General features: G+C 42.8%; 3 protein-coding genes across 4 annotated transcripts; 2 read left to right on the top strand and 1 right to left on the bottom strand.

The window, feature by feature from the left end:
* Positions 1-76,500: 76,500 nt before the first annotated feature.
* On the top strand, positions 76,501-142,579 carry ISLR2 (immunoglobulin superfamily containing leucine rich repeat 2). The gene is made up of 2 exons (XM_040413707.1): positions 76,501-76,798; positions 134,926-142,579. The coding sequence occupies exon 2, from the start codon at positions 134,934-134,936 to the stop codon at positions 136,965-136,967; it is 2,034 nt and encodes a 677-aa protein (XP_040269641.1). The 5' UTR covers positions 76,501-76,798; positions 134,926-134,933; the 3' UTR covers positions 136,968-142,579.
* Positions 142,580-149,138: 6,559 nt separating this feature from the next.
* On the top strand, positions 149,139-151,133 carry LOC120985648 (immunoglobulin superfamily containing leucine-rich repeat protein 2-like). 2 transcript variants are annotated; one of them, XM_040413705.1, is made up of 3 exons: positions 149,139-149,351; positions 149,639-149,779; positions 149,999-151,133. In XM_040413705.1, exon 3 carries the CDS (start codon positions 150,012-150,014, stop codon positions 151,107-151,109), a length of 1,098 nt encoding a protein of 365 aa, XP_040269639.1. In that variant the 5' UTR covers positions 149,139-149,351; positions 149,639-149,779; positions 149,999-150,011; the 3' UTR covers positions 151,110-151,133. The 2 variants fall into 2 exon arrangements, with proteins under 2 accessions (XP_040269639.1, XP_040269640.1); XM_040413706.1 differs by lacking the exon at positions 149,639-149,779.
* Positions 151,134-151,551: 418 nt separating this feature from the next.
* STRA6 (signaling receptor and transporter of retinol STRA6) lies at positions 151,552-262,319 on the bottom strand. The gene is made up of 18 exons (XM_040413704.1): positions 262,220-262,319; positions 257,670-257,797; positions 257,482-257,548; positions 255,058-255,143; positions 254,810-254,949; positions 252,179-252,345; positions 251,197-251,313; positions 203,408-203,475; positions 199,584-199,654; positions 199,189-199,250; positions 197,388-197,550; positions 194,449-194,524; positions 191,461-191,594; positions 186,415-186,532; positions 181,312-181,407; positions 179,173-179,336; positions 160,294-160,410; positions 151,552-151,747 (listed from the first exon to the last, which is right to left on the bottom strand). The coding sequence occupies exons 2-18, from the start codon at positions 257,768-257,770 to the stop codon at positions 151,584-151,586; spliced, it is 1,911 nt and encodes a 636-aa protein (XP_040269638.1). The 5' UTR covers positions 257,771-257,797; positions 262,220-262,319; the 3' UTR covers positions 151,552-151,583.
* Positions 262,320-288,358: the final 26,039 nt, after the last annotated feature.

Below are 288,358 nucleotides of genomic sequence, written 5' to 3'. Positions count from 1 at the left end.
GGGAAGGAAGTCTCATCTGTCACCTTCATACCTCCTCCATGCAGATTGAAGATGTCGCAGGTCCCTGAGTCGGAGGATAATCTGTCCTTGCCCGGGACCTCCGTGTCAGGCCGCACCAGCAACCCCTCCCTGAGGAGCTGGACCATTCCGAAGCTGATAGCAGAGCTTAGACGCAGAGGGATTCACTATCCTGCCACCGCAAGAAAGGCGGAGCTATACCGGCTCCTGATGACGGCACCAGCGGGTTCAAGTGAGGAGCCTTCTCCCTCATCGATACAGCTGACCCTCCTGCAGTTACAGGCCACCATCGCCAGTCTGGCAGGTTCGGTCGCGGACATCCAGACTAGGATGGGGGAGTGGGAATCCCGCACTCCTCCGGCTCTGCCTTCTCCAGCCCTTCCGGTCTTGCCATCCACGTCCCGGGATTTGGCGCCAGGTACAGTCCATGTCAGACCCAAGATTGCCCCCTCGCACTACATCCCAGAAAGCCTTAAAAGGGACATCCTGGCGGGGAGGGACGTCAACCTCGCGTCCCTTCTCATTGCGTCCCTAGACGTAGCAGAGAATAAGGTCATCAATTGCGGGGAGGTCTCGGTGGTCCTACGGGCAAAGGATACCCGCCTGAATCGGAAGCTGTCGATCCCCGAGTTCGTCCTGGCATTCAGCCTCTACCGGGATACCATCTGCGGCGTCCAGCCACACAGACGGGAGGAGCTTGACTCCTACCTATACCAAGTCACTGACTTAGGCTACAAATACGGGGGAAAGAACTTCTATGACTACCATAGGTCTTTTTCAGCCAAAGCGGCAGCCGCCCTCGCTCAGTTCCAGCTCACCACGGACTGGGCGGACATAGACATGGAGCTGTTCTGCCGCCATTTTGCCGGGTTGCAGGCCCCTACGTGCGCGGCGTGCCAGTCCATCCAGCACACGGCCGACTGGTGCCCCAACTTTCCCATCCCGGCCCGAGAAGGCTCCCAGCCAGGCCCCTCTGGCACGCAACGGTCCCAGGGTTCCACTGACAAGCTGGGCAGGCCCATTACTTTCTTAGGCCAGAGTCAGGTCTGCAACAACTTTAATGCCGGGGGCTGTAATTTCAACAGTTGTAGAGCCCTACATGTGTGTTCCCTCTGCTTCAGGGCCCACCCCCGCTCCAGCTGCCCGAAGAGGCAACGTAAGGCTCTATGACTGACCGACGTCAACGTCGAGCTCCTGGGCATCCTGTTGCAGGATCACCCCGATCGCCGGTCGGTGGAGTTCCTCGTCACCGGTTTCGAGAAGGGTTTCAACACAGGGCTCATTGCCCTCCCTCAGGTTTCCTGGGAGGGAAGGAACCTACAGTCGGCCATGCAGGATCCGGAGGCCGTGTCCACTCTGTTACAGGACGAGGTCCGCAAAGGGTTCCTGCTAGGCCCGTTTGAAACGATTCCCTTTGCCGAGTGGAGGATCAATGCTATCGGCCTAGTCTCCAAACAGGCATCAAATAAAAAGCGTCTAATTTACGACTTGTCTGCTCCACACATGTCGCCGATCCCCAGTCTCAACTCCCTGATCCCATCAGGGGAGTTCTCGATGTCCTATTCATCCATTGACGAGGCCATTCAGTTCATCCTGCTGGCTGGGGAGGGGGCTTGGCTGGCCAAGGCCGACATTGCGGACGCCTTCAAGCTACTCCCCATCCTCCCTCAGTTATGGCAATATTATGGGTTGCATTGGGCAGACGGGTTTTATTTTGCTAACCGCCTCACATTTGGATCCAAAAGCAGCCCGTGGTTGTTCGACAAGTTCGCCTGTGCCCTACACTGGATCCTTGTCCATCATGGGGGGATGGACATGGTCATTCATTACTTGGATGACTTCCCCAGGGGCCCCCATCAGGTTTGAGGAACTTACTCCAACTGTTCGCCAGGCTCGAGGTTCCGGTGGCATCCGCCAAGACAGAGGGTCCAGGCACTGGGGTTACCTTCTTGGGCATTACTCTGGACTCAGTCCGCATGGAGGCCAGCCTCCCCGCGACCAAGCTGGCCAAGGTCAGGGCCGCCGTTTCCTCCGCGGCCTCTTCTGGAGTTTTGTCCAGGCAGGAGCTCCAGTCCTTGTTAGGATACCTTACTTGTACCTTCAAGATCATGCCACAGGGGAGGTCCTTCATCTCGCGGCTTCTCAATCTTCTCCCGACCGCTCCGGATCAGGACTCCACCGTCCGGCTGGATGGTCCCGCCATGGCGGACCTGCAGATGTGGCAAACCTTCCTGACCGGATGGAATGGCATTTCATTGTTCGTGCCATCCCCAAATGCAGCTTCCCCCACGGTCTACACTGACGCTGCGGGCTCCCGTGGGTTTGCGGCAATCTTCTATCCGCACTGGTTGGTCGGCAGCTGGCCGGTGGAGCTCCTGTCCGAGGCAGGGGCCATGAGGTCCTCGCCGCTATTAGAATTATACCCCATCGTGGCGGCTGCCCGCATCTGGGGTCCGCTCTGGGCCAACAAATCAGTCATCTTGAGGACAGACAGTCAGGTCCTGGTGGAAGTGATATCCAAGGGGAGGGCTAGAAATCTCAGGATGATGTCTATGTTACGTAGGCTTGTCTGGCTGTCCTTGGAATTTAACTTCCACGTCTTTGCGGTCCACATCCAGGGAGCGCAGAACGTGGCGGCTGACGCCCTGTCCCGCTTTAACCTCGACATTTTCTTCCAGGAACTCCCAGAGAAAGATCCCGTCGGCGTCCCAGCTCCATCTTACAGCGCCCTACTGCTGGACTAGAGCCCCTGATTGCAACCGCGCAGTCATTGGTCCGGCGGTCGCTAGCCACCAACACCGCCAGGAATTATGACACCGGGTTCAGCATGTTTAGACGTTTTGCTGACACTCATCCGCAGGGGGACATAGACGAGGTCACCTTCATCATGGCGTTCATAGCCCATTGCCACTCCCACCGCCACCTCTCATGCAATACCATCAAGCTGTATTTGGCAGGCATCCAGCACCACCGGATGCTCAGCGACCCCTCTGCCGGATCCATCTTTTCAAATCAAGCCATCAAAGCCACCCTCAGGGGTGTTCAGAGAGTCAGCACGGCAGTCCAGGTGCGCAGGCAACCGGTCTCAGGTGAGCTTTTCCGCAGGTTATCCGTAGCCCTGGATGGTCTTCCTTTTGGCCAATTCGCAAGCATCGTCACGAAGGCAGCCATGTATCTCGGGTTCTATGGGTTCCTCAGGCCCGGGGAATTCACCTGCAGCACCATCTCCCGAACGACCCTGCTAAGACGACATCTCGCATGGCACTCCGACCACTTTATTTTGTCTATTCCGTTTTCAAAGACCAGTCAAACCGGTCCCCCCACGGAGGTGGAATTCTACCCTACATCTAACGGTTGGTGTCCTATCAAGGTGCTCCAGGAGCTCCTGGCCTCCCTTCAATCTCCTGCCTTAGATAGCCCGTTGCTCCCGGTCAACGGGAAACCCCTGTCTTCTACCATGTTCATCTCCAACATCCGCACCCTGGCCGCAGGTTTGGGTTACAACCCTAGCACGATATCCGGGCACTCATTTCGGATAGGGGCCGCGTCCGCAGCTTCCGGTCACCAGGTACCAGCGCACATTATCCGCAAGATGGGTCGGTGGAGGTCATCCTGCTTCTCAAGGTACATCCCCAATCCACGGGCAGAAGTATCCCGAGCCTTCCGTTCCTTGGCATTATAGGTCGCACCATTCTGCAATAAATATGTTATACCCTGCACTTGCCGGTTCTCTTTTGCCCACTTATTCAGGCCTTACCTCGTCGCTGGCATCGGGCACACTCCAGCCAGCCGGGTGGGGACAGTCTATAGGCATGCCTATTCCATTTCGCGCCCAGCTCCTCCCACAAGTATTGAAGGCTGCGTGCAGCCTGTATTTGTGGGAGGGGCGCACTTACCTTATTTAAACCCCCTCCCACAAGCAGAAGGGCGCCCGGTTCTTGCCCTCCCTCCCATCCCTTTCTTCTTTCCTTCCTCTTGGGTGGCCCACTTATTCAGGCCTTACCTCGTCGCTGGCATCGGGCACACTCCAGCCAGCCGGGTGGGGACAGTCTATAGGCATGCCTATTCCATTTCTCGCCCAGCTCCTCCCACAAATATATATATATATATATATATATATACATATATCTACATGAGAGGGACAGGAAATATATACTAACTATAAGGGGACACATATAAGGGGGGCACAGATCTCATAAGGGCACAGAGCAACCAGGGACCACATATTTCCCACAGGGCCCAACATGAGCCCCTGTGGGCCACTAAGGGCAGATGTGCGCAGATGCTTGGCACATCCGTGCACATCGTCCTATGAAGTGACCATTAATGCATGTATATATATCATACATGCATGCACGTGTTTGCATGCATATATGTATATATATGCATGCGTCTCAACCAGGGAGCACCCAGGAATTTTCTTTAGGGGGGGTCCGAAAGGCAAAAAAATGCGGCATGTGTAGTGCGCTATGCTAATTGAATTTTTCAAAGCCCCCTTTATATTTAAAAATGCAGGGAAAGGGTGTAGTGTGTTGTGCTGATTCTTTTACATGGCGATTCTAAAAGGCCTGCAGGAACATAAAAATGCGGCGCGCAAAGCGCGCCGCAAATTTTTGGGCCCCGCCCATTATTAAAAGCCCCTCCTACATATAATAGGCCACTCCCAACAAACACTGTACAGCTGACATTCTATAGTTGCGGCCTGTCTCTACACATCATACGGAGAGGGGAGGGTCTGTCCTGGCTGCACTGCCTGCTTATATAACAAGCTACAGCCAGGAAGCTCCTCCGCTCTCCTCCCTCCCCAGATCCTGCTCAAGGCCTGTGGTTCCCCCCACCATCTGCCACCTGCCCGTGGCCTGCTGCCCTCCTTGACCGTCCTCACCCAGCTCTGAATCCTCCTTCTGCAAATGGCAGGGGGGGGAGCCGGAGCATCTCCTCTCCTACATAGCGCCACATACCTCTTACATCCAGTGATGTCACCTTTGTTGTAGACGTTCTCTTTCCTCATCTTCTCCATTCAGACCAGACCGCCATGATGATTTTTCAGCCATCTCCCATCTCTGCAGAGATTAACAAACAGACATTAGTTTCCCACATTTCCATCATCTTCACATCTTCTGAACACCCTTTCCTGCCACCCCCAATACTGTGCCCGCTGTGCCCCCAATACTATACTACAGAAACAGTCCCCCTGGAAATACTACTACCACACAGATAGTGCCCCCCTCAACAATTATTGGCACACAGTGCTCTAAAAAAATAACTGCGCCCAGACACTAATAGTATAAAGATAATGTCCCCCAAAAATTATTGTGCTAAGCTGATACTGTGGCAGGGTGCCCCCCAAAGTAACAGGGCTCCCCAAAATAGAAATAATTCTCTGCCAGAGCACACTTAGTAGTAATAATGCCCCTATAGTGCCCATACTAGTAATCATGTTCCTCATAGCCCCCCAGTATTAGCAAAGCTCCGCATAATACCTCCTAGTACTAATAATTCTCCCTACAATATGACAGTACATGAAATACCCCCGCTTAGTGCCCGCTGTTGAGCTAATGTCCCCATAATGTATGCCAGTATAAAATACCCCTATATAGTGCCCCAGTAAATTCCCTCATAGTGCTCCTCTCCCTTCCCCATAGTGTCCCCCATAATATGCCAGTAAAAAATGCCCCTTCTAAGTGCCACCATATGCCCCAATAGTGCTCCACTCCCCCATAGTGCCGCTCTCCCCTATAGTGCCTACCATAATGTGCCAGTAAAAAAATGCCCCCTTAGTGACACCAGATGCCATAATGCCCCCATAATGTGCCAATAAGAATAAAGGCCCCTTTAGAGCCCCCACTTCCCCTTAGTGCCCCCAAATAATGCCCCTATAGTGCAACCAGATGCCCCATAGTGCCATTCTCCCCTATAGTGCCCCCATAATATGTCAATAAAAAAAAAGCCCCTTTAGACCCCCCAGATGCCCCCATAGTGCTCCTCTCCCCCATGGTGCCGCCCCATAAAGTTCCACCATATGCCCCAATAGTGCTCCACTCCTCCATAGTGCCGCCCTCCCCTATAGTGCCTCCCATAATGTGCCAGTGAAAAATGCCCCTTAGTGCCACCAGATGCCATAATGCCCCCATGTGCCAATAAGAAAAAAAGGCCCCTTTAGTACCCCCACTTCCCCATAGTGCCCCCAAATAATGCCCCTATAGTGCCACCAGATGCCCCATAGTGCCGTTCTCCCCTGTAGTGCCCCCCATAATGTGTAAAAAAAAAAAGCCCCTTTAGAGCCCCCATAGTGCTCCTCTCCCCCATGGTGCCCCCCAAATAATGCCCCTATAGTGCCACCAGATGCCCCATAGTGCCGTTCTCCCCTATAGTGCCCCCCATAATGTGTAAAAAAAAAAAAAAAAGCCCCTTTAGAGCCCCCATAGTGCTCCTCTCCCCCATGGTGCCCCCCAAATAATGCCCCTATTGTGCCACCAGATGCCCTCTTGTGCCGTTCTCCCCATAATGTGTAAAAAAAAAAGCCCCTTTAGAGCCCCCATAGTGCTCCTCTCCCCCATGGCCCCCCCCCCCATAATGTGCCAGTAAGAAGTGCCACCTAAAAAAAAAAAAGAGTACCACCAGATGCCCCATAGTGCCGTTCTCCCCTTTAGTGCCCCCATAGTGCCAGCTCCCCCCCTCCAAAAAAAACAAATCAACAAAAATAAAATAAAAAATACACTGATACTTACCTCCATCAGCAGCGATGCGATGCAGGCTCTTCCGGCCTGTGTCCCTGCTGTGTGCTGCCCGGCTCAGGGGCGTGATGATGACGTCATCTCGCCTGAGCCGGCCTCTGATAGGCTGCAGGCATTAGTGCCTGCGGCCTATCAGAAGAACAGGGGAGGGACACGCCTCTCCCTCCCCTGCCGCAGCACAGCACAGGCATCTGTATCGCTGTCCTAAGGACGGCGATACAGATGGATTAGATATGGAGATGAGTGCTTCCACAATGGAAGCGCTCATCTCCTAGTACTCCCACTGCCCCCCCGGCCCCCCCCACCACCGCCGCGGCCGCAATTACATCCAGGGCCGCGCCGCCTGTGGTGATCGGCGGTGCGGCCCTGAAGGATTAAAAAATAAATAAATCGGTTGGTTGTTCTAGGGGGGGTCCAGACCCGCTGGACCCCCCCTGTAGGTGCGCCACTGGTCTCAACCCTTCCTGAACACCCCCTTTGTTTCTATTTAGGAGGTGCCCATTTTTTTGATCAAGGGAATATCCGGGATAGTCGATTTTGGATGCTAGATAAAACAATGCACAATTTTGCATTCCATTCACAGTGTGTACTGTAAAGCCAGCCCGGTGGCCTATAAATTATTGATCTACACGGGAATAGCAGTTTTGTCTCTCGTAATATGTAGAGTACTTGGTAAACAGAGCTACATGCTGAATGCTCCTTCAAGTCTTTTTAGTTTTCAGTTTGTACTTATTTATACAAATTAAGCAAATGTGAGTAGGAAGGAAGAGAAGTACATGTTGGGAGAAAATGATTTTACATGCTTCATGCAGTGGTGCTTAAAAACTTGTTAACCCTTCAGAATTTTCTATATTTTTTACATCTGATTTTAAAACAAGTCCTATAAGTAGATTAAGATAACTAAATCAAACAAATGAGTCAAAAATATTACACTTTTTATTATTTATTGAGGAAAATGATCCAATATCACATGTCTGTGAATGGCAAAAGTATGTGAAGTTTGTGAACCTTAGTATCTGGTCTGACCCCCTTGTGCAGCAGTAACTGCAACTAAACATTTCCAGTAATTGTTGATTAGTCCTGCACATCTGCTTGGAGGAAATGTAGCCCATCCTCTGTACAACACAGCTTCTTCCCATGAACTGCTCATTTCCTTCTACAACATTTGTACTGGATTAAGGTCAGAACTTTGACTTGGCCATTCCAAAACTTTATTATTATTTAACCATTATTTGGTAGAATCAGTGGCGGATTATAATTGGGGCGTTTGGGTCGGCCGCTCCGAGCCCGGCATCGCTGCGGCGCCCAACGTCGACCCGAACACCCACATACTGTGGCAGGGCACAGAAGCACATGGAGAGAGGGGCCCGAGTTGGGTAGACAGCCCCGGGCCTATCGTGCACTTAATCCGCCCCTTGGTAGAATGACTTGTGTGCTTAGCGTCGTCTTGCTACATGACCAACGTTCTCTTGAGATGTTACTCACAGACCTATGACTAGGCCCAAACCATGATACTACCACTACTATGTTTCACAGATGGGATGAGGTTTTTTTATGCTGGAATATAGTGTTTTCCTTTTCAAAACTTCTCATTTAAACCAGAAAGGAAGGGACGACACACAGTCCCGAAACGCGTTTGGTACTACTGCCCCCCAATCCAGAGCAAGGAGGACTTCGAACTACAATATTGGATATTACTTCCTGCACCACAACATTGCCACGTGATTTTCTACTAATGAACTAATACAGGGTCATTACCAACCACAAGCCGTAAGCCGTGGAAGAGTGAACCACCCGCCCGCCCATGTAAGGACGTCATCAGTCTTAAGGTCTATTCAATATCAATACATGTCTGCAGGTCAGCGTGTGATTCGAATAAGTGCGGTATAATCGAAGGGTGAAATCGTGGACACGTAAGTGTATTCGATACCATTACAACACTAGTGTCTCAGAACTAATGGCTTTATACGGTATACCTATATCCCTGCAAGATCGCTGTGGTTTCCATTTCGAACACGCTTCTTTGGGCCTGTGTAGCGGGACGCCGCACACGCGCCATGAAATTTGGTTCTCATATCATAGGAAGAGAGACTATTTAGAGCAGTGGTGCCCAACCATTTTTCGTCTGAGGGCCGCACTAGACTTGGTATAAATTTCGCGGGCCGGAACCAGGTAGCTTTGCCAGAAAGAAATGCAAACGCTGTGAGGGGGCACGTGTGAGCATTACTACTGTGAAGAAGGCACATATCTGGCATAACTACTGTGAGGGGGCACATATCTGGGCATAGCTACTGTGAAGGGGCACATATCAGGGCATAACTACTGTGAGGAGGGCACATATCAGGGCATAACTACTGTGAAGAGGGCACATATCAGGGCATAACTACTGTGAAGAGGGCACTTATCAGGGCATAACTACTGTGAAGGGGCATGAGTGAGCATTACTACTGTGAAGAGGACACATATCTGGCATAACTACTGTGAGGGGGCACATATCTGGGCATAACTACTGTGAGGGGACACATATCAGGGCATAACTACTGTGAGGAGGGCACATATCAGGGCATAACTACTGTGAAGAGGGCACATATCAGGGCATAACTACTGTGAGGGGGGCATGTGTGAGCATTACGTCTGTGAAGAGGGCACATATCTGGCATAACTACTGTGAGGGGGCACATATCTAGGCATAACTACTATGAGGGGGCACATATCAGGGTATAACAACTGTGAGGAGGGCACATATCAGGGCATAACTACTGTGGAGAGGGCACATATCTGGGCATAACTACTGTAAGGGTGCACATATCTGGGCATAACTACTGTGAGGGGGGCACATATCAGGGTATAACTACTGTGAGGAGGGCACATATCAGGGCATAACTACTGTGAGGGGGGCATGTGTGAGCATTACGTCTGTGAAGAGGGCACATATCTTGGCATTATTACTGTGAGGGGGCACATATCTGGGCTTAACTACTGTGAGGGGGCATGTGTGAGCATTACTACTGTGAAGAGGGCACATATCTTGGCATTATTACTGTGAGAGGCATGTAATGTATACATGTGTGTAATGTATGTAGTGCAGTATGTAATGATCACACACTGCACTACATACATTACACACATGTATACATCACATACTGCGCTGTCACCTTCTTCTGCAGGTCTACCTTGATGTCTGGTCTTTAGGCTTAAGTCAAATCCTCCACCGCCATGCTTGCGCCGTGTGCTCGACACCACCAGGAGCTGGTTCTCCTCCTTTCATCTCCCGCCGGCTTCTCCTACAGCAGGGCGCTCTATCGCTCCAGTGCCCGGCCTTACCAATCAGGGGCTAAGCTAGAAATGACTGGGCCCCATAGCACAAATTTTTATGGGCCCCCCCTCCCAGATCTCCCACCCCCACATACCTATCGGACCTCCCACCCCTTCCAGAGCTCCCACCCAAACACCCTCCAGGACCTCCCACCCCAACATGCCCAAACCCCTCCCCAGATCCCCCCCTCAGTGTCATCCACAGATCCCCCCCTCAGTGTCATCCACAGATCCCCCCTCAGTGTCATCCACAGATCCCCCCCCCTCAGTGTCATCCACAGATCCCCCCCTCAGTGTCATCCACAGATACCCCCCTCAGTGTCATCCACAGATCTCCCCTCAGTGTCATTCACAGATCCCCCCTCAGTGTCATCCACAGATCCCCCCCTCAGTGTCATCCACAGATCCCCCCCTCAGTGTCATCCACAGATACCCCCCTCAGTGTCATCCACAGATCTCCCCTCAGTGTCATTCACAGATCCCCCCTCAGTGTCATCCACAGACCCCCCCCTCAGTGTCATCCACAGATTCCCCCCCACTGTATCATCCACAGATCCCCCCGTCAGTGTCATCCACAGATCCCCCCCTCAGTGTCATCCACAGATTTCCCCCTCAGTGTCATCCACAGATCTCCTCCCCACCCAGAGCCGCTTCCTAGCTAATTTATTCACTGCACTTGCCTCTGTGAAATTGAAGAGAAGCGCCGTAATCTCACACAGGCGCACTTGCAGAGGCCAGGAAGACGGTGCATGCGCACTTCGATGAATCTGCCAGTGCGCCTGTGCCAGATTACGGCGCTTCTCTTCAATTTCACAGAGGCAAGTGCAGTGAATAAATTAGCTAGGAGGCGGCGCTGCCTGTGCTTTGCTGCCTGTGCCGTTCGCAGCGTGCCCTGCGCTGATAAAGTCCTGTTACTACGCGGGCCGCATGACACGGCTATAGATGTCCCGAACTATTCGCCGGCGAACAGTTCCCGGCGAACATAGCTTGTTCCTGTTCGCTGCGGCGGGCGAACATTTGCGATGTTCGGTCCGCCCCCTATACATCATCATTGAGCAAACTTTGACCCTGTACCTCACAGTCAGCAGACACATTCCAGCCAATCAGCATACCCTCCCTCCCAGACCCCTCCACCTCCTATCAAAAAGCAAGGACAGCACAGTCACCCGTGTGTTCAATAAAAACATAGTAACATTTAATTCTTTGTGTGTTATTAGTTTAAGCAGACTGTGATTGTCTATTGTTGTGACTTAGATGAAGATCAGATCACATTTTATGACCAATTTGTGCAGAAATCCATATAATTCCAAAGGGTTCACATACTTTTTCTTGCAACTGTATATTCCTTAGTAAAAATGACCAGTCCACACCATGTAGGTCTATATTTATGAGGGCCCCCCTGAGCAAAGATTAGTAAATGTGGCCCCAGCCCACAGTTCAACCCAACCCCTTATGTCTTCTGGCCTGGGGCCGTCTCTATAATAATCCACCAGTAATTTATGAATGGGGTTAGGTTATTAACTTATTATTATTGGGGTATTATTAAAATAATTTGGTCTATAAAGTCAGAGCCGCTCTACCTACCTCCTCCTCCCGGCACCAGAGACTCCTGCAGGGCAGCTGCCGCGGCGCCCCACCACTCGCCAGGCTGCAGTGAGTCACACCCCCGTCCCCCTTTACCACGTGACGGCGCGACGTGCTTGCTTGCTTGCGAAGTTTAGAAGTTGAACTTGTGAGTGAGAACTCCTGCGCCGGCGGGCCGCGGGTGACACCCCATCAGACTGGTGTCACCCGGTGCGGTCCGCACCCACAGTACCCCCCTCGCAACGCCACTGAATGGTTGTATTGCTAGAATATAACGAAGATTGAGAATATAGTGCTATATTCGTTATATTCGTCAATTCTAGCAATACAACCATTATGAACTCAGATCTAAGTTGTAATCGCAATGCGATTAATACAGGTTATATCAATCGCATTGCGAATTCAACTTAGAGCTGGGTTCCTAATGGTTGTATTGCTAGAATATAACGAAAATTGAGAATATAGTGCTATATTCGTTATATTCGTCAATTCTAGCAATACAACCATTAGGAACTTAGCTCTAAGTTGAATTCGCAATGCGATTAATGCAGGTTATATTAATCGCATTGCGAATTCAACTTACCACACTCTGCGTCAACTACGTAATTTTCCATGGGAGTTTTGCCATGGATCCCCCTCCGGCATGCCACAGTCCAGGTGTTAGTCCCCTTGAAACAACTTTTCCATCACTATTGTGGCCAGAAAGAGTCCCTGTGGGTTTTAAAATTTGCCTGCCTATTGAAGTCTATGGCGGTTTGCTCGGTTCGCCAGATCGCGAACATTTGCGGAAGTTCGAGTTCGCGAACGGAGATTTTATGTTCGCGACATCTCTAGACACAGCCGTAGGTTGGGCATCACTGATTTAGAGCATTTTTTCAGTCCAGGACGATCCTCCCTATGACATTTTTACATTTTATCACATGGTATCGATTTTACTGTATGTTATCGATTTTATTGATTTGCCATTCATTGTATGGTTTTATTTGTATTTCCTATTGTACATTAAATTATTGTGTGGTTCCAAGTACTAGCGAGTGCCCAGCTCTTTTTACTATATATTTTTCTTTAGTATAGTGGGTGAGTCTATATCAGCTGTGAGCACCACTGTCCTATGGTCTAACACTCTTGTGCAGCCTTACCACATTTTTATGGACTAGAATGTGTATGGTTGTGTCTGTAAAATGGTCATTTACTAGATGATTGTTCGTTCAAATGCCCTTCAGCCATCAACCAATTTCTTTCTAAACTAGGGGACAAGACAATCCCTCTGTGGGCCCAAAAAAGGACACACCCCACAACAGAGCCCATTCATGTCAGGTCAAATCAGGTCATTTGCTGATGTGTTTTCATTGTTTTTCAGTTTTATTTTAATTTTTAATTTTTTTTTTTTTACAAATAATCTATTGGTATCTGTCAATTATATAAAATTATAAGTGAGGGACATAAACATGTGGGGTGTCTTTTTACATATACCCATGCTGGGTGAGATAAATATCTTGGTCAAATGCCAACTTTGTATAAAAAAATGGGAAAAGTTGTCTTTTGCCAAGATATTTCTCTCACCCAGCAGGGGTATATGTAAAATGACACCCCAAAACACATTCCCCACCTTCTCCTGAGTACGGAGATACCAGATGTGTGACACTTTTTTGCAGCCTAGGTGGGCAAAGGGGCCCATATTCCAAAGAGCACCTTTCGGATTTCACAGGTCATTTTTTACAGAATTTGATTTCAAACTCCTTACCACACATTTGGGCCCCTAGAATGCCAGGGCAGTATAACTACCCCACAAGTGACCCCATTTTGGAAAGAAGAGACCCCAAGGTATTCGCTGATGGGCATAGTGAGTTCATGGAAGTTTTTATTTTTTGTCACAAGTTAGTGGAATATGAGACTTTGTATGAAAAAAAAAAAAAAAAAAAATCAGCATTTTCCACTAACTTGTGACAAAAAATAAAAAATTCTAGGAACTCGCCATGCCCCTCACGGAATACCTTGGGGTGTCTTCTTTCCAAAATGGGGTCACTTGTGGGGTAGTTATACTGCCCTGGCATTTTCCAGGGGCCCTAATGTGTGGTAAGTAGGTAAATGACTTGTGAAATCCTAAAGGTGCTCTTTGGAATATGGGCCCCTTTGCCCACCTAGGCTGCAAAAAAGTGTCACACATGTGGTATCGCCGTATTCAGGAGAAGTTGGGGAATGTGTTTTGGGGTGTCATTTTACATATACCCTTGCTGGGTGAGAGAAATATCTTGGCAAAAGACAACTTTTCCCATTTTTTTATACAAAGTTGGCATTTGACCAAGATATTTATCTCACCCAGCATGGGTATATGTAAAATGACACCCCAAAACACATTCCCCAACTTCTCCTGAGTACGGCGATACCAGATGTGTGACACTTTTTTGCAGCCTAGATGCGCAAAGGTGCCCAAATTCCTTTTAGGAGGGCATTTTTAGATATTTGGATACCAGACTTCTTCTCACGCTTTGGGGCCCCTAGAATGCCAGGGCAGTATAAATACCCCACATGTGACCCCATTTTGGAAAGAAGACACCCCAAGGTATTCAATGAAGGGCATGGCGAGTTCATAGAAATTTTTTTTTTTTGGCACAAGTTAGCGGAAATTGATATTTTTAATTTTTTTCTCACAAAGTCTCCCGTTCCGCTAACTTGGGACAAAAATTTCAATCTTTCATGGACTCAATATGCCCCTCACGGAATACCTGGGGGTGTCTTCTTTCCGAAATGGGGTCACATGTGGGGTATTTATACTGCCCTGGCATTCTAGGGGCCCTAAAGCGTGAGAAGAAGTCTGGAATATAAATGTCTAAAAATTTTTACGCATTTGGTTTCCGTGAGGGGTATGGTGAGTTCATGTGAGATTTTATTTTTTGACACAAGTTAGTGGAATATGAGACTTTGTAAGAAAAAAAAAAAAAAATTCCGCTAACTTGGGCCAAAAAAATGTCTGAATGGAGCCTTACAGGGGGGTGATCAATGACAGGGGGGTGATCAATGACAGGGGGGTGATCAATGACAGGGGGGGTGATCAATGACAGGGGGTTGATCAATGACAGGGGGGTGATCAGGGAGTCTATATGGGGTGATCACCACAGTCATTGATCACGCCCCTGTAAGGCTTCATTCAGACGTCCGGATGCGTTTTGCGGATCCGATCCATCTATCGGTGGATCCGTAAAAATCATGCGGATGTCTGAATGGAGCTTTACAGGGCGGTAATCAATGACAGGGGGGTAATCAATGACAGGGGGGTGATCAGGGAGTCTATATGGGGTGATCACCACAGTCATTGATCACGCCCCTGTAAGGCTTCATTCAGACGTCCGGATGCGTTTTGCGGATCCGATCCATCTATCATTGCATCCGTAAAAATCATGCGGACATCTGAATGGAGCTTTACAGGGGGGTAATCAATGACAGGGGGGTGATCAGGGAGTCTATATGGGGTGATCACCACAGTCATTGATCATGCCCCTGTAAGGCTTCATTCAGACGTCCGGATGCGTTTTGCGGATCGGATCCATCTATCAGTGCATCCGTAAAAATCATGCGGACATCTGAATGGAGCTTTACAGGGGGGTGATCAGGGAGTCTATATGGGGTGATCACCACAGTCATTGATCATGCCCCTGTAAGGCTTCATTCAGACGTCCGGATGCGTTTTGCGGATCGGATCCATCTATCAGTGCATCCGTAAAAATCATGCGGACATCTGAATGGAGCTTTACAGGGGGGTGATCAGGGAGTCTATATGGGGTGATCACCACAGTCATTGATCATGCCCCTGTAAGGCTTCATTCAGACGTCCGGATGCGTTTTGCGGATCGGATCCATCTATCAGTGCATCCGTAAAAATCATGCGGACATCTGAATGGAGCTTTACAGGGGGGTGATCAGGGAGTCTATATGGGGTGATCACCACAGTCATTGATCATGCCCCTGTAAGGCTTCATTCAGACGTCCGGATGCGTTTTGCGGATCGGATCCATCTATCAGTGCATCCGTAAAAATCATGCGGACATCTGAATGGAGCTTTACAGGGGGGTGATCAGGGAGTCTATATGGGGTGATCACCACAGTCATTGATCATGCCCCTGTAAGGCTTCATTCAGACGTCCGGATGCGTTTTGCGGATCCGATCCATCTATCAGTGGATCCGTAAAAATCATGCGGACGTCTGAATGGAGCTTTACAGGGGGTTGATCAATGACAGGGGTGTAATCAATGACAGGGGGGGTGATCAGGGAGTCTATATGGGGTGATAACCACAGTCATTGATCACGCCCCTGTAAGGCTTCATTCAGACGTCCGGATGCATTTTGCGGATCCGATCCATCTATCAGTGGATCCGTAAAAATCATGCGGACATCTGAATGGAGCTTTACAGGGGGGTGATCAATGACAGGGGGGTAATCAATGACAGGGGGGTGATCAGGGAGTCTATATGGGGTGATCAGGGGTGATCAGGGGCTAATAAGGGGTTAATAAGTGACGGGGGGGGGGTGTAGTGTAGTGTAGTGGTGCTTGGTGGGACTTTACTGAGCTACCTGTGTCCTCTGGTGGTCGATCCAAACAAATGGGACCACCAGAGGACCAGGTAGCAGGTATATTAGACGCTGTTATCAAAACAGCGTCTAATATACCTGTTAGGGGTTAAAAAAAACACATCTCCAGCCTGCCAGCGAACGATCGCCGCTGGCAGGCTGGAGATCAACTCTCTTACCTTCCGTTCCTGTGAGCGCGCGCGCCTGTGTGCGCGCGTTCACAGGAAATCTCGCCCATCGCGAGATGACGCATATATGCGTGACTCTGCGCAGGGCTGCCACCTCCGGAACGCGATCCTGCGTTAGGCGGTCCGGAGGTGGTTAAACTAGGGACTGGGGAGGGTAATTACATTATAGGATGGGAAGATAGTGCAGATAGAGACATGGCTGGATGATAGCTATGACTGGGTGGTTAATGTACAGGGTTACAGTCTGTTTAGAAAGGATCGCCAAAACCGGAGAGGGGGAGGGGTCTGCCTTTATGTAAAGTCCTGTCTAAAGCCCACACTCCAGGAAGATATAAGTGAGGGACATGAACATGTGGAGTCACTGTGGGTAGAAATGCATGGAGGCAAAAACAATAATAAATTATTAATAGGAGTTTATTATAAACCACCTAATATGCCAGAGTCCACAGAAAATCTGCTACAAAACGAGATAGACGAGGCGGCAAATCATAATAGGGTGGTTATTATGGGGGACTTCAACTACCCAGATATAGACTGGCAAACTGAAATTTGTATATCTCATAAGGGAAACAGGTTCTTGGCAATAATCAAAGACAATTACCTTTCCCAACTGGTTCAGGACCCGACTAGAGGGACGGGCATACTGGACATAGTATTAACCAATAGACCTGACAGAACAACAGTTGTGCATGTTGGGGGATACCTGGGAAAAAGTGACCATAAAGTAATAACCTTCCAATTATTATTCAAAAGAGTGTTTCTTCAAGGAGGAACAAAAATACCACACTTCAAAAAAGCTAAATTTAGCCAAGTAAGAGAGGCCATGGGCCTAACTAACTGGGACAAAGTCCTCAAAAATAAAACTACAGCCACAAAATAGGATATTTTAAAAGCATCCTAAAATCTAATTGTCAGAGGTACATACCTTATGGGAATAAAAGGTTAAGGAACAAGAAAAAAACAATGTGGATAAATAGAACTGTAAAGAAAGCAATAAATGACAAAAATAAAGCATTTAAATCACTAAAACAGGAGGGTAGCGAGGAAGCACTGAAAAACTATGAGGAAAAAAATAAAATATGTAAAAAACAAATAAAAGCAGCCAAACTAAAGACCCAGAGATTAATTGCCAAATAGAGCAAACTAACCCTAAAATGTTTTTCAACTATATAAATGGTAAAAAGTATAAACCTGAAGGTGTTGGCCCTCTACAGAGAAATGAGGGGGGAGTTCCAGAGAGCGATGAGGAGAAAGCAAAGCTATAAAATATTTTTTTCTCCACTGTATTCACTGAAGAAAATAAACTGTCAGATGAAATGCAGAATGTAAAAGTTAATTCACCATTAAAAGTGCCCTGTCTGACCGAGGAAGAAGTACAGCGACGTCTTAAAAAGATTAAAATAGACAAATCGCCAGGACCAGATGGCATACACCCCCGTATCCTAAAATTAAGTAATGTCATAGCCAGACCCTTATTTCTGATATTTAAGGACTCAATATTGACAGGGAGTGTTCCACAGGATTACTGTATAGAAAATGTAGTGCCAATATTGAAAAAGGGTCCAAAAACAGAGTCCGGAAACTATAGGCCTGGTAAGTTTAACATCTGTCATAGGTAAACTGTTTGAAGGTTTTCTAAGAGATGCTATCCTGGAGTACCTCAAGAAAAAAAGGAAAATAACGCCATATCAGCATGGCTTCATGAGGGAAAGGTCATGTCAAACAAATTTAATCAGTTTCTATGAGGAGGTAAGTTCTTGACTTGACAGCGTCGAATCAATGGATGTCGTATATCTGGACTTCTGCAAAGCATTTGACACTGTACCACATAAAAGGTTAGTATATAAAATGAGAATGCTTGGACTCTGGGAAAATGTCTGTATGTGGGTAAGTAACTGGCTCATTGATAGAAAACAGAGGGTGGTTATTAACGGTACACACTCAGATTGGGTCACTGTCACTAGTGGGGTACCTCAGAGGTCAGTATTGGGCCCTATTCTCTTCAATATATTTATTAATGATCTTGTAGAAGGCTTGCACAGTACAATAAAACATTTTGACACTAAACTGTGTAAAGTAATTGACATGGAAGAGGACAGTATACTGCTACAGATGGATCTGGATAGATTGGAGGCTTGGGCAGATAAGTGGTAGATGAGGTTTAACACTGACAAATATAAGGTTATGCACATGGGAAGGAATAATTCAAGTCACTCGTATATACTAAATGGTAAAACACTGGGTAATACTTACATGGAAAAGGACCTAGGAATTTTAGTGAACAGCAAACTAAGCTGTAAAAACCAGTGTCAGGAAGCCGCTGCCAAGGCCAATAAGATAATGGGTTGCATCAAAAGGGACATAGATACCCTTGATTAGAACATAGTCCTACAACTTTACAAATCACTAGTCAGACCACACATGGAGTACTGTGTACAGTTCTGGGCTCCTGTGAACAAGGTAGAGATAGCAGAGCTGGAGAGGGTACAGAGGAAGGCAACTAAAGTAATAACTGGAATGGGGCAACTACAGTACCCTGAAAGATTATCAACATTAGGGTTATTCACTTTAGAAAAAAATACGACTGAGGGGAGATCTAATTACTATGTATAGTAATTACTATGTATGTAAAGTACAGAGATCTCTCCCATCATCTATTTATAATCTCTGCTCAGTCCGGGCTTAGGAGTCCAGTGGGCGGTCCTACTTAGTGATTGACAGTGTTCCTTGTATGAGTGTGCACAGAGGTAGGACCACCCACTGGACTTCTAAGTCCAAAGTGAACAGAAATTTATATGAATAAAATTCCCACAAATCTAATGATCAATCTGCTCTGCTCCTCCTGCTGTATGACAGCCTGCCCGCAGAATGGACTGTGTGTACAAAGTGACAGGTTCCCTTTAAGACACAGATATCATGCTGTATCATGTGATTTTAAAAGCCATATGCACCCTGTATTATAGCAGTTCAGAGGGTTAAGTACTGTTATTAACCCGGGAACGGCCATGTATATTTGGAATGGCATCTCACGGAGGCACAGACTGCTTGCTGGAGCCATGTGGCTGAACAGGAATATGTTACATACTAATTACATTGATTCCCCATGCTTTTGCTTCCTTGTCTTGCTGTATTTGCATTTCCCAAGAGTAGAAAGGACAAAGTTGCCATTTTGAGACATTTAGAAAGACCTACTTTACATTCAATGAGAAATATAGTACACCAGCCTACAGTATATCGCCATCTCAGCCCTACATATGGAGAAAGCTTACATTGCTAACCATTTAGTTGCTGCTTACACATGTAATTGCTCCTGAGAGTCTTGATTCATAGGTCTGGATGGAGAAATCTCAGGCTTTGTTTCAGATTTCATAGCTTTTTCAGAGCAGAAAAAAGAGGTGGTGGGGGGGATATGATTGTGAACAGAAGGAGTAACAGAAGGAGGTACGTTGAGAACAGAGGAGGTGTGATTGGCACAGTATACAGTTATTATAGGAAAAAGGAGAAAGACAAATACGTAGTGGGGGGCTTAGTGTATGAAATCATTCAAAAGGAAAAATAAAAGATCAGAAAATTCTAAGTCACTTTTTGGATTGAAAAATGTTTGTGTTAGCAATAAATGGCAGAAATAAAGGTGTGTGGGTGTAAGACAGAGGAGGGGGAGGGTCAATGCTGTGTCCTTGAGGAAAGTCTTATTCAGCGCATTCACTCTCTTAATATTTAATTTCTAAAGGAGAAGCTTCAAAGAGTAGTGAAAGAGGAGGAGGGTCATTTCTGGGTAGTGTACCGCTGGACATGCGGAGGGGGAGAAGGCTGATTGACATTCTGAGCACTCCAGTCTTTGACACATAGCAGAAAGTATTGATCCTTCTGAGACCACAATCTCAGCCGATAAATATTGAACAGGGCAAGACCCTGTGAATGATCATTAGGAGAGTGTGCCGAATTGTGGAAACTAGAAAATTGCATTATACAATGAAGTTAGGCGTTGGTTGAACAAAATAATGGGACAACAAGCATTACCGTACACTTGTATTTGTCAATTAAATGACTAAATTAAAGAAGACCTGCTGTATTATAGGGGGTGCCCACTTTCGGGCTATTGTTTACCAATGTGTATGTAATATGACTGTATGACCCTTTCTAATATAGCCTGTGTTCATATTCTGTGCCTTTTGATGTATTTAATAAGCTATGTGTCCTCTTGTTGGGCAAATCTGTGCTGTTCGCAGAGAGGACCTGTCCATAAGATGGCCACTAATGGAGGGTCATGTGACCAGGCTCCTCACTCAGCCTCCTCCACTCAAACACACTGTACCTGCACTAAACTACCAACAGTGCAAGTGCATATGGCAAATGCAGGGTATTTGAATGGAGGAGACCAGGGGCAGATTGACCTTACAGGGAAATTTCCCAGTGGGCCGATGCTCAGGGGGCCACTTGGGCCCTCCTCATGGCTGGCCAGTGGAAGTTTTTGGGGATGTATTTGTGCTGCTGGCAGTATTATGTGATGGACTGTGGTATTTGGCTCTGTTGGGATGGTATAATGTGCCACAATATGGTATTGCTGGCCCTGACTTCCATCAATTTGGACCTGACTACAAAGCCGGGCCACTTTTAGTATTTTTTCCAGGGCCACTTTAAGTTTCGAGTCTACCCCTGAAGGAGACATCACGTGGAGATGATGTCCCTGGTCACATGACTCTCCATCAGGAGCCATTTTATGGAGAGGACCTCCATGAGGAAAGCACAAAAGACTTGGTCACCAAGGGGCGTATCTTATGACATATAGAAAATAGTCATCTAAAAAGCAAAATTGATCAACAGCAGCCAAACTCTTTTTGTTTCATTTTGAATTTACAAGACATACAGTATGCTTCTGCAATCAAACTTGCTGTTGAAAATGACTGCATATATTATATTATGATAAATCTATTGATGGGAATGCTTTTTCAAACCGCCAGTCATTCTTTAGTCATTTGAAAAATTGCTCCCTGTACACTGGGCTTTATGGGATAGATTTATGAAACCATCTAAAAAAAAAAAAAAAAAAAGAGCATTATAGAAAAAAAAAGCTGTACTGAGATTGGATGCTATAGGCAACATCTCCGCCTATGTGTTCTGACAACTAGTGCCCATTCAAATAATATATAACTAACAACTGTAATCTGGAAGATGCAAAATTAGAGAGAGAAAGCCGAAGGCCTGGCCAGTTCGGACAATTGAATATACTGTATTCTGTTATAGAAGTGGCTGCTATCAGAAAGGAGTGAAGGAACGAACATTGTGGCATTCACTGTTTTGGGGCACTAAGATGGTCATAGTTACTGGACCCAAGCATTTTCCTGGCAGTGTAATAAAGAACTAGGAAGAACTTTTATCCTTTAAAGGGAACATGTCACATTGAACATGGTGTCTGCTCTGGGAGCATCATGTTATGGAGCAGAAGGAGCTGAGCAGATTGATATAAATTGATAGAGATTTCTGGGAAAACATTTGTATTTAAAGGGGTTGTCCCTTTAAGGTAACTTTCTTGTTAGCCGCTCTATTTAAACAGGAATCACAGGCCCCATTCTCCTGATCGGCAGGGTTCCCAGCAGACAGACCCCCTGCCAATTAGACACTTATCCTCTATTCTGTGGATAGGAGATAAGTTGTCTTCATGGGACAACCCCTTTAATTCATTTAAATCTTCACCCATTCTAGGCTTAGGAGTCCAGTGGGTGGTCCTATTCAGTGATTGACAGATATCTTTATATGTATGTTAATACAGGGAATGCTGCCAATCTACCCAGTGGACGGAGCTGAATGAGCAGGGATTTCAATCAATAAACAACTCATTATACTGAATATTTTCCATTAAAACTACAGTCTGCAGATTGTACTTTATTTTCATGGTGAAAGTGCCATGAATTGGTGATATTATTTAGGCTGAGTTCACACTTCAGTTATTTGGTCAGTTATTTCCATCAGTGATTGTGAGCCAAAACCTGGTGCAGGTAAACAACACAGAACAGGAGGAAATCTTTATATGTGTGTAGGCTTCACTACTGGTTTTGGTTCACAATTAGGAATGAGCGAATCGACTTCGGATGAAACATCCAAAGTCGTTTTGCAAAAAACTTTGCTCCAATACTGTACGGAGCAGGAGCTCCGTACAGTATTAGAATGTATAGGCTCCAATGAGCCGAAGTTATTGCTTCGCAAAATCTTGCGAGACTTCGGGTAATAACTTCATAAATTATTTTGCACTGTAAAAATGTTTTTTTACAGTGCAAATTAATTTAAGAAGTTATTATCCAAAGTCTCGCGAGACTTCGCAAAGCAATAACTTTGGCCCATCGGAGCCAATACATTCTAATACTGTACGGAGCTCCTGCTCCGTACAGTATTGGAACGAAGTTTTATGCGAATCGACTTTGGATGTTTCATCCGAAGTCGATTCGCTCATTCCTATTCACAATAACTGATGGAAATAACTGACCAAATAACTGGTGTGAGCTAGGCCTTAGGTACTGTTACTTTTTTTAGTAATTTATGAAAGCTTCACGTTATATTATTTTGATTTATTTGATTGTTATATTGTTCTGATTCATTTTATTTTGATTTATTTTTTATTATTTGAGCATTACAATGCAATATTTTTGGCAATCCATTTGTTGTTTCCTCTAGGCTGTTTTATCAAAATGTTAAAAAAAATTCTAAACCATGCAGACATGTACAGTTGCCATTGAACTTGTTGACCTCATTAGATCTGGTTTTAACTTCATGTATATGAACAGATTTTTAGAGTTTACTAACTTTTTCTATAGGTCCCTAGTATTAATCAAATGTACTGACATTCAGGAGCTAGATAACTGCATGTCTGCTACTGTATATTACACTTCAATATAAACTCTATGGGGCACATTTATTAAGACTGGTCTTAATAAAGGCCCATAGCTGGCGGTGGATCTGTCGAAGTTATGAAGAGGAGTCGGCCTCTCTATAACTTCGGGGCATCCAGCGCCAGTTCTAAATGAAAGACAGCTTCCTTGCTGTATTACATTTAGACCATTTTCCATGCTTAAAACAGGCGTAGAAAATGATGAATGAGACGGGCCTACTGGACCGTCCCCTTCCCGCCCATGCCACAACCACAATTTTAGACCTTGCGATGCCATCTGCCCCTGAAATATGACTAACTTAGGCATATTTCAGATTAGTAAATGACCCCCTAAATCAATCAGGAAAAGCAAGATAAAAAGTGGAGAAAAGTAAAAAAATAAAATAAGTGCTCAGTCTGCCAGTCGAGCAAAATCCATAGGTAACACAAAGGTGGAAATTTATCATCCCCCTTGCACCTGAAAATTGGCGTTAAAAAGTCAGTTTTACGCCGCCTTCTCACTTTCTCTAAAGGGGGTATATCAAGGGTGGGAAGGGATTGTGGCAAATGGCTCAAACTAATTTATGTTCATTTACGTTTTTTGGCGCAAATGAAGCCAGAAATTTACGAAAGCTCCGAGTTGATGTAGATTTCTGTTTAAGCGCATAGATTGCATGAGAAGCGTGCGCAGGGGATATCACGACAGAAGCAGAAAGTGCCTGTATTCATAAATCTCCCCCGATTATTCTTATGATTTGTAAGATGCGTACAGCGTTTTCATAATGTCATGGAGTTTATGTTTCATCAAATTTATTTCCTTTTTATTGGACTGTGGTTAACTATGTTAACTGAGTTGTGAAAGAACAGCATGCAGGACAATTGGTATAGGATGTGTTATCATATGCTTATATTGATGGCACTCTAGTAGCTATTCATACACATACCCTTCTGATGAAGTAGAAATTAGCTGAGCAGCACTTTATAAGATAAAGCGTGCCATGAAGATATCTGACAGCCTGCGAAACCTATGAACTCCTGATCCAATCTAAGTAATCCACTGGATTAAATTATATTGTCAGCTTTAATTGGATTTATCATGTAATTCATTTTAGATAGGAGCATCAGCATGTTTAGGTTAAATAAACCCACATCTAGATTGGTAATTTAATCCTTTTAAAAGCATTACAAGAATATTTGTGTAAAAGGCATTATTCTGTATCTAACCACCCTATGGCTATTAAGGGCATAAACAGTAAAAACACATCACATTTACAGTCAATGGGAGTATTTATCATACCCCTATGCCATAGATATGCTATTAAAAAGTCACAAAACCCTACTTTTTAAATGCCATTTTGTTGCAACTGATATTTTCCACACAGCTTCTGAAAAAGGGCCCGTCAGCCCCAAAACATTTATCATCATTTACGGTAGAAACTGGCGTAAATGATATCTAAATCAATGCCAGCTGCGAGCTGGAGTAGATTTCAATTTGGTGCATGGACTGCCAGAGGAGGCACTTCATTTATGATGAGGCCTGCCCCTCCTTATGCATGATTGCACCGGCAGCCCGGGGCCTATCAAGACCGGCAGTTTTTGATAAATCAGTGCAATTGTGTTTACAACATGTTGTACTAAGGAGCTTATAGCTTCCAGCTTAGAGTTGCTTAAGAATAATTAGAACAGAATGTTCACAACAAGACAACATAAAATTGAATAACATATCTGTCTGCGTAAAGAAAGACCCTGAGATTGTAATAAATCCCTGAAACTCAGGGTCAAATGAGGAATGTTCCAAGGTTTTAGTGGAATGATACTTGATTAAAAGCAGTAAAATATAGGCGATAAACTGTACAAGACATGAGATCATGGCTACATAAAACGTGTAAACATTGGTTTACAGAAGTAGCAACTTTATATTCTATTTTAAATTTATTTTATATGTTTTCAGAAACGACTACTCACGTGTGCACACTATCTGTATGATGCTGTGTTGTGAGCTACACTAAACTCATGTCACCCAGAAAATGTTGACTTCTGGCACAATGAATGGTCATTGTATCAAACTAAGACTAGGTTCCCATCTGCAGAAGGGGAGTCTGGCACAGGTCTCAATTGCAGATTCCGGGAAAGAAAAAAAGACAAAATACCGCTGCATGCATGTATTTTGTTTGACAATATGTAAATAGGATCCATAAGGCAAAGGCAGCGTCCAACATATGCTGGATTCGGCAGTTCCAGTATTCTTTTCCTATGCTGAATTTTTTTTATTCAATTTCCCGAACATGGATATGCTGGCAGCCATCTTGACTGAGCTGTTGTTAACAGCATTTAGAGATATGCTTTACAGCAGTCTCCATGGTCCATAGACACAGTAGATGGAGGAAGCTCACTAGAATATGTCTTGGTGCACAGCCTGCTACTACCACTTAGGAAGAGCAAATAGTCAAACACATATGGCTGGCTCACAGTAAGATTCATCTAAACAATTTATTAATAAATACATCAACATATAAATGAACATAAAAAATAAGAACGATCTACAGTCACAGTCCCTTATTAATGCCTGAATGCAGAGCTAACACAAAAAAGGCTGTATTTCGTGTACTGAATGCAGTAAGATTAATGTCTCATATATTGAATTGATGCCTGTTCGAATCTGAATGGTTCCTATATCGTTCAGATACTGTTGCTTGTCACTTAAAGGGGTTCTCCGGGCTTTTAATATTGATAATCTATGTCTCAGGATAGATCATCAATATCAGATCAGCGGGGGTCCAACACTGACGATCAGCTGTATGAGGAGACAACATGTGCATGTGTCTCTCTTCCTGCTCACTGCTGCTGTCTATTAGAAAGCACCTGCAAACAAGCGAACAGGAAGAGAGAAGGGAGACGGCACCTGAGCACTCCGTGCGCCGTCTCCTCATACAGCTGATCAGCGGGGGTGCTGACCTGATATTGATGACCTATTCTGAATACAGGTCATCAATATTAAAAGCCCGGACAACTCCTTTAATAATAATGTCCATATGATATGAAGTGCTAGTGCATGAGATGACTGTTATGTAGCGATTAGTAACAATGGCCATACTATATAACACAGGGGTGCACAGGCTTTTCTGGTTGGGGGCCACATTGTCAGACTGAAGGTATCCCAAGGACCAAAAATAAAAGTTAAAGGGGTATTACCAACTGAAATACTGTATTTATGATGTATTGTACATACAGTATATACTATAAATGTCCAGGATTCCCATCTAATGGGAGAATATATGAAAAATACATGTGAGCAGCCACAAGACATAGACTTACATGTCTGTTACCAGCTGGTTGTGGGCCACACAGAATGATATCGAGGGCCGCATGTGGCCTTCAGGCCCCAGGTTGTGCACTCCTGATGTAACACATTTGTGCATTGGTGCAGGAATATTATCTAGTGTCAGTTTAGTTATTACGATCAATCGTGCAACAGCGCTTCTCACCAATCCTCCAGATCTCCCCGGGTCTATTATGTGTGATGATTCGGCAGCAGGATTTTGCCGGGGGAAGTTGCACTTGTGTTCCTTAGACAAATCGCGCTTCTCCCCTACCCACTGTTTGCCTCTCTGTATCGCTGCACCTTGTTGCTCCCCTGTGTGCCTGCACACTATCTTTGCACATGCACTCTCTGTAGGTAGGAACGCCAGACTTGTATGGTGCTGATATAACGCCGATGACTTTCACTTCAATGCTTGATTTATGATACCGCCATGTACCAATAACCAGATGCGTTTTGAAAGAGTATATTTCTTCCTCAGTGGTTAAAATAGTGGTTAAAATCTTTAATTTCTATAGTAGAGGTTTCTAGCCATGCCCTGTGACCTGTGCAGGGGTCATTGTAGAAGAAAGGAGCAGATAAGCTTTGACAATGACCGACTGTGAATGTTGGATGCTGTGTTATCTATGCAGAGGTGTTATCTGTCATAATTCTGTCTGTGATGACACATGAGATGACTGCTGAAAAATGGCGCTTATTATTAAGCATGGTGGCCAGTGCGAAAACTGCAGGATTTTAGGATTTTTCAAAATAAAGATAGTGACACAGAACATTTGTTTTAAAAATTCATCAAAAATTTTAAAAATTCAGCAAAAATTTAAAACTTTTTTTTTAACGAAAGGTAATTTCCTGATGACACCTTCCCTTTATCTTAATGTACAGTAATAGAATGCCTTTTTCTTTTTTGTGTATGCATCCCTCATTTATAGGCATGCTGTATTTAACAAACAAGCACTGGAACATGTAGACTAGTAATGGCCTTGCGGTTCGCCCGGCGGTCAGTTCGCGGCGAACTTTGATCATTCGCGATTCGCCGAACATGCGAACATATGGCGATATTCGCGCCCGCCATATTCTTTTACATTGTGAAGAACTTTGACCCATGACACATCCATCAGGTGGTACAGGACAGCCAATTGACCTTATAAATAGACCTGATCTGGCCGCCATTTTACATTCAGTCTTTTGTCAGTGTACGGAAAAGTTGCTGTGTGGAGCAGGGACAGGCTTTTAGGGACAAAAACGCTATCAAATAGGTCCACAAAAGTCCATTTAAGGCCTGGTATAGGTGTACTATTGATAGGTGTGCAGTACAGAAGGGTGTAATACACTTATACTTTCTAACATACTGTAGAAAGCATATTATAGTGGATTTCAATTGTTCAGCAGTGATGAGCGGTTCTGCAGCGATACTGCAGCTACACAGAATGACAAACGCAATTAGAAAAAATAATTATAACTGGTGTGATATACCAGTCGCCCCCCCCCCCCCCCACGAAACCTGATTAAAGCGGGGTGTTATATACCAATAATATACTTTCTATATAGTGCATTTGGGTAGTGCAGCATTTGTTTGCGGTTTTGCTGCGTTCCCTCTGCTACACAGAATGACAAACGGTATTGGAAAAAATTATTATAACTGGTGTGATATACCAGTCGCCCCGACAAAAAACTGATTGAAGCAGGGTGTATACCAATAATATACTTTTTATATAGTGCATTTGGGTACTGCAGCATTTTGCGGTTTTGCTGCGTTACCTCATCTACATAGAGTGACAAACGGTATTGGAAAAAATAATTATAACTGGTGTGATATACCAGTCGCCCCCCAAAAAACTGATAGAAGTGGGGTTGCAATTTGGGAGCATATTGAAAAAGCTAAGTCTTAGATGGTATTTGACACCTGTATTATACAAACCAGATTCCAAAAAAGTTGGGACACTAAACAAATTGTGAATAAAAACTGAATGCAATGATGTGGAGATGGCAAATGTCAATATTTTATTTGTAATAGAACGTAGATGACAGATCAAACGTTTAATCCGAGTAAATGTATCATTTTAAAGGAAAAATAAGTTGATTCAAAATTTCACGGTGTCAACAAATCCCCAAAAAGTTGGGACAAGTAGCAATAAGAGGCTGGAAAAAGTAAATTTGAGCATAACAAAGAGCTGGAGGACCAATTAACACTAATTAGGTCAATTGGCAACATGATTGGGTATAAAAAGAGCTTCTCAGAGTGGCAGTGTCTCTCAGAAGCCAAGATGGGTAGAGGATCACCAATTCCCACAATGTTGCGCAGAAAGATAGTGGAGCAATATCAGAAAGGTGTTACCCAGCGAAAAATTGCAAAGACTTTGCATCTATCATCATCAACTGTGCATAACATCATCCGAAGATTCAGCGAATCTGGAACAATCTCTGTGCGTAAGGGTCAAGGCCGTGAAACCATACTGGATGCCCGTGATCTCCGGGCCCTTAAACGACACTGCACCACAAACAGGAATGCTACTGTAAAGGAAATCACAGAATGGGCTCAGGAATACTTCCAGAAACCATTGTCAGTGAACACAATCCACCGTGCCATCCGCCGTTGCCAGCTGAAACTCTACAGTGCAAAGAAGAAGCCATTTCTAAGCAAGATCCACAAGCTCAGGCGTTTTCACTGGGCCAGGGATCATTTAAAATGTAGTGTGGCAAAATAGAAGACTGTTCTGTGGTCAGACGAGTCACGATTCGAAGTTCTTTTTGGAAATCTGGGACGCCATGTCATCCGGACCAAAGAGGACAAGGACAACCCAAGTTGTTTTCAACGCTCAGTTCAGAAGCCTGCATCTCTGATGGTATGGGGTTGCATGAGTGCGTGTGGTATGGGCAGCTTGCATGTATGGAAAGGCACCATCAATGCAGAAAAATATATTCAGGTTCTAGAACAACATATGCTCCCATCCAGACGTCATCTCTTTCAGGGAAGACCCTGCATTTTTCAACAAGATAATGCCAGACCACATTCTGCATCAATCACAACATCATGGCTGCGTAGGAGAAGGATCCGGGTACTGAAATGGCCAGTCTGCAGTCCAGATCTTTCACCTATAGACAACATTTGGCGCATCATAAAGAGGAAGGTGCAACAAAGAAGGCCCAAGACGATTGAACAGTTAGAGGCCTGTATTAGACAAGAATGGGAGAGCATTCCTATTTCTAAACTTGGGAAACTGGTCTCCTCGGTCCCCAGACGTCTGTTGAGTGTTGTAAGAAGAAGGGGAGATGCCACACAGTGGTGAAAATGGCCTTGTCCCAACTTTTTTGGGATTTGTTGACACCATGAAATTCTGATTCAACATATTTTTCCCTTAAAATGGTACATTTTCTCAGTTTAAACTTTTGTTCCGTGATTTATGTTCTATTCTGAATAAAATATTAGAAGTTGGCACCTCCACATCATTGCATTCAGTTTTTATTCACGATTTGTATAGTGTCCCAACTTTTTTGGAATCCGGTTTGTACATAAAATAGACCCGTTCTATTTTGCTGGTGGGATTGTGGCGGTAGGACTCTTTCATATGTGGTGGTTGTGTCCCAGAGTGTCCCTCTTTTGGCACAGGATTATTAGGTTTGCCTCCTGTTTATGCCAATTCTCTTTTCCCCTTGACCCAACCTTGACCCAAAATGCATAATATCCCGTTCAGGCATCAGATGCTATTTAGTCACATTCTGGTTGCTCGGCATTGGAAATTTGCTCGGGATCTTACTATAGGGGAGTTTTTATAGATCCTGCACCACTTTTGTATACATGTGGCTCTAGATTTAGTGACCACTATATTAGAAGAGTAAGACACATCTTGGTCTCTCTTCTTTCTTATTTTTTGTTATTATTATTTATGGTTTAGGACACTCTGCTACTTCTGGTTTTCTGTCCCCTGAGGAGCCTTACACCAACCAGGCAAAACGCGTAGGGACGTTTAGGGTAGCATTGCCAATGTGACACTCTACCCGTATTTTGTACTTCATTCTTTGCTAATCCAAATTATTATGATTATTATTTTCCTTTTTTCTTGCACGGGTCTACTCACCACCACCCTGGGGGGTGGGGGGGGGTGTTCTCTACATGTTGTCTTTTTTTGTTTTTGGCAATTGCATAGAATAGACCTGGTCTCCCAATAGGAATAGCCCGATCTGTCACCGGTCTTAGGGTCCTCCAGGGAACAACAGGAGGCACGAGACACGGGATCGCCCTTATCAGGGCGGCCATTCCGTTCACAGGCAGGGCTAACTTAATAGGGTAAGCATTAGGGATATCGTCCCATGTATACCACTATAATCACATCTGGTGGCCCTTCCTGCTACTAAGGAAACCAGTGTTACACAGATTCTTATTTTGTTTTTGCCTATTTGTATTTATTTCTATATCCAAAGGGTCCAATATATTAATATTGATTATTAAAAGTTATGTTTTAGAATTAATGGTTATTCTGTGAAATCTACCACTTTTGTATGGAAAGCCTTTTTGCACTGAGACTTTCAAAATATTAAAGAGTGAGTTCCTATACATTATGTTTCACCTACTAGCACTATCCCTGCATCTGTAGACTAATTTTAGGTACTTCTCACAAAATAGCTTAGTTGTATTCTGTGTGCGGGATAATTTTGCTCATTACTCATTAGTATATACCATTATTATTGATTTGGAATTGGCTTGGATCTTATTTTGTTTTTCATTTTGTATTGCTTTTATGTGGGGCATAAAGCCCTTGTAATGGTACTCTTGTGAACATTTATTGAAACTAATTACATGCAAATCCAAAAGTATTCAGAATTCAGATCCAGTTGGTTTGAAATATGTAGAATATGTTTCATGGGACAGCCCCTTTAAGTAAAACTGCCAACAAGGCTCACATTGAAGGATATGTAGTGCTTAAATCATACTGTGACACTATTACCCCCTTTTTCAACAATACTCCCCCTCAATATCTGCATATTATGCCCACATAATGCAGAACAAACAGCAGCTCTGCTGTCTTTTGTCACCAACATGCCACCAAACACCGCCTAGCAGCCACTTTCACAGTAAACATTTATTCTATTCTGTGGTATACAATTCAGTAATAGAAACACTATAACTAAATGATGGAGTACTTTATTAGGTTTTTAAAAGCTTGGAATCATAAATCCCCACAATCTCAGAATACGGAGTAATCACCCACACAATTTTGGAGACCAACTGTCAGAGGTCATGCCCACTTTTCTGTCATCAGATGTGAAGTGCTTTTCTTTCATGCTCTTATACAATATTCAATGGCTCCTAAATAGGGTTGAGCAAACCCGAACTGTAAAGTTCGGGTTCGTACCGAACTTTACGATTTTTTGACCCCAGACCCTAACCCGAACATTTCAGTAAAAGTTTGGGTTCGAGTTTGGTGTTCGGCGATTTAATGGCATGTGTTTAAAAGCTGCAGGGCAGCCAATCAACAAGCGTTTAACTCGTGTGCCCTTAGAAGCCATCACAGCCATGCCTACTAATGGCATGGCTGTGATTGGCCAGTGCAGCATGTGACCCAGCCTCTATATAAGCTGAAGTCACGTAGCGCCGCACGTCACTCAGGTCTTACTAGTGTAGGGATAGGATGCTGCTGCTGTGAGGGAGAGAATAGGAAAGAATCTGATATCAGAACTTGTTGTTAACTCTGCGATCTACAGCGATTTTTTTTTTTGTAGGTGCAATGCATCATTTTTGTACCCTGCCCTGAGCCCAGTGACACAGAAAAATAAGTTTTATCTGTCTGTTAGGTGGGCATTGGCGGCCATTTTGTGCAAGTGCAGTGCACCAGCACTGCATATGTGCCAGGGACAACAATTTAATCCTGTTCTTTTAGTTCAGTGGGCAACATATACCCAGTTTTTAAGTGCACCTGCACTGCATATGTGCCAGGGGAAGGGAAAATAATGTAGGTAATCCATCTGTGAGTTCAAGGACCCAGGGGGTGACATATTCAATTTTTTTTCTGTAAAGTACCCCTGTGCTGCATAGCATATGTGAGTGTAATCAATTCGGTAAATCCATCTGCTAGATTCTGGGGGGACAAATTAATATTTTTTGGCTAAAAAGTACATTTGCGCCCTGCACTGCATTTGTGATAGTGAAAGAAAATCTGTTAAATCCATCTGTTTCATTGTGGGTGAAAAAATATTTTTTTTTTGGCCATAAAGTACCTTTGCGGCCTGCACTACAAATCTGATAGTGAAATAAATTCAGTGAATCTATCTGTTTTACTGTGGGTGAAAAAATCATATTTTTTTTCCATAAAGTACCTTTGCAGCCTGTGCTGCAAATCTGATAGTGAAATATAATCAATAAATACAACTGGGACATTGTGGGTGAAAAAAACATTTTTTTTTTTAAATACCTTTTCAGCCTGCACTGCATTTGTGATATTGAAATCCATCTGTGGGTGAAAAAATCTTATTTTTTTTGCCAGAAAGTACCTTTATCGCCTGCACTACGAATCTGATAGTGAAATATAATTAGTAAATACATCTGTTTCACTGTGGGTGAAAAAATCTTCTTTTTTTTTTCCCATAAAGTACCTTTGCAGCCTGCACTGCAAATCTGATAGTAAAATATAATCAGTGAATACAACATGGACATGTGCAATGTGGAGTTCCACTTTGTGGACACGTCGCATATGAGGCGGTGAGCGGGAAGGCCGAAGTTACGCTGCAGCGCTGACAGGCGAGCAGCAGCAGGGTGAGAACGCCTAAAGCGCGCACAGACGGCCCGCACGTTATGCAGCAGCTCTGACATGTCGGGATAATTTTTAAGGAATCTCTGCACCACCAAATTCAGCACGTGCGCCAGGCAAGGGATGTGCGTCAAACCGGCTAGTCCCAGAGCTGCTACGAGATTTCGCTCATTATCGCACACCACCAGGCCGGGCTTGAGGTTGACTGGCACAAACCACTCATCGGTCGGTTGTCCAAGGCCCGTCCACAGCTCCTGCGCGGTGTGGGGTTTGTCCCCCAAACAGATAAGTTTTAAAACTGCCTGCTTTCGTTTACCCCTGGCTGTGCTGAAGTTGGTGGTGAAGGTGTTACGCTGACTGGATGAGGAGCTGGTAGAGGATGAGGAAGCAGAGTAGGAGGAGGAAGCAACAGGAGGCAAACTGAAGCGCCCTGCAATCCTCGGTGATGGAAGGACATGCGCCAAACTGCTATCCGCCTCAGGCCAAGCCGCCACTGCATTTACCCAGTGTGCTGTTATGGAGATATAACGGCCCTGACGGTGCTTACTGGTCCACGTATCCGTAGTCAGGTGCACCTTGCCACAGATGGCGTTGCGCAGTGCACACCTGATTTTGTCCCCTACTTGGTTGTGCAGGGAAGGGATGGCTCGCCTTGAAAAGGAGTGGCGGCTGGGCACGACGTACTGTGGGACAGCCACCGCCATAAGGCCTTTAAAACTATCCGTCTTCACCAGACGGAATGACAGCATTTCAAATGCCAGTAATTTAGAAATGCTGGCATTCAGGGCTAGGGATCGCGGGTGGGTAGGGAGTACTTCCTCTTCCTCTCCAGCGTTTGGGATATGGAGAGCTGAACGCTTGCGTGGGACATTGTGGAGATGCTTAGTGACCCAGGTGTTGGTGTTGCTGGCAGATCCTCTGTTCGTGGGGTGCCAGGTGGCACTGTCACTCCAGAGGTGGATGAAGAGGCAGCGACTGCAGCAGAAGAGGAAGCAGGAGGAGCCAGAGACCTTTTTTGGTTTTTGAGGTGTCTACTCCACTGCAGCTCGTGCTTTGCACTTAAATGCCTGGTCATGCAGGTTGTGCTCAGGTTGAGAACGTTTATGCCACGCTTCAGGCTCTGATTGCACAGCGTGAAAACCACTCGTGTCTTGTCGTCAGCACATTGTCTGAAGAACTGCCACGCCAGGGAACTCCTTGGAGCTGGCTTTGGTGTGCATGGTCCCTTACTGCAGTGGGCAGTAGCAGGCCTACTGTCTAGGGGACGGATGCTCTGCTTTTTCACCCTGCTCCCTCTTCTGCTGTGCTGGTGGCTCTGTGTGACCATCGCCTCTTCCTCCGAACTACATCGGTCACTCGCATGAACTTGATTACATGTGGGGTCGAGGACCTCATCGTCCTCCACAACATCTTCCACCCAGTCTTCACCCCTGACTTCCATGTCTGTCTGCACAGTTTCGAAAGCCCCAGCAGTTGGCACCTGTGTATCGTCATCATCCGAGACGCGCTGCGATGGTCCTCCAATGTACTCATCTTGAAAAATAAGTGGTTGGGCATCGGTGCACTCAATCTCTTCCACTTCTGGGGCAGGGCTAGGTGGATGGCCCTGGGAAACCCTGCTAACAGAGTCATCAAAAAGCAGAAGAGACTGATGCATGACTTGGGGCTCAGACTGCTTGGCTGATTTGCAAGGGGGTGAGGTGAAAGACTGATGGACATCGGCTGCAGGTGCCAACTGTGGTCTTTCAGCAGGAGACTGGGTGGGAGACAATGTGAAGGAACTGGATCCACTGTCAGCAACCCAATCTACTATCGCCTGTACTTGTTCAGGCCTCACCATTCATAGAGCAGCATTAGGCCCGACTAAATACGGCTGCAGGTTTTGTCGCCTACTCGCACCTGAGGAAGGGGTTTCACTTGTGCGTGTAGCTGGCACAGATCGACTACGTCCTCTCCCTGCAACAGGAGCTCCACCAGCAGCACCACGACCTGGGCCACGTCCCTTATTTGATGCTCTCCTCATATTTTTGAATTTAGGATCTTGCCCTAAATGGGTGTTTAATTAATAGTAGAAAAGAACGACAGTATGTAAAGGGGGTATCTCACACGGCCTGAACCAGACTAGGTCTCAATTAAAGATTTCTTTGCACAAAATGGCTGTATTTGAAATGGCTTTATTTCAAATGCCTAATTCAAACCCCTGTATGTAGAGGTGGTATCTCAGAGGGGCTGAACCTCTGTAGGCCTGAAGTAAATATATCTTTGCACAAAATGGCTGTATTTCAAATGGCTGTATTTCAAATGCCTAATTCAAACCCCTGTATGTAGGGGGGTATCTCAGAGGGCCTGAACCTCTGTGGGCCTGAAGTAAATATATCTTTGCACAAAATGGCTGTATTTCAAATGGCTGTATTTCAAATGCCTAATTCAAACCCCTGTATGTAGAGGTGGTATCTCAGAGGGCCTGAATATCTGTAGGCCTGCAGTAAATATATCTTTGCACAAAACGGCTGTATATATTAGATTTGAATTTAACACTTGCAGATCTGGAAAATACTGTTTTTTTAAAAAAATTGTGTGTTTTTCAAACCCCAGAAAATGATGGGTATATTTCTACCTTAAATTACACACTGACTAATACAAATGTTGTAAATTGCCAAAAAAGTCTTTTTTTTTTCTAACAGAATATGAAAGCTGTAGATATTAAACTTGAATTTAACATTTGCAGATCTGGAAAATACTGTTTTTTGGAAAAAAAAGTGTGTTTTTCAAACCCCAGAAAATGATGGGTGTATTTCTACCTTAAATTGCACACTGACTAATACAGATGTTGTAGTTTGCCCCCCAAAAATGGTGATTTTCAATGTCCCAAAAGCTCAGATTCAGTGCTGGTGCACTGAGCATGCATAAAATGGCCGCCACCACCCACCTAACTAACAGAATTCTAAAAGTTAGTATTTTTTGGTCAATGAGCTTAGGGCAGGGTAAAACGATAGTGCCCTGCACCCACACAACTATTTGTCTGTAGATCGCTGAGTTAGATTCTCTCCTATGCTCTCCCTGAAATCACAAGTCCAGCAGCATCCTCTCCCTACACTTGTAACAGCAGAGTGACGTGCAGCGCTATGTGACTCAAGCTTATATAGAGCCTGGGTCACATGCTGCTCTGGCCAATCACAGCCATGCCATTAGTAGGCATGGCTGTGATGGCCTCTTGGGGCAAGTAGTATGAAGCTTGTTGATTGGCTGCTGTGCAGCCTTTAAAAAAGCGCCAAGAAAGCGCCGAACACCGAACCCGAACTTTTACTGAAATGTTCGGGTTCAGGTCCGGGGTCCCAAAATCCTAAAGTTCGGTACGAACCCGAACTTTACAGTTCGGGTTCGCTCAACCCTACCCGTTACCCGTGATCACCATGGTAGGCGCATAAAAGAACATCAAAAGTTGATAGGGAATATACCCAAATGGATCGTGGACGTCATGGGGACGTGCGATCAGGCAGAAGTTATCTAGAGTCAACAAAGCGGCAGCAGGGCCTCTCCTGTATAACGTTTCCTAATCCAAAATCCACAGTGACATTCCCTGTAATTTTTTATTACTCATTCCAATAACATGGCATCTTAGGAGTCCTGTATTGTTATTTATCGTCACTACCTCCCCGAGTCAGGCGTGGGTAATTGCTGCGCGCCTCCTGCCTTCCTTCGATTTTTCTGCTTTAATAACTTGTCCCACATCTCCACCCAATCAAATTTCAGCCATTGACTGAATGTGGTATCCCTTTCTCAGGCTCCATCTCCGACATGGAACCCTGATTCCCCGTTACCTGTGATCACCATGGTAGGCGCATAAAAGAACATCGAAAGTTGATAGAGAAAATATCCAATTGGATCGTGGACGTAACGGGGTCGTCTGACATGGTGGAGCAGTATGTGCGCACACGCCTACATGTACTGACTGATGGGTCTGCCCTCTTCAACTTCTGGGTCTCCAAATTGGGCACATGGCCTGAGCTTGCCCTTTACGCCTTGGAGGTGCTGGCCTGCCCTACAGCCAGTGTATTATCTGAACGTGTGTTTAGCACAGCAGGAGGGGGTTATCACAGACAAGCTCAGCCGCCTGTCCACAGCCAATGTGGACAATATTCACATTCATTAAAATGAACCAGGCAGGGATCCCACAGGACTTGTCCGTACCTTGTGCAGAATAGACATGTACACCAGCCTCACCCAGCCATTGTTGTACTCCAGCGCACTTTCTCTTTGTTTTATTTTTTATATTTCCCAATGTTTTGGGGTCTACCCTAATTTAAACAAAAAACAAACAAAAAAAACCAGCATTGGCTACCTCCTCCTCTTCCACCGCCGGTTCCACCTCCACCGCCACATCCACCGCTTCCTCAACCTCCTACTCCATATGGACCTCCTCTTCCTAGATCAGGGATGGCCAAACTGTGGCTCTCCAGCTGTTGCAAAACTACAACTCCCAGCATGCCCAGACTGCCTACAGCTATCAGCCTACAGCAGGGCATGGTGGGAATTGTAGTTTTACAACTGCTGGAGAGCCACAGGTTGGCCATTCCTGTCCTAGATCAAGATTATTATTTTTTATTTTTACGTATTTTTTGTTATTTTAAGTCATTTCCCTTTCCACATTTGTTTGCGGAGCACTTGCCATGCTCTTAACCACATTTTGCTGCCTTTTGCAGCCCTCTAGTCCTTTCCATGACTTTTTTAGAGCCATTTTAGTGCTCCAAAGCTTGGATCCCTATTGACTTCAATGGGGTTCGGGTTTGGGGTCAAGTTCGGGTTCTGAACTCAAACTTTTCTGCGAAGTTTGGCCGAACCCATCGAATCCGAACTTCCAGGTGTCCGCTCAACTCTACTTCTAAAACAACATCATTGATTACAAGGGATACAAGAATTATACAAGAAAAAATGGGGCCCCTTTATATAAAGAATATGTTTATTATAAATTATGTTTATTATGGTGCTTTCTCCCAAAAAAGTTGCGTGTAATTGATGAAGATATACTTTTTGTGTAGTATTTTTCCCTCAATATTTTTTCCCATAAACATGGATGGAGTTGATTTTGACAATTTTATTTGCACTAATCTTGGATCTTTCATCTGCTGTTTTTCAGGGGGAAAAAAACACATATCTAGATGCAGATGTCAAGATTAATGAAGGCATTATCGAAACTCGTAAGTGAAGTGTGATAAAACAATTTACGGTAGTTGTTCTCTCATTAGTATTATAATTCATGGTATAATGAAGTAAAGCCAATTGTAGCCCTGAATGTTGCCGCCTCCAGTGCTGTCTGAGCAACCAATTATCTGCAGATTTTTTGTCAGCTCCTGATGGTACTATACTGTGGCATGTCTGTTATTAAAGGTGTTAGTTTTAAAGGGGATATCCAGGATTAGAAAACAAGGTCCGATTTTATTTTTTTCCTCTCTAAAAGTAGCCCCAAAGTTGGCTGCAGCTGTATACCAAACCGCTGCTGGATAGGTGTGCGCCAAGGGAAAAGTAGAAATACAGGCGGTGCTGACTTAAAGGGTCCCAAGATCAGGGCCGTCTTTTCGAATGGGCACGCTGGGCAGTTGCCCGGGGGCCCCACTTGCCTGGGGGCCCGCCTGCCCAGTGAACCCACCAGCCAACTTCCCAACCGTCATTTAGCAGCGTTGCCGCCAGGGCCGTCTTTACCAAGGGGCAGCTGCCCTGGGCCCAGTTGCTCCTGGGGGGGCCCAAGGCAGCTGCCTCTTGAGCCCTGCTAGCTACTGCCCCGGGTGTCAGGCTGTCGGCTACACAGGCATCATGATCGTACTGTGTTAATGATCTTAATTCTAGGACCTTAATGAGTTTTGATCTAGGACCTTAATGACATCATTACCATGTGACCAGTAACCTAGCAATTACTGGTCACATGGCTATGAAGTCATCACAGGTCCTATCAGGAGTGTTGCAGAAGTTAACTGTGGAGCTTTTCTGTGTAAAGATTACATCAGAAAAAGGTGACATGGGGTTGTTATTTTAATATACTGTAAACTACTGTATAGTGGGGTGCTGTGTACTGTGTGGGGGGCTGTATACTGTGTGGGGGCCTGTATACTGTGTGGTGAGCTGTATATTGTGTGGTGGGCTATATATTGTGTAATGGGCTGTATATTGTGTGGTGGGCTGTATACTGTGTGTGGGGGGGGGGGGGTGGCCTGTATACTGTGTGGTGGGCTGTATAGTGTGGGGGGCCTGTATAGTGTGGGGGGGGGGCTGTATAGTGGGGGGAGTGCTAACTGCTGTACTGTATAGTGTGGGGGGCTGTATACTGTGGGTGCGGTATAGTGTAGAGTGCTGTACTGTATAGTGTGGGGGGGCTGTATCGTGTATAGTTTGGGGTGCTGTATACAGTGAGGTGCTGTATAGTGTGGGGGTCTATACTGCTCTACTATATACTGTGGGGTACTGTATAGTGTGGGTGCTAAACTGCATACTGTGTGGTGCTGTATACTATAGGGTGCTATACTGCATACTGTGTGGTGCTGTATACTATAGGGTGCTATACTGCATACTGTGTGGTGCTGTATACTATAGGGTGCTATACTGCATACTGTGTGGTGCTGTATACTATAGGGTGCTATACTGCATACTGTGGGTGCGGTATACTATAGAGTGCTATACTGCATACTGTGTGGTGCTGTATACTATAGGGTGCTATACTGCATACTGTGTGGTGCTGTATACTATAGGGTGCTATACTGCATACTGTGTGGTGCTGTATACTATAGGGTGCTATACTGCATACTGTGTGGTGCTGTATACTATAGGGTGCTATACTGCATACTGTGTGGTGCTGTATACTATAGGGTGCTATACTGCATACTGTGTGGTGCTGTATACTATAGGGTGCTATACTGCATACTGTGTGGTGCTGTATACTATAGGGGTGCTATACCTGCATACTGTGTGGTGCTGTATACTATAGGGTGCTATACTGCATACTGTGTGGTGCTGTATACTATAGGGTGCTATACTGCATACTGTGTGGGAGCTGTATCTATAGGGTGCTATACTGGCATACTGTGTGGTGGCTGTATACTATAGGGTTTGCTATACTGCATACTGTGTGGGTGCTGTATACTATAGGGTGCTATACTGCATACTGTGTGGTGCTGTATTACTATAGGGTGCTATACTGCATACTTGGGGGTTTACATCCACTTTAATCATACAACTAAAAAAACGAAATAAATATAGATATATAATAAATGTACACACACTCTGGTGCTGGTGGGTAATGCTGGTGTGGGTACTGCTGGTGCTGGTGGGTATTAATGTTGGAAGTGGCGTGTGTATCTGCCTGGGTACTCTACATTGTGACATCACAAAAAAAAAAAATGTTTGGGTTTACATCCACTTTAAGTTATTAGTGCCCCTCAAGTTTTAGACTGTAATATCTTATGTGTCCCCCTTATATAGCAATTCTTAGAGTTTGCCACTCGTTCGAGGAAGTTAAAAAAGGTGAGGAAAAATAAAGATTATTACGTGTTGGTGAAAATAACCTTTAGTGCAGAAATGAAACGTAATGTTTTGAGTGAGCACAGAAGAGGAAAAAGGCTGCAGAGGAGAAAGAGAAAATGTGCAAACTTCCAAAACTAACATCTTGGCTCAATCCAGGTGCAACGTCAGCCAGTAGTTCTGCTCCTCCAGATGTAGCATCCACATCTACATGCACTCCAATTCCAGCAGAAATACCAATGTATCATTACCTGATCCTACTGCTGGGGAAAATCCACAAGAGGAAATGCCCAATAAATATCGCCTTATTGATAATTTGCATTTTATTCTAGTGCGTGATTGTTAGACAGGGCCCCAGTGCACTGTATTGCCCGGGGGCCTATAATGCTCTTAAGATGGCACTGCCCAAGATCATATAATAGTTAGAAGATTATCAGCAGGATTGCCTCCTCGTCAGGATATCACAAGCAAGTCATTCATTCTACATAGTATATACCTAGGGAGGGCTTCCATGGCCCTGGTAGCTTCCTATTTCCATGACAGCCTTTCAGGATATAATTTGACAGTTATATCTTCACCTTTATATTTTATATATTTATTAGAGTGGAGTTAGCTCTCTATATTTTATATAGTCTTATTGAGATTTTTTTTTGTAATTGAATTTTGTAATTACTATAGACCGGTATGAGGCTATTAACCTCTCCATCCACTGCCCTTCATATATCTGTTGACTTTTTATCATAGCCAGTACTTTTCAAATGTTTTTTTGTGGACCGTATGTGTAACCATTCACTTCAATGGGTCTGCAAAAACAACGGAAGGTACTCCGTGTGCATTCCGTTTCCGTATTTACCTTCCGCAGGCCCCATTCAAGTCAATAGGTCCGCAAAATATACGAAACGCACACGGAACACTTCCGTATGTCATCCGTATTTCATCCGTATTTTGCAGATCCATACTGTAGAAATGCTATGCCCAGCCCGTATTGCTCATGTGTTTGGTGATTAATAAGTTGCTGTTTCTGTTTCTGATCCGCAAAAAACGGATCGCATACGGAAACCATACGGATATGTTTTGTGGAATAACAGAACGGAAGAGGACTTAAATCAGAGAAAAAAAAACACTGATACGGAACAACGGATCCATGAAAAACGGACCGCAAAACAACGGTCGTGTGCATGAGCCCTAAAGGAACAACTTTTAGCAAATGAGGCAGTAGGCAAAATGCCCCAAGGGTCAGAGAAAGGTGTTTAGATGGAAACCCTTCTGTCCTGTGTGGGGGGCCTGGTTTGATCCTTGCTATGGGGCCCTTAGTTCTCTATGTACGCCACTGCTAGTGTTGAGCACAAATATTCAAAAAGCTAATTTTTATCTCGAATATCGCAACTTCGAGAATTTGCGAATATTTAGAAATATACTGCCTATATATAAGTTTTTCGTATATTTGTCATTTTTTTCCATCTGACACATGATTCCTCCCTGCTTCTTGGTTTGTGGGACAATCAGTCAATGGCCCAGGCCCACAAGCAACTTAAGCAGGGAGGAATCATAACTTCAGATGTAAAAAAATAGACGAATAGTCTAAAAAACGAATATATAGCAGTATATTGAATATAGTGCTATATATTAGTTTTTTGACTATTTCGTCATTTTTTTCCATCTGAGTCATGATTCCTGACCTGCTTAAATTGCTTTTGGGCCAATCATGTGTTCAGATGGAAAAAATGACGAATATTCTAAAAACAAATATATAGCACTATATTCTGTAGTGCTATATATTAGTTTTTGATCCACGTCTGTATTGATTGATCATTACCTTGCCTATTTTCGAGTAAAAAAAAATAATGTAGAATATAATGAATATTCGAATTTGTGAATATTCAACGAATATTCTACAAAATATTCGTGAAATATCGCGAATTAGAATATTGCCCCTGCCGCTCATCAGTAGCCACTGCATAGAAGTGTTAATAGTTTATTTTTATCAATTAACAAAATGCAAAGTGAATGAACAAAAGAGAAATCTAAATCAAATCAGTATCTGGTGTGACCACACTTTATCTTCTAAACAGCGTCATATCTTCTAGGTACGCTTGCACACAGTTTTTGAAGGAACTTTGCAGGGATCTTGGATAACCAACCACAGATCTTCTGTGGATGTCGTTTTGCGCAAATCCTTCTGTCTTTTTATGTAATCCTAGACAGGCTGTGGGGGCCATATCATCACTTCCAGGACTCTTTGTTCTTCTTTACATTGAATATAGTTGAATGACATTGGCTGTATATTTGGGGCCTTTGTCATGCTGTAGAATAAATTTGGAGGTAATCAGAAACCATCCTGATGGTATTACATGATGGATATGCATACCTACCATTTATACAACTACTGGACCCTCTAAGTTAGCATTGTCTGCATTTTCTACTTTTTCCCTTTGCCTGAACAGTTTTTTTTAAAGGCTACGTCCTGGTATTGCGGCTCTGGTACATTTTAAGTTTCTAAACATAACTGAAGATCTTTTCATAGAAGAGTACCTGATTACTGAGGTAGTATGAGCGAAACCTAATTTTGCAAGGTAAGAAATAAAATAAAAGCAGGTTTCCCAGTCTTGTGTTTTATTTTTTATAAGTGCTTTCAATTAGAGATGAGCGAATCGAAGCTGATGAAATGGAATTCGATTCAAATTTCGATTTGCACCGAAGTCGAATTTCCTCACGCTTCATGGTAACGAGTGGTGTTGTTGTGCATGTGGTGGCAGTGTCTCAGCCCTATGGCTGATCCCCAGGACATGATTTCCACGCATACCGTTGCCCGCGGCAACAGGTGAAGTGTGTTTGTTTATGTGTGTATTCCCCTTTAAGAGTCCATCTTCCCTTGCCTGGTGTTGGAAGGGTTAAATCCCTTCTGTGTGCGTGAACACTGGGTGTGTCTGTGTGGGTGTGGCTACTTGGGCCTATAAAGCCTCAGTGTATATCTCTTGTCTGAGGGGTACTTCAGCCATGGTTAGCTGGAGCAGCCTCCTGTGTATTCCATCTGCCAGTGGGGGCCACCCTTGTGGTCATAGGTTTATGTATGGTGTTTAGAAGATGTTTGTTTGGTCTTTATTTATTGCAGAATATGGTTTCCTGGGTTCCCGTGTGATGTCTGTGTGTGTGGTGTCCTTTGTGTTGTTTGTGGACAGCAGCACTTGCACGTGGGTTCCAGGTTGTGTGTCTGTGGCAGGTAAGTGTGGTACTAGTCTCACTTACCTGCCATTGCCATATGTCTGTTTATGTTCCCTTTTCTTTATAGCTTGGCCATTTTAGACTCCTGTTCCCTCGTATCCAGGAGGAACCGGCTGTCTACCCAGCTCCTAGTACAGGGATCGACGGAGGGTCAGAAGGGATCCAAGGTTCCTGAGCATGAGCCCTCCTACCTTCAAGGGCAGCTCATGCAGCTAGGAGTCAGGGTCAGATTAGGGAAGCTTTAGGAGGTGACCTGCTCCTAATCTGTGGTACTGGTCAGTAGCGACCTTCCATCTCTGATACCGCACGGCTGAGGGTTTTCCCCATTCCTCAGCCGTGACAGTCATGCATGCAGCCAATCAGCAGCCAGCCAGCCCTGTGATGTCACAGCCCTATAAATAGGGTCAGCCATCTTAGATTCTGCCATTACCAGTGTACTTAGTGCAGGGAGAGACGTCTGTAGGGACAGTGATAGGATAGACTTGATTATGGTGAAAAAACTATTTATAAGTGCAGGGAAAGGATAGGGAGGAATCGTTCCACAGCATTTATGTAGAACAGGGTTCAGTAGGGGAGGTTACAGACTGGGTAATAGGAACAATCCTATTACACCTTGGTGCCCTGACTGGGGATCCAAATTTCCATTATACAGCTCTGTCATTCCAGCAAACCGGTCTTGTTATTGGGGTGCAAGTGCTGTTTGATACAGCCATTAAAGACTTGATTGTGGTGAAAAAAAGATTTATAAGTGCAGGGAAAGGATAGGGAGGAATCGTTCCACAGCATTTATGTAGAACAGGGTTCAGTAGGGGAGGTTAAAGACTGGGTAATGGGAACAATCCTATTACCCATTGCTGCACTGACTGGGGATCTAAATTGCCATTATACAACTCTGTCATTCCAGCAAACCGTTCTTCTTATTGGGGTGCAAGTGCTGTTTGATAGAGCCATTAACAGGGTTTATTACAAGGAAATATTTCTACAGTATGTCTAATTTGCCCTTGTGCGGTGCAGTGATATATTCTAAAGCCAGTTTGCCGTTTATTAGTGGCACAATAAAAATATATTCGCAGTTTAGTCGTTGCACTTATGTGTTGAAAAGCCGTGTGTAGTGTAAAGTGGGACAAAAATAGGTCCTAATTGCCGTTCAGCGGTGCAGTTAAATGTGGTAAAGCCCCTATTGCCGTGTATTAGTGGCAAACAACATATATATTCGCCGTTCCGCAGTGCAGTTATATCTGGTAAAGCCCTTTTTGCAGTATAGAATGAATTACGTAGTGGTGAAATTTTTTATTTGAAATACAGGCTTTTTTGGGGGGAAATTGATGGGTGATTATGGACTTCTTCTGTATGAGCAGAATTCCATTATATTTTCGTAGGTTAAAATTTTTAATTTCAAAAACGTTTTTTTCGGGAAAATTGATGGGTGATTGTACACCTCCTTTTGCAATATGGGACCGAATTACGTAGTGGTGAAATTTTTTATTTGGAAAACTGGCTATTTTTGGGAATATTGATGGGTGATTATGGGACTTCTTCTTCTGTAATGAACAGAATTCCATTATACTTTCGTAGGCCAAAATTTTTAATTTCAAACTATGTTTTTTTTGGGAAAATTTATGGATGCTTGTACTCCTCCTTTAGCGGTATTGACCGAATTGCACGTAGTGGGTGAAAATTATTTATTTGAAACAGGCTTTTTTGGGGGAAATTGGATGGGTGATTATGGACTTTCTTCTGTATGAACAAATATCCATTTTACTTTCGTAGATGAAATTTTTTATTTCAAACAATAGTTTTGTTGGGGGCAAAATTGATGGGTGCTTGTTACACCTCCTTTTGCGGTATGGACCCGAATAAGTTGTCGTGGGTCCTGCAGTTAAACTTAATGAAGACGCTGTTGACAACACCCCAGCAGACTTTGCCTTTACCATCTATTCACAATTAAATCAAGCAGCTTCAGTAAGTTAAAAATATTCATGTGTTTTTATCTGCTCCGTCTGCATTCGATCTCTACAGCACACAAGACATGACAGGAGAGCTTTTGCTTTGGATTACAAGTCCAGTTTTACTTAACCGCCTCACGTCCGCCCATAGGATATAAACGTCCTATGGGTGGACGTCTATTTCTGACAGCACGTTTTAAAACGTCCTGTCAGAAATAGCAGCTGCACGCTAATCGTGCAGCTGCTGATCGGGTTGCCCGCTGTCAGTGACAGCAGGGCAACCCTAAGACAAGGCAGGGACAGTGCCCAGGTGTCCCTGCCTTCACGATCGCTGCAGACACAGCGCTCACCGAGCGCTGTGTCTGCAGAGCAGGAAGCGCTGTGCGCTTCCTGTTCCGGCCCGGCGGTCATGTGACCGCCGTGACCGGAGTGTGCAGGGGCTGTGTGAGGTCTCTCAGAGACCTCGATCAGCCCTGCTGTGAGGCTGTACAGCGCAGGATTGCTGCTGTACAGCCTCTATAGGGGTGCATTTGTCCTGTAACTGGGGCTACTATCTCAGCCCCAGTTACAGGAGAAATCAACTGTGAAAAAAAAAAGAAAAAGTGAAGCAAATGTCCCCCAGAGGTCTTGTATGACCTTATGGGGGACGAAAAGTGTAAAAAAAAATAAAGTTCCCAAGTTAGGAATAAAAAAAAAAAAATTAAAATAGAAAAAATAAAGTAAAATAGACATATTTAGTATTGCCGCGTCAGCTCTATAAAAATATCACATGACCTAACCCCTCAGATGAACACCGTAAAAAATAAATAAAAAAAACTGTGTCAAAACAAGCAATTTTTGTCACCTTGCATCACAAAAGGTGCAACACCAAGTGATCAAAAACGCGTATGTCCCACAAAATGGTACCAATAAAACCGTCACCTCATCCCGCAAAAAATGAGCCCCTACATAAGAAAATCTCTCAAAAAATAAAAAACTATAGCTCTTAGAACATGGAGACACTAAAACATATTTTTTTTGGTTTCAAAAATGCTATTATTGTGTTAAAGTGAAACAAATAAAAAAAAGTATACATATTAGGTATTGCCGCGTCCGTAAAAACCAGCTCTATAAAAATATCACATGACCTAACCCCTCGGGTGAACACCGTAAAAAAAAAAAAAAAAAAAAAACTGTGTCAAAACAAGCAATTTTTGTCACCTTGCATCACAAAAGGTGCAACACCAAGTGATCAAAAACGCGTATGTCCCACAAAATGGTACCAATAAAACCGTCACCTCATCCCGCAAAAAATGAGCCCCTACATAAGAAAATCTCTCAAAAAATAAAAAAACTATAGCTCTCAGAACATGGACACATTAAAACATAATTTTTTGGTTTCAAAAATGCTATTATTGTGTAAAACTTTAATAAATGAGAAAAAGTATACATATTAGGTATCGCCACGTCCGTAACAATCTGCTCTATAAAAATGTCACTTGACTGAACCCCTAAGGTGAACGCTGTAAAAATAAATAAATAGAAACTGTGCTAAAACAACCAATTTTTTGGTCACCTTGCCCCATAAAGTGTTATAATGAATGATCAAAAAATCATATGTACCCAAAAATAGTACTAATAAAACTGGCACCTTATCCCCTAGTTTCCAAAATGGGGTCACTTCTTGGGAGTTTCTACTGTAAGGGTGCATCAGGGGGCTTCAAATGGGACATGGCATCTAAAAACCATGTGGAGTTCCTTTCCTTCTGCGCCCTGCCGTGTGCCCATACAGCAGTTTACGACCACATGTGGGGTGTTTCTGTAAACCGCAGAATCTGGGTAATAAATATTGAGTTTTGTTTGGCTGTTAACCATCGATGTGTTAGAGAAAAAAATTGATTAAAATGGAAAATCTGCCAAAAAAGTGAAATTTAAAAATTTGATCTCCATTTTCCTTTAATTCTTGTGGAACGCCTAAAGGGTTAACAAAGTTTGTAAAATCGGTTTTGAATACCTTGAGGGGTGTAGTTTCTACAATGGGGTCATTTATGGGGGTATCCACTATGTAGGCCCCACAAAGTGACTTCAGACCTGAACTGGTCCTTATAAAGTGGGTTTTGGCAATTTTCTTAAAAATTTGAAGAATCATGAAGTACAATGTGTCACGAGAAAACAATCTCTGAATGACTTGGATAAATAAAGGCGTTCCAAAGTTATTACCACATTACCACATAAAGTGAGATATGTCCGTTTTGCAAAATTTGGCCTGGTCAGGAAGGGGGCAAAGGGCCCAGATGGGAAGTGGTTAAGATAAGGAGTTCCATCCGAATTGTGCGTAACATTCTTGCTCCCTGTGCAAAGCCATTAACAAAATGACTCCGTAGGCATACACATCAGAGGAAGCTGAAGCTGGTTGCCCCAATTTTAATTCAGGAGCAGTAAACAGCGGGAAACAAATAGAAGGCGGCTCAACTCCGCTGCTCTGCATCTCTTGTGAAGTCAATGTCTCCAACTATGCCCCTCTTGTGATTTACAGCATATACATTATTTTTATGTAGAGATCCAAGAATTATGTTGGAGGCATGTAGTGTATGCAAGCCATGTGCGACCCCTCTCATCACTCTCACGCTGTTCTGCACCTGGTTTGCCTGGGCAAACAGAGTTACCCAGGGGAGGAACTGCTCTGTGTCCTTCAGCAAGAAATGGAATCCTGGCTTTCTCCGCGACAACTCAAAATCAGAATCATGGTGACCAGGGCCGTCTTTAATATTGATTGGACCCTGGGCAAGAATTTACTTGGGCCCCCTGGATCCCGCCTTCCCACACCTTAAAAAAATGCGAAAATCTTATACTCACCTGTGTCCTTTCACTGGCGCTCACTAGCTGCTGGTACGGCGAGGGATGGTGCAACGCAGACGCGCACACCTTACCGCGTCCTGGCACAGGCGGGCGTGATGACATCATCACGCCTGCCTGCGCTGGGATTTCACTACCAAATAGACCTCAGGCCTGTAGCCTATGACAAGTCTTGTCGCCATCTGCAAATTTTAAGGCGCATTGGCGACCATTTTGGTCGCCATCTGGAGCGCTGTATTGCATCAGTGACATGAACACTCTCCACATATAATGTTATATTACATCAGTGACATCACCGCTGTCCACATATAAGTGATATTTTACATCAGTGACATCACCGCTGTCCACATATATGTGATGGGCGGTGATGTCACTGATGTAATATATTACTTACCGGTATATGTGGACAGCAGTGATGTCACTGATGTAATATATTACTTATGTGTGGAGAGTGGTGATGTCACTGATGTAATAGATCACTTATAAGTAATATATTACATCAGTGACATCACCGCTCTCCACATATAAGAGGCATATTACATCAGTGACGTCATCCCTTGGCGCTGGGGTGCGCGGCCAGGGCCGGCCTTAGGTGTTCAGGCGCCCTGTGTGAGCTAACCTTGTGGTAGTGTTACCTGCAGTCCTATGTAAAACCACAGATAACACTAGTGCTAAATAATGTAGTAGTGTTACCTGCAGTCCTATGTAAAACCACAGATAACACTAGTGTAGATCATGTGGAAGTGTTACCTTCATCCTTAGTGTGCCTCCCTGTGTCTATCGCACGGACTCCATGCTGGCGCTGCCTCCTCTTCCATCTTCTTCCTCTTGACCCGCACAGAACGTTCTGAAGCAGCTGCGTCAAGACATAGGAACACTGTGGGCATGGTGATACACACAGGGAGAGACACACACAAAGGGACAGGGACACACACAGGGACGGACACACACACACACACACACAAAGGGACAGACACACACACAAAGGGACAGACACACACACACACACAAAGGGACAGACACACACACACACACACACAAAGGGACAGACACACACACAAAGGGACAGACACACACACACACAAAGGGACAGACACACACACACACACACAAAGGGACAGACACACACACACAAAGGGACAGACACACACACACACACACAAAGGGACAGACACAAACACACACACAAAGGGACAGACACACACACACACACACACAAAGGGACAGACACACACACACACACAAAGGGACAGACACACACACACACACACACACAAAGGGACAGACACACACACACACACAAAGGGACAGACACAGACACACACACACAGGGACGCCCCCCCCCCCCCCCCCCCCCCGGGCTACCAAATACCTGTAAGTTCTGTCAGTTGCTTGGCTGGCTCAGGCTGTGTGTTGGGGCTGCTGGCTCGGGCTCCGCTTCCTTCCTCTCTCTCTGCCTGTGCGGCAGCTCAGCTGCGTCACGCTCCAGCAGCCACTGGTCTGCTCTGTTAAAGAGACAGGAGGCCAGGCAGCAGAGCGGAGCGCAGAGCGGCCGCGGCCCCCACGCCCCCTCCTCACTCAGTCTATTTCTGTAGACCGGACCGTGACTTTGTGCTGTTAGATGGGCGGCGGCGGCAACAAAATATAGGGGGCCCAAGTAAAATCCAAGTAAAATGCTGCTTGGGCCCCCCAGGAGCAACTGGGCCCGGGGCAGCTGCCCCTTTTGCCCTGCGGTAAAGACGGCCCTGATGGTGACCGACAACGGGAAGAACATGGTGTCGGTGCTGTGTCAAGGAAGGCTGAGCCATGCGCCCTGCATGGCACACGTGTTCAATCTGGTTGTCAAGCGGTTCCTGAAGTCTTCCACCCATCTGCAAGACATCATAAAAATGTCCAGGAAACTTTGCATGCACTTAAGCCACTCATACACAGCAAAGCACATGCTCCTTGAGCTGCAGCGGCAGAATGGCATCCCCCAACATAGGCTGATATGCGACGTTTCCACCCATTGGAATTCAACCCTCCATATGTTGGACCGACTATACAAACAGAGAAAGGCCATCAACGATTTCTTGATCTAAGCAGACAGAAGCACTCCCCTGTGTAACTTCAATGTCAGCCAGTGGCAGCTCACGCGTGACACCTGCCGTTTGCTCAGGCCCTTTGAAGAGACCACGTTATTTGTCAGTCGCCAGGACTACTGGATAAACAACATTATTCCACTGCTTCATGTCCTGGAACAGATGATGGTAAATCTGTCTGGTCAGGGGACTGGAGATATGGGCCTACATCTTACAGCCACATGAGCCCTGTGGGGGCTGAACTGAAGGAGGAGGAGGACATTGGAGCATAAGCAATATCTAGCGAAATACGTGGTTTTTATACACAGGTGACAGGAGACACACTGTGGCAGTATGCAGTGAAGATGGAGGCAGAGAATCCATCCGAGTCACTTCCGCAAATCGGCCCGATGCATGCTCACAATTCGGGATTACTTCTGGCTCTCCATCTTGTTGGACCCTTGCTACCTGTCCAAAATGGGGGCCTTTTTTACACTTGTTGAGAGGGAGGACAAACTGAACTACTATAGAGACATCCTATGTAGTCAGCTGGCCGCTGCCTATCTGCGCCATCGTCCATCCTCTCGCAGGTCTGACCAGGGGGGGCCCTCTGCACTCACGTTCCTCTTCCATGGCTGCTGTGGCAGGGTGGGGGTTAGGAGCAGTTCCAGCTCCATCAGCAGCAACTTGAGTCTAGAGTTGCTGATGAGCAGCTTGTTTCACCCGCCTAGTAAAGAAACTAATCACCAGCAGCACCAGCTAGACCTAGGTCAGGACCTGAACCAGCAGGTTGTGGCATACTTGGACAGCACCCTGCCACCCCACATTGAAGATCTGCTGGAGTATTTGGCAGCCAAACTGGATTTGTGGCTGAGTTTGCCCTGAAAAGGCTGTCCTGCCGGGCCAGTAGTATGGCATCAGAGCGGGTGTTTAGTGCAGCGGGGCCATAGTTACCCCAATAAGAACTCGCCTGTACATCCAAAATGTGGAGAGATTGACCTTTGTCAAGATGAATCAGATGTGGATCAGCTAGGATTTCCACCCACCAATGCCTGATGCATCAGACTAGATCATCCATGGTGCCACACCAACACTTTGATACTGGTTTCTTCTGGCTACCTGCCTCAGCTACTATTCTGATGCTGCCACCCACCTGATGCAACCCATCTGATGCCAAGTGCTCCTTCTTTCACCCACCATCTTCAGCTGGTACTGCCACCTACCTCCACACTATGTCACCTTGCCACTTTGTGGCCTTCTCATGCTGCTGCCACCTCCACACTATCAGTTCAAACGAAAAGATATTCGTGGCTCAAACTATTATAACCAAGGATGGTACGGTGCACTCACCACAACACACCCTTTGTCAAAATTTAAAAAGCGAAAATAGGAGAGAAGGGCACTCGATTATCTGGTTATAGATAGATTCATACGATATGAGTAGGTGAAATAAATGTGGCAAATTTATTAAAAAACATACAAAATGTATTAAAAACATACAAAATATATTTGGTCACTGGTGATCAATACGCCCTATAATTAACAATGCCGATAAGAATATAAATAAAATTAAGAATAAAAATGGCAACCATATAGATAGGAACATAGAATGAACGCAGGTTGTGAATAGTCTATATAGGACTTATAGAGTTCAATATAGAGTTCAATATAATGGCTGATTGAATGCTTATATATTTGTTAAAAGAAGTGGCACATTTGGTTAGTAGTTGTTTGATGTGGTACCAACTGATCTAGAGTCCACCATACATATAGTATGAGAGCAATCATAGAGCAATAGTATCCAATTGAGAGAGAAAAAAAAAGAGAAAAAAAGACAATGGTATTCAACAGCTGGTTTCTCAGAGGTTAGCTATTGTACCATTACACCACATACTGTATTTCATCAAATAACAATTATGGACTTTCTTCTGTATGAACAGAATTCCATTATACTTTCGTAGGCAAAATTTTTAATTTCAAACATGTTTTTTTTGGGAAAATTTATGGATGCTTGTACACCTCCTTTTGCGGTATTGACCGAATTGCGTAGTGGTGAAATTTTTTATTTGAAACAGGCTTTTTTGGGGGAAATTGATGGGTGATTATGGACTTTCTTCTGTATGAACAAAATCCATTATACTTTCGTAGATGAAATTTTTTATTTCAAACATGTTTTTTTGGGGGCAAAATTGATGGGTGCTTGTACACCTCCTTTTGCGGTATGGACCGAATTACGTTGTCGTGGGTCCTGCAGTAAACTTAATGAAGACGCTGTTGACAACACCCCAGCAGACTTTGCCTTTACCATCTATTCACAATTAAATCAAGCAGCTTCAGTAAGTTAAAAATATTCATGTGTTTTTATCTGCTCCGTCTGCATTCGATCTCTACAGCACACAAGACATGACAGGAGAGCTTTTGCTTTGGATTACAAGTCCAGTTTTACTTAAGATAAGGAGTTCCATCCGAATTGTGCGTAACATTCTTGCTCCCTGTGCAAAGCCATTAACAAAATGACTCCGTAGGCATACACATCAGAGGAAGCTGAAGCTGGTTGCCCCAATTTTAATTCAGGAGCAGTAAACAGCGGGAAACAAATAGAAGGCGGCTCAACTCCGCTGCTCTGCATCTCTTGTGAAGTCAATGTCTCCAACTATGCCCCTCTTGTGATTTACAGCATATACATTATTTTTATGTAGAGATCCAAGAATTATGTTGGAGGCATGTAGTGTATGCAAGCCATGTGCGACCCCTCTCATCACTCTCACGCTGTTCTGCACCTGGTTTGCCTGGTTAAAAAGAAGTGGCACATTTGGTTAGTAGTTGTTTGATGTGGTACCAACTGATCTAGAGTCCACCATACATATAGTATGAGAGCAATCATAGAGCAATAGTATCCAATTGAAAAGAGAAAAAAAAAGAGAAAAAAAGACAATGGTATTCAACAGCTGGTTTCTCAGAGGTTAGCTATTGTACCATTACACCACATACTGTATTTCATCAAATAACAACTTAGATTGTCGGGTACCGCTCCTGTAGTCCGTCTGCTATGCTTTATAGTTGGCGACAGAATGTCCCATGTGGCGTCCCACGTGTTCCTGTCGTCTTACGTGGCGTCCCACGTGATGCCGGAAGTAGACCGCTATTGGTTCCACGGATGCGGGCTATTTAAAGAATTCCAGAAGTCGGCTACTTAGTTATTGTACGCTGGTATGTGTTCCAAAAGCTTCTGTAGTACCCAAAAACAAGATGGTGTATGCAGATCTGCTTGTGTCACTGTTTGCTCACCAGACGCGTTTCGGAGCTTCTTCTTCAGCAGTCAAACAGTGACTGGAGAAAGGTCTCCTTTGTATGTAGCTGAGCAGGTGAAGGTGGTTATTAACAGACCATAGGTAAACATGAATAGGTGGGCTGGATTAGCCCAATATTTTCATCAGACATAAAGAAGTAAAACCTGGATTGGTTCCGAGGGATAGAGCTGAAATTCCCTGGTGCCATAATGGAGTATACAGCTCAAAATACATTATCTATTAAAATATATTATCTACCTCCACCTCCACACTATGTCACCTTGCCACTCTGTGGTCTCCTCCTGCTGCTGCCACCTCCACACTATGTCACATTGCCACTCTGTGGCCTTCTGATGCTGCTGCCACCTCCACACTCTGTCACCGGGTCACTCTGTGATCTCCTCATGCTGCTGCCACCTCCATACTATGTCACCTTGCCACTCTGTGGCCTCCTTATGTGGCTGCCACCTCCACATTATGTCACCTTGCCACTCTGTGGCCTCCTGATTCTGCCACCACCTCTATACTGTCATTGTGCCACTCTGTGGCATCCTACTGATGCTGCTTCCACCTCACAACTATGTCATAGGGCCATCTGTGGACTTCTCATGCTGTTCCCACCCTCCCCATTTCATGACTGGGCCACCATTTTTCCTTTCGGCCTGGCTGACATCGTCATTTATTTGACCCTTCTTCTGATCTGTCAGAAGGAAGGAAAAATGAGATGCACAACGGATCCTGTCTGTGTAGCAGCTGTAAGGCCTGTATGGTCCCATCAGAACTGGCTTGTGATTTGGTAGCCAAAAGCAGGAGTGGGTACAAAACACGGAAGACATGCAAATATTCCATTCACGTGTTATCTCTCTTTTGGATCCACTCCTGTTTTTTTTTTAGCATTAGCAATACTGATGGATTACTGACCAAATGCTGACTGAGTGAAGGCTGATGCTCCACAGACAGGATCCGTTTTTTGTGGGTTATTGTTCTGATAGATCAGAGGAAGACAAAAATAATCAGTGATTTAGACATAAACTTAATGCTGACACCCTCTCCACTCTGTCTGGGGGCTCTACTTGTATAAGCTTTTAATTGAACAGGTTCTGTAGACATCTATGTGAAATCAGCTGACGATGGTGTAAAAGGAGTGCGCTTCTTCTTGGCGCTAACATCGACCTGTAAGGCTGAGTTCATACTTGAGTTATTTGGTCTGTTTTCGCCCTGTGAATCCCCAAATAAGTGAAGTGTGCAGTGATTCTAAGAGCGACTCCTGTCATCTGCATGTCATACGGACTCACAGTATTATTTCACTAACAAAGCAGACTCCCTATGCGTGTTACTGCAAGGCATAGTGTTCTACACCACTATAAAGGCTCTCTGCAGCCAGAAAATAGCAGTTTTTTAACGTAATTCAATTTTTTTTTACATTCGCTCATCTCTACTTTCAATCTTTTGTTGGGGAATGATAAACTAATAAGAAGAAAAGCAAGGTGCAAAGTAGTAGTGTTGAGCAAGCATGCTTGGCCAAACACCTCGTGTGCTCGAGTCAGTGTATTTAAATCCAAGTTAGCCTCTATTTGTGAAAAAGTTTTTGCTGAATTTTGAACTCACAATCTTCTACATTAAGAGGCAAGGACTTTAGGCACTCAGCTATAAAGCTTAATAATAAACTGTACCAGAAAAACCTCATAGTAGTTTGTCATTTAGTAAGTATTCCTATACAGCAGAAGTATCATTTCATATTTCACTGCACATTAACTTGTAGATATATAGCATAGTGGTTAAGATTCTTGCCTCTAATGTTGAAGGATGTGAGTTCAAATCCCAGCAGAAACTTTTCATAAATAGAGGCTAAATTTTATTTAAACATATATATATAGTTTTTATCCATAATATATTTACATATATTATTATTATTATTACATATTATTACATATATTATTACATATATTATTTACATATATTATATATTTAGAATATATAATATATTATAATATATGTAAATATATTATGGATAAAAACATCAGTAGTAGTTTCCCACATATTATGCATTCATATATATCAGAAGTATGAATATATATATATATATATATATATATATATATTATTTTTTTTTTTCTAATTATTCATTTATTTTGTGCCATAAAGTTTTTACAATTACAAAAAAATATATAAAATATATAAATTTAACCTCTATTTCTGAAATGTTTCTGCTACATGACAAACTTCTATGAGGTTTTTCTGACATAGTGTATCATTCAGCTTTATAGCTGAGTGGTTTAAAGGCCTTGTGTCTAATGTAGAAAGTTATGAATTCAAATCCCAGCAGAAGCTGTTCAGAAATAGAGGCTAAATTAGATTTAAATACACTGGTAATCTTCTGCATAGACCTCAGTGGGACTCGGCACCCTCCCCTCTTCAGAGCTTGGTTTCTCTTATTGTGCTCTGTAGAGCATTGCAAGGTGTTCTACTCAAGCACCTGATCAACACTAATAAGTAGTCAATTTTTGCATGATTTTATCCACATCACATTATTATTCTACTAATCTTTTCATGTATAATTTCGAATTTTCATGTATGTTTTTTTTCTTATCTGAGGGTCAATAATTGTTTTTGCTTTTAAAAATGTATGCTCATAAAAGTATGCTCATGATGAAGTACATGCTCATGATGAAGTTCAAAAATAATAATCTTACTGGTTAATTGTTCTGAAAATCCACTGAATTGCTCAGCTTTGAAGTGTTAGTATTTGCAGTGTAGGGCACATTGTAGAGCTGTATCATAGCAGATTGCCAAATTTTATCACAGAGATAACCATAGAACTTAGGGCTCGTGCACATGACCGTATCCGTTTTGTGGTCCACAGAACACAGATCCCCACAGTGCATGCTACCATTTTTTTCAAACTCCTGTAGAAATGTCCTATCATTGTTTACAGAACAGACAAGAATAGGACATGCAGGGGTGCACCTAGCCTTTCTGCTAGCTGAGGCAAAAACTGAAATGGTGCCCCTCCCTCCCCAATGTTAGTTTCTTATCCTAACTCCTTCCCTTCAGCACATGGGCCTTCAGCTGCCCTTCTCTTGCCCCTACCTTGTGCTGCCTCACCTGGCCTCATTGGTGGTGCATCCTGAGGACATGTTCTATCTTTTTAGCGTGGCTGTGGAACGGACCTATGGATGGGAACAGCACACAGTGTGCTGTCCACATCTATTGCGGTCCCATTGAAGTGAATGAAAATTCGGTCGTGTGCATCATCAGTATAGCATATCAGCTTAGCATATTTGCACATCATCAAATTTAAAATTGTGCAGTAACCGGGGCAACCATAAGCATAAAAATAGTACAGTTAGGGTCTGCTGACATTAGCACATCGCTAATGTCAGCCAGTTTAATAGGGTTAATTCTGGTGACAGAAACCGCTCATGCACACAAACATATTTTCTTTCTGGGAATGTTTTTTTTTGCGGACCTTATGTAGAATGATTCATTTCAATGGGTCCGCAAAAAAAAACACAAGTTACTCTGTGTGCATTCCATTTCCGTATGTCCGCATGTACATTCCGCAAAAAAATAGAACATGTCCTTTTATTGTCTGCATGACGGACAAGGATAGGACTGTTCTATTAGGGACCAGCTGTTCCGTTCTGCAAAATACGGAATGCACACAGATATCATTAGTTTTTTTTTGCGGATCCCTGTCTTTGCAAAATACATACGGCCGTGTGCATGAGCCCTAACAGATACCCTCAATATGAATGAAAACTAATGCCAAATGCAAGGCATCCATTTTCATTAGTTTTAAATAGACTTCATTCTTAAAAAAGCATATCTGTCACTTGTCCGTTATTTTTGCCAGACGCAAAAGCATGGTAAACTTGCTTTTGTGCTTGCTAAAAAAAACTGACAGTGACAGATATGCTTTTTTATATTGAAGTCTATGTCAATTAAATGTAAATAGATGCTTGTTCCTTGGCATCCGTTTGCAAACGGATCTTCTAAGCGGATGATAGAAACATGATACACTGCCTGTCTAAAAAAAAAAAGTCGCCACCTGGATTTAACTAAGCAAATAGTTATGAGCCTCCTATTGGATAATTATTGCATGGGCGATTATCTTTCAGATGGCAATAAGTAATCTAACCCCAACTGGTGCAATGAGGTGCTTCTCATTTTTTAAACAACCATGTCGTAAGACACATCTCGTGGTCATGGAAAAGATGTTAGTCTGTTTGAGAAGGGTCAAATCATTGGCATGCATTAAGCAGAGAAAACATCTAAGGAGATTGCAGAAACTACTAAAATTGGGTTAAGAACTGTCCAACGCATTATATAAAAAAAAAGGAAGGATAGTGGGGACCCATCGTATTCGAGGAAGAAAAATCCTGAATGATCGTGATCGGCGATCACTTAAACGTTTGGTGAAATCAAATAGAAGAAAAACAACAGTAGAACTCAGGGCTATGTTTAATAGTGAAAGTAAGAGCATTTCCACACGCACAATGCGAAGGGAACTGAAGGAATTGGGACTGAACAGCTGTGTAGCCGTAAGAAAACCACTAATCAGTGAGAGAAACGAGAAAAAAAGGCTTCAATTTGCTAGGGAGCATAAAGATTGGACTCTGGAGCAATGGAAGAAGGTCATGTGGTCTGATGAGTCCAGATTTACCCTGTTTCAGAGTGATGGGCGCATCAGGGTAAGAAGAGAGGCAGATGAAGTGATGCACCCATCATGCCTAGTGCCTACTGTACAAGCCTGTGGGGGCAGTGCTATGATCTGGGGTTGCTGCAGTTGGTCAGGTCTAGGTTCAGCAACAGTATGTGCTCCAAGAATGAGGTCAGCTGACTACCTGAACACACTGAATGACCAGGTTATTCCATCAATGGATTTTTTCTTCCCTGATGGCACGGGCATATTCCAAGATGACACTGCCAGGATTCATCGGGCTTAAATTGTGAAAGAGTGGTTCAGGGAGCATGAGACATCATTTTCACACATGGATTGGCCACCACAGAGTCCAGACCTTATCCCCATTGAGAATCTTTGGGATGTGCTGGAGAAGACTTTGCCCAGACTCTACCATCATCAATGCAAGATCTTGGTGAAAAATTAATGCAACACTGGATGGAAATAAATCTTGTGACATTGCAGAAGCTTATCGAAACAACGCCACAGCGAATGTGTGCTGTAATCAAAGCTAAAGGCGGTCCAACTAAATATTAGAGTGTGGGACCTTTTTTTTTTTGGACAGGCAGTGTATGAACCCAAATAGCTACATGGCGAGTTCAATGGTGACAGGGAAGATAAGACACCAAGGCACCTCTTCCTCATAGGATTTTGTCATGCCCTATCCTTCTTTCACTGGAAATCTCCCATCGGAGGAAAGTTGGGACTTTCTCATACATATTTGTTAACTGGCCATCCTGTAAAAATCAATGGGCTAACTTACATCTAATGTTTATCAGCACTCTTAGGATTTGACAAGCTAACCTTTTTGCCAACTTGCCAGTCCATAGGAAACAATGGGAGAATCAGTATTCTACAAAATCTGCAAAATGATAATGATTTTGACCTAGATTTGCGGCAAAATCCACAGTAGATTTCACACTAGCATTTTCCCTTTTCGCTATTGCGATCCGTCATAGGGTCTCAATAGCGGAGGAAAACGCTTCAGTTTTGTCCTCATTCATTGTCAATAAGGGAAAAAACTGAACTGAAGGGAACGGAGTGCACCAGAATGCATTCTGTTCTGTTTCATTGCATTCCCATGACGCACACAAAAGCAGCGTTTTTGAGTGCGTCCTGGGATGCGGAGCAAGATGAATCCGTCATGACTCACAATGTAAGTCAATGTAGACGGATCCATTTTCTCTGACACAAAAGAAAACGGATCCGTCACCAATTGACTAACAGTAACTTTAGAGACGGATCCGTCATTGCTGTGTTAAAGATAATACAACTGGATCCATTCATAACGGATGCAGACAGTTGTATTATCATGACGGAAGCGTTTTTGCTGATCCATGACAGATCCAGCAAAAACACTGGTCTGAAAGTAACCTTATGTGGACGTACCCAAATTGTCCCTCTTTGACCATCCAAAATGGGAGCGATGATCTAATATATAAATCTGAGTGCATGTGTGTAGGTATGTATGTCCACTAAAGGAATCCGCACCGTCACATTTACAATCACAAAATTTGTCACACAGGTACATCTGATGTCTGGCAAGGTTTTAGACCAGGTATCAGCTCTCTAGCACGTACCGTTCCTGAGACATTCTCAAAAAATGCATTAGCCAATAGAAGCCTGGTTACATGACCCTTATCAGCCAATAAAAGCTCGCAGGTCCTTAGTCTCCACATACACACAGTTTTACAACAGGTTTCCATAACAACCCAGCCATTTTCTTCACTGCTGTAGGTCAGCTTTAAAGGGGCAGGGCGCTGTGGATGACACTGTTAAGTGAGAAGAGTGCTGTCAAGCTCACCATTCAGGGGGCAGGTAGGGTGGCCAATTAGGCAACCATAAAAAGATGGACTTAAAAACCCAGGCCCCAGGTTCCGCTAAACCACGCCCATATTCAGTTAGACCACGCCCCCTCCCACTCCGTAGCCGACAGGGATTGAAAAAATGAAGGTAAAAATCAACTTCTACAGGGGTGGGGGGGAGGATGACTTTTTCCCTGCAGCTCACGCTCAGACAGCACAGTGCTGCTGTTTGAAAGTGAGCTGTTCAAAAGAACATCCCTGTGTCCGTCCAGGCCCTGCGCCAGACGAAGGACAGGGAGTCTGAAAGCCGGACTGTCCGGCCTAAAATCGGACCTCTGGCCACCCTAGGGGCAGGCTGCTGTGGAGGTCACAGTTAAGGGGGCGGTCTGCTATCAAGGTCAGTGTTAAGGGGCAGATTGCTGTAGAGGTCACTGTTAAGGGGGCGGGGTACTATGGAGGTCACTAATAAAGGGGGGGAGCTGTTGAGGTCTCTGTTAAGGGGGCAGGGTACGGTGGAGGTCACAGTTAAGGGGACGGTCCACTATGGAGGTCAGTGTTAAGGGGCGAGGTCCTGTAGAGGTCACTGTTGTGGAGGTCACAGTTTAAGGAAACGGAGCTCTGTGGAGGTCACTGTTAAGGGGACGGGTTATTGTGGAAATCAGTGTTAAGGAGACAGAGTACTGTGGAGGTCACTAATAAAGGGGTGGTCGCTGCGGAAGTCACTGTTGAAGGGGAGGGCGCTGTGGATGTTACTGTTAAGGGGGCAGGCCACTGTGGAGGTCACTGTTAAAGGGGCAGGCACTGTGGAGGTCACCGTTAAGGGAGGAGGGGACTGTGGAGGCCACTATTAAAGGGGCAGCAGGGTACTGTGAGGTCACTGTTAAGGGAGCGGGGTACAGTAGAGGTCACTGTTAAGGGCACGGGGTACTGTGGCAGTCACTGTTAATGGGACAAGCACTGTGGAGGTCTTTGTTAATTGGGCTGGGAATAGTGGAGGTCACAGTTAAGGGGACTGTAACCTATGGTTAGTGTTAAGGAGTGGGTGCTGTAAAGGTCACTGTTAAGGGGCGGGCCCCTGTGGAGGTCACTGTCAAGGGGGTGGGGTGCTGTGGAACTCACTGTTAAAGGGGTGGGCTGCTGTGGAGGTCCCATTTTAAGGAGACGTGGCACTGTGGGGGGGTGTCAGTGTTAATGGGTGGTTGTGTAGGGCACTGTTAAGGGGGCGGGGTACTGAAGATGTCACTGTTATAGTGGACACTGTCGATATCTTTTAACGACACACACAAACATTAAATGAAATAGATGAAATATACCCGTGCAGCTAGTCCTTCAGCTAGTCTTCCTTATAAAACTAATCGCAATCTCAGGAAAGGGTGCAGCAATGATGACTCCAAAAATCATAGAAGCTGATGAGTGAAGACAGTGGGGAACAGTTATTAGGAACGACGTTTCATACACTGTGTGGCACGCTGGTGTCAGATACACCACAATTATAAAGAGACGTACTGCATTGTCAGAAAAAGTGGACAGATTTATTATGTTTTTTCATTATTTACAAGCGACTGGCAAATCCTCAGCAGATATTTGCCATGTTTACGGATACGGCACACAGACAGATAATGTTTCAGTCTAAATCCCCACCGTTTTTTTAAGTACAACATTTTTCTATTAAGGCCTTGTGCAGGACTGCATTACTCTGAGTTGCATAAGGAATCCATAGAACTTCTATAAGGCCTACAGCATGTTGGAGGCCAACAGAGATTTTTCCTGTTCAGTTTTACATGAATCTGCAGGCCTTGTGCACACGTCTCTGCTGTGTACAAGGCGTTACACTCATTAGTGCCAATGTTCCAGTAAACACTTGCAGAATGGACAATATCTGAGTGATAACATGAGAAGAATAACAGGAAATATACCCCTCCTCTCTTGGAGACCAATTTTTTTTTTTTATATAAACCCATTATCACATTGTATGTTCAGGCTTTGAATTTCCAAGGATTAATGGTAAGTCCTTCCTAGAATTCATTTTCTTGCAGTTAAATCTCGTAGGCTGGTAGTTTGCAGTGGTCGCTATAAGAAGAGTGCGCAGCATAGTTATTAGTCTTTCTCATATTCCCCCTGTTATGACTGTGCTTTCAAGTATAACTGGAGACACCAGTTCATCACGCTCTCTATTTCTCTGACTCGTCTCTCTTCCCATCTTTATGAGGTCTCTGTATATTGCTCTTTTATATTTATCTCTCCCTGGAGCTGTTAACACAACATTGTGTGATCATAAAACAGATTGTTACAGGCACGGCCTCACATAAAGATCATGTACTGTGAAGAGTGAGCTGTGGAGATGCTGCGTACAGCTTATCATATAAATGGTTACACAAGTCGTATGCCCTTTATATTAATGTCCCATACATAAAATAAACTTGCCGTTTCTGGATTTCCCTATTAGGCTGCATGATCTATTCCTACTGATATTCGCCATGGCACATACAGTGTCTGGCTGAGCTGTTTCACACACTATTCATTTAATTAGTAGACTCATTGCTGAAACACACATCAGATTCATAAATGCAGATGAAGGAGAGAGTGCAGATTCAGGCTTGTAAATGGATTAAATTAGCTTTAAAGGGATTTCCTAAATTATAATAAATCCAGATAAATAATTGGTGAATAAAACTTGCAAATGACATATTTATATGGGTCTGAATAGCATAAATCACATCTGATAGACACAATATAACAGCACTAATTAATTTTGATAGACAACATTTTCTCCTCTCTCATGTCTTACCAGTCCTGTCTCATGTCTTATCTCGGCTTGCGATGTTTGTGATCCTTGCACTATATTCTAAAGACTGGTGAATCATCTGAAACAATCCTCTCCGACATTCAGTCTTCTCCTCCAAGTCTACTTATTTGTGTCCTGTCCCGATGGGTAGCATACTTTAAGGGGATATCATAAAAGTGACAATATTCGAAGAACATACATATTTTTTTGAATGTTTGGGCATTTTCTTTTTCATTTCAGCAGTACTATGCCACATCCTTTTGTAGTAGTCAACACAAAGATAAGACCTCCTATATAGATAGGTAATTCATTATCAGTTTTCTGCTGATAAGGACAAGATGTTATCGGCAAGATAATCCTCATGATAATAGCAGATGTAGAATTGGGATGACACTATGCCCGCTATATCATTCTCTTGATAGGTTTAGATAAAGTTGACTATAGAATAGAATTGTATTGAATAGTTTAATGTGTGATGCTTTAACTGAGTAATTATGTGGATGGGGGGGCTCTTTCTGGTTGCGGTGAGAAACAGACTGAAAAAGGTAAGCAAGACTGTCTACCGTGCTTTTCAAACAAAGAGGAGGTTAAAGAGCCAGGGCAGGAAGTTGAATACACGGAGTTACTTAAAAAAAATTATATCCATAAAATAAAATAAAATACGTAGAATATTCACATATAGGCTGTTAATATGTCATCAAAAACATTTATGGAAGTGTTTCTTTAAATCACTTGATCAACTGTGTCTTCAATGGAGCTTTTGATAGAGAAAAACATTTTTAAAAAATGAAAAAATTAGGCATATATAATAATCATATGAATGGTGACCACTTTGCTCAGACAAAATATTATGTAAAACTTTTGATACAATGTTTTTCTTGGATAATTCCATCTTGGAGTGGTAACTACTGATATCATATCGTTCTGTTATCTATGATATTTTATCTATTTTACTTTTAGGCTCCTTTGACACAGTTATAATGTAGGCATGTTTTAGTGTTCATATTACAGGTGCAATAACTGGGCCTCTTGTATTACTACTGAACTAAAGTTAGAGTACCAGAGTGTTCTATGGTGATCTAAGTTTGATTCAGTAAAACAGCACTTTCTGGCAAACAGCAATATGGGTGCTTTTGTGGCCATATTATGTACACAGTTCCAGATCTCCTGAGGATCTTCAAAACCAAGGTTAGTACACCACAGGCCTTTGTGGTATGGTAACTCTGTAGTATATGATCAGTTGGTTGTTTGGCCACCTAAATTTTTGTCTTAAAAATGCTTTGAATTCTTTAAGGTGATAAAAGAAGTGTTAAGCACCTTTTTGATTCCCTGCCACTCATGTTCTGACAATTCCCAGGTTTTCTGTTTCCATATATGGTGAAACTCAAAAAATTTGAATATAGTGCAAAAGTTCATTATTTCAGTAATGCAAATTAAAAGGAATTGCATTAATGCAGCTTAAAATTAGAATTTTGTGAAAATTTTCAATATTCTAGGCTCAAAGTGTCACACTCTAGTCAGATAATTAGTCCATACCCCCTGAGCAAAGGGTACCTCAAAATTGTGACTGGGGTTTTCATAAGCTATAAGCCATAATCATCCAAATTATAACAAACAAAGGCTTGAAATATCTCGCTTTGCATGTAATGAGTTTATCTCATATATTAGTTTCACTTTTTAAGTTGCATTACTGAAATAAAAGAACTTTGCACAATATTCTAATTTTTCCAGTTTCACCTGTATACGGATCTATTAGAGGAGGTTTCATCAGATAGACTCTTTGCCATGAGTTTGAGACTGTTACGGGAAATAGTTGTGGAAACACTGTGCCAACCAACTGGTTAAAAATTTTAGAGCAAACACAACAGCACTATCAAAACTGTAAATGCAACATCAATATATTAACTAATGTTAAGCTGTAAGCCTGTAGGTAGAGACAGACATGGACAGTGGGCCATAACCTACATCCATCCTACTTTTCCTACCTACTTGCAGTGCAAGCCCTAGGTAGCAAGACCACATCTGGTCGACAGTCCCTATGCTACTTATGTGCAGAGACAGACAAACACCAAGAGACAAAACAACACAAAAACAGGGTCGCACATAAAAGGGTCAGGACCAAGCAAGCCATGCAGTACCAAATGAGAGACAAAGAGTTGTCAGAAGACAAGCCAAGATCAGAACCAGACAGATAACGTGGTACCAAACGAGAGACAGAGAGTGGTCAGAAGACAAGCTGGGGTAAGAGGAACAAGCAAGCCAATACACACAGGGACCAGGAACAGAGCTAGTGAGTCAGAGACTATCACTGGTACTTGTATTTGACCAGGAAGGGGTTTAAATAAAGCACTGTGTCCCAGGATCAGAGCCTGACTCAGCACTCCATTAGGGTCCATTCATACATCCATAGTACATGGTCCGCATCCGTTCCACAATTTCCGTTCCCCATTCATTTCAATGGGGCCGCAAAAGATGCGGGCAGCACACCGTGTGCTGTCTGCATCCATAGTTCCATTCAAAAAAGATAGAGCATGTCCTATTCCTGCATGCAATCACAGACAAGGATAGGCATTTCTATCACAGGGCCGGCCATGGTCCGCAAAATGCTAAGTTATGATTGGGCTGTCCATGGTTACAAAAACTGTGTACACTTTATTCTAAAAGACAACGTCACACCTGTCCTTGAGTTTTGTCTGGAATTGCCGCTTGCCTCCATCAAAGGAATTAGACTGAACTTCAATATCGCACCCAGCCTGATCATGGGGCACTATTTCTGGATGAAAGATGCCATGTTTTTCTAATCCTGGACAGTATCAGACATAGCACCAGCCTTACTTCTAATAACATTATAACAAAATACCACTAGAATACTATCATTTACACTCGTGTATTATAAGGAACCCCCAGGCTTTACTACGAAACAAAACAAAAACAAATAAACTCACAAACACTTGTTAAAAATATATATTTTACCAGCCGGTTGGATTCCCTGTGAATATGGACTCTAAACTTTATTTTTGCTTTATAGTTTCTTTACTATGTTGGCTATTGATTGCATGCATTTTGTATTGCCTCTATTCTGAACCGTTAAAATCTCTGAATGTCCTTACATTCAGTTTTGCCATATTAAAGTTAGCAAATGCCATGATTCTTTCCACTATACGTACATAGTCAGATATCTCATCCATCACCTATGGTAGGTGAGTAATCTTCATATCCCCTCATTAACACAGCAGTGGACTGATCTTAGAACTCCTCTAAGAAAGGGGAAGCACTGTGTGATTACAAAAAGATTTTCCAGCTTTACAGCTACATTTGATTGATGAGGACCTCCTAGATCAGGGCAGGTTTCTTTGTTCATGCTCTCACTGGTGTTAATAATGGTGACTTTGCTTTTCTATTGTAAAACTGGTGCAGTTCGCAGATGTACAGGACACTGTGTAAATAACTGGTGCAGCAACATTCTAGTGCAACAAACTCTTCCCAAAGTTAATGTTACACCTTGAATTTATGTTTTAAAGGGATTCATTTTTTTATTTAAAGACTATGTACACCTTTGGGGGCAATTTTGTTTTCATTATTGCATTTTACTCATTTGGGGCCAAAATTTTTTTTTTTTTATTGGTCTTTATTAAAGATATTGAACCATTCTGTCACAAAGGGTCAACTGTTTTTCTAGCTGTGTGCATCCTACTTTCACTTTGTGCTGGTCATCTAATAACCTTTATCTCTAAGCTACTAGGAGGTCATAAACACTTATTTAAGCCACATTCTTATCAGTAAGATAAGAACTGAGCTTTGATGAGTGTTTTATAAGGTCATAGAGCAGAGGTAAGGGGCCTGTCAGCTCCCAGTCTGATGGAGCAGGGAGAAAAAACAGATCCTGCCAGGGAAAAGGACTCCATATTTTTAATAAAGATCAATTGAAAAAATTATTTGAGCTCATAATGATTACAATGCACAAAAAAAAATATGCCCCAGAGGTATACATAGCCTTTAAGCATGGTGCATGAAGGTGCATGAAAAACTGCAGCAAAACTGTCCTTTCTGAATGTGTTATAAGGTCATTTTCTTTTGCAGTAATTTAGTCAGTGTTTTGTCAGAGTAAGCTAAAACTAGGAATGAAACATTGAAATCATGGTTTTTCTGTTTCAAACTCTTAGGCTGGGTTCACACTTTGATATGCACGTTTAACGCGCGTTTTTGTCGCGCGTTTTTGTGCGCGTTTGTGGCCATAGTTAACGCGCGTATTACGCGCGTTTGTGTGATTGACAGCAGTGTCCTATGGCCGAAAACGCGCGACAAAACGCCCCAAAGAAGCTCAAGAACTTGTTTGAGCGTAGGGCGTTTTTCAGCGTGTTCAAACGCGCTGTAAAACGCTCAAGTGAGAACCAGGGCCATAAGGAAGCATTGGTTTTGATGTGTTGAGCGTTTTACAGCGCGTTTGAACGCGCTGTAAAACGCTCAAGTGTGAACCCAGCCTGAGGGCTCATGCACACAACCGTATTTATTATGCGGTCCGCAAAAAACTGATCCGCAAAAAATACGGGTGAAGTCCGTGTGCATTCAGTATTTTGCAGAACAGAACAACTGGCCCCTAATGGAAAAGTCCTATTCTTGTCCATAATGTGGACAATAATAGGACATGTTCTATTTTTTTGCGGAACGGACATATGAAAACAGAATGCACACGGAATAACTTCTGTTTTTTGTGGCCCTATTGAAATGAATGGTTCCACATACGATCTGCAAATAAAAACAGAACGGACACAGAAAGAAAATACGTTCCTGTGCATGAGCCCTAATAAATACACCAACAAAATAACTTGAGCTATCAAAATAGTATATACCTAGTGGAAAAAGCTCAGCTAGAAAAATCACCTATAAACTCCACCACACGGTTTAGTAACATAATAAAATATGAAGCTTTATTTAATACTGGTTTCAAACATATATCACATATAATAAAAGGATCCCATAATCAATAATTATTAAGACATTACAGACTGGTCAGATAAATAGTAAACCACAAATGTAAATGATGGCTACAATGTAATACATGATAATAAAGTATGTCCATGATTACAAAGTAAGAATTCAAAGTAAATGTTAGCAATTTATAGGATAGAGGTATATAAAAATTTACATTCAAGGAGAAAATCCCTATTGCCAGCAAATCAAAGAAAAACTGTATCATATAGCCATACAGACCAAATGAATGGGACCCCTGACATGTGTTTAGCCGTTGCTTCTTCCGAGGGGAGAGTAGTAATATCGCTTCACTAATTTAGCATGTAATTTATAACTTTAAATCATAACATTTCTAGCTATATATTTGGTACATTATTGATTACTACATAAATTAAGTGATGTCATTGTTCTGTTGGTGTGATTTTTTACATTCTTTGGTGCGGATCTGATGTGGAAATGCACTGAAATCAGCATGAAAAACTGTGCAGATTATCTGTTTTTAAATCTGCATGTGCAGGTACCCATACTTGATGCAGATTTTCTGCAGATCTCACCCTTCCATTGAAAAGGGCGAAGTCCACACAAAAAATTGCACAAACAATTGACATGCTGCAGATTTCTAAATTCGCATGTCAATTTGCACACGGCAAAGTGAGCATGAGGTTTGTCTAATCTGATACACTTTGCAGGTACTATATTACACTGCGGTTATTCTGCACATAATAAATATATGCAGAAAAACGTGCACAATGCACATTGTGTGCAGTTACCCTAATAGCAGGTGAAAGGACAGAACATGCGGGTGCCTTGTGCTTTGTTCAGTACAGTTGTAGGCAAAAATGGTCTAAAATAACCCAGAACATGCCATGATTTTCAAAATTCCGAGTATGTTTCAAGTTCATGACTTCCTATTTTTTTTTCCTCTTTCCTCTTTGTGGGACAATTTTGGCACCTTTCACTTAGCGAATCTCCCCCTCAGTGTGTAACAAATCATTCTAGATCAGATCATTCCCACGTAATATTTTACTGATATGAAAGGGGCTTTCCAAGTTCCTTTTCAACTTTTTAAAAAATAGGTACCGACGCAGAAGGCAGAAGTGTGAATGTACGCTTATGTTCTCTCCAAATCATGCCTTGTTTTGCCTCTTTTGACACTTCTGCTTTTTGCCTGCAGATTTCTATTACGCTTTAATCTCCTTTCAGCAGGTGGATGTAACTATACGTCCGATCGACAAGTGCATTGACGCAAATGGATATAGAGTTACATCCAGTGGATAACATGGGCACAAGAGCTGCACCATTAATAACAGTTGGGATTAAAGATTACTTTGAGCTTGGTTGTTTACCCCTTTAAATCAATAGCCACTGCAGCATCTAGGTGGGTAGACAGAGGGAGAGGACTACCTCTATCACCTCATCAGCACCCCACAACACAATGAATGTAGTCCTAAGAAAGATCCCAGGGATGCCATGGCTATATGCCAAAGGCTTGGCCTAATAGATTTTAATCAAATTATTATTACTGCCAGGCAATGGTGCTTTGGAATATTGAGTATGCCAAAGCATTATTATATCATTAATCAGGAGATCGCATTGTGAAGTCTTCTAGTGGAATAAAAAAAAAATGTAAACTTTTATTATATAGAAAAAAAATATTCATATTGAAAATTATAACACAGTTTTTTCCATAAAAAGTGGTTTTACTTTTTTTTTTTTTTTAAATACACATATACTGTAGGTATTGCCATAATCCTAATAATCCCTGTAACAAAGTTAACATGTTAATTAAACTGCACAGTGAACAAGGTAAAAGAATGCAAAAAGCAGCAGCAGAATTTCTTTTTTTTATCCAACCATAAAAAATGATAAATGTCAATCGATAATTTATATGTCCTTCAAAAGGGTTCTATAAAAAAAATGACTCATGTCACATGGAATATGCTATTTTTGTGCAAAAGTAGTAAAACGTAAAAAAAGATATACATGCTTGGTATCGTCAAAATCATGCCGACCCATGCTATTCACTGCACATAGTGAATGGAATAAATGTACTAAAAACACACAAAAAATGGCTGAATTGCTGTGCCTCCCATCCCCTCAAAACAGTTAACCCCTTTCTAAGCAGCCTGTTTTAGGGCTTAAGAGGGTTGTCTCATCTGAAACAATGGGGGCATTTCGCTAGGATATGCCCCCAATGTCTGATAGGTGCGGGTCCCAGCGGTGTGACCCTATATCAAGAACAGAGCGGGCAAAGTGGCGGCTGAAGGACTCCGGTCAGACCACCGCCAAGCGCTCTCCACATAGAAGTGAATGGGAGCGCACTGCCTATGACAGGCCACCACTCCCATTCACTTCTATGGGCCCGACGGAAATAGGGCTCAGCTATTTTTGGTGACCCCATAGAAATGAGTGGAGGGCGGCTGCACGTGCGCACTGTGCCCTCCACCACTTTTGGGGCTCCGTTCTCGATATAGGTGCAGGTCCCAGCGATGGGACCCGCACCTATCAGACAATGGGGGCATATCCTAGCAATATGCCCCCATTGTCTCAGAAGGGACAACCGCTTTAAGCTTTAAGGCCCAAGATCTTTAAACTGATAAAAAAAAAATAGTTATAGGTTAGTGGGATTGGTTAAAAAATGGACATGTCCTAGTCCTATCCATCAATAGAAGCCATGAGGACAGTGTGAACAGAGCCTTAGGGCTCCTTTGTTGGGTGATCACAGTTTTCATTTAGCAAACACGTGTCCCTCTGTAAACAGGGATGTGCTGCTGACCAACAGTGAATCTGTACAAGGATGAATGATCGTAGTAACAATTGTTCATCCCTATACAGAAGGGATGATTGCCGCATAAAAATGCAGTGGAACGACTGGGCAATGATCAAGAACAAACGGTTCATTCTCAATCATTGCCCTGTGCATCAGCCTGTGTAAATGGCCCTTACACATGAATGTGGATGTTATCTTCCCTCCCTACACATCCATCACCCCCATGTTGTCATGTCATTCCTCACTCTGTTATATAACAATGTGCTTATTACCTCAGAATATCTCTATCTCTCCAACCTGTTCTCTCTTCATCATCCTACCTGTTTGCCTGATACTCTCATCACCTCGTAAATCCCTTGCTAGCGCTACCACATTCCCATTTATTCTGCACTAGATTATTCAGGTGTGAAAAGGAAGGAATTATATATCACATTGTTCGGTCTCAGATCCCCAGAGCTGAGAGGGGAGCAGACAGTTTGCGGATCTGCTTATTTTCTGCATGAGAGAGTAGATATCAGGCACACTCACATACACAGCGTGCACATCAGGGTAACGCATTCATACAAGCCCTCACAAGTGATAGATGATAAAAAGAAGAGGAGCGTCTTGCATGAGCATCATGAGCTGCAATATTTTAAGGCTGCATGCACACTATAAACAGCCATTAAGAACAGACACACTGTCAGATCTTCAGAGCCATTTTCAACCATGTGTGCATCCATTTTCTGGCCGTCTGTTCATTTTTGAGGGCCGTTTTGCATCCATTTTTTCATGGCTGTTATAAGTGGACATGAAAAATGGATGGATTTCATTAGCTTTTTTTTTTTATAAAATCCCAACCCCTGCTGTGCCCTCAGTATGCATAATGTCCCCCAGAAGTAATAATGTCCCCCAGAAGTAATAATGTCCCCCAGAAGTAATAATGTCCCCCAGAAGTAATAATGTCCCCCAGAGTTGCCCCAGTAGTAATAATGTCCATAATAGTGTCCCCCATAGTGGCCCCAGCAGTAATAATGTCCCCTATAGTGGCCCCAGCAGTAATATGGTCCCCCATAGTGGCCCATAATATCCCCTATATTGGCCCTGACAGTAATAATGTCCCTCACAGTGGCCCCAGCAGTAATAATGTCACCCATAGTGGTCCATAATGTCCCCCACAGTGGACCCATCGTGGTCCTCAGCTGTCATGTTTCTTTTTTTTTTTGCAAAATAAAATGCCTTGGCGCATGCAAGTGTAAGAGGTGATTTTTTTTTTTTACCCCTAAAAGACCATATTAAACTAGTGTACCCGTCTTTAAAGGCTGTTAGATGGGTGCACTCCTGTCTAGGTGGCCATTAAAAACAGTCCCATTGATTCCAATGGGGTCCGTCTGGCCGTAGAAACAGCCAAAAATAGGACATATCCTATTTTTTGACGGCCGCTATTCACAAAAAAAAAAAACGCCCATGTGAATAGCTCCATAGACTGCAATGGATTTGAAAACACCCGTGTTCACTGTTGTGTGCATGTAGCCTAAATCAGTAGTAAACTGGACATAAAGTAATAGACATACCAGGGCATAGTAAAGCTGCAAATCATGCGGCAAAGAGAGAAAAACATGTGCAAGCAAAATTAATTTTGAAATTTTATATGATAGTCACTAGGGTGTACATACATGGTGGAGTCACATTATTAGGACCCCTTCCTACCTTCCATGTCGGCAGCGAGTGGTGCATGAAGGAAGTCATGTGTCGTGAGCTGTAGGTGGGCATATAAGGTGTGTGATAGGCTGTCTGCACACATATCCCTCATTGCCGTCATGGGTAAAAGGGGAGATTTATCAGAGTTGCAAAAAGGGATGTTTATTGGCTTTTTGGCCAAGGGTGGCAGTATTTCTGAAACTGCGCAGTCTGCGAACTGTTCTCGTGCTGCTGCTGTGAAACTGTATGGTGAGTGGACCAATGGTACCATTGCGAATAAGAGGCGTGGAAACTGTGCCACTGATATGAGAGGTGAACGTTGACTATGAAGGTGCGCGAGGGCGGGCCGACACACTACAGTGGAGCAGCTCCCCACCAAAATGAACCAGGGGCTACCAGATGTGTGTCTAAAACAACAGTTTAGTTGTGAATCAAATGACTATGATTGGAGTAATATATCTAATATGAAAATCAGCTCAATGTTGAACACTTTATTGAACCAATTTCATTATTATATTTGCAAAAAAATTTTTAGCATATGTCATATATGCTTTTTCCTAAAATTCATTTAGGTACGATTCAGTTGAGTCGGCTGTCTGATTAGATGAATAAATTTGACTCAAATAGAAAGTGCTCAGCTTGCTCTGAAAAGTTATGTATGACACTCTGAGGTCTCCTAGGGCTGTATCCAACCCCTTTCAAGCTGTTATACACCAAGATAGCATTAGTAATGTCACAGTGACAGTGACACGTGTGGTTATGGGTAAACTGATGGTAATAAACAGCCTGTTAGATTTTTTTTTTACATTGAAAATTGTTCACAAATTATCCTTTTTTTGGGGGTAGCAGATGCGATATTTCCAGTTTTCTGACCTGTAAAAATGGAGGCTACCATTTTAAGAAATTTGTGCAGGACAGATCAAAAAAGTTTCAGATTTGCCAAAATTAGAATCTTTTGGTAAATTTCTTGTAGAATAGATTTGGCCAAATGTTTGTACCTATGACTTTATTAAAGGAACGCTGATCTCGGAGGTGCCGTAGATTCTGGCGTAAACAATGATAAACGTTCTGGGGTCGATGGCCCCTCACACACTGCACCTTTACCACAACCCCTTTTAGGAAACTGGCGAGGGTGGCGTAAAAATACCAGTTACAAAAAAAAAAAAAAAGTCACAATGGCATTTAAATCATCACAGACCCTGGGTTCTGTGACTTTTTAATGCTAAAAGAGATGTAGGGGGAATGATAAATTTCCCCCCTGGTATGATATATTGGGGTACCGGTACTTTGATATCTTTTTTTGAGCGGTGAGTACTTGGCTTACTAATATTAAGAAACACTTAGTGAACCTCAGGCTCTTCAGCTGCGATGAGAATGAGGAAATTGAATGATTCATAGTGGTGTCAATGTCAGTTTTCCTTTCCAATTATCCAAATGTATTTGGGATTGTTTCATTTCCGGCCTAGATGGAAATCCTGCTGGTGAAAACTGACCTTACCATACAATCTTTAAGGCAGGGCCTTACCATATAAATCTAAACAGCTTAATCTGAATAACGGATCCCACTTTTACCTGAAAGTTATAATTAGAGCCTCTTTAACCCAAGGTATAGTTTTATGACATTTTCATATTCCTATGTCCAGCAGATCCTATACATGTTGTTACCGATCGTAGTTACGGACAATGGTTGTAGAACCACTGATCCCTGTAACAGGTTTGATGTTGGGCCAAATCCTAAGGGCGTTATTCTGGCGCATCCCTGGTATTCATCCTTTAACCGCTATACAGGGATGTGGACTTCGCTGCGGGTTAGCGACCAGACCACTACCTCCTGGGATGGTTCGGGTGCACTTGGCAGCAGACCCTCAGACTCAGGAACTCTGGTGCAAAACACCAGGAAGACAGACATGGCATTATACAGAACCAGAGCACAGGCAAATCCAAAGCAAACACAAATGCAGGCAGCAGACAAGACACAGCACTGGCAGACGGACAGATCAGGAACCCAAACACAGACTTAATGCACTAGGAGACATGGACTACATGAACAGACTACTGGAACTAGGACTCGTACAGACATAGCAGACTTGGCAAGATGGATGTCAGGAACTGAAACATGGTTCAGACATAACAGACTAGGCAAGAAGGATTTCAGGAACTGGTCAATGTTCAGACACAGCAGACAATGCAGAACATGCACAAGGACGCTCAGGCAGGCTGAAACGCTGTACGGACTAGGGCAATTACTATGACAAGGACATCGAGAAATTTCAAACGGATCAAGGCAAAACATGGCACAACTGAGAAGACATGACATGAATGCAAAGCCTAGACAGGCCGTAGCACTCAGGAAACAAATCCAACTCTGACACAGACCACGGGAACCAATGCGGCAGCGTGAAAGGAGCGCAATAGTCACACAGGTGCACACGAACAGAAAAAGGAATTAACCCTTACAAGGCACACAGCGCACAAGAGCAATTAACCCCTGCCTTACTGAACAGAGAGGAGATACCAACACAGTAAACCCGTTCAAACCACAAGTATCCGGCAACCAGCCCACGCGGCATACAATGGAAAACGTGACTAGATATCGATACACATGTACATCACAGTCTGCATAGCATAGACAGTACAGTATGGCCTTCATACATCAATGTATAGCAGAGCTATTGTGGCTTCCACTGAATGACATAGAATGTGCTGTAAAGCTTTGCAGCACCACCTGTATAGTGTAAACCTCACTGGTTAGCCTGTATATCACTGCCTGTAGTCTTTATAACACAAACTGTATAGCACAGCCTGTACAGCACAGCCTGTACGGTATATACCACCGCCTGTACAGATAGCATAGGCTGTATGGCTTCCCATACAAAGTGGCTTGCATAGAACACACACTAGAACAAAGCCTGTACAACAAACATCCACACATGTTGCCTGATGAGCACAGTTTTCTCCCTACTTTCATGATGATGATGATGATGATGATGATGATGATGATGATTATAGCAGAATTAGCCTGATGCATTATTGTAAAAAAATATATATAAGACATAAAGACCTCATTCCGGATGCCATGTTGTTTGTCTACAACATTTCAGATTTATTACAGTGGCGAAATGTCAGCACTACAAACACCAACATGTGCCCCACTTGACAATGCATAGCTCCGGTTGATTGATCCCTTGATTTAGGAGATGAGTCTTTTAGTACATAGCTGATCTGGACACACATTTCTTCCACCCAGAGAGATGGCAGGCAGGGGTGGAGGGCTAGGGGAGTTGCCTATGTATATTCATACCCACACCCTTATTACACTGCTGCCTATTTTCCTGGTCTCTAGAGTATTCTAAGCTGTCGAGAAATTAAACTCTGGTTACAAAATCAATTATTAATATGGCTTCCTGGAAGAAATGATGAATAAGGGGGCTAGAATTATGGGGAGTTAACCCATTAAATCCAGGAGCTCTCCTGACAGATACATCTAGGTGTGTGTCTGGCATCAATCCCCGATCTTCTGGCTTGGAGACATTTCCATTCAGTTACCCTGCCGGGGCTGTGAACCTGGAAGGGGAGAAGAGAGGGGCATAACAGGGGAGGGGTCCTCAGGCACATGCATCCCTGGTGTCATTAATGTTTCATCTTCTTTGCTGAGGGGGCTTCCTGCAGCTTTAGCCCACTCACCATCTCCACTAGTCGGGGTGGGGTGTGGGAGTGGACTAACCATAGTGCAGTTTTCTGATGGGAAGCTGAGAAAACCCACAAAACCCTAGTTGTTTCCTCCGTGCCCAAACACCTGCTGCCCATGTAACCCCTCATCCTTGCTACTCCTGTCCTGTCAAGTTGTAAACTTTGGATACCTGTGATACTGGAGCCCGGACACACACCCTGGAGGCACAGACAGGAGGTAAGTGTCTGCTTTCTAGGAACAGAGCATTGTCAGTGGGTCCAGGGATGAATGCAGCTTCATAGAGGGAGCCTGCAGAGCACTGGCATGCTGCATTCATATATGTGTCTATAGGTACAGCAGGCTGGAGGGGGCCTGTGGGGGGATTGCAGGGGCAGCCTCTGATCCTTATCTAGCCTCTAGCTTCAAACAAAAGCAACACGTTGAGGCTGCAGCGATGTACTCCTTCAAGTGGCTGCGAATTAATCAGCGAGAATTGATGGCAGCACCGCGGACAGCTCCTGATGAATTCAATGAGCCTGTGCCGCTTTATGCCTCCCCCAGGAGGGGACCCTGCCTGCCTTTATGGCCGGCTGCACTTACACGTAGAATGTAGGATGCAGATGACTTATATCATGTGGATGTGTCCGTACGTCTGTAAGTACTGTATGTATGCCTGTGTGCATGCTGTATGTCTGGTTACATTTGTATCTGTAGAACTAGATGAATGTGCCTGTCAATATATGCATACTATATGGATGAATGTGCTTATGGCTATATGTCCCTATCATGTATTATCAGACTCATACTTGTACACCTACAGATATGGACTACATGTATCTATGTATAGATGTGTATATGTCTATATATCCATATCATGTATTATCAGACTCATACTTGTACCCCTACAGATATGGACTACATGTATCTCTATGTATAGATGTGTATATGTCTATATATCCATATCATGTATTATCAGACTCATACTTGTACCCCTACAGATATGGACTACATGTATCTCTATGTATAGATGTGTATATGTCTATATATCCATATTATGTATTATCAGACTCATACTTGTACACCTACAGATATGGACTACATATATCTCTATGTATAGATGTGTATATGTCTATATATCCATATCATGTATTATCAGACTCATACTTGTACCCCTACAGATATGGACTACATGTATCTCTATGTATAGATGTGTATATGACTATATATCCATATTATGTATTATCAGACTCATACTTGTACACCTACAGATATGGACTACATATATTTCTATGTATAGATGTGTATATGTCTATATATCCATATCATGTATTATCAGACTCATACTTGTACACCTACAGATATGGACTACATGTATCTCTATGTATAGATGTGTATATGTCTATATATCCATATCACGTATTATCAGATTTATACTTGTACCCCTACATATATGGACTACATGTATCTATGGATAGATGTGTATATGTCTGTATGTCCATATCTGTCCATTGATCTATGAATGCTTGAGCACATGTCTATATCATACATTACCAGACTCATACTTGTACCCCTACATACATATGGACTGCATATATCTATGTATGAATATGTATATGTCTATATGTCAATATCATGTATTATCAGACCCACACATCTACCCCTACATACATATGGACTACATATATTTGTGTATGGTCGTGTATGTGTCTATAGGTCCATATCTGTCCATTGATCTATGAATGCACGTGCACATGTCCATATAATACATTATCAGACTCGCACATGTACCCCTACATACATGCATGATTATGTATATGTCTATATCTGTCCATCGATCTATGAATGCATGTGCACATGCCCATACCATGTTATCAGTCTCATACTTGTACCCCTACATACAAATGGGCTGCATGTATCTATGTATGAATGTGTATACCTGTATATGTCCATATCTATCCATTGATCTATGAAGTGCAAATCTCCATCCATGTCATGTATTATCCGACCCACACATACACCCCTACATACGGACTGCATGTATCTATGTATGAATATATATGAGTGTGTTAATAAAATGCATGCACGTGTCTTACTCTAGCTATCAATCCTTCATCTAACCTTTTATACAAATATCCTCGATTATCCCTCTGTAGTTTGTGTGCCCCCTTCCTCCCCCTCTGCTCCTCTGTTCGCCCAGTGTATGTTTAATGCATGTATAATTCCCTTGCATGTCTGCATTAGTTTCTTTCTGCCCTCTCAGCATGAGACCACTGGGCCATTCAGAGCAGGACTGGCTGAAGCTGTCTCCCCCCCACCCTGTTCTCTTTGTGGCTGCAGCATTTAAGGTTAATTTAGCAAATGACTGGGACAGGACACAGGCAGCATGAATGATGCAGAGCTGAGGAGCAGAGTTAAGAAGAAGAAGAGGAAGGATTAGGAGAACAGCACATTTTCTTGCTAGCCTCAGGCAGGGTGTCAACTTTTAAAGGGTTTGCTTTATGTTTCTTCAATTGGAGAATGGAGATGTGGGCACCAGTGTGTGTTCTCTAGGGAAGGAGGGAAAGTCATTACTGAAGTGACATTTGCAGGTTACATGAAAAGAGGAATGTGGAAATTAAATCAACCGGAGGAGAGAGGGGAGCAAATATGGGCGCTGGACTAATGGATTGTGGATTAAAAGAGGGCAAAGGGACATTCAGACTGATTGAGATGAATGGGAGGAAATAATGTGTAGTGTTTACACATCTATATATATATATATATATATAGTATAAATTGTCCTAATGGTGAGGGGCACAGCAAAGGGAGATCTACTGTATACAAGTAAAATAGAAAATGGAAAACAATAAAGTGTGAAACAAACCACATGATGATGATGGTGGTGGTGGTCCTAATGTGTGTGTTTTGGGCGTGGGTTGGGAGTTTTGTAAGATGGCAACCAGTGAATTGAAATCTTCAAGTCTTGAACGTGTAGAACGTGTGCCAAGGTCACAGAGGACAATGCCATAATGCACACTGAACTCATACAAGCCCTATAGAGAAATGCTGCATCAGAAGAGGTGGATAAATACTAAATGCAACAAATAGATGAATATATATATATATATATATATATATATATATATATATCATAGAAAGGAATATGTAAAACATGTATTCAACATACATTCATAAATAACAGATATACAATAGAGGATACATAATAGACCGATAATAGTTATTGTGATAGAAATACGAATGAATAAATAAAATAAAACAAAAATTATAGCTATAGATTTTTCTTTTATTTGCTTTATTATATGAAAATTTACATTGCAAAGGACGTCCTTAAATAATTACATTTTACCCTAAACAACATAAAAACTCCCTTTACAAATCAAACTTGAATATATATTATATATCTTTTTCTTTCATTATAGGAACAACGCCATCAAATGGTTCTGGAAAAGTATTTGTTCTCCCTCTGTTGTTATCCCTAATTTATATCCACGAACACAATCATGAAACCTGCATTATTATTTATTCATTTACCTATAGATTCATTTTAATTATAGATGTTTTAAATAATTTAGATATTTGCCAGATTTATTCAATTCTGCTTTTAAACATGGCAAATCAATGTACAGTTGTGGCAGCTGCAGATCACATTATTTTACTATTCATTTAATAATCCTTCTTTTTTATTCTATTTTGAATCTTTTATAATTGCATTGTTTTGTGAATATAGTATTTATTATATACTGGTTAAATGTATAACATAACGGTGCAGACTAGACACAGACAGAAAGAATAGGAAGAAATGCATATACATTTCTCCTCCGGTAAACAAGCGGGTCCAGCAGGAAAACGCACAAGAAACGGTTCCTTACTGAATATAATACATGAAACAGCCGGCAAAATGTCTAGTTTTCAATACTTCATGAAATAAATGGATAGATAGAAAGATAGATAAACAGATAGACAGATAGATAATAGATAGATAGATAGATACATACATAAATAGATATTAGTCATTATATAAATGGATAGATTTTTTTGATATATATATATATTAGATGATAGATAATATACAGATTGATAGATAAATAGATATAATACAAATTGATCGTTAGATAGATAGAATAGAGATTGATAGACAGATATTAGTCATTGTATGAATAGATAGATATGAGATAAATATATAGATAGTATAAGATATAGGTAGGTAGGTAGATAGGTAGGTAGATAATGGACATTGTTTTTCAGATACAGTGTCATATTGCATGGTGTTATAGCAGAACATTGGGCTTTGATGTGGAAGTTCCAGTCGAGATTATGTAAGGTGAGATGCTCTGCAGGGAGCCCTGCTTGTCCCTCCATTAGATGCACAGTGATTACACGGCTGATAAGCTGCAGTCATCCTGGAACAGATAATAGAGACACTTCTCTAGGTGACAGTGTGCCTGCTCTCTGTAGCATGGAGGGATTAGCACTGGATGCGGGGGGGGGGGGCTGCCATTGTTCTCATGAATGCACACATTCTACAGGCACCTGTTGTCCTGAGCTGTCTTCTCCAAGGCTGGAGAATGCCACTGAAGTGCATGCCTGCTGCTTCCTCAATGTCAGTGACCATGTGGTGATGTAACCAGCAGAGGTGCCCCAATGGCTTTCACATGTACTCAGGCTATGTTGTGGGTATGCAGGTTCCTGAAATCATGAACTTTTATACATATTATTGATGTCTATTTACACAAGGAATTTATGTGAAATGACACATTGCAGAGTGACCCTTACTGGGGGTATAGCTCTATGTAACCTAGCTATCTCGAATTATCTATCTAATGTCTATTTATCTCTAATATCTATCTTTCTATCTCATATCTATCTATCTTTCTATCTCATATCTATCTATCTATCTATCTATCTATCTATCTATCTATCTATCTATCTCATATCTATCTATCTATCTATCTATCTATCTATCTATCTATCTATCTCTGTCTGTCATCTATCTATCTACAGTATCTATCTATCTATCTATCTATCTATCTATCTATCTATCTATCTATCTAATGTCTATTTATCTCTAATATCTATCTATCTATCTATCTATCTATCTATCTATCTATCTATCTATCTATCTATCTCATATCTATCTATCTATCTATCTCATATCTATCTATCTATCTATCTATCTATCTATCTATCTATCTCATATCTATCTATCTATCTATCTATCTATCTATCTAGCTATCTCTAATTATCTAACTCTAATTATCTATCTATCTATCTATCTATCTATCTAATATCTGTCTATCTTTCTATCTAATATCTATATATCTCTAATATCTATCTAATATCTGTATCTAATATCTATCTATCTATCTATCTATCTATCTATTATCTATCTATCTATCTATCTATCTATCTATCTATCTATCTACAGTATCTATCTATCTATCTATCTATCTATCTATCTATCTATCTATCTATCTAATGTCTATTTATCTCTAATATCTATCTATCTATCTATCTATCTATCTATCTATCTATCTATCTATCTATCTCATATCTATCTATCTATCTATCTATCTATCTATCTATCTCATATCTATCTATCTATCTATCTATCTATCTATCTATCTATCTATCTATCTCTAATTATCTAACTCTAATTATCTATCTATCTATCTATCTATCTATCTATCTATCTATCTAATATCTGTCTATCTTTCTATCTAATATCTATATATCTCTAATATCTATCTAATATCTGTATCTAATATCTATCTATCTATCTATCTATCTATCTATCTATCTATCTATCTATCTTTTTATTCGAAAAGAAATGAGGCAACACTGCAAATTCAGTGTTGAACAAATATGAGATTCCTTTTATTCACCCAGGAAATCTTCAGCCCTGCTTAGGGCCTATTGAGCAGGGCTGAAGCCTTGCATGGGTGAATAAAAGGAATCTCATATTTTTTACCATAGATTTGGAGTGCTGCCTTATTTGCTTTGGAGTATTGTTAGCAGGACATTGGCCTTGGGTCCTGGAGTGATACCACCCACCAACCTGGAGCTGTGCTGCTCTATCTATCTATCTATCTATCTATCTATCTATCTATCTATCTATCTATCCATCTATCAAAACCTACAATTGTGTGAGTTTTCTTTGTACATAAAAACAGCTGTTTTTTTGAAGCATGAACTCCACAAGACTTCTGAAGATGTCTGCGTTATCTGGCTATTCACATTCAATGTATGTCAAATGAGCCTGCTAATTCCAGCTGGACTGGATGACAATCTAATGTGTCCAGGGGCCTCCCAACTCTTCAGATAGGGATTGGGCAGTTAGATTTCAACTGCCCAGTCGTTTTGTTTTCAGGGACATATGCTGCTGCCAACACTGACTGGCAGCTGCTCCCTCCCTTCTTCCTACTGAGAGCACATGCTCGCTAGGCTGAGCCAAGCAGCTTCATGCATGTGTATGAGGGGATCGGCCTCTCTATGCTGGGCCTAAGACCTTAAGTGGGGCTTTTATAGATCAAACTTGATTTTCCAGCTCTTTTCAGAGATGCTCGATTGGATTCATATGTGGAAAATCTGGAGGCCATGCCAATACCTTGAACTCTTTTCTCATGTTCCTTAGACCATCCATGAATAGGGCACATTATCCTACTATAAAGATCACTGCCATTTGGTAAAATAGTCACCATAAAGTGGTTTCCTTTGTCTGCAACAATGTTTTGGTGGTGGTAGGTAATAAAGTAACATCTATAGGGTCAAAAGTCTCAGGATACCCTTTTATTTCAGAAACAAAAGGGAAAATGAAATATCTGAATACTCCAGCAAGTAATGGGTGAGGGGTCCTATCTTTTAGACTATGTCTGGAACATGGCAGCCATCTTGAAAGCCACCATATTGGATCAAGGGCACATTTTTCCAATGGAAGGGGTCATGTCACATATCAAAGAAGACCAGCATTTTCTCAGAAATTGATTGCCACAGTCAGATTTGCAATATCTCTTGTGGTTGAAAAGTTATCATCTCTGTTCAGCACCAGGGACAACACATTGAACACGTCAAATAGCTGTGCATCACAAGGAACGTTCCTGGTTGTCCTTGCAACTTTCTGTGTTGATAACTTTTCAACCACAAGAGATATTGCAAATCTGATTGTGGCAATCGATTTCTGAGAAAATTCTGATCTTTGATATGCTACATGACCCCCTTCCCATTGGAAAAATTTGACCTTGATCCAATATGGCAGCTTTCAAAATGGCGACCATGTTCCAGACATAGCCTAAAAGATAGGACCCCTTACACATTACTTGCTGAGGTATTCTTTGTGCCATAGTAAAGTAAGACTCAGATGAATGACTATTCATCAAAAATTTCCATAAGTGACGCTAGACCAAAGATTCATGCAGAACCTAAAGATGTCCATGCACTTAATACAGCTGTCGGCAAAGCGGCTATCTCCACCTACCTTCCTATAAACATGCAGGCTAAATTTGGCTAAGCATGCATGATTATTTCAGTGGGGATAAAGAGATGAGCAGCTGACAGGTGCTTCTGCCAGTTGCTTATATTTTCGTTAAACTGAATGATTCAACATGTTGAATTTTAATACGCCTGATCTGCATTTCCCCAGCTCTTGATATCTGGGGGACAGTCAGGAGACCCCATTCCAAATCTACCTATATTAATCTATTGTGTCTGGGCTGCTTATGGATCCCCAAAAGTCAATAAAGTATGTAATACAAGATGTTGGTACACCAAGTCCCTGATTCATCAAGACTTGATGATGCCTGTGCTGCCGGAGAAATTTATGAGGAGGTGCAGTCCTTGTCATAAATTACATGGTTCTTCTGGCAGTCCATGTGCTGGAATGAAACCTCTGGAGAAAACCAGTGTTCCTGGTGTAGTACGTCCCAGTGTTCAATATAGGGAAACACAATTATGGTTGTGCAGTAGGCACAACAATATGAAGACCATGTATAAGGCTGCTGCATATCTCCGGATCCTCACACAAGTGGAGTAGGGGTGGAAGAAGTCAGCTATTATATCAAGTGATCGCTCTGCCAAAAAAGTAGTCTTCATAGGGGTACCTTGCTCAGAAGGTTCTCTTTATCAGGTCAAATCACAAACCAGAGCTGCTGTAGGTTTCAGTAATTATTTACTCAGTTGCTGCCATAAATAAGGATAAATGAGCCAGGGCTGATGACCCCGACCACAGTTTTTCCCCTGCCATGCCCCCTTTTTGAAAAATTGTTGAGGGTGGGGTAAAATGTCAGCAGCAATGGTACTGAAAGTCACAAAAGCAGTGGATTTGTGACCTTTCTACACCAAAAACAGGCACAGGGAATAATGAATTTCCTCCATACTGCTTTAATATAAAGCTGGCCCCAGACATTAGAGGGAAAAATTTTCAAATTTTAGCATGCTCTAACTATAACATAAGCTTCAATTGACTACGGTCAGCCAACCCGAGCAGTCTGCATTAAAAAATAAGGCAAAAAAATCTATCACAGCAAATCAATTCCATTCACGATGAGCAAAAGTGATCTGTTGTTGATGAGTGAATTAACATTTACATTGTTGACTTCATAATTGGATCCTACTTCTTGGGAGGAATCTGTAAAGGGGTTGTAGATATTATCCTGACATACTGTAGACATGCATTTCCATATGTGCTATAGTCTGTTTTTTACACTGTGCTGCTTTTCTCCAGACGCAAGATTATATCATTTATCACAGTGTTAAGAGGACAAGATAATCACTTCCTCCATTGTGAGGGGAGAAATATATCTGAGCTGCTTAGAATTTCTTCTTTAACAATCACCATTATTGCTACAATTGTAGGTAGAGATAAGAAAAGATCCCATTTTGAGGATTAGCACTTTTTTTCTTGTGATTAATAGAAAGAGTGTTTCACGTAAAGATTGTTCTGCGAATGCACACCACCCAGAAAAATCTATTGATCTCGGCACAATATACACTGCTCAAAAAAATAAAGGGAACACAAAAATAACACATCCTAGATCTGAATTAATTAAATATTCTTCTGAAATACTTTGTTCTTTACATAGTTGAATGTGCTGACAACAAAATCACACAAAAATAAAAAAATGGAAATCAAATTTTTCAACCCATAGAGGTCTGGATTTGGAGTCACCCTCAAAATTAAAGTGGAAAAACACACTACAGGCTGATCCAACTTTGATGTAATGTCCTTAAAACAAGTCAAAATGAGGCTCAGTAGTGTGTGTGGCCTCCACGTGCCTGTATGACCTCCCTACAATGCCTGTGCATGCTCCTGATGAGGTGGCGGACGGTCTCCTGAGGGATCTCCTCCCAGACCTGGACTAAAGCATCTGCCAACTTCTGGACAGTCTGTGGTGCAACGTGACGTTGGTGGATAGAGCGAGACATGATGTCCCAGATGTGCTCAATTGGATTCAGGTCTGGGGAACGGGGGGGCCAGTCCATAGCATCAATGCCTTCGTCTTGCAGGAACTGCTGATACACTCCAGCCACATGAGGTCTAGCATTGTCTTGCATTAGGAGGAACCCAGGGCCAACCGCACCAGCATATGGTCTCACAAGGGGTCTGAGGATCTCATCTCGGTACCTAATGGCAGTCAGGCTACCTCTGGCGAGCACATGGAGGGCTGTGCGGCCCTCCAAAGAAATGCCACCCCACACCATTACTGACCCAATGCCAAACCGGTCATGCTGGAGTATGTTGCAGGCAGCAGAACGTTCTCCACGGCGTCTCAAGACTCTGTCACGTCTGTCACATGTGCTCAGTGTGAACCTGCTTTCATCTGTGAAGAGCACAGGGCGCCAGTGGTGAATTTGCCAATCTTGGTGTTCTCTGGCAAATGCCAAACGTCCTGCACGGTGTTGGGCTGTAAGCACAACCCCCACCTGTGGACATCGGGCCCTCATATCACCCTCATGGAGTCTGTTTCTGACCGTTTGAGTAGACACATGCACATTTGTGGCCTGCTGGAGGTCATTTTGCAGGGCTCTGGCAGTGCTCCTCCTGTTCCTCCTTGCACAAAGGCGGAGGTAGCGGTCCTGCTGCTGGGTTGTTGCCCTCCTACGGCCTCCTCCACGTCTCCCGATGAACTGGCCTGTCTCCTGGTAGCGCCTCCATGCTCTGGACACTACGCTGACAGACACAGCAAACCTTCTTGCCACAGCTCGCATTGATGTGCCATCCTGGATAAGCTGCACTACCTGAGCCACTTGTGTGGGTTGTAGACTCCGTCTCATGCTACCACTAGAGTGAAAGCACCGCCAGCATTCAAAAGTGACCAAAACATCAGCCAGGAAGCATAGGAACTGAGAAGTGGTCTGTGATGACCACCTGCAGAACCACTCCTTTATTGGGGGTGTCTTGCTAATTGCCTATAATTTCCACCTGTTGTCTATCCCATTTTCACAACAGCATGTGAAATTGATTGTCACTCAGTGTTGCTTCCTAAGTGGACAGTTTGATTTCACAGAAGTGTGATTGACTTGGAGTTACAGTGCGTTGTTTTAGTGTTCCCTTTATTTTTTTGAGCAGTATATGATTATATACTGTATATAGCTAAAGTCTTTGTACAAATTTGCTTAAATGAATCTAACATAAATACAGAACAAGTTTACTAACAGTTTTTATTAGAAATATCCCACCATTTGTGCATACAGTTCCTATGCAGACCGTTGTGTCAATGGAGATGATGCTCCAAGGTTACAGACTACAACTATAACTCTATGTGTTCTGTAGTTATACATTACTCCTTTTTATTTGGTCAGAGCAGGTTGATGTCGCACACTAACAGGCTATATCCCAGATAAAAACTTCTAAGGCCCCCTACACATTTGTACTGCTATTCGGCTCAGTCCACCTGCGGTGTGAAGCAGAAAACACCTGAGGGGAACTGAGTCAGAACTGATCCCATAGTTTTCTGTCCGGCGATATCAGTGTATAAATGACAGATCTGTGCACTATAATGCAGTTCCCATATATCAGTTGTGTCCGTCTCCCAGCCTAAAATACCTGACCGGACACTGATATATGTGGAGCTGGCCTAAGCTGGATTTTCCCCCAAAATAACACCTAGCACTGCCATGTCAACAAAAGAGGAGGAGGTACAGACACAGCCTAAAACACTTATGCTAGGTGCACATTTGCACCTAGATGACAGTATTCTGTTCTGGTATTAGGAACACAATAGCACAATCGCTAAATCCAGCATATACCGGACACCCCCAGCGCAAGACAGATTCCATTTACTACAACAGGGTCCGTCAAGTTTTGCTGTGAGTACTGGCACTTTGCTGGATGAAATACAACTCCATGCAGAGGTATTTTGTCCTTTATTTTTGACAGAATCTGCAGCTCTGCCACACATGTTCATGTAGCCTTAGACAAAAGATGGGGAGGGAGAAAACATTACTCACAGAAAATCAACACTGAACTCTGAACTTACAGTTCCACAAGCAGGATATCAATGAAAAAAGAAAAAGCAATACAGAAATCAGCTAACAACGTAACTGCTCCAGATATGGAAATACATATCTAAGCCCATAATGACTACTAATTGACTATATGAATATTAATTGGTGCTCCTCATTAGGGATGAGCGCCCCCCTGGATGTTTGGTTTCGCCGGGTTCGGGCAAACTTCGGGTTAAAGTTCGGGTTCGGGACCTGAACTTGACCCAAACTGGAACCCGAACCAAAACCCCATTGAAGTCAATGGGGACGCGAACTTTGGTGCACTAAAATGGTTGTAAAATGTTTGTAGTAATGGCTAGAGGGCTGCAAAAAGAAGCAAAATGGGGGTAAGAGCAGGACAATTCCCCTGCAAACAAATATGCATAGGGAAATTACTTAAAATAACATAGAGTAGAAAAACAATTAAAAATTAATAATCTTGAACTAAGAGGCAGAAGTGGAGTAGGAAGTTGAGGAGGCGGTGGACGTGGTGGTGTAGGTGGAAGCGGCGGTGGAGGAGGAGGAGGTAGCCAACACTTTATTTTAATTTTATTTTTCCTTTATTTTTATTTTTTTATTTATAAATTTGGCCCGAAAACATTGGAAAATGGAAAAGAGAACGCAAAGAGAAAGTGCGCTGGAGTATAACTATGGCTGGGTTCGGCCGGTATACTTGTCTACTGAGCACGTATGCAGTACAAGTGTACCTCACACCAAAAATGTGAATATGTCACCCACCGATCTAAAATGGATTAACTATATTAATTTCCCTGTCACATATGCAGCGCAGGTGTACCTCACACCAAAAAAGTGTATATGTCACCCACCGAACTAACAGACAGATTAACTATATTCATTCTCCTGTCACGTATAAAGTGCACGTGTATCTCACACCAAAAATGGGTATATGTCTCCCACTGCACTAACTGACAGATTAACTATTATATTTTTGTGTCGGGGGTACAAAGATGGTGCATTGAACCCACAAAAAATCGCTATAGGTCACCCACAGAATTAACAGCCAGATGAATTATTATATTTCTGTGTCAGGGGTGCAAAGATGGTACATTGCACCCACAAAAAAATCACTATAGGTGACCTACAGAATTAACAGCTAGATTAATTATTATATTTCTGTGTCAGGGGTGCAAAGATGGTACATTGCACCCACAAAAAAATCACTATAGGTGACCTACAGAATTAACAGCTAGATTAATTATTATATTTCTGTGTCAGGGGTGCAAAGCTGGTGTATTGCACCCACAAAAAATCACTATAGGTGACCCACAGAATACATTTCCAGATGGATTTCCTAACACTCTCCCTCACTTCAGCTGCTTGCTTCCTGTGCCAGCACTACTCAACGCTGATGGGTGGTGCTACACATGATCCAGCTTGTATAGAGGCTGGGTCACATGATGCACCGGCCAATCACAGCCATGCCATTACAAGGCATGGCTGTGATGGCTTCTAAGTGCCCACAGCTTAAAAGCTTGTTGATTTCAACCAGCTTTATTAAATGCCTGAACACCGAACTCGAACTCGAACTTTTGCTGCAAAGTTCAGGTTCGGGTACCCGAACTCGCAAAGTTCGGTATGGACCCGAACTTTGCAGTTCGGGTTCGCTTAACACTATTCCTCATTAATTTCCACTGTGACGTGATCATGAAGGAACATTCCTACAAATGTCTGCTTGGCCAGCCATAAGTACAGTAGAAGACCTTTTACATTCTTAAATATTTCTTTTGGAACTATTCCCATTTGTCTATGTAAATGTACCACCGTTCGCCAAGCAAATACAAGTTCACTGGGGGAAAGCGTCATTCATGCCAGTAGCTAAATCATTCTGCACAGCAGATTGTGTTATATAAATCGGAATCTGCATCCCAGAAAAATAAATCTTTTTGAAGACGAGCGATCCCTTGTCTCCCTACAAAGGAGATGATTGCAGCATGTAAATGAAGCTCTCACCTCCTCTTATAAATATAAGGAACAAATGGTTCTCAGTCTTGCCTTAATGCTGAGGCATTTCCTTTTTTTGGCTCGGTAGTTTTTTTAAATTTCTGTTTAGAAGCTCCAGCATGAGCCAAGCACTGGAGTCTCAATAATCATGAGCTGCAACTTTCCCCACTCCCCCCAGATGATTGACAGCTTTCTTCCTATACTGTATATGGTACAGACAATGTGTGAAATCAGGCATTGTATAATATGCCTAGGCATTCTATAGTATGCCTAAAGTATTCAGGCAAATTATGAAACGCTTAATATTTCACACATTTTCTAGGAATTCTATATGATGCCTAAAGGCAAATGGGCAAAGTATAAAATATTCCTTTCAAAGATCATCATTGGGCAAACCGGCAAAGTATAAAATACTCCCTTCCAGAGGGTGTCGGGCAAACTAGCAAAGTATAAAATACTCCCTTACAGAGGTCATCGCACAGGGACAGTGTCATAAAATCACTTGGCACCATACAGAGACCGCTCCATAAAATCACCACCATGACATCAGAAAGGTCAATCAGTATTAGCACAATGAATTGCCCATACATAAATATAATGTTATTCCTCAAGTGAGGGCAATACTGGTCTCTTTCTTTTGATTTTAAGTAAGAAAGTTCGGCTCTTCTACTATTTTATAACAACAAGTGTAATTTATTTAGCATTTCTTTTCTTTCATGTTTTCACATTAATAAAGGATTCTTAACATTTAATACTTGTTAACATTCCATACTTTGCGTAAAGAATACTAGTCATTCTATATATTGCCTAGGCATTTTATACAATGCCCAGACAAAATATATAAAAGACTTTTCAGGCATTTCATACTTTGCCTAAATGCATTACGCATTTTATACATTGCCTGTAACACCCTAACTTGTGCACAGTATTAAGTGGACTACAGCCTTCAGATAAAAGTTATATACACCCGAACACACACATTATATATATTTATACAGTGGGCAAAATAAGTATTTGATACTACCTACAAAGAATGGAGAGGTCTGTAATTTTTATCGTAGATACACTCTGAGAGACCGAATCAAAAAAAAAAATAATCCAGAAAATCATATTGTATGATTTTTAAATAATTTATTTGCATTTTAATTCATGAAATAAGTACCGTATTTTTCGCTTTATAAGACGCACTTTTTCCCCTCAAAAGTGGGGGGGAAATGGCCGTGTGTCTTATAAAGCGAATACTAGTGAGCTCATTCATATGGAAGCGCTCACTAGTATCCATTAGGTGCGGGGAGCAAAGCGCCACAAGCGCTTATAATACTCACCCTCCCAGTCTTCATTCCTGGGGCCGGCGCTTCACTGTCATGAACGCGACACTGTACACAGTCAGGTGACAGAGCAGCGCAGGCCGGGAAGACGGGGAGCGTTACTTCTGCCGGAGGTGAACAGGAGCCGCGGTGCAGGATAGGTAAGAGTAGTTTTTTATTTTAATCTGATTTGAAGTCTGATGGCGGTCTGAGAAGGTGGGCTGATCTGAGGTCTGAAGAGGGTCTGACAAGGTGGGCTAATCTGAAAGTCTGAAGAGGGTCTGACAAGGTGGGCTAATCTGAGGTCTGATGGGGGTCTGACAAGGTGGGCTGATTTGATATCTGATGGGGGTCTGACAAGGTGGGCTGATCTAAGGTCTGAAAAGGGTCTGGCAAGGTGGGCTGATCTGAGGTCTGATGGGAGTCTGACATGAAGGGCTGATGTGATGTCCTAATAAGGGTGTCAAATGTGATGTCCTGATATGGGGGCCTGATCTGATGTCTTGATATTTATGGGGGTCTGATCTGAGGATTTGATATGAGGACTGATGAAAAATATTTTTTTCTTATTTTCCTCCTCTTAAACCTGGGGTGCGTCTTATCATCGGGTGCATCTTATAAAGCGAAAAATACGGTATATGATCAATAGAAAAACAGAACTTAATATTTTGTACAGAAACCTTTGTTTGCAATTACAGAGGTCAGAAGTTTCCTGTAGTTCTTGACCAAGTTTGCACAAACAGCAGCAGGGATTTTGACCCACTCCTCCATACAGATCTTCTCCAGATCTTTCAGGTTTCAGGGCTGTCGCTATGCTACATTGAATTTTAGTTCCTTCCAAAGATTTTCGATTGGGTTCAGGTCTGGAGACTGGCTAGGCCACTCCTGGACCTTGAAATGCTTCTTATAAAGCAACTCCTTAGTTGCCCTGGCTGGGTGTTTCAGGTCATTGACATTCTGGAAGACCCAGTCAGGACCCATCTTCAATGCTGTTGCTGACAGAAGGTGGTTGTTGGGCAAAATCTCATGAAACATGGCCTCATCCTCCCTTCAATACGGAGCAGTCATCCTGTCCTTTTTGCAGAGAAGCACCCCCAAAGTATAATGTTTCTACCCCCATGCTTCACAGTTGGGACGGTGTTCTTAGGGTTGTACTCGTCCTTCTTCTTCTTCCAAACACAGCAAGTGGAGTTGATACCAAAAAGTTCTATTTTGGTCTCATCTGACCACATGAACTTCTCCCATACCTCTTCTGGATCATCCAGATGGTCATTGGCGAACTTCAAATGGGCCTGGACATGTGCTGGCATGAGCAGGGGGACCTTACAAGCCCTGCAGGATTTTAATCCATGATGGCGTAGTGTGTTACTATTGGTAATCTTTGAGACTGTGGTCCCAGGTCTCTTCAATTCATTGACCAGGTCCTCCTGTGAAGTTCTGGACTGATTACTGACCTTTCTCAGAATCATCCTTACCCCACGAGGTGAGATCTTGCATAGAGCCCCAGACTGAGGAAGATTGACAGTCATCTTGTGTTTCTTCCATTTGATAATAAGTGTGCCAACAGTTGTTGCCTTCTTACCAAGCTGCTTGCCTATTGTCCTGCAGCACATCCCAGCCTTGTGCAGGGCTACAATTTTGTCCCTGATGTCCTTAGACAGCTTTTTGGTCTTGGCCATGGAGGAGAGGTTGGAGTGTGATTGATTGAGTGTGTGGACAAGTGGCTTTTATACAGGTAAATATTGGTATATTACATATTTTTATATAAATATTATATACGATATTGACATGGATCTAACATTGTAGGACATTTAATCAGCCGATAATCATAGTTACAGTCAGACGCTATTTACAACAGCTAGGTGATGTCTAGAGGCGAGATAAGATCATTTTGTTTAAATCAAATGCAAAAATGTGGACCTAAGGGTTTTCTAGGCCAGCTGAGACTCTCTGGCTGTGAGAACAATGGATAACGGTTTCTGTCCAGAGCAGTTTCTGTTTAGGGTAATGGTGACTATTGTCTGCAGTGTCGACTGGGGTACCTAGGGCCCACCAGTGTAACTGATTCTGGGGGCCCACCTTAGGGCTCCTGCACACTTACTTATTTTTTTCCCATGTCTGTACCGTTCACTTCACTTCAATGGGGCCTCAAAAAAATAAAAATAAATGACTCTGTGTGCATTCCATGTCTGTATGTCCGCATGGCCGTTCTGCAAAATGATAGAACATGTCCTATTATTGTCAGCATTACAGACAAGGATAGGACTGTTCTATTAGAGGCCAGCTGTTTTGTTCCGCATAATGTAGAATGCACACACCCGGTATCCATGTTTTGCGGATCTGCAATTTGCAGACTGCAAAACATTTAATGGTCGTGTTCATGAGCACTTACAGTGATAACAAAAATATTAAAGATGGAGTATGATGGCAGACATTCACAGCAAAATGCACAAACATACATGTGGCATAATTTACACATATATGGATATCCTGCACGTAAGTCAATCAGAAACAAGACATATGCAGCGCACACCAATCACGCATTGGACACATGTGGCACACAAGAAACTTATACATAGAACATATTTAGCACACACCAATCACACATAGGAAACACGCAATGCACACACCAAGACATTTATGCCTAACCCTGTAGCACACTTAAAGGAATTAAAGGGTTTGTCTCACTTCAGCAATTGGTACTTACTAATGTATTGTGATTGCCCATATTGACTCTTTTCCATTACATTATACACAGCACGTATCCATAGTTTTCACCACTTTGCAATCCAGCCGCGGTGGCCATGCTTGCACACTATAGGTAAAGGTGTTGGCCTATGCACACTTCCAGCCTTTCCCTATAGTGTGTAAGCACGGCCACCACTGCTGGATTACACAGTGGTAATAACCACGGATACGTGCTGTGTATAATGTGATGGAAAGGAGGCAATATGGACAATCACAATACAATAACCCTTAACCCTTTAAGCATAAATGTCTGGCATGAAATTTACCAAATCTTAACCTCCTTATATTGTACATAATCTACATTATAATTAAAAGGGTTGTCCTACCATAATGACCTATTGCCTATCTACAGGATAGGTGATAAATATCAGATTGCTGGGGTCTGACTGCTGGAACACCCACTGATCATGAAAAAATGGGTCCTGAGACATTCATTTACATTACCACCAATCTATGTACACAAGGGTCTTAAGACCACGTTCCCTTGATCATGGGGGTCCCAGCAGTCAGACCCCCATCAATCAGACACTTATCACCTGTCGTGTCATAACTGTTGGACCTTTTTACATTCCCTATCCTTAAAGGTTTTCTTTGGGTGTAATAAAAAAAAAAAAAAAATGTAAATTTAAAATCTGGCCCAAAATATGTGTCAAACTAAAATAGAAATCCTCGCCTGTTAAAGGGACTGTGTCCACTTTTCTAGTTATCCTCTATCCACAGGATCTGGGATAACTAACTGATCCGTGCGGGTCTGAACGCTGGAGCCCCCACTGATCCCCCTTCTTGATTGAGTGGCAGGTCGAGCTTATGCCCTGCCTCTCCATCCATTCTCTATGGGGTCGCTGGAGATGGCAGAGTACAGCGCTGGCTATTTCCAGTGGTCCCAAAGAGAATAAATGGAGCAGCAGGGCGTATGTGTGGCCTGCCACACCATCAAAAAGGGGGAACAGGACCCGTTCCTGGGATCGGTGGGGGTCGCAGAATTTTTCAGTCATAAGTCTAACCTCCTTTGTAGGTCATAACCTTTAACAAAGGCCAAGCAAAGGTGCTAGAGGAGCAACGTGAGAAAAGGGCACAAACAGAGGGTCATAACTGAAGCAGAGGCATTAGGGTTAGTGATGAGTGGCAGGAGCTATATTCGAATTCGCAATATTTCACGAATATTTGGGCGAATATTCAACATATATTCGCGAATTTTCTTGATTGCGAAAAATCGGCAATATAATATTCATGCACTGCGCGCAAAATATAGGGGGGGGGGTCACTTTTGCTTCATTTTCCAAGATGCTAGTAGTTTCCTGAGACTGGAGAAAATGATTGGCATGGCAGAACATTAAAAATGGCTTTATCTGCAATTAGAGAGCTCCAATATATTCGCGATTGCGCTAATCGGCACTAATGATGCAAATATTTTGGTGCAACACGTGACACCACATTTTAGCAGGTCTGCATGAATGTATGGATTGGAGAGCAGAACATATCACACTACCTAACACAATGCACTGCAACATCTACACTATATCAGGATATAACCTATATGGACTATCTCCCACTAGCTATCTGTATTATATATATAAGCTATCTATCTATATTTTTCTCCCTATAAGACGCACCGGCCTATAAGACGCACCTAGGTTTTTGAGGACAAAAATAAGAAAAAAAATATTTTTAACCAAAAGGTGTGCTATGGTGGGTTTTGAATTAATGGTGGTCTGTGCATGACACTATTATGGGGGATCTGTGGATGACGTACTGTCATGTGGGGGATCTGTGGATGGCACTGTTATGGGGGACCTGTGGATGGCACTGTTATGGGGATCTGTGGATGGCGCTGTTATGGGGGATCTGTGGATGGCGCTGTTATGGGGGATCTGTGGATGGCGCTGTTATGGGGGATCTGTGGATGGCGCTGTTATGGGGGATCTGTGGATGGTACTGCTATGGGGTGGGAGATCTGTGGATGGCATTGTTATGGGGCGGGGGATCTGTGGATGGCATTGTTATGGAGTGGGGGATCTGTGGATGGCATTGTTATGGGGTGGGGGATCTGTGGATGGCATTGTTATGGGGTGGGGGGATCTGTGGATGGCATTGTTATGGGGTGGGGGATCTGTGGATGGCATTGAATGCGGTGGGGGATCTGTGGATGGAACTGTTATGGGGGGATCTGTGGATGACACTGCTATATGTCATCCTCAGATCCCCCTCCTAACAGTGTACCCCAAAATACACCGTCCCTCCGCTCACCGCAGTATTTATAAACATGAATCCTCATCCTGTAACTAACGCTGCGCTCTCCCATGTTCCCATGTCCCCTGTATCCCCACAGCACTTACGAACAAGCTCCCATAGCAGGCAGAGCGTCTGGCAGCGTTACGTCACTCACTGACATCGCTCGCCTGCTCCGCCTGCTTCATTCATAAAGTGGGCGGAGCAGACGCTTAACGTCAGTGAGTGACGTTACTGCTGCCGTCCGCTCTGCCTGCTATGGGAGCTTGTTCGTAAGTGCTGTGGGGATACAGGGGACATGGGAACATGGGAGAGCGCAGCGTTAGTTACAGGATGAGGATTAATGTTTATAAATACTGCGGTGAGCGGCGGGGCCGGTGTAAGAGTACAGTGACTGCACCGGGCCCCGCCCCTAGTTCCGGACTCCAGCCCCTCCTCTCTCCCGGCTCATACATCACAGTCCGCGATGCTGCAGCGTCGCAGACTGCGATGTAAAATGGAAGCATTCGCCCCATAAGACGCAGGGGCATTTTCCCCCCACTTTTGGGGGGGGAAAAGTGCGTCTTATGGGGCGAAAAATACGGTATCTAATGTAGTGTTGAAAGCATGAAGTACAGCAATGACACTGCTGTCTCTCTCAGAACTTTAAACTGTGGAAAATGGATGCTGGGGAGGTTCTTATACAGTAAGGGGAAGGCAACTTTCCTATTGGTTTTTAGGGATGTTGCTAAGCTCAGACAAAGACATTGCAGCCTTCTCATTGGCCCACAAACAAGAAGAGAGGTTACTGATGAAAAAAAAATCTAGAATATTCGAAATTACTAATATATACAGTATTACTATATTCTAAATATTTGCGAATTCTCGAAGTGCCCATATTCTCGATTAATGTTCGCGATTCGCATATTCGCGCACATTACTAATTTGGGTCATCTGAGGCAGGGTAATAGTGGGGATCCTGGAGCAGGGGTAACTGGAGAAGGGGCAATATTAGCGGTGCATTTAAAGTGGGGCATCTGGACCTGGGGCATTTATAGGGGTGCACCTAGAGCAGAGGCATTAGGGTCACCTGAGGCAGGTTAATAGTAGTGTTCCTGGAGCAGAGGTATTAGGGGGGCAACTGGAAAAGAGACAATATTTGGGGTGCATTTAGAGTGGGGGCATTGGGGGGCATCTGGAGCTGTGGCACTAATGGGGGTGTACCTAAAGAAGAGGCATTGGGGGGACCTAGGGCAGAATCCCCCAATGCCACTCTGAACAGAGAGCAGCACACATACACAGATCTGAGTCTACTATAAAAACAAAATCCCCTATTTCCCCCTTACAGTCTCCTACAGCTCACTACTGTCACACACCTGAGAAATCAGCCCAGCACCACAGAGGAGTCCTTCTCTCCAGCAGCCAGTTTTCCGACAGCAGGGAGGGCAGAAGGATGGCCAGACATGTTCTCTCCTCCTTCACTAGGAAGCTTAGAAGAAACTGCGGGGCCTCCTGTACAATTTACACCAGTAGGCGTCTGTATCACTGTGCCATACTGCCACCTAGTGGCTACAATAATTATCTCTCCTGAGAAACAAGAGAAATAATTACTCCTCCGTCTTATCTCCATGCGCAGGAGACTGGGGGGCCTACCGAGGAATCCCCTGCCTCCTCAGTGGGCCAGTCTGAGCCTGATTGTCTGTCACCTAAGGTGTAAACAGAAGTGGCCGGACAAGAATTTTCCCTCCACATTTTAAGTTATACAACTGCTACCACTAAAACAGGATTAGACAATCAACCAGAATATCAGTTTAGTTTAAAACCGCCAATAGACTTATGATTAGGGTTGGAATTTTGTACTAGCCAATTAGATGTCCTCCACATGTTAGTCAATGGGTAAAAATGGTATAACAAGGAAGGCTGAAGGGAGCTTATAGGAAAATGAATTGTGGAGAATGGATTGGGAGGCATGAACTGGCATGAATGAACTAAGGTAATATTATTATGGTATAAGTAGGTTCATTCATTTTAAGAGCTATAACCTTGCTATATCTGGGTCTGATAATTGGAATAAAGCTTCATCTCTGAAAAAGAACCGAGGATTGATGACGTCATCATTCATCATTTTTTATCATAACTGAGTCTTAACAACAGTAAAGAGTTCCAACAGGTGCAACTAATACAGGTAATGAGTGCAGAGAAGGAGGGCTTCTTAATGAAAATCTAGCAGGTCTGTGAGAGCCAAAATTCTTGCTGGTTGGTAGGTGATCAAATACTTATTTTATGCAATAAAATGCTAATTAATTATTGAAAAATCATACAATGTGATTTTCTGTATTTATTTTTTAGATTCTGTCTCTCACAGTTGTTCTGTCAGTCACAGTTGAAGTGTACCTACGATAAAAATACATCTATCTATCCACTCAACAGCCACTTTATTAGAGAAGCCACCCAATAGCACTTGTGACCTCTTTTGGCCTTCAAATCTGCAGCAATATATCATGGCACAGATTCCACTAGGTGGTGAAATCTTTCGGCAGGAATATTGGCCCATGCAGACAGGATAGCTTCTCACATTTGACCCAAATTAGATGGTCATACTGACATACTCTGAACTGCCTGTTCCACATCAAAGCAATGCTCTCTACTCTAGAATTAAAGGAGTTTTCTCACCAGCAAATGGCATTTATCATGCAGACAAAGTTAGAAGGTCAATCAGCTTAACACTAAACCACTTTGCAAGGTTCAAATCCCGGGAAAACGTTGCACGGAAAAGCCGCTCCAGAAATGGTCCAATACTGATAAGAGAAATCCAGTACTGCGTCTCGATAATTATTTATTGGTCACTTTATTGCCATGATGAAGGACTTTATTGCCATGATGATGTCTTATGCGTTTGTCTGACATGCCTAGCATGTCAGGCAAAGTTAATACAAGGCACTTTCTAATGTATTGGGAGGGGGACTTGAATCATTTTTCTATCACATTGTACACTGCCTGTTTCCAGGGGGTTATGACAACCTGGCAATCCAGCAGTGGTGGCTGCTTGCACACTGTAGGAAAAGGAGCCAATTTCTCTGGTGGCTGGGACCGTGGCAGCACACATAGGCCAGTGTTTTTTTCCTTTAGTGTGCAAGCACGGCCACTGCTGCTGGATTGCAGGATGGTCGTAATCCTTAGATACGAGTAATGTATAATGGGAAAATGAATCAAGCCAGCAAAGGAGGCAACATGGACAACCACAATACATTAGAAAGTGCCTTGTATTAACTTTGTCTACATGATAAATCCCATTTGCTGAAGTGAGACAACCCCTTTAAGACCTGGGTACTGCAATGGCCAGGGAAGCAATAAAAACTTGCTGTCATGTTCTTTGGACCAATCCACGACTATACAGAACAACCATTGTGTGCATTGTCCTACTGATAGTGTCCTTCTGTCATAGGCTAAACTGCTGCCATGAAGGGATAAACTTGGTCAGCCACAACCCTTAGGTACTGTAAGCCCTACTGTCTATCCAAGAGGACTCAGGGTGGTCCAAGAAAACATTTCCCACACCAATTTTTATTAAAGCCATCACTTTTTTTTTTCTTCCATTCATATAACCATATGAGAGCTTGTTTTTTGTGAGAGAAGTTGTACTTTCTAATGGCACAATTTATGGTGGATACAATATAGTGGGAAGCAGGAAAAAAATTCCAAATGGGGTGGGATTATAAAAAACACAATTCTGCCACAGTTTTATCCTTATCCCCATAAAAAAAACTTATGTGTACGGAGCTGTGTGGGGGCTTATTTTTTGTGGGGTGATCTGTACTTTTCATTGATATGATATTTGAGTGTGTATGACTTTTTGATTACTTTTTATAAAAAAAATTTGTGGGATGCAAAGTGACCAAAAACAGCGAATTGGCCATTTTTCCTTTTTTTTTTCCATTTTGCCATTTGCTTTATGGGATAAATATTTTAATATTTTAATAGTACGGGCATTTTAGAAGGTGGCGATGCCCATGATGTTTCTTTTTTTTAAATTGTTTTTTTATTTTTTTATTTCAATTTTAGGAAAAGAGGGATGATTTAAATTTTAATATTTTTAAAAACTTTTTGGGCTTTTTTTTTTTTTTACAGTTTTTAATAGTTTCCCCAGGGAACTTGAATGAGCAATCATTGGATTGATTCTCTCATAGACTCCAATGCATTAGCATTGAAGTGTATGAGAATTACGCTAGGAGGGTCATTTATTAAACAGAAATACGCCTAAATTAGGCGTATTTTTGATGCAGATTGCGGTGCAAAGGTGTCACGGATGGTGTACAGGAAACAAGACAATGCAATATAATCAATGACTCACTGGATCCACAACTAAGGAACTAAAGGGAGAGCCCTGCATAGACCTGGCAGACTCTCCCTGACTGCTCAGCCTATGCGAACACCCCAAAGGTGAATGGTCGCATATCCACGTACCTCGACTATCTAACACCTGAAGACCCTACAATAGTGAGGGGACACGACCACCGGCTCCCTACACAGACACGGAGGGAGTCAGGGTCACCTGGATCCAGCAGACAGAAAATCACAAATACATATACAGCACTTATCTTGCAGACGACTGGGAACTAGGAACAGCATGCACACACACTCCAGGAAGTTGTATAAGCCGCACACTACTGTATTATTGGAAGGAATTTAAAGGGAAGCAATCAGTCCAACTGCATGACAGCTGAGATTGGCTAACGAGATGAGGAACTGAAACCAAAACAAAGAAAACTCAAGGAGGAGGTTCTGAACGGTTTCTGTCAGAGCTTCTCAGCTGTCTGGTTGTGACAGTACCCCTCCCTCTACGAGTGGACTCCGGACACTCAGAGCCCACCTTCTCAGGATGGGACCTATGGAAAGCCCTGATGAGACGAGTGGCCTTAATGTCCGTCACTGGGACCCACATCCTCTCCTCAGGACCATAACCTTCCCAATGAACGAGGTACTGGAGAGAACCGCGGACAAGACGAGAATCCACAATCCTAGAGACCTGAAATTCAAGATTCCCATCAACCATAATCGGAGGAGGAGGCAAAGGCGAGGGTACAATGGGTTGAACATAAGGTTTCAATAAGGACTTATGAAAAACATTATGGATCTTCCAAGTCTGAGGAAGATCAAGACGGTAGGCAACAGGATTAATGACAGACAGGATCTTGTAAGGCCCAATAAACCTAGGACCCAACTTCCAGGAGGGAACCTTCAATTTGATATTCTTGGTAGACAACCACACCAGATCACCAACATTCAGGTCCGGACCAGGCACACGTCTCTTATCTGCCACACGCTTATATCTCTCACTCATGCTCTTTAGATTATCCTGAATCTTTTGCCAAATAGATGACAAAGACGAGGAGAATCTGTCCTCATCAGGTAAACCAGAAGACCCCTCTCCCGAGAAAGTCCCAAACTGCGGATGAAACCCATATGCACCAAAAAATGGTGACTTATCAGAGGACTCCTGATGACGGTTATTTAAAGCAAACTCAGCAAGGGACAAAAAAGAACACCAATCCTCCTGATTCTCCGCCACAAAACAGCGCAGATATGTCTCCAGATTCTGATTGACGCGCTCTGTCTGGCCATTCGACTGCGGGTGGAAAGCAGAAGAGAATGACGACCAAACCCCCAAGCGAGAACAGAAAGCCTTCCAGAATCTGGAAACAAACTGCGTGCCCCTATCAGAGACTATGTCTGAAGGAATACCATGCAATTTGACAATGTGGTCAATAAATGCCTGCGCCAGCATCTTAGCATTGGGCAAACCAGGAAAAGGGATGAAATGCACCATTTTGCTAAAACGGTACACCACCACCAGAATCACAGTCTTCCCCGAGGAACGAGGCAGGTCCGTTATGAAGTCCATGGACAGATGTGTCCAAGGACGGGAAGGAATGGGTAAGGGAAGGAGAGGACCTGATGGCCGTGAATGAGGGACTTTGGCACGAGCGCAAGTCTCGCAGGCTGCCAAAAAACCCTCAACCGACTTACGAAGCGCAGGCCACCAGAATCTCCGAGCGATGAGATCTAGTGTGGCACTTGCCCCCGGGTGTCCAGCAAGGACCGTATCGTGGTGTTCCTTAAAAATCTTGTGTCTCAAAGCGAGAGGCACAAACAACCTCCCAGGAGGACAAAGATCAGGAGCCTCTGACTGGGCTGCCTGCACCTCTACCTCCAATTCAGGAAAAAGAGCAGAGACCACCACACCTTCAGCCAAAATGGGACCCGGGTCTTCAAAATTCCCACCTCCCGGAAAACAACGTGACAAGGCATCTGCCTTCACATTCTTAACCCCAGGGCGGAACGTGACAACAAAATTAAACCTTGAAAAGAACAAAGACCATCTGGCCTGTCTCGGGTTCAGACGCTTGGCTGACTCCAAGTAGGCCAGATTTTTATGGTCAGTAAACACGGTAATAGGGTGTCTGGCTCCCTCTAGCCAATGGCGCCATTCCTCAAAAGCCAACTTGATGGCCAACAATTCCCTATCTCCCACATCATAATTTCTCTCTGCGGAGGAGAGTTTCTTCGAGAAAAAGGCACACGGTTGCCATTTGGCAGGAGAGGAACCCTGAGACAAGACCGCACCCACCCCTACCTCAGAAGCATCAACCTCAACTATGAAGGGTAAAGAAATATCAGGTTGTACCAGGATGGGAGCGGAAGCAAAACTCTCCTTGATATTAGAAAAGGCCTTACGCGCCTCTACCGACCAGGAAGAAAAATCTACCCCCTTTCTGGTCATATCAGTGAGTGATTTAACAACAGAGGAATAATTCAAAATAAACTTCCTGTAATAATTGGCAAAGCCCAAAAAAACGCATCAGCGCCTTCTGATTCTCAGGAAGCTCCCACTCAAGCACAGCGCGGACCTTCTCGGGGTCCATGCAAAAACCAGAAGCGGAGAGAAGAAACCCCAGAAATTGAATTTCTGGAACCGCAAACACACATTTTTCCAGTTTCGCGTATAATTTATTCTCCCGCAGGATGAGCAAGACCTGACGTAGGTGTTCCTTATGAGTTTTGAAATCAGGAGAAAAAATCAAAATGTCATCCAAATACACTAATACAAATTTTCCCATTAAATGATAAAAAATGCTGTTCACGAAATGCTGAAAAACGGCTGGGGCATTCATCAAACCAAAAGGCATAACCAAATTCTCAAAATGGCCCTCAGGGGTATTAAAGGCCGTCTTCCATTCATCTCCTTCTCTGACCCTGACCAGGTTGTATGCCCCTCTTAGATCTAATTTGGAAAAGACTTTAGCCCCAACAACCTGGTTAAACAGGTCCGGGATCAGAGGAAGCGGATAAGGGTCACGAATAGTGATACTGTTCAGCTCCCTGAAATCCAGACAAGGTCTTAAAGAACCATCTTTTTTCTTAACAAAGAAAAAACCAGCGGCAACAGGTGACTTCGAGGGTCGTATGTGTCCTTTTCTCAGACTCTCAGAGATATAAGCACGCATAGCGACCCTCTCAGGTTGGGAAAGATTGTATAAACGGGATTTAGGCAGCTTGGCACCTGGGATGAGATTAATAGGGCAATCGTACTCCCTGTGCGGGGGCAAATCCTGAACTCCACTCTCAGAGAAGACATCCGAAAATTCAGAGAGGAAAGGTGGTACAGTCTTAGTAGAAACCTCTGAAACAGATGTCGTGAGGCAATTCTCTCTGCAAAAGTCACTCCAACCATTTATTTGCCTCGCTTGCCAATTAATGGTGGGGTTATGTTTAGTGAGCCAGGGTAGCCCCAACACTAGAGGAGTAGGCAAACCGCTAAGGACGAAACATGACACATCCTCAACATGAGCATCACTCACAATTAAACGGATATTGTGAACTATGCCCTTTAACCCCTTAAGGACACAGCCTTTTTACACCTTAGGACCAGGCCATTTTTTGAAAATCTGACCAGAGTCCCTTTAAGTGCTGATAACTTTAAAACGCTTTGACTTATCCAGGCCGTTCTGAGATTGTTTTTTCGTCACATATTGTACTTCATGACACTGGTAAAATGAAGTCAAAAAAATTATTTTTTTTGCACCAAAAAATACCTAATTTAACAAAAAATTTGGAAAAATTTGCAAATTTCAAAGTTTCAGTTTCTCTACTTCTGTAATACATAGTAATACCCCAAAAAATTGTGATGACTTTACATTCCCCATATGTCTACTTCTTGTTAGAATTGATTTGGGAATGATATTTTATTTTTTGGGGATGTTATAAGGCTTAGAAGTTTAGAAGCAAATCTTGAAATTTTTCAGAAATTTACAAAAACTCAATTTTTAGGGACCAGTTCAGGTCTCAAGTCACTTTGCGAGGCTTACATTATAGAAACCACCCAAAAATGACCCCATCTAAGAAACTACACCCCTCAAGGTATTCAAAACTGATTTTGCATACGTTGTTAACCCTTTAGGTGTTGCACAAGAGTTATTGGCAAATGGGGAGGAAATTTGAGAATTTCATTTTTTTGTCTAATTTTTCATTTTAACCCATTTTTTCCACTAACAAATCAAGGGTTAACAGCCAAACAAGACTGTATCTTTATTGCCCTGACTCTGCCGTTTACAGAAACACCCAATATGTGGCCGTAAACTACTGTACGGCCACACAGCGGGGCGTAGAGTGAAAGGTGCGCCGTATGGTTTTTGGAGGGCTGATTTTTATGGACTGGTTTATTTACACCATGTCCCATTTGAAGCCCCCTGATGCACCCCTAGAGGAGAAACTCCCTAAAAGTGACCCCATCTAAGAAACTACACCCCTCAAGCTATTCAAAACTGATTTTACATACATCGTTAACCCTTTAGGTGTTGCACAGGAGTTATTGGCAAATGGCGATGAAATTTGAGAATTTCATTTTTTTGCCTAATTTTCCATTTTAACCCATTTTTTCCACTAACAAAGCAAGGGTTAACAGCCAAACAAGACTGTATCTTTATTGCCCTGACTCTGCTGTTTACAGAAACACCCCATATGTGGCCGTAAACTACTGTACGGGCACACAGTGGGGCGTAGAGTGAAAGGTGCGCCGTTTGGTTTTTGGAGGGCTAATTTTGCTGGACTGTTTTTTTGGCACCATGTCCCATTTGAAGCCCCCCTGATGCACCCCTGGAGTAGAAACTCCATAAAAGTGACCCCATCTAAGAAACTACACCCCTCAAGGTATTCAAAACTGATTTTACAAACTTTGTTAACCCTTTAGGTGTTGCACAAGATTTAATGGAAAATAGAGATACAATTTCAAAATTTCACTTTTTTGGCAGATTTTCCATTTTAATATTTTATTTCCAGTTACAAAGCAAGGGTTAACAGCCAAACAAAACTCATTATTTATGGCCCTGATTCTGTAGTTTACAGAAACACCCCATATGTGGTCGTAAACTGCTGTACGGGCACACGGCAGGGCGCAGAAGGAAAGGAACGCCATACGGTTTTTGGAAGGCAGATTTTGCTGGACAGTTTTTTTTTACACCATGTCCCATTTGAAGCCCCCCTGATGCACCCCTAGAGTAGAAACTCCAAAAAAGTGACCCCATTTTAGAAACTACGGGATAGGGTGGCAGTTTTGTTGGTACTAGTTTAGGGTACATATGATTTTTGGTTGCTCTATATTACACTTTTTGTGCGGCAAGGTAACAAGAAATAGATTTTTTGGCACGTTTTTATTTTTTGTTATTGACAACATTCATCTGACAGGTTAGATCATGTGGTAATTTTATAGAGCAGGTTGTCACGGACGCGGCGATACCTAATATGTATACTATTTTTTTTATTTATGTAAGTTTTACACAATGATTTCATTTTTAAAACAAAAAAAATGTTTTAGTGTCTCCATAGTCTAAGAGCCATAGTTTTTTCAGTTTTTGGGGGATTATCTTAAGTAGGGTCTCATTTTTTGCGGGATGAAATGACGGTTTGATTGGCATCTATTTTGGGGTGCATATGACTTTTTGATTGCTTGCTATTACACTTTTTGTGACGTAAGATGACAAAAAATGGCTTTTTTTACACCGTTTTTATTTTAATTTTTTTACGGTGGTCATCTGAGGGGTTAGATCATGTGATATTTTTATAGAGCCGGTCGATACGGACGCGGAGATACCTAATATGTATACTTTTTTTTTATTTATGTAAGTTTTACACAATGATTTCATTTTTGAAACAAAAAAAATCATGTTTTAGTGTTTCCATAGTCTAAGAGCCATAGTTTTTTCAGTTTTTGGGCGATTATCTTGGGTAGGGTATGATTTTTGCGGGATGAGATGACGGTTTGATTGGTACTATTTTGGCGTACATGCGACTTTTTTGATCACTTTTATTACCTTTTTTGGGAAGTAAGGTGGGCAAAATTTCAATTTCATCCTAGTTTTTTATTTTTTATTTTTATGGCGTTCACCGTTCGGGTAAAGTAACATAACCATTTTATAGATCAGGTCGTTACGGACGCAGCGATACCAAACATGTGTAGGGAATTTTATTTTTTTCATTTTTAATCAGTGATAAATGTGTTTTTTGATTTTTACTTTTTTTTCACTTTTTTTAACTTTTTTTTTGACCCAGACCCACTTGGTTCTTGAAGATCCAGTGGGTCTGATGTCTGTATAATACAGTACAGTACAATATATATTGTTCTGTACTGTATTTTACTTACACTGAACAGATCTATGCTTTTAGCACAGATCTGTTCAGCACCATGGACAGCAGGAAGCCTGAGAGGCGTCCTGTTGCCATGGGAACCTTCCCCGTCTGCTCAGAACTGCGCAGACGGGGAAGGGTAAGCACAGGGCTGAGAGGGGCTCTCTGGGGGCTCTCTCCCTCTCCCATCGGGGGGCTGCAAAGGCACAGCAGCCCCCCGATGGGAGAGGGAGGGAGCTCCCTGCGCTGTTAACCTTTTCCATACAGCGGTCCGTACGGACCGCTGTATGGAAAGGGTTAACGGCTGACATCGCATCGCAGATGTCAGCCGTTTATACCAGGGTGCCAGCAATGTGCTGGCACCCTGGTATCCCCACTAGAAACCAACGATTATACAAGGGGAGGCGGGCGGGGGATCGCGATCCCGCCTGCCGCACCGCCCGCCTCCCGCACCGCCCACACTGCCCGCAACCCTCCCCCTGCACCTCCCACCGGGCTAAAATCACTCGGGGGGTGCAGGGGGAGGGATACAGATCTATTTTAGGAATACTAAAGTTTCTGATCCCCGCGGTCAGGGACCGCAGGGATCAGAAACTGCAGAAATCGCAGCAAACCGCAGGTCTGAATTGACCTGCGGTTTGCCGCGATCGCCGACATGGGGGGGGTCACGGGACCCCCCCGCGCATTTAGCCTAGGTGCCTGCTCGATGATTTGAGCAGGCACCGGGTTCCGATCACTGCCGGCCGGGCGGCAGTGATCGGAACAACACATGACGTACCGGTACGTCATGTGTCCTTAAGTACCAGGACATCATGACGTACCGGTACGTCATGTGTCCTTAAGAGGTTAATGATTTCTGAGAAAGTGGAGCGGAATCAATAGCAAAAACAGGAATATCCTTTCCCAAAGTGCATACCTGGAAACCATGAGTTATTGCAAATTGATTATCAATGAGATTGACAGCTGCTCCACTATCCACAAAAATCTCACAAAAAATGCTCTTGCTCTCTAGCGCTCTAGGACAAAACGGGAACTACAAGCAAACGGAAAACCTTCAATTTCCGCCTCAACCCTGCCAATAGTAACAGACGGAACATTTTTAAAAGATTTTTTCCTTTTTGTTTCTTTATTACTCCCAGAAAACTGACTGTATCTCCTAGAGGGACAAACATTTGCCAAATGATTTATACCTCCACAACAAAAACAAACCCTCCGATGCGAGCTGAATCTTCTTTTGTCAGAGGCAATAGACCCCAGCTGCATGGGCTCCTGCTCAGAATGGGCTGACAGCGACTGAGACCCCTGCGCACAGAATGAGACCGCTGCACTGTCCCGGGACTGAGTATGACAGGAAGGAGAGATCTCTCGTCTCTCTCTAAGACGCCTGTCAATACGAACGGCCTGAGACATAGCAGAGTCCAAGGAGATAGGCCTCTCATGAAAGGAAAATGCATCTTTCAATCCCTCTGAAAGACCATGGCAAAATTGACTTCGGAGTGCAGCATCATTCCAACCAGTATCAGCTGCCCATCTACGAAATTCTGAGCAGTATATCTCTGCGGATTGTTTACCCTGGCATAACAGACGTAGTCTAGACTCAGCCAGAGCAATACGATCCGGATCATCATATATCTGACCCAGGGCTAAAAAGAATTCATCCACTGAACGGAGGGGCCGTGCCCCCTCTGGCAGCGAAAAGGCCCAGGACTGAGCGTTACCCCTAAGCAGCGATATAATGATCCCCACCCTCCGTTCCTCATCACCAGAGGAATGGGGAAGAAGGCGAAAATGGAGTTTGCAAGCCTCTCTAAAATGCACAAAATTCTCACTACCCCCGGAGAACGTATTCGGGAGCGAGATCTTAGGCTCAGAACAAATTCCATGAACGCAAGCTGAACCGGTCACTTGAAACTGAGAAAAAGTCTTACGGAGATCAGCTACCTCCAATAAAAGACCCTGTAAGCGTTCAGCCAAAAGTGAAACCGGATCCATGCTTGAGACGGTTTTGGCGGCTTATAATGTCACGGATGGTGTACAGGAAACAAGACAATGCAATATAATCAATGACTCACTGGATCCACAACTAAGGAACAAAAGGGAGAGCCCTGCATGGACCTGGCAGACTCTCCCTGACTGCTCAGCCTATGCGAACACCCCAAAGGTGAATGGTCGCATATCCACGTACCTCGACTATAGTGAGGGGACACGACCACCGGCTCCCTACACAGACACGGAGGGAGTCAGGGTCACCTGGATCCAGCAGACAGAAAATCACAAATACATATACAGCACTTATCTTGCAGACGACTGGGAACTAGGAACAGCATGCACACACACTCCAGGAAGTTGTATAAGCCACACACTACTGCATTATTGGGAGAAATTTAAAGGGAATCAGTCCAATCAGTCCAACTGCATGACAGCTGAGATAGGCTAACGAGATGAGGAACTGAAACCAAAACAAAGAAAACTCAAGGAGGAGGTTCTGAACGGTTTCTGTCAGAGCTTCTCAGCTGTCTGGTTGTGACAAAAGGTTCTTGGTGCCGCAATCTGTGACTTCCCCCTGCTCACAGCTGGTGCTTCTACATAACTCGGGCGGATCCACCGACAGATATAGGGGTTATTAAGACCGGCATCTAAAACACCAATCTTAATAAATGTGCCCCTAAGATACAATGGAGTCCTGCCACAGCCTTGCATCACTCACATAGAGCTACAGAGGCTGCCACACACACCATCACCCCCCCCCCCCCCGACCCTTGCTAGGGGGAGCTAGTGCACAGCCATGAGCACGCGCTCTTTGGTTTTTATCCTCACAGATGCCGTGGTCACATTTGACTACAGCATCTCAGGGGTTAAATGTGTGCGATTGACATTATCATTGATCGCATACATTATCCTGGGTAACTGTTGTTTAAAACAGCAGACACCTGACAGCTATGGTGCCCATGGTACTCGCGAGTGGGCGCCATCTTTAAAGTCCCGACCCCTGACCCAGTCGGGCACAGTTTAACATCCTCCACTGACTCCTTTCATTGATGATTTGTTTACATCCAGAGGACCCCCTTTGGCTGGATGTTTTTCCTTGATCACACTACACTCGGTATACTCTCATATGTAAAATGTTGATTCTCCTCCTATGTAAAATGTTGACACTGCCCTCCTCTCCTGTCTCATCTTTTCCAGCATGAATTTGTTCTGTGACACTAAGGTGTCTGCACATTAGACTTCTTAGACAGTGGCTGCAGACTCCCCAACAGCCTTTTTACTGTACATGGGCTGCTTTAGAGGAAATAATTGGGACAAACCATTCATTCCCCATCAGTGGCTGCATTTGCATGCAGCAATCATCTCTCTGTAGAGGGACAAAAATGTGCTACTGCGATCGTTCTTCCTCATTCAGATTCACTGTTCATTTCCCTTACAAATTCATTGTTTGTCAGAAGCACAACTGTCTTTGCTGCCGGCAAACTGCTATTTGTTGGGTAATCCGCGGCACAGTTTCTGCATTCATACAAATGCCCGATCTATATAATTGCCCTGATTCTTGAACCATGTAAAAGGGCTTTAAGCGTCCAAGACTCTGCATGTAGCAATGTCTGCATGTAGCAACTGCGGACCTTACCAGCATCAGTGTCTGCGGTACAAATGTCCCAGCTCACAGCCAGCACTACTTTACCATTTGTGCTTTGGGCTACTTGATAAGTTCTGGTTTTTTACCTACTGACCCCTGTTAATGCACCGTTAGTTAGATGATAAAATGAGGACAGAATACATTTACATAAATTAGCTGTTAGCTAATAATAAATTACTATTACATACTGAATATTAGAGTGCACTTGCAATTTTCTTCTTTTTGCTTGCGCAATGACTGAAATCGCGGCAACATTCCTTGATTTTATGGTAATCACAGCCAAAAATGTGATTTAACTGTTAACATGTTAGTTCACCCTAATATTCAGAATGGACAGGACTAATTTTTGTATGTTTGGTGAGACCCATCTATTTTTATCTAAAATGTGTAACTGTCATCATTAAACACATCTACAGTGCATATACCTTAGTCTCAAAATGCAACACTGCATGCCTGTGCGCCAGATGTTTTGGGACCTTACATCTGGTACAATGGTTGGTAGTATGTGGGCTCTGTGGCTGTTACTTGTACAAATTGGTTGGTATTATATGGTGGATTTTGCTAATGTTTTCACCATATCTGGTATTAGGTATGTGACTTCTTTGGCAATACAGAAGCAATAGCTCTGGTGCTATTATATACAGTCAGGTCCATCAATATTGGGCCATCGACACAATTCTAAGATTTTGGGCTTTATACACCACCACAATCAATTTGAAATGAAACAAACAAGATGTGCTTTAACTGCAGACTGTCAGCTTTATTTTGAGGGTGTTTACATCCAAATCAGGTGAACGGTGTAGGAATTACAACAGTTTGCTGATGTGCCTCCCACTTGTTAAGGGACCAAAAGTAATGGGACAGAATAATAATCATAAATCAAACTTTCACTTTTTAATACTTGGTTGCAAATCCTTAGCAGTCAATTACAGCCTGAAGTCTGGAACGCATAGACATCACCAGACGCTGGGTTTCATCCATGGTGATGCTCTGCCAGGCCTCTACTGCAACTGTCTTTAGTTCCTGCTTGTTCTTGGGGCATTTTCCCTTCAGTTTTGTCTTCAGCAAGTGAAATGCATGCTCAATCGGATTCAGGTCAGGTGATTGACTTGGCCATTGCATAACATTCTACTTCTTTTCCTTAAAAAACTCTTTGGTTGCTTTTGCAGTATGCTTTGGGTCATTGTCCATCTGCACTGTGACGCGCCGTCCAATGAGTTCTGAAGCATTTGGCTGAATATGAGCAGATAATATTGCCCGAAACACTTCAGAATTCATGTATAACTGGAAGACTGGCACTCTCAACACATGGGACCATATGGTTCGGTGCAGATCACAATATTTATTAATAAGTACATAAAAAGAATAAAAAGATAAAAATATACACTAACACTGAATAATTATTAAAAAGGTTTCACACAGTATTATGCTGATCATATAATGATGTCATAAATCATATATTTTGACACCCAGTATTCAATGTTGATCCTTATGTTGTTTTAATGGTCGCTACAGGAAAAGACCATGAATGTTCACAAATAGATTCCTGTAAGTGGAAAAGAAAAGGGGGAAAGAAAAGGAAGTCCTCCTTATTCCTGTCCTAAATGAAAGCAGACAGTGCGAAATGTTGTTCGCTGAAATAAAGTCAATGTTTCTGCTATAGATGACTATTTCTTTCTTATGTAGGTATAGCTTGGCAATTGGTAGTTGAAATATGCCTAGTAATCACCCACTATGTGGGCTTACCTTTCCTTAGTGCCGGTCAGTCAGTCAGGTTACTCGGGGCTCGCTGAATGCCGGCGTCCCGGCTGTTTCACTGTCAGCGTCCCACGTGGGTTCGGAGATAGACTTGTCGCTCCGGAAATGACGTGTCGGCACACAGGATTGTATTCGTTGATTTTTTTGAGCTCAAACGTTCGTTGTGGCGGCCAAAATCAAACTTACAGTGCACTGTTGTAGAAATATTTTCTTCTCACAAATGGGTCATATTCTGATCTCCTATTTGGATCTCTTGAGACCAAACGCGTTTCGGGGAACGCTCTCCCCTTCTTCAGTGGTAAAATCAACGAATACAATCCTGTGTGCCGACACGTCATTTTCTGGAGCGACAAGTCTATCTCCGAACCCACTGCCAATTGCCAAGCTATACCTACATAAGAAAGAAATAGTCATCTATAGCAGAAACATTGACTTTATTTCAGCGAACAACATTTCGCACTGTCTGCTTTCATTTAGGACAGGAATAAGGAGGACTTCCTTTTCTTTCCCCCTTTTCTTTTCCACTTACAGGAATCTATTTGTGAACATTCATGGTCTTTTCCTGTAGCGACCATTAAAACAACATAAGGATCAACATTGAATACTGGGTGTCAAAATATATGATTTATGACATCATTATATGATCAGCATAATACTGTGTGAAACCTTTTTAATAATTATTCAGTGTTAGTGTATATTTTTATCTTTTTATTCTTTTTATGTACTTATTAATAAATATTGTGATCTTCACCGAACCATATGGTCCCATGTGTTGAGAGTGCCAGTCTTCCAGTTATACATATTTTCTTGCATTTGTGAAGGGTGAATCATTTTAGACTAGAGCACCTCTCTGTGGCTGTGAGAGGGTGAGCTATTTCCCACACTTTAACCTTGTTTTGAATCCTACTTCAGAATTCATCCTGCTGCTTTTGTCAGCAGTCACCAATAAATACAAGAGAACCAGTTCCATTGGCAGCCATACATGCCCACGCCATGAAACTACCACCACCATGCTTCACTGATGAGGTGATATGCTTAGGATCATCCTTTCCTTCTCCATACTCTTCTCTTCCCATCACTCTGGTACAAGTTGATCTTGGTCTCATCTGTCCATAGGATGTTGTTCCAGAACTGTGAAGGCTTTTTTAAATGCCGTTTGGCAAACTCTAATCTGGCCTTCCTGTTTTTCAGGCTCACCAATGGTTTACATCTTGTGGTGAACCCTCTGTATTCACTCTGGTGAAGTCTTCTCTTGATTGTTGACTTTGACGCACATACACCTACCTCCTGGAGAGTGTTCTTGATCTGGCCAACAGTTGTGAAGGGTGTTTTCTTCACCAGGGAAAGAATTCTTCGGTCATCCACCACAGTTGTTTTCCGTGGTCTTCCGGGTCTTTTGGTGTTACTGAGCTCACTGGTGCGTTCCGTCTTTTTAAGAATGTTCCAAACAGTTCTTTTGGCCACGCCTGTTTTTGCTATTTCTCTGATGGGTTTGTTTTGTTTTTTCAGCCTAATGATGGCTTGCTTCACTGATAGTGACAGCTCTTTGGCTCTCATCTTGAGAGTTGACAGCAACAGATTTCAAATGCAAATAGCACACTTGAAATGAACACTGGTCCTTTTATCTGCTCATTGTAATTGGGATAATGAGGGAATAACACACACCTGGCCATGGAACAGCTGAGAAGCCAATTGTCCCATTACTTTTGGTACTTTAACAAGTGGGAGGCACATATGCAAACTGTTGTAATTCCTACACCATTTACCTGATTTGGATGTAAATACCCTCAAATTAAAGCTGACAGTCTGCAGTTAAAGCACATCTTGTTTGTTTCATTTCAAATCGATTGTGGTGGTGTATAGAGCCAAAAATGTTAGAATTGTGTCGATGTCCAAATATTTATGGACCTGACTGTATTTCCTGCACTTGGTTTCATTATTTATGTTTCAGATAATACTATTATATATGCACTACCATTGATAATACTCATAATACTATGTAGACACTATGGATAGGACACATGAATGTACTAAAACTGGTACTGTAATAGAGTCACTACGGCTAGCAGTATTGTATGGATACTGTGACTGGTATTATATAGTGACTATGGCTTGCACTATTATGTGATAATGATGGCTGAAACTGTTTATATGGGTCCTAAGACATATTATAGGCACTAAGTTTGGTAAGCAAGGTAATATGGTTGGTACAGTGTTCACTATATGACACTGTTGCTTGTGAACTATCAGTATCATTATTAGTGACAATGTTGGGACCATAACTTGAAACATGTACTGCTGCAATACTTCTGATCCCCCCATTTCATATTGATGTTGTAGACTCATCCCAGACTCTTGTGATTAGTGCGTGAAGGGGGAAAAGTTACCTTGTATGAAGTAATCATGAAAAAAGTGAGGCAGGACATGAAAGTGTTTGACTAAGATATCAACCACATAATCATATATAGAACTTTTTCTCATACTGCAGTATTTTCTGTGCACTAACCAGTCCTTCAGGCATGAAATAACACAGAGAAAGCCTTTAGGATATATAGTATATATTAGAGTATATTGCATTTTTGGTGTTTTTGTTGTGGGGTTTTTTCTAAATATTTTTACCCATAAATGAAGAAAAAAAGCTTGGAAGCATGTGCAATCACAGTCTTACTCCCAATATATTATCATAAACCATACAGGGGTATTTTGGTTAGAACAAGTTATCCCCTATCCACTGGAGAGGGGATAACTGTTAGATTGGTAGGGGTCCAAACAATCAATCAGAACAACAGGGATCCTGTGCCCCTATAGGAACAGAACAGCTCTACATTCCTCTCTATTGGAATGTGAGAGATAGCTGGCTATCACTTGGCTATCTCCAGAAGATCCATAGACTTTGAGCAGAGTGGTGGTGTGCATGCTCAACTATCGCTCCATTTAAAAGGGGGATACATAGTTAAGCATGCACACCACCTCCATTTAAAGTGTTTGAGACTGCTGGAGATAGGCGAGCACTGTACTCAGCTATCTCTGGCAGTCCTGTAGAGAAGAATGTAGCTGCAATTGCACATGCTCAACCTGCCTCTTCATTCATATTCTAATAATCATTATTTACACTGCATGAAATGTATTAACACTGGTAAACTGTGCACATGGTGTGCCTATATTCTACACCTCTAAACCTCATCCCCACCCATCCTGGGTGATCTGAAACCCATGTGCCAGTATTTGCCACCTGGCAATCCTTCTCCCTCTCACCCTTCCCAGGAGCTTGCACTGACAGAGTGTACACCTTGTAGACGAGTCTGCAGTAGTTTAAGAGAGACCTTGATGTATTTCTGGAGTATAATAATATTTATTATAGGTTATAGTTATTCGATTTCTGGAGAGGCTTCTATCTCACAGGTTTTTTTTTGCCTTCCTCTGGATCAACAGGCTGAACTGGATGGACGGATATCTTTTTTAACAAATGTTACTATGTTACTAGTCTTAAAGCAACAACAACTTGTGCCTGGCTTCATTTTCCACCACTCCTCTAAGTGTGGGTGGCTCTCCCGTCTAGCTTATGGAAAAGCATTCTGATATGTGTCCAACAGGGGTTGTCATAAATGTTATCAATGTCATGGTTGAAACCTTCAGCTAGCAACTATCTCAATAAATTAAGAGGTACACCTAGGGACAATATTTAATGGGTTTTATGAAAGTTTCATTTTAGCTTTCATATGCATATTTTTCTTGCACATTAGACTATGAGCAGACTCATCTGGCCGCCTACACAATTGTTCCAATTTCCATCTCTGGCTAACAGCATATGACAGCTGAGTATAACTGCTAGGCAGCCTTCCATGGCAGATTATATAAGGCGATGTATAGCATACCATCAGGAGGAAAACAGTATTGTTGTTCAAGTTTGGATTAATATGATACGTGAATTGTAGAGGTATAAATTAAGAATGTTTAGAGATAAAGAAAAGGTCAGTTTAGTTTCTGATCACACAAGGCATCTGTTACCCATATCTCAGAGAACTAAAGGGTGGCTTTATCAAGGTTCTATGCCAGTTTTCTGGTGCGGAAAAGTCACATATTTCGGTGAGAGTCATGATTTGTGACACAATTTGTAACTTTTTAGCTTTTTAAAACACCCTCACCACTTTTCCAAAAAGTGGATGGGAAGAGGTAGTTTATTGGGTGGGACCTCCACAGCCTGACTCATTTAAAGGGGTTCTCCAAGTTCAGAGCTAAACCTGGACATATCCCCTTTTTCATCCAGACAGGCCCCTTCATGCTCTAATGCTCTCTCTTGAGATTTCTTGAGATCCAGTGACATAGCAAGCTCTCCATGGATATGCTAGGCTTCCGCCTAGCACTGTTACCGGTGATGTCACTGGCACTAATGGGCGGGCTTTAGCGCTGCGCTAGCCTGTAAACAAGGCTAGGGCAGCGCTAAAGCCCGCCAATTAGTGCTGGGGACATCTCTAGCAACACAGCTAGGTGAAAGGCTCCGCCTAGCAGTGTAAAGAATCTAAACAAACAGCCCTTGCCCTGTGCGATACATTGAGAACTGGCTCACATTACACCAGAAATCTGCTCTAGCTCCTGGCTGGAGTAGACCTCAGTTCTGGCACATAGACAGCCCGAAATGTGGCACAAATTAATAATAAATCTCCCCAAAGTATATTTAAAATTGTTCTATGGTTTTAGCACATTTTAAACATTATAGAACATTCATATACATTAAGGATATATTCACACATGGCAGATTTGATGCAGAAATTTCTGACTGCCCAATTCATGTAAACAGGCTTTCAGAAATCCATGTGCTTGCAGCCAATAAAACCCTATTCAGATGTATGGAACTGATTTTCACTTGCAGACATTTCAGTGCAAATCTGCCCCATGTTAGCATAGCCTAAAAGGTTAATCAATTTTCTACTAAACTATGGGCTTATATTCCTCTCATTTTTTAAGGAAATCCCATTTACTTAGATTCTCAATATTTATGGTGTTCAATCTATGTAACATAGTAACATAGTATATAAGGCCGAAAAAAGACATCTGTCCATCCAGTTCGACCTGTTATCCTGCAAATTGATCCAGAGGAAGGCAAAAAAAAAACTGTGAGGTACAATCCAATTTTTCCCGCTTAAGGGGGAAAAAATTCCTTCCCGACTCCAATTAGGCAATCGGATAACTCCCTGGATCAACGACCCCTCTCTAGTAGCTATATCCTGTAATATTATTACACTCCAGAAATACATCCAGGCCCCTCTTGAATTCCTTTATTGTACTCACCATCACCACCTCCTCAGGCAGAGAGTTCCATAGTCTCACTGCTCTTACCGTAAAGAATCCTTTTCTATGTTTGTGTACAAACCTTCTTTCCTCCAAACGCAGAGGATGTCCCCTCGTCACAGTCACAGTCCTTGGGATAAATAGATGATGGGATAGATCTCTGTACTGTCCCCTGATATATTTATACATAGTTATTAGATCTCCCCTCAGTCGTCTTTTTTCTAAAGGGAATAACCCTAATTTTGATAATCTTTCAGGGTACTGTAGTTGCCCCATTCCAGTTATTACTTTAGTTGCCCTCCTCTGAACCCTCTCCAGCTCTGCTAGGTCTGCCTTGTTCACAGGAGCCCAGAACTGTACACAGTACTCCATGTGTGGTCTGACCAGTGATTTGTAAAGTGGTAGGACTATGTTCTCATCACGGGCATCTATGCCCCTTTTGATGCAGTCCATCATCTTATTGGCCTTGGCAGCAGCTGCCTGACACTGGTTTCTACAACTTAGTTGGCTGTTCACTAAAATTCCTAGGTCCTTTTCCATGTCAGTGTTACCCAGTGTTTTACCATTTAGTATGTACTGGTGACTTGCATTATTCCTTCCCATGTGCATAACCTTACATTTGTCGGTGTTAAACCTCATCTACCACTTATCTGCCCAAGCCTCCAATCTATCCAGATCCATCTGTAGCAGTATACTATCCTCTTCCGTGGTAATTACTTTACACAGTTTAGTGTCATCTGCAAAAATGTATATTTTGCTGTGCAAGGCTTCTACAAGATCATTAATAAATATATTGAAGAGAATAGGGCCCAGTTCTGACCCCTGAGGTACCCCACTAGTGACAGTGACCCAATCTGAGTATGTACCGTTACTAACCACCCTCTGTTTTCTATCACTGAGCCAGTTACTTACCCACATACAGACATTTTCTCCCAGTCCATGGGAGAAAAAATCCCAATAAATCTACTGTGTAATTGTATGAATTTGGCCCAAAATTTCTCAGTGAGGCTGTATAGGCAATCCATCACAGGCACAAATCTATTTCTTATGATGAAAGCTTGATACAATGTAGGTAAAATGCACCCACAGCATTCAGATGATTGTTTACAGTGGATACTAGTGTTGAGTGAAGTGAAGCATTCAAAGCGTAATTAGGTCCAAAGTTTAGGAAAACTTTGTTTCCCAATGAATCTGAATTTCCTCACAAAAGAGTTTTTCCTAAAGTAGTGGCTGCAGGTGTGACAAAGTGAAAGTAAGAAGCCCTGAAACGCGAGATCACCTATAATGCCGTTCCCCTGTGATGTCAAAGCCCTATAAAACCCTCATCCTGCATGGTCTCTGCCATTTTCTTGTGAGCTGAGCATAGGGAGAGATGTGTCATGCACTCATGCACTAGAGACAGTGTTGCTAAAACAATTAATAGAAGGATATTGGAGAGGACGAGTGCAGGGAGACTGCAGGGAGACTTATTTTGCGTCAGTTTTATTTACTTATTCCTACATTTACTTTTATACCTACTGTACATCAACCATAAATGTAATTCCATGCCAATAAGATAGAGGCCCTTATTATTTCACTGTCAGCATGCCAACCAATACCATCCAGTCTGCACCCCTTAGGGAAGCCAGGTCTTAATGGTGACCATCCTGATCTTTTGCTGGCTTTAGTTCTTACAAATCATCCTACAAAGTTTCCATGTCCTAGAAAAGTCAACAAGATGCAGAGAGAGGAGGAGCTGGATGTTCCTGATGACATATTCTAATCGATATTAGATGATGTGGAAAAGGAGGAAAAGCAGATGGCAGAATAAGGGCTCCCACCTCTAGGACAGGAGAGCTCTGAGGTTGGAGAATTGGGTGTGCCAGAGCTGATTACTGTCAAATAACCTGCAGGAGTTTGCAGGCCAGAAAAAGTAATAATATGCATATTGTGTCCCCACCTAACCAGCCAAACCCCATACCAGGAACAGCCCCTGTTTAAAGGGGCTGTGCGGCCATTAACAAAGAAGAAGGATTATACAGTGTGGTCTTCATTATTACATGAAAGGCAGTTGCAGGCTAATTGGCCGTCTGGTTCTTCACCACAGCATGGCTGCACCGTGTGGCCATACCCTAAGGAAGAGTGGCCTGGGTATTTATAGCGATTCAAATTTCTTGGCTAACTTCGGCAAAGTTGTCGAATTGAATTTTTCAAAACTTCACCCATCTCTAGTGGATACAATTGTTGCAAAGTTGAGTTTGTTTTCATTCACTCACAGCAAACATAAATCTTTAACATGGTGAACGTTGCATTAGTACAATTATTGACAGCTGAATGAATCCACATTCAAGGCTTTCCTTCTTCAACATGTTTTGATGCAGTAAGACTATCATTCATTTTGTTAGATGTCTTTTAAGCCCTTGCTGTGTACTGCACAAAGGAAACAGCAAAAAAACTGAAAAATGTTTACTGTACCTGGAGGGAAATCTAGCAAAAGTAGTTTGTACCCTTTTATAATCATGGTAGCTATTGTGAAGCTACTGAGCAGTATGATGTTCACTTTCATGTGATATCATAGGCAGCTAGATGGTGGGTCCAGTGTATATGATTGGGCCTAAAAATTTCAAGCTACTTGTCAAGCATGAAGAAACCATAGTGGGTCTATTTCTTTTAGTTGGTATGCTGTTCTTGCATTTTTTTGGCAATCGCTATGTTTTATCTCTATTGTAACTGTTAGAATTGCATCTGAACTACGGCTGTAGATCAGGAGCTGTCAAAATAGTTTGTGTATACTCAAACTAATGGTTGTCAAAAGGATCAAAGACTTTTAGGCATGCTGCTAGCAATTTACCTATAGTGAACACACCACTAACTGTATGAGAACATCTGTCTGGAATACCCTTTGGCGAGTTTTAGGCAGTCATAACACAGACCAAACTAAAAAGCGGCGCCATTCTAATCTGTTTAATCCAGTAGGACAGACTCTAAACTGGGACTGTATTAAGGTTGTCCAAAATTGACTTTAAGTTGTATTAAAAAAAATTACCGTATTTTTTACCCCATAAGACGCACTTTCCCCCCGCCCCTATGTGGCGAATGCTGGAAATTTACATTGCAGTCTGCAATGCTGCAGCATCGCAGACTTCGATGTATTATTGAGGAGGGAGGAGGGACTGTAGTAGGCGGGGAGAGCGACGGGGCCGTGCAAGCACTGTACTCTGGTCCGCCGCTCAGTATGTACTGTATTATACGTAGTGTTAATCATCAGATCTAAACTACGGTAAATAATGATGCGCTCCCCCTGCTCCCCATGTGCTTATCGGTACATGTCACGCTCCTGTAGTAAGCACTAGCAGCTAGCAGGCAGGCCTGGCGGCCGTAACTCACGGAGGTCACGTGCCTGCTCCGCCTACTTTATGAATGAAGTAGGCGGAGCAGGCACGAGACCTCCGTGAGTTACGGCCGCCCGGCCTGCCTGCTAGCTGCTAGTGCTTACTACAGGAGCGTGACATGTACCGGTAAGCACATGGGGAGCAGGGGGAGCGCATCATTATTTAGTTTAGATCTGATGATTAAGACTACATATAATACAGTACATACTGAGCTGCGGGGCCAGAGTACAGTGCTTGCACGGCCCCGCCGCTCTCCCCGCCTACTACAGTCCCTCCATAGGAATCTGTGAATGGGATAATGATGGGGGGGGGGGGAGGAAAGGGGTCTGTGGATGGCATTATGATGGGGGGATCTGTGGATGGCATTATGATGGTGGGGGGGGATCTGTGGATGGCATTATGATGGTGGGGGGATCTGTGGATGGCATTATGATGGGGGGATCTGTGGATGGGACTATTATGGGGGGATCTGTGGATGACACATATAGCAGTGTCATCCACAGATCCACCACCCCATAACAGTGCCATCCACAGATCCCCCCATCATAATGCCATCCACAGATCCCCCCGACCATCATAATGCCATCCACAGATCCCCCCCACCATCATAATACCATCCACAGATCCCCCCCACCATCATAATGCCATCCACAGATCCCCCCACCATCATAATGCCATCCACCGACCCCCCCATCATAATGCCATCCACAGCTCCCCCACATAACAGTGCCATCCACAGATCCCCCACTTAACAGTGCCATCCACAAATCCCCCACCCCATAACAGTGCATCATCCACAGATCCCCCATAATAGTGTCATGCACAGACCCACCAAAAGCACACCTTTTGGTTAAAAATATATTTTTTCTTATTTTCCTCCTCAAAAACCTAGGTGTGTCTTATGGGCCGGTGCGTCTTATAGGGCAAAAAATACGGTAGCTGTTTCAGAAATGCACTTAAAGGGAATGTGTCAGCAGAAAATAGTTTCATTCAAGTTTTATGTTAACCAGAACTTATATTTTCTATGTCCCTGTTTATATTTGTAAAAAAAAAAACATAAAAGCCTGCAGTTTTCCATTGGACCTAATAAAAGACCCACAATAACTGTTTTGTAGAGATCACATTTAAGCAGTCATTCCATTACTATCACAGGCAGGATTGCAATGAGAGATGACACCTCTAGAGACAAGGCTACTTTCACACTAGCGTTTTTGCTGGATCCGGCAAAAACGCTTCCATTACTGATAATACAACCATCTGCATCCGTTATGAACGGAATCCGGTTGTATTATCTTTAACATACCCAAGACGGATCCGTCATGAACTCCAATGAAAGTCAATGGGGGACGGATACGTTTTCTTTTGTGTCAGATTGTGCCAGATAAAACGGATCCGTCCCTATTGACTTGCATTGTGGTTCATGGCGAAGAAAGGTTCCAGTAACAGGATGGCGTCCTGGCGGGTAAACTACGCATGCGCCAGCAGATACTCTCTGGAAAGCGGCAGAGCCAAACCGACAGCACGGGAGGCAGACCACAGAGTGAGCACATACTTCAGCAGGGATAGCAGCGAATGCTGCAAACTAACTAAATCTGTGACTAATCAAGTGTATGTATATGCACGTCCATCTAACCTGTTGAGATACAGACCCCATAATGAACACATATATTAGCGGGGACTGTGAGTTACATGCAATAGCGTGCAGTGGTGAAATAAGTTGTGGACTAACCAAATCTGTGACTAATCAAGTATATGTGCATGCATGTCTATCTACCCGTGAATTAACATAACAACTAGCCCGACCATATGGACACAATATTACTTTTGAATATTACAATATTAACTATTGAACAGAGCATATAACAAACATAAAAGGAGGAAATATCAAAGCTAGCGCAACAGTATATTATATCATTGATCACACGCTCCGATTGAACAAAGCTGCTATTATATTTTTAGTTTTAATTTTTTTAACATTTTTTGCGTGAGCTCTGCATTTAAAGGGACAGCAAATGAAAGTGATGTCTATCACTAATATTTATGTGATTTTTTTTATATAAATGTGGAATATCTTATATAAATAGTAAATGTTGATGCAAATTGCTGTGAGCCAGCCAATTTTTTTAATATTATTTGAGTCAATAAATTCACTGAAGTGTGGGCAGTGGGCTGGACTCCAGTGCTGCCGGTGAGCTCCCCTATATCTTTACACTTACTAATATAGCCTTTGTTGAAATTCTGTACGATTTTCTATATTTCATAAGGTATGCCCCCTTGTGAAAAGTCTTTTGTGCTGTCTACACAGAGATCCTGTCCATAAAGTGACCTCTACAGTGCCCGCCTCTTTAACAGTGACCTCCACAGTGCCCGCCTCTTTAATAGTGACCTCCACAGTGCCCACCCCTTTAACAGTGCCTGCCCCTTGAACAGAGCCCTCCACAGTACCCACCCCTTTAACATTGACCACCCATTTAACAGTGACCTTCATAGGGGCTGCCCCTTTAACATTTAACTTCACAGTGCCCACCCCTTTAACAATGGCTTCCACAGTGCCTGCCTATTTAACAGTGACCTAGAAAGTGCCTGCCCCTTTAACAGTGACCTCCACAGTGCCCGCCCCTTTAATAGTGACCTCCACAGTGCCCACCCCTTTAACAGTGCCTGCCCATTGAACAGAGACATCCACAGTACCCGCCCCTTTAACATTAACCACCCATTTAACAGTGACCTTCATAGTGGCTGCCCCTTTAACATTTAACTTCACAGTGCCCACCCCTTTAACAATGACTTCCACAGTGCCTGCCTATTTAACAGTGACCTCCACATTGCCTTCCCCTTTAACATTGACCTTACCTTTAACAGTGACCTTCATAGTGGCCGCCCCTTTAACAGTGACCTCCACAGTACCCGTCCCTTTAACAGTGACTTCCACAGTGCCTGCCCCTTTAACAGTGACCTCCACAGTGCCTGACCCTTTAACAGTGACCTCCACAGTGCCCGCCCCTTTAACAGTGACCTCCGCATTGCCTGTCCCTTTAACAGTGACCTCCACAGTGTCTGCCCCTTTAACAGTGACCTCCACAGTGACCTCCACAATGCCCGCTCCTTTAACAGTGACCGTCCCTTTAACAGTGAGCTACACATTGCCCGTCCCTTTAAAAGTGACCACACCATTAACCTCTTAAGGACACAGGGCGTACAGGTACGCCCTGATGTCCTGGTACTTAAGGACACAGGGCGTAACTGTACGTCCTGTGTATTTCTGATCACCGCCGCGCGGCGGGCAGTGATCGGAACAAGGTGCCTTCCCAAATCATTGAGCAGGCACCTTAGGTCAATGCGCGGAGGGGTCCCGTGACAATTCAGACCTGCGGTTTGCAGCTTTTACGGGAGTTGCGGCGGGTGGTCGAAGGTGCCATCGGGTCCTTGTGCAGCTGAAAGGGGGACCCGAGGGCATGGAAGGCAGCGCGATTCCATCCGGTGAAGAGCCTGTGAGATCCAGCCCCCTGGATCTCACAGGCAGGAAGCTGTATGAGTAATACACACTGTATTGCTCATACAGCCAATGCTTTCCAATACAGAAGTATTGCAATGCATTGCAAAGGGTATTAGACCCCCAAAGTTGAAGTCCCAAAGTGGGACAAAAAAAGAGTAACAAAAATGTTGAAAAAAAAAAAAGGGGACATATTAGGTATCGCTGTGTCCGTATCCACCGGCTCTATAAACATATCACATGACCTAACCCCTCAGATGAACACCGTAAAAAATAAAAAATAAAAACTTTGCTAAATAAACAATTTTACAACAGCAAGCGATCAAAAAGGCGTATGCCCACCAAAATAGTACCAATCTAACCATCACCTCATCCCGCAAAAAAATGAGCCCCTACCTAAGATAATCGCCCAAAAAATTAAAAAATTATGGCTCAGAATATGTAGACACTAAAACATCATTTTTTTTTGTTTTAAAAAAGCTGTTATTGTGCAAAGCTTAAGTAAATTTTTAAAAATATACATATTAGGTATTGCCGTGTTCGTAATAACCTGCTCTATGAAAATATCACATGACCTAACCCCTCAGGTGAACACTGTAAAAAAATAAATCAAACCGTCATCTCATCCTCACAAAAATCATACCCTACCCAAGAAAATCGCCCAAAAACTGAAAAAACTATGGCTCTCAAAATATGGAGACAGTAAAACATGATTTCTTTTGTTTCAAAAATGAAATCATTGTGTATAACTTACAAAAATAACAACCTGCTCTATAAAAATACCACATAATCTAACCTGAATGTTGTAAATAACAAAACAAAACGGTGCCAAAACAGCTATTTCTTGTTACCTTGCCTCACAAAAAGTGTAATATTGAGCAACCAAAAATCATATGTACCCTAAACTAGTACCAACAAAACTGCCACCCTATCCCGTAGTTTCTAAAATGGGGTCACTTTTTTGGAGTTTCTACTCTAGGGGTGCATCAGGGGGGCTTCCAATGGGACATCCTGTCAAAAAACCAGTCCAGCAAAATCTGACTTCCAAAAACCGTATGGCATTCCTTTCCTTCTGTGCCCTGCCGTTTGCCCGTTCAGCAGTTTACGACCACATATGGGGGGTTTCTGTAAACTACAGAATCAGGGCCATAAATATTGAGTTTTGTTTGGCTGTTAACCCTTGCTTTGTAACTGGAAAAAAAATATTAAAATGGAAAATCTGCCAAAAAAGTGAAATTTTGAAATTGAATCTCTATTTTCCATTAATTCTTGTGGAACATCTAAAGGGTTAACAAAGTTTATAAAATCAGTTTTGAATACCTTGAGGGGTGGAGTTTCTAAAATGAGGACACTTTTTTGGAGTTTTTACTCTAGGGGTGCATCAGGGGGGGGCTTTAAATAGGACACCATGTCAAAAAAACAGTCCAGCAAAATCTGCCTTCCAAAAACCGTATGGCATTCCTTTCCTTCTGGCCCTGCCGTGTGCCCGTACAGCAGTTTACGACCACACATGGGTGTTTCTGTAAACTACAGAATCAGGGCCATAAATATTGAGTTTTGTTTGGCTGTTAACCCTTGCTTTGTAACTGGGAAAGAAAATGTAAATGTAAAATCTGCCAAAAAAGTGAAATTTTGAAATTGTATCTCTATTTTCCATTAATTCTTGTGGAACACCTAAAGGGTTAACAAAGTTTGTAAAAATCAGTTTTGAATACCTTGAGGTGTGTAGTTTCTAAAATGGGGTCACTTTTTTGGAATGGGGTCACTTTTTTCTAGGGGTGCACCAGGGGGGGGCTTCAAATGGGACATGGTGTCAAAAAACCAGTCCAGCAAAATCTGCCTTCCAAAAACCGTATGGCATTCCTTTCCTTCTGTGCCCTGCCGTGTGCCCGTACAGCAGTTTACGACCACATATGGGATGTTTCTGTAAACTAAAGAATCAGGGCCATAAATATTGAGTTTTGTTTGGCTGTTAACCCTTGCTTTGTAACTGGAAAAAAATTATTAAAATGGGAAATCTGCCAAAAAAGTGAAATTTTGAAATGGAATCTCTATTTTCCATTAATTCTTGTGGAACATCTAAAAGGTTAACAAAGTTTATAAAATCAGTTTTGAATACCTTGAGGGGTGTAGTTTCTAAAATGGGGTCACTTTTTGGGAGTTTCTACTCTAGTGGTGCATCATGGAGGCTTCAAATTGGAGTCTGTGGCGAAACATGGTGTCTGTGGCGAAACTAACCTTGCCACTGGGTTTTGGAGGGGCCTGTTTGCCAGCCTCTTGCCTCAGGACTATGGCCCATATACTAACTTTGAAGGAGAAGACAGACCGGCTGCACAGCCTAAATTTGTGGAACTGTTTTGGGCAGGAAAGCCATGCTTGCGGTCGGCCAAATGTGACTTCCATGGAATTCGGGAACCCCTGCTCGGATCTGGGTGATTTTTGGATATGTTGTTCACCCAGATCAGAGCTATCCATGGATGTAAATATGGGGATATGTGGGGTTTTGAGGTGGTTTCTGTGTGTTGGGGAAAAATGTGTGTTTTCTGCCTGTGAGTGATTAAGTTAGCCCATTATGTTTGGTAATTGTATCACAGGCAGAGCCTATTGTGTTTTGGTAATTGTATTTTGTTGATTGCGTCAAAGACAATGCCTGTTCTGTTATTGAGTGCGCGTCATAGGCAATGCCATTGTGTTTGTTAATTGCGTCACAGACAATGCCATTGTGTTTGTTGAATGTATAGTTTTTGTGTTTAAACTATACAGTCAATGATTGTGTGTTCAATAAAGAGCTCCTGTTTTACCCTTCATCATGTTGAGGCTGGTGTTTGGGTAACTGATTGACACTGGGGATTGCTATACGCTGAAGATTTGCTATACTCCCCTGGCTATAACTACTAGCTCTTGTAAGAGCTGTTCCTGTTCCTGGTTCCTGTGGTGGTTGCGGTGTCGAGTGGAATGCTTGAAGTCCTTGGGAAGCACTAGGAGCATCCATCAATGGAGGTACCCGGTCGGGGTGCCAGGAGATCCGTTACAGTGGTGGCAGCAGTGGGATGGTGTCCTAGTGCGAGGAGAAGCAGCTTGGAGACACCGTTCGTGGAGCATATTGAGGGCAACGCTAGTATCCGTTACAGCGCCCCTGGCTACAGCAGGATGGAATCGGCTAGTCTTCAGACAGCGTTCCACTATGATGAGGAGGATTACATGGACTGGTGGGATGCAGTCCGGAAAGATGTCTGGCACGAGGCCCTGGAAGATGTACAGTGTCGGTGGGGCGAGAGTCTCCCCAGTGAGGAGCAGCAGTTGCGGATGCAAGTGGCCCTGCGAATGCTCCTTCTGGGAGAGCAGCCCCTGGATGAGTGGGTGACAGAACTCGAGAGCCTGGTATGGAAGGAGCTTTGGCTAGACGACGCCTACCAGGCACTCTGGTGGTATGTGATTCGGCACTCCCCCTGGATGGCTGAGCGCGACAGACCCGAGGGTGAGGATTATGATGGCCCTGGCCTGTTGTTTGAGTCCTTCGCAGAATCGGAGTTCGGAGATGCTGGAGAGTCCCGGTTCTGGGATATCTATGACTACAGGGAGGCTATGCATGATTGGGCTACAGTGAGAGAGGTGAGACAAGACCTGGCATCTCTAGTGACAATGGAGTGGGAGCTGGAGCAGGATTACCAATACTTCCTCAGCTCAATTCGGCCCCAATATACACTGCCGGAGAGCTGGGTGGCAGTCCCAAACCTACAACCCTACAGCTGGGAAGACCCGACTGAAGTATCCCCTGCTTCAGTACCAGCTGCAGAGGTAGGGGACCTCATAGACTGGTCCTGGGGGGAACCCCATATGGCAGGTGGAGATGGGACTGAGGTCTCTCCACCGGCCCTACAGGGATGCTGGGCAGTTGGCCCAGATCCCCAACGGCAGCTGGATTTTCAGGGAGTAGGGACAGTCGATCCTGCTCCCCAGCGGCAGTATGTTTTGCAGGGAGAGAAGAGCATCGTCTCCATTCCCCAGCGGCAGTGTACCTTGAAGGGAGAAGAGACAACCAGTCTCTCTCCCCAACCACAGGGGGACAGCACCCCTAACCCTGATGGTGCAGATGGGACCGCAGTCCCTGCACCAGGCCTACCGGGATGCTGAAGGGCCGGTACAGATCCCCCACCAACCCCGCAGGAATGCCAGGAGGAGGAGGTAAGCGATCCCTCCTCTCCACAGCTGATCTGCAACAAGGTCCTGGGGGTAGGATTCCCTGACCCCATCCCAGCGGAAGAGCTGGCATCTGGGCAGAGCAAAGTTGGCCTCTGCCCCCCCCCATCCTCTTGTCCAGAGGCTGACTCCCCACAGGCTACCCCAGCGGAAGAGCTGGCATCTGATCAGAGTGCAGTTGGCCTCTGCCCTCCCCTATCCTCTTGTCCAGAGCCTGACTCCCCACAAGCTACCCCATCAAAAGAGATGGCATCTGGGCAGAGCGCAGTCGGCCTCTGCCCTCCCCTATCCTCTTGTCCAGAGCCTGACTCCCCACAGACTAGCCTAGCTGATGCACTGGCACCAGGGTAGAGTACCGCTGATCCCTGCCCACAAAGCAACCTCCACTCCAAGCCAGGGAGCAACACAGAGACCGGGAGTACCAGTTACCAACATAACCTTGGTGGACTCACTGGACAGAGACAGGCTACCAAATTCAACAGGTCCAGTATTTGGTTGTGGGTGGATTGCCAGACTAACTCAGATACCGACTGGCGTGAGGTCAGGTATCTGGTTAGTCTTCCCTGGGAGGGGGAGATGTGTGGTGAAACTAACCTCGCCACAGGTTTTTGGAGGGGCCTGTTTGCCAACCTCTTGCCTCAGGACTATGGCCCATATACTAACTTTGAAGGGGAAGACAGACCGGCCGCACAGCCTAAATCTGTGGAACTGTTTTGGGCAGGAAAGCCATGCTTGCGGTCGGCCAAATGTGACTTCCATGGAATCCGGGAACCCCTGCTCGGATCTGGGTGATTTTTGGATATGTTGTTCACCCAGATCATGGATGTATAAATTATGGGGATATGTGGGGATTTGAGGTGGTTTCTGTGTGTTGGGGAAAAATGTGTGTTTTCTGCCTGTGAGTGATTAAGTTAGCCCATTATGTTTGGTAATTGTATCACAGGTAGAGATGGCCTTGCGGTTCGCCCGGCGGTTGTTTTGCGGCGAACTTTGCGTGTTCGCGATTCGCCGAACATGCGAACATAGAGCAAATTCGCGCCCGCCATATTCTTTTACATTGTGAAGAACTTTGACCCATGACACATCCATCAGGTGGTACAGGACAGCCACATGAGACATTTCAGCACATGGACATACCCCCTACCTTATAAATAAACCTGATCTGGCCGCCATTTTACATTCAGTGTTTTGCCAGTGTAGGAAGAGATTGCTGTGTGGAGCAGGGACAGGCTCTTAGGGACACCAAACGCTAGCTAATAGGGCCACAAAAGTCATTTTAAGCACTAGTATAAGTGTGCTATCGATATGTGTGATACACAGAGGGGTGCGATATACTTATAATATACTTTTATAATGAGTCAAAAACACATATATCTATATAGTGATCACCTGGAAGTTAGGGGCTAGGGGCTTACTAGGGCCATTTTTATATAGGGTAAGGTTCTGGACGGGGTCGCTCTTATCAGGGCGGGTGCTCTGTGGTTAGGCTTTCAGGGCCAGAATAGCACCCCCCTGTCGGGCAATATCAGGGACAGTTTTTGCCCACCCTGTCCTTCAATACCACATCATCATCTAGCCCAGGGATGGATGTTTTTTTTTGCTTTCCCTCCTGGATTCATGGATGTGCACAGGAACCCCCCGGATTGTGGCAGGACATATGGTTTCGCATTTGGTGCCGCCGAGCACCTGATTTAGTGCCGCCGAGTACTTGTTATTGGCTACCACATCTATGCTTTTTGCTTAACTTTAATAATTTAATTTATTTTCATTTTGAGGGATATCTTTTCCATTCACACATCCGCAAAATGGGTCCGCATCCGTTCCGCAATTTTGCGGAATGGGTGCAGACCCATTCATTTTCAATGGGGCCAGAATGTGCTGTCCGCATCTGCATTTGTGGATCCACATCCACATTTGCGGATCCGCACTTCCTCATCCGTGCTTCAGTTTCCGCAAAAAAATAGAACATGGCCTATTCTTGTCCGCAATTGCAGACAAGATTAGGCATTTTCTATTCTAGTGCCAGCGATGTGTGGTCCTCAAATTGCGGAATGCACATTGCCGGTGTCCATGTTTTGAGGATCCGCAAAACACTTACGGACGTGTGAATGGACCCTCATAGTAAAATTATTAAAGTTTACGTTTTATCTTCATGTATATTCTAATGGATTGCCTTCCTTGCGCAATTTTATAATATACTTTCTATGTTAGAAAGTATATTATACCGCATTTGTATTGTGCGGCAGTTGTGTGCGGTTCTGCTGCGATACTGCAGGTATATAGAGGGACAAGCGTTATTGAACAAATAATTTCTACTGGTGTGATATACTAGTCGTCCCCCAAAAATGGAGATCGCAAATTCGAATAATACATGTGGTATGTCACTGTTCATGTTGTGGGACTATTTGTGCACTTCTAGTAATTATTTCTTGGCTGCAAATATGAGCTGAAGGTTTTTCAGGTTCGCCTGCCATTAAAATGAATGGGACCCGCCACGAACTTGCGGTTCGCGAACATTTGATCGTGTTCGCGAACCGTCCCGGCAGATGTTCGTCCATCACTAATCACAGGCAGAGCCCATTGTGTTTTGGTAATTGCGTCACAGACGATGCCATTGTGTTTGTTAAATGTATAGTTTTTGTATTTAAACTGTAAGGATTGGCTGCTATGTTATGTCCTCAGTTCCCAACCAGGTCCACGGGGGTGGTACCCTTGCTAGAAAATGTGTGTATAAGTCAATGTTTGTGTGTTCAAAAAAGAGTTCCTGTTTTACCCTTCATCATGTTGAGGTTGGTGTTTGGGTAACTGATTGACACTAGGGATTGCTATACGCTGAAGATTTGCTATACTCCCCTGGCTATAACTACTAGCTCTTGTAAGAGCTGTTCCTGTTCCTGGTTCCTGTGGTGGTTACGGTGTCGAGTGGAGTGCTTGGAGTCCTCGGGAACACTATGAGCATCCATATACGGAGGTACCCCGTCGGGGTGCCAGGAGATCTGTTACAGTGTCAAAAAAAAACTGTCCAGCAAAATCTGTTTTCCATAAACCGTATGGCCTTCCTTTCCTTCTGTACCCTGCCGCGTGCCCGTAAAGCAGTTTACGACCACATATGGGGTGTTTCTGTAAACTACAGAATCAGGGCCAGAAATATTGAGTTTTGTTTGGCTGTTAACCCCTGCTTTGTAACTGGAAAAAAAATTATTAAAATGGAAAATCTGCCCAAAAAGTGAAATTTTGAAATTCTATCTCTATTTTCCATTAATTTGTGTGGAACACCGAAAGGGTTAACAAAGTTTGTAAAATCTGTTTTGAATACCTTGAGTGGTGTAATTTCTAAAATGGGGGCACTTTTTTGGAGTTTCTACTCTAGGGGTACATCAGGGGGCTTCAAATGGGACATGGTGTAAAAAAAAAAACAGCCCAGCAAAATCTGCCTTCCAAAAACCGTATGGCATTCCTTTCCTTCTGTGCCCTGCCGTGTGCCCGTACAGCAGTTTACGACCACATATGGGGTGTTTCTGTAAACTACAGAATCAGGGCCAGAAATATTGAGTTTTGTTTGGCTGTTAACCCTTGCTTTGTAACTGGAAAAAAAATTATTAAAATGGAAAATCTGCCCAAAAAGTTAAATTTTGAAATTTTTGCGCTATTTTCCATAAATTCTTGTGGAACACCTAAAGGGTTAACAAAGTTTGTAAAATCAGTTTTGAATACCTTGAGGGATGTGGTTTCTAGAATGGGGTCATTTTTGGGTGGTCTCTATTATGTAAGCCTCACAAAGTGACTTCAGATCTGAACTGGTACTTGAAAAGTGGGTTTTTGAAAATTTCAGAAAAATTTCAAGATTTTCTTCTAAACTTCGCCTTGTAACATCCCCAAAAAATAAAATGTCATTCCCAAAATGATCCAAAGTAGATATATGAGGAATGTAAAGTAATAATTATTTTTGTAGGTATTACTATGTATTATAGAAGTAGAGAAATTGAAACTTGGAAATTTGCTAATTTTTCAAAAATTTTGGCAAATTTGTTATATTTTATAAATAAAAATTTATTTTTTTGACATTTTACCAGTGTCATGAAGTACAATATGTGACGAAAAAACAATCTCAGAATGGCCTGGATAAGTCAAACCGTTTTAAAGTTATCACCACATAAAGTGACACTGGTCAGATTTGCAAAAAATGGCCTAGTCCTTAAGGTGAAAATGAGCCTGTACCTAAGGGGTTAACAGTGACCTCCACAGTGCCCGCCCCTTTAACAGTGACCTCCAGAGTGCCCACCCCTTTAACAGTGACCTCCACAGTGGCCGCCCCCTTTATCACTGACTTCCACAGTTCCCGCCCCTTTAACAGTAACCTCCACAGTGCCCGCCCCTTTAACAGTGACCTCTACAGTGCCCACCCCTTTAACAGTGACCGCCCCTTTGACAGTGACCGAGCCTTTAATAGTGACCGTCCCTTTAACAGTGACCGTCCCTTTAACAGTGACCTCCACAGTGCCCGTCCCTTTAATAGTGACCGCCCCTTTAACAGTGACCTTCATAGTGGCCGCCCCTTTAACAGTGACCTCCACAGTGGCCGCCCCCTTTATCACTGACTTCCACAGTGCCCGCCTCTTTAACAATAACCTCTACAGTGCCCGCCCCTTTAACTGTGACCTCCACAGTGCCCGACCCTTTAACAGTGACCTCCACATTGCCCGTTCCTTTATAAGTGACCACACCTTTAACAGTAGCCTCCACAGTGCCCACCCCTTTAACAGTGACCTCCACAGTGCCCACCCCTTTAAATGTGATGTCAACAGTGGCCACCCCCTTTATCACTGACTTCCACAGTGCCTGCCCCTTTAGCAGTAACCTCCTCCACAGTGCCCGAATCTTTAACAGTGACCTCTACAGTGCCCACCCCTTTAAAAAATATAGCTTACACATTCCCTTTAAGAGATGCTTAATTCACATCTATGCTTAGAAGGTAAAATGCAAGCTCATACATAACTGATTTTGTTTTTAAGAAAACATGTATGCAGGTATAATAGCCTTTTTTTGCACAGTTAGCTTACTTGGTCGAGAATTATCACTGCTCCCTTCCAGAGGTTCACCTCAGTGCACCAGGCAAAACCTCTGCTCAGCCATACACAGACCTCTACACTACTGCAGGAATCAGACCTTCCCAGGCTCCAGCACGCTGCATTCCTAATTGGTGGACTAGGCACCAGGCCCAGTCATCTCACAGGCTAAGGCCACCTGCACATGTTGCGGAATACGTGCGTTTTTTTCCGTGTGGATTCACGTGCAGAAAAACCACAGCGTATTACAGTACGAGCAATTGAGATTACACAAATCTTGTGTACACTTTACAGATTTTTTCTGTGTGGAAATCGACCCACTGTGAGGATTTAGAAATCTGCAACAAACTCAAAAAAATTACTAAGTGGTCTCTCAGCCAGCCATTCAGTCCATTGCTGCAGTCTATTTGCTGCTAAAGTAGAGAGTACAAAAGCGCTTGTTATTACCTATAAATCTCTCTAAGAACACTTAGACAACCCCTATGAGTTTCCATATTAGGGTGTTTAAGAGAAGGCATTTATGCCATTTTGCTAAAATATACCATTAGTGTATGATCGCTGGGATCCCAACCACCGCGAATCCCACCGAATGCTAGAACTAATGAATAATGACACTAGGAAGGAGCTGTGCCACTTCATTTTCTGTCAGATTCACTTAGCTTCCTCTAGAGGCCTCATGGTTAACTACTGGTTAATATTGGCTAAGCATGTGACCTTCACTGATGCATTGCATACTTCACTTTGAAAATCGGAGGAGACTTTCTTCTAGGGGAGAATAATGGTACTGTGTAGATTTACATATGCTGACATACAGTATGTTTGTGGCTCTGTAGTACATATGGTGCCTAGATGCCATGTGCCTCTGTTCAGGCTCCATGTACATAACTCTGTTGCTGAGGACTAACACTGAAAATAGGTTGCAGGTCACAGACAACTGTTAGTTCAATGCTAAGTAAGAAATGAATCTACAAAGTTTCTAGCTTGTGGTTTTTGTGTGTGTGTGTGTGTACAAAAACATAACTACTGCCAAGCTCACTAGCTGCAAAGGGTTTACTGGGTCATCTTATGCATAGCTCTTCATATGCTGTGCATATTTCTACTACATAATTACAACAATCTGATTTTTAGCCCATATTATATAATAATTTCCTGTTTTTTTCTGCCTTTCAGGTGGAAGGATGGGTACATTCCTCTTCCTCTACGTTGCTGTGTCTCTTCTGAGGACAACATTCAGCTGCCCTGAGGCATGCTCCTGTGTGGATAAATACAATCAACAGTTTGCTGATTGCACGTACAAGAAGCTACAAAAGGTTCCAACTGGGTTCCCTTCCAATGTCACCACCCTTAGTCTTTCAGCCAACAAAATCAGCTCACTAAAAAAATCCAACTTTGTTGGGGTGCCACAGGTGACATCACTGTGGTTAGCTCATAATGATATTAGTTTAGTAGAAAGAGGTACTTTGGCAACGTTGGCTTATCTTAAAAACCTGGATATTAGTCATAACCAACTAGTGGAATTCCCATGGGAGGATCTAGCCAGCCTCCCTGCCCTCCAACTGCTAAAAATGAACAACAACCGTATGGTAAACCTACCCATGAATGCCTTTGATAATTTAAAAGATCTTAGGTCTCTCCGAATAAATAATAATCATTTTAATGTAATTCGCGAAGGAACCTTCAAGCCTCTTGCTTCTCTTCTACATATTCAGATCTACAATAATCCCTTCCAGTGCACTTGCTCACTCGTGTGGCTGAAGAAATGGATTGAGGAAGCTCAAATCACTGTAGCAGACAAGGACTTAATTGTATGTAGCTCCCCTGAAGAGCTCCAAGGGAAGGCACTTAGTAAAATTCCGGATTTGCCATGTAGGGCCCCTAGTGTACAACTAAGCTACCATCCTAATCTTGATAGCACTGAGTTATATGATGGATTTACTCTCACTTTACACTGTTTGGTCAGTGGTAGCCCCAAGCCAACAATCCAGTGGAAAGTTCGCAATTCAACTCAAGAGACTGAGCTTAAATTGCCCAGTGATGGGGCCAAAGGCGAGTTATCTGGAGATTTTCTGGTTTATCAGAATGGAACACTGGTCATTCCTCACCTTAGCAAGAAATTTGAAGGAGCATATACTTGTATAGCCACAAATGAGATGGGAAGTAGCCAGAGTTCGGTCAATGTCTCTGTGGCAGGAAGTCAGAAATATCCCACAAAGGTTGAGGATCCAGCATCAGAAAAGATACCTACAGATACTAAAAAAATTGCAGATAAGGAACTGGGAAACAGTGTTCTTAAAGAAGATAAAACAGAGGAAAAATCGAATTCCATAATACCAACAGTGTCAACTGCTGGTACTGAGAATAACAAGATAAACACCATTGAAAACTTTCACTCAAATGAGAAGAAATGTGGACCTAGTGTAGGAGGCCTGCATGTTTCCAACCATGCCTTTAATGAGAGTAGCAACTTGAAACCTCATGTGTTTGATCTGGGTGTAATAGCTCTGGATGTATCAGAGAAAGAAGCAAAGGTACAAATAACTCCATATAATACACATTCTGGTAAACGGAACCTAAAGATGCTATACCTCTGTCAGGAAAGTCCTAAAGGTTTTACTTTGGTTCAGTGGTCAGAAATTGAGGATCGAGTAAACTCCTACTGGTTTCAAGGTCTAACACCTGGCACCAACTATTCTGTATGCCTAACGTACAAAGGAGAAGACTGCCAAGTGCAGGTGGTTTTTACTACTAAAAAAGAAGTGCCCTCTTTGATCATAATCATTGTAGTCAGTGTTTTTCTCCTTGGTTTGGCCACCATACCTCTAGTGGGAGCCACATGTTGTCACCTGCTTACTAAATATCACGGTAAAAATTATAAATTAATAATGAAGACCCACAAACAAGATACAATGGAGAAGCAGATGTCTGCTGATTTTGACCCTAGATCATCTTATGTGGAGTCAGAAAAGAATTTTGACCCTAGCGAAGCTGTAAGAGAAGAAGGAGAAGCAGAGGCAGAAGCAGCACCTTCAGAAGAGGTTGAGAAAGAGGTTGAAGGAAGTGTATTAGATGAAACCCTTCCAAGCTCTGAGTCCAAAACCAACCACGAAGATTTTGAGGTGGGATCTGAGTACAGTGATAAGCTCCCTCTGGGAGCTGAGGCTGTGACCATCTCTGAAGAGATTAATGGTAACTACAAGGAGTCTGCCCGCTGATATGTCACAAGGTATCAAGAAATCACCTTCATTCAATCCCTTTGATTTATCTGCCAATGTGTTCAAGAGTGAGACCTTCTTTAATTCAGTAACCCATCAGTAATCCTGTGAAACCCCTGCAAGAATAAAAACCTGAATTATCCTCCCAGTCTCTCCAGAAATGTGCTCCTTATCAAGAATTTACAGGTGAAAGGAGGAGCGCAAGGCATTCACGCAAGTTAAGAAGTGCAATGGATAAACTTTACTTAATAACTATAATGACAGTGTTCTCACTAGTGTTTTTGAGCCTAGGCATACAGCAAATCAATTTTCACCAATCCAAAGCCTCAATGAATAGGTTCTGCCCATCACAGCAGTAGACAGCTATGCTGGTGGGTTCATAACACTGCACATTTGTATGCATGCCCTGTGTGTCGCATATCTGTGTGCATCAAAGTGTTAATGTAGCAATGTTTGTGAATATGCCACAAAATGTGTAATTTAGGCTAGTCTATAAAAAAAGTGTCAATGTTTTGCCAACAGGTGAGTGCACAGTGCGTATATATATATATATTTACAGGTAAATGTATATAAAAGAGTGTTTCTGCAGAGAGCACTTACAGCATACCATGGTGTATACCTGCCTACAAAACCACATACACATACCTAGCATCTTAATTATTCGCAGTTTATCTTATTGTTCCAAGCATTTGCTACACATCTACACATTATTTCAATTTAATGAGCCCCTGAGGATTTGCACATTCAAAAGATCAAAAAAATATTGTTTATTCATTGGAGTCTCAAAACCGAGATGATGAAACAGTAACTTTTAATATAATGGGCCTATAATTCTACTACAGTATACAAATCTTTATCATCAAATCCAGACTGCAGCTACCCAACCCTTTTAGAAGTCATATATAAACCAGGACTAAATATCTACTGAATTCTATAATGCATGATCAGATGCTCTCCATCAACAATTAGAATAGAAAATCAGATCTATGTGAATCCCAAGGAGATCTAATTACAGTAAAACTAGAGGATTATGGCGGAAAAATGAGTAATAAGGGTGCACCTGCACTACATCTCTTCTGAGCTACAGTACTATACAACCTTCTAACCGTGCCTCTTGGGACTACACCACAGTCCCTCTGCTGCAAGTCAAAAGGACACCCAGTTAACCTCTAACTGCCCTGATGATAGCACAATGTTTCTATGGAGCAAATCTTTTATCTATAGTCAGAGGGTATAAAGGTGCAGTTTGGGGGCCTTCATCATCATGGATAAACTGAATCTGGAAGTCAACTTTGGACATAGCCTTCAGTCTACTATGGACACATTATTTGTTTTCATTTCTGTAGGCAGCATTTATAATGTTCCAAATAGGAATCAGTTACGTATGTTAATCACAGTTTTTTATTATTACAGTGTTTTTATGCTTTTTTTATTCCGTAATGATATTATATTTTAGCTGATATTATATGTCGCTTTCGGGTATAGTGAGTCCAGTTTAGTCCAATTTTACAACTGGGATGCTCAGTTGGGTGGAAAAAGTGGAGACGCATAATTTTATTATAAATTATGATCTACATTTGAATGATTGTTATTGGACCCACAGGGCCACCAGTGTATATTCTTATTGTCAATTTTACAAATCTTTGACTAAGGTTGCCAGAGACTGGCACCTAATATGTGAACTTGTTACTGCAGGTATGTACCATATTTACAGTATAACAACATATACTGGGCATACAATCTGCAAATGTCTATACTGCACATATCCATGCACTTAATTGTAACTGTCTCAGTGCCTGAACCATATCCATTGTTAAAGATTTTTACCTTTCTACTAATGTTTTGTTGTGGTTTGATACTTTAGATATTTTGAGTGTTTTTTATTTGTTTTTATAATAGTGACTTCTTTGAATATTAGGGGAATAATATAAGTGTTACACGGGACAGTTTTTAATAACATGGTGCTCAATATACTAACTTCTGGAAGAAGATTTTTGAAATGTAGAATATCTCAGAGGGTCACTGACCGAAAAACATTAGGAAAGTTACGGAGCATAGGCAACATGTAAGTTATTGTTTTATGATATAAAACACCTATCATATCTACTCAAATAGAATTCTCTATCAAGGAAACTTTACTAACTGAGGGTAAGCAGGTGTGCATTTTTTTGTTAAATATATATAAGGATATTAGATTTCTGCACCTATAATCTCTTCCAAGTTTAACAAGTTTACTAATTTTGAGGGAACTTTCAGAGACTAGGACCTGTTAGGACATGGACATATAAATCACATCAGCATCTGATCTTATAACCACAATTGCAAAGAAAAAGTAACATAGCTGACCATCATGGGTGGAGTGGGAACATGTGGTCCTGGAAGAATCCTAAAAGTGGTCCCATCTTGTAGGCAGGTCCAAATTAACAGAAAGCGGGACAACAGAAGTTGGCAGGGACAGCTGAAGTAGGTGAGGCCTGCAATACTATAGAGCACCACAAAATACCACCCCAGCAGAACCAAATAGCACAGTGCAGCATAAAATACTGCAGCGTTCACCACAGTAGTTAACTGTATCACTGCCCTGAGGATGGTAATTCAGTGGAGTTCAGGAAGGCACCTGCGGCCATTGGCCAGGTGCACAATTACCTGATGCTTCTAGCATTAATTAATACTTAGAACATCAGATTGGAAATTTTCCTGTAAGGTCTATGGCCAGTCCCCTCCTGCTGACCGTAGTAACCAGGGTGGGCTGGTGGAGCATGTGCTTTGGCAGCTGGGTGCCAGATGGGGTACTAAGCCACTCTGTCCAGGGTATTTTAGCTACAAGGATAGATCGGTGAATTCAATCTTTACCCCACTGCATTTTGGGTAACTAATTATGCTGCAGATTTCTTTTAAAGATGGCCTCTGAATAACGAGTTTTAGAATCTGATCTAAATCTTCCCTACTGTTGCGATTTATATTAAGAAGAATAGCAGATTTCTACATTCCTTGGTGCCCTAACCCGTGTCATATCCATCTTTTACAAAGAAATTTTCTAGCTATTCTACTAAGTTATATATTGCTATTACACGACACTAAGCCATTTATCTTGCTCAAATTAAATCTAGAGTCAGCTCATTTTTCAGTTCCAATAAAAGCAAACTAGCGTGACATGAGTGCAGAGAAAGAAATCCCTCTTAGTATAGGCCATGCATGACTAATGATAAATCTGGTCCCTATAGTAGATAAATGATCCTCCAATTAACCATGGAATGTCCAAAGCCATAGTAGACTATGCTTTGATGTGACATCTTTAGTCCTGCTGACGTCTAAGTTTAAAAGTCAGTAGAAATCTCAATCAATTATTCATTCAAAGATAGTGCTCAGACAGACTGGTGGTACACATCTATTTAGGAGAAATAGGCACAAATGGACATATTCAATTGCTGTCAGCCAAATGACATACATGTTCGGTTTGGCGTGTATGTGTTGTCACTGGGGAGAGAAGAGAAAGCAGCCACCACACACCTCTGGTGGTGGCTTATCTCCTAGGAGAACATGAGGATCAAGAGAAAATATTTAGCTTACCAGATCCTTCACTGTCCTGACATCATCTGTCATAGGAGAGTTACCCTTTAAAGGGAGTCTGTCACATTTTTTTAGCGTCCAAGACCGCTCATATCACGTTATTGCATAGTTCACCTCATTTAAGCAGTACCTGTTTTGTATATGTCCAATGTAGAGAAGCTGAAAAAACAAGCTTATAACGATATGCTAATTAGGTCTCACAAGTGCCCACAGGTGGCGTTATGGCCGCAAGTGCCCAGACCCCTTGCTGATGTGCCTGCCTAACCACTCCCCTTGCAGTCCTCCGGCACGCTCTGCCCTCTTTGTTCCTAATCCTCCTCTGCCTCTGAGATCTCATGCCTGCCCGGTCCACCGCCAAACTAGGATGGTAGGGTGGGCCAGAAGACTGCAAGGGGAGTGGTTAGGCGAGTACATCGGCGAGGGGCCTGGGCACTTGCGGCCATAAGCATATAATTCTAAACTCATTTTTTCAGCTTTTCTACGTGGGACATATGATAAAGGTACTGTTTAAACGAGGAGAAACTAAGCAATATGAGTGGTCTAGAACGCTAAAAGTAGGTGACAGACTCCCTTTAATTCACCTGCAACACCACCACGAAGGAAATTATGTATTGCATAGTTTCCATTTAGGCTGTCAATATTATGCTGTTTGTATTGGGTCCTCCATTCTCCACACCACTTGATATACTGTATAAGATACTTCAATGGGTAAACCCCCAATTGGTGTACATGACAATGTGTAAACAGCCAATCCCTTCTATCTGAATACTATTGCTTAACATTGAATGCTATTGAATGCAAATGACCCTCATTATTCTGTAAAAATAAAATTCTAATTAGTAAGAAAAACAGCACAGCACCGCGGAAGGGGCTTTTTATGTATATTGTATAAGCTGTGTATCTATTGTACTTTTGCAGTTAATATAGCTTTTAATTTAAGACTTAAAGAACTTTCCATTTAAGACCTTTACAAAAGTAATATGGTTTCCATTTTCTGTCAATGTATATTATAATCGGTTGCAATGAATAAACAAAATACCAAAGTTTCGAAAAGTTTAGTTACAACTAGAGATGAGTGAAATTATAAAAAATTTGATTCAGCTGCTTTGCCGAATTTTACAAAGGAATTCGATTTATGACAAATTACTTCATCACGAAGCTCATTCTTTGTATGTAGCGGACGCAATGACGGGCCGCCCCCCTTTCATTGAACCCCTCAGATGCCACGTTCATTGCTGATCGCAGCATCTGAGGCTACTATTTAGACCTTTTAGTGGTTAATCAAGGTAAAAATAATTTTTTTAAATGCTCACCTTATCCATTTGCTTACGTAGAGGCCGTTGTGGCCTTCTTGAATGACGACACCATGCGTTGACATGATGACGTCATCACACTGGCCGGGCACGGTGATGTCATACTTCGCGTGCAAATGGATAAGGTATGTACTTTCTTTGTTTTGAATGCCATTTTAGGGTAAGATGATAATTCGTAGCACATCAAATTTTCCCTGAAATTCGGATCGAAGTCAATCAATTCTATTCTCTCAACACTAGTTACAACTAAGGTATTCTAAGAATATAAAACAATGTATTAGAATGCATTAGAACAAGGTTTTCCGCAGTACCTAGTCTGCTGTATGACCAAGCTTAGTAGTATTTTACCATCAACTGTACCTGGATGTTAAAGTGACAAGTACAATGCTCCCTAAATACTTATTTTCACCACAATTGCTGCTATTTTGTCATACATATTTTCTTTATCATCTCTTTATATGAAATCTACGGTTTCTTGATTCTACTCCACAGACCAGCAGTCCTACAAATCTTTCTAAAGGCTTGCTGTAAGCATCATTTACAGGCCTCCATTTGGCTCACTATGGCATCAGTTTGCATTCTCTTTTTTATGTTGGCTATGTACTATTTCCCTAACCGATGTGTATTGTTATTAGTAAGATGTTTGTCATTGTGTGATGTTGGTTAAGAATACAGAGGCACTGAGATATGATGTATACAAAACCAATAAAATGCTGTACTAACAGGAAAGCTGGACGTGGATCTTATTTGTACAGTGACCTGCAACGTGAGCAGAAATTATTCTGCTATTCTCTGTCTTCCTGCTATTTTCTATCTTGCTTCACCAGGGTCTTTTATTACCTCCTTCCACTCATACAATCTTATTACAAAATGATTTCTGTATCTCTGGAAGTATATGACTATGGCTCTCAAGTTAGCCAGCAATGATGAAACAAGTGTCGTAATAACAAATATTCTATATGGCATGCTGCTGACATCTTAAATAGGTTCTGTCATCAGATACATAGCAATAAAGCCGTCTCACCTGAGACGTGTACGCTTGACAGGTGAGCATCATGGTCTTGGTCCCATCTTCCTAGATTTCTGCATTCTTGAGAAAAATAGATGTTTTATAATATGCAAATGAGCCCCTTGGAGCAACTAGATAGGTGCTGTTGCACCTCGTTGTTCCCAGAGGCACCGCTCACTGCCCTTCATGCTACGCCCCCACAACTGACTGGCATGAGTATGTTTTCACTGCCTGGCCCTAAAGTCTCGCAGGAGCTCATTCGGCGCATGTGCTGTACAGGGATGAAGCGCCCGGCGTTCTTAATCCCAGTACAGCGCGTGCGCTAAACAAGCCCCCGCAAGACTTCTGGGCCAGACATGAGTACGCCTTCACTGCCTGGCCCTGTCAGTTAGTCGTGGAGGTACAGCATGAAAGAGAGCGAGTGGAGCCTCTAGGACAGGGATGCACAACCTGCGGCCGGGAGGCCACATGTAGCCCTTGATACCATTCTCTGCAGCCCCCAACCATCTGGTAACAGACATGTATGTCTATGTCTTGTGGCTGCTGACACGTATTTTTTATGTACTCTCCCATTAGATGGGCGTCCTGAAAAGTGTAACCAGACATTAATGGTGTATACTGAGTATTCAATATGCCATAAATACAGTATTTCAGTTGTTAATACCCCTTTAAATTTTATTTTCAGCTCTTGAAGTTGATTCAGTCTATGTGCCCCCAACCATTGTGCACCCCTGCTCTAGGAGCAACAAGGAGCAACAGCACTGCCCTCATTAATCCTAGGGGCTCATTTGCATATTATAAAACATTTATTTATTTATTTTTATATGGAGCATTTCTCCGGTCCTCCTTTTACATTCCTTTCTTATTTTTCAAAGCATATTTTATTGGACCTCATTTTAATGCACATTATTTCCAATTTCAATGTTCTTTGCACATGGGATATGATGCGAATTAGATGTGGAGATTTTCCTGCTCCAGGCCTAAGTCTCACATAGGATTTTACAGCTTCTTGCACAGCGGCTGAGACCTGTCACTTTCAGATTGCTATCATGTTGCTCTGTAACTCCTGTGTTACATGATCCCCAAGGGCATTGTCACTGTGCAAGAGCTGGCACTCTAGATTTTTTTTTAAGGAGTAACCTTGGCTTCTGCACCTCCTTCTCTTCCAATTTCCTTTCACTTTGTCTCTCAATTATTCTGTCAAATTCAAGAATGTTCAATAGATTGTGTGACGTCTGCATGTGATAAAAAGGTGGCACATGAACAATTGCTAACAAAGCACCTGACAAGAAGCAGAAGGAATTTAAACAAAGACATGGGTGAAGAAGAGATTGCTGTGTGACAGATGAACCGGTCACGTGTCATATTCTGCAATTTTGGATATTTTGGCTCATAAAAACAACATATTCATTGCTAGTTATTACACAGGGGATGGGATTTTGCTTTAAGTCTTAAAGAATGATATTAAGATCTTTATGGGTTTCCATGAGCTGATTACAGACTTTATCCTGTCATGTCAAAAGGCCAGAATATGAAGAAGTTGGAGCCGATTCGTTCAAAAAAACTTTTCCATAGGGTTAGACCTGTTGGTCATAGTTTGTAGATGTTGGGACTCGGGAGAACACATTTTTCCAGGATTCCACCATAAAAACTAGAATATTGATTCAACCTATATGTATGCAAATGTACAAGATCATGGAAATGTCAAGGTGTGTGCATTTGTAGCATATAGTATATGTATGTGCAAGGGGAAATGGCCATACCACAACATAGTACACTCATCAATCCCATACTAATACAGATTCATATGAGCCTCTAATATATTTTAAAAAATTGATAATGTAAAAATGATGTTATTTTTTGTTAATCATACTGGTAATGACCATTTCAATGATGCAGGCACATCTTTTGCATCATCATTTATAGGCATATCACACGTACAAAAATCTTAGGGGTTGAGTCATGAAACATAGGCTACATTTTTCAAAGCAGCACCTGGATCTCAATACTTTTGTAATTACATGTAATTAAACATTTAGCATAGCCACTGAACTATTCGATAAAATGTATCTGTATAGCACCACCTGCTGTTTGTTCTTTTCCTTATTTCTTGTCCACCTCACTGAGAGGGTCGCACATGCTCAAATTAAATCTTCAGCTGCCACCAACAATATCTTCTGTTAGAAGCTGTGTCATAGAATGTGTCGGCAGATAAGAACCATTTGGCCCATCTAGTCTGCCCAGTGACAGGAAAAGAGCTACAGCAGAAAGGACACATCCCCTCGAGAAAGGGCTCACCCTATGAGCTGCCAGTCTGAAGAGAATCTAGCAGAACAATTGGAGAAATGAATTAGGAGATGTCTGGATCCATGTGAGGTACAGGGCTGGTTCTAACTTTGTTAGAAAGAGATGGTCATGTACTATATGATGTCTGATAAAAAAAAAATTGTACATCAATCATGGAATAACCCCTTTAACAAATCCTTTTTCTACTTGGAATAATTCTCTTAGGCTATTCAACCTACATGTTTGCTCAGAAAAAACAGAGATGCCAACAGATTGTTCTCAGTACTGGCACCTATTCAGTTTTTTAAACTGGCAATGACTCATGACACAGACAGAACTTCTTATTTACCCATTTTAGGACAAATCCTAAGTGTATCAAAGCTAATATCATGGATGAAACAGATGTATGATGGCTCATAGAAACTAATTCTTACTTATGGACAGCTCACTATGGTCTAAATTAACAATATACAGAATACATGGATGAATCAACTGAGGTCTGATAAAGTTGTGAAACGATCCTCATTCAGAAAGATATGCAAGTCTGAACCATTTCCTCTGATTTACTTCTGCACATTTCATGCATTCTAGAATGTTGTGGTAGACGATATATGCGGGGTTTTCCATCCTTTTCCATGTCATGTTTTCAACTCTTGCATCAGTTCTCCGTCCCTAGAATTTGCACTACTGATGTATCAGATGAATCACACAGTTTTCATGGTTTGGGTAATAGCCTTAGTCATGGCGCTTATGTCTTATTTTCAGTCTGTGTATCCCCCCCCCCACCACCACCATCCTTCCCTCCCATTCTGCCTTACAGTCTCCCCCCCCAGTTCCTGTGATTTCAAGCATTGCTCTCCATGTCACTGCACACATCTCTCTTTCTCTCTCGCTTCCTGCATATCAAGCTCTCCCCACCACTCTGTCAAATCCCCCAGGCTGTGATACTTGGAAAAGCTTTTATCGGAGGTGTGATTATTATCTGACCTCAATCTGACAGTTGAAGAGGAGGGGGGTGTGTGTGTGGTGGAGTATGGGGAGGATGTTAAGGCCAGGGAGGGGTTAAAAGGACAATGATAAAACATGCTACTATAGAAAAGGAACCAAATGAGAATGAAAAATGGGAAGCATAAAAGTAATCCATGACATCATAAAAAGACATATGTTATATTCCGTATAGACTTTTTTCTTAATAAATTATCGCTGACGTTCAAGCTGTAAATGCTCCATGAGTCATTTCTTAACTTCTAAAATCACATGGATTACAGTATAATATACAATCAATGTGGCCTTCTCAATTGAAATCACACGAGACGGCTCTACTGGCCTTCCCAAGAACATCTACGGCTCCAAGATCAATTGTATTGTGCTCTGCCAGGAAGTAAGGTTCTGTGCCCACAAGGTGACTCGCAGAGGTTGCCTTCTCAACATTCCTTAGCTAAGTGCCAAATAACATTAAAGTTCCTCCAAAGCTATGAACATAGACTATGGTACTTCTAGAAAACATGAACACAGTGCCAGTGCTTAGACATGGCATGTACCCGCTGGGATACATGTACCAAGGCCTTTGCATAAAGGGAAGATGTTGAGAGTATACCATTACAATCTCATTTTGAGTAAGCAAAAAAAAAATTACGATTTTTTTTTTTATTCATTTTGGTCAAAGTGGCATTTTATAAAATGAATTCAAAGTATTTGAAAACTGCAATGTTTTTTGAGCATCTTGTGTTTTTGTCAAACTACAGTACACCTTATCACACTTGACATTTTATCATGTTTTACTCAACTGAATTCTGAATTATCAAAGCGAATCACATTTCCTGGAACTAGGGACTACATTTTAAATATACACTCACCTAAAGAATTATTAGGAACACCTGTTCTATTTCTCATTAATGCAATTATCTAGTCAACCAATCACATGGCAGTTGCTTCAATGCATTTAGGGGTGTGGTCCTGGTCAAGACAATCTCCTGAACTCCAAACTGAATGTCAGAATGGGAAAAAAAGGTGATTTAAGCAATTTTGAGCTTGGCATGATGGGCCGGTCTGAGTATTTCACAATCGGCTCAGTTACTGGGATTTTCACGGACAACCATTTCTAGGGTTTACAAAGAATGGTGTGAAAAGGGAAAAACATCCAGTATGCGGCAGTCCTGTAGGCAAAAATGCCTTGTGGATGCTAGAGGTCAGAGGAGAATGGGCCGACTGATTCAAGCTAATAGAAGAGCAACGTTGACTGAAATAACCACTCGTTACAACCGAGGTATGCAGCAAAGCATTTGTGAAGCCACAACACGCACAACCTTGAGGCGGATGGGCTACAACAGCAGAAGACCCCACCGGGTACCACTCATCTCCACTACAAATAGGAAAAAGAGGCTACAATTTGCACGAGCTCACCAAAATTGGACTGTTGAAGACTGGAAAAATGTTGCCTGGTCTGATGAGTCTCGATTTCTGTTGAGACATTCAAATGGTAGAGTCCGAATTTGGCGTAAACAGAATGAGAACATGTATCCATCCTCTGATGGCTACCTCCAGCAGGATAATGCACCATGTCACAAAGCTCGAATCATTTCAAATTGGTTTCTTGAACATGACCATGAGTTCACTGTACTAAAATGGCCCCACAGTCACCAGATCTCAACCCAATAGAGCATCTTTGTGATGTGGTGGAACGGGAGCTTCGTGCCCTGGATGTGCATCCCTCAAATCTCCATCAACTGCAAGATGCTATCCTATCAATATGGGCCAACATTTCTAAAGAATGCTATCAGCACCTTGTTGAATCAATACCACGTAGAATTAAGGCAGTTCTGAAGGCAAAAGGGGGTCCAACACCGTATTAGTATGGTGTTCCTAATAATTCTTTAGGTGAGTGTATATTACTATGTTTTGCATGAAGTCAGGCTTGAACAGGCTCTAGTTTTTAGTGTTAAGGTTTTATGGCACTTTTAATTAATTGAAGTCAGGGGGGTTTAAGGTCAGCCCTTATTATATGTGCCGCTTAGTATTACTGGTCAATATGGGCCTATAAATGCACTTTGCCATATACGCTATAAATGTCATCAGCTTTACGTACATTCAGACGGCTGTATGCTGTTCACAAAAATGCGGATCATTTTTTTTTGCGGATTAGATGCTGTCCCATTCACTTCTATGGGGACCTTTTCTTCCATTGTACGGCTCAGCAAAAAAATTAAACATGTCCTATACTTGTCAGTGAAAATCAGGACGTGGCCCTATTGAAGTCTATGGATCAGCAAAAAAAAAAAACGAATGCAATCCGTTTTTTTTGCGGACACGCTGAACTGTCCGCAAAAAAATGGATAAGCGGACAGCATACGGCCGTCTGAATGAGCCCTTACAAGGAGGAATACACCATTACTTTTCTAGATCCCCCCCCCCCCCCCTTAAACACACTTAGTAAAAACAATTCTAATTTCCCAGATCCTGGACTTTTATGAGGAGTTCTCCATTCCCAGCAGGAATTGCTCTATTTAATTTAATGTCTGAATTTCCTGTATGAAACAAATAGGAGCTGCAGACAACTCATTTATTTCCAATGTGAATGGCGTACACAATATACATGTATATTGTAATATATAGCATCAATTCATAATGCTTATGAGAAGGTTGAGCTACAGGACCTTTAATTTACCAGGTAGCTAAATAGGTGTAAAATTGAAACAAAGAAAAACTAAAAGTCTAAAATATTAAAATAATTAACTCCTGTATTTACAAATGTATCACAGCAAAGAGGACCACTGTACATCTTCATTATATGAATACATTACTGTCTAAACCTCAGTAAAGCTATGCTCATGCACTTCACATTGTTAACCAGATCACCATGTTCTGCTCTGATGAAACTGTAAAGGCCAAAAAAAATGTGTCCACAGATGGGAGCCTGAAGTTTAGACATCGGCTTACTGGGAAACCATGTAAACAGTATTTTGGAAGCGGTTGTCTTTTCTTTTGGAGGGAAGCTATTTGCATAAACTGATTCTGTACTACAGACATTGACAGACACCAGACAGTGGAGGAGGGACAAAGTACTAGAGGCTGTAGAATTTTCTGATTTAACTCCGGCTAAAGGATATGTTTTTGGGCTGTACCCAGCCTGTTAGAGGAAGAAGAAAGAAAGAAGGGCTGAGTTTATTAATGCTATCTGTATAACGTGGAAGAAACAGCTACATTCAGGTAAGTGTAGCAGGCTAGCATACTGTATATTGCTCTTTAAGAAGTTATAAAATGAAATAGAAGATTAAGGTTGGATAGAAAAAGCCAGAGGACGTAACAGAGCTCACAGCAGTGAAAGTATTCCATGATAGAGCAACTGATGAGTAAACTGAAGTATTAGAGAGCTCAGCAGGATGGCTACGCACATATAGTGATGACAAGATAGGTCAAAGAATCAAAGTCAGAGAGGGTTCATTGTTATTAAGCGGAAGTGGGAGCTTTCCAATCCTGTCTCCTTATATTCACAGAACATTTGGTTGCGTCATGTGAAAAAAAAGTGTGTGAACAGGGCTTGGCAGATGCCTTACAGTTCTAATGCCAAGCAGAGAGAAAATGTACGGAGCCCAGAGAAAGACTGACTCACAGACAGATCTTTAATAGAAAACAGGGTAAGAATTAGAAATATGAAAGAGAATCCAAATATTAAGATTAAATCAGAAATACCAACCTGATTAAACACGCCTAGAAAACACATCATGGTGGTGATTGTGTAACCTTGTTGTTTGGAATCCTATGCACCATGCATATTTATCTTGAATGTGTGAAATTAATTATGATTACCTAACAGTTTCTTTAGCTGACCATGTTTTACCAAATCTCTTTTACAGCTATTTCGACATCATGGGCACTATTATTCTTTTATTTGCTATTGTTGGATACCTTTGCCTAGCGCCAAGTGACTCTTGTCCAGCCACCTGCCAGTGCATTACAACAGCCCGCCCTTCAGCAGACTGCTCGTACAGAGAACTAATGCACGTACCAGTAGGTTTTCCCAAGAATCTAAATCAGCTAACCCTATCTGTTAACAGCATTAGTGAACTTAACAGAACCTCCTTTGCTGGCATTTTGAAAGTGGCATCACTGTGGCTTACATATAACAAGATAACTATTATACATCCTGGCACATTCCAGTTTCTGACTAGTTTGATGAGTTTGGACCTAAGTCATAACCAGCTCAATGAGTTCCCGTGGACGGATCTATCAACCCTTGGAGATCTTGAGCTCTTAAACCTTAACAGCAACCAGCTGGTTACTATTCCATTTGGGGCATTCAACAACTCTAGAAGTTTAAGATCTCTGCAACTCAGCAGTAATCAGTTATATTCATTGCCTGAAGGTCTTTTTGATCCATTGACCTCATTGTCACATGTTCAGCTTTATAAGAACTTCTTCCATTGCTCTTGTTCCTTGGCATGGCTAATAGATTGGATCCAAAAAACTAGGACCACGGTTGATAAAAAAAGAGAAATTACCTGCCTGACTCCAAATTATTTAAAGGATATGCCATTAGACAAAGTCCCTGATTTGCAGTGCAGAAAACCACTGGAGATAATGAGTGATGATCCAATTTGGGGCAATACTTTGTTACTATGCAAAGAGGTAGAAGTACCTTACTTATTGATGCAAAAAGACGAAAATGACATTGAGGTAGCAATTAGAAAATTTAAGAATGGAACTGTCACAGTAACTCCTGTTAGGCAGGGCACAGCTTATCTGTGCCGTGTGTCAAACTACACAAAAGAAAATACTGGGGAAGTATCAGTAACACTTGCCCATCATCAAATTTCAGGCTGGCAAGTAGATAGAGAGGAGAAACTTCTGCTTCTTCTAGTGTCAGGAAAAGGGAGGTCAATCACAAATGCAGAGCCATCAGTTATGACTATTCCAACACTATTTTGGCAGGCTTTGATTATGGTATTATGGCACAAAGTTTCATGAGTACAATAAAAAGAAGTACTGTACTATAACAAGCTCTGTAAGAAGTTTTGGGAGATTTTATGATATTACATATGCAACAGAGAAGGTATAGTCTGCATATAAATCACTGTATAAGCTTACAGCTTCAAATTCACAGTTTGAATTGTGAACACCACAAAAATATATGAAAGACGTAGGAAGATAAAAAGTAGACAATGAACACACATATTTAGTAGTACATATAAAAGGTGAAATAAGGAATTACAGTAGGATTACTGGACAGCTACATAACAAATAAGGTCATTGGAGTCGTTTAAAACAAGTTATTGGGAAACAATGCTCTAGTGGAGAAATATACTTTACTAAACTACAAAAATAAAGGGACCACCATCCCCCTACAAAACCCCACCCTGCCCAGCAGTGCTTCTAGGGGATAGGAGGAAAGGTAGGAGGTAGACTATGTTAATGGAATGTCCCCTGGTTGTTGGCCAGGTGCTATTTAGAATGGGTAGGAGATCCTCCATTGATGGTTTTAGATCCTCGATGACTGAGAAGAGATGGGTTGTGAATTAGCGTATATGCAAGACCCCAGCGAGCTCTGGCTAAGTGAGAACGCGCTCCTTTCATCAATCGGCTGTCCGCTGGCATCAGATGAATTCCTGGAACCCAAAGAAAAAGTGCTTAGTAATTTATAGTTTTTGTAAAGTGGAATTTAATGGCAAAATGTTGTTTAATACAACCAGGCAGAGAAATATCAAAGAAGGGTCATTTTATGCTAACTAATGTATGGTTAGAAAATGTACATTTACCCCAATATTATATGTAAGGTCAAAGAAGAAGAATTGATGTATTGAAATATATTTTTCCACAAAGACTATAGACAAAACCTCTAGTTCTATGAATATTTCCACAGTTTTTTTGCTTCTCCACTTTGTATGTCCTAGACCTTGTCCTTCCAACTTAACCCAGGACTGGAAGATATCTCCCATAACTGCCTCTCTCTCTCCTTCTTCTCCCTCAGGCCCTTTTTTGAATTGAATTATAATATGTGAGACAGAAAGTGATGTCATTTGAGTGGCAAATATTGTACAAGACTTTGTAGAAAATAACGGCAATAATGTTAGACGATTTTATCTGATAGGATGTTGCATCTGATAAATTAATTTTGTTTTGTCACTGATATGAAATGGTCAGAAACATGAGAAACCTAATAAGAAACCTAATTCAAATAAGCAGCTATAGAGAGAATGTACAACCTTGCCTGTAGAGAACAGATGGGCTACACAAGCTTAAAGGGACACTGACAGGCCAAAACAGCATATATAGTTAGATATATCACATTACAGGTCTTATACAGTCTTTTAAAAGCATATAAGTATCCCCCCTGTCCACCTTATAAAGAGCGAAATATAAAGTGTTATAACCTGCTTCTCCTGTCAGCAATCTGCCCAAGGGGCGGCGTTTCATGTGAAAATGCGCCCAGCCAGCCTTCCCAACTGCTGTTCTTAAGCCCCGCCCAGCTCATCATTATTCACTTCGCTGGGCGGCGGCTAGAACTCTCCCCAGTCCCGATCCTGCGCCTGCGCAATTCAATCCTCCGGGCATCGTTCATGCCCAATCTTCTGCGCCTGCGCCCCGCCGTGCCGTTAGATCGCGCCTGCGTACACACACCAGCCTGCGTCTTCGAGGCAGCTGCAGCTTCCTCGAAGACGCAGGCTGGTGTGTGTACGCAGGCGCGATCTAACGGCACGGCGGGGCGCAGGCGCAGAAGATTGGGCATGAACGATGCCCGGAGGATTGAATTGCGCAGGCGCAGGCTGGTGTGTGTACGCAGGCGCGATCTAACGGCACGGCGGGGCGCAGGCGCAGAAGATTGGGCATGAACGATGCCCGGAGGATTGAATTGCGCAGGCGCAGGATCGGAACTGGGGAGAGTTCTAGCCGCCGCCCAGCGAAGTGAATAATGATGAGCTGGGCGGGGCTTAAGAACAGCAGTTGGGAAGGCTGGCTGGGCGCATTTTCACATGAAACGCCGCCCCTTGGGCAGATTGCTGACAGGAGAAGCAGGTTATAAAACTTTATATTTCGCTCTTTATAAGGTGGACAGGGGGGATACTTATATGCTTTTAAAAGACTGTATAAGACCTGTAATGTGATATATCTAACTATATATGCTGTTTTGGCCTGTCAGTGTCCCTTTAAGTAAAATGAAAACGCTAAAGGTGTATATACACATTAGGCTCCATTCACACGTCCGCAATGTATTTTGCGGATACACGGAGACACGGATCCGCAAAACACGGAAAGCGGCAATGTGTGTTCCGCATTTTGCGGACCGCACATTGCCGACATAATAGAATATGCCTGTTCTTGTCCGCAATTGCGGACAAGAATAGGACATGTTCTATTTTTTTGCGGAAACGGAAGCACGGATGCGGAAGTGCGGATCCGCAAATGTGGATGCGGACAGCACATTCCGTCCCCATAGAGAATGAATGGGTCTGCACCCTTTCCGCAAAATTGCGGAAAGGATGCGGACACATTTTGCGGACGTGTGAATGGAGCCTTAGATGGAATTTGGCAAAACCTACTGGTTTTGAGGGAACCAGATAAACATCTAATGTGTATGGGAATGTCTTGACTCCCCAATTGCAGAAGTTCAGGAGAAATAAAGGGTCTGGCTTGTTGGATCCTTCCATTTATACCTTTGGAGTACATTTTTTTTAATTACAGATTTATTTTGTGTTACTAAATATTTTTGTTGTAGGTTTTTAGTAAAAATTTGGCGCTACAGGTCCTATGTTTAAAACTAAATAGAAGCTGCAGAATGCTGTTCTGTGATAAATCTTTCAGACTCGCTGTCTGATGGGTCTTTTTCTGGCACCCACTCTGCTGAACTCATTTAGGCTACTTTCACACTGGCGTTTTGGCTTTCCGTTTCTCAGATCCGTTTAGGGATCTCACAAGCAGTCCAAAACGGATCAGTTTTGCCCTAATGCATTCTGAATGGAAAAGGATCCGCTCAGAATGCATCAGTTTGCCACAGTTCCGCCTTCATTCCGCTCTGTAAGCTTTGGAGGTGAACACTAAAACGCTGCTTGCAGCGTTTTGGTGTCCGTCTGAAGAAACTGAGCCAAACTTATCCGTACTGACACACAATGTAAGTCAATGGGGACGGATCCGTTTTCTATGACACAATCTGGCACAATAGAAAACTGATCCGTCCTCCATTGACTTTCAATGGTGTTCAAGACGGATCCATCTTGGCTATGTTAAAGATAATACAAACGGATCCGTTCTAAACGGATGCAGATGGTTGTATTATCTGAATGGATCTGTCTGTGCAGATCCATGACAGATCCGCACCAAACGCTAGTGTGAAAGTAGCCTTAGGCATAAATCAGCTTAGAGTAAGAACACATCTGCGTTGCAGGCTCTGTTTGGGGCCTCCATTGCAGATTCCATTTACAATACCAGTGAAAAAGTTCTGCATGCAAGTAGAACCAATTATAGTCAATTGGGTTCATTTGGGCTGTCTATAATAGTAAGGCTACTTTCACACTTGCGTTAGGTGCAGATCCGTCTGGTGTCTGCACAGACGGATCCGCACCTATAATGCAAACGATGGTATCCGTTCAGAACGGATCCATCTGCATTCTATGTATAAAAAAAAAGTCAAGTCTAATTGTTAGTCAGACGGATCCGTCCTGACTTTACATTAAAAGTCAATGGGGGACGGATCCGTTTGCAAGTGCACCATATTGTGTCAACGTCAAACGGATCCGTCCCCATTGACTTACATTGTAAGTCAGGACGGATCCAGCGTTTTGGTGTCCGCTTACAGAGCGGAATGGAGGCGGAACGGAGCCAAACTGATGCATTCTGAACGGATCCTTATCCATTCAGAATGCATTGGGGATGAAAGGATCCGTTCGGGGCCGCTTGTGAGAGCCCTCAAACGGATGTCACAAGCGGAACCCCAAACGCGGAACCCCAAAAGTGTGAAAGTAGCCTTATGTGTCTAATCTGACATTTTTTATTTTTTTTCCCTTGTTCTGCTCCTAGAACAGAGCAGGCCAACAGAAATAAATAGCTGAGATGTGAACAGTGTCTAAGAAGAGCGTTCAGAAGAGTTTAGTGACTTATGACAGTCAGATTTATTACACAACAGCTTTCTGCAGCTGCTATATACACTGACTGCAAAAGCAGTCTTCTCTTTCGGTGACGTCATCAGCGCAGGCGCACTGAGGGAGTGCTGAGGAGACGAGCCTCCTTCTCTCAGAGCGCCTGCGCCGAATCAAGACAGGCGCGCGATTTTTGAAATGCAGACAGGGCCACCGGAGGAGGAGATCGTGGCTGGCCCTGTCAATCAACAGGAGGAGGGGGCGGTTTTTTGCGGCTGCTACCAGCAAGTAGACGCCCTACTTCCTGTTAGACAGGTAATTAGAATATTATAAAAGTACGTTTTTTGCCTTATCTACAGACCGAAAATGATTAATAACATAATGTATAGATATATCGCAATATAGGGAATATAAGTACCCCAAAAAAAAATAATGAGTTTAGTGGGGTGACAGAAGCCCTTTAACTCACCTTAATCCACTTGATCGTGCAGCCCGGCTTCTCTTCTGTCTTCTTCTTTGCTGTGTGCAGGAATAGGACCTATGGTGACGTCACTCCGGTCATCACATGGTCCGTCACATGATCTTTTACCATGGTGATGGCTCATGTGATGACCGGAGTGACGTCACCAAAGGTCCTTTTCCTGCACACAGCAAAGAAGAAGACAGAAGAGATGCCGGGCTGCGCGATCAAGTGGATTAAGGTGAGTTAAATTATTTTTATTTATTTTTTAACCCCTCCAGCGCTATTGTACTATGCATTCTGTATTCAGAATGCTATTATTTTCCCTTATAACCATGTTATAAGGGAAAATAATAATGATCGGGTCTCCATCCCGATCGTCTACTAGCAACCGTGCGTGAAAATCGTACTGCATCCGCACTTGCTTGCGGATGCTTGCGATTTTCACGCAGCCCCATTCACTTATATGGGGCCTGCGTTGCGTGGAAAACGCAGAATATAGAGCATGCTGCGATTTTCACGCAACGCACAAGTGATGCGTGAAAATCACTGCTCGTGTGCACAGCCCCATAGAAATGAATTCACGCATTGCACCCGCACGGAATACTCGCCCGTGTGAAAGGGGTCTAAGAGAGGATCAAGTGGAATAGCTATCTGTAGTGGATGGCCAGGTTAATTCAGAGGTAGAGTTAGGCCCCTTTCAAACGAACGATACAGATTAGGTCCGGATGCGTTCAGGGTGCGTTCAGTGAAACTCCACCATTTTGCAAGCAAGTTCAGTCAGTTTTGTCTGCGATTGCGTTCAGTGGTTCCGTTTTTTTCGCACGGGTGAAATGCGCATTGATGCATTTTTCACGCGCGTGATACAAAACGGAAGGTTTACAAACAACATCTCTTAGCAACCATCAGTGAAAAATGCGTTTTTCACTGAAGCCCCATTCACTTCTATGGGGCCAGGACTGCATGAAAAATGCAAAAAAATAGAACATGCTGCGATTTTCACGCAATGCACAAGTAATGCGTGAAAAACAACGCTCATGTACACAGACCCATTGAAATAAATGGGTCCGGATTCAGTGCGGGCGCAATGCGTTCGCATCACGCATTGCGCACTCGCGGAAAACTCGCTTGTGTGAAAGGGGCCTTAACCATTAAATGAAAGATAAAGTTCCCCTCTATAATTAACATAAGTGCAGTGCTACAATCAATAGATTGGTAGGTAATACAAGTGCTCTGTGTGACTGTACAACCAGAGTATTTTGTATGGCTACCTAATGCAATGTAGTTGTTCAGACTACTCCTGATTAAATTACTGTTTTTTTAAAAGGTTCATTATTTTTTCTACATCAAGTTAAGAAGACATAACATCAGCACTAGATGGCGGAGCAGTAGCCATGATTTCATCTATATCTCCATGCTAATAAGTAAACTACATTAGTAAGACATTTGTTTGTACAATTGTTACTGATAAAATCTGCACTTGTATTCACTGCCATATTGCATTAAAGTCTTTTAAAAATCTATTGATTGGTTCTATATGTGATTTTGTGTTAATCTTAAGTAGCCCATACACATCGGATTAATGTTGACTGAAATCGGAGAGGAGGGAGTGAAATAAGAAGGGTCAGGCATGTTGAATTTTACAGTGGTTTCTGGCAGTGGCTTACATCCCTCTCCCATTTAGAATACATGCACACTTGGCTAAGCCACGGAGGCATGTGTATGGGGCAGTTAGGAGAAATAGCTATCAGCCAAATTACATAATTTCTCTTCCTTACACCACTTTTAGCTTACTTTTCCCTGTAGCACTTACTAAAGAGCCAGTACGTGTCATTTCCTGTGATAGAACAAGTGACCATGCTGACCAATCCTAGCCCTACTGCACCTATATAAGTGGACCAGCCCCCAGATGCCTGAGCATCAAGGTCCTTGTGTCCTTGCAGTTATCTCTGCTTGTGTTCCTGTTTACCTGACCCGTGCTTGTGTTTGTGGACTCTGCTACCTGTTTGATCACTACCTGCTTGCCTTGACTCTCCTGTTGCTGATCCGGATTGCCTGACCTGTACATGTGCCGCCTGCCCTGACCCATTGCTTGTTTGATTTCACCTGTGCCTCATCCTTAAGTTCTGCACTGTTGCTCCTGGTTACGACTCGGCCTGCTGACTACATCTGTACCTCTGATACCCTGCACTGGTACCCCCTGGTCCGCCTGGACCAGCTGCCTTGTGTGCCAATCCTCCTCAAGAGGTAGCGACCTGGTGTTCCCCTCAGGAAAGTCTATTCCCATCATCAGGGGTACTGTGAAGAACAAGGGGTTCACTTAGAAAACGCCCTCAGAGGACATAGGACACGTGGTACAGTGGGTTCACACCCACTGGTTCATTACACAGAAAGACTCCATTCAAAGGATTGTGCAGGGCAAACATAGACACACAAGGTCAGATATAGTAAGAGTAGTGGTCAATGTGGTAGAAATTCAAATCTATACCAGCTATGAACTGGTGTGTATTTGAACTATAATTTACACAATTTTCTGGCTAAAAGGATAACTGTCATATTTTCATAAAACAATCTATTTCAGCATATGTTACTGCTGCAGCAGCATTATGCATAAAGCCATCTTTAGTTTCTTCACTTACCACTGTTTTTGTTGAGTTTTCCCCTTAGTTACAGCTGTTTTGAATCCTACATTATGAGGATCTTCTCAAGATGGCCAGTTCTCTGAGGCCAAAACTGCATTCCCTCAGGTCACATACAAACTTGCTGTAGCCAGCAGCTTCCTGCCAGCCAATCAGATTGGATTACTGAGAGACACGCCTCCTCACTCTAAAGCCTAATGCAGTCATGCAGTGCGAAGGACCGCCCCTCTGTCTTCCTAGCCGGAGACATATGAGCCATAGCAACGGTCTTTAAAGGGAGCAGTGGAAAGGGACAGGAGACATTGATGAAAGCTGAAGAAAAAGTTCCAGCATCCAGGATAACATGTTGCCCACTTCTTTATTAAACTTCGGTTATAATCCAGTTAAACAGACATGATCTCCCTCCACCGCTCGGTTAACATGTTTCGAACCCGCCAGGTTCTTACTCATAACCTGAGGTGGGGCTTGGCTTTCAGGGTAGAATAGCCCAAATCCTCCAATAGAACACAAAAAGGGGAGGGGACAAATGTGGAGACAGGGAGGGAGGGAAGGGGTGAGTGAATTGGAAGAAAAGGCTTAACCCTTAAAAAGACAAACCACCCAACCAACCATTTGTGAAGTATATCATTTAACACCCAAATGTGTTATCTTAAAAAGTAGACTGCAGGAGCAAAAGGTTGCAGTAATCTATATCGATGCAATAGAAAAAGCAAGGTAAATAGTCAATGCTAAAAATGAGCTGACAAACTCCGTATAAATATCAAGTGGTCATCCCGCCAAGAGGAGATATCAAACATAAAATTCTCCTGCGGGAGGCATACTGGACTTTTAAGTTGAATACACTATATGCTATGGGACTCAATCTTAGAAAAGAGCTCATGTATTTGTATCAGCATTGAACTGAATATTTCAGAGTATAATCAATAATGCTGGTATGTCTGGTTTGTCTTTCATTTATACATACATACATACATAACATTTTCCACCACCCCCCCTTTTGTTTGTTTTTTGTTATTGTTTGCAGATTGTCTTTTTCTTCCTGTTTTTGCGGGTCGATAATGCAAAGCCTTTTTAATCATCATTTGTTACCATTTTGCTGAGTTTTTAAGAGTTTTCTGCATGGGGATGCAGAGGGTATGTTCACACTGTGCGGTTTTTCGATAATTGATGTATGAGATTTATATGGAGTTTGTCAGCTCATTTTTAGCATTGACTATTTACATTGCTTTTTCTATTGAAACGATGTAGATTACTGCAACCTTTTGCTCCTGCAGTCTACTTTTTAAGATAACACATTTGGGTGTTAAATGATGTATTTCACAAATGGTTGGTTGGGTGGTTTGGCTTTCTAAAGGTTAAGCCTTGTCCTCCAATTCACTCACCCCTTCCCTTTCCTCCCCCCCCGTCTCCACATTTGTCCCCTCCCCTTTTTCTGTTCTATTGGAGGATTTGGGCTATTTTGCCCCGAAAGCCAAGCCCCACCTCAGGTTATGAGTAAGAACCTGGCTGGTTCGAAACATGTTAACCGAGCGGTGGAGGGAGATCATGTCTATTTAATTGGATTGTAACCGAAGTTTAATAAAGAAGTGGGAAACATTTTATCCTGAATGCTGGAACTTTTTCTTCTGTTTATACGTCAAGGATCGGTCTAGTCTGTTCCGTGCAGAGGGATTTTATGGTGAGCTAGAATATATTTCTTTATTTGATTAATGAAAGCTGTTATTATAAGGTAATTACAGATCTTTTGGCAATCATTGACAGACTAACTTAGGTTTACATGCCTAGCTCTAATAAACTAGCAAATTAAAAAAAATATGACAGTTATACTTTAAATTATATTAAATCTGACAGGCAACAGAGGCCTAGTCCCTCCCTACTAAGCCAGTAAGCCTCACCTATTTTTCTCACAAGCTATCAAGAGAAGTTAAAAGCTGCAAATTATGCAAATATATAGTGTGCTTTATACAGAAAAAAAATCTCACCTTCCTCCAGGTCAGGCTTCTTCCAACTAGGGGGCTTCAGAAGTAAACAAAAAGCTGTGACCACTGGGTGACACTCACTGAGCTCCAACAGCAAGAAGTTACAATAGTTCCTGTAGCCTGCCATAACAAATAAGTAAATCAATGGGTAAAATGAATAAATGAAGTCAAAGAGGACACCATGAATAATGAGATTACAAATATAATAGTTTTAATTAGAGATGAGAGAATTTGTTAAAATTAATTTTGGGTACCATTCAATTTAATTTGGGTTTGAGTTGATTCTAACCAAATTGAACGTGCTACAATTGGCCTAAAAATTGGTATAGGACACTCTGAGGTCTCCTAGGAATCATATTTTTCCCCTCATATTTTAAATTTTTTACATTTTTGCTCTCTCGACCTCCCCTTCCCCCTTATAAGCTCTATATAGCAATGACAGCAATAGTAAATAATGTCAGAATGACACTGGCATACGTATAAAGCTATCGGTAAACGCATGGTTGACAGAGTTAACAAACAGCTTATTTAAAAACACACTGCGCCATAACTTTGATGATTTTTAAAATTAGAAATGTTCCAAAAATTTTCCATTTATTGGAAACAGATGGTGTTCAAATAAGCATGGTGTTATCGGAAAATCAGAAAAAAGTATGACTCATTCTAAACAAGCAGTCCAAAATTATGCCATAACGGGAGCAGATGCTTGCTAGTGTTTATACACACACGGTAGTGTCAGAAGAATCTGTTGCTTCAAAAAATTATGCTTTTACAGAGGTAGATGCCAGCCCCTGATAGCAGCAGTAGCATGATTGGGCTGGTGATAAATAGCCACAGTCAGCAATGGCAGATCGATATTTATTGGCCTCAGCCGCAGGTGTGTGAAAATCCTTGCGGATCCATGCCTTATTCATTTTGACAAAAGTGATGTTTGTACATTTGCGCAGGACAAGTTGTCTGTTTTGGTGTGACGACACCACCTGCCGTGCTGAAAACCCTCTCTTTAGATGATACTGGAAGATGGAGAAGAGAGTACAGTGAGAGCAAACTGGGTCAGCTCCAGTCACTATTCTAATCTGCCTGTCTAGATGTCCATGGGGTCAGGGAACAGGGTATGTTCCAGAGAAAGGCCAAAGTCCAGGTAGGACTGAACCTAGTTGTTCAGGTGGTACGTAATCATCAACCCCACTGCAAAGCTTGGTCAATCTCATCCTCCACCACCATCTCCTCAATTAGTAGCTTCTTATCCTCCTACACTTCCTCCTCCATAGGACTTTGACCATGTGAGTTCCCAACAACTACAGGGAAGACAGCAAGAAGCAGAATCTATTCTTCTTTCACCATTCTTGTTGCATCAGTGTGAGCCTTTGCTCTAATATAAATATCAGGGGAATTACATTTTTGATACTGCAGTTGTCCCTACTGACAAATCTATTGGCTTCTTTGAAGGGCATGAGTATGCTACATGCATCTCTGATGAGATGATACTGCCTGATATAAAAAAAAACTCATGTTCCCTACTATGGTGGTGTGATGCATGATGAAATCATTCTCAGCTTTATGCTGCTTGTACAGATGCTCCAGAATAAGTAAGGTGGTACTCCAGCGAATTGTAACTTCGCCGATCAAGCATTGAAGTGGCAGACTGCTCTGTCGCTGGCAGTCCAGGAGGGAGTTCCTTGCCACATAATGGCTGAAATGCGAGGACAGTCTTCTGGACATGGCCAGCACCTTCTGTAAGCCATGGTACTTTTTCAAAAGGTGTTGCACTGTTGAATTTATCACGTGCGTCATGCTAGGAACATGTGTCATTGCCCCCAAATGCAGTGCATTCAAGATGTTCCTGCCATTGTCACTGACATCCTTGCCTGGAGACAGCCAGCAGGATACTTGCTGCTTGATGCAATTTAGCCACTGGTCCATTGTGTGGCTTCTCTCGGTCATCAGTTCTAAGACTGTATATCAATGATTCAGTTAACATATATGATAGAAAGGAAGGGGAGTGGAAGCAACATTCTTCCCTGTTTCTTTTGGGGATGGGAGGATGTGGTGTGAGAACCAGACTGACACAAACGTGGGGATGTCAGTAGCATCTGGCTGCATTGCTGTGGTGTGCCGCTGTTGCCATGCAAAGCATTGACCCAGTGGGATGTGAATGACATGTATTGTTCCTTACAGTAACAGCTGCTCCAGGTGTCAATGATGGCGTGCACTTTGCAGGGATTTTATATTTTTTTGAGAAATAATGTCGGATAGGTATCTTCCAGCAAAGTTGAGTGCATGCCATCAGTTCCCTAAGGGCAGCGGAATCCACTAAGTGGTAAGACAGCAACTGCACCGCCAGCAACCAGGCGAGGTGGGAATTGAACTTGCACTTCAGTGGAAAGTTGTTTCCTGGCCACACATTCTGTTATAAATGAGTGACGACAGAGCAGAGGAGGAGGAGTAATTGATGATGACGATGACCAGAACAGTGTACTGCATGTAGATGCAGCCTAGCTGCCACAAAGACGACTGGATCGTTGGCCAGTTCTATTGGATCTGGTGATGCCGTTCTGTGCTACAATATAGACCTGGGGTGGCTATGTTTGTGTTTGAATGCCAATGGCTTATTTTCATCCTGCAGATGCACACGGCAGGCACCGTGGAGAAAAACAGCCAGAGCTAGCAGCAGCCTAGTTTGGCCTAGGTCTGGCACATTTTGAGCTTGTGCTCACAGTATCAGCAACATCACCAGTTCCCGAGCTGACCACAAAAGAAGCAGATCTAGCCCTGACAGTTTCCTTTGGAGGTTTTGGCCGTATATAGCCTCAGCTCTTTAATGCTGCTATGTCCATCACCTCCTCCTCGGTACTCCAATCGAGCTTTCAGGCTTTCAGGTCCTGTCCAACACACAATCATGATAATAGTCCATACCCTTTCCAACACTTTTATTAGACTGAAATATATCACTGTGTGCTCCTTGGCTCCCTCATGATTCCCTCCTCTGCATTTTGTAAGTTACACTGTTGCCATAGCTACCACTGCCCCTGCCACTATCATTCTGGATACACATGCTACTACTGCTACCACAAACAATGCTATGAATCAGATCTCCCACCTCAGTATGAGCCTCTTCCTCATGGAAGTCTCATCAACAGGGAGACTACCTTGAGTATCTTTCACAGCACATAGTATTGCCTCTTCTTAGGTAAAAAGAAAGAGCCACACTAGGAAGGAGCAGAGAAGACAGAGATGATGCAAGTGATAGGCTTCTCTGGGGCCGCAAGGAGGAGTAGCAGTAGAAGGCACGATGTCAGACTCAAGTGACATCGACATCATCCTTCTGAGACTGAGAGGAGGAGTGAGCCATCCAGTCCACAATATTATCCTCTTTGTCCGCAATAATAATCTGGTCCCTACGGAAAGTGAGGGAGAACAGTGGCAAGCTGCTACTACTACTGGCTGGACAGATGATGCTGCCTGTGCTGCTACTGCTGTTTGCATTACTACAGCCAATCACATTCTGAGTCTCGGATGATCAGGACGGGTCTTTCAGTTTCCACTCTGACCATTACCAAATATTTTATTATAAGCCTCTTTAAACAATTACAAATCACATGTTTGGTACATTGATTATTAAATAGTAGCAAAATTGCCGGTGTTTTTTTGGCAATTCACAGACAGAGGCGCAATTAAACTCCCCCCCTCCTCTACAAAAACACTGCACTTGCTATTGACAACAGTATATTGATGTAGTACAATGCGTTGAATGAAACTGTTATACTAACACAGCACACGCATTAAATTTAACTCCATAAGGATTAATGCTGTATATGTATGGTGCAATTCCATTTTTTTATGATGGTGCCTGCTCAGAAGCTGAGCTGGTACCATAGCTGCTGTGTGCCTTCTGTTTTACACTGTGGACACACAAAGGCAATGTCTGTGATCAGTAGTAATGCCAATCATGAACATTTACTCTCTCAGATGCCAGGGTCACCTGTGACCACGGCATCTGAGTGGTGAAACCCCAGGACTGCTGCGCTCCTGAGGCCCAAATGGCTCATCTGAGCCGAGACTGAGGGAGCCGTTTGGTTCCTATGACATCATCGGGCACTCTAAAGGATCCGAGACCTGCCACAGTGATGTCCTTATAAGGGTTTCATAGAAACATGGTGGATCTACCATACTCAGCTGATCACATGTTCAAAAGTGAAAATAAAAGTTTTCTAAAACATAAAAAAATGTAAAATTAAAATCACCAACAATAAAAAAATAAAGATCATGGGCATTGCTGCATCTCAAAATGCCTGAACTATTAAAATATAAATGTATTTATTCTTTATGGTGAACGCAGTAATGGAAAAAAATAAATAAAACCAATCAAATACGTAGTCATACAGACTCCAAAAGGATATCAATAAAAACGACAGATCCTCCCGCAATAAAAGAGCCCTCACACATCTCAATAGACAAAAATATTTTTTTTAAAAGTTATGGGGTTAGAATATGGTGAAAAAATCATAAGAATTAAAAACAAGAAAAACTATATTAATGTGGTATCACTGTAATCATGCTGACCCACAGAATAAAGGGATTCACAGTTCAGACAAACACTCGTCTGTGGGTTTAATATTACAAAGGTTGTATAGGAAATATCAGTAGTCACAGACTGCCATCCTTAAAATGTAGCCTTTATTATATACCAATAAAACCCCAAATAACCCAAATAATGATAGATAAAAAAGATGAACGTAAATTGCAAATTAAGTGAGTAGATACTCGATGTTCTGGGACATGAATAGCGAGGTGTGGGCCAGATAGGTTATGCTATGGGCTCTAACCCTATCGCTGGCCCTATATCTATCATGCCCTTCCTATAAATGGAATAGCAACCCCGATAGGGGCGATCCCATATTAGGAACCTCCTGAGCTCCCTAGAATGGCCCTGAGTATGGGATATACCTATCAGCTAATATATGCTGACCAACATTACCGTCACTACACTATGAGTAGCAAAAAATTATAAAGATGATAGATACAAGAGAAAAAGAAAAAAGAAAACAAAGGTTATATCACAATGATAAAGTAAATACGTATCCAAGTAAATGAACCACTTCTGTGCATCGATCTTGATGTTCAGAATAAAGTACATGGAACATGGAAAAGAAAGCGCTGTGTTGATTTACAGCATTTCGTCCCAGATAGAGAACATGAAAAAGAAAGCGCTGTGTTGATTCACAACGTTTCGTCCCAGCGGGTTTCACCCGTGCTATAATTGGCCTCATCAGGGGACACTTTAAGCCTAGTACCTTGCCAGGATCAAGACATAGATCTGAGAGTATAATAACTTGACCCACATAGAGTTTCAAAATTAAACACCAACAGTAAGGAATATTAACCACCTCCGGACCGCTGTACGCACAGACGCGTCCTGGAGGTGGTTGTTTCATTCCGAGTGGACGCGCCGGCGCGTCTTCTCGCGAGACGCGAGATTTCGGTCACAGCTGGCCCGCGCATGCGCATCGCGGGCCGGCAAAAGTTCGAGGAGAGTTGCATCAGCAACCTGCCAGCCAATGATCGTCGCTGGCAGGTTGCTGATTTTTAAAAAATCGAATCACAAACCAGATAACAGATCATATTAGTAAATATGATCTGTTATATGGCTTCTCTGCTCCTGTGCTGGTCCTTTTCGTCGGTTGGATCCAGCACAGGAGCAGACTTCACAGTGAGTACACCAAACAGCACACCTTAGCCCCAGATCACCCCCCTGCACCCCAATTAACCCTTTGATCACCCCTTTGATCGCCCCTGTCAATCACTAGTGAAAGGAAAAAAAGTGATCAGTGTAAACTGTCACTTTTTTTTTTTCACTGGTATTGGCTGTTAGGTTTTAGGGATAGTTTAGGCCCCTTGGTTAGGTAGTTAGCGTCAGTTAGCGCCCACCCCACCGCACCGCAGTCACTTTTATTCGCTGATTAGCGTATCGCTAATCAGCATTTGTACTTTTATAGTATCTGTAAGTGATCAAAACTGATCACGGTCAGATCTATAATAGTATTAGTGTCACTTTAGTTCGCCCTCCACCCAAAACGCAGTGTTTGCCCGATCAGGCCTGATCGGTCGCCCACACGTGCGTTCACCCACGCCCGCCCCACCGCAGTGACAAAAAATTATTATTTTTTGATCACTGCACATTCACTTTACACGCACTGCGGCGATAAAAAAATCAGTTTTGATATTTTTTATCAACCGCAGCGGCCTCCGGTACTTCGCTAGCCTCCCCTTTGTAAGACAGGTTTGCTTTTTTTCTTGGGTAGTCTCAGGGAATACCCCTAAATTTAGTAGTCCAAAATGTCAAACAGGGGGTATTCTTCTGAAGAGGCCTACAGGATTCTGACCCAGTCGGATGAGGAGTGGGAACCCTCATCTGACGAATCTAGCGGGTCAGAATATGAACCTGTAGAAAGCAGTGGCTCTCTGACCCAAAGTTCGGACGAGGAGGTTGAGGTCCCTGGCAGCACCAGGCGTACCCGGCCCCGTGTCGCTAGACCACAGGTTACGCAGGATCCGCTTCAAGAGCAGCAGAGTGGGGCTGTCGCTGCCGGATCACGTGGTGAGGCATACACCAGCAGCGCAGCCCTTCCTGGACCTAGTACCAGCACTGCCGTACAACCTGGTGAAGTAGCGAGCACCAGAAGGGCAGTTGAAGCTGGTACGGTGGCACGTGCAGTAGTTACCCCGTCGCAGCCACCGCGCAGACAGGCCCGTAGACCCCCTAGAGTCCCTGAGGTGCTGGCAAACCCTGATTGGCAGTCACCAACTTCAGCCGCACCTGTAGTTCCCCCTTTCACCGCCCAGTCTGGAGTTCGGGTTGAGACGGCTCAAATCGCTTCGGCCCTGGGATTTTTTGAGCTGTTCTTGACTGCGGAGCTCTTGGACTTAGTCGTGGCAGAGACCAACCAATATGCCACACAATTTATAACCGCAAACCCGGAAAGCTATTATGCCCAGCCTTTCCGGTGGAAACCAGTCCAAGTTTCCGAACTTAAAATTTTTCTGGGCCTTCTCCTCAACATGGGCCTGACAAAAAAGCATGAATTGCGGTCATATTGGTCCACGAACCCAATTCATCACATGCCCATGTTCTCTGCTGCTATGTCCAGGACACGATTTGAGACCATCCTGCGTTTTCTGCATTTTAGCGACAACACCACCTCCCGTCCCAGAGGCCACCCAGCTTTTGACCGGCTCCACAAAATTCGGCCCCTCATAGACCATTTCAACCAGAAATTTGCAGATTTGTATACCCCTGAGCAAAACATCTGCGTAGACGAGTCCCTAATACATTTTACCGGGCGCCTTGGCTTCAAACAATACATCCCAAGCAAGCGTGCCCGGTATGGGGTCAAATTGTATAAGCTCTGTGAAAGGGCCACAGGCTATACCCACAAATTTCGGATCTATGAGGGAAAAGATCAGACCCTGGAGCCGGTCGGTTGCCCTGACTACCTGGGGAGCAGTGGGAAGACAGTCTGGGACTTGGTGTCACCCTTATTCGGCAAGGGGTACCATCTTTATGTGGACAATTTTTACACAAGTGTGGCCCTCTTTAGGCATTTGTTTCTAGAACGGATTTGCGCCTGTGGCACCGCGCGAACTAGTCGCGTGGGCTTCCCCCAACGGCTTGTAACCACCCGTCTTGCAAGGGGGGAGAGGGCTGCCTTGTGTAACGAAGAACTGCTCGCGGTGAAATGGAGAGACAAGCGTGACGTTTACATGCTCTCCTCCATTCACGCAGACACGACAATCCAAATTGAAAGGGCAACCCGTGTCATTGAAAAGCCCCTCTCAGTCCACGACTATAATGCGCTCATGGGAGGGGTGGACTTCAATGACCAGATGTTGGCTCCCTATTTAGTTTCCCGCAGAACCAGACGCTGGTATAAGAAGGTGTCTGTATATTTAATTCAATTGGCGCTGTACAATAGTTTTGTTCTCTACAGTAAGGCTGGGAGAACAGGATCCTTCCTCAAATTCCAGGAAGAGATCATCGCGAACCTCCTTTACCCAGGAGGTTCCGTGGCCCCATCCACCAGTGTAGTTAGCCGTCTACACGAGCGACATTTCCCCAGTGTCGTTGCTGGTACCTCAACCCAACCGCCACCCCGAAAAAAATGTCGTGTCTGTAGCAGGAGTGGAATAAGGCGTGACACCCGCTATTTCTGTCCTGACTGCCCTGACCACCCTGCCCTATGCTTAGGTGAGTGTTTCCGGAAGTACCACACACAGGTACACCTAGCATAGGGATTGCATCTCACAGGACAGGCACACAGGGCTATTAGGGCCCTTTTACTCACAGCTGCTGCAAACCTCTCCTTTCACCTGGGATAAAGTGCATAACGTACTTCGCCACATCTTTGGGCGATTTGCGCTTTGCACATTGTCCCATGGGGAAGGAGAGGTTTGTTCTATAAAGGTAAAAAAAACTAAACAAAAAAAAAATTACCGGTAAGTAAAAAAGTTACAAAAGTTAAAAAAAGTTAATATGTTCTGTTCTAAAGTTAATAAAGTTATTGCTTTGCGGCCTGGTTTTTTCTTTTTTGTTTTGTTTTTTTTTACCTTTCAGGTGGACCAACCGATCGACTAGCTGCAGCACTGATGTGCATTCGGACAGAAGCATTGTGCTGCTGTCAGATTACACGCAAGTCGGTGTATGCGGCGCTGCAAGACGAGATTTCTCCTCTGCAGTAAAAGATACGTTTGCCGAGGCATATGAGCTGAGGAGGTGGCGGTGTTCATATACTTTGGCAAACACTTTGTATATATAAAAAAAAAAATCCCGGCAATGATTTATTCATCCACATCGATTGATGTGAATGGAGAAATCGGGTTTGCCAGGGCATACGAGCTAAGTGGGCATGGATGTTGGGCGGAGCTCCTATGTCCTGGCAGACGCCTTTCCCCTCCTTTTTCTTTTTTTGGCAGAGATTTTTTCATCCACATTGATTGATGCGAATGAAGAAATCTGTGCCGTTCATTTTTTTCTTTCAGCCCAGAGGCTGAACGGAAAAAAAAAATCTCATTACCTGTATGCTCAATATAAGGAGAATAGCAGAAACTCCTAATGCTGGGCATACATGTAATGATTGCGGAGACCCTCAAATGCCAGGGCAGTACAAACACCCCACAAATAACACCATTTTGGAAAGAAGACACCCCAAGGTATTCGCTGAGGGGCATATTGAGTCCATGAAAGATTGAAATTTTTGTCCCAAGTTAGCGGAAAGGGAGACTTTGTGAGAAAAAAAAATAAAAAAATCAATTTCCGCTAACTTGTGCCAAAAATTTTTTTTTTCTATGAACTCGCCATGCCCCTCATTGAATACCTTGGGGTGTCTTCTTTCCAAAATGGGGTCACATGTGGGGTATTTATACTGCCCTGGCATTTTAGGGGCCCCAAAGCGTGAGAAGAAGTCTGGTATCCAAATGTCTAAAAATGCCCTCCTAAAAGGAATTTGGGCCCCTTTGCCCACCTAGGCTGCAAAAAAGTGTCACACATGTGGTATCTCCGTACTCAGGAGAAGTTGAGGAATGTGTTTTGGGGTGTCATTTTACATATACTTATGCTGGGTGAGATAAATATCTTGGTCAAATGCCAACTTTGTATAAAAAAACGGGAAAAGTTGTCTTTTGCCAAGATATTTCTCTCACCCAGCATGGGTATATGTAAAATGACACCACAAAACACATTCCCCAACTTCTCCCGAGTACGGCGATACCAGATGTGTGACACTTTTTTGCAGCCTAGGTGGGCAAAGGGGCCCACATTCCAAAGAGCACCTTTCGGATTTCACAGGTCATTTACCTACTTACCACACATTAGGGCCCCTGGAAAATGCCAGGGCAGTATAACTACCCCACAAGTGACCCTATTTTGGAAAGAAGACACCCCAAGGTATTCCGTGAGGGGCATGGCGAGTTCCTAGAATTTTTTTTTTTTTGTCACAAGTTAGTGGAAAATTATGATTTTTTTTTTTTTTTTTTTTTTTACATACAAAGTCTCATATTCCACTAACTTGTGACAAAAAATAAAAACTTCCATGAACTCACTATGCCCATCAGCGAATACCTTGGGATGTCTTCTTTCCAAAATGGGGTCACTTGTGGGGTAGTTATACTGCCCTGGCATTCTAGGGGCCCAAATGTGTGGTAAGGAGTTTGAAATCAAATTCTGTAAGAAATGACGAGTGAAATCCGAAAGGTGCTCTTTGGAATATGGGCCCCTTTGCCCACCTAGGCTGCAAAAAAGTGTCACACATCTGGTATCTCCGTACTCAGTAGAAGTTGGGGAATGTGTTTTGGGGTGTCATTTTACATATACCCATGCTGGGTGAGAGAAATATCTTGGCAAAAGACAACTTTTCCCATTTTTTTATACAAAGTTGGCATTTGACCAAGATATTTATCTCACCCAGCATGGGTATATGTAAAAAGACACCCCAAAACACATTCCCCAACTTCTACTGAATAAGGAGATACCAGATGTGTGACACTTTTTTGCAGCCTAGGTGGGCACAGGGGCCCATATTCCAAAGAGCACCTTTCGGATTTCACTCGTCATTTTTTACAGAATTTGATTTCAAACTCCTTACCACACATTTGGGCCCCTAGAATGCCAGGGCAGTATAACTACCCCACAAGTGACCCCATTTTGGAAAGAAGACACCCCAAGGTATTTCGTGAGGGGCATGGCGAGTTCCTAGAATTTTTTTTTTTTTGTCACAAGTTAGTGGAAAATGATGATTTTTTTTTTTTTTTTTTTTTTCATACAAAGTCTCATATTCCACTAACTTGTGACAAAAAATAAAAACTTCCATGAACTCGCCATGCCCATCAGTAAATACCTTGGGGTCTCTTCTTTCCAAAATGGGGTCACTTGTGGGGTAGTTATACTGCCCTGGCATTCTAGGGGCCCAAATGTGTGGTAAGGAGTTTGAAATCAAATTCTGTAAAAAATGACGAGTGAAATCCGAAAGGTGCTCTTTGGAATATGGGCCCCTTTGCCCACCTAGGCTGCAAAAAAGTGTCACACATCTGGTATCTCCGTACTCAGTAGAAGTTGGGGAATGTGTTTTGGGGTGTCATTTTACATATACCCATGCTGGGTGAGAGAAATATCTTGGCAAAAGACAACTTTTCCCATTTTTTTATACAAAGTTGGCATTTGACCAAGATATTTATCTCACCCAGCATGGGTATATGTAAAAAGACACCCCAAAACACATTCCCCAACTTCTACTGAATAAGGAGATACCAGATGTGTGACACTTTTTTGCAGCCTAGGTGGGCAAAGGGGCCCACATTCCAAAGAGCACCTTTCGGATTTCACTCGTCATTTTTTACAGAATTTGATTTCAAACTCCTTACCACACATTTGGGCCCCTAGAATGCCAGGGCAGTATAACTACCCCACAAGTGACCCCATTTTGGAAAGAAGACACCCCAAGGTATTTCGTGAGGGGCATGGCGAGTTCCTAGAATTTTTTTTTTTTTGTCACAAGTTAGTGGAAAATGATGATTTTTTTTTTTTTTTTTTTTTTCATACAAAGTCTCATATTCCACTAACTTGTGACAAAAAATAAAAACTTCCATGAACTCGCCATGCCCATCAGTGAATACCTTGGGGTCTCTTCTTTCCAAAATGGGGTCACTTGTGGGGTAGTTATACTGCCCTGGCATTCTAGGGGCCCAAATGTGTGGTAAGGAGTTTGAAATCAAATTCTGTAAAAAATGACGAGTGAAATCCGAAAGGTGCTCTTTGGAATATGGGCCCCTTTGCCCACCTAGGCTGCAAAAAAGTGTCACACATCTGGTATCTCCGTACTCAGGAGAAGTTGGGGAATGTGTTTTGGGGTGTCATTTTACATATACCCATGCTGGGTGAGAGAAATATCTTGGCAAAAGACAACTTTTCCCATTTTTTTATACAAAGTTGGCATTTGACCAAGATATTTCTCTCACCCAGCATGGGTATATGTAAAAAGACACCCCAAAACACATTCCCCAACTTCTACTGAATACGGAGATACCAGATGTGTGACACTTTTTTGCAGCCTAGGTGGGCAAAGGGGCCCATATTCCAAAGAGCACCTTTCGGATTTCACTCGTCATTTTTTACAGAATTTGATTTCAAACTCCTTACCACACATTTGGGCCCCTAGAATGCCAGGGCAGTAGAACTACCCCACAAGTGACCCCATTTTGGAAAGAAGAGACCCCAAGGTATTCGATGATGGGCATAGTGAGTTCATAGAACTTTTTATTTTTTGTCACAAGTTAGTGGAATATGAGACTTTGTAATAAAAAAATAAAAAAATAAAAAAATAATCATTTTCCGCTAACTTGTGACAAAAAATAAAAAGTTCTATGAACTCACTATGCCCATCAGTGAATACCTTAGGGTGTGTACTTTCCGAAATGGGGTCATTTGTGGGGTGTTTGTACTGTCTGGCCATTGTAGAACCTCAGGAAACATGACAGGTGCTCAGAAAGTCAGAGCTGCTTCAAAAAGCGGAAATTCACATTTTTGTACCATAGTTTGTAAACGCTATAACTTTTACCCAAACCATTTTTTTTTTACCCAAACATTTTTTTTTTATCAAAGACATGTAGGACAATAAATTTAGAGCAAAATTTATATATGGATCTTGTTTTTTTTGCAAAATTTTACAACTGAAAGTGAAAAATGTCATTTTTTTGCAAAAAAATCGTTAAATTTCGATTAATAACAAAAAAAGTAAAAATGTCAGCAGCAATGAAATACCACCAAATGAAAGCTCTATTAGTGAGAAGAAAAGGAGGCAAAATTCATTTGGGTGGTAAGTTGCATGACCGAGCAATAAATGGTGAAAGTAGTGTAGGTCAGAAGTGTAAAAAGTGGCCTGGTCTTTCAGGGTGTTTAAGCACTGGGGGCTGAGGTGGTTAAACATCAGCTCATTTGTATTATGCAGTCTCCCTATATAGGGGAGAACTGCTGAATAAAAACAATTTGTCTACTTGAGTGTCTCTGGGGTAAAAGCTGAGATGCTTTTATGTAGAAGCCAGATACCCCGGTATACCACTTTAAGGATGAAGAGCACGAGACATATGTCACGGTCCCTATAATGTAATGTGCATGAGGTCATTAACCCAAATAATCAAAGCAACCCCCATGTATGGCAAATGTTGCTAATTAAAGTACCTGTATATAGATGAGGCGCTATATGTTGTGATAAGGGATTACAACCAGACGTAAATTTGCATGTCAGCCAGAAAACAGATGAGGTTCTAATGCCCGGCATATCAATCCAAGGAAACCGATTGGTAACCTGTGACACAGCCACCTATGAGATAATGTGCAAAGTATATATAAACCCGCACTTAATCACTGCTACCCCTGTATGGCAAAAATTATCCCTTAGAATACCAGAATACCTGTGTATAGATGAGGCGCTATATGTTTGCTGCGTCACCAAGGTGAATCGGGAATGGTCTCCCGGCGTCTGTTGTGAAGTTCGCAGGACTGCTAGTGCGGGTGCGCTATATACTGTTCCCGCCGGCACTTGAGATATGTCAGGTGACTAGTCACATGTGCTGGCTACGGTCACGTGATGAATCACATGACTAGAGCTGCTCCGTGCTAGGAGCGCTTCAGCTCATATTTACATTGGTACTGAGTCAGTTTAGATGACTGAGCCACGTCAATGGAAGTGGTAGTATAGCCCTACCCTGGCTGTGCTTGTCGTCCTGTCCTCACATGATGGTTCTATAGGGGGGTAGATGTTATTGTTTATTCATGAGGTGAAGCACGGGGGAGGTGACATTGTTAAACAGATTGAGCTGATGTTGTAGAGAAAAGATGAAGAAACATAACCAGAAAAGATAAATAAATAAAACATAAATTAAACACGGCAACCATGTAAACAATAAGGGTTGCACTGAAATAAGAAGTTATGGAGAAGAGTGGGGTATCTCGCCATTATAATGAAAAAAAAGGGGTCAGCTACAAGCCCCAATAACCTTTGATACTCTTCATAATATAAATGATGCGATAGTCCCCAACCCGATAATGAACATGGACTATTATAGAAAACACGTAGATCTCTTCATTTATCCCCCAAGGGGTTGTCGTCTTACGGGTGTAGATCCACCTGGACTCTTTCTGTCTCAGAATTTTGTCCAGGTTTCCCCCTCGTACCGATGGTTTGATCGTTTCAATCATTGAAAAGTGTATAGATTTGATATTACTGTCGTGGTGCAGTAAAATATGTCTTGCTAGTGGTTTGTCACGTCTGTTCCATATGTCTTCTATATGTTCTAGGATACGTTTTTTAAAGGCTCTACAAGTTTTGCCTACATACTGTATTTCAATCCGCAATCACATTGTGCCAGATAGACTACTCCTGTCATATTACAGTTCGCAAAGCTGTGTGCTGTGAAGGCTTTTGTTTCTGAATTGTTCATGACTGTGGTACCCAAAAAGGGCACGCTTTGCACTTCCCACATCTAATGGTGCCTGTGCTCCTATTTTGTAACCAGGTACTGGCTATTGGGGTTTCCAGATGGCTATGAACAAGTGTGTCCCCTATACTTCGACCACCTCTGAAGGTAATGGCTGGACTGTTAGGGAGAATTTTGTCCAGGTCAGGGTCCATTTCTAATAGTGACCAGTATCTGCTTAATATGTCGCTTACTTGTCTGGATTCGGTGTCATATGTACCTATGACCCTAATCGTCTCATGTGAATGTTCCTTCTTTTTAGGTTGGAGTAGAGTGGAGCGATCTACTGAATTAGCATTGCTCCACGCCTCATGTAGACATGGGTCTGGGTAACATCTCTGTTTGAAACGATCAAACAGTTTGGATACCTCCACTCTAAAATCATATTGCTCTGAGCAGTTTCTGCGGACCCTCAAGAACTGCCCCTTAGGTATACCTCTTTTTAATGTATTTGGGTGGAAGCTGTCCCATCTCAACAGACTATTAGTTGACGTCTTTTTATGGCCTTAATAAAATTATTCTCTCCCCGTTCAATCTGAATGTCGAGAAAAGTTATACAGTCGCGTTGGAGCTCGGATGTGAAGTACAGACCAATATGGTTGGAGTTTAATTCATTCATGAACAATTTAAATTCCACTTCAGTGCCTGAGCATAGAAGTAGAATATTATCAATAAATCTGGACTTGGTCCAGTGAGCTAAAGAGTCAGAAAAGACGATGGTATCCTCCCACCAGTACAGGAGTAAGTTAGTGTAAGTGGGCGCACAGGGGCTACCCATCACAGTACCCCTGAGCTGGTGGTAGAAGTGGCCCTCAAAGACAAAGTAGTTATGTGTTAGAATAAAATTCAACAATTGGATCACAAAGTGATTATGTTCAGAGAAATCCTTGGATCTTTGACAGCTGCCAGACCCTTGTTGTGTGGGATTGATGTGTATAGGGCCTTTACGTCAATAGAGGCCAGCCATATATCCGATTCAATAGTGACCCCCTCCAAACGCTGGAGGAGATCAGTGGTGTCCCTTAGGTACGATGGTAAGGCCACAACAAAGGGGCGCAGTACTTGATCAATATATGTACCCGCTCTTCTGGGTCAGGGAGTCAATACCCGACACAATTGGCCGTCCCTTCAGAGGGTTTAGACCTTTATGTATTTTTGGGAGTGCGTAGAAAGTGGCTGTCCTAGGAAAATAAGGTCTAAGATATTCAAATTCGTTACGATCAATGAGTTTATGTTCAAAGGCCGCCTGCAGTATTTGCATTAATTCAGCTGAGTACATGTTAATAGGGTCCCCCTTGAGTCGCTCATAGTTGTGGTTATCCATTAGAAGGGAAAGACACATTTCCTTATTTTGATGGAGTGTAAGAATTGTGATGTTGCCCCCCTTGTCTATGTTCTTACTGTTACTTAGTTGTTTCAAAGCTTCCATCTCTGTTTAAGAGTAGTTCTTTTTAATTTTAGTAGGGTACATATGTTCTAAATCCCTAATCACTTATCTCAGGAATAGATCTATATTGGCCTCACTTAAAGTCTTAGGAGGCATCTTAGTGCTTTTATTCCTGAGTGTTGTGAAGGGACAATGTCCGTTAGTATGTTCCTCCTTTTAGTAATTCAACCAATGTGTCCAACTCCTATAAATCCTCTGTTTCTAATCCTAGTTCAGAACACCTTTTTCGATCTATAGACGCAAACGTTTTTCGCCATCTCAGTTTTCTAGTAAAGAGGTGAAGTTCCTTGACCCAGTCGAAAAGGTTAAAGCGGGTCATTGGTACGTAAGATAGTCCTTTTTCTCCGTTTTTGATAAAGTAACCCCTGACAGATTTAATATAGTGTGTTTATCCTCAGTTTGTTCTAAGGATTTTTGGGAGGATGAAGTCTGTCCCTTAGTGCATACCTGTTTGTTGGCATTTGACCTAAAAAAGTCATGGGGTTGGTAGACGAGGATTGTGCTGATGCACAAAAGGAAGCAGATGATTCCTCCACCCCCTCCGATTGTTCTTGTTGCCTTTCTGTATTTCTCACCGGATCCACGAACTGAGTGTTCTGAGGGATCCATTGTTTAGATTGATGAGGTGCGTGGGTTAATTAGCTCTTGAGCTACATCTAAATCGGAGTTTCTGTATCTGCCCCTATTCCGACCTCTCCCTCTCCAGTTGAGCCTACGATTATAACGTTGTTGCTGTTGGCTTAGTTCAAGATCTGAACTTTCAGCTTCAGAGAGGGAAGTGTCTGTGGCAGACCCCTTCTGACTCAATGGTAAAGTTGTGTATGCTGTTTTGGTACGAAACTCCTTTAGGTCCTTAATAAATTGCCTGTGTTTCAGTTCAATTAATGATGTCTTAAATCTATCAATATTATTTTGCAATTCTATTTCTTTTTTACTAAATTAAGTGTGATCCCTGAATTTAAGTGCTGTTTCAGTCAGTTGTTCTAGACGTTTTTCAAATTACTGTAATATTGTTATTTTCTTGCTCTAACAGAAGTTTCATTTGACGGAGGGAGCTTGCTGTAGCTTCCAATTCCCATTTACTAAGAAGTTCAGGGGTACAAATACGTTTGGCTGGGCGAATTTAAATACGTAGGCCTTTCGGAACAAAAGAGTTTTTAATATAATTATCCAAAGACTGAATTTACCACCACGACTTCAAATATTCCTTATGAATGTTGTATAGGTCTCTAAATGTTGTTTTGATCGACAACAGGACAAAAGAACAATTCATTTTCAGAAAAGATTTCATTAGCTTCTAGTAACCACTTATTCTTATCAAGTTGCGTGCTTAAAAAGCCAGCCATATAAGTTAAAAGTATTCTGTCACCACATTTTATCCCCTACTGTAAAACATAGCTACTTGTAGGTCTCCCTGAGCTGTATTAATTGATGCCCTTATTAACTAATAGTCTTGATTTATTTCTTTATAAAATCGATTTTAGTGATATGCTAATGACTTACATAAGGTGCCCAAGGGGATGTCCTTTACTAACTTGGTGCCCAGCCGCACCCCTCTGTCCGGTGCCCAGCGCCGCCTTCCTGAGTCCAATGCACACTTCGCTCGATGCCATTACCTGTAGTCCGCACGGGCGCAGACTACAGTGTGTAGTGCGCGCGCGCGGGATTTCGAACAGGCTCAGGGATTACGTCAGAGAACCAGCTCTTGAATATATTAAATTAGAGGCGGCGCTGGACTCAGGAAGGCGGCGCTGGGCACCAGACCGAGGGGTGCGACTGTATAATTTCTAATAATATATAGAAAGCAAGACCCACAGCATAAAACAATACAAATGTACAGAACAACAATGCTTTATGTTTTTATCCTATGAGTAGAGAACAAAAGCCAGATGGGTATAGGAGGCACACTTAAAGACACATATAAAATTTCTGTGTGATCCCGGGAATATAAAATGAGCAGCAGTCCCAAAACGTCAGAGTAAGTCCCTTCTCCAATAAAATCCAAAAGAGTACATACATATGGGTCCGTGCTAAACTTGAATGGGGAGTGTTTCACAAACAGGCAGTCTTCACGGAGATTTTGCATCTTCACAGATGCATCCCCATTATATGGTCTCGATATCAACCAGCAAAGCGACTTCCTTCAAGAGGAACAGATCATAGTGCAATACCCGAATCTTTTTTTAAAAGGTATCATTTATTGTACTTACAATAAAACAACTTGCATATAGCGTATAAACTTGCCCGTCCCGGGTTTCGCCTTCGCTTCTTCTGGGGCGTCACAATCAAATCCACCCAAACTCTGATTTAAATAATCCCTGATCACATGAGTTTAGGATAACATGTCATTTCCGGTTTTCCAGAATAAAAATTAATACAAAATTACATAATGTTCTCATATATTAAAAAAATGTAATACCCGCGGCATATATTCAAACACTTACAGCAATAATTTCTGCATTTATTGCTGGTAGTGTTTGAATATATGCCGCAGGCATTAAAATTTTTTATATATGAGAACATTATGTGATTTTGTATGCATTTTTATTCTGGAAAACCGGAAATTACATGTTATCCTAAGCTCATGTGATCAGGGATTATTTAAATCAGAGTTCGGGTGGATTTGATTGTGACGCCCCAGACGAAGCGAAGGCGAAACCCGGGACGGGCAAGTTTATGCGCTATATGCAAGTTGTTTTATTGTAAGTACAATAAATGATACCTTTTAAAAAAAGATTTGGGTATTGCACTATGATCTGTTCCTCTTGAAGGAAGTCGCTTTGCTGGTTGATATCGGGACCATAGACTGGGGATGCATCTGTGAAGCTGCGAAATCTCTGTGAAGACTGCCTGTTTGTGAAACACTCCCCATTCAAGTTTAGTGCGGACCCATATATAGGAGGCACACTTACCTGGGTCCCAGCCTTGTACACTATGTTGAAGTAAGCTTAAGTCCAGACGACAGAAATGGATGATATTAAAGGTAATTGAGACAACAATCCGGGCGATTGCGAGCAGTCCACCTCGTAAAATGTTCACTGGGAGGAAGATATATGTGAAAAGGAAGAGGCTTCTCCTAAATGTAAAGTTGAAAAGGATGGTTTAATGTGCGTGCTTATATAATTTCATTCATGTCATAAATCACAATCAATTAAAGAACTTAAAGGGGTTGTCCAGACTTTAAGTGATGGCCTATCCTCAGGATGCGCCATGATAACTTCTCCCTGGCCAGTATAGTACAGAGCCGCTCTGTACTATACAGGCCAGGAATAAGTCACCATGGCGCATGCGCGGTGGCGAGTGAGTTCAGGACATTGCGCGGCCCAGCCGGGAGAAAATCTTCAGTCTTCTGCGCAAGTGCGGCCCGGCCGGGAGAAGAATCCAGGAAGTGAACGTCGCGCTCAACAAGGGTAAGTATAAAAAGTGAAGATGGTAATACCCCTTTAAGTAGGGATGAGCGAACTTGTGTTTTCAAGTTCGGCATACATGGTTTGGGTTATCTGAGAATTCCGTTATGGATTCTGCCTTCGCTCAACACTATTTGTAAAGCTTAAAGGTAATCATATTTTGGGTTTGTAATGGTAACGTGATTTTATTTTCTGATAAAAATCTTCTAATATTTCCATAAATAAGAAGCACATCAAGGACAAAATGAAAGGCGCTGGATGTTAATAATGGAATAGTAGAGACACAGTATCTCTCATGCAGAAGATTGATGTCAATGGAAAGATGCAGGGTTGTGCACAAATCCATCTTTGCACAGCAAACTGTCAGAACATAGACAGGGAGGGCAAAGCTTTTTTCTTTTTCCAGTCTATTGACAGGTTTTAGTCTGTGTGCACTTTTATATCACTGAATAAATCTATATCTTCTAGTAGTCATCTATAGATTGAAGCATAGAACTGACAAATGTCTATGTGCATAAGTTATATATATATATATATATACACTCACCTAAAGAATTATTAGGAACACCATACTAATACGGTGTTGGACCCCCTTTTGTTCAGAACTGCCTTAATTCTACGTGGCATTGATTCAACAAGGTGCTGATAGCATTCTTTAGAAATGTTGGCCCATATTGATAGGATAGCATCTTGCAGTGGATGGAGATTTGAGGGATGCACATCCAGGGCACGAAGCTCCCGTTCCACCACATCCAAAAGATGCTCTACTGGGTTGAGATCTGGTGACTGCGGGGGCCATTTTTGTACAGTGAACTCATTGTCATGTTCAAGAAACCAATTTGAAATGATTCGAGCTTTGTGACATGGTGCAGTATCCTGCTGGAAGTAGCCATCAGAGGATGGATACATGTTCTCATTCTGTTTATGCCAAATTCGGACTCTACCATTTGAATGTCTTAACAGAAATCGAGACTCATCAGACCAGGCAACATTTTTACAGTCTTCAACAGTCCAATTTTGGTGAGCTCGTGCAAATTGTAGCCTCTTTTTCCTATTTGTAGTGGAGATGAGTGGCACCCGGTGGGGTCTTCTGCTGTTGTAGCCCATTCGCCTCAAGGTTGTTCGTGTTGTGGCTTCACAAATGCTTTGCTGCATACCTCGGTTGTAACGAGTGGTTATTTCAGTCAACGTTGCTCTTCTATCAGCTTGAATCAGTCGGCCCATTCTCCTCTGACCTCTAGCATCCACAAGGCATTTTTGCCCACAGGACTGACGCATACTGGATGTTTTTCCCTTTTCACACCATTCTTTGTAAACACTAGAAATGGTTGTGCGTGAAAATCCCAGTAACTGAGGAGATTGTGAAATACTCAGACCGGCCCGTCTGGCACCAACAACCATGCCACGCTCAAAATTGCTTAAATCACCTTTCTTTCCCATTCTGACATTCAGTTTGGAGTTCAGGAGATTGTCTTGACCAGGACCACCCCCCTAAATGCATTGAAGCAACTGCCATGTGATTGGTTGACTAGATAATTGCATTAATGAGAAATAGAACAGGTGTTCCTAATAATTCTTTAGGTTAGTGTATATATATATATATATATATATATTCTGTACACATATTCTGTACATGTACATTACCTGTTAGTAGTCTGCCGTGGATCTCCTTGCATGAAGATGAAACGCGTACAAAGGTGCTGAACTACTGTGACCAGGAACAAAAGTAACCAGAACGGCCTGTAATACAAAATTTGCATATACTATGTATGATTTATAAGAGTTCACACTTTAGTTATTTGGTCAGTTATTTTGATCATTGCACACAACAGGTGCAAATCAAATCATTACACCTGATCTCATTACTGATTTTGGCTCACAATAAGGGTTCATGCACACGACCGTATGTATTTTGCGGTCCGCAAAACACGGATCTACAAAAATTACCGATGCCGTCTGTGTGCATTTCGTATTTTGTGGATGGAACAGCCGGCCCCTAATAGAACAGCCCTATCCTTGTCCGTTATGCGGACAATAATAGGACATGTTCTATTTTTTTGCGGAACGGACATGTGGACATAGGTAAACGGAGTAACTTCCGTTTTTTTCTGCGGACCCATTGAAATGAATGGTACCGTATATGGGCAACAAAAAAAAAACGGAATGGACACGGAAAGAGAATACGTTCGTGTACATGAGCACTAACTGATGGAAATAACAGACCAAATAACTGAAGTGTGAACTCAGCTTAGCTTTCTGAGTCTTATCAGGCTTTCTTCTCTGTTAAATCACTAATATCCATAACACCACAACATGTTGGTGCATATATCTCCTTGTATTCCTCTATAGGGAGATGGACAGATACAGATCGCAATCAGTAGTAGGATCATTATTAAAGGTCTTAATTATTGAAGATATATCCTTAGGACTGGCCATCAATATCAGATCAGACTTGGAACTACACAGCACCGTCCACGTCCCGGAATTACTATGATGTTTAACAGATATGCTCATGTAGTTGCTTACCTCATATACATCTTTCACATTATTATTATTTTTTTTTATTTGCACTCTCCTGTTTTCACAATGTAATCAAATCATCCAGGTTTGTTTCCATCCTGTATGTAGCACTTCCTGTGGCTGTAGCCAACCAAACTCATGATGCACTTCTCCTTTCTCTTCCACAGCTCTAGCACCGCCCCTAATAGGACCCAGCTTGTTCATAGCTCCTCCCACCCAGCTAATTACATAGACAAACCCCTATCTCTGCCCCGTTACACCAGCTGGTTACACAGACACTCCCCTATTACTGCCCTACTCATGGACATAACATCACAGGAAATAAGAAAGAGCGGCATGGACATAGTCATGTGACCACAACTTAGTAAATATATTGGAAATAGCTCACTAGTCCCACAACCATAAGAGGTGCACAATCTGATGAATTCACCCTTCAAATTGTATAACTGTCAATGTAGGATTGGCACACTCAAAACATGCGGAGCCCCACGGAGTTGAAACAATTTATTATAACTACGTTTGATAAAATATGATAAAATACAATAAAATACATAAAATAAATTAAACAATGGTAGTAGTTTTGTAATATTCGAATCAACTTATTGCAGACAAAGTATCCTGGATGTTCTCAATAGTGGATGGGTCTGCAATGACACACAATAGATGCTTAACTGCAGATCCTAACAACAGGGTGTTGTCTTGCAAATAAAACGCACTCTAGGTCACTACAGTCCATATGTATACAAGTCACAAAATATTCAGAAGGACTGTTTGAATTCCAGGAGGTTGCATCAAACTCCGGTTATATTCATATGCAAGAAAAACGCACTGAGAGACTCTACATGCAGAAAAGCGCATACAGTGATTTCCTATGCAGGCACTATATTCCTATCTCTGTATATCTACAGTTTCTGCAATCCATGCATTCCAAGGTTGTTATAGGAGTTTTTCATAAGAATTTTCTGCATGCATTTATATTTGTATTTTTCTCAAGAATTCTGTTCAAGAGGATCCTCAAAGAAGTTATTCCACACAAAGTCCCGATTGCAATATTCACATATGAACGCTATATTGTTGTTTCGTTATAAATGTAAGTTTGTAACGATAACCCACACTTGTGGGCTTACCTGGCCTTTTTATTCAGCTGTTTTTTTCTGGGTGATTGTCGCTTCCGACTTTAGGCCGGCGTCCCGGTCTTTGCTGTGTCAGCGGCTTAGTATTCCCCAGTGATGACTTTCAGCTGGTTGCAGGCAGGTTAATATAGAGCGTCTTGTTTGAATCCTCGATATCCTCTGGTTTTTAACAGTGCACTGTTATTTCGGGGTTCAAATCCTTCAGGGGTGAAAACTCTCGCCAGACGCGTTTCGGGGACACTCTCCCCTCAGGTTGCCACTGAGGAAGGGGAGAGTGTCCCCGAAACGCGTCTGGCGAGAGTTTCACCCCTGAAGGATTTGAACCCCGAAATAACAGTGCACTGTTAAAAACCAGAGGATATCGAGGATTCAAACAAGACGCTCTATATTAACCTGTCTGCAACCAGCTGAAAGTCATCACTGGGGAATACTAAGCCGCTGACACAGCAAAGACCGGGACGCCGGCCTAAAGTCGGAAGAGACAATCACCCAGAAAAAAACAGCTGAATAAAAAGGCCAGGTAAGCCCACAAGTGTGGGTTATCGTTACAAACTTACATTTATAACGAAACAACAATATAGCGTTCATATGTGAATATTGCAATCGGGAGTTTGTGTGGAATAACTTCTTTGAGGATCCTCTTGAACAGAATTCTTGAGAAAAATACAAATATAAATGCATGCAGAAAATTCTTATGAAAAACTCCTATAACAACCTTGGAATGCATGGATTGCAGAAACTGTAGATATACAGAGATAGGAATATAGTGCCTGCATAGGAAATCACTGTATGCGCTTTTCTGCATGTAGAGTCTCTCAGTGCGTTTTTCTTGCATATGAATATAACCGGAGTTTGATGCAACCTCCTGGAATTCAAACAGTCCTTCTGAATATTTTGTGACTTGTATACATATGGACTGTAGTGACCTAGAGTGCGTTTTATTTGCAAGACAACACCCTGTTAGGATCTGCAGTTAAGCATCTATTGTGTGTCATTGCAGACCCATCCACTATTGAGAACATCCAGGATACTTTGTCTGCAATAAGTTGATTCGAATATTACAAAACTACCACCATTGTTTAATTTATTTTATGTATTTTATTGTATTTTATCATATTTTATCAAACGTAGTTATAATAAATTGTTTCAACTCCGTGGGGCTCCGCATGTTTTGAGTGTGCCAATCCTACATTGACAGTCATGTGACCACAGCCTAGCATGAAAAATAATTAATGCTGAGGCTCATTCCATTTACTACTTTGTTCTCAGAAATTTCTGGGCTCTACGGGAGAGTACTTTTAGACCTAACCATAGACTGTTCTCCCTTTTACAGATATGGCAAGCCAATAGATCACTAGTACTGTAAAACACAACATAGGAGTTGGAATAGATTTGACTTTCCTCATCTAATGATCCGAACTGAGTATGATTTTTGGAGGCAACATGGGGGATCTACTATAAATCACTTATTATATTTATTTGAGCTACACAAAGAACAGATTTTTAATGTTACCTCCAATTAAAACATACGGAACCTGTCCAATTTCCTCATCTCAGACAGTGAATGACCTGATACCCTTTGATAGGGAATTGTAAGGCCCAGGGACCCACTACTTAGTGCCACTGCCAACATATTCTCAATCCAACTACCTGTAAAAGAAAAGTGTCAAGAACTTCCCATCCTGGACAGATAAAGCATGGACTGAGGTCTTGGAGGCTCATGGTGGTCTCTCCACAAGCCAATGATCACTATACATCAGTACTATCTTGCATCAGTGAGTCTTTAGGAAATGAACAAATTGCTGCATGAGTTCTGTCACAGAAGCCATGCACCTCCTGCTGACTTTTTCTGGGATAATCATTGCACACTCTGATATCGTTAGCACTGATCTGATACTGTCAGATTGTGCAAAGACACCCCCAACTGGTAACACCCAGTTGGACTCTTATTGCAAACTGATGGCAGTTTATTTATAAACTTCTAGTAGGAATAAATGATAAATGGCATAGAAGAGCAGTTGTTCCAGAATTGTTATTTCATGTGGAATGTTAGTAGTTACTAAACAGACATTTCAGGTAAGATGGCAGGCACTCTTAAAGATCATTTCCACATTTATCATTGATCGATCAGTTCCACATATCCGATAGACATTTCTATAAGGTGCAAATATTGTATTTATACTGCCATTTTCAAATGCAGATATAGTTATAATTGGAAATCATTTAAAGCAGTATTCCATTTTTAATTATTACATTTATTTCTTTAGAGAGTAGAATGTTGAAACATTTTCTCATATACATCTAGACCTTTATTATAGCTAGAGATGAGCGAATTTAATGTTATGAAATTCGTTCACGCTTCGTTTGGTGGTAAAAGCAGAATTGCGTTATGAATTCCGGTACCACGGACCGTTACGCAATTCTATGACGGAATGCATAACGTAATTTAGAGGCATTCCGTTATTCATTCCGTCATAAGAGAAGTCTATGGCCTGCATAACGGATCCGCCCTGTTCCCGTTATGCAGGAGAGGACTTCCCTGCATAACGGAAACGGGATGGATCTGTCTTGCAGCCCATAGACTTATATTATGACGGAATGAATAACGGAATGCCTCTAAAGGCATTCCGTCATAGAATTGCGTTATGGTCCATGGTAACGGAATCCATAACGCAATTCTGCTTTTACCACCAAACGAAGCGTGAACGAATTTCAAAATATGAAATTCGCTCATAATAATTACAGCTCTCTCTAAGGAAAAAAATGTGTGTGACTTAAAATCAGTTATTCCTTCACTAGTCCTATTTAGTTATCACATGGATGTTTCAGTTAGGCCATGGATACATTACACAGGACTGCTACATGGGCTATACCAAGAAAGGTATTACCAAGAAAGGTATAAATTGTATTATTTCCTATTATATAACCAAGAAAAAATAAATAAAATAAAAATACACCTTTAAAATTTTGTGCATTTAGATGCAATAACTAGTATGATCTTTTGTCAATAAAGGGAATGTAAGCTACTGATTTCACACAACCTCCTTTATCAGATATTACATATTTTGTGTGTAAAATCACCTGTTATACATACCATGTTCTTTCTAGGATATTGAGAATAATCTGGAACTTTCCATATCCGATTGGAATAATGATAAGAAAAGTAACAATCAGGTGGACAAGAAACAAGACCACATGCTGCAGGATGAAACCTTCAGGAAACAGAAGCACAAATACATCCTCATGTAGTCATTTTTCCATATTCAGCATCAGCACTTCAGAATACATTAAAGAGGCTCTGTCACCAGGATCAACCCTATTAAACCAGACATACTGCCTGGTAGGGCTCATCATACTGATTAAAACTATACCTTTCTTTTGTCTGTACGATAAACAGTTGCAGAAATATCTGTGTTTTTATTCATATGCAAATGAGCAATTCGAGCACCAAGAGGCAGGGCAGAATCCTCTGAGCACAGCCTTGTAACACCCCCTGTGCTGTGTGCACACACAACCTTACCTTCATTGACAGGACTAGACATCAAGCTGAGGGCAGAGCCCTGTCCAAATGCTGTGTACTAGCATGTAAATATCATATAAACTAAAGCTTCAACACAACACATATTACTGGTGTCTGTGAATAAAGCAGTAAAATGTATATTAGCTTTCTGAGCAGATCTCAGTGTGGTGAAGCTATAGTACATAGAGTATATGATATGTAGATGCCAGGACACAGCTCTTGGACAGGGCTCAACCCTTAGCCTGTTGTCTAGCCCTGTCAATTGAGGTGTGTGTGTGTGTGTGTGTGTGCAGAGCACAGGGGGTGTTACATAGCATAGTGCTCAGAGGATTCAGCCCCACTGTAACGGTAGCGTACACACACACACACACACAGGGGGGGAGGGAAGTGACAACTGCGCTCCACCCTTACCCCTGGCCCTGCCTACTTGCCTCGCGAGTCCTAATGACAGGGGACAACTGGACGGCAATCCCTAACTTGGAATAAGTGCAGGGATGACAGACAGACAAACAACAGGACGTGAACGGACTGAGTCAATACCAGGAAAGCTACAAAGTACAAAGGATTAGGCAAAGAATGGTCAGGAGAAGCCGGGGTCAAATACCAGGAGAGCAGAGAAGTACAAGAGGAGTCCTAAGAGAGTAGTCAGGTGGGAGCCGAGGTCACAATACCAGGACGGATGCGCAGTACAGGAGGATCAGGCAAAAGGATGGTCAAGGAACAGGATCAGGTAAGTATTCAGCAGTCCAACAAATAGCCAGGAACCTAGAAATTAACAGGCAACCTGTAGCCAGCAGGCTGCCTGTATTTATAGTGGGGAGTGAGGGTCATGTGACGTGGCCAGCGTCACATGACCGACAGACCAACAAGTCGAGCACCGAGTGATCAGCTCGGCGCTCAAGGCAGACTTAGGAGCAGGGAGCCACCCAGCTAGTAAAGCCGCCCTGGGAATGAGGTCAAACACAGATCCCCATTCCCAAAGCTAAGCAACAGGTCTGCGGGCGATGGGGGACCGAGTGCACCTTCGGAACCCCGTGACACCCACCTCTTGGTGCTCGAATTGCATATGAATTAAAACACAGATTTCCCTGCAGCTGTATATCATACAGACAAAAGAAAGGTATAGTTTAAATCAGCATGATGAGCCCTACCAGGCAGTATGTCTGGTTTAACCACCTAAGCCCCTATAGCTTAAACACCCTTAAAGGGTTTCTGTCACCCCACAAAACTAATTTTTTTTTTTTTGGATAGTTAGATTCCTTATAGGGCGATATAGGAGAATATAATAGTCTTACTTACTTTCATGCCGCCTATTCTTTATAAAACGAAGTTTTATAATATGTAAATGAGGGCTCTACCAGCAAGTAGGGCGTCTACTTGCTGGTAGCTGCTGCAGAAATCCGCCCCCTCGCCGATGACATCACCGAAAGAGAAGACGTCATCGGCGCAGGCGCACTGAGGGAGTGCTGAGGAGACGAGCCTCCTCATCTCAGAGCGCCTGCGCCGAATGACCAGAGGCGCGCGATTTTTGAAATACTGACAGGGCCGGCCGGAGGAGGAGATCACGGCTGGCCCTGTCAATCAACACGGCGAGGGGGCGGATTTCTGCAGCAACTACTAGCAAGTAGACGCCCTACTTGCTGGTAGAGCCCTCATTTACATATTATAAAACTTCGTTTTATAAAGAATCGGCCGCATGAAAGTAAGTAAGACTATTATATTCTCCTATATCGCCCTATAAGGAATCTAACTATGCAAAAAAAAAAAATATGAGTTTTGTGGGGTGACAGAAACCCTTTAAAGACCAGGCCACTTTTTACACTTCTGACCTACCCTACTTTCACGGTTTATTGCTCGGTCATACAACTTACCACCCAAATGAATTTTACCTCCTTTTCTTCTCACTAATAGAGCTTTCATTTGGTGGTATTTCATTGCTGCTGACATTTTTACTTTTTTTGTTATTAATCAAAATTTAACGATTTTTTTGCTAAAAAGTGACATTTTTCACTTTCAGGTGTAAAATTTTGCAAAAAAAACGACATCCATATATAAATTTTTCTCTAAATTTATTGTTCTACATGTCTTTGATAAAAAAAAAATGTTTGGGTAAAAAAAAATGGTTTGGGTAAAAGTTATAGCGTTTACAAACTATGGTACAAAAATGTGAATTTCCGCTTTTTGAAGCAGCTCTGACTTTCTGAGCACCTGTCATGTTTCCTGAGGTTCTACAATGGCCAGACAGTACAAACACCCCACAAATGACCCCATTTCGGAAAGTAGACAGCCTAAGGTATTCGCTGATGGGCATAGTGAGTTCATAGAACTTTTTATTTTTTGTCACAAGTTAGTGGAAAATGATGATTTCTTTTTTTCTTACAAAGTCTCATATTCCACTAACTTGTGACAAAAAATAAAAACTTCCATGAACTCACTATGCCCATCAGCGAATACCTTGGGGTGTCTTCTTTCCAAAATGGGGTCACTTGTGGGGTAGTTATACTGCCCTGGCATTCTAGGGGCCCAAATGTGTGGTAAGTTGTTTGAAATCAAAATCTGTAAAAATTGGCCGGTGAAATCCGAAAGGTGCTCTTTGGAATATGGGCCCCTTTGCCCACCTAGGCTGCAAAAAAGTGTCACACATGTGGTATCTCCGTACTCAGGAGAAGTTGGGGAATGTGTTTTGGGGTGTCATTTTACATATACCTATGCTGGGTGAGATAAATATCTTGGTCAAATGCCAACTTTGTATAAAAAAATGTGAAAAGTTGTCTTTTGCCAAGATATTTCTCTCACCCAGCATGGGTATATGTAAAATGACACCCCAAAACACATTCCCCAACTTCTCCTGAGTACGGAGATACCACATGTGTGACACTTTTTTGCAGTCTAGGTGGGCAAAGGGGCCCACATTCCAAAGAGCACCTTTCGGATTTCACCGGCCAATTTTTACAGATTTTGATTTCAAACAACTTACCACACATTTGGGCCCCTAGAATGCCAGGGCAGTATAACTACCCCACAAGTGACCCCATTTTGGAAAGAAGACACCCCAAGGTATTTGCTGATGGGCATAGTGAGTTCATGGAAGTTTTTATTTTTTGTCACAAGTTAGTGGAATATGAGACTTTGTAAGAAAAAAATATATAATTTCCGCTAACTTGGGCCAAAAAAATGTCTGAATGGAGCCTTACAGGGGGGTGATCAATGACAGGGGGGTGATCAATGACAGGGGGGTGATCAGGGAGTCTATATGGGGTGATCACCCCCCTGTCATTGATCACCCCCCTATAAGGCTCCATTCAGATGTCCGTATGTGTTTTGCGGATCCGATCCATCTATCAGTGGATCCGTAAAAATCATACGGACATCTGAATGCAGCCTTACAGGGGGGTGATCAATGACAGGGGGGTGATCAATGACAGGGGGGTGATCAGGGAGTTTATATGGGGTGATCACCCCCCTGTCATTGATCACCCCCCTATAAGGCTCCATTCAGATGTCCGTATGTGTTTTGCGGATCCGATCCATGTATCAGTGGATCCGTAAAAATCATACGGACATCTGAATGCAGCCTTACAGGGGGGTGATCAGGGAGTCTATATGGGGTGATCACTCCCCTGTAAGGCTCCATTCAGATGTCCGTATGTGTTTTGCGGATCCGATCCATGTATCAGTGGATCCGTAAAAATCATACGGACATCTGAATGCAGCCTTACAGGGGGGTGATCAATGACAGGGGGGTGATCAATGACAGGGGGGTGATCAATGACAGGGGGGTGATCAGGGAGTCTATATGGGGTGATCACTCCCCTGTAAGGCTCCATTCAGACGTCCGTATGCGTTTTGCGGATCCGATCCATCTATCAGTGGATCCGTAAAATTCATACGGACCTCTGAATGGAGCCTTACAGGGGGGTGATTAATGACAGGGGGGTGATCAGGGAGTCTATATGGGGTGATCACCTCCGTCATTGATCACTCCCCTGTAAGGCTCCATTCAGACGTCCGTATGCGTTTTGCGGATCCGATCCATCTATCAGTGGATCCGTAAAATTCATACAGACCTCTGAATGGAGCTTTACAGGGGGGTGATCAATGACAGGGGGGTGATCAATGACAGGGGGGTGATCAGGGAGTCTATATAGGGTGATCAGGGGTGATCAAGGGTGAATAAGGGGTTAATAAGTGACAGGGGGGGGAGGTGTAGTGTAGTGGTGCTTGGTGCAACATATTACTGAGCTACCTGTGTCCTCTGGTGGTCGATCCAAACAAAAGGGACCACCAGAGGACCAGGTAGCAGGTATATTAGACGCTGTTATCTAATATACCTGTTAGGGGTTAAAAAAATTGCATCTCCAGCCTGCCAGCGAACGATCGCCGCTGGCAGGCTGGAGATCCACTCGCTTACCTTCCGTTCCTGTGAGCGCGCGCCTGTGTGCGCGCGTTCACAGGAAATCTCGCGTCTCGCGAGATGACGCACGGATGCGTCCAGGAGCAATGAATCAACCACCTTCCGGACGCATCCGTGCGTTAGGCGGTCGGGAGGTGGTTAATAGGGTTGATCCTGGTGACAGAGCCTCTTTAAGCACCCCCACTAAGACTAGTAAGAAAACCTACCTGTGCAGGTCACAGCAGCTTGGTAACTGATGTGACTCATCCAGCTGGCAAGAGCTGGTGGAGATGGTTGAAGAGAGCGGGGCTTTAGAAAGACCTGTGAGACCTGACCAGCACACAAAGACTGTAGCGCCCATCTAGAAGACAAAAAATTTAGGGTAAATAAGAACACACGTAAATAGGATAGGTACTATTGTAACTACAACATGCAGACCTGTACAGGGGAATTCCAGGGTCTCTGTGCCAAACATATCTACTTTATTCAGGTCCTTAAATTGCCTCCTGGGCACTTTAAGGACCTGGCATAATAAAAGTTCATATTCACACTACTACTGATAATTAGTGATGGACAAACATCTGCTGGGACGCTTCGCGAACCCGATCGTGCGAACGCGATCAAATGTTCGCGAACCGCAAGTTCGCAGCGGGTCCCATTCATTTTAATGGCAGGCAAACCTGAAAAACCTTCAGCTTATATTTGCAGCTAAGAAATAATTACTAGAAGTGCACAAATAGTCCCACAACATGGACAGTGACATACCAGATGTATTATTCGAATTTGCGATCTCCATTTATTATTTTTTTCAATGCAAAATATTGGCAATATATTTTTCGCGTACGCGCATGTGCAAATGCACTATACAGTACCCAAATGCACTATAAAGAAAGTATATTGGTATATAACACCCCGCTTCAATCAGTTTTTTTTGGGGGGCAACTGATAAATCACACCAGTAGAAATTATTTGTCCCAATAACGCTTGTCCCTCTATATACCTGCAGTATCGCAGCAGAACCGCACACAATACAAATGCACTATAATATACTTTGTAATATAGAAAGTATATTATAACATTGTACAAGGAAGGCAATCCATTATAATATACATAAAGATAAAATGTAACCTTTAATAATTTTACTATGAGGGTCCATTCACACGACCGTAAGTGTTTTGTGGATCTGCAAAACACGGACACCGGCAATGTGCATTCTGCAATTTGTGGACCGTACATAGCCGGCACTATAATAGAAAATGCCTAATCTTGTCTGCAATTGCGGACAAGAATAGGACATGTTCTATTTTTTTACGGAAACGGAAGCACAGATGCGGAAGTGCGAATCCGCAAATGCGGATGCGGACAGCACATTCCGTCCCCATTGAACATGAATGGGTCTACACCCGTTCCGCAAAATTGCGGAACGGATGTGGACCCATTTTGCGGATGTGTGAATGGAAAAGATATCCCTCAAAATGAAAATAAATTAAATTATTTAAGTTAAAGGGGTTCTGCACTTTGTTTTAACTGATGATCTATCCTCTGGATAGATCATCAGCATCTGATCGGCGAGGGTCCGACACCCAGGATCCCCGCCGATCAGCTGTTTGAGAAGGCAGCGGCGTTCCAGCAGCGGCGCGGCCTTCTCACTGTTTACCGCTGGCCCAGTGACGTCACGACTAGTATCAACTAGCGTGGGCGGGGCTAAGCTCCATTCAAGTGAACAGAGCTTAGCCCCGCCCACGCTAGTTGATACTAGTCATGACGTCACTGGGCCAGCGGTAAACAGTGAGAAGGCCGCGGAGCTGCTGAAGCGCCGCTGAATTCTCAAACAGCTGATCGGCGGGGGTCCCGGGTGTCGGACCCCTCCGATCAGATGCTGATGATCTATCCAGAGGATAGATCATCAGTTAAAACAAAGTGCAGAACACCTTTAAGCAAAAAGCATAGATGTGGTAGGCAATAACAAGTGCTCGGCGGCACTAAATCAGGTGCTCGGCGTTACCAAATCAGAAACCATGTCCTATCATAATCCGGGGGGTTCCAGTGCACATCCATGAATCCCAGAGGGAAAGCAAAAACCATCTATCCCTGGGCTAGATGATGATGTGGTATTGAAGGACAGGGTGGGCAAAGAACTGTCCCTGATATTGCCCTACAGGGGGGTGCTATTCTGGCCCTGATAGCCTAACCACAGACCACCCGCCCTGATAAGAGCGACCCCGTCCGGAACCTTACCCTATATAAAAATGGCCCTAGTAAGCCCTTAGCCCCTAGGCCCCTGACTTCCAGGTGATCACTATATAGATCTATGTGTTTTTGACTCATTATAAAAGTATATTATAAGTATATCGCACCCCTCTGTGTATCACACATATAGATAGCACACCTATACTAGTCCTTAAAATGACTTTTGTGGCCCTATTAGCTAGCGTTTGGTGTCCCTAACAGCCTGTCCCTGCTCCACACGGCAACCTCTCCCTACACTGGCAAAACACTGAATGTAAAATGGCGACCAGATCAGGTTTATTTATAAGGTAGGGGGTATGTCCATGTGCTGAAATGTCTCAATTGGCTGTCCTGTACCACCTGATGGATGTGTCATGGGTCAAAGTTCTTCATAATGTAAAAGAATATGGCAGGCGTGAATTTCTCCATATGTTCGGCAAATCGCGAACACGCAAAGTTCGCCGTGAAATGATCGGCGGGCGAACCGCAAGGCCATCTCTACTGATAATAAAAGATCTTCAAAAGGTATAGTATTTCTGCTCTCCCCAGCAACCTTCCTAGGCTGACAGATAGCCTTTAATCTCTGCCAATTCAAATTAATTGTGCTAAGTCACAACAGGACAGAAGGATTTGTGACAAGCCTGCTACTTTGGTTTCTAAGTGTAGAAATGGTGCTTGGTTAAGCAAAGAGTAACAAATATTTGGCACAATTTATTCCAGCATCTACTTGGTCTAAACTGAGATCATCAAGTAAGATGGTGTTCTAGAACAGTTTGATCCATGTCGTTATGCTCCAAATTCATATAAATTTATGTACCAAAATAATAAATCAGACTAAATTAAAACCACCTTGTCAGTAGGCATTAGAGAAAGACCCAAATAAGGACAGAAATAATAAATCTGCCATTTATTAGAATCTCAAATACTTTCACATTTGACTAAATATAGGTTTGGCTTATTCTCACCTCCCTGACATATCATCTTACCTGTGTTTGACCAGCGACCGCAGCAGCATTGTTATTGTTACAGCACAGGACAACACCAGAGCAGCAATGTAACATACTGTAATAAAAAAGAAATAAAATAATAATAAAATTAAAATAATAAAATTAAATAAAAAAATGCAAACCTTAAATTTACTTGCACAGAAACATAAATGTCACCGCCAGTTCTGTGAGAAGATCTGGCAGACGTTTTTCTCTACCTCTTGTATGATGTTCTTTGTTTTGGTTTCACTTTATCATCTCCCTTCCTTCTGCCAGGTGTCACTTATTTCGACTAATCGTCTTCCTTTATATACCCTCCCATACTGCCTCACTTTGCGGTTTATACTACTTCCTGGATGAGGTGTTCACTGCTGGAGGCTGCTTCTGCTGTTTGTACAGATAAGTCTTTTACTTTATTGTGTTTCCTTGCTGGCTTGATTCTAGGTGACCCTGACTCCGTCCATATTAAGTGCAGGGAGCCGGTGGTCGTGTCCCCTCACTATTATAGGGTTTTCAGGTGTCACACAGTATTAGGTATTCGGGCATGCAATCGTCTACCATACAGACCCTTGCATGTGCATAGCAGTCAGGGACAGCTCTTAGGGTATTATAGGGCTCACCTATAAGCTCCTTAGTTTGGGAACAAGCCAGTCGCTCGTTTATTTATATGTTCCAGCTATCTGCTATTTTCATCCGTGACAATAAATGTGTGAACTTCTCTCATCATAACTAAAGGCAATGGTTTTCAGCACAATCCCTACATCGACCAATCAGTACGTGTTTTCCACATGGCCAGTCAGGAGTAATTATTTACAGGGGGTCATTAACAAACTGGACAGAAAACAGAAGAGCAGCAGTTTTTGCACTTGCAAATTTAGCAATTTTACCAAGCATGAAATAACAGTTTGCCACAGGGATGTATGTGCTGCAAATATCACTTGAAAAGCATGCTGTCACTATATAACAAGGGCGAGAAACTTCCATGCACGCAAATAGATAATTTGGGATTTTTATTTTTGAATATTAAATTTCATCTATGCACAATATTTTCATCATCGTTTATGATACACTGGGCAATTAATGTAGGAACGGTACGTGAAACTAGCCATATGTTCCTAGTTAAAACATTATGTTACAAAGTATATTTAAATGTGATCATGATCACCATAAAAGTTGGATAATGTTTTAAATATATTACATAATTTTTTTTGTACTTACTGATCCTTTAGCACAGCCTGTATTAGGGTGCGGCCATGATGTGGTCGGGTTGCAGCCATGCTGCAGCCAATTAGCCTGTATAGTCGGTCTTCATTGTTAATGGTCACGCAGCACCTTCAATATCGCGTCACCATTAACAATGAAGTCCGATTATACAGTGTGGTCTTAATTGGTTAAATGAAAGGAAACTGTGGGTTAATTGGCACACAGTTCTTGACGGCAGCACAGCTGCAACCTGACCGTATCACTGCTGCTCTGTGTGGCCTTACCCTTAAAGTCCAGAACTGCTTTCAGATTTTTAATGGACGCAAAATGGTCAACATCTTGCCAACATAGCAATGTTCTTCACAGACTACACACGTATCCATTGATTTTAATGTGAGTCATCCTTGTCCTTCAACTGACCACAAGATAACGAAGTATTCTCCATCTTCGTTTTAGCTCTATATTCGTCAACTTCGCTAATTCTAGCAATCAAATAGGAAAGTTGACTAGAGACAGCTAAGTTTTTAATTCGCTATGCAATAATATTACTTTGCTTTTTTTTTAAAATAAATAAAATAATTATAATACTTGATAATTATTATAATTATTCTATTTATTAAAAAAAAAAGCAAAGTAATATAATCGCATAGCGAATTAAACACAGCTGTCTCTATAGTCAACTTTCCTATTTGATTGCTAGAATTAGCGAAGTTGACGAATATGGAGCTAAAACGAAAATGGAGAATGCTTTGTTATGTTCGTTTTGAGGAATATGACGAATACATTCGTCATATTCATCATCTTCGCTAATTCTACCAAGCCAACCATAGTAAACCAGGTCTAAGTTGAAATCGCAATGCGATTACTTCAAGTTATATTAATCGAATTGCGATTTCAACTTAGAGCTGTGTTTCTAATGGGTCTGCTTGCTAGAATTAACGAAGTTATCGAATATGAAATATAGCAGTGCTAAGTTGAAATCGCAATTCGATTAATATAAATTGAAGTAATCGCATTGCGATTTCAACTTAATTCTCACATCCGACAGTACATTCTAGTATGGAGGCGTTCCCATGGTGATGGGGACGCTCCATGAGCACGGAAGTCGGCAGAAGCGGCAACGGGCACTGACTGGAGCAGCCAGGAAGCCAGGAATCCTCAGTACAGGTAAGAACTACTTTTGGGAAGTGGGAAAGGAAAAAATATAACAAGAAAAAAAAAAAACACAAATATTCGAGATAGCGAATTTATAGTGCTATATTCGAAATATTCGCGAATTAGCGAAGTGCCGATATTCGCAAAAAAAAAGCGCTATTCGAATATTCGCGCTCAACACTAGTCTTTGGGTCTATTAAAATAACTGACAGAACACAGATGAGATCCATGTTCTGTCAGTGATTACCTTTATAAGCTGTCAGTGCATGTGGAACACAGATGATGCATGTGTCACAAAAGTGGCTAGTAACCACTGAAGATAGGTACTGAGCAACAGGAGTTGGTCCAGTCAAGCACTTTATTCCCAAAAGATGGAGAGTTCACACATATCAAATATACAGTAGCATGTTGTAAGATTCCACTAAGTCTAAGGACTGGCCCTTCTTCACAATGCTAAAGGTGTTTCAAGTTCCAGTATCAGAGGCAAATCCAGAGGGAAGAGTGACGAAACTTGCTCTCAAACCCTATATTGTCCGGTCTGGCCTTTTTGAATTACATTTTTGTAGTACATTGTCTCTCACCTTCCACTGTCCAGATATAGTATACAATGTAGTCCACAGCTTTTTCCTTATCCTTATCAACAGTCAATCCAAATCCACCTAGAACGAGTATAGTTTCTGCATTAATAGAACCACGCATCTTCTGCACTGTTGGGAGGAATCCTACCAGAAGAAGGAGGGCCACCTGTTGTAGGAATGAAATATGAGTTACAGTGAGGAACAGAGGTATTTGAACACCCTGCGATTTTGCAAGTTCTCCCACTTAGAAATCATGGAGGGGTCTGAAATTCACATTGTAGCTGCATTCCCACTCTGAGAGACAGAATAAAAATTTAAAAAAATCAGGAAATCACATTGTATGATTTTTTAATAATTAATTTGTCTTGCATTGCTGAACATAAGTATTTGAACACCTGAGAAACAGCAAGAATTCTGCAAAACAGCAAGACTTGTTACTGTGCCTTTAAAAAGTCCACTTCTACTCCACTCATTAATCTAACTTAGTAGCACCTGTCTGAGCTCTTTAAAGACACCTGTCCACCCCACAGTCAGTCAGACGCCAAATACTACCATGGGCAAGACCAAAGAGCTGTCAAAAGACACCAGAGACAAAATTGTGGACATCCACAAGGCTGGAAAGGGCTACGGGGCAATTGCCAAGCAGCTTGGTGAAAATAGATCAACTGTTGGAGTAATTGTTAGAAATTGGAAGAGGCTAAAGACGACTGTCAGTCTCCCTCGGACTGGGGCTCCATGCAAGATCTCACCTTGTGGGGTATCACTGATGATAAGAAAGGTGAGGAATCAGCCCAGAACTACAAGGGAGGAGCTGGTCAATGACATGAAGAGAGCTGGGACCACAGTTTCAAAGGTCACTGTCGGTAGAACACTACACCGTCATGGTTCCAATTATGCATTGCACGGAAGGTTCCCCTGCTCAAGTCATCGCATGTCCAGGCCCATCTGAAGTTTGCCAATGACCATGTTGGCATGGGAGAAAGTCATGTGGTCAGATGAGACCAAAGTAGAACTTTTTGGTCTAAACTTCACTCGTCGTGTTTGGAGGAAAAAGAAGGATGCGTTGCATCCCAAGAACACCATCCCTACTGTGAAGCATGGGGGTGGTAACATCATGCTTTGGGGGTGCTTTTCTGCGAAGGGGGCAGGACGACTGCACTATATTAAGGAGAGGATGAATGGGGCCATTTATTGTGAAATTTTGAGCAACAACCTCCTTTCCTCAGTCAGAGCATTGAAGATGGGTCGTGGCTGGATCTTCCAACATGACAACGACCCGATGCACACAGCCAGGATAACCAAGGAGTGGCTCCGTAAGAAGAATATCAAGGTTTTGGAGTGGCCTAGCCAGTCTTCTGACCTAGATCCAATAGAACATCTTTGGAGGGAGCTGAAACTCTGTGTTGCTCTGCGACAGCCCCGAAACCTGACAGATCTAGAGGAGATCTGTGTGGAGGAGTGGGCCCAAATCCCTGTAGCAGTGTGTGCAAACCTGGTCAAAAACTACAGGAAACGTTTGACCCCTGTAATTGCAAACAAAGGCTTCTGTACCAAATGCAGCAGTGCAAGACAAATAAATTCTTAAAAAATCATACAATGTGATTTCCTTATTTTTTTTATTTTTTTATTCTGTCTCTCAGAGTGGAAATGCCCCTACAATGTGAATTTCAGACTCCTCCATGATTTCTAAGTGGGAGAACTTGCAAAATCGCAGGGTGTTCAAATAGTTCTGTCTCTTACTGTACATAGTTAGCCCATTCCTTCAGTTCCAAATTCAGTTCCAGGATCACCTCTCACATTTTACCTGATAGACGGACAATACAGATACTGTAACTGCCAGTAAGGATCTTTGTGATAAGCGAAAACCTGTGGAAAAAAGAAGAACTGTAGTGAAGTATGGAATTTGCATAAACATGATCTCCATGATCATGTCTGTATCTCTGATCTGTATCTCATTATGCTTCATTCACACGTCAGTGTTCGGTCAGTGATTTCCATCAGTGATTGAGAGCCAAAACCAGGTGGGGCTCTAAACAGAACAGGTGCAGATCTTTCCCTTATACATTATGTCTGTGGAGGCTCCACTCCTGGTTTTGGCTCACAATCACTGATGGAAATCACTGACCGAACACTGACGTGTGAATGAGGCTTATTAACCTAGTATTATAAAGACACTGAAGGGGACAAGAAGTACATTACCTATATTGGAAGAACAGAGATAGGAGCAGAGATTAAGTGAAACCTGGGAGCCAATGCTGACTGAGTCTTTGCTGTAAAACAGACATGGACAGTTAGATTGCTAGTAACAGGAATGCATACTTCTCTTGATGATGTCATTTTTTGTGCATTTTTTTTGGCCTGGCGATTTCAACAACGTTTTTTAGTAAAAAAAAAATGCCAGCTCCAGATGTTGTATGAACATCTATGGGAAATATTAAACACAGGTTGAATAGGCATTTTTAGTGACATTTTGGGTCACTGTTATTTTTTTAAATCACAGCACGATCTGGGTCTGTTTTCTCCCCTCATTTTCTGGCCGTTTTCGCACCCACAGATATCCATTGTGTTTTTTGTCCTGCTGGAAACACGCAAGTACCATTATATCCTGTGTTTTTAATGCAGTTTTTGCACGCCTTTTTTTGTATCATATGATCTACCCATACTTCTCTAAACAGAGGTAACATTACGGGGTTAGGGTCCATCATTTCCTATGAAAAAAACATAATGTATCCCCCAAAAAATATGGAAAAACAGCAGGTACTAAAACACACTATATGGGCAAAAACAACTCAAAACATCTAAAAAAAAAAAGCACAAAAGTCGCTGACCAAATAAGGTGTTTTTTGTGGCTTTCTGGTTGCACACAACTGAAATGTAAAACTGTGTGTGGCAGCACCCTAACCTATATTATATACGGTGAAACAAGCAAACAAAACTACATGTTGCCATAAACAAAGCTCAAATAGTTTCATCTTTATTAATACATCCATAAAAAGTCATAAAAATACATAAAAAGTACAAATAGTGCAGGACAGACTGAATACCATGTGCTATCACTTATAATCACTCTGGTCTGTATTACAATTCATTCCGTTCGTGTTCAAAGTAGTTTTCTCTATGATGTTTGTTCGTTCTTTGCCCCTTGGGCTTAGGTATTTTGCTCTTTCGTGATACAGGCCTTATTATATTGTCATGTGGGGAGTATACACTTGGTTATTATAAGTGGTAGCACAATTAAGTACATGGTATTCAGTCTGTCCTGCACTATTTGTACTTTTTATGTATTTTTATGATTTTTTTTATGCTGAATTAATAAAAATGAAGTTATTTAAGCTTTATTTATGGCAATGTGTGGTTTTGTTTGTTCATTGATCATGTAGTTAGGCACCACACAAACTTAAGGGTTGTGCTAAACCTACTGGTTATCAGTTTAACATCCTAACCTAGCCTTATATCCATAAAGGGTCATTCACACGTCCGTATGTGTTTTGTGGATCTGCAAATTGCAGATCCGCAAAACACGGACACCGGCAATGTGCGTTCCGCATTTTGCGGACCGCACATCACTGGCACTCCCATAGAAAATGCCTTTTCTTGTCCGCAATTGCGGACAAGAATAGGACATGTTCTATTTTTTTGCGGAACGGAAGTGCGGATGCAGACAGCACATTCCGGCCCTATTGAAAATGAATGGGTCCGATCCTGTTCCGCAAAATTGACCCATTTTGCGGAAGTGTGAATGGACCCTAATAGTGCTCTACTGAGCTAAAGTTAGATCGCTATAGAACCCTATACCGGCAGTTACACACTTAGGCCTCAAGCACACGAACATATGTATTTTGCAGTGGATGACTTCCGTGTGCATTCTCTATTTTGCGAAACGGAACAGCTGGCCCCTAATAGTACAGCACTATCCTTGTCTGTAATGCGGACAATAATAGGACAAGTTCTATTTTTTTGCAGAATGGAAATACAGACATACAGAAACGGAATGCACACGATATTACGTTGGTTTTTTTTTGCGGACCCATTGAAATGAATGATTCCGTATACGGTCCGCAAAAAAAATGGAACGGACACAGAAAGACAATACGTTCGTGTGCACGAGGCCTTAAGTTTTTGAGGCTTTTTATACCTTGTAAAAACACTATGAAATTCACATGAAATCTAAGCAAGCTCTGGGTGTGGCGTTTTTCAGACTTTTTCACATAGATTTCTCTATAAAAAATCCAAGCAAAACATTATGTGAATGAAAAAAAAACACCACAAAATTTTTGAAAAGGGTGTCACAAACTTGGTTCAGTAGAGCGTATTTTGCAGAACGGAAGGGCCTAATAAAACAGCCCTTTCCTTGTCCGTAATGCAGACAATAATAGGACTATCTTTCTTGTAGAGCGGCCATGCAGGCATATGGACACGGAATGCACACTGAGTCATTTTGGTTTTATTTGCAGCACCACTGAAGTGAATGATTCTGTATACAGGCCGCAAAAAACAGACACGGGAACAAGAAACGTTAGTGTGCACGAGCCCTTAAGTGCATGACATTTGCTTCCATACAAAGTATGTCTAAATTGGATCTGTATGGGTATTGTGTTTAGCCTATAGAATTCAACAGGTTGAATTTCAAAATGCATGTTTTGTATTTCCATAGTTCCCACGTGCGGAGAAGTTCTGTTTTAGCAGCATTGCAAAAAACAGCAAAAGAACAGTTAATCTCTTGGATGAAAAATACACAACTCAGGACACAAACTGAACAAAAATGGATACAATACGGAAACAGAGATGGAACAAATTGTAAAAAATAATCCTTAATGTGCAATTATATTTTATCTGTATTTTCATACTCAAATTTGAACAAGTCCCTAAATTATCTCTATGCAACATATGCACAAGACTACATATGACAGCTATATGGTGTCATACATTTCTGTACCATGTCAAACAGTGACCGTTATGCAATGACGACATATTTAATAATAAAAAAAAATTTGACTAGCCATGTTAATTTTTTTTAAAAATATTCCACTTTTCTGGCTGACACTTCCCACTTTCTGAAGCTGATGTGGCTGCTTTGCTGTATAGCTTGTGACAGCATGAGGAGAGCCATCTGACAAGTGAATAGCAGAACTATACTCTATACAAACAGACAGGGCTCTGTGCCTATCCTGCTTGTCACTACCTGGTCTCATGACTTCTCTGTCCATTGACTGCAATTCTTTACAGCTGTCATCTAGCACACACACACACCCTGCTGTACTGTCTATGCAGACAATGCAAGATGGGTCTCCAATAGAGATGAGCGAATTTCCGCTTATGAAATTCGTTCACACTTTGTTTGTTGTTTAAAGGTGAATTGCGTTATGGATTCTCTTACCACAGACCATGACACAATCCTATGACGGAATGCATAACGGAATGCCTTTAGAGGAGAGGACTTCCCTGAATAACGGAAACGGGAAGGATCCGTTTTGCAGCCCATAGACTTCTATTATGACGGAATGAATAACGGAATGCCTCTAAAGGCATTCCGTTATGCATTCCGTCATAGAATTGCGTTATGGTCCGTGGTAACGGAATCCATAACGCAATTCACCTTTAACCAACAAACGAAGTGTGAACGAATTTCGAAATATGAAATTCGCTCATCTCTAGTCTCCAATATGGCTGTCCCAGGAGAAAGAAAGAAATAGCTACAACATTTAAAGCAATATAACATATTGTTATATCGCATAATAAAACTAAATTACATGAGACATCTTTAAAAACATTTTGCCAGCTACATGAGCACAAGCTAAAAATGTAACATGCATGGTCATTTTTGAAGTCTGAATTATGACTTTTTCCACTACATGAGCCTCAGGGAGTGAGTAATAAATTATCTAGAATCCATGACTACTGCTTCGAATCACTAACCCCTCAAATTTGAAACACATGTTAGTAATTTAGTGGTCTAGGCAAATCTGACAACTGAAGAAATGCACATATTTGCATAATATCTATTTTCTAGTGAATCTGCAGACCTGGTTTTAGATGCCTTGCGTCTCAGAAGGCTTTTCAGGTATTTGAGGTAGTAATCTCTTTCAGACATCTAAAAATAAAAACAGAAAAAATAATCATAATTGGTAAATACAAGGGATACAGAGCTAATTTAATATACTTATCCCAGCTTGTTCGGTAGATCTATCTATCTATTGATCAATCTGTATACTATCTATTATCTATCGATCAATCTATAGTCTATCTATCTATCTATCTATCTATCTATCTATTATCTATCTATCTATCTATTATCTATCTATCTATCTATCTATCTATCTATTATCTATCTATCTATCTATTATCTATCTATCTATCTATCTATCTATCTATTATCTATCTATCTATCTATTATCTATCTATCTATCTATCTATCTATCTCATATCTATCTATCTATTATCTATCTATCTATCTATTATCTATCTATCTATTATCTATCTATCTATCTATCTATCTACCTATCTATCTATTATCTATCGATCAATCTGTCTTCTATCTATCTATCTATCTATCTATCTATCTATTATCTATCGATCAATCTGTATACTATATATCTATCTATTATCTATCTATTATCTATCTATCTATCTCATATCTATCTATCTATCTATCTATCTATCTATCTATCTATCTATCTATCTATCTATCTATCTATCTATCTATTATCTATCTATCTATCTATTATCTATCGATCAATCTGTCTTCTATCTATCTATCTATCTATCTATCTATCTATCTAAAAAAAATAGAAAAATGACAGCACAAGAAGAGAAATAAAAATAGAAAATGGGACTAGACTATTGCCCAACAAGTAAAAAATGCAAACGGGCAGCACTCTGAGATAATTGAAAAAAAGTGAAGAAAAATGTATTCACCCATGTGGATGCCATCCACATGGGTGAATAAATATTTCTTCATTTTTTTCAATTATCTCAGAGTGCTGCCTGTTTGCATTTTTTAAATCTATCTATCTATCTATCTATCTATCTATCTATCTATCTATCTATATATCTGTTTTCTTTTATTTCTTTTTTTTCCAAGACACAAGACTTTTATGTCATTAATTCAATTCGATTCAATACAGTCATTAAAAACCGATTACATGTGGGTTCCCCACCTAACATTCCCAAACCTGTAAAATTACGTCTTACTTACGGCTACTTTTACACTTGCTGTAGCCTTTTCTGGTGGGGGAAAAGCCTGCTGGATTTGTGCTACCGCTAGTCCACCGCCTGGCCAGACGTCCACTCCGGTCCCATTCACTACAATGGGAGGTCTGGCCACAGCACGGCAAACATGAGAGGGGAGGGGGCCGTACAAAAACCGAAGCATGCTGTCGTTTTATTCCAGTCTCCTCTCGGCATGTTTGCCGTGCTGAGCCGAACCTCCGGCCCGCCCCCATTATAGTGAATAGGGCTGGACTTCCGATGGCATGGTGGACTAGTGGCAGCGCGGAAAAGGCTACCGCAAGTGTGAAAGTAGCCTTATCATACATGCTTATGTACACACAGTTTACAGTACTACATAGCCATACAGAACAAAAACCACATGTGTAGTGCAAATAACAGTGCCCCAAATCTCATCATATGTTTTATTTACTAAAGAAAACTCCACCTGAAAACATTTCCAGCACCCCATTACTTAGTCCTCACCGTTCTTGTATCTCCCCACATGGCGCTTCACACTTGTCGAGGTATTACATAAGCACATGGGGTCAGATCTAGCAGAGCTTAAAGGGAACCTGTCATCAACTTTATACTGACCTCACTGAGGGCAGCATAAAATAGTGACAGAAATGCTGATGTCAGCGGTGCGTCACTCATGAGCTAAGAGTAAGTGGTTGCTGAGAACCAGCATCATAATCATTGCAGCACAGGCCTGGAAAAGAGTCAGATCTACCTGAGAAGAGTCCTGGTTATTATAATCTCCTGCTCTCTCACCCGTCTGCTGATGACTGGCAGTTCTCTCCTAGAGAGAAAGGGAGAAAACTAGGTAGAAGCCGGTCAGTCATCAGCAGGTGGGCAGGAGAGCAGGAATTCATGGATAACCATGACTCTTCTCAGGTGGCCGGGACTCTTTTCCAGGCCCAGTCTGCAATGATTGTGATGTTGGTTCTCAGCAACCACTTACTTTTAACTTATAAACGACAGACCGCTGAAATCAACTCACCTGTGTCTACTTTATGCTGCTGTTAGTATGGACACCATAAAGTTAATGACAGGTTCCCTTTAAAGTTTCAAACATCATTTCAGGTAGGATGACGGACAGCCACAGATAAAGGTCTGCAGGCACAGGAGAGGCTACAGACCATGGCTATGCAGCAGCATGCATGTCATGGGCAGTGTCCAAAACCCTGCTCACTGCAGGCAATGGCAGAGCTGACTGGTTTGCAATAGTTTTACATCATCCAAAGGAAACAGGAAGAAGCCTGGGGTAGGTAGAGTGACAACAGGAGAATGCTGCACATTGGGCTAAGGCCTCATGCACACGACCGTCGTTTGGGTCCGCATCCGGATGGCGGCTCGGATGCGGACCCATTCACTTCAATGGGGCCGCAAAAGATGCGGACATCACTCCGTGTGCTGTCTGCCTCCGTTGCTCCGTTCCGCGGCCCCGCTAAAAAAATATAACATGTCCTATTCTTGTCCGCGCTTTGCGGACAAGAATAGGCATTATATTGGCAGCCGCCGTTCCGTTTCACAAAATGCGGAAGGAACACGGGCGGCTTCCGTTTTTTGCGGATCCGCGGTTTGTGGACCGCAAAAAACGGCACAGTCGTGTGCATGAGGCCTAACACAGTTTGTGATTGTCACCAATACATTTTAATGGCATAGACACATTCTTATTCAGAAACCTACAAGACACAGCAGGGGAGTCAGACATCACGATTACAGGAAATAACACACATGAGGAATAATGGGGGGAATTTATCAAAGCGTTGCACTTTACGCTAGTCTTTAATATCCCCTGCACCACTGGAGGAGGCCCCTACCTTATGACAAGACACAGGTCTTGTCATAAATTTGGTGCATCCTCCGGCAGCCCATGTGCCTAGAATGAAATGTATCCCAGCTCCTGGCTGACAGAGATTTCAGTGAACTGGCCTAAATGATAGTGAATGTGTCAGGGACAATGGCTCCGCCCACATCACCCCCCCACCATTGCCACTCCCCCTTTTCAGAAAGTGGTGAGGGTGGTGTAGAAACCCCTGATTTTGGAAACCTGACCTTGTGTCCATACCCTAAAATCTTTTGACAATGTTAATTCTTGAGGTCACCCCACTACCTTTTCGTAGTACTCCACCTCCTTAAAAGCTTGTACAAAGATATGTACCTTGGATGTGTACGAATCTATTACATGGTACCTAGAGAAATGTATAGGCCTATCCTTATGGTGAATCCATGAGAAAAATAAATCATGTTCCATCACAAGCCATATTACAGAGGCATTGTCCCCTGAAAGAATAAGTCCGAAAATGTTGCCATGGTGCCATATGTGCGCTCCATTTGAAGTACACTGATGGAGTCATTTATCAAACTGGTGTAAAGTAGAACTGGCTTAGTTGCCCATAGCAACCAATCAATCAGATTTCACCTTTCATTTTCCAAAGGAGCTGTCCAAAATGAAAGGCGGAAGCTAAATGGTTGCTATGGGCAACTAAGTCAGTTCTACTTTACTCCAGTTTGATAAATGACCCCATGAGTGTCTACAAATCTCAGGATGGGCCACGTGTTCCAATGCACAATACCATAGAAGAACGCCAAAAAATGGGTTTCAATGGTAAAATAAAATGTGATTATCAATCATTAGGTAACACTACATCTGTGGCGGCAGAATGTGCGGCCTCCTGCGATGGCTTTGTGAATACAGTATATTGTTGATTTTAAGGAAATACTGGCTTGTTATTGAAGCAGTAATATAATCTATATTTCATATTCCTACAGAATGTGTATTGGTAGCATTATCCACTATACATGAGAAGAGACCAGTTGCTGTGGTAAAGCTGATGTCTACCCAGCAACACGGGCCAGTCAAGTGGAAGATGTGTCATCATGGCAGTCTGCGGTATACACATGCACACTAATACGCGCGTTCTAGACAGGTTTGATTCTAGTGACTGCTGCCGAGACGTCAGTCAAATCCTACAGATGATGCCTTTTATGCAAATTATTTCAATTCTGTAATTACCGCCCGTACATCATTGTGCTGCTAATAAGAATCTCATTTCTAATCCAAATGCACACAAATATTTTCCTACCGTCAGTCCACAATAAGGCCACTCTTTCAGGTTTACTGCAATGTCCATAGATAAGATGAACTATATATTCTGTATTAACCACTTCCTGAAGCAGGCACCCAGGAGCTATGGGCCGGTGCCATCTTTACAGACCCAACATCGCTTACACATGTGCGGTGGAGATCAGGAAGGGGTTAAAGGTTTTTTTGGGGACTGAAATACAAATATTCTATCCTCAAGGTAAGCACAGTGCAATGTAATGTATCAGGTTTTAAGAAAGTCCATTTACAAATAGCAAAAAATCAACATTTTAGACAAATGGTATATATTTACAGGTGCAATAAAATCTGTAACAAAATCTAAGGAGGTCATTTATCAAAAGTGTAAAGTAGAACTGGCTTAGTTGCCTATAGCAACCAATCAGATTCCACCTTTCATTTTCCAAAGGAGCTGGAATCTGATTGGTTGCTATGGGCAACTAAGCCAGTTTTACTTTACACCAGTTTGATAAATGACCTCCCAAATGTCTATTTTTTGTCTATATTGCTTCATTGATGACATGCCATACCGACATATGACCACTGTGACTGTAGCCAATCACTGGCCACAGCAGTATGTATTTATTGGAAAACCTCTATAGGCTGGGGTTACATGATGGTGTGTCGTGTAATTATTAAAAAGTGACTATTTTAAAGCTATGATTTAGCAGTAAAAATACAACCAAATTACAGAAAAGTTGCAGGTAAGTTGCAGTTGCATGCGACTTGCATTGTGGTCTATGATAGCAAAGTCTTGGGTGACTTGAGCCCTGTGAACAAATATCCAAGAAAAATCAATTGTGGCATTGCATTGGCGCCATGCCATGTGTTGTGTTGTGCTGTGTTACTATTGAAATCATTAGATGCAATGTCCCGCAATTTTCATGTCGTGTGACACATGTAGCCTCAGCCTTAGGCCTCTTTCACACGGCCGAGATTTCCACGCGGGTGCAATGCGTGAGGTGAACCCATTGCACCCGCACTGAATCCGGACGCATTCATTTCTATGGGGCTGTGCACATGAGCGGTGATTTTCACGCATCACTCGTGCAGCATGCTCTATTTTGTGTGTTGTTCACGCAACACAGGCCCCATAGAAGTGAATGGGGCTGTGTGAAAATCGCAAGCATTCGCAAGCAAGTGCGGATGCGGTGCAATTTTCACGCATGGTTGCTAGGAGACGATCGAGATGGGGACCCGATCAATATTATTTTCCTTTATAATATGGTTAGAAGGGAAAATAATAGCATTCTTAATACAGAATGCTAAGTAAAATAGTGATAGAGGGGTAAAAAAATAATAATTATAATTTAACTCACCTTAATCCACATGATCCATCACCTCACCATGGTGATGGATCATGTGACGGACCATGTGATGAGCGCAGCGACATCACCACAGGTCCTTTTCCTCAAAGAAGAAGAAAGAAGAGAAGCCGGGCTGCGCGAACAAGTGGATTAAGGTGAGTTAAATATATATTTTTTTTTAACCCCTCCATCACTATTTTACTAAGCATTCTGTATTAAGAATGCTATTATTTTTCCTTATAACCATGTTAATCTACAGAACACCTAACCCAAACCCGAACTCCTGTGAAGAAGTCCGGGTTCGGGTCTGGGTACCAAACATGCCGATTTTTATCACGCACGTGAAAAACACATTAAAATGTTTTGCACTCGCGCGGAAAAATTGCACATTTTCCCGCGACACACCCGCATCTTATCCGGCCCAAATCCGTGACGCCCGTGTGAAAGAGGCCTTAGGGCTCATGCACACGACTGTGTGCTGGCCGAGCCCGTGCTGCGGACCGCAATGCGGCCACGGCCGGGCGACGGCCGTGTGTATGATCCCTTAAGGTACATTCACACGACCGTATTTATGGGTCCGCATCCGTTCCGGAACGGATGCGGACCCATTCAGTTTCATGAGGCCGCAAAAGATATGGACAGCACACTGTGTGCTATCCGCATCCGTACTTCCGTTCTGAGTCCCCACAAATAAGATAGAACATGTCATATTCTTGTTCATAATTGTGGACAAGAATGGCATTTCTATCACTATGTGCGTTCCGTGAAATGCGGAACGCACACAGCTGGTATCCATGTATTGAGGAGCAAACAATTTGCGGACCACAAAACACATAGTCATGTGAATGTACCCTTAGGGCTCATGCATATGAACGTATTTTTTTTCCTTGTCAGTATTTTTTTTGACCCCGTGTGCATTCCGTTTCCATATGTCTGTTCAGCAAAAGCATAGTCCTATTATTGTCCGCATTATGGATAAGGGTAGGACTGTTATATTAGGGGCCAGCTGTTCCGTTCCGCAAAATACAGAATGCTCATGTCTAGTATCTGTGTTTTGCAGATTTGCAATTTACGGACCGCAAAACATCCAGTGAACATGTGCATGAGCCCTTAGGCCTCATTCACATTTCCGTTTTTCAATGACCTTGCTTTTAATGTGTCTGTTCACACATCAGTCTTTTGTTACTGACCGTGGTTTAGTGAAAAAAAATCACAGAGACATGCACTACTTTGGTCCCTGATGCAGATCAAACAAGCCCATTGAAGTCTATGGGTTTGTGAAAATCACAGACACAACGCGGATTGCATCCATGTTTGGCCCATATTTGGTCCGCTTTTCACTGACCACTGATAGGACATGTTTTTTACATTAATTTTCAGCTGAGCAGTATGCAACGGGCCCACTAAGGCCACGCCTGGGGTATCCCTTGCCACTTGGGAGGTTTCTATGAAATATGTCCCTCTTATAGAGCAAGTAAACGTGACGCCAGCTGCGGTTAAGCAGCGGAAGCTCAAGGCTCCCTTTGTAGATGGTAATGTTGGTACCCAGAGGTAGGATTTCCAGATTGGTGCAGGGTGGCCTACAGTCTCTGTAGATGTTATGTACACGTGTCACGGTGTTCCTACCTGGATATCCGTGGATCCCAGACGTGAAGTGGTCCGAAGCAGTGCATAAGGGGGTAGTTGAACTTGGATGATGAACAAGTGGAATAAATGGAGTCCAGACTTGTAGTAACATTGAACAGTTGCTTTTACTTGGCATAAATTGGTAATCCAAACAGCTTCCAAACTATATATTGGTCATCAGCAGGTATTGGCTTAACTTTCGCAGGAAAATACTTCTCTGCAACAATCTCAGCATTGCTATGCGGTAGCTCTCTCAACTCTGCTATGCTTGGCTGGATAAATAGGAAACTCTTCCTCTTCTGCTGGAACTTCAGTTAGCTGTAGTCTGTAGTCTGTCTCTTACTGTGATTCAGGGAACTTCTTGTCCTGGTTTTAGAGTACCTCAAGCTTCGGCTCAGCTTGGGTGTAGGCAATGCAAGCCCAGTAGGGGACAAGCAACCATGTAGACTTCAGAGGCAGGGCCTCTGGGCCTAGCAGAGCAGGTAGTGCTCTGCTAGCCAGCACACAACCTTTCCCCAGGAGGGAGTAGAGGAGACTGACTCACTAACTAAGACTTCTCCCTCTAGCTACAGAGGGCTGGAAGGAAGCAGAAGGTTCCTCTCCAGGGAAGCTAATACTGCCAATGTTGCCGCCATATGCTGGTAGACCAGGTTATTACACTTGAACATAACAGTTTCAGGAATAAATATGCACATTATCAGGTGATGACATAAAATACATTACATGTTATACATTAGCACATAGGAGATGGTAGCAAGGTGTCAAAAGAAGTGGTAATGGCACTCCGGGTCATTACATTCCCCCTTACTTAAGAGGCAAGTCGCTTGGTAGAGTTAAATATATATATACTCTAAAGATATCAATAATCAATAACATGCTGCATGGAAATAGTAACGGCTACCAACAGGTCTCACTGCCCGAATGAGTAGGGTGTCCCGCTACATTTTCCCTCTCAGGTATAACCAGAGAACCAAACAGGTGTGCACTAAGGGATCATTACAGACTAACTTTGTATATTGGGCCTCTAATACCAAAGAAAGTGCAGGGGTGACTTCACTCCATCGACCGACCGCTATGCAATGAAAACGCCCTCAGATAGAAGGGTGGCATTATCCGGTGTCCCTTCTGGCAACAAGGTCTAATTATGCTTTACGCTATGTCACCCTGATAATTAGAACAGGTAGCAAATATTTTTCCTAAGCCTGGTGCACAAGGCCTTAGGAGTAAGAGGATGAGGCAACACACTCTAATCTCTCCAATGAAGACTTATTTTAGGAGGAGGAACATTTTCTCCTAGAACTCCAGAGATAATAGCAGCTGATCACCCTTAATGGTGTTTAGTTTGCTTGGAACATAACCACTTGGTCTATAACCATTAGTTCTACATGTACTAGCTTAACTTAGCACAATACCACTTGGTTTAGAACCATTAGTTCAAATTGTACTCAGAGGAAAACATCATTGAGCAATAATAGATAGGACATGCTTGGAACGTACAAGCCGCACTCAGAGACAGTCCATTGTAAGCAATAAAGTAAGGTGCTGACCATATGGCTTATAATGGTGAGATACATTAGTTGGACAATAAGTGCATAATAAAACATATTACAGCACCTGTAAAAGAATGCATACAATAGGCACATTTCTTGAACGTTGCTGAAAAGGTAAAACATTAGTGCAAATATATTTAAGGCACATTTTTAATAATGCAAATAAAGTAGTGCAAATAAATCACTTTAGAGTCTCTTTCTTCTGTTCTTTAGTGCTTTGAGTACGAAGTGCACCAAACAGGAACTCTAAGCGCAATAAAAATGTATTGTAATCCAAGGGAAAACAATGTCACTTGTAATCCAAATGAGGTAGCAAAAAGTTATTTGTAATCCACATAAGGTAGTAGTGTAGCAGCACAGGTCATGAGAACCATAAGCAACAGGCTCCCAAATAACCTGAAAAGGGGGGAAAAAGAAGGAAGTAAAGGTAGGTGGCGCTGTTGAGCGTAACTTGGAGATAATGACCACTGGGGGGAGTCCTTACAGCACATGTCCAGACAAGTGAGGCAAGAAAATGGCAACCTATAAAAACAACAGGAGAACATGGCCAACAGGCTCTCACCATGCAGGATCAGTACATGTCGTGGCTCCCAAAGTCAGTTTCTTGTATAGCGAAGGTTTTTGATGTGTTGGTCCAGCTCCTAATGATAGCTTAGCTCTGCGAGGATCTCCTAGTCCTCAGGTATCGAAGGTGGGGTCTGCGGCCAATAGGAGGAATGGTGCGACATATACTCTTTGTTAGCTTCGTGTACAAGTCTATCATCCTCCTCGTACATCCGGGAGGGTAGATCCATACTTCCCGGTCGCACTTGCGCCTTATGGACTGGGCCCTCTTCCTCACTTTGGTTTACCGTCTGCTCTTCGGATACCGGGTCTTCAGGCACCGGGACTCTCGATTGGGTCAGCCTGCCAGTAGAGCCCCAAGGAACCAACTGACTGGTGGCGCTGATCCTGATGGGATGCACCTCTCTCACCAGGCGTGGCCGCATCACAGGACAAGAGTCCGTATGGCAAAAGACACCCTGTATCCCGTTCCTCCTGATCAGCAGCGGGAGTGCTCGGGCAGCCTCCGCTGTACCTGCCGACACGGGGGTAGCCTGTGGCTCCTTCCTTCATTACCGCTTGCGCTGCGGCTTAGTTGCCAACGTATCATCCTCCTGTTTGGCAAGTACTGGAGACGATGAAGGGGCTCTTACTTCAGGGAGCCTATTCTCCCTGCTCGGGTGAGGTGCTGCCATGTTGTCGTCTTGCTCTCTGGTACAAGCAGGAAATGAAGGAGGAGCTTCAGGGGTGGAGCTTTCTTTTCCCTCTTCCATAGCGTAACACTGTTCCCGATGGGCTGGGCTGAGCTTTTGCGCTTCCAGAGGGCGTTCCTTCACTTTCGGGCCTCTGGGCATGAAGAAGATGGTGCGCCATAAACTATAAAAATGGCGATTTAACTCTTCGGGCGCCGGCGCACAACGTTTTGCGCCAGTCGCTCTGCAACAAAGTCAATTTCAATGCAGTTTTTTTTAAATCCAATAAGCAAATAAAGTTGGTAGGCACACAGTTTTTGCTGTTTGACTCCTGTTCTTAATGTAACGGCACACAGTTTTAACTTTGCACGAAATCCTGTTCTTAATGGCACACAGTTTGGTACAGTTCAGGATCCTGTTTGTGATGCCAAATTATGCAACGGGCCCACTAAGGCTCTGGTCGCAATAGAAGTCACAGCGCTCTCCGCTCTGACTCTCCTGTGCTACTTTACACCGGCCCCGCCGCTCAAAGGAGTATACATTTATAAACTGTAATCCGTATCCTGCAGTAACTTTAAATCATACCGTATATAGCATCTTATGCTATATGTGTCATCCACAGATCCACCCCATGACAGTGTCATCCACAGATCCCCCTCCCTATAACAGTGTCATCCACAGATCCCTCTCCCCATAACAGTGCCATCCACAGATCCCCCTCCCCGCCACTCACAGGAGTATACATTTATAAACTGTAATCCCTATCCTGCAGTAACTTTAACTTTAAATCAGCGCTCATCTCTTTACTACCTTACACTCAGCTCCAGTAACAGGCAGTGCAGGCGGCGCTCACTCACTGACGTCACGCACCTGCTCCTCCCACTAGGTGGCGCAGGCGCGTGACATCAGTGAGGCCCGCACTGCCTGTTACTGGAGCTGAGTGTAAGGTAGTAAAGAGATGAGCGCTGATTTAAAGTTAAAGTTACTGCAGAATACGGATTACAGTTTATAAATGTATACTCCTGTGGAGCGGCGGGGAGGGGGATCTGTGGATGGCACTGTTATGGGAGAGGGATCTGTGGATGTCACTGTTATAGGGAGGGGGATCTGTGGATGACACTGTCATGGGGTGGATCTGTGGATGACACATATAGCATAAGATGCTATATGCGGTATGTGTCATCCACAGATCCCCCCCATAAGTGTCATCCACAGATCCCCCTCCATAACAGTGTCATCCACAGATCCACCATAATAGTGTCATCCACAGATCCCCCATAATAGTAACATCCACAGATCCCCATAATAGTGTAATCCACAGATCCCCCATAACAGTGCCATCCACAGATCCCCCATAACAGTGTCATCCACAGATCCCCATAATAGTGTCATCCACAGATCCTCCATAACAGTGCCATCCACAGATCCCCCATAACAGTGTCATCCACAGATCCCCCATAACAGTGTCATCCACAGATCCCCCATAACAGTGTCATCCACAGATCCCCCATAACAGTGCCATCCACAGATCCCCCATAACAGTGACTGGAGCAGACCTGCTGATAAACACATCTAGGCCACCACCAGTCAAGGTAAAAGCTTACAGTTGTCAATAATGTAATGTAATGTAGAGTAGGGGGTCATTTAATGTTTTGAGGCCAAAATGGCACAGATGACCACCAAGAATATCTAGAAAATCTAAAATTAGATATTAGTAAGCATTAGTAAAATGTTGCAAGCAACAATCATTGAATAGAATAGGTGGCTGACAAAAAAGGGGCGGGTCAAAGGGGGTGGTCAATGGGCGGAGTCAAGTGGTGGCAAAATTAGCTTTTGCCTAGGGTGGCAAAAATCCTTGCACCAGTCCTGGGAATACGGGTGACACACGGTGGGCAAAAAATTGATACACCGCCCAAACACGGATACTTCATAGACAACTTCACGGATGAAACGCGGACAGATTTTTTAAAGGACGTCAAACAGACACAGAAATGTGAAATAGGCCTTAAGCCTCATGTACATGACCGTATGTATTTTGCAGTCCGCAAAACGCAGATCCGCAAAATACAGATGGCATCTGTGTGCTGTTTGTGTTGTGTCAGTGTTTTTGCGGACCCATTGACATCAATTGGTCCATGGTCCACATTTTGTGGCCAAGTATAGGACATGTTCTATCTCTAGCGGAATGGACATACAAATGCAGAAGGCATCATCCGTGTGCTTTCTGCATTCGTCTGTCCATTCCGCAAAAGTAGAATATGTTCCACTCTTGGCTGCAAATATGGATCATGGACCCATTGAAGTTAATGTGTTCGCAAAAAAACTATTGCAACACGAACATCACACAGATGTCATCTGTATTTTGTGGATCCGTGTTTTGAGGACCATAAAATACATATGGTCTTGTGAATGTACCCTAAATGAAAAGATAGGGATTAGATCTTTACCAGGGAAAACAGGAAAGCCTTTCCCAAAATCGAATTAGTTCCTTTATTTGTTCCACGTAAAAAGACATCTTTGGCGTCCTTTTGGAGCTGGTAAGTACAAGCTCATACAATATTAATATGTGATGCCTTTTTTTGGTGTACTGCGATGTGACTCAATGAACCCTTTTTCATATGGCTCTGCAGCCTTATGCATTGTTAAATACTATAATTAAAATCCTGACAATCCCTACCAAGGCCACAGTACATTGTCAGGCCGCATCAAGCCAGCTAATTGCTAAGAGCAACTGTAAGGCAGAGCTTGCCGTGTTTCCAAGGAGAAATGCCCTGAATAGCGAAGACCTTGATGAGGATGAATACATCAAGTGAAAGGAATAAGCCATGGCAACAAACACATCCACTCACCTTTACATAAAGTCTGGCCACCAACACAATGACTAAGTGGAAAAAAATAATAGAAAATGTAATATGACTACATTATAATGTACTAAGTTACCTTAGTAACTACGCCTTATGTGCATACTAAGGTTTCGGCGCACACAGAAAATACTCCTGATGTATATACTGAATACCGCACATCCATCGACATCTATGGGTCTGACATCCACACAATGCAATAGGTGATACATACAGTATGCCTAATTTATATATGTTCAGCTATTGTTCGGCTTATGTCGCTGCCTTTTTTTATTGAATGTGCAAATGCAATGTTAAAGTGCCAAAGTTTGATTCAGTAGAACTGCCTTAGACCTCTGATACACATAGGGGTCATTTATCAAACTGGCGTAAAGTAGAACTGGCTTAGTTGCCCATAGCAACCAATCAGATTTCACCTTTCATTTTGGACAGCTCCTTTAGAAAATGAAGGGTGGAATCTGATTGGTTGCTATGGGCAACTTAGCCAGTTCTACAATAACCGGCATACTTTTTTTGTGGCAGTGAAATTCATGCATTTTTTACAAGTGTTTTTTTTCTGGTGGCTTTTATATTTGACATGCATTTTTTTCCCTATAGAAACGTCTATGGAAAAACACGTGAAATAAAGGCCATACTTACACCATCTAGTGTTTAAAAAAAATAGACCATAGACCCAGAAAGATGCACCACTCCAAACACTGTGGGGGAGATTTAACAAAACTGGTGTAAAGGAAAACTGGCTTAGTTGCCAATAGCAACCAAACAGATTCCATCTTTCATTTTCCAAAGGGATCTGAAAAATGAAAGGTGGAATCTGATGGGTTGCTAGGGGCAACTAAGCCAGTTTTTCTTTGCCCCAGTTTTGATAAATCTCCCCCAGTATGTTTGTTATATGTTTCATAATTCCCCTATAGGAATCATTCCAGCATTTCAATGGAAAGCCAACAGAACAGTATCTTATGTATTTAGTCCAATTTAAAATACACCCACACATGGATCCAAACCATGCAAGTTTCAGCAGACTGCCTTAAAGGGGTTGTTTACCTCTTGGGGCTTTTTGAGCAGAGCCCCAATGTGGCTGGACTTGCGGAGAGAACCATACTTACCTGATTCCTGCTGCTGACTTCCGGCTCCTTTGCTCCCCCTGCTCTCCTGCAGCTCTCAGGTCACATCTTGTTAGATGCAACCAGTGTCGGACTGGGGTACCTAGGGCCCACCGGTAAAATTTATTTTGGGGGCCCACCATACGGATACATTCAAATATAATAAATAATCTAACAAGTTTTTCATATGAACATAGGCTGGTTGAAGTGCTGTACATTGAATATATGTATGAAATCCAGTAAGTCTACTGTGTTATATGCCATTTGTGCGGGGGGTGGGAGACTAGGGGCCCACTTTGCTCAGAGGCCCACCGGGGGATTCCCCTGTACCCCTGTGGGCCAGTCCGAGCCTGGATGCATCCCACCCATGTGACCCGAATCTAACTGGACACAGGGAGACCTGAGAGCTCCAGGATTGCAGGGGAGAGAGGAGTTGGAACCCAGTGTTAGGCCTCTTTCACACGGGCATCATGTTTTTGGCCCGGATAAGATGCTGGTGCGTTGCGGGAAAATGCGCGATTTTCCCGCGCGAGTGCAAAACATTGTAATGCGTTTTGCACACACGTGAGAAAAATCTGCATGTTTGGTACCCAAACCCGAACTTCTTCACAGAAGTTCGGGTTTGGGTTAGGTGTTATGTAGATTTTATTATTTTCCCTTATAACATGGTTATAAGGGAAAATAATAGCATTCTTAATACAGAATGCATAGTACAATAGGGCTGGAGGGGTTAAAAAAAAATAAAAATAATTTAACTCACCTTAATCCACTTGTTCGCGCAGCCCGGCTTATCTTCTGTCTTCATCTTTGCTGTGCACAGGAAAAGTACCTTTGATGACGTCACTGCGCTCATCACATGGTCCATTACATTATCTTTTACCATGGTGATGGATCATGTGACGGACCATGTGATGAGCGTAGTGACGTCACCACAGGTCCTTTTCCCGCACAGCAAAGATGCTCTTCTTTGTGCGTTTTCCACGCAACGCAGGCCCCATAGAAGTGAATGGGGCTGCGTGAAAATCGCAAGCATCCGCAAGCAAGTGCGGATGCGGTGCGATTTTCACGCACAGTTGCTAGGAGACAATCGGGATGGGGACCCGATCATTATTATTTTCCCTTATAACATGGTTATAAGGGAAAATAATAGCATTCTTAATACAGAATGCATAGTACAATAGGGCTGGAGGGGTTAAAAAATTATTGAACTCACCTTAATCCACTTGTTCACGCAGCCCGACTTCTCTTCTGTCTTCTTCTTTGCTGTGAACAAGTGGATTAAGGTGAGTTCAATAATTTTTTATTTTTTTTAACCCCTCCAGCGCTATTTTACTATGCATTCTGTATTAAGAATACTATTACTTTCCCTTATAACCATGTTATAAGGGGAAATAATAAAGATCGGGTCCCCATCCCTATCATCTCCTAGCAACCGTGCGTGAAAATCGCACCGCATCCGCACTTGCTTGCGGATGCTCGCGATTTTCACGCAGCCCCATTCACTTCTATGGGGCCTGCGTTGTGTGGAAAACGCACAAAGAGGAGCATGCTGCGATTTTCACGCAACGCACAAGTGATGCGTGAAAATCGCCGCTCATCTGCACAGCCCCATAGAAATTAATGGGTCCGGATTCAGTGCGGGTGCAATGCGTTCACCTCACGCATTGCACCCACGCGGAAATCTCGCCCGTGTGAAAGGGGCCTTAGGGATCAGTATGATTCCCTCTGGAGGTCTGGCCACGCTGGGCTTCAGCCCGAAAGGTCCCTTTAATCATAGCCTATCAGTTAGGATATGATTAAACAGTTTGCTGAAACACATAAGCTGTTACACTGAATGTATAATTCCCGTAGTTCTGGAGGTAGCATTTTTCCATAAAAAAACAGAGCAAATAAGCCACTAAACAGGCACCATAAGCCCTACATTTGGTTCATTCTGGAACAGGGTCTGTGCTGTATTATCTGTCTTAGGTCTCATTCACACGGCCGTTGCCCCTCCGTTGCTGTATTAAGGCCCGCATGCGGCGGGTCCGCAATACATGGGGCACCGGCCGTGTGCATTCCGCATCACGGATGCAGACCCATTCACTTGAGAACATGCTCTATCTTTTTGCGGAACGGACGGATTGCGGACCCTATTCAAGTGAATGGGTCCACGATCCGCATGCGGCTGGCCCACAGTCGGTGCCCGTGCATTGCAGACCGTAATTTGCAGTCCAGAGCACTGGCACGGAGCCCTTACATTCGTGTGAACAAGCCCTTAGTGTGTTCATTCCCTACAACATTAACCCTTTGTCTCTTGGGAGACAAGCCCTCCTGGTTGATATTTGCCAAATTCAAACTTTTGAAATAATACTATTGGCAGCTAGAATTCACATTGCTTTCAAGTGGCGCTCTCATACCCTCTGCCTCCAAGCAGTCCTAGATAAATAAGATAGTCCTTTATGAAAAATTGAGTGCTATTTATACTGATACATTTGAGGCCTTTGAGAAACTTTGGGAGCCCTGGCTATCTTCCTCCCATTCTACTGATTTCTGATATTGCATTTCTTTGTAATTTCACCTCCAATGGAGGAGTCTACTCACCTCTGCGAATACCCGCCAGTGGTACCTCCACTGTTCAATAAATGGCATTTACTGTAATATTGCTATATAGGCTTTCACCTTTGATCCTGCATGTTGATATATTGCAATGCTCTTTTTGTTTTCACTTTCATTTTGAATTGCTGTTACGCAACTTTTTCTGTATTTATCTACCTAAAACCAAATAAATGCTTTTTGGAACATAAAAAGCCGCCATAAAAACACAAACATCAGCAATAACACCACAAAAGAACTATGTATGAAACCAGCCCTAGGTCAGGTCCAAACAAGTATATTTCAGATGCAGTGATGCTGCAAGTTTGGATCCGTAATCTCGTGGATAAGCACTTGTCTGATGGATGGACACCTGTCTGATATATGAACGCATAATGCATCTGTAATAGATTTTTGTGGGCCAGGCCTTAGGCCTCTTTCACACGGGTGAGATTTCCGCGCGGGTGCAATGCGTGAGGTGAACGCATTGCACCCGCATTGAATCCGGACCTATTCATTTCTATGGGGCTGTGCACATGAGCGGTGATTTTAACGCATCACTTGTGCGTTGCGTGAAAATCGCAGCATGCTCTATATTGTGTGTTTTTCACGCAACGCAGGCCCCATAGAAGTCAATGGGCTGCGTGAAAATCGCAAGCATCCGCAATCAAGTGCGGATGCGGTGCGATTTTTTCACTCATGGTTGCTAGATGATCGGGATGGGGACCCAATCATTATTATTTTCCCTTATAACATGGTTAAAAGGGAAAATAATAGCATTCTTAATACAGAATGCTAGAAAACGAGAGAAAGGAAGCTCAGAGTACCAAAAATAATAACAAAATTAATATTTTATTGAATCAAGAACATAATAAAAAGACACATATACAATTGATGCCAAAGACAGGGAAGGGGGAGCAGGGAAAGGAGAAAACCAGCGCCACCCTGGATGACCAGACAGGTCACAAGATACATAAATAATAATAATAGAATCATGAAAGTGCATAAGGTACAGTGACCAGCTCATGAACCGTATACAGAAAATATATAAATGATGATATGAGGTAAGGTAAAGATCAATGAGAGAGCCAACCACGGCAGTAGTGCATAGTGTGCTGACCAAAATAAAATATGAGAATAGTATAAAGCCAGCAAGACAATAATAGCGCCAAGTGAGAGGTCTCAGCATCGGCGGCACATGAGCCGTGGGAGGGAAACAATGATCAAACACTTACCTCAAAATAGACCTAGTGTGGACGCAGAGAACCAGGATGGCGCTACCCCAACGCGCGTCAGTGCCTGACGAAGGCACGCCGAAACGCGCGTTGGGGTAGCGCCATCCTGGTTCTCTGCGTCCACACTAGGTCTATTTTGAGGTAAGTGTTTGATCATTGTTTCCCTCCCACGGCTCATGTGCCGCCGATGCTGAGACCTCTCACTTGGCGCTATTATTGTCTTGCTGGCTTTATACTATTCTCATATTTTATTTTGGTCAGCACACTATGCACTACTGCCGTGGTTGGCTCTCTCATTGATCTTTACCTTACCTCATATCATCATTTATATATTTTCTGTATACGGTTCATGAGCTGGTCACTGTACCTTATGCACTTTCATGATTCTATTATTATTATTTATGTATCTTGTGACCTGTCTGGTCATCCAGGGTGGCGCTGGTTTTCTCCTTTCCCTGCTCCCCCTTCCCTGTCTTTGGCATCAACTGTATATGTGTCTTTTTATTATGTTCTTGATTCAATAAAATATTAATTTTGTTATTATTTTTGGTACTCTGAGCTTCCTTTCTCTCGTTTTCTACCATTGCACTCGGAGCTTGTACCGAGTTATTTCTTTTTCGGATGTTCCAGTACATCTATACTGAGTAGGCATTGTCCCTCACTTGTGTCTGGTACATCCGGGGTCTCCCCCCCTTTTCTTCTGATTAATACAGAATGCTTAGTAAAATAGGGCTGGAGGGGTTAAAAAATAAATAAAAATAATTGAACTCACCTTAATCCCCTTGTTCGCACAGCCCGGATTCTCTTCTTTCTCCTTCTTTGCTGTGCAGGAGGAAAAGGACCTGTGGTGACGTCACTGCGATCATCACATGGTCCGTCACATGATCCATCACCATGAAGTTCGGGTTTGGGTACCAAACATGTCGATTTTTCTCACACATGTACAAAACGCACCCGTATCTTATCTGGCCCAAATCCATGTCGACCGTGTGAAAGAGGCCTTATAGTTTTGTCTCTGTATGTTCCACTCCTGGTTTTGGCTTATCAACACTGATATAAAATACCGAACACAATACTGACTGTGTAAATGTGGCCTATGTGTATATTCAGAAGTTGCAGATTTGTTGCAGAAATGTCTGCAAATGAAACTCAGTTCCACACATCTGAATGGGGCTGTTTCTGCAGCCGGTGCATGGATTTCTGCAAAGTCCATTAAGGAGAAGGTGACAAATCCACCTCTCCTCTTTGCCTAGTCATAAAATGGTTAATATTTCATATTTCTGTCTTGATTTATATTTTCACTTGTTCTATAATTAAAACAGAATTAAAAAGAGCACCCATTTTATGCAGAATGTCAGTTATTCATCGTATATCTGCTCTATATATGTATATATACTAGCAGGAGGACCGGCTTTGCACGGACATTTTTCATCTATTTCCTTTAATGTTTGTGTGTGTTGTTAAAACATATCAACAGTATTCCCCATAACAGTGACCTCTACAGCACCCCGTCCCCTTAACAATGACCTCCACAGCCCCCCACCACCTAACCCCCCACAGTGCAACACCTGTTTAAAATGTGACCTTCATAACAGCCCACCCCCTTAACTTTGACCTCCACAGCAGCTTGCTCCTTTAACAGTGACCTCCACAACAACCCACCCGCTCCCCTAACCAAGACCTCCACAGCAGGGCATTATTGTCATTAATTGACAGTATATAAAACCCCACAGAATTAGTATACACTTAAAGGGAACCTGTCACCGGGATTTTGGGTATAGAGCTGAGGACATGGGTTGCTAGATGGCCGCTAGCACATCCGCAATACCCAGTCCCCATAGCTCTGTGTGCTTTTATTGTGTAAAAAAAACTATTTGATACATATGCAAATTACCCTGAGATGAGTCCTGTCCCTGATCTCACATACATGACTCATCTCAGGTTAATTTGCATATGTATCAAATCATTTTTTTTTACACAATAAAAGCACACAGAGCTATGGGGACTGGGTATTGTGGATGTGCTAGCGGCCATCTAGCAACCCATGTCGTCAGCTCTATACACAAAGTCCCGGTGACAGGTTCCCTTTAGGCTCAATTCACACCTGAGCGTTCTGAAAGGAGCGCTCTGTATGCGCGATTGTACGGACGTTTACAAGCGCGCATACAGAGACAAGTGTGCACACAGTGTCGCGCGTTCCCGAAAGTCTATGTACGGGAACGCGCGACAAGCGCCCAAAAAAACGCTCCTGTACTTGTGTGAGCGTCGGGCGTTTTACAGCGCGATCGTACGCGCTGTAAAACGCCCAGGTGAGAACCATTCCCATAGGGAAGCATTGGTTTCTCCTTGTTGAGCGTTTTACAGCGCGTAGGAACGCGCTGTAAAACGCTCAGGTGTGAATTGAGCCTTAAGGTTATGTGAGTTACATCAGCCTCTACAACAACTCACAAATCAGCTGTCTTAGGCTGCGTTCACACGGGCGAGTATTCCGCGCAGGTGCAATGCGGTAGGTGAACGTATTGCACCCGCACTGAATCCCGACCCATTCATTTCAATGGGGCTGTTCAGATGAGCGGTGATTTTCACGCATCACTTGTGCGTTGCGTGAAAATCGCAGCATGCTCTATATTCTGCGTTTTTCACGCAACGCAGGCCCCCTAGAAGTGAATGGGGTTGCGTGAAAATCGCAAGCAAGTGCGGATGCGGTGCGATTTTCACGCATGGTTGCTAGGTGACAGTCTATTCACTGTATTATTTTCCCTTATAACATGGTTATAAGGGAAAATAATAGCATTCTGAAAACAGAATGCTTAGTAGGTGATCAATTGAGGGTTAAAAAAATAAAAATAAATTAACTCACCTTCTCCTCTTGATCGCGTAGTTCCCGGTCTCTTCTTTACTTCTTTAATGATGAGCTGTGGGCTAAAGGACCTGTGGTGACGTCAGATCACATGCTCCTATCACATGGTCCACCAATAATTAACTCACATGGTGAGTTAATTATTATTATTTTTTAACCCTCAATTGATCACCTACTAAGCATTCTGTTTTCAGAATGCTATTATTTTCCCTTATAACCATGTTATGAGGGGAAATAATAACATCTACACAACACCTAACCCAAACCTGAACTTCTGTGAAGAAGTTCGGGTCTGGGTACCACAGTTGGTTTTTATCACGCGCGTGCCAAACGCATTGCACCCGCCCGATAAAAACTGAACATCGGAACGCAATCGCAGTCAAAACTGACTGCAATTGCGTTCCTACTCGCGCTGGTTTGCCGCAATACACCGGGACGCATCCGGACCTAATCCGGACACGCTCGTGTGAACCCAGCCTTAGGCTACATGCACACAAACGTTGTTTGTTTCCGTGTCCGTTCCGTTTTTTTTTGCGGATAGGATGCGGACCCATTCATTTAAATGGGTCTGCAAAAAACGCAGACAGCACACCGTGTGCTGTCTGCCTCAGTATGTCCATTCCGTTGTCCCGCAAAAAAATAGTGTCCTATTTTTTTCTAGTTTGCGGACAAGGATAGGCATTATTACAATAGATCCGGGAAAAAAAAAGGATCCGCAAAAACACATACGGTCGTGTGCATGTAGCCTTATACAAAGAATGTCCTTTTTTGCCTATAGCAACCAATCAAAGCTCATATTAATGACCTGTAGCAAAATAGAAGCTGTGATTGGTTGCTATATGCAACCTGATGAATATCCAGGCTAACTGCCACAACAGCCAACAGACAATGGCTCCTGTAGTTTGGAGGTTACGTTACTAACCATATTTTTTTGACAAATAATTGGAAAAGTGCAGGGTTAAAATTTCCCCTGAAAACATAGTCTATGACGTTCCCCAAGTCACAGGAGGCGGCTGTGCAAAATTTTGTAATTGTAAATGCGACGGTGCGGATTCCTTTAGTGGACATATATATATGATAAATAAGACCTCATGCACACAATCGTATTTTCTGTGCATGTGCTATCCGCATTTTGTGCATAGTGAACACAGATCCTTTAATTAACTCATTCATTTCTATGCATCTATCCGCAAAAAAACGAACAGCACATGGATATCATCCGTGTGCTGTCTGCATCTGTATATCGGTTCCAAAAATCATAGAACATGTCTATGTTAAGCCTCTTTCACACAATTTTTTTCAGTTTATGGGCCGTTTTTTGCGTTCCGTATATGGTCCATATACGAAACCATTCCTTTCAATGGTTCCGCAAAGAAAACTACGAAATGTACTCCGTATGCATTCCGTTTCCGTATTTCTGTTTTTCCGTTCCGTTAAAAGATAGAACATGTCCTATTATTGCCCGCAAATCACGTTCCGTGGCTCCATTCAAGTCAATGGGCCCGCAAAAAAACGGAACACATACGTATGTCTTCCATATCCATTCTATTTTTGCGGAACCATCTATTGGAAATTTTATGCCCAGCCCAATTTTTTCTAGGTAATTACTGTATACTGAACGGAAAAACAGAACAGAACCGTAAACACAACGGAAACAAAAACCAAAACAACGGATCCGTTAAAAACGGACCGCAAAACACTGCAAAAACGTGTGAAGCCCGTGCTGTCAACCGAAAATTGCGGTCCGCAATGCACGAGCACCTTCTGTGGGGCAGGCACATGGGGATCGCAGACCCATTCACTTGAATGGGTCCACGATCCCTCCGTTCTGCAAAAAGATAGAGCATGTTCTATCTTTTTGCGGTGCGGAGGCACGGAACGAAACACCAGAAAGCACTCCGTAGTGCCATTCCGTTCCATACTTCCGTTCCGCATCTCCGGATTTGCAGACCCATTGAAATGAATGGATCCGCATCCATGATGCGGAATGACAACGGAACGGTGCCCGTGGTCCGCAATATGGGAACAGGACACCAATGGTCGTGTGAACGAGCCCAAAGACATACGGTCGTGTGAAAGAGGCCTTGTTCTTGTCCATTTGCTGACAAGAATAATGTACTGATGGGAGTAAGAAAAATGCGGATTGCACACAGGAGGACTGCAATACAAATACGGTCGCGTGCATCAGGCATCAGTGAAGGATTATATAATGCATATTTGAGGAAGGAGCAAATTTCCTACTATGCTTTGTCAAATTGTGCCTTCACACAGAGACATTTCATAAAATCAATGGTCTACAATCTGTGATTAAGAGACTGCGCAGAAATCAATTTTGTGCTCTGAATGGGTTTCGCTTTTTATTGCACAGAAAAGGCAGCTGCAATCAGTGATCAATTGACCTATTTCACTAGTCATTTCATCAGCCTCATTGTTATGGGAGTCAAAAGAGAGTGAGTAGCCATTTTTTTCCCCTGTTATCTTATTTTAATGGATCTTGGAAAGCAAAAAGCCACACACAAAGAATGGGATTTATTAGATGAATATATTTCTAATAGGCCACTTTTACAAATGTCCCAGAATTTAACCCCCTAGATGCTGCTGTCAATAGTGACTGCGGCATCTAGGCAGTTAGAACAAGGGGACTCCCTCTGTCACCATCAACCCTCGGGGCTTGCCATTGCAGCTGGGGGCCCCCAGGCCTCTCATAAGTATATGCCTGTTAGGGCTCATGCACACGACCGTGTTTTTGGTTTACATCAGATCCACATTTTTTGCGGACCCATTCACTTCAATGGAGCAGAAAAAGATCTGTATGTCTATTCTGCGGCCTCACAAAGAAATTGAACATATCCTATTCTTGTCTGTTTACCTGCTGCAACAGCCCTTCAGTCTTTGTTGCAATGAGTGACACTGTTAAGACCCCCTTCTCACCTGACCAGACCAGACCTGCACCCATCCAAATACCTAACATCACGGGCACCCCAACTACCATCAGACCTCGGAGCCTCAGAAGCAGGGAGTGCTCCGGGGTACGAAAGAGTGTGCCCTCCTTTCACTGCAAGGCCTTAGGGAGCAACAGTGTGAAGAAAGCCACTGTGATTGACTGTGACAGCCAGAGCCACTACTACTCTCATCATCTGCTCTGGCTCCTCCTGGGCTCACTGCATACCAATCACCATCTGTATGTACCCAGAAAAGGTGTCTCTAAAAATACAATTTGCCCCATAAGAAACAACCCCTCTATGTAAAAAAAAAAAAAAAAAATATATAGCAAAAAAACAAACAGCCACAAGGCATCTGATTTTGTATTCCACCCTGGCTAAAAATAATCCTCTAAAATGCTAAGAGGAGTATTTTTACTCTTCTGGTACATTAAAGACATTTCCCATCTGCCACACTTCCTTGGGCTTCCCTTGTTGGCCAAACCAAACATAAGCATCTTCCAAAATCATGCTCAATGTCAGTGAGAATTCTAGAACATTTGCAATAATAAATTTAACCCATACCACTAGCATTTCCTTAGTGTCTTTGTTATATACAGAGTAACTAAATGACTAATTTAGTAGTGCTACTTTAACGTCTATAATTATTTATTATGAAATTCACTGCCGACAAAGCTTTTTTTTTCATGGTGTTTCCATGGGTTTTCTGCCTTTTTGGCATTTTTTACAAATCGCAGCACGCTCTAGGTATGGCATTTCTCAGAGATCTCCATAGGAGTTGAAAACTACTGATAAAAATACAGCCATTTAAAATATACAGGATAAAAAAACACAGCAAAGGCACACAAATGCAGGGTTTTTTTACTACCAAAAAAATGCAAAAAAATACTGTACTTTGTGTGAAAGTATAACAAGCAAACAAACAGAAAACAGAGCTCACACAATACCGTTATAAAACATATATAATTTTATTGTAACATGATTAAAATGTATACAGGGTGGGCCATTTATATGGATACACCTTAATAAAATGGGAATGGTTGGTGATATTAACTTCCTGTTTGTGGCACATTAGTATATGTGAGGGGGGAAACTTTTCAAGATGGGTGGTGACCATGGCGGCCATTTTGAAGTCGGCCATTTTGAATCCAACTTTTGTTTTTTCAATAGGAAGAGGGTCATTTGACACATCAAACTTATTGGGAATTTCACAAGAAAAACAATGGTGTGCTTGGTTTCAACGTAACTTTATTCTTTCATGAGTTATTTACAAGTTTCTGACCACTTATAAAATGTGTTCAATGTGCTGCCCATTGTGTTGGATTGTCAATGCAACCGTCTTCTCCCACTCTTCACACACTGATAGCAACACCGCAGGAGAAATGCTAGCACAGGCTTCCAGTATCCGTAGTTTCAGGTGCTGCACATCTCGTATCTTCACAGCATAGACGATTGCCTTCAGATGATACGAGATGTGCAGCACCTGAAACTACGGATACTGGAAGCCTGTGCTAGCATTTCTCCTGCGGTGTTGCTATCAGTGTGTGAAGAGTGGGAAGGGTTGCATTGACAATCCAACACAATGGGCAGCACATTGAACACATTTTGTAAGTGGTCAGAAACTTTTAAATAACTCATGAAAGAATAAAGTTACGTTAAAACCAAGGACACCATTGTTTTTCTTGTGAAATTCCCAATAAGTTTGATGTGTCAAATGACCCTCTTCCTATTGAAAAAACAAAAGTTGGATTCAAAATGGCCAACTTCAAAATGGCCGCCATGGTCACCACCCATCTTGAAAAGTTTCCCCCCTCACATATACTAATGTGCCACAAACAGGAAGTTAATATCACCAACCATTCCCATTTTATTAAGGTGTATCCATATAAATGGCCCACCCTGTATAATAAGCCATTAAAAATGAAGGAGAGTGTGAAGGAAGCCTTTAATGTAGTCATTCAATAATATTTCTAGTATGATATTGTAAGCTGCTAAAGATACAGTCATGGTATATACAATATTGATCAACCCACACAAGATATTTAAATGGTATTTAAATTCTTCTCGTAATTGATTTTAACAATTGATCACAGAAAAAAACATGAAAATTTTATTCAACTGTGAAATTGGGAAGTCAGGCTAGATTCACACTACAATAGAGGGTTTCTTTGCTCTATCTAAAGATATGCAACATAGTCAACATTTTCTAATGAAAAAAAAATAATACATTCAACAAATGTAGTGTGAACTTAGAGCATCCTTGCAAAGTGTCGCAATGGTCAGGAGGAGACTCCAGGAAAAGAGAAGATCTACCATACTTCCAAAAGAGCAGACAGGCATGTTTAAATTATATTTACATCTACCTGTTCTTGCACTCCTCTTTATGCCCGGGCACCTGCTGCAGCAATGTTCTGATATCAACACTGGTATCAGTACCTTGTTTGCACCGGTGCTTGGCAGTGAAGAAGAGCATAAGAATGTGAAGAAGTGAATATCTGCAGGTTTGATCTCAGATCTGTATGAATGGAGGTCTGGTGTCTCTATGAAGGACGCCTGCGGTATTAGATTAGATAGGTTCTGTTCTGTAGTTTGCGAATAAGTGGGTCCTGATCTATGGTCTGTATTTACGGGGGTCTAGTCTAGTGTCTTTATTAAGGGAGATCTGCTCTGGGTCCTGATTTAAGGGGTACAGAGCACTACTTTTTATACCCTTTATCCAAAATCAGCAGTTGACACGTGTATCTTAGAACCATAGCTGTGGTATGCTAAAAAAATGCATGTCCATTTTTCAATACCATTTTGTGCAAATTACCGTATTTTCTGGACTACAAGATGCACTATACTATAAGACGCAGGTACGATTTGTTAGAGGAAAATAAGAAAAAATATATTTTTCATCAGACCTCAGATCAGACCCCCAATCCTCATCAGACCTCCAAGTCAGACCCCCATTCTTCATCAAACCTCAGATCAGAACCCAAAATCAAGCCCCCAAGCTCCATCAGACCCTCATCAGACCCCCGAGCTCCATGAGCCTCAAATCAGACCCTCAGACTCCCAAGTTCCATCAGCCTCAGATCAGACCCCACAGCCTCCATCGGCCTCAGATCAGACCCCTCAGCCTCAGATCAGACCACATCAGACTCAGATCAGACCCCCATCAGACTCAGATCAGACCTCCATCAGACACAGATTAGATCCCTATTAGACCATCAGCCTCAGATCAGACCCCATCATACTCAGATCAGACCCCCATCAGACCATCAGCCTCAGATCAGACGTTAAAAAAATAAATGAATTTACCTTGCTTGCTCTGGATGGTGCTGCCACCCACTCACTGCTCCATGGTCTTCTTCTGGCCTGCACTGCAGTGTGATTTCCCACAGCGTCAGGTCATAGTGCACGCTTACGTGCATTATGTCTTGACATTGTCAGGACACAGTGCAAAGTGGGGCCTGGAAGAAGATCAGGGAGGGTGAATAGAGCCAGCGCAGCGCTTCCCTCACCTCTCTCCGTGGCTCTCATCATTAGCATTCGGACTATAAGACTAGTGATGGACGAACATCGGCTGGGATGGTTTGCGAACACGATCAAATAGTTTGCGGCGGGCCCCATTCACTTTAATAGCAGGCGAACCTGAAAAACCTTCAGCTCATATTTTCAGCCACCAAATGCTTAGTAGAAGTGTACAAATAGTCCCACAACATGGACAGTGACATACTAGAGGGGGATCAATGACAAAAATTCCAACAAAAAATATGTATCTTAATCAGGGGACATTTTTATGCATCTTAAAGGGAAATTCTCTGAAATGTGCCCTATTGGAGCCTAGAATTTTTTTTATTTTAGGCCACGGGAGTACGGGCCTTAAAAATTATACATTCACCTAACATAGTAACATAGTAACATAGTAACATAGTACATAAGGCCGAAAAAAGACATTTGTCCATCCAGTTCGGCCTGTTATCCTGCAAGTTGATCCAGAGGAAGGCAAAAAACCCTGTGAGGTAGAAGCCAATTTTCTCCACTTTAGGGGAATAAAAAATTTCTTCCCGACTCCAATCAGAATAACTCCCTGGATCAACGACCCCTCTCTAGTAGCTATAGCCTGTAATATTATTAAGCTCTAGAAACACATCCAGGCCCCTCTTGAATTCCTTTATTGCACTCACCATCACCACCTCCTCAGGCAGAGAGTTCCATAGTCTCACTGCTCTTACCGTAAAGAATCCTCTTCTATGTTTGTGTACAAACCTTCTTTCCTCTAGACGCAGAGGATGTCCCCTCGTCACAGTCACAGTCCTGGGGATAAATAGCTGATGGGATAGATCTCTGTACTGACCCCTGATATATTTATACATATTAATTAGATCTCCCCTCAGTCGTCTTTTTTCTAAAGTGAATAACCCTAATTTTGATAATCTTTCAGGGTACTGTAGTTGCCCCATTCCAGTTATTACTTTAGTTGCCCTCCTCTGAACCCTCTCCAGCTCTGCTATGTCTGCCTTGTTTACAGGAGCCCAGAACTGTACACAGTACTCCATGTGTGGTCTGACTAGCGATTTGTAAAGTGGTAGGACTATGTTCATATCACGGGAATCTATGCCCCTTTTGATGCAACCCATTATCTTGTTGGCCTTGGCAGCAGCTGCCTGACACTGGTTTTTGCTGTTTAGTTTGCTGTTTATTAAAATTCCTAGATCCTTTTCCATGTCAGTGTTACCGAGTGTTTTACCATTTAGTATGTACGGGTGACTTGCATTTTTCCTTCCCATGTGCATAACCTTACATTTATCAGTGTTAAACCTCATCTGCCACTTATCTGCCCAAGCCTCCAATCTATCCAGATCCATCTGTAGCAGTATGACATAAAAGAAATTCTGATTATGTGGCTCGAGGTACATTATGCGGTCAATGGATAAAAATTGTACTGTAGGCTACTGGACTACAGGCCCCAAACATTAGGCATTCACCGGACAGAAAAGATCAAGTGATAATGTGGCCGGAGGTATATTACATGGTCAATGGATATCAATTTTACTGCAGGCCAGTACAAATACAGGTCAAATACATATGTTTAAAATAACTAAAAATATAAAATTGGATTAAAAATATGGCTAACGAAATCCCCCCTCTTCAAAAAAACCCTAATGATAATAGTTGAAATTCGATAACACAAATGCTGCACTACCCAAATGCACTATATAGAAAGTATATAATTGGTATATAACACCCCTGCTTCAATCAATTTCTTTGGGGGGGCAACTGGTATATCACACCAGTAGAAATTATTTGTTCCAATAGCGTTTGGCACTCTGTGTAGCTGCAGTATCGCAGCAGTACCGCACACAACTGCTGCACAATACAAATGCACTATAATATACTTTCTATGTTGGAAAGTATATTATAAGTATATTACACTCCTCAGTAAGTCACACCTATCGATAGCACACCTATACCAGTCCTTAAAAGGACTTTTGTGGCCCTATTTGCTAGCATTTGGTGTCCCTAACAGTCTGTCCCTGCTCCACACAGCAACCTCTCTCTACACTGGCAAAACACTGAATGTAAAATGGCGGCCAGATCAGGTTTATTTATAAGGTAGAGGGTATGTCTATGTGCTGAAACGTCTCAATTGGCTGTCCTGTACCACCTGATGTATGTGTCATGGGTCAAAGTTCTTCACAATGTAAAAGAATATGGCTCTGGCGGACATTGCCATATGTTTGCCTGTTCGGCGAACTGTGAACGAGCAAAGTTCACTGTGAAACGACCACCGGGCGAACCGCAAGGCCATCTCTATATAAGACACACTACCACTTTTGCCTTACTTTTGGGGGAAAAAGTGTGTCTTATAGTCCGAAAAATCTGGTAATTGTTCTTTACGGATACATGATCCATGTTGGGAAAGAACAAGTTCACTGCTAGTTACACCTTAGTGTCAGACATCTGGTACTCACTCTGGTGCCTCAATGATACAGTAGCTCCTGACCTTACAAGGGTTACCCCAGGTTGTCTCTGTCGTTACTCTACGATCACAATTATAGTCTCCCAAAGTGTTTCACTCTCCAGTTGCTGAGGAATCATCCAGGAATATGCAAAAGGGAACCCTACACACAATAAAAGGTATCAGGTCCCAAGGTGACCTCTAGTCAACAGCACTAGAAGTTTTTTAGGGGTAATTTATTAAACATTATGCTGTAAGCTTCTCATCCTTGCTATAGGAAGAAATGCTACAAATGCTGTGTGAAACCACTTTAAGGGAATATCTAGCCCCTCCCCCAAAATAAATAAATAAATAAATAAATAAAATATTTGGCCAAAGTATAAACTTAAAAAATGAGGCATTCCAAAGGTTGAAATTATGCTGTGGACATTCAGGCATTAAATGGACTTAGTCTGGATTGAAAATTGGTTTGCACCTACAAGGTGTATTGGTAGTGTTGATCGCGATTCGCGAATATTCAAATTTTTATCGCGAATATTGGCACTTCGAGAATTCGTGAATATCTAGATTATAGTGCTATATTTTCATAATCGCGAATATTCTAGATGTTTTTTTCATCAGTACCCATTATCCCTCACTGCTTCTTGCTTGTGGGCCAATGAGAAGGCTGCAATATCTTTGACTTTAGGAGTAGTGTTGATCGCAAATTTTCATATCGCAATTTCTAACGCAAATTTTCCAATTGCCGGTTTTCGCAATCAAGAAAATAATGACTGGAGATCACGAATTTGCGAATATATGATGAATATTCGCCCAAATATTCGCGAAATATCGCAAATTTGAATATTGCCCCTGCCGCTGATCATAAAGTTGAGTTCGCTATACATACAAGTAACAGGTTTGTATATTCTTATAAGATGTTCCCCACTTCATCTTCATGTAAAGAGTTATTTTCAATGCCAAATGCAAGTATTTAAGAATAGATTCAATGACCATAGTGTTGGTATAATGCAGATGGGGGCGTGCTTATCACCTATGACACCGGGTGAAAGGTTATCAGTGCTCAGTCACATTTGCAAATCGGTGTAAACGCTGACTTAGTTTCCCATAGCATCCAATCAGATTCCCTTTTATTTTCCAAAGGAGCTCTGAAAAATGAAAGGTGAAATCTGATTGGTTGCTATGGGCAACTAAGTCAGTTCTACTTTACACCAGTTTGGATAAATCTGCTCCAAAAAGTATAAATGTGCTACACAACAATGGTTTGTGGGTTTTTTCGTATTTTTCCTTTTTTTAGATAGTGAAATATGCCACCAAAAGCACACGCAGGGTACACAATGGGTAGAACACGACCACAAACATAAGTAAAGAGGTATTCTCCCCTAAAGCAACTCTTTACTAGGGAGCATGCACTGTCACAGGCTCCATGCTCTCGGGCCAACACATTTGATAATTCTGGTCTGCTGCAGAGCTGCATGCAAGTATGTAATTACATGACATGGCTTGATCTACACCAAGATGTATGTTACAGAGGTCACCATACATTTTTTGGTGGATCAGTTACTCTTTTAGGGAGTCCATTTATTAAGACTAGTGTCACTCTTGATAAAAACAAAATACACTGGCGTGAACTAGGGTGAACTAACATTATTAAGAAGTGCAGGCCTCTTGATAATTTTGGTTTATCTTTGGGAGGTCTGTGAGCCAGAAAATGAAATCTATGTCAGCAAGGATCTGCTGTGGATCTGTGTAGGACCATGTAGGTCATACTCTGCCCTTCCCTCCCATGTAACGCTCTTCCATCCCACGTCCCAACCAATTTTTATAAAAGCGGTGAGGTTGTCAGAAAAGGGAGAAAAGTCAAAGTTTTGATGCAAAATGGCATTTGTGCTGAAATGTGTGACTTTTCTAGCCAGAAAACTGTTATAGAGCTTATAGAAATTCACCCCATAATGTGTACCTGGAATTCCACCCCCTTTATCCTACACCAACGGAAATGTCATAGTTAGCAGGAAAATCAACATGTCTGCACCTGGTTTAAATGTGCTTATCCGAACGAGGCATCATGGTGGTTTAGTAGCCCCGATCATGTGAGGCCAGAATACAGACACTACAGATCTGCATTCACTCCAAATGGAAGTGCAGGGAAGGATGGACACAGCGTGAGCACAGTACCCGGTGTTAGAGAGAGGCGGAGGATGGAGGTAGTGATGTACTGACAAACAGGGCCTCCCGCTGAATGTCCATGACAACCAGCAAGATACCAGAAAATTGATTAGGCAGTTACAGGCACCTACCACTACTTGTAAATTGAAAGTGAATGCGGTACGTAGGGCATTGAGAAAACTGATAAGTAAGGTCACAAGATTCTGGTTAGTAGGATATTCTGCAACTTGTTCCATAACACCTGCACATTTTCACATACCGTATTAGTTTTTTTTCATGAAAACAACAATATACTAAAACACATCGCAATAAATTATGCAGATTTTGTTTGTAAAATACAGGTGCAATTCTCAGCTGCACCACCGATACGGATGCTGTTCTTAGGGTGAACTTAGCTTAAGGACACGCTGACATGAATCCTGGAATACAAGGCAGAGATCTGCTTGTCTGGGATTCAAAATCCCTTGTCTGCATTATGAATAATGAAACGTCAATGAGATAGAGAAGATACAGTGAAGAGTACATTAGTTGCAGAAATAACACAGGCCTCATTCACAGCTTGGAATGAGGTTGGGAATGGCACAGATATCACTCCAAAAATAAGAGTGAAGCATTTTTATTTAAAAAAAAAACACTTCTACAAAATTCTCCTAGAATGTTTTCCAGTCAGGGCAAAGACTCCTGTTCTGCTCCTATCCCAATGATTAATAAATATAAATAATAAAAACACATGAACAGTAAAAAAAAAAAGATGGCATTTTGGTACTGGACTAGTGCCTTCTTTAGACCAGCTCAAGACTGGTTTAGCGCTATGATGGCAGCAAAGGAGCCAAAAAGCTGATTGGCAACAATGCTATTTCCTCACTTTTAGGCCTCATCCACCAAATACAAATGACGTCCGTGTTGCATCCATTTTTTTGTGTGGACCCATTGACTTCAATGGGTCCATGGTCTGCAGCATTCTGTGGCCAAGTATAGGACATGTTATATCTTTTTGCAGAACTGACCAGGGGCATAGTTACCAAGGAAGTAGCAGCTACAGGGCCCGAAATCACAAGGGGCCCGAAGGCAGGGCTGCAACCACAACCTCAGCTTCTGGCCTCAGCTAGCATATTAAAGGGGGAGACAACGCAGCTAAGAGAAGCGCTTGTCATCAGCAATTATGTGCTAATGCCTTAAGACTAGTGTTGATTGCGAATATTCTAATCGCGAATTTTTATCGAGAATATCGGCACTTTGAGAATTTGCTAAGATGTAGAATATAGTGCTATATCTTCGTAATCGTGAATATTCTAGATTTTTTTTCATCAGTAACCTCACTGCTTCTTGCTTGTGGGCCAATGAGAAGGCTGCAATGTCTTTGTCTGAGCTTAGCAACATCCCTAGCAACCAATAGGAAAGTTGCCTACCCCTTACTATATAGGAAACTCCCCAGCAGCCATTTTTTGCATTTTTTTGCTGTTCTGAGAGAGAGAGAGAGAGAGAGCAGTGTCATTGCTGTGCTCTGTGCTTTACTGAGTCATCTGGATCCTTATTCAATTACATTAGATCAGGCATGCTCAACCTGGGGCCCTCTAGCTGTTGCAAAACTACAACTCCCATCATTCCCGGACAGCCTACAGAAGGGCATTGTGGGAGTTGTAGTTTTGCAACAGCCCGAGGGCCGCAGGTTGAGCATCCCTGCATTAGATAGTTAGCTCATATAAATAATACAGATAGTTACTGGTAGATAGTCAGTGTAGGTTAGATAGTGATATAGTCGAGCTGATTGGTTCCAGTGCAGGGTGTTAGGTAGTGTGATAGAAATTGTGCATTTTCTCCAGACTCAGGAAACTTCTAGCAGCTTGAAAAATGTAGCAAAAGTGAGCCACGCCTGTATTGCGCGCGCAATACGCGCATATCACATTGCCGATTTTTGCAATCAAGAAAATATTGACTGGAGATCACGAATTCTAGAATTTGCAAATTTATGGTGAATATTAGGCCACAAATTCGCAAAATATAGCAAAAACTAATATTGCCCATGCTGCTCATCACTATTTAAGACATCTCCCTGGAGCTTCCTTAATCGTGTGTATTCATAATACCATGAAAAGGGATATTCTAGCATCAGTGAATAAGGTAAAACTTGACTTTTATCTTTTATCTTGATGCGCAGCCAGATGTAATTTTAACTATGTATATATGAAAGCCAGGTTTTACACTATTCACGGACGCTGGAATATCCCTGCCATGACATTGCCACTACTGCTTGTCTGAGCTCAAGCTCAGCGTCTCTCATTCTCTGCATCTTAGGCCTCATGCACACGACCGTTGTGTGCACCCGTGGCCGTTGTGCCGTTTTCCGTTTTTTTTCGCGGACCCATTGACTTTCAATGGGTCCGTGGAAAAATCGGAAAATGCACCGTTTTGCAGCCGCATCCGTGATCCGTGTTTCCTGGCCGTGAAAAAAATATGACCTGTCCTATTTTTTTCACGGCCAACGGTTCACGGACCCATTCAAGTCAATGGGTCCGTGAAAGAACACGGATGCACACAAGATTGGCATCCGTGTCCGTGATCCGTGGCCGTAGTTTAGTTTTTATACAGACGGATCCGAAGATCCGTCTGCATAAAAGCTTTTTCAAAGCTGAGTTTTCACTTCGTGAAAACTCAGAACCGACAGTATATTCTAACACAGAAGCGTTCCCATGGTGATGGGGACGCTTTTAGTTAGAATACACTACAAACTGTGTACAAGACTGCCCCCTGCTGCCTGGCAGCACCCGATCTCTTACAGGGGGCCGTGATCAGCACAATTAACCCCTTCAGGTGCGGCACCTGAAAGGGTTAATTGTACTATCATATCCCCCTGTAAGAGATCAGGGCTGCCAGGCAGCAGGGGGCAGACCCTCCCCCCCCCCTCCCCAGTTTGAATATCATTGGTGGCCAGTGCGGCCCCCCCCCCCCCTCCCTCTATTGTAATAATTCGTTGGTGGCACAGTGTGCGCCCCCCCCCCCCTTCCTCCCTCTATTGTAATAAATCGTTGGTGGCACAGTGTGCGCCCCCCATTGCCCCCCCCCCCCCCCTCTATAGCATTAACAACGTTGGTGGCCAGTGTGCAGCCTCCCATCTCCCCCCCCCCCTCCCCCCCATCATCATTGGTGGCAGCGGAGTTCCGATCCGAGTCCCAGTTTATTCGCTGGGCCTCCGATCGGTAACCATGGCAACCAGGACGCTACTACAGTCCTCGTTGCCATGGTTACTTAGCAATAGTACAATAGTAGAAGATTAATACTTACCTGCTGCTGCGATGTTCGTGTCCGGCCGGGAGCTCCACCTACTGGTAAGTGACAGTGACAGGTCTGTGCGGCGCATTGCTAAATGAACCGTCACTTACCAGTAGGAGGAGCTCCCGGCCGAACACGAACATCACAGCTCCCAGGTAAGTATGAATCTTGTACTATTGCTAGTAACCCGCTGCCACCAATGATCGGGGGGGGGGGGGGGGGGGCGCAAGATGGGAGGCCGCACACTGGCCACCAATGTTGAAAATGCTATAGAGGGAGGGGGGCCAATGATTGCCACCAACGATTTATTACAATAGAGGGAGGAAGGGGGGGGGGGGGGGCGCACACTGTGCCACCAACGAATTATTACAATAGAGGGAGGAAGGGGGGGGAGGAAGGGGGGGGAGGCGGGGGGGGGGGGCACACTGTGCCACCAACGAATTATTACAATAGAGGGAGGAAGGGGGGGGGAGGGGGGGGGGGGCACACTGTGCCACCAACGAATTATTACAATAGAGGGAGGAAGGGGGGGCGCACACTGTGCCACCAACGATTTATTACAATGGAGGAAGGGGGGGGGGGGCCGCACTGGCCACCAATGATATTCAAACTGGGGAGGGGGGGGGGGGGGGTCTGCCCCCTGCTGCCTGGCAGCCCTGATCTCTTACAGGGGGATATGATAGTACAATTAACCCCTTCAGGTGCGGCACCTGAGGGGTTAATTGTGCTGATCACGGCCCCCTGTAAGAGATCGGATGCTGCTAGGCAGCAGGGGGCAGTCATGTACACAGTTTGTAGTATATTCTAACTAGAAGCGTCCCCATCACCATGGGAACGCCTCTGTGTTAGAATATACTGTCGGAAATGAGGTTTCACCATCTAACTCATATCCGACAGTATATTCTAACATAGAGGCGTTCCCATGGTGATGGGGACGCTTCAAGTTAAAATATACCATCGGATTGGAGAAAACTCCGATCTGATGGTATAAAAGGGACTCCGGACTTTACATTGAAAGTCAATGGGGACGGATCCGTTTGAAATGGCACCATATTGTGTCAACGTCAAACGGATCCGTCCCCATTGACTTGCATTGTAATTCAGGACGGATCCGTTTGGCTCCGCACGGCCAGGCGGACACCAAAATGACTTTTTTTTCATGTCCGTGGATCCGCCAAAAATCAAGGAAGACCCACGGACGAAAAAACGGTCACGGATCACGGACCTACGGACCCTGTTTTTGCGGACCGTGAAAAAAAACGTTCGTGTGCATGAGGCCTTAATGGAATTATTCTTCAAACATCCTCAAAGTTTACCTAGTGGCAATAAGCTAATCTTTCTTTGGCCACAATCCCATCTGCGGTCCGCACATCCGATCTGCATTTTTTGCATATCAATGCAGACTCATGCATTTCATATTGGTCGCAAAAGATGCAGACAGCATAACATGTCCTATTCTTCTTAAGTATAGGACATTTCCACAGAGGCCTATTGGTACAAACAAAGGAGGTGCAAAGGAGGCCGATTGGTACAAACGAGGTGTGAAGGAGGCCATCTACGTGAAAATGGAGAAGCCAAACTTGAATAGAGGCGGGGGGTTAGACATCTATTGTCTGCCACATACAATGCTGTCTTGACACCTTTTTCTGGGAGGTCATTATCACCTACTGACTCCAATTAGGATAATGGTATCAACACCTTTGACCCCATGCTGGGTATAATTACCAGATGTTGATTCAGTTACATATTTATTCCCAGAGAATTCTTGTACAGTCACTCAGAATTGAGAAAGCTCGTTGGAAGAACGAGTGAAACGTTTTCAAGAAATCTACAGTAAGTCCAGTTGCCTTGATTTATTCTTTACAGATATTTCCACAGAAGTTTTTTTGTTTTTTTAAAATGGTGGCATGCACATGACCGGTATCCATGTTTTGCGGATACGCTGCATCATGGCATTTGTACAGCCGGCACATATCTATCCAGCCACATCGATTTATGACAGGGCCCTCAACAGGACAGCAGTGGGCCCGCCTGCTCAGCACATATAATATACATAGCATAATGGCTTGGTCCATCTGGACTCTGGAGTGGCTGCCGGAACTGGTCTGAGAGGTGGGCCAGTGTGAAGAGGAAGGAGTCAGCCAGGGAGTCTGTCAGGGCCATTGGGCAGCATCAGCATGTCACTGACTTGTAGATCAGTCACACTGACAGTGTAAAGGAGTGGAGAGGGAGAGAGGAAGGTTCGGGGGGAGGTAAGGGACACTATGGGCTCATGCCTACTGAGCTGAAAGTGCAGCTGATGGCACCCTAAAACTAAGTCAGAAGTGCTGATTGAGTGTTGGGTTGCTGTCACTGCTGTTTGGACCTATTAAGAGATTTTAGGGGTTTTCTCCCAGCCCCAGCATAGCTTGACCTGGTGGTGCACAGGTTGCGGGGAAGTTGCTGGGAGGGGGAGGACCCTTTTAAAAAAAAATATTGTGGGGCTCAGTGAGTTCTAGTTATGCCCATGGAACTGACATATGGATGCAGAAGACACATGCAGCTCCTCAAACTTCGGTTGCTTAGGCCAGACTCCCTAGCTGATGCAATCAGTCTTCACTAGCTCCTTCCTCAGAGGTGGAGGGTCCAGCCCCCCTCTGCTGAGTAAGGAACGATAACTATACTGTGCAACCTATATACATCTCTTGGGATCACACTTAAAGCATGGAAAGTACATTAACCCTTAATAATAGATATTAACCCTTCTGGCAGTAAATTAACTCTTAGCAGTGATCTACTGGGTTTCTTCATTATGTTAGGCTCAATCTATGCTATTCAAATACACTGATCAGCCATAACATTAAAAGTGAATGTAGTGAATAACATTCTTTATCTCATGACAATGGCTCCTGTCAAATAGGCAAGCGTAAAGATCTGAACATCTTTGACAAGGGCCAGATTGTGGTGGCTAGATGACTGGGTCAGAGCATCTTCAAAACAACCAGTCTTTAGGAGAGTTCCTGCAATGCACAGGTAAGTACCAAAAGTGGTCCTAGCCAAGTACAAGACTCAGCTATTTCCTGCAGTCCCATAGACAGTAGATGCTTTGCCTGCTGCTCCAGTCATTTGGGGCAACAGGACCTCGTTCTTGTGATCGTGGGGGGCTTAAGCAGCTGGACTTCCTCTGATCAGATGCTTCTCCTGTAATTTTGGGATAACTTTGTATTGTGAGAAACCTCTTTAAAGAATGCACTGCAAACAACTTGATGCCAGATATCACAGGACACCTCAAGAGGTCTTGTAGAATTCTTGCCTTGACAAGTCATAGCTGTTTTGGTAATACAAGTAATAATGATTGATTGATGTATTTCTTTAGAACAGTTTGTACATTCATGGTTATGCAATGTCTCATGGGTATTTTTATGTCTATTTTGGTGGAACAATATGCATTGGATATAGTTGGCAATTTATTTCATATCTGTAACAAGAGTACAGAATATGCAGCTAAAACTTGACGTGGATGCTTTGGAGCTTTATTATATGCAAATGCAATTAATGTCACACATTCATAACTACTGTGAATTTAGAATAAGGGTTGCAAAATGAAATGTGCACTTGGTACAATTTTCTAAATGTTCATCTGGTAGAAGCTGTGCATTATCCTTCAAGAAAGCATTAACACTCTTGAAACAGCTGCCAAAGCAATTTTCATGCCCTATGCAGCGCAGCCTGTCACCCACAATTATTTGGGGACAGGTATAATGCAGCAAATGATGCATACATTATGCCAGCAGGACTATTAGTGAATGTATGGTTTCAAAGAAACTAATGTTTTATGCTGCGTCTGCATAAGAAGGTTGAGAATGTAGATCATCAACCGTACACAGACATATTCAAATGGATGGAAGAGACAATAATGCTTGGTAAGGGTTAATTACTCTTTGAAGGATTCTCCAAACATGCACAAAAAGCAGGGAATTGTACAGCAATGTAAATAAGTGTGTGCAAGTAACAGAAGACACAAGAAGGAAGCCGTTCCATAATGTTATATGATGCATGAATATACCAATTTGGCGAAAATCTCAATTAGTGCCAAAATTATCAGAGTAGCGGACATAGCATTAAATGGTACAACTCCCTAGACATGTTAGACACTTTCTTATTTCCCCTTATTGGTACTATACCTTGTACCGTGTGCAATGACATAATTAAGCAAAGCTTAGGGAGCACAGGCAAGAGCCTCACCTCTTTGGCCACCATTTTTAGTTAAGCCATGCTTTTTCGTTAAGTGGGTTTCTCTAAAACTAGATGCACCAAACTTTGGTGAATTTTAAGGCCTAGGTGACACTAGTGAATGTTATGCTTAGTAAATATCATTCTCCATTGTGGGAGAAATGTACCACGTACACCACAAATCAAGATGGATCTGCAGGTCACCAGCTTCAATAAGCACTGCAAGCAAGCATCAAGCAGTTTTATATGCTCATTGGGATATGAGACTTTTTACAATTTTAGCCATTCACATGTAACATTTCAGTAGCTAAAACTGAACCACCACACAATGGCCCAGATTTACAAATCCTATTCGTGGCGTAAACTTAGATAGGCTGTCTAGACCTGCACCAGATTTATCACAGTTGCTCAGGCTGGATGATAAAGATGGTGCCGGGATAGACATTTTTGTCTAACTCTACACCAGGGGCATTGTTAGGCATGGGCCCTGGATTACAAGTATAATGTCCCAAATCTCTGTCCAGCACATTTATTTCTTCATTGTTCTGTAGCTTCTTTTAAGCTTATGCTGAGCCACCAGTTGGGGGCAGCTGTGGATGACCTTAACTAGGTGCACGATAAACCTATAATTAGAGTATGAGAGCATGAAGTGAAACGTGTTCTTAGCCTTAGCCCACTCCTCAGTCAGGCCAGCTGACCACATCCGAGACAGGCCAAGCAGATTACCAAGCTGCTGCTTCCTGTCCTGCTCACCGGTGCTGGTACCAGAGTGTGAAAGGGATTGTGCAAATGGCTTCTGCCAGCCCAGCAGCAACCAGTGCCAGTTGATTCCATGGAGCACAGAGACGTGCCAACAATGCAAAGAAGCTACATGTGAGTCCACCTTCATCCATGCACGATATGCTGGTAGGAGCTGTGCACATACACTGTAAGTGGAGGAGCTGTGCATATATGCTGTGGGTGGTGGAACTGTGTATACTGTATACAATGTGGTTGGAAGTGGAGCAACTGTGCATATATACTGTGAGTTGAGGAGTTGTGTTTATACGCTGTTGGTGGAGGAGCTGTGTACATACAATGTAGGAGGAGATGGAGGAGTTGTGTATATACTGTGAGTGGAGGAGCTGTGTATATACTGTGAGTGGAGGAGCTGTGTATATACTATGAGTGGAGGAGCTATGTATATACTGTGAGTGGAGGAGCTGTGTATATAGTCTGAGTGGAGGAGCTGTGTATATAGTCTGAGTGGAGGAGCTGTGTAAATACTGTGAGTGGAGGAGCTGTGTATATACTGTGAGTGGAAGAGCTGTGTATATACTGTGAGTGGAGGAGCTGTGTATATATTATGAGTGGAGGAGCTGTGTATATACTGTGAGTGGAGGAGCTGTGTATATACTGTGAGTGGAGGAGCTGTGTATATACTGTGAGTGGAAGAGCTGTGTATATACTGTGAGTGGAGGAGCTGTGTATATACTGTGAGTGGAGGAGCTGTGTATACACTCACCTAAAGAATTATTAGGAACACCATACTAATACGGTGTTGGACCCCCTTTTGCCTTCAGAACTGTATTAAAGGGCTTCTGTCAGCCCACTAAACCGTTTATTTTGTTTAATAATAATCCCTACACTGCGATCTCTGCATACATAAGTAAAATAATAATTTTCGTTCAGTAGAATTTGATAAAACGCTATTTTTATAATATGTAAATTACCTTGCTACCAGCAAGTAGGGCGGCTACTTGCTGGTAGCAGCCGCATCCTCCGATCCTAATGACACCCCCTCCGCATTGTGATTGACAGGGCCAGGGAACGGAATCGTTCTCTGCTGGCCCTGCCTGTTTTCATTCAATATCTGGCGCCTGCGCCGCGGCCGTACGTATCTTCAATCTGCGCAGGCGCACTGAGAGGCGGCCACTCACTCGGCCGCTCCATCCTCAATGCGCCTGCGCCGATGACATCACATCTACACCCGGCGCAGGCGCATTGAGGAGCGAGCGGCCGAGTGAGTGGCCGCCTCTCAGTGCGCCTGCGCAGATTGAAGATAGGTACGGCCGCGGCGCAGGCGCCAGATATTGAATGAAAACAGGCAGGGCCAGCAGAGAACGATTCCGTTCCCTGGCCCTGTCAATCACAATGCGGAGGGGGCGTCATTAGGATCGGAGGATGCGGCTGCTACCAGCAAGTAGCCGCCCTACTTGCTGGTAGCAAGGTAATTTACATATTATAAAAATAGCGTTTTATCAAATTCTACTGAACGAAAATTATTATTTTACTTATGTATGCAGAGATCGCAGTGTAGGGATTATTATTAAACAAAAAAAATAAAAACGGTTTAGTGGGTAGAAGCCCTTTAATTCTACGTGGCATTGATTCAACAAGGTGCTGATAGCATTATTTAGAAATGTTGGCCCATATTCATAGGATAGCATCTTGCAGTTGATGGAGATTTGAGGGATGCACATCCAGGGCACGAAGCTCCCGTTCCACCACATCCCAAAGATGCTCTATTGGGTTGAGATCTGGTGACTGTGGGGGCCATTTTAGTACAGTGAACTCATTGTCATGTTCTAGAAACCAATTTGAAATGATTCGAGCTTTGTGACATGGTGCATTATCCTGCTGGAAGTAGCCATCAGAGGATGGATACATGTTCTCATTCTGTTTACGCCAAATTCGGACTCTACCATTTGAATGTCTCAACAGAAATCGAGACTCATCAGACCAGGCAACATTTTTCCAGTCTTCAACAGTCCAATTTTGGTGAGCTCGTGCAAATTGTGGCCTCTTTTTCCTATTTGTAGTGGAGATGAGTGGTACCCGGTGGGGTCTTCTGCTGTTGTAGCCCATCCGCCTCAAGGTTGTGCGTGTTGTGGCTTCACAAATGCTTTGCTGCATACCTCGGTTGTAACAAGGGGTTATTTCAGTCAACGTTGCTCTTCTATCAGCTTGAATCGGTCGGCCCATTCTCCTCTGACCTCTAGCATCCACAAGGCATTTTTGCCCACAGGACTGCCGCATACTGGATGTTTTTCCCTTTTCACACCATTCTTTGTAAACCCTAGAAATGGTTGTGTGGGAAGATCCCAGTAACTGAGCAGATTGTGAAATACTCAGACCGGCCCGTCTGGCACCAACAACCATGCCACGCTCAAAATTGCTTAAATCACCCTTCTTTCCCATTCTGACATTCAGTTTGGAGTTCAGGAGATTGTCTTGACCAGGACCACACCCCTAAATGCATTGAAGCAACTGCCATGTGATTGGTTGACTAGATAATTGCATTAATGAGAAATAGAACAGGTGTTCCTAATAATTCTTTGGGTGAGTGTATACTGTGAGTGGAGGAGCTGTGTATATACTGTGAGTGGAGGAGCTGTGTATATACTGTGAGTGGAGGAGCTGTGTATATACTGTGAGTGGAGGAGCTGTGTATATACTGTGAGTGGAGGAGCTGTGTAAATACCGTGAGTGGTAGAGCTGTGAATATACTGTGAGTGGAGGAGCTGTGTATATACTATGAGTGGAGGAGCTGTGTATATACTGTGAGTGGAGGAAATGTGTATACGGTATACTGTGAGTGGAGGAGCTGTGTATATACTGTGAGTGGAGGAGCTGTGTATATACTATGAGTGGAGGAGCTGTGTATATACTGTGAGTGGAGGAGCTGTGTATACGGTATACTGTGAGTGGAGGAGCTGTGTATATACTGTGAGTGGAGGAGCTGTGTATATACTGTTAAAGATGTGTGAATTTTATTCTATATTTTGTATATCTAGGACTGTAATGAGTTAAATTTTTATTTTCCAAGTGTCTCCCCCCACCCCTCTCTTTGTTTCAAGGCTGGAGAGGAGAGAGAGGGGGGCAAAGTGCTGTGCTGTAAGAAGTGTCTGATTTCTCATCTTTCTACAGGTGTCCCATAGAGTGTGGTAGAGATGCGTAAGCCAATCATATGGCTTGATGATATATATTATTCACTGCCTATAGAGAAGCACCTCTTTGAAGTGTCACATATGACGTATGCAGTATTATTGTTAGATTGTCCGCCATTACAAAATGGCGAACACTTAGATGTTTACATTAGTTCACATTCCAAAGTTGTATTCACTGCGCAGATGTTGAAGTGTTATCTCTGTTTCTCTTATCTCTTCTTCCTTTTTGACCAATGAAACAATGTTTTAGCCTCAGAGAGGACTGCCCTCTTCTGAAGATGTATATATGGCTTATCCCATGTAATAAAAGTTAGAGATTGCTTTGACCAACTTCTATGTCAGTGTTGAGTCTCTCAGCCACGCGTGGATATTAACCCCTGGGGGGGTACATTGATCTGGAACACCAGAGTGTATCTAAAATGCCCTAATTTAGGGCTGCTTTAACAATACTGTGAGTGGAGGAGCTGTGTATATACTGTGAGTGGAGGAGCTGTGTATATACTGTGAGTGGAGGAGCTGTTTATATACTGTGAGTGGAGGAGCTGTTTATATACTGTGAGTGGAGGAGCTGTGTATATACTGTGAGTGGAGGAGCTGTGTATATACTGTGAGTGGAGGAGCTGTGTATATACTGTGAGTGGAGGAGCTGTGTATATACTGTGAGTGGAAGAGCTGTGTATATACTATGAGTGGAGGAGCTGTGTATATACTGTGAGTGGAGGAGCTGTGTATACGGTATACTGTGAGTGGAGGAGCTGTGTATATACTGTGAGTGGAAGAGCTGTGTATATACTATGAGTGGAGGAGCTGTGTATATACTGTGAGTGGAGGAGCAGTGTATATACTGTGAGTGGAGGAGCTGTGTATATACTGTGAGTGGAGGAGCTGTGTATATACTGTGAGTGGAGGAGCTGTGTATATACTGTGAGTGGAGGAGCTGTGTATATACTGTGAGTGGAGGAGCTGTGTATATACTATGAGTGGAGGAGCTGTGTATATACTGTGAGTGGAGGAGCTGTGTATATACTGTGAGTGGAGGAGCTGTGTATATACTGTGAGTGGAGGAGCTGTGTATATACTGTGAGTGGAGGAAATGTGTATACGGTATACTGTGAGTGGAAGAGCTGTGTATATACTGTGAGTGTATTACACTGGGACCTGTACTATTCATAATATGGTTTGACATAATTTGTGCCCCCTATCTATCTATCTATCTATCTATCTATCTATCTATCTATCTATCTATCTATCTATCTATCTCTCTCTAGTGGAAAAAAAAAAGTGTAGAAAACTTAGCTGCACCAAATTGACCCATTTTTTTTAGACACATTCTTGGCGCAGACACCTTACTTACAGTAATATGTTTTTCACAATGGTGTGATAACAATAGGTAAAAACTGTACATATAGAGAAATTACAGAAAAAATCATATTCTCTTTAGAATGACATTTATCTATGTATGATCAAATTTTACTATATTTGATGACAACAAAAACTACAGTACATCCATAAAGTTCTATATCACTAATATAAATGGAACTCGCACACATCCACTATAGTCACATCACCTGATAATTAATCAGATAAAGTCTGTGTTAAGTAACGGCCTGTCACCATGGGAACCAGGCTGATTAATCACATGAGACAGATTTTTGGGACAATGAGTCCATTCAGCGGAACTTCATTCCCCACTTGAAATCCCTTTACACGGACACGACTTAGGTAACATCCAAAGTGGGCTGCAGCAATGCCAGCTTTCCCTTCAAACACAGTTTGCCAGGATTACTATATTGTAAGAGTCCATAGTTCTAAGTCTTGTTCTATCTGCAGCAATTGCATAGACTGCAGGGGTATGTCCTGCATGTGGACCTCTTATGAAATCTCATATGGGTCTCAGTGACCTGCCCAAAAATGTCAGATGGGTCAACTGTGTGAATGCATTACATTATGACCCAAATACCATTAGGTAACCTATTAACATTCCAGAATGATTAATCCATGATTTAATATTGTACATGCTCAATGAATCAAGGGTTCTTCATGCCTTCTCATGGTGAGGTTCTATTGGTCATAGAAAGTACCATATGGAAAAACAAGTAACTCTCAATGTGAACATTTTCTGTAGGAATCTAATTAGCAGTGTATAGAAGTTGTAGCTGTGAGGAGGTAAGAATATTTGTGGTTGGTTGGCAATGGAATTGGGGTACTGTGGCTGGAACTACATTAGGTGTTTATGAAGGTACTTTGAGAGGTTCTGTTATGAATGCTGTCTTTTTGGCACAGAACTTAATGTGGTTTGACTTGAATTTTAAAGAGGGTGCTAAACTGGGGCTAGACTGAGTAGTTACGCTATAGTGCAATCGTGCTGTGGAAACTACAAACCAGCCCCCAAGAACACATTTTACCACCATAACCTGTCAAATGATAGAGCGAGACAGTGGATAGGAAAAAACCTTGTCCTATACTACCCCTGCTATACAGCGAGTAATGCCATGACTTATGGCAATTTCTATGTCTAAAACATATGATTAGGCTCCATTCACACGTCCGCAAAATGTGTCCGCATCCTTTCCGCAATTTTGCGGAAAGGGTGCGGACCCATTCATTCTCTATAGGGACGGAATGTGCTGTCCGCATCCACATTTGCGGATCCGCACTTCCGCATCCGTGCTTCCGTTTCCGCAAAAAAATAGAACATGTCCTATTCTTGTCCGCAATTGCGGACAAGAACAGGCATATTCTATTATGTCGGCAATGTGCGGTCCGCAAAATGCGGAACACACATTGCCGCTTTCCGTGTTTTGCGGATCCGTGTCTCCGTGTATCCGCAAAACACATTGCGGACGTGTGGGTTACAAAAATTCTGCCGTTGATGTGTTGGAAAATTAAGGCTTTTTTTTTAGTTAGGATTTTTTTTCCATCTGTTCAGATACATAATGTGGGCTGTACAGGGCAGACCTGCAAATCTAGATTTCTTCAGTGGGTGAGTTTTATTTCTTCAATCTAGGAGGAATATTGTTTTCCATTGAAGAGACACAGAGGTGTATGGTGACGTCACAGGAAAAAGTATACAGATGGATGTCTCTGGTTTGGCTGGTATGAGTTAATTTGCATACCTTCCCATACAGCATTGCCTGATAAATAAGTCTCCATAGAATGCTGTTTGTCTGAGAGACTATAGCACCTGAGGTGCATCTAAGGCATGTCTTGCAGCCCACCAGTACTCTGCTCTGTACTGATGAGGTAGAAGAACCCAGAAGCAGTGCCTTCTACAGGTGGGTGTCTTTTTTGTTTGGCTGAAATGAACTAACCTGCATACTTCATCCCATGGAACATTGCCTGAAAATCAAGTCTTCACACACCACTGTGTCTCTTCAGTGAGAAACTGTACCAACACTCCCCCAGCCCCACCCCCAAGATTCATCCAAGACATCTTATCCAGCCAATCGGTACTCTTCTCTGCACTGATGGGGGACAAGATTGCCGTGGAGTGCAATGGTGTGTGGACAGTGCAGTGAAGTGCAGTGGTGTGTGGAGACAGAAAACCAAGTCTCCACAAACAATTGTGTCTTTTTAGTGCAGGAGCGGATTGGTCATAGACCCTACAGCAAAATTTCCAGGTGGGCCGATACCTAGGGGGCCACTCAAGCCCTCTTCTCTGCTGCTGGCTGTGAGAATCAGGTTCTCATGTACCTGGACAGCGACCACACATGCCCTCTTGAATTCAACTGCTGTATCCCACATCTCATCTCCTTAGCCCCCTGCTCCATATATTAGAGACAACTGGAGAAGGAGGAGGCAGAAATTGATGGCCACCACAGAGGGTGTTTTGGGGGCAATATGTTGTTTTGCACTGTGGAATATGGTTCTAAGAGGAGAGTAATTTTGCGTTATGGTATTCCTGACCACTCCTACTTGTATTGGACCCGCATCAACATAGGACCACTTTAATTTCCCAGTCTGCCCCTTCTTCAGTTAGACACTGTATCACCTGAACTTCATCCAAGACATCACATCCAGCCAATCAGTACTCTGTTCTTTGCTGATGAGGGACAAAAACCCCAATGAGTGTTTGGCTGGTATGAGATGCCGTAATTTGCATTCCTTCAATCTGATTATTCAGAGATGGGAGGAACGTTGTTCTCTTGCCCACTCATGTTACATGTTACTTCTATACCAATAAAACATTCCCTCCCCTTCAACTCTCCTGCCTTACTACCCAATCCCATTTCTTCCTTCATGGGGAACCTTTATTTTGCCCCTACCAAACACATTTATATATTAGACCACCTAATACTTGCAAGCTTCCATATTATCAGCTTTATACAGTAAAGCATTGAGCTTGTCATACAACATGTTAACACACCATACCCCTTGGCAATAAATGTGTTATATAGCGAGATCCATTAACATGCGTGAACAATAAAAACAAAAACTGTCCAGAATGAAGAAAACATAACAGAATACAAGAACCCAATCCCTCCATTAATACCCACAGCAGGACATAACTCATTTGGTGCCAGCTCACGCTAAACCCTCTATTTTTATACAGAGCAGGGAAATTGTGCCAGACATCTTTTCAGGCTGTCAGTCATTCTTAAACACAGCATGGCACATTGCATACAGTATAAGCCTCTATTCCAGGCACAAAATCTAAGCAGAATTGGGATTGTTACCTACCTGCTTGTGAGAGGGCTGCTGCAGTTTTTGAAGGAGAAGTGTAGGGTAGATGATACTTAGCAGAAGAAGGCAGCAGATCTGTGGCACAGTCGCTAATAAGGAGTAATAACTATAGAACTAAGAGCAAAAAATGAATAGAACCATAAGATGCTATCTATGGCACAGAGTTAAGAACCTATCATTCCTAGCCATACACATTAGATAGCCATCAGCAAATGCTCATTCGGTTGACAGCTTTCTCCTCCGACCTGATCAGACACATGCATGCTCAGTGCAGCTGTGTGGGGACAGAAGGTAAAGCTGCTGCCAGTATCCTCTGAGAATAAAAGGGCTGTCTTGCATTTAGAACTGGCGGAGGATCCGGCGAAGTTATGAAGAGGCCGGCATCTCTTCATAACTTTGGCTGAACCACCGCCAGCTTAGGGGTTTATTAAGAAAGACATCTAAAACGCCGGTCTTAATAAACGTGCCACATAATAGTCTATACAGAATGTGAACAATATTAGCAGCTCTGTTCATTTTGTGACATTTTGGTATATTCATTTACATTTTGAACAAGCACAAAACAGTTTACTATTCATGTGAAATTTCATACATATATGTATTATGCTTTTAATATCACACATATTTTTCGTATAATGGTGCAAGAAAATATTATTTTGGTGTAGCACCACTTCTTGTCTACTGTTAGTATGAAAAGTACTTTAAATGTGTTGCTTTCTTCCTCTCCTCTACAGTCTTTTCTTTCTGAAAGTCATTTATCATTTTGAATGTCATTAAAAATCATGATTATTGTGATCATTTGCACATGTAAACCATATGAAACCACTAACCAGCACTAGAGGGTTATCTATTTGTCATTTCTAGTTTGTATGCTATTTTATTTGTACTTTTAATACAGTATTCTACTAGTTCATTGTTTACTATATTTTTACACTTCTTTCTACTATCTAGCAATTCTTTATTTCTTTTATTATCTTACCTGTGGTGTCTGAGGACATTCTGCCTTCTGCCATATTAATGCCCCACAGTGCATCCATGATAAGATGCTGCCTGCTATGTACCCAGGTATTTTGTGGACATTATGACTTGCCAAAAGTGGGTAGTACAGGGCAGGATAATAGAAGAGGCTGAAGATTTTCCAATATTCTGTAGATATATAGTATCATATAGCATGAGAAAATAAAAACAAAGAGAACAGCACACATGAAATGAGCATCTGAGCTGACTAATCTGATCAGAATGTTTATCACTCATTATCATTAGCGTTATACTTATGGTGCAAAATAGTATTTAATCACATATTGTCGCATAGAAATTTTTACTGATCCTGTACACATTTTTTATGGGAAACATTTCCAGGTAGTTGTTCATGCATATTAATGTCTAGTTTACATAGACACTTTCAGCAGTTTTTCTTTTCATTTTAGCACTACTGTACTATTAAATATTAAATACAAAATATTGTCCTTCTGTAGCAGTCAGCACAAAGAGATACAATTCCTACATAGATCAAAAAACATTGCTATTTTACTGCTGCAAGGGAAAGATGGTGTCTGTTAGCATAATAGTAGACAGGTAGAATTAGGATAATGGCATGATAGCTCTATTCTTCTCCTGAAAAGCCTAGATAAAGATATTCACAGAAGAGCATTGCACTTAGTGTAATGTGGGATGCTCTAATTGAGTCACTCATCTCTTTCCCTCTCTGGTCAAAATGAATAGTCTAAGAAAGTCAAGCAAGGCTGTTTACTATGCTAAAAGTCTATGCAAAAAGTAATATTATTAGTAAGCAAGTATAGATAAATATTTTATCTGGACTCCTAATGTTCACCCCAGAGTAATAGTGAGAGTCTGAGTAGCATATTTTGGATATCCTGATGCCAAAGCTAGACACAAATTACACATGCCTCAATATCTAATGTTGATATTCTATATAGAATGTAAGTATGCATTTTATATATACTCTTGACATTACATTACTAAGCGATTAGACCAAGATGTTGAAACATTTTTATTATTCTACTTTCTTATACAGCCGGTCATTATAAGACCAATCAGGGGCGTTTCCAGAGGCGGGCGAGGGGTGCGACCGCACGGGGTGCATCCCTCAGGACAGAAGAGGGGGGCGCCATCAGCAGGGCCCAGCGCCGGAGGGGGGCCCTTTCTGTCCGGAGCCAGCAGGAGTGGAGATGAGCGCTTCCATTGTGGAAGCGCTCATCTCCAAATTCATCTGTATAGCTGTCCTCAGGAGAAGTGGGGGAGAAGAGCACTATGGAGGCATTGTATAGAGGCATTTAATACTGGCAGCCATTTTGGTGCCACTATGGGGAAGGGCGTGAGGCGCATTATGGGGGCATCTATGTGGGGCAGTCTATAGGGGCATTTTATACTGGCACATTATGGAGGACACTATGGGGACAGGGGAGGAGCACTATGGGGCATCTTCTGGGGGCACTATATAGGAGTATTTTATACTGTCGCAAATTATAGGGGCACTATGGGCACCTATGCTCAACTGGGAGCACTAAGTGTTTTTTCTAGTGGCACACAGTATGGGTCATTGGAACACATGAGGGCATTCTGGGGACATTGGCTCTACTGGGGGCACTAAGAGATTTTTTTTTTTTACTGACACACAACAGGGCATTTTTCACACTGGCACATACTATAAATATAATTATTACTACCAGGGGCATTATGGTGGGCTTTATTACAATTGGGAGACTATGGGAGCATTATTACCGTACTTCTGGGACACAATTAATGTTGGGGGCACTGTAGGAGCACTATTACTACTAAGTGCACTCTGGCACAGAATTATCACTATTGTTGGGATTTTTGGGAGCACTATTACTGTGGGGGCACCCTGGCACTGTATCAGCTTAGCACAGTTATTTTTCGCGGACATTATGGTTACACTATTAGTGTCAGGGACACTATTTGCTGGGTGCAGTTATTTTTTAGAGCATTGTGTTCCAATAATTATTGAAGGGGGCGCTATCTGTGTGTAACTAGTATTTTCAGGGGGTTTATCAGTTTATGCAGTATAGTTTTGGGGGTGCATGATGGGATGTTGAGAAGGTGGGAGGATGATGGAAAAGTAGGAAACTAAGATGTCTGTCAAACTCTGCAGAGAGAAGAGATGGCTGAAAAAAATCATCATGGCAGTCTGGTCTGAAGGGAGAAGATAAAGAAAGAGAGCGTCTACATCAAAGGAGACATCACTGGATGTAATAGGTATGTGGACCTGTTTTAGGCTACTCTCACAACTGCGTTAGTGATTCTGGCAGGCTCTTCCAGCTGAGAACAGCCTGCTGGAATTCACTGGATCCGGCACTGCAGACTGAATGCCCGCCGCCCCCATCAACTACAATGGGGTACGGCAGAGATCCGCCCACAATCGGGGGGGGGGGGCGCTTTTTTGATGTTCGCCCTGTTGGTAAATTTCCCTAGAAACTGCCCTGAGACCAATCCCAAGTTGTTGGAGCCACTTGTGATTGCTACCTCTTCAACTCGATAGCCATGCCAATGCCCATCAAAAGGAGGCTGATACTGTGTAGTTGATAGAAAACCTTGTGAAGATCGAACTGTATTGTTAATGGAAAGTTACCTTTGTGAGACCCATCACTGTCTGTAATGAAGTTGAGAGTAGTAGGGTCTAAAAGCATTCGAAAGATTGAGGAAAAAAGCAACCCAAAAACTGCACAGGGCACCCAATTGTTGCTGGTACCATCTAGGAGATTCAAAGGGCTGTAGGAGTAAATATAACTGGTAAGTATTGTGTACTATGTAGAAGAAAATAAGACTGGAAGTGCAATTTGCTGTATATCAAGGAAGGAGATGGGAACAACAAAATACCTGAGAACACCAGGGACGCCCCAACAGAAAGAGGTGCAAAGCTTTCGTCTCCGAACCAGGAAACATAGAAGCAGCAATGTGCATAGCTAGGAAGTAAGAGTTATATATATGGTGCATGATAAATCATGGGAAATTGTATAAAATCAAGAACAGTTGAAATAGAAATCCATTTTGCATATATCAATAAATGTTAACAAAACTTGGCCATTTTAAATACCTCAAAATTGAAATGGAAATACTGACTAAAGATATAGATATATGCTTGACCTTTTAAGTCCATTTGTACCTTTTCTAAGTCAAAAGTAAGACCACTATACTGATCAACACCAGAAAGCTAGTGGCGAAAACCAATGCTACAAGCAGCACTGAGTGACCTTATCGATCTTACTGTAGTAACCCCTATACAGTATAGATTGTTATTGTAAGGAATCCAAAGAAAACACATTAAAACTGATGCAGACAGAATATTGCTGTTATACTTTCTAGACTGTGGGATAACAAGTTGACCACTTTGAGCAGTAATGCTCCCACCCCCACCCCATAATTCAAACCTTGATCTGTAAAACAGTAACACATTTATTGATAGAGGATTTGATGATTAATACAAGTTCTTACTTAAGCCAGTGACCCTACAATGCATTTGGAAAGTTTTCAGACACTTTCACTTTCACATTTTGTTATGTTGGGGCCTTATGCTAAAATAAAATTAAAAAGTTTTACCTCATCAATTTGCACAGAATCCCCCAAAATGAGAAAGTGAAAACAGAATTTTTGTTAACTTACTAAAAAGGAAAAACTTTAATTTTGCGTGGGCATAACTATTCAGACCCTATGCTGTGCCATTTGAAATATAGCTCTCATTTCTCATTTCTCTTGATCATCTTTGAGATGTTTCTACCCCTTGATTGGAATCCACAGGTGGTAAATGCAGATGATTGGACATAATTTGGAAAGACACACTTCTGTCTATGTAAGGTCTCACAATGCATATGAGAGCATATCAGAGCAAAAACCAAGCCATGAGAAGGAAAGAACTGCCTATAGAGCTCAGAGACGGTATTGTGTGGTCAAGGGTACAAAAAATGTCTGCTGCATTGAAAGTTCCCAAGAGCACAATGGCCTCCATAATTCAGAAGAATTATAGAACAATTTTCTGGTCTCATATCTAAGTATCATGTCCGGAGAAAACCAGGCACTGCTCATCACCTGCCCAATACCAGCCGTACAGTGAGTCATGAAGGTGGCTGCATCATGCTGTGGGGATGTTTTTCAGTGGCTGGGACAGGAAGACTGGTCAGGGTTGAGGAAACTCTGAATGGAGTAAAATACAGAGATATTCTTCATGAAAACTCGATCCAGTGTGCTATGGACCTCAGACTGAGCTGATGATTAGTTTTCCAACAAGACATTGACCCTAAGCACACAGCCAAGACAACAAAGGAGTGGCTTATTGACAAGTGAATGTCCTTGAGTGGCCCAGCCAGTGCCCTGCCTTGAACCCAATCGAACATCTATGGAGAGACCTGAAAATGACTGTCCCCATTCAATCTGACAGAACTTGAGAGGATCTTCAGAGAAGATTCAGAATAGAAGAAAATCCCCCAAATCCAGGTGTGCAAACTTTGTGGTGTCATAGAAGACTGAAGGCTGCAATCGCTGCCAAAGATGCATCAGCTAAGTACCGAGTAAAGGGTCTAAATAATAAAGGCAACATTTTGATTTTCCTTTTCGAAAAAGTAGTTAAAATTTCAAGCTTTCTGTTTTCACTTTCTCATTATGGGGCATTGAGTGCAGAATGATGAGGAAAACGTTTTGTATTTTTTTATTTTAACACAAGGCCGCAACATAGCAAAATGTGAAAAAAGTGCAATAGGCATCCTATTACTTTCTGAGGGAAATAAACTTAGCAACTTCCAGCATATCAGGCAAGGTACTATCTCTGTGCTTTCATCACCACATGGATCACATTTCAGTTATACTATGCAAGCAATTACATTTTCTATCTAGGTACATAAACCAAAGCTTTTAATGCATTTAAGCTCATATTCAGATGGAAATATTCTGATCTCATAGGCTAAATTGATCAGAAATTGCAGCTTATATATATCACCTTATATATATCACCGATCCAAGAAAATACATATATACATACTTTTAAATGACTTTATAAAAGAATGGAAAAGTTTTAAAATGCACTCTACACCAGGTGAGAACCATATGGAGTATAGCAGTTGTGGTCACACCTGGGCCCTCGCACAGAGGGGGATCCAAAAATTCCCTCTGTCCTATAGGAGGAGAAAAGTACTATAAATAATGGATGATAATCTGAGGGCTACCATAATGTCCCAGGATATGTAGTTATAAATTTTATATGTGTAAAAAATACAAGAAAAAATTAGGATAGATATAACTTTATACACTCACAGATACAGGTGCGAGGATAAGGTGGTATAATCCATCAGACAATGTTGGGGAACAGGGTAAGATAATTCTAGGAGACAAATAATATAAGTATGATATATCACATGCAGTTGGTTCATTTTAAGCATTTGAATGGTTATGCATAATAATATTAAAAATTCTATCACTACAAAGAGCAAAAGGTTACTTACTCATGAGGTGGAACTGTTGGTTCTTGGGGATCATCAACATACCAGTTATCATAGAGCTGGTCATCTTGTTCAGGTCCAGGACTCCCCTCTAAGCTTGACATATTGCTGCCCACTTACTGCTCCTGTAGCTGGACAAGAAAAACCGTACCTTATATTACCGTGCTCAGCTGACTACCCGGCACAGCATCCTTTTGTTTAGGGGATTATATACATTCCCTCAGGATCAGAAATAGACAGAGGAATAGCAGTAGAAAGTTATGCATGTGATAACAGAGAGACTTATGGTGAACGGTACGGTTTGGAACTAGGAAATGATATTTGTGTCACAGACAAGTCCAAATTTTTGTAGAAGACACTAGGGCCACTCGGTGAGCAGTTATATGTGTGGAGTCCTATGGCACTTACATAATATTAACTTGAACTTTCCCACCCTCTTTCAGATGTGTAATTTCCTTCTACAATGGCAGACCAACAGCTCATTAGTAATTTGAGAGCACTAATTAATACTATGGTCTATGTCACATGCAGACAGATCCTGACAGTGATGTCCTAACAATGACCCTGATTATTCAGGATCACTCATCCTTTTTGATCTGTTATCCTGTTATCATCCAGTTATTAAAGACTTCATTACTTAGATTTAATGGCTGCTGTGTACCTTGGTGCACAGGCCTGCTATAACCCATATACATGTATAACCTGACTTCTCAGTTTTGTTTTGCTTTTGATAATTACCTGGTATGTTAGGTAATTGTGTATAGAGTATCTCAGCTGGAAGTAAATATGTCAGCTAGTCTAGGCTTGCAACTCCATCTGAATCACAGCTTTGGTGCTGTTTCAACTACCTAGTGCACAGTCTCCCAACCAGGGTTCAGCAGAACTGTGATGTTCCTTGGTCAAGGGTTCACCAAAAGTTGCCAGCCACTTATGGTAGGGATGACCAACTGTTTGAAAATGCTTAGCATGGAGGAAGGCAAAGCTGTCAATAACACAAAGCCTGATGAAGCCACACTAGTGGTGATACACGCGGGGCTTGCACTGATCACTCCCCTAGACCTTTAGTCATCATTGGTGACATATTAGTTCCATTTATTAATAAAATGTTCTATTTTGCATTTTTGTAATTAATCTTTTTGGCTGGTTACATTACTTTGTATGTGATTCTTGGATATTTTCTCATATTTATTACTTTGGTCATGATCCCAGGTCACTTTCGCATTTGGCCACTATTTTTTATCATTCTCTTATAGTTATTATTATCCATTTGCCTAGAGTTGTATGATATAATGTTGGAGAGGTGGAATTGGAGATAAATGCTTATTCTGGCCATTCTCCATATGTTTCTGCACTTAGTGGAACTTTTTTTTAAGTAGTTTAAATTTTATAAGTGCTGGTATTTATCTGATGTTTTTGAATAACAGTATTGCCTTAATACTTCCAGTACTCATTGCTTTTAACATGCTTCTCCTATTGTGTTACATGTATTCCATTTTTGGGGTGTGGCAGTTGGACCACTTTACTGCATACATAGCTGTGCCTGCCCAGAGATGGAAAACTGATTTCAGCCTGTTTGAATATGCTTGGCAGGGGGTTGATAAAGCCATCAACAACACTAAGCCTTTATATGGTAGGGGTTGGAGAAGTCATTTTATGAGATGGGACATTATTCAGGTGTTCCCACATGGTTAAAAGGATAGGAATTACTGGTTACATTCGGTAATTATCACCTTCAAGACCATTTATATTTATTGTGTTATTTGTACTGTGCTTAGTGTAAGGCAGTTTTGACTTGAGACTGTGGCTCCCAAACTCATACATACCAAAACTCCTTTAGGTTAGCATCTATAAATTCCTATACTTTATCTTTTAGACTGCCCTAGATGTTGTCTACCCTTACATGTAAATTGTAGCTGATAAACCCAATGTCTGATAATCCAGGCATCTAGAGGTCCTATTAAATAATGATGGACCAAGTGAGTTTGTTGGGAAATTTAAAAGAAAAAATTAAAAGAAAAAAAGTGCCCAAAAAGCCCACTCAGCCAATCACTGGTTGAGATAGGTAAACACTAAAGCTTTTATTACACTGACATATCATCGCTAATAAGCGCTTGTATGAACATTCATTAGCGGTGATCTCACATTGTAATAGTGCCGCCGATTACCCGATGAATGAGCAAACGCTTTAGCCAATAATTGACTGGACAGAAAAAGCAGAGCAGCAGGGACTGGGGCAGCAGAGTATTGGTAGAAGTGAGCACCAAATCTTTGTGTAAAAACTTTTGGCCCCTTTTATAAAAAACAATCTCCCTAGAAGATTCCTTTAAAGGAAGGATTGACCATTTATATTGCTATGAATTTGGTATACCGATTTCTGATTGTGACATACTGTAGATGTTACATCATATTTACAATGAACATGCCTGTAATACCCTTTTAGTTAAAATTACTAAGAATCAGTACCCACTTCCATTGATTGCACACTACTACCATTTTGTCACTGCACTGTCCCGGCTACTTCGTGTCCCAGCTCAACACAGTCGGGAATACTAGGAATGGCCTACTCAGCGAAACAGTGGCTGAGGTAAGTAACCAGTAAGGCCAGTGACTGACTAAGCAGGCCTTTCCTGCTCTACCTGGGACAGGAAATGAAGACTGGAGGACTGGAGCAAAGGGGGTATCAGTAGAAGTGAGCACCGATTCTTCGTTATTTTTTAAAACATTTGGCCCCCTTTAAAAAATATATATATCTCCCTAGGAAACCCTTTAACAGAACATTTGAACATTTATATTGCTATGGATTTGGTATACAGGTAGAAGTGAGCACCAATTCTTTATTTATTTAAAAAAACAAAAAACTTTTGAACCCTTTTTTAAATAAAAATCTCTCTAGAAAATCCCTTTAAAGGAACGTTTTAACATTTATATTGCTATGAATTTGGTATACTGTTTGCATGATTTCTGATTAAAAGTGAAAGAGATGTTACATTATATTCACAATGAACATACCCGTGTTACCCTTCTTAGTCTTTTGGTATAGACTTAAATTTTTAGATTACAACCAATCAAATCCTGTCATATGCTTGCTAGTAATAACAGACCCAAGACCCATTAATGCTTTGAAATAACAATGTCCTATGTGTTCCCATTGGTACCATTTGTGAATAAGTCAGACATTTTTTTTGGAGCATATGAGCTTTGCAGTAACCATTGTAATGGATTTCACTTTCTAAACTACAGTAAATGAATGACCCTCTTATGCTGTATCCACATTTGCTCAGGATTTTGTACAATGCTGTTCACATGGAGACTCATGACTACTATGAGGTGATGTAATTTGTACTATATCAGTGCTTCAGAATCCTAACTGTGTGGGATTTGTTATCCCTGAATGTCTGCTAATGCTACCATAGACCGGCTTCCCTATATCTCATCAGTAATGTACTGGTAGCCATTCTGGAATTGAATGGCCAATTATTTGTGAATTCATGAGTTACCTTTATATTACCCCTATCTATCACCACTAGGGAGCATTCCCCCTACTATTTATTGACATCCCTCCCCTCCTTGTGGGGTGAAAGTGGTGTGAGGCTTTTAATAAAATGGGTTATAATTCTTTCAAGCACTGAATGTTAGGGTGAGAGGCCATCAGAGGTGGGGGGAGGATATAGAGTGTGAAGGTTTAAAGAATACTAATAGAAGACAAGAAACTGGAAACATGTTAGCTAAAGTAATTATTAATAATGGTTCATATTAACGTGACCTGACATTTTGAGTGGTATACTAGAATTGTAATGTCAACCACATCATTCAAAATAAAAAGCCATACTATATAAGTATATGACATAGGGCATTGCATACAATAGTAGATCAACATGCATATAACAGCAAAAAAAAGAATGAATGAAAATTAAATACAGTCTTGCAATGTTATTGGTCTTGCCCGTCTCTGGCTGTTTGGTATACAGTATAATACAATATACTAATATAAAATGTTGACAGCTCCTGTGCCCCTCTGCACTCAAAGACATGCAAACAAACTATGCCAGGCAATAATAGATAAAGGAATAATTCATTTTGTCCATCGAAACATGACACTAAACACTTGTAATTATGTCACTGGAGTCATATTTCCATGTTTGCCAGTAATCAAGTTGCCATCATTTTGCACATGGATGTCCAAACAGGTACAACGTTAATCTCATTGGCTGTGCTGACCTGCTTCCTCTTGTGACTACTGTTCTGGGTCTTTAGGTTTCTTATTCTGTCTCAAGTTACAATTAACTGTATGTTTGTGAACCCAGACAATAGCTAAAGTTAATACAGCTGGTTAGTTACCTGCCAAATCACTGTTTTAGACCTTAATCTTAGAACATCCTGAAAAGTTTCTAATAATCTCTGGCATGAGCCACAATAGGACAGAAAGGTCACCCTTACCCTACTGTACTCTTCCTCGTAGACAGTGAATAACCTCTGTGCCTGCATCCACTTTTTTTTTATATTTTTTAGGATTTGAATATGAATCCACCTGCCAAAAAAAAAAAAAGACAAACCTTTTGTCCTAAGGTGGATGAGGCCCTCCCTGTATGCTGCAGGTGCTGGAGCAGCAGAGACACCTGTATCCGGAAAGAAGAAAAATATGTACACGCTCTCCTTACTCCTCTGGTCTGGAAGTGATGGTGGGGGGGGGGATTTATCTGAGATGAGGAGGTGGGGGAGAGCGCCCTGACAGAGCAGGCAAAGTTCAGTGGGAGGGGGGAGAACTTTACACCCCGCACAGCAAGAAGGTAGTGGATGTTATCCAAGAAAAGGGGGTGTGGATGTTGGTAGTGGGACTCATAAGACTACATCAGCAGCATTAGTAACTTCCTGACATACCTCGAGTCTTTGTGCAACCCGTAGAAACATTTTATTGTATACCTGAATCTTGTCCTTTTGATCCATCTGATCCTGTGATTGTAGCTGAGTAATGCAGTCTCGCCGTGGTGGTTAATAGAACACTGTGTTCATTAACCACTTATTACACGTCTATTGGTTTGCTGCATAATTGTGGCTTTTTGCTTCTGTTAGGAACCTCGTTTAGGAATCTCCAAGTCATTGAACTTTATATGAATGAATCCCTGAAATCTGCTCAAGAGGCTTCTGTACTTACCTACATGGAGCAAGTTTACCTCCTTCCCCCTCTGTGGTTGGACTCCATGTAAATATACAAAAGAGTACCTGGGGTTGTGGTCCTTGACATCCGGTCTTATAGTTCTGTATTTCTCTCATAAATGTCACAGCTGTCAGCGCATTCACCCTGCAGCTGCTGTTCACAGATTCTATCCTATCCATGGCAGAAATACTATGCTGCCATGGCTTGTACTGTGTAGAAGTTTTGTTCCAATGATTGATACAAAGCAAAGTACAGTATATAGCAGAGAGACTATGCCTGAGCTCTGTAATCTCCAAAGTAATAAAACCCCAGTGCTAAATGTAAAGCAAACAGACTTCTGATGCTGGAAGAAGAGTTAACCCTTAAAGTCCCCTTTAAATATGAACTAATCTATGCCTTACTGTATGAAAATAGATATAGTGAAGCCTCTTTGATACCACCACCCAAAATGGAATGGGAATGTGGTCTTCTGAAAGAAGATGGTCAGTATACATACTATATCTTAGAATTGAAAATCTGTCATTGGAAATCTGGTCTGGATAAGGAGGTGGTCTTCTGGAGAGGTTATACAGTATCATCCAATACAATTATTTATCAGAACTCACCTGCAGAAATACTCAGAGGCATCTGTGCCACAAAACAAGGATTGGCTGTTCTTTACCCATCTTAAAATGTCCATTTTCCACCTCATATCTATATTGCAGATCGGGAGCCATAAAGCAATTGACAACCTATCATCACACCATACATCTCTGTTTCTAGACCAAGCCTACTCTGCCAGCCTCTTAAACTCGATATATGTGGAAAAAGTTGTATTATTAATGTGAACTGGATACTTTATGAATGTTCTGCTTGAGTCATAAACAGTAGATCTGAGAGAGCCACAATCTGTTCCATGAGTGATCTGTGATTAGTAACAACAGCTTGGATACAGGGAGGAGGATGTAGCCTGAAATCTAACACCTGTCTTATCATTGGCTCAGTCTGACGCTGCAACTCGTCCTCTTCAGATAGGCTGCTATGTATAAAATCAAGCTCACCATGAATTCTGTGCATGGAGATCTAATATTTGAGATAGAATGAATGCAAAGGACAGACAGGAGATTCACCGACAGACATATTTAAGGACATTTAATTTCAGCGGACCTCTGGAATAAGAAATGTATGTGCATTGTTAGATGACAGGGATTGATCTTTTGATGATATGGGAGGACTGGCCATAGACCCTACAGGAAAATTTGCCAGAGGCCCAATGCCCAGGGGGACGCCCAAGCCCTCCTCAAGACACAAACCTGGTACATTACAATCTGATGCTCTAAGCATTAATTAATGCTAGGACCATCAGGAACCTATGCACATGACCTAATAAAATATCTAGGAGGGAAGGAATTTACTGAACTGACTAGCAATGGAGACATCCTCTTATAGTATCATGGTGGAATTCAGTGAGCTCTTTAGAATGACCCATTCTGCATCAAGCCTGGAGTGGGAAGGTGCCAGAGGCAAGGATAGTAGTAGTAGTCTGGACTGTGGCTGTAATCCCACTCTGGCGCTCCCTGGGGCCCAAGGACAGTAAGGAGGGGGTGCACCATATTGCCCGGAGCACACCCTAGTGAGAGGTCTCTCCTGCCCAATGTAAGGTAGGGTGCAGTTGGTGTTAGGGTTGTGATGAGGTGCAGGGCAGGGATCTGAGGTTTGGGTGGAGGTAAATGGAGACAGAGAGCAGCTGCCAAATTGAACTATTAACCAGTACTTTGCTGAAAGTTTCTAGAGTATCTACATCAATTACTGGTAAATGCAGGCACTGTTCTTGTTAACAGTTTCAATAAACTTCCATCTGAACAAAGAGAATTAATAGCCTGGTGGTGCAACATTCTCCCAAAATGTGGTTCTACAATGCCCACTGCAGAGTTATTTTTGTAATCTGTCAATCTCTGATATGACTAGGGTCCTTAGGTCTTTATACCTAGTCTAAATGTTGTAAAGTCCATAGGCCAAAATGCTACAGACACTACACACTGATCAGTATGGATGCTTAACCTTCAATGAAGTTGCTTTCAATACACTCAATATGGATGGGTTGCTGGGCGTTTCTCTTAGGACTCAATTTCTTGTCTGTATTTCCACACAGGAATCAGGTTCCTGCAAGCTAATCACTGCTCAGACGCCAACAGACTCTCTTGAAGGAGAACAAGTCCCAATGCTTTTCCCCATAACTACATAGGACCATGCTGGACTCATGAACCCATATTGAGCAGAGATTTAAATAAAAGAAATACAAGTTACTGTGAATCTTTTTCAACAAAAAAATAAAATTATATATACAGTTGCAAGAAAAAGTATGTGAACCCTTTGGAATGATATGGATTTCTGCACAAATTGGTCATAAATTGTGATCTGATCTTCATCTAAGTCACAACAATAGACAATCACAGTCTGGTTAAACTAATAACACACAAAGAATTAAATGTTACCATGTTTTTATTGAACACACCATGTAAACATTCACAGTGCAGGTGGAAAAAGTATATGAACCCTTGGATTTAATAACTGGTTGAACCTCCTTTGGCAGCAATAACTTCAACCAAACGTTTCCTGTAGTTGCAGATCAGACGTGCACAACGGTCAGGAGTAATTCTTGACCATTCGTCTTTACAGAACTGTTTCAGTTCAGCAATATTCTCGGGATGTCTGGTGTGAATCACTTTCTTGAGGTCATCCCACAGCATCTCAATCGGGTTGAGGTCAGGACTCTGACTGGGCCACTCCAGAAGGCATATTTTCTTCTGTTTAAGCCATTCTGTTGTTGATTTACTTCTATGCTTTGGGTCGTTGTCCTGTTGCAACACCCATCTTCTGTTGCGCTTCAGCTGGTGGACAGATGGCCTTAAGTTCTCCTGCAAAATGTCTTGATAAACTTGGGAATTCATTTTTTCCTTCGATGATAGCAATCCGTCCAGGCCCTGACGCAGCAAAGCAGCCTCAAACCATGATGCCCCCACCACCATACTTCACAGTTGGGATGAGGATTTTATGTTGGTGTGCTGTGCCTCTTTTTCTGCACACATAGTGTTGTGTGTTTCTTCCAAGCAACTCAACTTTGGTTTCATCTGTCCACAGAATATTTTTTGGACAGCAGTGGCTTCCTCTGTGGTATCCTCCAATGAAATCCATTCTTTTTTAGTGTTTTACGTATCGTAGATTCGCTAACAGGGATGTTAGCATATGCCAGAGACTTTTGTAAGTCTTTAGCTGACACTCTAAGTAAGATTCTTCTTCACCTCATTGAGCAGTCTGCGCTGTGCTCTTGCAGTCATCTTTACAGGACGGCCACTTCTAGGGAGAGTAGCAACAGTGCTGAACTTTCTTCATTTATAGACAATTTGTCTTACCCTGGACTGATGAACAGCAAGGCTTTTGGAGATACTTTTATGACTCTTTCCAGCTTTATGCAAGTCAACAATTCTTAATCGTAGGTCTTCTGAGAGCTCTTTTGTGCGAGGCATCATTCACATCAGGCAATGCTTCTTGTGAAAAGCAAACCCAGAAATGGTGTGTGTTTTTTATAGGGCAGGGGGCTGTAACCAACACCTCCAATCTCATCTCATTGATTGGACTCCAGTTGGCTGACACCTCACTCCAACTAGGTCTTGGAGATGTCATTAGTCTAGGGGTTCACATACTTTTTCCACCTGCACTGTGAATGTTTAGATGGTATGTTCAATAAAAACATGGTAACATTTAATTCTTTGCGTGTTATTAGTTTAAGCAGACTGTGATTGTATATTGTTGTGACTTAGATGAAGATCAGATCACATTTTATGACCAATTTTTGCAGAAATCCATATAATTCCAAAGGGTTCACATACTTTTTCTTGCAACTGTATATACACTCACCTAAAGAATTATTAGGAACACCTGTTCTATTTCTCATTAAAAATGCAATTATCTAGTCAACCAACCACATGGCAGTTGCTTCAATGCATTTAGGGGGGTGCTCCTGGTCAAGACAATCTCCTGAACTCCAAACTGAATGTCAGAATGGGAAAGAAAGGTTGATTTAAGCAATTTTGAGCGTGGCATGGTTGTTGGTGCCAGACGGGCCGGTCTGAGTATTTCCACAATCTGCTCAGTTACTGGGATTTTCACGCACAACCATTTTCTAGGGTTTACAAAGAATGGTGTGAAAAGGGAAAAACATCCAGTATGCGGCAGTCTTGTGGGCAAAAATGCCTTGTGGATGCTAGAGGTCAGAGGAGAATGGGCCGACTGATTCAAGTTGATAGAAGAGCAACGTTGACTGAAATAACCACTCGTTACAACCCAGGTATGCAGCAAAGCATTTGTGAAGCCACAACACGCACAACCTTGAGGCGGATGGGCTACAACAGCAGAAGACCCCACGGGTACCACCCATCTCCACTACAAATAGGAAAAAAGAGGCTACAATTTGCACGAGCTCACCAAAATTGGACTGTTGAAGACTGGAAAAATGTTGCCTGGTCTGATGAGTCTCGATTTCTGTTGAGGACATTCAAATGGTAGAGTCCGAATTTGGCGGTAACAGAATGAGAATATGTATCCATCCTCTGATGGCTACTTCCAGCAGGATAATGCACCATGTCACAAAGCTCGAATCATTTCAAATTGGTTTCTTGAACATGGACAATGAGTTCACTGTACTAAAATGGCCCCCACAGTCACCAGATCTCAACCAATAGAGCATCTTTGGGATGTGGTGGAACGGGAGCTTCGTGCCCTGGATGTGCATCCCTCAAATCTCCATCAACTGCAAGATGCTATCCTATCAATATGGGCCAACATTTCTAAAGAATGCTATCAGCACCTTGTTGAATCAATGCCATGTAGAATTAAGGCAGTTCTGAAGGCAAAAGGGGTTCCAACACCGTATTAGTATGGTGTTCCTAATAATTCTTTAGGTGAGTTTATATATATATATATATATATATATATTTTTTTTTTTGTGCAGCTTTCCCTGCTCTATGACATACTGCCAATAGGACTGCAGTAGACTCCTAAACTCATAGATTACATATCAGCTATTATTACATTTATCATTTGGATTTGTAATAATAATAAACACAGCGAGATAAAATAAAATAAATGCATAAAATTTCATAAAATACATTGCTGACTTTAAAATAGAACGTAAACATTCAGAAACATCATAGTCACACAGCCCGGTCCTGAAAAAAGAAATTGTCAGCAGTCTGGATTCGAAGAAGTGTTTACATCTACGAGCTGCAATTAATGACATATTACGCTTGCTAGTTTATTAACTTAGACTTTGACAGTTGATAAGAATAGTTCTGTTCCCTGTAATCAGCTGTTAAATCCGACAATATGAGCAGACCTTCCCTGACTTTGATGAAAGCTAGATTCCTTCTATTGATATACTCATGATACATTGATCTTCTTGGGAATACACTAGAATTTCAAACTTAACCCCATAAGAACTAGTGTTGATCACGAATATTCAAATTTTTAATTTTTATCGCGTATATAGGTACTTCGAAAATTCGCGAATATTTCGAATATAGTGATATATATTCGTAATTTCGAATATTCAATTTTTTTTTAATCAGTACACATGATCCCTCCCTGCTTCTAGCTTGTGGGCCAATGAGAAGGCTGCAATATATTTGACTTTAGGAGTAGTGTTGTTTGCGAATTTTCGTAATGCAAATTTTTGTAATGCAAACTTTTATTGCAAATTTTTCAACTTACAACTATTAGACAAAGAAGATTATAGCACTACACTCACCTAAAGAATTATTAGGAACACCATACTAATACGGTGTTGGACCCCCTTTTGCCTTCAGAACTGCCTTAATTCTACGTGGCATTGATTCCACAAGGTGCTGATAGCATTCTTTAGAAATGTTGGCCCATATTGATAGGATAGCATCTTGCAGTTGATGGAGATTTGAGGGATGCACATCCAGGGCACGAAGCTCCCGTTCCACCACATCCCAAAGATGCTCTATTGAGTTGAGATCTGGTGACTGTGGGGGCCATTTTATTACAGTGAACTCATTGTCATGTTCAAGAAACCAATTTGAAAAGATTCGAGCTTTGTGACATGGTGCATTATCCTGCTGGAAGTAGCCATCAGAGGATGGATACATGTTCTCATTCTGTTTACGCCAAATTCGGAATCTACCATTTGAATGTCTCAACAGAAATCGAGACTCATCAGACCAGGCAACATTTTTCCAGTCTTTAACAGTCCAATTTTGGTGAGCTCGTGCAAATTGTATCCTCTTTTTCCTATTTGTAGTGGAGATGAGTGGTACCCGGTGGGGTCTTCTGCTGTTGTAGCCCATCCGCCTCAAGGTTGTGCGTGTTGTGGCTTTACAAATGCTTTGCTGCATACCTCGGTTGTAACGAGTGGTTATTTCAGTCAACGTTGCTCTTCTATCAGCTTGAATCAGTCGGCCCATTCTCCTCTGACCTCTAGCATCCACAAGGAATTTTTGCCCACAGGACTGCCGCATACTGGATGTTTTTCCCTTTTCACACCATTCTTTGTAAACCCTAGAAATGGTTGTGCGTGAAAATCCCAGTAACTGAGCAGATTGTGAAATACTCAGACCGGCCCGTCTGGCACCAACAACCATGCCACGCTCAAAATTGCTTAAATCACCTTTCTTTCCCATTCTGACATTCAGTTTGGAGTTCAGGAGATTGTCTTGACCAGGAGCAACCCCCTAAATACATTGAAGCAACTGCCATGTGATTGGTTGACTAGATAATTGGATTAATGAGAAATAGAACAGGTGTTCCTAATAATTCTTTAGGTGAGTGTATATTAGCTAAATTGCTCTATATTGTTTTTTTTTTTCGAATATTCGCTATATTGCTATAACTTAGTTTTTTCGAATATTCGTAATATTCTAAAACAAGAATATATACCAATATAGCGAATATTCGAAAAAAATAAAATAATATAGAGCAATTAGCAAATATAGTGCTATAATCTTCTTTGTCTAATAGTTGTAATTTTTTTCTCATCTGAAATTCAGATTGGAAAAAAATTACAACTATAAAAAAAAAAGATTATAGCACTTTATTAGCTAAATTGCTCTATATTCGTTTTTTTTCGAATATTCGCTATATTGCTATATATTCTTGTTTTAGAATATTACGAATATTCGAAAAACAAAGTTATAGCAATATAGCGAATTTCAGGGGCGTAGCTAGAAATGCATGGGCCCCATAGCAAAAAAAATGTATGGGCCCCCCCCCCCCCCCCCATAACAGTGTCCCTGACAGTGACTGACCCCCAACAGGGGGTGGAGGCCGACAACTATTGTAAGACGGACCCCGCGTTCCTTATGTAAGTGAGCTTAAAGGGAACCTGTCACCAAAAAATCACTTATTAAGCTGTTAATAGTACCTTATAGTGCTGCATAGAAGTTTCCTAATGCACTTTTTCTTCATTTAGCCTCCTTGAGAAATCGATGTTTTATTCAGTCGCTGCCCCCTGCTTCAAGTCAGGTTTGAAGTCAAGAGGGCAGCGGCCTAGGCGTCTCCAATCCTGCTCTCCCCGCCTCCCGCCGCCTTTATTGACACGCCGGATCTCAGTGCCAGGACCGCGCTCCCATCCCGCATGCGCAGTAAAGCGCTGCTGTATCCTGTAGCGCGATCCCGGCTCCGGCTCGTACACTCAGCCGGCTTCAGTTTCGCTACTGCGCATGCGCCCGCCAGCCTTACATACTAGCGCAGTTACAGAAGATGCTGGGCGCATGCGCAGTAGCGAAACTGAAGCCGGCTGAGTGTACGAGCCGGAGCCGGGATCGCGCTACAGGCTACAGCAGCCCTTTACTGCGCATGAAGGCTGGGAGCGCGGTCCCGGCACTGAGATCCGGCGTGTCAATAAAGGCGGCGGGGAGAGCAGGATTGGAGACGCCTAGGCCGCTGCCGCCTTGACTTCAAACCTGACTTGAAGCAGGGGGCAGCGACTGAATAAAACATCGATTTCTCAAGGAGGCTAGATGCGGCTAAATGAAGAAAAAGTGCATTAGGAAACTACTATGCAGCACTATAAGGTACTACATACTAGTACATACTTTGCACAAGTTTATTATTTACAACTTAAAGGGAACCTGTCACCAAAAAAAAATCACTTATTAAGCTGTTAATAGTATTTTTTGGTGACAGGTTCCCTTTAAGTTGTAAATAATAAACTTGTGCAAAGTATGTACTAGTATGTATACTACTATCTAATAATCCTTATCTATTACTTGACACTTCACTAACTTACTGGGGACAGTCAGGACTCCTCTCCACGCCAGACTTTTTCTTTTTACTGTGGCAGACTGCTGGCAGTGCACAAAAGATCAGAATCCATTCACTTCTGTATTGATGACACATCCTGAAGATCAATTAGGCACACTGGGCGCGGGGGGGCGGGCAGGCAGGCTCCCGCTCTTCACATTCAAAATAGGCAGCCGGCGGCAGCGTAACGTGACGTCACTTCACTCCGTCACGCCGCACGTGCATGGCTGGCAGTGCAGGAGGCGGAGCACAGGGGTGTGATTAGGCTGTGCCCAGGCACACCTCGTGCGCACGCCTATGGGTACGCCCCTGTTCCGGCCCCCTCCACCATCTACCTCATCTTCTGCCCCGGGCCCGACTGCTCCAGTCCTGAGTCCTGACTTGACGCGGCTTCCCCCCAGCCAGGCCTGAGCCGCGGACCGCCCACGCCCCACCCACTACACTGGGCGGGCGGTCGGGCCTGGCTGCCAGTGCCTGTGTGTGTGTTAATAAAAAATTTTTTTTTAAAATGAATGCGATCCGGACGGGCCCCCAGTGGCGTAGGGCCCCATAGCCACTGCTATGGTTGCTATGGCGATCCCTACGCCACTGGCGAATATTATAAAAAAATACCAAATTTACCAAAAATTTGGAAAAAATCTCAATTTTCTAAATTTCTATTTCTCTGCTTTTAAAACAGATAGTGATACCTCCTAAAATAGTTATTACTTTACATTTCCCATATGTCTACTTCATGTTTGGATCATTTTGTAAATGACATTTTCTTTTTTGGGGACGTTAGATCTCTTAGAAGTAAATCTTGAAATTTTTCTGAAAATTTCCAAAACCCACTTTTTAAGGACCAGTTCTGAAGTCACTTTATTGTGGTCGTAAACTGCTGTACGGGCACACGGCAGGGCGCAGAAGGAAAGGAATGCCATATGGTTTTTGGAAGGCAGATTTCACTGTGATAATTTTAAGTTGCCATGTCACATTTGAAAACCCCCTGATGCACCCCTAGAGTAGAAACAACAAAAAAGTGACCCCATTTTGGAAACTACACCCCTCAAGGTATTCAAACTGATTTTACAAACTTTGGTAACCCTTTAGGTGTTCCACAAGAATTAAAGGGAAATGTAGATGAAATTTCAGAAATTTACTTTTTGGCAGATTTTCCATTTTAATCCATTTTTTTTTGCTAACAAAGCAAGAGTTAACATCCAAACAAAACTCAATATTTATTGCCCTGATTCTGTAGTTTATATAAAACACCCCATATCTGGTCGTAAACTGCTGTAAAGGCACACGGCAGGGCGCAGGGTGATCATTTTAAGTTGCCATGTCACATTTGAAAACCCCCACTGATGCACCTCTAGAGTAGAAACTCCAAAAAAATGACCCCATTTTGGAAACTACGGGATAAGGTGGCAGTTTTGTTTGTACTATTTTAGGGTACATATGATTTTTGGTTGCTCTATATTACACTTTTTGTGAGGCAAGGTAACAAAAAATAGCTGTTTTGGCACAGTTTTTATTTTTTGTTTTTTTACAATGTTCATCTTTAGGTTAGATCATGTGGTATTTTTATAGAGCAGGTTGTTACGGACGCGACAACACCAATTATGGTTGTTTGTTTCAGATTTACATAAGCATTTTTATTTTTTGGGGGCGACTGTCTTATGTAGGGGCTAATTTTTTTCGGTATGAGAAGACGGTTTGATTGGCACTATTTTAGGGTGCATATGACTTTTTGATCACTTGGTATTACACTTTTGTGATGTAAGGTGACAAAAAATGGCTTTTTAAATACACTTTTTATTTTTTACGGTGTTCTCCTGAGGGGTTAGGTCATGTGATATTTTTATACAGCAGGTTCTTACGGACACGGCGATACCTAATATGTATACTTGTTTTATTTATTTAAGTTTTACACAATAAAATAATTTTTTAAACAAAAGAAATCATGTTTTAGTGTCTCCATAGTCTGAGAGCCATAGTTTTAATTTTTTTTTTGGGTGATTGTCTTAGGTAGAGTATCATTTTTGCAGGATGAGATGCTGGTTTGATTTGCACTATTTTGGGGTGCATATGACTTTTTGATCGCTTTTACACTTTTTGTGATCTAAGGTGTCAAAAATGGCTTTTCTGACACAGTTTTTTTATTTTTATGGTGGTAACCTGAGGGTTAGGTCATGTGGTATTTTTATAGAGCAGGTTGTTACAGACATGGCAATACCTAATATGTATTTTGGGAAAATAATGCTTTTTTTTTCATTTAGCACAATAAAAGCATTTTTGAAATAAAATAAATCATGTCTTATTGTCTCTATAGTCTGAGAGCCATATTTTTTTTGGGGGCGATTGTCTTAGGTAGGGGCTCAATTTTTGCAGGATGAGGTGCCTGTTAGATAGGTTCTATTTTGGGGGGCATATGCTTTTTTGATCGGTTGGTGTTGCACTTTTAGTGATGCAAGGTGACAAAAAAATGTTTTTTTTAGCATTTTTTATTAAATTTTTTTGACGGTGTTCACCTGAGGGGTTAGGTCATGTGATATTTTTATAGAGCCGGTCAATACAGACACGGCGATACCTAATATGTATTTTGTGAAAAGGACTCTTTTTATTTTTTACTTGAAACTTTTTTAAATCTTTTTGTAAAACTTCATTTTTGTGACACTCTGGGACTTCAACTTTTGGGGGTCTAATCCCCTTTACAATGCATTACAATACTTCTGTGTTATAATGCATTGGCTGTAAGTGTATTACACCTGTAATTCACTTACAACCTTCCTGCCTGTGAGATCCAGGGGACTGGATCTCACAGGCTGTCACGGAGGGCAGCCACAATGCCTATGGAAGGCATCGGCCTGCCTTCCCTGCCATCGAGTCCCCGTCACAGCAGCGCAGGGACCCGATGGCAGCTCCCTCCCCATACATCGCACGTGCCGCGATCTGCAGGGTGCAGGAACATGCAGTACATGTACGTCACTGCTCTTTAAGTCACAGCCAGATATGACGTAAATGTACGTCATGGGTCCTTATGGGGTTAAAGGGGTTGTCTGGGTTCATGGCTGAACCCGTACATATCCCCTTCTTCACCCAGGCAGTCTCTCTAAGATAAGCATCTGGCATTTCGTGCAGGGCAAGGGAGAGCGTTGGTGCATGAAATGTTCAGATCACTATTGTTTATTTTCATACTGCCCCCGTTCACACACTGTCACTGCTCTAAGCTGCATTGTGTCATGCCACCATAATTGAGAGGATTCATGAGTGCAAGCACAGCAGTCCTGACAATGTATTTCAGCACAGCTTTACACTCTGACTGGGGAGAGGACAGGTGGCAATAGGAAAATAAAAAATAACAATCTGAACCTCTTACCTTTAGACCAGGTCTAAAAAAAAGTGGGCATAGCAGGTAGTGTTGATCGAGCACCAAAGTGTTTGCGTGCTCTGGCCAAACACATCGGTATGCTTGTGTGCTCTACCGAGCACCCGAGCACAATGGAAGTCAATGAGAGAACCCCAGGCACCCCCTGCTCGGAAGAGAAGAGGGTGTCTGATTCACAAAAAAAGGTTAGACATTGATGCAAACCCCATCAAAATGGTTTGGAAACAGCATTGAGAGGATAGCTGGATGCATCTTGGACTCCTATTATCTATGACATACAATAGACAACCACACAAAGGCTATATGCCAAAAGCCAGGCATGTGCAAGCCATCAATCTATCCATGAGACAGATACTGCCACTGAGGAAGGGGAAAGAGGTCCCCGAAATGCGTCTGGCGTGAAAGCTATTTACTCCCATTTAACCAACAGTAAGAAGAGGTCTCTACACGGATGACTGCATAGTCCAACCAAATATTTAAACAACTGGAGTGCTCCAAATACCACAAATATTCTAACAGACTTACGGCATCAACTCCCGCGAGGACCCTGCTACGAGACATACGTTAAGATCCTGATGCAAATCATGTGACACGCCGGCGTGTGTACCAGCGAGCGTACTAGGACAGCGGACATAGTAGCGAAACAGGGAATCAGCGCTGGGTATGTGTCACGGATGGTGTTGCAGAAAAAAAGAAGTAACAAATAAAGATCCGACTGACTTGATCCCAAACTAAGGAACAAAAGAGTGAGCCCTATTAAAGCCCTAGAGCTCTCCCTGACTGCTCAGCCATGCAAAGATCTCAATGATAGAAAGTTGCATGTCCACGTACCTCGACTGAGTGACACTTGAAAACCCTATAATAGTGAGGGAACACGACCACCGGCTCCCTGCACTTAATACGGAGGGAGTCAGGGTCACCTAGGATCAAGCCAACAGGAAAACACAAATAAAGGGATAGACTTATCTGAGGAACCAGCAGTAGCAAATTCTAGCAGTGAGCACAATCCAGGAAGTAGTATAAACCGCAAAGTGAGGCAGTATGGGAGGGGATATAAAGGGAGGCAATCACTGCTAATAGATGACAGCTGGGAGAGGGAGAAGAGATGTCAAAAGGAAACCAAAACAAAAGAACATCATGCAGGAGGTACTGAAGAACGTCTGTCAGAACTTCTCAGAGATCTGGCGGTGACAGTACCCCTCCCTCTACGAGTGGACTCCGGACACTCAGAGCCCACCTTCTCAGGATGGGACCTATGGAACGCCCTGATAAGACGAGTGGCCTTAATGTCCGCCACTGGGACCCACATCCTCTCCTCAGGACCATAACCCTCCCAATGAGCAAGATACTGGAGAGAACCGCGGATAATACGAGAATTCACAATCCTAGAGACCTGAAATTCAAGATTACCATCAACCACAATCGGAGGAGGAGGCAAGAGGAGGGTACAGTGGGTTGGACATAAGGTTTTAATAGGGACTTGTGAAAAACATTATGGATCTTCCAAGTCTGAGGAAGATCAAGACGGAAGGCAACGGGATTGATGACAGACAAGATTTTGTAAGGCCCAATAAACTTAGGACCTAACTTCCAGGAGGGAACCTTCAACTTGATATTCTTAGTAGACAACCACACCAGATCACCAACATTCAGGTCCGGACCAGGCACACGTCTCTTATCCGCCACACGCTTATATCTCTCACTCATGCTCTTTAGATTATCCTGAATCTTTTGCCAAATAGACGACAAAGACGAGGAGAATCTCTCCTCATCAGGTAAACCAGAAGACCCCTCTCCAGAGAATGTCCCAAACTGCGGATGGAACCCCTATGCAGCAAAAAATGGCGGACTTATCAGAGGACTCTGACGACGGTTATTTAAAGCAAACTCAGCAAGGGACAAAAAAGTATACCAATCCTCCTGATTCTCCGTATCACGGTCCGCGTGGGCTATCACATCGTGACACAGAGGGAGGGAACGAGGAAGGCCCTGCCCCAAGTGAGAGGGAAGGTGGTGACCCCTGACTCACCTGGCGGCTGGCACCTGGCTGCCCTGACGTCCCTAGACGGGTTCCTCACACGTACGCCGATCACGTGCCTAAAGCCCTGGCTTTCCCTGAGCTGAGCCCTAGATAGTGAACAGGGCGATGGGAACACTAGTCCGCACCACTAGCTCTAAGGGAAAACACCAAGGGGAGGACAGACAACACAGACTCAACATATAATCCCAGGTGGGCGACAACAGGAGACAACAATAAGCCCAACAGGGATCCGGAGGGTAGCACTCTGGAACGACAACCAGGATTCACAACTCCAGTGGGTCAGTATAGATGTCCAGGTAGGAAGCTCAATAACTGGCAACTAGAGAAGTGTGAGGGGAGAATATAAGGAGGTTGGGAGTGGCAGACAAGAAACAGCTGAGGAGGAGAAGCTACGGATCCCTGAGTGAGACAAAAAGGATAGCAAGGCAAACACAGAAAACAATCACTAAGAAACAACGTGATCTTTAGATATAGAGCGCGCAGCCACCCGCTGCGACTTCCTGACCCCGGGTATAACGGAGTCAGACGTGGCTCTTGATACCCTCGTGACAGTACCCCCCCTTTCACGAGGGGCCTCCCGGACACTCAGGACCAGGTCTCTCCGGATGAGAGGCATGGAAAGTCTGAATTAACCTGTTGGCGTTTACCTCTGACGCTGGAACCCACATTCTTTCCTCGGGACCGTAACCCCTCCAATGCACCAGATACTGAAGAGAGCGGCGGACCCGACGAGAATCAACAATTCTGGCTATTTGAAACTCCAGATTACCAGCCACAATGACAGGAGGAGGTGGCAGCGGCGAGGTTCTAGAGGTGGAACATACTTTCTTGAGTAACGATTTATGGAAGACGTTATGGATCTTAAAAGTCTGAGGTAGCTCCAGGCGAAAAGCCACAGGGTTAATGACGGCTACTATTTTATAGGGACCAATGAACCTAGGACCCAGTTTCCAAGAAGGAACCTTCAACTTAATATTCCTAGTAGACAACCACACATAGTCATTCACTCCTAGGTCCGGACCTGGCGACCGTTTCTTATCGGCCATGCATTTATATTTACCACTCATCTTTTTCAAGTTAACTTGCACCTTCTGCCATACCGATGAAAGAGATGAAGAAAACCTTTCCTCTTCGGGAACCCCAGAAGACCCCCCCTCCTTGAAAGTACAAAATTGGGGATGAAAACCGTATGCACCAAGGAATGGTGACTTGCCAGTGGACTCCTGATAATGATTATTTATGGCAAACTCAGCTAACGGTAAATATGATGACCACAACTCTTGGTTTTCAGACACAAAACACCTTAAATATGTTTCTAGGTTTTTGGTTGGTACGCTCAGTCTGTCCATTCGACTGAGGATGGAAAGCTGAGGAAAAGGACAAGTGAACCCCCAAACGGGAACAAAAAGCTTTCCAAAACTTAGAAATAAACTGGGTTCCCCGATCCGAAACCACATCGGAAGGGACCCCGTGAAGCTTCACGATTTCACAGATAAACACCTGAGCGAGAGTTTTAGCATTAGGAAGTGCGGGTAGCGCAATAAAGTGTACCATTTTGCTAAACCTGTCTACTACTACCAAGATAACTGTTTTACCCGCCGACAACGGTAAGTCAGTGATGAAATCCATTGACAGATGTGTCCATGGCCTATTGGGGATGAAAAGTGGCAATAAAGACCCTGCTGGACGTGTATGAGAGACTTTCGCGCGTGCACAAGTAGAACAAGTAGACACGAAATCCATTACATCCTGACGCAACCTTGGCCACCAAAAACGACGAGACAAAAGCTCCAAGGTTGCTTTACTACCCGGGTGTCCAGCAAGTGCCGAATTATGATGTTCTTTTAATAATTCAAGACGCAGGTTTAACGGTACAAACAATTTCTCTGAGGGGCAAGAGGCCGGGGCGTCCCCTGAGCCTCTAACACCTTTCCCTCTAGAACAGAGGTGTACAGCAGAGACAACCACTCCTCTTTGTAAAATAGGTACCGGATCACAAACATTACCCCCCTCCAGGGAAACTACGAGATAATGCGTCTGCCTTGGTATTTTTTGCCCCAGGACGATAGGTGATTACAAAGTTAAATCTGGTAAAGAATAGCGACCACCTAGCTTGTCTAGGGGTGAGACGCTTAGCCGATTCTAGGTACAGAAGGTTCTTGTGATCCGTAATCACCGTGACGGGGTGGATTGCTCCCTCTAAGAAGTGTCGCCACTCTTCAAGCGCCAGTTTAATCGCCAACAGTTCCCTATTTCCAATATCATAATTCTTCTCCGCAGAAGATAATTTTTTGGAAAAGAAAGCGCAAGGACGCCATTTGCCAGGAGACGGACCCTGAGACAATACAGCTCCCACTCCCACCTCTGACGCATCTACCTCGACAATAAAAGGCTGGGAGACATCAGGTTGAATTAGAACAGGTGCCGAGGTAAACCTCTCCTTAAGAGAGGAAAATGCATCTTTAGCGGCGTCAGACCATTTGGAAAAATCCGTCCCCTTCCTAGTCATGTCGGTAAGGGGTTTAACGATCACTGAATAATTTTTAATGAACTTTCTATAGAAATTAGCGAAACCCAAAAACCGTTGTAGGGCTTTAAGGTTCTCAGGAAGATCCCAATCTAAAATTGCCTGGACCTTCCCAGGATCCATGCGGAAACCTGAAGCAGATAACAGATATCCCAGGAACTGTAATTCCTGAACGGCGAAGACACATTTTTCAATTTTCGCATATAATTTATTCGTCCGTAGGACCTGCAGTACTTGCCTGACATGCACCTCATGTGTTTTCCGATCAGCCGAATAAATTAAGATATCATCTAGGTATATGACTACAAACCTGCCGATGAGATGACTAAAAATATCATTAACGAAATGTTGGAAGACAGCAGGGGCATTGGTCAGACCGAAAGGCATAACTAGATTTTCATAATGCCCCTCAGGGGTGTTAAAAGCTGTCTTCCACTCATCCCCTTCCTTGATACGAATCAGATTGTAGGCCCCCCTAAGATCAAGTTTGGAGAACCACTTAGCACCCGCAATCTGATTAAAAAGGTCAGGAATGAGAGGAAGAGGGTATGGGTCACGGACGGTTATCTGGTTTAACTCACGGAAATCTAAGCAAGGACGCAGGCCCCCATCTTTCTTTTTAACAAAGAAAAACCCTGCAGCCCACGGGTGAAGAAGAGGGTCTGATGTGTCCCTTAGCCAGACTCTCGGAGATATAATCTTTCATGGCTTGTCTCTCGGGACCCGAAAGATTATACAACCTGGACTTGGGTATTTTGCCCCGGGAATCAGGTTAACCGGGCAATCATAAGGACGATGAGGTGGTAGTTTCTGACAACCCTTTTCAGAAAAAACGTCCTCAAAGTCCGAAATAAATGTAGGTAGGGAAGCTATGGAGGCGATTAAGCAATTGTTATTTAAGCAATTCTCTCTGCAATGCTCACTCCACTCCAATATCTCCCTGGCCTGCCAATCCACCACTGGATTGTGCGCTACCAACCAGGGAAGACCCAATACCACCGGAGAGGGAAGGCCCTCCAGAACGTAACATGAAAGACACTCATTATGGTGGTCCCCTACCCGAAGGTGTAAATTATGAACAATGTGGGTGGAGTTTCTCTGAGACAGAGGAGCAGAATCTATAGCGAATACGGGAATAGGTCTCTGCAGCGTACAGAGAGACAAACCCATAGTGCGGGCAAAATGGGCATCAATCAAGTTTACCCCTGCTCCACTGTCTAGAAAAAAAGAAATAGACTCCGTCTTAACACCAAAAAACAATGACCGCTGGTAACACAAATTGAGATGTTCGTATGGAGGAAACGTATACCCCCCGGCTGACATCCTCCGCACAGCCCGGGGTTAGTAGTTTTCCGACGGTCTTTTGTTTTTGAGAAAGGAGGGACAGACATTAATGAAATGACCCTTCCCCCCACAGAAAAAACAAGCCCCCCCCCTACGGCGAACCTCGGGAGGGCGGACCTGACGAGAAGTTCCGCCTAGCTGCATAGGCTCATCTAAGTCAGTACAGGCTGACTGTTGCTTGGGAGAGGTAACCAATTGCTCCGGAATTTTCGATCTCTCCCTAAGACGTCTATCTATTCTGATAGAGAGGGACATAACAGCATCAAGGGAAAGGGGGGTCTCATACAGCGCCAGTGCATCCTTAACCCTTTCAGATAACCCAGAGCAGAACTGACTCCTGAGAGCCGGGTCGTTCCACTGAGTATCCGTAGCCCACCTACGGAACTCTGAGCAATATTCCTCTGCAGACCGATCTCCCTGTAGGAGTCTCCGTAACTTCGACTCAGCCAGGGCGACTCGGTCAGGGTCATCATATATGAGACCCAAAGCTCCAAAAAATCCCTCCACTGACCGAAGAGCCTGAGAACCAGGGGGTAACGAGAACGCCCAGGATTGCGGATCCCCCTGAAGCAGGGAAATGACAATCCCTACCCGCTGTTCTTCATGACCTGAGGAGTAAGGGCGCAACTTAAAATATAATTTGCAGGCCTCACGGAACGTCTCAATTTTGTCCCTTCCCCCAGAAAATCTGTCGGGAAGAGCAACCTTGGGTTCTGTGACAACCTGGTTACCTATAGCAACCGCTGAGGGTGCGGTCTGCTGCATTTGCTGCTGTTGTTGGAGAACAGACGCCTTCAATCCTGCCACCTCCAAAGACAGGCTTTGAAGCTGTTCTGCCAAGGCATCAATAGGATCCATATTGGATTCTAAGTAGAGGAAAAAAAAAACAACAAATAAAAAATATATAAATTTTTATTTTTATTTTTTTTAAAGTAAGGGCGAGTTATAATATCACGGTCGGCGTGGCTATCACATACGTGACACAGAGGGAGGGAACGAGGAAGGCCCTGCCCAAGTGAGAGGGAAGGTGGTGACCCCTGACTCACCTGGCGGCTGGCACCTGGCTGCCCTGACGTCCCTAGACGGGTTCCTCACACGTACGCCGATCACGTGCCTAAAGCCCTGGCTTTCCCTGAGCTGAGCCCTAGATAGTGAACAGGGCGATGGGAACACTAGTCCGCACCACTAGCTCTAAGGGAAAACACCAAGGGGAGGACAGACAACACAGACTCAACATATAATCCCAGGTGGGCGACAACAGGAGACAACAATAAGCCCAACAGGGATCCGGAGGGTAGCACTCTGGAACGACAACCAGGATTCACAACTCCAGTGGGTCAGTATAGATGTCCAGGCAGGAAGCTCTATAACTGGCAACTAGAGAAGTGTGAGGGGAGAATATAAGGAGGTTGGGAGTGGCAGACAAGAAACAGCTGAGGAGGAGAAGCTACGGATCCCTGAGTGAGACAAAAAGGATAGCAAGGCAAACACAGAAAACAATCACTAAGAAACAACGTGATCTTTAGATATAGAGCGCGCAGCCACCCGCTGCGACTTCCTGACCCCGGGTATAACGGAGTCAGACTTGGCTCTTGATACCCTCGTGACACTCCGCCACAAAACAGCGCAGATATGTCTCCAGATTCTGATTGACGCGCTCTGTCTGGCCATTCGACTGCGGGTGGAAAGCAGAAGACAATGACAATCAAACCCCCAAGCGAGAACAGAAAGCCTTCCAGAAACTGGAAACAAACTGCGTGCCCCTATCAGAGACTATGTCTGAAGGAATGCCATGCAACTTGACAATGTGATCAACAAATGCTTGCACCAGAGTTTTAGCATTGGGCAACCCAGGAAAAGGAATAAAATGCACCATTTTGCTAAAACGGTCCACCACCACCAGAATCACAGTCTTCCCCGAGGAATGAGGCAGGTCCGTAATGAAGTCCATGGAGAGATGTGTCCAAGGACAGGAAGTAATGGGTAACGGGAGGAGAGGACCTGATGGCTGTGAATGAGGGACTTTGGCAGGAGCACAGGTCTCGCAGGCTGCCACAAAACCCTCAACCAACTAACGAAGAGCCGGCCATCAGAATCTCCGAGAAATGAGATCCACTGCGGCTCTACCCCCCCCGGTGCCCAGCAAGGACAGTATCGTGGTGCTCCTTAAAAACCTTATGTCGTAAAGCGAGAGGCACAAACAACCTCCCAGGAGGACAAAGATCAGGAGCCTCTGCCTGGGCTGCCAGAACCTCTGCCTCCAATTCAGGATAAAGAGCAGAGACAACCACCCCTTCATACAAAATGGGACCCGGGTCTTCAAAGTTCCCTCCTCTCGGAAAACAACGTGACAGGGCATCCGCCTTCACATTCTTAACCCCAGGGCGGAGCGTGACAACAAAATTAAACCTTGAAAAGAACAAAGACCATCTGGCCTGTCTCGGGTTCAGATGCTTGGCTGACTCCAAGTAGGCCAGATTTTTATGGTCGGTAAACACAGTAATAGGGTATCTGGCTCCCTCTAGCCAATGGCGCCATTCCTCAAAAGCTAACTTGATGGCCAACAACTCCCTATCTCCCACATTGTAATTTCTCTCTGCGGAGGAGAGTTTCTTTGAGAAAAAGGCACACGGTCGCCATTTGGCAGGAGAGGGGCCCTGAGACAAGACCGCACCCACACCCACCTCAGAAGCGTCCACCTCAACCATGAAGACATCAGGTTGTACCAAAATGGGAGCGGAAGCAAAACTCTCCTTGATACTAGAAAAGGCCTTACGCGCCTCTACCGACCAGGAGGAAAAATCTACCCCCTTTCTAGTCATATCAGTCAGTGGCTTAACAACAGAGGAATATGAACTTCCTGTAATAATTGGCAAAACCTAAAAAGCGCATCAGCGCCTTCTGATTCTCAGGAAGCTCCCAATCAAGCACAAGCGCGGACCTTCTCGGGGTCCATGCGAAAACCAGAAGCGGAGAGAAGAAAACCAAGAAATTTTATTTCTGGAACCGCAAACACACATTTCTCCAGTTTAGCGTACAATTTATTCTCCCGCAGAATGAGCAAGACCTGACGTAGGTGGTCCCTATGAGTTTTGAAATCAGAAGAAAAAATCAAAATGTCATCTAGATACACTAGTACAAATTTCCCCATTAAATGATAAAAAATGCTGTTCACAAAATGTTGGAAGACAGCTGGAGCATTCATCAAACCAAAAGGCATAACCAAATTCTCAAAATGGCCCTCAGGGGTATTGAAGGCTGTCTTCCATTCGTCCCCTTCTCTGACCCTGACCAGGTTGTATGCCCCTCTTAACCACCTCAGCCCCTATAGCTTAAACACCCTGAAAGACCAGGCCACTTTTTACACTTCTGACCTACACTACTTTCACCGTTTATTGCTCGGTCATGCAACTTACCACCCAAATGAATTTTACCTCCTTTTCTTCTCACTAATAGAGCTTTCATTTGGTGGTATTTCATTGCTGCTGACATTTTTACTTTTTTTGTTATTAATCGAAATTTAACGATTTTGTTGCAAAAAATTGTCATTTTTCACTTTCAGTTGCAAAATTTTGCAAAACAAACGACATCCATATATAAAATTTTCTCTAAATTTATTGTTCTACATGTCTTTGATAAAAAAAAAATGTTTGGGTAAAAAAAAATGGTTTGGGTAAAAGTTATAGCGTTTACAAACTATGGTATAAAAATGTGAATTTCCGCTTTTTGAAGCAGCTCTGACTTTCTGAGCACCTGTCATGTTTCCTGAGGTTCTACAATGGCCAGACAGTACAAACACCCCACAAATGACCCCATTTCGGAAAGTAGACACCCTAAGGTATTCGCTGATGGGCATAGTGAGTTCATAGAACTTTTTATTTTTTCTCACAAGTTAGCGGAAAATGATGATTTTATATTTTTTTTTTTTCTTACAAAGTCTCATATTCCACTAACTTGTGACAAAAAATAAAAAGTTCTATGAACTCACTATGCCCATCAGCGAATACCTTGGGGTGTCTTCTTTCCAAAATGGGGTCACTTGTGGGGTAGTTATACTGCCCTGGCATTCTAGGGGCCCAAATGTGTGGTAAGGAGTTTGAAATCAAATTCTGTAATAAATGGCCGGTGAAATCCGAAAGGTGCTCTTTGGAATGTGGGCCCCTTTGCCCACCTAGGCTGCAAAAAAGTGTCACACATGTGGTATCTCCGTATTCAGGAGAAGTTGGGGAATGTGTTTTGGGGTGTCATTTTACATATACCCATGCTGGGTGAGATAAATATCTTGGTCAAATGCCAACTTTGTATAAAAAAATGGGAAAAGTTGTCTTTTGCCAAGATATTTCTCTCACCCAGCATGGGTATATGTAAAATGACACCCCAAAACACATTCCCCAACTTCTCCTGAATACGGAGATACCACATGTGTGACACTTTTTTGCAGCCTAGGTGGGCAAAGGGGCCCATATTCCAAAGAGCACCTTTCGGATTTCACTGGTCATTTTTTACAGAATTTGATTTCAAACTCCTTACCACACATTTGGGCCCCTAGAATGCCAGGGCAGTATAACTACCCCACAAGTGACCCCATTTTGGAAAGAAGACACCCCAAGGTATTCGCTGATGGGCATAGTAAGTTCATGGAAGTTTTTATTTTTTGTTACAAGTTAGTGGAATATGAGACTTTGTAAGAAAAAAAAAAAATAAATCATCATTTTCCACTAACTTGTGACAAAAAATAAAAAATTCTAGGAACTCTCCATGCCCCTCACGGAATACCTTGGGGTGTCTTCTTTCCAAAATGGGGTCACTTGTGGGGTAGTTATACTGCCCTGGCATTCTAGGCGCCCAAATGTGTGGTAAGGAGTTTGAAATCAAATTCTGTAAAAAATGGCTAGTGAAATCCGAAAGGTGCTCGTTGGAATGTGGGCCCCTTTGCCCACCTAGGCTGCAAAAAAGTGTCACACATGTGGTATCTCCGTATTCAGGAGAAGTTGGGGAATGTGTTTTGGGGTGTCATTTTACATATACCCATGCTGGGTGAGATAAATATCTTGGTCAAATGCCAACTTTGTATAAAAAAATGGGAAAAGTTGTCTTTTGCCAAGATATTTCTCTCACCCAGCATGGGTATATGTAAAATGACACCCCAAAACACATTCCCCAACTTCTTCTGAATACGGAGATACCACATGTGTGACACTTTTTTGCAGCCTAGGTGGGCAAAGGGGCCCATATTCCAAAGAGCACCTTTCGGATTTCACTGGTCATTTTTTACAGAATTTGATTTCAAACTCCTTACCACACATTTGGGCCCCTAGAATGCCAGGGCAGTATAACTACCCCACAAGTGACCCCATTTTGGAAAGAAGACACCCCAAGGTATTCACGTATGGGCATAGTGAGTTCATGGAAGTTTTTATTTTTTGTCACAAGTTAGTGGAATATGAGACTTTGTAAGAAAAAAAAAATAATAAAAATCATAATATTCCACTAACTTGTGACAAAAAATAAAAAATTCTAGGAACTCGCCATGCCCCTCATGGAATACCTTGGGGTGTCTTCTTTCCAAAATGGGGTCACTTGTGGGGTAGTTATACTGCCCTGGCATTCTAGGGGCCCAAATGTGTGGTAAGTAGGTAAATGACCTGTGAAATCCGAAAGGTGCTCTTTGGAATGTGGGCCCCTTTGCCCACCTAGGCTGCAAAAAAGTGTCACACATGTGGTATCTCCGTATTCAGGAGAAGTTGGGGAATGTGTTTTGGGGTGTCATTTTACATATACCCATGCTGGGTGAGAGAAATATCTTGGCAAAAGACAACTTTTCCCATTATTTTATACAAAGTTGGCATTTGACCAAGATATTTATCTCACCCAGCATGGGTATATTTAAAATGACACCCCAAAACACATTCCCCAACTTCTCCTGAATACAGAGATACCACATGTGTGACACTTTTTTGCAGCCTAGGTGGGCAAAGGGGCCCAAATTCCTTTTAGGAGGGCATTTTTAGACATTTGGATACCAGACTTCTTCTCACGCTTTGGGGCCCCTAAAATGCCAGGGCAGTATAAATACCCCACATGTGACCCCATTTTGGAAAGAAGACACCCCAAGGTATTCAATGAGGGGCATGGCGAGTTCATAGAAACAAAAAAATTTTGGCACAAGTTAGCGGAAATTGATTTTTTTGATTTTTTTCTCACAAAGTCTCCCTTTCGGCTAACTTGGGACAAAAATTTCAATCTTTCATGGACTCAATAAGCCTCTCAGCAAATACCTTGGGGTGTCTTCTTTCCAAAATGGGGTCATTTGTGGGGTGTTTGTACTGCCCTGGCATTTGAGGGTCTCCGCAATCATTACATGTATGCCCAGCATTAGGAGTTTCTGCTATTCTCCTTATATTGAGCATACGGTAATGAGATTTTTTTTTTCCGTTCAGCCTCTGGGCTGAAAGAAAAAAATGAACAGCACAGATTTCTTCATTCGCATCGATCAATGTGGATGAAAAAATCTCTGCCAAAAAAAGAAAAAGGAGGGGAAAGGCGTCTGCCAATACATATGAGCTTCGCCCAACATCCATACCCACTTAGCTCGTATGCCCTGGCAAACCAGATTTCTCCATTCACATCAATCGATGTGGATGAATAAATCCTTGCCGGGATTTTTTTTTTATATATACAAAGTGTTTGCCAAAGTATATGAACACCGCCACCTCCTCAGCTCATATGCCTCGGCAAACGTATCTTTTACTGCAGAGGAGAAATCTCGTCTTGCAGCGCCGCATACACCGACTTGCGTGTAATCTGACAGCAGCGCAATGCTTCTGTCAGAATGCACATCAGTGCTGCAGCTAGTCGATCGGTTGGTCCACCTGGAAGGTAAAAAAAACAAAACAAAAAAGAAAAAACCAGGCCACAACCCAATAAATTTATTAACTGTTGAACAGAACATAGAAACTTTTTTTTAACTTTTTTAACTGAACGTTAACTTTTTTACTTACCGGTAATTTTTTTTTGTTTCGTTTTTTTTACCTTTATAGAACAAACCTCTCCTTCCCCATGGGACAATGTGCAAAGCGCAAATCGCCCAAAGATGTGGCGAAGTACGTTATGCACTTTATCCCAGGTGAAAGGAGAGGTTTGCAGCAGCTGTGAGTGAAAGGGCCCTAATAGCCCTGTGTGCCTGTCCTGTGAGATGCAATCCCTATGCTAAGTGTACCTGTGTGTGGTACTTCCGGAAACACTCACCAAAGCATAGGGCAGGGTGGTCAGGACAGTCAGGACAGAAATAGCGGGTGTCACGCCTTATTCCACTCCTGCTACAGACACGACATTTTTTTCGGGGTGGCAGTTGGGTTGAGGTACCAGCAACGACACTGGGGAAATGTCGCTCGTGTAGACGGCTAACTACACTGGTGGATGGGGCCACGGAACCTCCTGTATACAGGAGGTTCTCGATGATCTCTTCCTGGAATTTGAGGAAGGATCCTGTTCTCCCAGCATTACTGTAGAGAACAAAACTATTATATGCAGCCAATTGAATTAAATATACAGACACCTTCTTATACCAGCGTCTGGTGCGTCGGGAAACTAAATAGGGAGCCAACATCTGGTCATTGAAGTCCACCCCTCCCATGAGCGCATTATAGTCGTGGACTGAGAGGGGCTTTTCAATGACACGGGTTGCCCTTTCAATTTGGATTGTCGTGTCTGCGTGAATGGAGGAGAGCATGTAAACATCACGCTTGTCTCTCCATTTCACCGCGAGCAGTTCTTCATTACACAAGGCAGCCCTCTCCCCCCTTGCAAGACGGGTGGTAACGAGCTGTTGGGGGAAGCCAATGCGACTAGTTCGCGCGGTGCCACAGGTGCAAATCCGTTCTAGAAACAAATGCCTAAAGAGGGCCACACTTGTGTAAAAATTGTCCACATAAAGATGGTACCCCTTGCCGAATAA

This window comes from Bufo bufo, chromosome 1, assembly GCF_905171765.1.
Source record: "Bufo bufo chromosome 1, aBufBuf1.1, whole genome shotgun sequence".
In the NCBI taxonomy this organism is placed as follows: domain Eukaryota; kingdom Metazoa; phylum Chordata; class Amphibia; order Anura; family Bufonidae; genus Bufo; species Bufo bufo.
Note: the sequence above shows the minus strand (reverse complement) of the source record. Positions and strands in the feature narration are given on the sequence as shown.

Bases quoted from the DNA above. Each gene is read 5' to 3' on its own strand.
- LOC120985648 (XM_040413706.1), top strand. From the start codon at position 150,012: ATGGGCACTATTATTCTTTTATTTGCTATTGTTGGATACCTTTGCCTA.
- ISLR2 (XM_040413707.1), top strand. From the start codon at position 134,934: ATGGGTACATTCCTCTTCCTCTACGTTGCTGTGTCTCTTCTGAGGACA.
- STRA6 (XM_040413704.1), bottom strand. From the start codon at position 257,770: ATGTCAAGCTTAGAGGGGAGTCCTGGACCTGAACAAGATGACCAGCTC. The intron at 186,533-191,460 runs GTAGGTTTTCTT...TGTTTCCTGAAG, and splicing joins AGCTGCTGTGACCTGCACAG to GTTTCATCCTGCAGCATGTG. The intron at 179,337-181,311 runs GTAATGTACATG...CTTTACATTTAG, and splicing joins CCACGGCAGACTACTAACAG to GAGAAGCCTCTTCCTTTTCA.